At 36.9% G+C, this 242,715-nt stretch overlaps 27 protein-coding genes, 5 long non-coding RNA genes, 2 other non-coding genes and 1 pseudogene across 58 annotated transcripts; 19 read left to right on the forward strand and 16 right to left on the reverse strand.

Moving 5' to 3' along the window:
* Positions 1-4,270: 4,270 nt before the first annotated feature.
* LOC133874967 (uncharacterized) lies at positions 4,271-7,967 on the forward strand. Its single transcript, XR_009901418.1, has 3 exons — positions 4,271-4,566; positions 6,594-6,771; positions 7,698-7,967. It is a non-coding gene; the product is annotated as an uncharacterized LOC133874967 (long non-coding RNA).
* Positions 7,968-10,174: 2,207 nt separating this feature from the next.
* Positions 10,175-19,513, forward strand: LOC133874964 (argininosuccinate synthase, chloroplastic). The gene is made up of 10 exons (XM_062312920.1): positions 10,175-10,341; positions 14,448-14,506; positions 14,601-14,688; positions 16,549-16,690; positions 17,212-17,260; positions 17,423-17,605; positions 17,953-18,027; positions 18,116-18,301; positions 18,538-18,626; positions 18,719-19,513. Exons 1-10 carry the CDS (start codon positions 10,275-10,277, stop codon positions 19,269-19,271), a joined length of 1,491 nt encoding a protein of 496 aa, XP_062168904.1. The 5' UTR covers positions 10,175-10,274; the 3' UTR covers positions 19,272-19,513.
* Positions 19,514-19,650: 137 nt separating this feature from the next.
* On the forward strand, positions 19,651-24,887 carry LOC133874965 (probable adenylate kinase 7, mitochondrial). Its single transcript, XM_062312921.1, has 5 exons — positions 19,651-21,412; positions 22,785-22,925; positions 23,248-23,329; positions 23,431-23,471; positions 24,457-24,887. Exons 1-5 carry the CDS (start codon positions 21,065-21,067, stop codon positions 24,622-24,624), a joined length of 780 nt encoding a protein of 259 aa, XP_062168905.1. The 5' UTR covers positions 19,651-21,064; the 3' UTR covers positions 24,625-24,887.
* A 411-nt stretch (positions 24,888-25,298) lies between these two features.
* LOC133874963 (probable inactive leucine-rich repeat receptor-like protein kinase At3g03770) lies at positions 25,299-30,397 on the reverse strand. 2 transcript variants are annotated; one of them, XM_062312918.1, is made up of 9 exons: positions 30,097-30,396; positions 29,794-29,999; positions 28,178-29,555; positions 27,888-28,021; positions 27,012-27,255; positions 26,471-26,682; positions 26,358-26,383; positions 25,920-26,031; positions 25,299-25,691 (listed from the first exon to the last, which is right to left on the reverse strand). In XM_062312918.1, exons 3-9 carry the CDS (start codon positions 29,481-29,483, stop codon positions 25,458-25,460), a joined length of 2,268 nt encoding a protein of 755 aa, XP_062168902.1. In that variant the 5' UTR covers positions 29,484-29,555; positions 29,794-29,999; positions 30,097-30,396; the 3' UTR covers positions 25,299-25,457. The 2 variants fall into 2 exon arrangements, with proteins under 2 accessions (XP_062168902.1, XP_062168903.1); XM_062312919.1 differs by lacking the exon at positions 29,794-29,999 and having other exon boundaries at positions 30,097-30,397.
* A 6,265-nt stretch (positions 30,398-36,662) lies between these two features.
* Positions 36,663-44,937, reverse strand: LOC133875107 (uncharacterized). Its single transcript, XM_062313110.1, has 5 exons — positions 44,070-44,937; positions 43,351-43,497; positions 43,154-43,202; positions 38,562-38,643; positions 36,663-38,447 (listed from the first exon to the last, which is right to left on the reverse strand). The coding sequence occupies exons 1-5, from the start codon at positions 44,646-44,648 to the stop codon at positions 37,049-37,051; spliced, it is 2,256 nt and encodes a 751-aa protein (XP_062169094.1). The 5' UTR covers positions 44,649-44,937; the 3' UTR covers positions 36,663-37,048.
* A 13,989-nt stretch (positions 44,938-58,926) lies between these two features.
* LOC133875055 (uncharacterized) lies at positions 58,927-67,676 on the forward strand. Of its 3 annotated transcripts, none has more exons than XM_062313043.1 (2): positions 58,927-59,099; positions 65,389-67,676. In XM_062313043.1, exon 2 carries the CDS (start codon positions 65,608-65,610, stop codon positions 67,009-67,011), a length of 1,404 nt encoding a protein of 467 aa, XP_062169027.1. In that variant the 5' UTR covers positions 58,927-59,099; positions 65,389-65,607; the 3' UTR covers positions 67,012-67,676. The 3 variants fall into 3 exon arrangements, with proteins under 3 accessions (XP_062169027.1, XP_062169028.1, XP_062169026.1); XM_062313044.1 differs by lacking the exon at positions 58,927-59,099 and adding an exon at positions 62,175-62,360; XM_062313042.1 differs by lacking the exons at positions 58,927-59,099; positions 65,389-67,676 and adding exons at positions 62,175-62,360; positions 62,454-64,145.
* On the forward strand, positions 58,998-61,078 carry LOC133875057 (uncharacterized). Its single transcript, XM_062313045.1, has one exon. It carries the CDS (start codon positions 59,159-59,161, stop codon positions 60,533-60,535), a length of 1,377 nt encoding a protein of 458 aa, XP_062169029.1. The 5' UTR covers positions 58,998-59,158; the 3' UTR covers positions 60,536-61,078.
* Positions 67,677-71,484: 3,808 nt separating the features above from the next.
* On the forward strand, positions 71,485-73,512 carry LOC133875552 (uncharacterized). The gene has a single exon (XM_062313719.1). The coding sequence runs from the start codon at positions 71,637-71,639 to the stop codon at positions 73,005-73,007; it is 1,371 nt and encodes a 456-aa protein (XP_062169703.1). The 5' UTR covers positions 71,485-71,636; the 3' UTR covers positions 73,008-73,512.
* A 1,513-nt stretch (positions 73,513-75,025) lies between these two features.
* On the forward strand, positions 75,026-76,441 carry LOC133875109 (uncharacterized). Its single transcript, XM_062313112.1, has one exon. It carries the CDS (start codon positions 75,026-75,028, stop codon positions 76,439-76,441), a length of 1,416 nt encoding a protein of 471 aa, XP_062169096.1.
* Positions 76,442-79,324: 2,883 nt separating this feature from the next.
* LOC133874503 (uncharacterized) lies at positions 79,325-84,206 on the forward strand. 5 transcript variants are annotated; one of them, XM_062312341.1, is made up of 4 exons: positions 79,325-81,035; positions 81,158-81,241; positions 82,140-82,545; positions 83,945-84,206. In XM_062312341.1, exon 1 carries the CDS (start codon positions 79,540-79,542, stop codon positions 80,908-80,910), a length of 1,371 nt encoding a protein of 456 aa, XP_062168325.1. In that variant the 5' UTR covers positions 79,325-79,539; the 3' UTR covers positions 80,911-81,035; positions 81,158-81,241; positions 82,140-82,545; positions 83,945-84,206. The 5 variants fall into 5 exon arrangements, with proteins under 5 accessions (XP_062168325.1, XP_062168322.1, XP_062168324.1 ...); XM_062312338.1 differs by having other exon boundaries at positions 79,325-81,241; XM_062312340.1 differs by having other exon boundaries at positions 79,325-81,211.
* An 825-nt stretch (positions 84,207-85,031) lies between these two features.
* On the reverse strand, positions 85,032-89,782 carry LOC133875966 (uncharacterized). 2 transcript variants are annotated; one of them, XM_062314257.1, is made up of 3 exons: positions 88,255-89,782; positions 86,785-86,851; positions 85,032-85,472 (listed from the first exon to the last, which is right to left on the reverse strand). In XM_062314257.1, exons 1-3 carry the CDS (start codon positions 89,514-89,516, stop codon positions 85,422-85,424), a joined length of 1,380 nt encoding a protein of 459 aa, XP_062170241.1. In that variant the 5' UTR covers positions 89,517-89,782; the 3' UTR covers positions 85,032-85,421. The 2 variants fall into 2 exon arrangements, with proteins under 2 accessions (XP_062170241.1, XP_062170242.1); XM_062314258.1 differs by lacking the exons at positions 85,032-85,472; positions 86,785-86,851 and adding an exon at positions 87,897-88,131 and having other exon boundaries at positions 88,255-89,781.
* Positions 89,783-90,835: 1,053 nt separating this feature from the next.
* Positions 90,836-94,652, reverse strand: LOC133874598 (transcription termination factor MTERF5, chloroplastic-like). Of its 3 annotated transcripts, none has more exons than XR_009901331.1 (4): positions 94,472-94,652; positions 92,391-92,476; positions 91,287-91,407; positions 90,836-91,184 (listed from the first exon to the last, which is right to left on the reverse strand). XR_009901331.1 is itself a non-coding variant. In XM_062312455.1 (4 exons), the coding sequence occupies exons 1-2, from the start codon at positions 94,410-94,412 to the stop codon at positions 92,467-92,469; spliced, it is 1,377 nt and encodes a 458-aa protein (XP_062168439.1). In that variant the 5' UTR covers positions 94,413-94,652; the 3' UTR covers positions 90,836-91,184; positions 91,287-91,407; positions 92,391-92,466. The 3 variants fall into 3 exon arrangements, 2 of the variants coding, with proteins under 2 accessions (XP_062168439.1, XP_062168440.1); XM_062312455.1 differs by having other exon boundaries at positions 93,046-94,652; XM_062312456.1 differs by having other exon boundaries at positions 92,727-94,652.
* A 1,605-nt stretch (positions 94,653-96,257) lies between these two features.
* Positions 96,258-100,263, reverse strand: LOC133875673 (transcription termination factor MTERF2, chloroplastic-like). Of its 3 annotated transcripts, XR_009901474.1 has the most exons (5): positions 100,093-100,263; positions 98,390-99,410; positions 98,052-98,126; positions 96,619-96,739; positions 96,258-96,516 (listed from the first exon to the last, which is right to left on the reverse strand). XR_009901474.1 is itself a non-coding variant. In XM_062313876.1 (4 exons), the coding sequence occupies exon 1, from the start codon at positions 100,029-100,031 to the stop codon at positions 98,646-98,648; it is 1,386 nt and encodes a 461-aa protein (XP_062169860.1). In that variant the 5' UTR covers positions 100,032-100,263; the 3' UTR covers positions 96,258-96,516; positions 96,619-96,739; positions 98,052-98,126; positions 98,390-98,645. The 3 variants fall into 3 exon arrangements, 1 of the variants encoding a protein (XP_062169860.1); XR_009901473.1 differs by lacking the exon at positions 98,390-99,410; XM_062313876.1 differs by having other exon boundaries at positions 98,390-100,263.
* Positions 100,264-106,817: 6,554 nt separating this feature from the next.
* LOC133875407 (nucleolar protein 56-like) lies at positions 106,818-110,991 on the forward strand. The gene is made up of 8 exons (XM_062313534.1): positions 106,818-107,211; positions 107,956-108,170; positions 108,291-108,448; positions 108,692-108,879; positions 108,957-109,209; positions 109,486-109,634; positions 109,732-109,866; positions 110,294-110,991. Exons 1-8 carry the CDS (start codon positions 107,007-107,009, stop codon positions 110,659-110,661), a joined length of 1,671 nt encoding a protein of 556 aa, XP_062169518.1. The 5' UTR covers positions 106,818-107,006; the 3' UTR covers positions 110,662-110,991.
* A 1,002-nt stretch (positions 110,992-111,993) lies between these two features.
* Positions 111,994-115,864, forward strand: LOC133874482 (adenylate kinase 4). The gene is made up of 6 exons (XM_062312308.1): positions 111,994-112,258; positions 113,657-113,802; positions 113,988-114,107; positions 114,223-114,390; positions 114,695-114,784; positions 115,533-115,864. Exons 1-6 carry the CDS (start codon positions 112,141-112,143, stop codon positions 115,632-115,634), a joined length of 744 nt encoding a protein of 247 aa, XP_062168292.1. The 5' UTR covers positions 111,994-112,140; the 3' UTR covers positions 115,635-115,864.
* A 1,453-nt stretch (positions 115,865-117,317) lies between these two features.
* LOC133876573 (U5 spliceosomal RNA) lies at positions 117,318-117,432 on the reverse strand. The gene has a single exon (XR_009901567.1). It is a non-coding gene; the product is annotated as a U5 spliceosomal RNA (small nuclear RNA).
* A 1,378-nt stretch (positions 117,433-118,810) lies between these two features.
* Positions 118,811-119,319, reverse strand: LOC133874797 (uncharacterized). The gene is made up of 2 exons (XR_009901386.1): positions 119,128-119,319; positions 118,811-119,094 (listed from the first exon to the last, which is right to left on the reverse strand). It is a non-coding gene; the product is annotated as an uncharacterized LOC133874797 (long non-coding RNA).
* Positions 118,817-118,933, reverse strand: LOC133876570 (U5 spliceosomal RNA). The gene has a single exon (XR_009901564.1). It is a non-coding gene; the product is annotated as a U5 spliceosomal RNA (small nuclear RNA).
* A 2,255-nt stretch (positions 119,320-121,574) lies between the features above and the next one.
* LOC133875768 (probable aspartyl aminopeptidase) lies at positions 121,575-126,334 on the reverse strand. Its single transcript, XM_062314003.1, has 11 exons — positions 126,172-126,334; positions 125,874-126,009; positions 125,195-125,273; positions 124,873-125,075; positions 124,651-124,717; positions 124,056-124,178; positions 123,688-123,843; positions 122,768-122,941; positions 122,551-122,625; positions 122,326-122,466; positions 121,575-121,973 (listed from the first exon to the last, which is right to left on the reverse strand). Exons 1-11 carry the CDS (start codon positions 126,248-126,250, stop codon positions 121,752-121,754), a joined length of 1,455 nt encoding a protein of 484 aa, XP_062169987.1. The 5' UTR covers positions 126,251-126,334; the 3' UTR covers positions 121,575-121,751.
* Positions 126,335-128,329: 1,995 nt separating this feature from the next.
* On the reverse strand, positions 128,330-132,481 carry LOC133875360 (probable aspartyl aminopeptidase). 2 transcript variants are annotated; one of them, XM_062313473.1, is made up of 11 exons: positions 132,301-132,481; positions 131,772-131,907; positions 131,512-131,590; positions 131,223-131,425; positions 131,004-131,073; positions 130,780-130,902; positions 130,536-130,691; positions 130,186-130,359; positions 129,356-129,430; positions 129,130-129,270; positions 128,330-128,731 (listed from the first exon to the last, which is right to left on the reverse strand). In XM_062313473.1, exons 1-11 carry the CDS (start codon positions 132,380-132,382, stop codon positions 128,477-128,479), a joined length of 1,494 nt encoding a protein of 497 aa, XP_062169457.1. In that variant the 5' UTR covers positions 132,383-132,481; the 3' UTR covers positions 128,330-128,476. The 2 variants fall into 2 exon arrangements, with proteins under 2 accessions (XP_062169457.1, XP_062169456.1); XM_062313472.1 differs by having other exon boundaries at positions 131,004-131,076.
* A 1,573-nt stretch (positions 132,482-134,054) lies between these two features.
* On the forward strand, positions 134,055-136,489 carry LOC133876470 (O-fucosyltransferase 37). The gene is made up of 6 exons (XM_062314753.1): positions 134,055-134,736; positions 135,072-135,240; positions 135,371-135,460; positions 135,534-135,817; positions 135,898-136,156; positions 136,259-136,489. Exons 1-6 carry the CDS (start codon positions 134,063-134,065, stop codon positions 136,487-136,489), a joined length of 1,707 nt encoding a protein of 568 aa, XP_062170737.1. The 5' UTR covers positions 134,055-134,062.
* Positions 135,004-137,571, reverse strand: LOC133876471 (uncharacterized). Of its 4 annotated transcripts, none has more exons than XR_009901544.1 (4): positions 137,258-137,571; positions 136,445-136,720; positions 135,892-136,343; positions 135,004-135,803 (listed from the first exon to the last, which is right to left on the reverse strand). It is a non-coding gene; the product is annotated as an uncharacterized LOC133876471 (long non-coding RNA). The 4 variants fall into 4 exon arrangements; XR_009901546.1 differs by having other exon boundaries at positions 135,892-136,121; positions 136,257-136,720; XR_009901543.1 differs by having other exon boundaries at positions 135,892-136,720.
* Positions 137,572-137,842: 271 nt separating this feature from the next.
* On the forward strand, positions 137,843-140,784 carry LOC133874492 (mitochondrial pyruvate carrier 1-like). 2 transcript variants are annotated; one of them, XM_062312323.1, is made up of 5 exons: positions 137,843-137,992; positions 138,280-138,397; positions 138,558-138,612; positions 138,708-138,843; positions 140,490-140,784. In XM_062312323.1, exons 2-5 carry the CDS (start codon positions 138,305-138,307, stop codon positions 140,527-140,529), a joined length of 324 nt encoding a protein of 107 aa, XP_062168307.1. In that variant the 5' UTR covers positions 137,843-137,992; positions 138,280-138,304; the 3' UTR covers positions 140,530-140,784. The 2 variants fall into 2 exon arrangements, with proteins under 2 accessions (XP_062168307.1, XP_062168306.1); XM_062312322.1 differs by having other exon boundaries at positions 137,874-137,992; positions 138,276-138,397.
* A 1,235-nt stretch (positions 140,785-142,019) lies between these two features.
* LOC133875229 (uncharacterized) lies at positions 142,020-148,358 on the reverse strand. The gene is made up of 12 exons (XM_062313275.1): positions 148,216-148,358; positions 147,980-148,095; positions 146,920-146,949; positions 146,677-146,813; positions 146,380-146,559; positions 146,174-146,237; positions 145,960-146,067; positions 145,290-145,443; positions 144,216-144,305; positions 143,563-143,618; positions 143,382-143,439; positions 142,020-142,739 (listed from the first exon to the last, which is right to left on the reverse strand). Exons 1-12 carry the CDS (start codon positions 148,295-148,297, stop codon positions 142,450-142,452), a joined length of 1,365 nt encoding a protein of 454 aa, XP_062169259.1. The 5' UTR covers positions 148,298-148,358; the 3' UTR covers positions 142,020-142,449.
* A 3,470-nt stretch (positions 148,359-151,828) lies between these two features.
* On the forward strand, positions 151,829-167,674 carry LOC133876451 (4-coumarate--CoA ligase-like 9; annotated as a pseudogene).
* LOC133876452 (uncharacterized) lies at positions 159,038-160,564 on the forward strand. The gene is made up of 2 exons (XR_009901539.1): positions 159,038-159,785; positions 160,183-160,564. It is a non-coding gene; the product is annotated as an uncharacterized LOC133876452 (long non-coding RNA).
* Positions 160,920-163,193, reverse strand: LOC133875907 (uncharacterized). Its single transcript, XR_009901506.1, has 4 exons — positions 162,956-163,193; positions 162,764-162,860; positions 161,424-161,537; positions 160,920-161,345 (listed from the first exon to the last, which is right to left on the reverse strand). It is a non-coding gene; the product is annotated as an uncharacterized LOC133875907 (long non-coding RNA).
* A 10,708-nt stretch (positions 167,675-178,382) lies between the features above and the next one.
* LOC133876436 (uncharacterized) lies at positions 178,383-181,378 on the forward strand. The gene is made up of 4 exons (XM_062314716.1): positions 178,383-178,959; positions 179,357-179,788; positions 180,478-180,784; positions 180,903-181,378. Exons 1-4 carry the CDS (start codon positions 178,525-178,527, stop codon positions 181,046-181,048), a joined length of 1,320 nt encoding a protein of 439 aa, XP_062170700.1. The 5' UTR covers positions 178,383-178,524; the 3' UTR covers positions 181,049-181,378.
* A 477-nt stretch (positions 181,379-181,855) lies between these two features.
* On the reverse strand, positions 181,856-187,364 carry LOC133874505 (cyclin-dependent kinase G-2-like). Of its 6 annotated transcripts, none has more exons than XR_009901309.1 (8): positions 185,263-187,364; positions 184,861-184,996; positions 184,672-184,757; positions 184,366-184,477; positions 183,943-184,266; positions 182,717-182,814; positions 182,256-182,360; positions 181,856-182,082 (listed from the first exon to the last, which is right to left on the reverse strand). XR_009901309.1 is itself a non-coding variant. In XM_062312343.1 (5 exons), the coding sequence occupies exons 1-5, from the start codon at positions 186,768-186,770 to the stop codon at positions 184,159-184,161; spliced, it is 1,950 nt and encodes a 649-aa protein (XP_062168327.1). In that variant the 5' UTR covers positions 186,771-187,364; the 3' UTR covers positions 183,789-184,158. The 6 variants fall into 6 exon arrangements, 1 of the variants encoding a protein (XP_062168327.1); XR_009901308.1 differs by having other exon boundaries at positions 181,856-182,102; XR_009901307.1 differs by having other exon boundaries at positions 181,856-182,360.
* A 4,520-nt stretch (positions 187,365-191,884) lies between these two features.
* On the forward strand, positions 191,885-196,057 carry LOC133874507 (malate synthase, glyoxysomal). Its single transcript, XM_062312344.1, has 4 exons — positions 191,885-192,368; positions 193,200-193,525; positions 194,287-194,617; positions 195,298-196,057. Exons 1-4 carry the CDS (start codon positions 191,973-191,975, stop codon positions 195,952-195,954), a joined length of 1,710 nt encoding a protein of 569 aa, XP_062168328.1. The 5' UTR covers positions 191,885-191,972; the 3' UTR covers positions 195,955-196,057.
* Positions 196,058-196,778: 721 nt separating this feature from the next.
* LOC133875111 (uncharacterized) lies at positions 196,779-198,331 on the reverse strand. The gene is made up of 4 exons (XM_062313115.1): positions 198,138-198,331; positions 197,860-197,954; positions 197,592-197,758; positions 196,779-197,459 (listed from the first exon to the last, which is right to left on the reverse strand). Exons 1-4 carry the CDS (start codon positions 198,329-198,331, stop codon positions 196,779-196,781), a joined length of 1,137 nt encoding a protein of 378 aa, XP_062169099.1.
* A 10,666-nt stretch (positions 198,332-208,997) lies between these two features.
* On the forward strand, positions 208,998-210,199 carry LOC133875291 (uncharacterized). Its single transcript, XM_062313379.1, has one exon. The coding sequence runs from the start codon at positions 209,116-209,118 to the stop codon at positions 209,989-209,991; it is 876 nt and encodes a 291-aa protein (XP_062169363.1). The 5' UTR covers positions 208,998-209,115; the 3' UTR covers positions 209,992-210,199.
* A 7,865-nt stretch (positions 210,200-218,064) lies between these two features.
* On the forward strand, positions 218,065-225,589 carry LOC133874932 (transcription factor GTE10-like). Of its 3 annotated transcripts, XM_062312868.1 has the most exons (11): positions 218,066-218,244; positions 218,964-220,310; positions 220,417-220,465; positions 220,574-220,732; positions 223,704-223,777; positions 223,885-223,966; positions 224,066-224,146; positions 224,227-224,342; positions 224,457-224,523; positions 224,648-224,778; positions 224,862-225,589. In XM_062312868.1, exons 2-11 carry the CDS (start codon positions 218,982-218,984, stop codon positions 225,108-225,110), a joined length of 2,337 nt encoding a protein of 778 aa, XP_062168852.1. In that variant the 5' UTR covers positions 218,066-218,244; positions 218,964-218,981; the 3' UTR covers positions 225,111-225,589. The 3 variants fall into 3 exon arrangements, with proteins under 3 accessions (XP_062168853.1, XP_062168852.1, XP_062168851.1); XM_062312869.1 differs by having other exon boundaries at positions 218,065-220,310; positions 220,417-220,459; XM_062312867.1 differs by having other exon boundaries at positions 218,066-220,310.
* Positions 225,590-226,185: 596 nt separating this feature from the next.
* On the forward strand, positions 226,186-229,820 carry LOC133874934 (3-oxoacyl-[acyl-carrier-protein] reductase 4-like). Its single transcript, XM_062312871.1, has 11 exons — positions 226,186-226,549; positions 226,674-226,816; positions 227,350-227,403; positions 227,702-227,782; positions 227,856-227,901; positions 227,979-228,073; positions 228,164-228,196; positions 228,457-228,591; positions 228,759-228,852; positions 229,330-229,412; positions 229,580-229,820. The coding sequence occupies exons 1-11, from the start codon at positions 226,282-226,284 to the stop codon at positions 229,610-229,612; spliced, it is 1,065 nt and encodes a 354-aa protein (XP_062168855.1). The 5' UTR covers positions 226,186-226,281; the 3' UTR covers positions 229,613-229,820.
* A 299-nt stretch (positions 229,821-230,119) lies between these two features.
* On the reverse strand, positions 230,120-237,659 carry LOC133874933 (protein PLASTID TRANSCRIPTIONALLY ACTIVE 10). Its single transcript, XM_062312870.1, has 12 exons — positions 236,835-237,659; positions 235,815-235,874; positions 235,692-235,721; positions 235,051-235,124; positions 234,402-234,483; positions 234,139-234,212; positions 233,908-233,971; positions 233,039-233,131; positions 231,625-231,801; positions 231,490-231,540; positions 231,148-231,299; positions 230,120-230,613 (listed from the first exon to the last, which is right to left on the reverse strand). Exons 1-12 carry the CDS (start codon positions 237,582-237,584, stop codon positions 230,163-230,165), a joined length of 2,058 nt encoding a protein of 685 aa, XP_062168854.1. The 5' UTR covers positions 237,585-237,659; the 3' UTR covers positions 230,120-230,162.
* Between the last annotated feature and the right edge of the window lie 5,056 nt (positions 237,660-242,715).

Raw genomic sequence — 242,715 nt, forward strand, 5'->3', positions numbered from 1 at the left:
TGTACTTTTCATTTTAAGAACAAGAGGTTATTAATACATAGTAAGTGTTGGAAATTATTTCATTTACTGCTGTCAATCTAAAGAATTACGGGCATTCAGATTAATACCGCTCCAAAAAGAATTGGCAGTCATAAAATCGAGACAACAAGACTTTCATGTAGTTCTATTTTGAGAGATAGACATCAAAATATGAGGTAAGTGCTGATTAAATCTTGGGAATACAGACATTCTAGGACCGAGAGTCAACTTAGTCAGCCAAAAACCGAGACAAGCATGTCATGGAAATTCGGGTCTCAATCAACCTCATCCCAAAAAATATGAATTAGGACTTTACTCTAAGTCGAATTGAAGTAAGAGTCATAATCCGAGTCAAAGTCTAATCCGGTCAACTGGGAATAGGACTCCCAGTCCAAATCTGATTTCAAAAGATCTAGACCAGATTCTACGTCTATTAAGGAAGCAAAGTCCAAATAGAACTCTGATTACAAACCCAAGTCAATGAGCAAGAAACCTAATTCAATTTTGACTCTATCTATTTGTCTATAAAGAGGTCCATACTCAATGTAGAAACGACTGATTATTTTATGCATTGAGCCCCTAGAAGGATCTTAATTTTAGTTGTTTTACAGTATTTTCATCTAGGTATGTATCTCAAAACATAAAAGGCGATGTTTGTTAAAGTTATTGTTTTTCTATTTTTTTTTTATTCTCAAGACAAATATATTAGTAAACAATTCAAAATACATAAAACTTTGATTTTTTTTTTTTTTTTAACAGAATATATGCTCAACTTTTGCAAGGATAAGAGCTAACTTATTATTTTAGAAATTAGGGTGACCGCATTCCTGTGTTCTTGAAGAGAATGAGAGCAACGCATAGTACTAGAAAATTAGGGATTTTGTTGTCAACTTCGTTAGCAAGAGATGGAGAGTGACAGCAAGGAAGACTAGTGTTAGGGAATATTCGTCCCCTATCAATGTGGGGCCAGATTTGCCTTTATAATGGAATCCCGGATTTCGGACTTCGGTTTGGTCTTTGGATCTTGAGCCTCGGTCATGAGCAGCCTTTAGTATTTATTAGGCCAGTCAAATCAAGTCAAAGAAGATATAAAACGTCTACATGGAGCCCTGCGCTTGACAGGGGTAAAAGAGACATATAGCACATATGGGTATAAAAAGGAAGTAAAAAAATCATTAAAGGGTAATTCATTATTCTCGGAGATCTCTCTCTCTCTCCTCTTCTTACAAACACTGGACTGACTTGATCGTCGGAGGAGGCTTCGCCGGCCAACCCCCGGCGGGTCTTTCCTGTTTTGCAGGCCAGCATGAGGAAGAAAGGACGTCTCTGATCATGCCATGTCACCGGTATAAAAATATCATCAACAACTAGGAGGATATGTCGGAGATCCATCCATGAATTTTCATAAAGATCTACGAGGAGATGCCAAGAGTTACTCAGCTAAAATAAAAATTTTTTTAAAAAATAAAATTGTATTCATTAAGGTGATAAATTTGGATCAAGCTAGGTCAATGAACATATGAAATCAACTTTTGAGTCGATCTCCCATTCGAGAGTCGATTTTTCTTTCAACCACTTTTATTGAGACGATTGGAACCCTATCAAATTTTGTTGATTCAGTCAGGTTTCATAGGGCGGGTTAGATTTTTTTTTCCTTCCTCTCTCTCTCTCTCTAATTATACCTCGTGTGTATTATATATATATGGTTATCTAAATTATATCTCCAAATAAATCCAAAGCCCTATGCCCACTTCTCTCTCTCTCTCTCTCTCTCTTGCTCGCTTATTTTAATATTAGAAAAATAATTCAACACCACCTAAACATACAACTTTTCACCATCTTACATCATAGGCAAGGTGGTCCCTCACCATAATTTATTTTTAAAAAATAAAAAAACTCAAAAAGTAGTGGGAGACCACCTTGCCACATAAGCAATGTGGTAAAAAATTGTATGTTTGGGTGGTGATGAATCATTACTCTTAATATTAACCGCTAGCAAAATCAATCAAACAATCGCATCCTATAGATGGACTCAATAAATGTTCATTTTTAACAATTCAAAATCAGTTTAAAAATAATAATAATAATTTAAGGACATAAATTTTCTACAAATCGATTTGTAAGAAATTTTCTACAACCCACATATAAGATTGACATGTGTCCCTTGATATAATGAGAAGCACATGTTATTTAAATAGCGTTTGCTTTTTACATGCTTTTTTAATAGCATTAATAAAAAAAAACATATAATTCTTACATGTTTAAATGATACGTGTCCTTTTTATATGTGGATTGAAAAAATATTTCTACAAACTAATTTGTAAAAAATTTCTATCCATAATTTAAAGAATAAAATCATCATAATCACGAGTGTCATTGGTAAACTGTCTTTATCATAATTGGGCAGATACCAAATTCCATGAACTTAGGAGAGCACGATTCATGTTGTCGTCCATTAAATAAATTTTTATATGTGAATTGTAAAAATAAACTAATTTGTAAAAAATTTCTATCCATAATTTAAAGAATAAAATCATCATAATCACAAGTGTCATTGGTAAACTGTCTTTATCATAATTGGGCGGAGACCAAATTCCATGAACTTAGGAGAGCATGATTCATGTTGTCGTTCATTAAATAGATTTTTATATGTGGATTGCAAAAATATTTCTACAAACTAATTTGTAAAAAATTTCTATCCATAATTTAAAGAATAAAATCATCATAATCACGAGTGTCATTGGTAAACTGTCTTTTATCATAATTGGGCGGAGACCAAATTCCATGAACTTAGGAGAGCACGATTCATGTTGTTGTTCATTAAATAGATTTTTATATGTGGATTGCAAAAATATTTCTACAAACTAATTTGTAAAAAATTTCTATCCATAATTTAAAGAATAAAATCATCATAATCATGAGTGTTATTGGTAAACTGTCTTTTATCATAATTGGGCGGAGACCAAATTCCATGAACTTAGGAGAGCACGATTCATGTTGTCGTCCATTAAATAGATTTTTATACGTAGATTGTAAAAATAAATTAATTTGTACAAAATTTCTATCCATAATTTAAAAAATAAAATCATCATAATCACGAGTGTCATTGATAAACTGTCTTTTATCATAATTGGGCGGAGACCAAATTCCATGAACTTAGGAGAGCACGATTCATGTTGTCGTCCATTAAATAGATTTTTATATGTGGATTGCAAAAATAAATTAATTTGTAAAAAATTTCTATCCATAATTTAAAAAATAAAATCATCATAATCACGAGTGTCATTGGTAAACTGTCTTTATCATAATTGGGCGGAGACCAAATTCCATGAACTTAGGAGAGCACGATTCATGTTGTCGTCCATTAAATAGATTTTTTTATGTAGATTGTAAAAATAAATTAATTTGTAAACAATTTCTACCCATACTTTAAAAAATAAAATCATCATAATCACGAGTGTCATTGGTAAGGGATTTGATTCTTGTACAACATCAATACAATAACTGCACAACAACCCCTTACATGAGGGTGGGCCCCAGTATGTGGGACCCACCCTCATGTGAGGGATTGTTGTACAGTTGTTGTATTGGTGTTGTAAATCTAACATTTTTCCATTGGTAAACTGTCTTTATCATAATTGGGCGGAGACCAAATTCCATGAACTTAGGAGAGCACGATTCATGTTGTCGTCCATTAAATAGATTTTTATATGTAGATTGTAAAAATAAATTAATTTGTAAAAAATTTCTATCCATACTTTAAAAAATAAAATCATCATAATCACGAGTGTCATTGATAAACTGTCTTTATCATAATGGGGCGGGGACCAAATTCCATGAACTTAGGAGAGCACAATTCATGCTGTCGTCCATTAAATAGATTTTTTTTTTTTTTTTTTTAATGTTTGAATAGTCAATTAATTAGACTAATCAACTTCCAATTAGACAAAAACAAATATAGACATAAAATAATTAATCCAGCCACCATCTACTTTTCGTGATGTGTAGTCGGCCGGTTAGATTAATCAACACGTAATTAATTAGACAAAAGGAAAATATAATCATAAAATGATTGATTGAAGACTGAAGAGGCCCCGTGGTCAACAAAATCTTTAGAATCAACTTTTGAATATCTCGGAATCTAATCAGCGACAGTAAAGCACGTGGATCCACCTAGCTGGCAGGCGGCTGGAATATTCTCCTGTCCACGAAAACGCTAAACGACGTTGTCGCCCATTACGTTGTTGGTTTGCCCACTAAAAAGCCTTAAAACTAAAAACTCTAGCTAGCTAGTATGTACTTAAGCCCCCCCCCCGTCTTTGTATCGAAACAAGTACTACTCCTCCTAGATTAATTGTTTCGTTTCAGATCGAGTTGGAGACACAGACACAGAGCGAAGATATAGAGGACTAAGAGGAGAGGGTCTCTCTCTGTCTCAGGCATAATATATATTGAGATTATTTATGGCCCGCCCGCCCAGTTGAAGCCAATAATTCGCCATGCGCGCTCTCACCCACAAATCTTGCTTTTCACCCCCACCCAAGAGAGGTACTTTTTGATTGTTTTCTACTTTTTATGTTTTAATTGCTTTGGGGTGGCCGGAGTGGCACCCAAGAGAGCTACGTACCCTTTTGTTTGTTTTCATCTTTTTTAGCTTTAATTGTTTGGGTTTGGTTTCCATGCCACTTTTTAATTAAGTTTTAATCATGCATGCATCCATGGACAATATTGATCCAAATATATATTATTCATATCCCTTGTGTGGCACCCAGGAGAAAGTATATATATATATCTTTTGTTTGCTTTCGGCTTTCTAATTAAGTTTTAGTTGTTAATTAGAATATATATATATGGAAATACAATCAAATAATGATTTTAATATGAATGCATTTCTTTTGGGTTATTTTCGATATAGGTGTCTAATACCGAACCAACCGCCCTTCATAGCACCCAAAATATGTATAAATAATAGCTTAAATATTGCACCGGATGTTAATATGTTATTGTTACACTAACGAGTGGGGAGTTGAGGAGCTAGACAACAGAGAGGAAAAAATATGTATATGGAATATGAATGTGGTGCTCGCATGCCTCATAATCAGAAAATAATAATTAACGGGTATATTCGGAATATCTCGAGAATGCATGCCAGGATGATACAAAAACAATTCTGGTTTTTTGTAAGCTAGTTATGGTCCGCAAAATTTGATCGATAGTGACTGCAGCGAAATTCTAGAATATATATATGGCAGTTGAGAAAACCTAATACCGTCCATGATGTTCCTTTTTCTTTGAGAATTGAGGGGCCTGCATGCAATATTATATATTCCTGTCTTTATGCAGTGCTAAGGGAATGATGATCACCTTAATTGATTTACTATTTTGCTTTTCCAAGTCTAACCATGGGACCAAGATTGCCCAATGCTGCAAGCCGTTCGTTTATGTTCGATCTCATGCATCATGCCAAATTACAATATTTTGTATATATATATATATATATATATAGAGAGAGAGAGAGAGAGAGAGAGAGAGAGAGAGAGAGAGAGAGAGGATTGTATTAATTAATTAAGATACGTGATATATACAAGTAATATTTGTGGAGGGAGGTCGATCAGGGAGGGTACGTAGTTGGAAAAGTACTGATCGATGATGAGAATCATGAAATGGATAGGAGCTATATAGCTAGGTCGTTAAAGGTTATTATCGTGCATGGGAATCTTGCCATGTTGAATATTGGACCACTAAAGATGACAAGGAAGTGTAAGGTGGAGAAAGAAGACATGCAGTAAATTGTACGGTGGAGAAACGCTGGAGAACAAGTGGAGAGCATATATATATATATATATATATATATATATATATATATATATATATATATATATATATATATATATATATATATTTATTTATTTATTGTTGCTAGGGAGCAAAAATAAATTCTGCTCCACCAATAGCTTTAATTTGAACCCTACGCAAGGGCACCTAACTTTCCATTTTCAAGATGTGTTTGTATTATTCAATTAATTAGTTTAATTTTCTAGTTTGTGGTCCACTCTATACTTATTGGCTGTGTACGTTCTTTTATGAACAATTTCATTCATCTAACTGAAAATGGGGTACTTGTTAGAGCATTAACATGCACTTGCATGTTTTTTCTTTCAAATTCTATTTATTTTTAGATCTCATTTTCACCCGTTGTCTCACCTCGTCGGCCACTGTCACGTACCCCTCCCTCAGCTCCTCCTCCACCGTGGACATCGAATTGCCATTTAATTTAATTGCCACCCTTTCTCACTGACAAACCACCCATGTGGTGGGGACTGGGACGACAATGGGGATCGATGTGGTGGCCAGAGGAATTAAGGGATAGACGGTGTGAATGACGTGACAGTATATTAATCATTTGAACCAAATTAAAATTATTGTGTACCTGGTATTACAAAGGATCTCAATCGCATTATTTGTCATGGAAATTAAGGAAGATCTCAATCCCTTTCTTAAGGATTGTAACACGCGTGAAAGGACTTGTCGAGTGAGGTTGTTACAAATATGATCATGAAATCCATGTTATGCAGGCTTAACAACAAAGGTGAAAGGTAGTTGATGTGCATGGGACATCTTGCCAAGTTGAAGATGATATTGGACCACTACATATGACAATGAAGTGTACATGTAAGGTGGGGGAAAAAGGACAATATAATTGTGAGGTGGAGAAACGCTGGACAGCAAATTGCACGGTTTCCCCATAACGAGGTAAAAGAAACAGTGAAACAGTAGTACTGCTAAATGAATATATATAATTTTTATTCTTTTAAATATCATTCAGAATCTATTCTGAGAATCATTTGCTGGTAAAAGTAATATTCAAAACTATTTTTTTCTAATTGTTTAGGGTTACTAGTCTCTTCCTCAATGTTAGTCCCGAACAAATAATTTCCGTTTAACTTGAGCACGTTGAGTGTTCAGTCCTAATTAAAACTAAGGCATATATTAAGCGTACAGTACCCCAATTCAATCCCAATGCAAGAATATAATCTCGCTCGACCTAGGGTACAAAGCGTACAACCTAGCCTGCTCGACCTAGGACATTGAGCGCGCAACTCCGCTCGACCTAGGGCATCAAGTATACAACCTCGTTCGACTTAAAGGCAAACATTAACCCTTTTTTAACTCTTTTTATGTCCCTTGAACTTGTTTCCTTACTAAAACTGGTCATTTCTTCTTCTTATTTTCCTTCCATTACATATACTTTATTTCCTTAAGACGGTTTTGAAAACATTTTTTCTTTACATTATTTTCTCAATAGTGACAACATAGATATGATTAATGTTTTTTTGGGTCGTTATAAATGATATTAGAGCAACCTAATAACATTATGTGGCACTAGAGCACTGTATGACATGGGCTGTGATAAGAATGTTAGGGATTTGAATAATGGTGATTGTGACACCCCATAAGTTAGTCTCACATTCGGTGGGTTGATTGCCCACATTGAGTGGATAGATTATTAAAGTGCTAATGAATGCTAAATCCTAAATTGATTTCTTACAAAATGAAACTATACTTTATAAATAATTTTAGAGATTGAGTTTCAATTGCAATTTAACTATTCATCTTTTAGTGATATTGTAGATGTAACTTATGTTTTTCTTATGTCATTACAAAAATGATGGGAGAAGGCTGAGAAGCTAGGGTCGTCATCTGAAGATGATGAAGACTGATCTCCCATTCGAGAGTTGATTGTTCTTCCAACCACTAATACCGGCATTATTGGAACCCGAACAATTTTGGTCGATTCAATGATGGTTGATCGAGCAGGCTGGATACATTTTTTAATGCCATAAGTTCATACACATTTTAATTACATGTAGGATTCCTTGATACCATTTTTATGCCTTTGTTATATCTCCAAATAAATCCAAATTAAAAACCCTATTCCCATTTCTCTCTCTCTCTCTCTCACTTTTTTTTTTATTTTAATCACTGATCAGCTATGGAATGATTTTAAGGACTTGAATAGTAAGTTATTGAGAAATAATGAAAGAGAAATGTTTGGTGTCCCACTCTTATTCCACCGTTGTCTACGTGGACCAATAATGTGAGAGATATTAGAGAGAGTGTAGTGGGACCCTGATTTTTTAATAACATTATTGGTTCACGTAGACAAAAGTGAGATAGGAGTGGAACATCAAGCATTTCTTATAATGAAATTGGAGAAGAGAGAGAAATTCAATTTTTTTTAAAAAAATTGGGACACCAAGCATTTATTGAATGTAATGATATTAATGTCTTTCTTAAATATTTTTTTTTTATCATAATTTGGGACCTTAATTAAAAAATATTTAGAGACTTTCCATCTTTTTAACATTCTTAGCATATATTTTTTTTTTTCCCATTCTATTTTGAACGCACTATTTTTGAATGTTTTGTGTATATTGAAGCAACACATGTAAGAGAGAGAGAAAAAAAAATCTCATATCTCATTCAATGATATTAATGCATTTTTTAACATATTCTGAGTAAATGTATAATAAATCATTAGGTTGACGCGCGATTTAAAAATGCCCCTTAACTTTTTAATTTTCAACATTGACTCCTTAACTTTTTCGTGTTTTTGAATTGGGCCATTCCGTCACTTTTCCATCAAATTTTGCAAACTCTATTAGTGTCACGTGTCTATTTTCGCTACCTAGGGGGTAGCGCGGCCATCTCCTGGCCCTTGGAGTGGCTTTCAGGCCACCCCCACTGCCCTGGCCACCTCTAGGGGTGGCCTGCAAGCCACCCCAACACCATTAAAATTTTTGTTTTGAATTTTTTTTAAAAAATAAGATTATTAAAAAAAAAAAAATTAAGGTGATGTGGCGAAAATGGACACATGTCAATAACAGAGTTTGCAAAATTGGATGGAAAAGTGACGGAGGGGCCAAATTCAGAAACACAAAAAAGTTAAGAAGTCAATGTTAAATAAGATTATTAAAAAAAAAAAAATTAAGGTGATGTGGCGAAAATGGACACATGGCAATAACAGAGTTTGCAAAATTGGATGAAAAAATGACGGAGGGGCCAAATTCAGAAACACAAAAGTTAAGGAGTCAATGTTGAAAATTAAATAGTTAGGGGGCATTTTCAAATTACGCGTTGACTTAAGAATTTATTATACATTTACCCATATATTTTTATTATAATTTGGGGCCTTAATAAAAGAATATTGATTTTAATTAAGAGCTTTTTTTTTGGAAATAAATTTTCATTAATATTTCAAAATTGTGGGCCTTATTAAATTGGAGTCGCCTGCATGATATTAATGCATTTCTTAATTATATTTTTACCATAATTTAGGGCCTTAATTAAAGAACATTGATAGTAATTAAAGCCTTACTTTTTTTTTTTTATTATAAATAAATCTCCATTAATATTTTTGAATTGCAGGCCTTATTAAATTGGGGGCCTTTGGCGGCCGCCTAATTTACTTAAGGCTTTAGCCGACCCTGATCCTATAGGTGGACTCCCATGTTTAAAAATTAAAAATCAGTTAAAATACAAAAAACACTAATAAAAAAATAAAATCATCATAATCAATAAGAGTGTCGGTGAACCCAATTGATAAACATAAACTGTCTTTGTCGTTGTAGTGAGACCAAATTCCATGAACTTGGGAGGGAAGATAAAGCAAGCACTTTTCATGATGTTCGTCCAGTAATTAGATTAATCAACTTGCAATTAGACAAAACAAATATATAAATATAGATATATATATATATATATATATATATATATATAATCACTATGAAGAGGCTAGGGCCAACAAAATCTTCAGAATCCAATATTTACTTTTCTTGAGCTGATGTTAAGGTCGGTAGATTAACGAGGTAAAACGATTAATCATTTGGTCAACAAAATGCTAAAGAATCCACTATGAAAAAGAATCCACTTTGAATATCTTGGAATCTATTCTCTCTCTCAGCCACAGTAAGCAATACGTGGATCTTTTTTTCAACTTGACAGGCGGCGGATTCTCTTGTCCCACGCAACCGGTAAACGACGTTGTCGCACATTACGTCTTTGCTTTTGCCACTTGGAAGGTAGAAAGAACCCTAGTAAATTGCGTGTGGTTGCCTTGTCTTTGCATACGAAGGGGTCCTATAAGAAAGAGCTCGGTGAGCGCTTCGTTTTTCAGGGATAGAGACAGAGACGTCTAGAGAGCGAGAGAGAGAGAGAGAGAGAGAGAGAGAGCGAGCGAGCAAGAGAGAGAGGTTATGGCTCAGTTGAAGGCAATTTCACCATGCTCATCCACAAATCTTGCTTTGCACCCACCCAAGAGAGGTAACTCTTGATTGCTTTCGAGTTTTAATTGATTTTTTTCTTCTTTTTTTGTGGGTTGTTCTTTGAAATTTATTTGCATGTTTCAATCGCATTTTTCTGTGAGCATTGATTATCCAAGATCTGGACTCTGTTTGCTTGGTGTTCATTTCCGGGGCACATGGAAGAAAAAGAGTAAAAATCTTGGTTGAAAATGTTTTTTCAACATTCTGGGCTCTGATTTTATAAGCATGTTTTTGTTTTCCATAGCTTTGCGAAAAATTGTTTCTGCTGATGCTCACCCACAAATCTTGCTTTTCACCCACCCAAGAGAGGTACCTCTGGTTTCGTTTCGACTTTTGAGTTTTGATTGTTTTTTTTTGTTCTTTGAAATTGATTTGCTTGTTTCAATCGCATTTTTCTGTGAGCATTGATTGGCTAAGATCTGTAATCTTCTTGCTTAGTCGATATACATTTCCATGGCGCATAGAAGAAAAAAGTACGAATCTTGGTTGCAAATGTTTTTTTTAACATTCTTGGCTCTGTTTTTTTAAGCGTGTTTTTGTTTTCCATGAGCTTTGTGAAAAATTATTTCTGCTGATGCTTACCCACTCAAGAGAGGTACCTCTTGTTTGCTTTCGAATTTTTAAGTTTTAGTTGCCTTCTCTTCTTTTTGTTCTTTGAAATTTATTTGCATGTTTCAATCGCATTTTCTGTTAGTATTGATTATCTAAGATTTGAACTCTGTTTGCTTATTTGATACATTTCCCAGGCACATGGAAGAAAAAAAGTACAAATCTTGGTTGCAAATGTTTTTTCAACATTCTGGGCTCTGATTTTTTAAGCATGTTTTTGTTTTCCATGAGCTTTGTGACAAAATTATTTCTGCTGATGCTCACTCACAAATCTTGCTTTTCACCCACCCAAGAGAGGTACCTCTTGTTTTTTTTTTTGGATGAATCAATACCTTTATAAACCAAACTCAACAGAAAGATCACTCCAGTAAAAACTGGATACAACATACAGCCAAGAGAACAAGCTCTCTACACAGCAAACTATCCCCCAAACAAATTACAGCACATCCAGCAAACAAAGGAGAACTAAATCAGAAAACAAAACAACAGCAATATTACAAACGCCACTGCTGAGCTAGACTACCCGAGAGGTTCTTCAACTTCCTACTAGACAGAACACGAGTTCTAACCTCCCTTTTAATCCGAGCAACAAGAGCTTCTTCAGTCAAAGGAGTATTTCCATAACAAAGGTTATTCCTCAACCTCCATAGATGGTATATAGTTGCTGCCAAACAGAGCTTACAGAGTATTGTTTGCTGACTTTTACCCTTCAAATTGCAGCTCCATACCAACACTTCATCCTAGTGCACACAAGGGTTAGAAATAAAACAATCAGCCATCAAATGACGCCAAACTCGTCTACAGAAACTACATTGGAAGAACAGATGATCAATTGATTCCTGGCATCCAAAACAAAACCGACATAAAGAATTTCCAGTAAATCCCCATCCACACATACGTTCTTTGGTAGTAAGGGCATTCCTACAAACGAGCCATAGTACAAAAGCATGACGAGGAATGGCTAATGGAAACCACACAACCTTCCACCAAGGGACCTTAGGGGCTTTATTCCGAAGAGAATTCCAAGTCTCCGAACAAGAGTAGATTCCCCTTACCGATTTCCACACAGGGACATCATCTGCACTAATGGTAATACCCGGAAGTTGGCTCTGAATATCTACCAATGCTTCCGAGCGACAGGGGGCCAAATCCAATTGTCATTTTGCAGAACATCAGCTAGTTTAGCATCAATGCTAATCCCGGAATCATAAACTATCCGAAATCCGTAAGTATCAACAAGCCTACCAGCCGGGTGCCAAGCATCAAACCAAAGAGATATATCATGACCTTTCCCAACTTTAAAGCTCAGAAACTCCTTAGCTACATCCCGGAGCTTGAGAATCTTTTTCCAACTCCAAGAACAAGTTTTTGGAAAAGGAATATGCCAGAAACTCCTCCCCTTCAACCAATTTTGCTGGACCCATGCAACCCATAGAGAACCGGCTTGAGAAAACAGGTTCCATATATGGTTAAGCATGGCAGCACAATTCCAAACATCAAGTTTCCTAAGCCCAAGACCCCCTTCAGATTTTGTAAAGCAGGCTTTGTCCCAAGCAACCTTAGCTTTAGCTTTGGTATCCTTCCCACTCCACAAAAATCTGTTGAATTTCTGTTCAATGAGTCGGATCACTTTCTTAGGGAGAATGAACACTCTAGCCCAAAACACTTGAAGTCAAATGTTTTTTCAACATTCTGGGCTCTGATTTTTTAAGCATGTTTTTGTTTTCCATGAGCTTTGTGACAAAATTATTTCTGCTGATGCTCACCCACAAATCTTGCTTTTCACCCACCCAAGAGAGGTACCTCTTGTTTGCTTTCGAATTTTTAAGTTTTAGTTGCCTTCGTTTCTTTTTGTTCTTTGAAATTTATTTGCATGTTTCAATCGCATTTTCTGTGAGTATTGATTATCTAAGATTTGAACTCTGTTTGCTTATTTGATACATTTTCCAGGCACGGAAAAAAAAAGTACAAATCTTGGTTGCAAATGTTTTTGAACATTCTGGGCTCTGATTTTTTAAGCATGTTTTTGTTTTCCATGAGCTTTGTGACAAAATTATTTCTGCTGATGCTCAACCACAAATCTCTTTTTCACCCACCCAAGAGAGGTATCTCTGGTTTCGTTTCAATTTTTTTTTTTTTAAATAACTGAGGTATCCGGGCTTCGACCCGACTAGATCCCGTGACACCGTGCTAAGCGCCCCCTTTGCACGGGTTGGGTAAAGCTCGGGCTTTGTTTCAACTTTTGAGTTTTATTTATTAATTTTTTTTTTGTTCTTTGAAATTTATTTGCTTGTTTCAATTTTACATTTCCAAGGCACATAAGAAGAAAAAAGTACAAGTCTTGGTTGCAAATGTTTTTTAATATTTTGGGCTCTGATTTTTTAAGCATGCTTTTGTTTTCCATGAGCTTTGTGAATTATTTCTGCTGATGCTCACCCGCAATTCTTGCTTTTCACCCACCCAAGAGAGGTCCCTCTGGTTTCAACTTTTGAGTTTTAATTGCTTTTTTTTTTTTTTTTTTTTTTTCTTTTTTGTTGTTGTTGCTGTTGTTCTTCAAAATTTATTTTTATGTTTCAATCGTATTTTCTGTGAGGATCTGTATTTTGTTTGCTTAGTTGATATATGTTTCCTAGGCACATAGAAGAAAAAAAGTACAAATCTTGGTTGCAAATGTTTTTTAACATTCTGGGCTCCCTTTTTTTTAGCGTGTTTTTGTTTTCCGTGAGCTTTGTGAAAAATTATTTCTGCTGATGCTCACCCACAAATCTTTGCTTTTCACCCACCTGAGAGAGGTACCTCTTGTTTCCTACTTTTTAAGTTTTAATTGATTTTTTTTTTTGGTCTTTGAAATTTCATTTGGATGTTTCGGCTGCATTTTTGTCTAAGATCTTAATCTGCTTGCTTAGTTAATATACTTTTTCAAGACACAGAAGAAAAAAATAGAAATCTTGTTTGCAAATATATATTTTTTTTTACGTTCAAGGCCTATTTTTTTAAGCATGTCTTTGTTTTCCATGAGCTTTGTTCTTTGAAATTTATTTGCATGTTTCGGCTGCATTTTCCGTGAATTATCTAAGTTCTTAATCTGCTTGCTTAGTTCATATACTTCTCCAAGACACATAGAAGAAAAAAATAGAATTCTTGGTTGCAAATCTTTTTTAACATCAAAGGCCTATTTTTTTTTTTTAAAGGATGTCTTTGTTTTCCATGAGCTTTGTGAAAAATTACTTCGGCTGAAATATATCAGTTTTTGGTGAAACCCAATTGTGAATTTACTCCCCACATGGTAGAAACGGCAGCAATTTGATATTGAGTCAATTTTCACCCAGTAATGTTATGAAATCATAAGTCTGCTGCAAACATGAAATCCATGTCTTTTGAAAGATAGAAAATGGAGATTTTGATTTCAAGTAGTTGAATTTCATTTTTAATGTTTGGTTCTGTTATCTGCAATTGAATTTCTGAGATTATGCATAATGGATTCTAATTTTACAGGGTCATTGCTGTATAATGGCAAAGTATTCTGCCCCAGGAAGTTGTCTTCGATCCCAGAGGTAGTTTATTCAATAAGCACATGGTCTTTCTGTGCCTTTCTATATATAATATTCCTTGTGTAAGCAATGAATTTACTTTGAGTTTTGTTGACAGTTGGCAGCTAGAACGAGTGAGCTCCATGGTCATGCTATTGCAACTATTAGTAACAGCGGAAATATTGTAAAGTCTCATAAAAATCAAGGTGAGGTTGTTTGGTTATTATGTTTATGCTATTATCTTGTTTGGTATTATGGGCTAAGAATTTTCGTTTTGGGAGTTAGTATCAGTCAATGCTTTCTATATATGGTTATTCTTTTCATGATAGTGTTTTTGAATTGATGGTGCTCGAGCTATCATGACTTTATAATGCTGTAATAAAGTGCTTAAAACCTAAAACGTTCAATTGACTGAGTAATGGATAATGTATGCATCATGGTGTGGAGAGTTAGAAGTAGGCCTGCCTGCATGCTGCTGTTGGGGTGGGTTTAGGAATGTTTCATGCAGGTCAGCAGTGGACATGGAAGGGTAGTAGTAGAATATGGTTAATTTAATCTGAGTTCTGGTTAGGGTGTTGGAATACCACTTATACTGAGCCAAAGGCATGAAATTTATTTAGATAGTTTATCGATGTATCTTGATGGTTGTTGTAGATTGTATCACTGTTCAACAAATACTTCATATTGGGTTTTTTTATTGCTGTTATACTTGATGAGTACCATATCTGTCTGTACGACTGAAATTTTCTTCTTTTAGTACCTAAAAGTTCATTATTAAGTTAGTTGTTGGTTAATTGATTTTAGCATAAAACTGTCAAAGGATGGGGTTTGTCAATACTCTTTGCAGTATTTCATTCAAGCTGCATTTGAATGAGGGAAATCTGAGGCTGAATGTCCTTTTATTTGAGCATGGGGTTTGAATGGGTCCAAATAAGTTCCATACGTGGGTGTCATTGCACAAATTCAGCATGTGAAAAGTTGGTTAACCACAACATTTGCAACCATTGCCCCCTTAACCAGCAGAGCACACCACCACCTCTACCATGCGGCCACCACTACCACTCTTATTCCCACTTAGAGCGTCACTGCACCGATTCATTGTCACAGCTACTTTTACCAATGGAAATGTGCCGCTGTTTGTTAGGGGCACTGCTAACATGTTATCACTGTCGCTATTTTTTCCATCACCACCACCATTATTATCATAGTGGTGACCAGCTTGTTGTCAACTATAACATTTCTTTCACCAATACCATGCCATCACCACTACCACTACCAGCACCACCACCACCACATGATAACAATTTTCTCTACTAATGTTGTGAACACAATGAGTGCTATTATGTAGGTGTTAGTTCATTGCCACAATTTTTGTTTCAATTTAATCATCCACAAAGTTACATATACAAATTAAGGGATCTTGATTATTTCATGAAACCTGAAGTAGCTAAGAGTTCTTCATATAACAGGTCACTGCATTCTCATTTTTTTGTCTACAGAAAATCAGGACTTGGCTAATATTTCCAACAAACAACTTGTGCTTATCTGTTTACTGAAATGATAGGAAATTTATGGGTTAAATCTTAATAACTTTGTGTGTGATTTTGGATGTTGCAGATTGCATCAAAATATCTCAATGCCAACAACTTAGATAATATGCTAATCTGATAGCTTATTCTATAGTTTCACCTTAATAGCATGTCCCTCGATATTGGCTTTCACTTAGTGGTGTGTTCTTGAATGTTTTGAAACTAAGGTGTCTTAAAGCTATTTTACTTGTGCTATTTGAGATTTAAATTTGTCTACTCTCCATGTATGATTTGTTGTTAGGATGCAGTTATTTGTGTTTGATATCAGTTGTTGCTGAGTGTATCACCTAATATCTCAGAGCAAAGAAGTTTGAATGAGATGTTAATCTGATAATTATCTCCTAAGTTCACTAAATGGCATGTTCCTTGATATTTGATAACATAGATGTCTTTCAAGATTTTTATATGCATTGTTTGAGATTTAGCTTTGTCTAGCCTCTGTGTTTGTAACGCCTATGATTTGCCCTTGAGATGCAGTTATCCAAGCAATTCTGCAGAGTGAGAGAGAGATTTCAATTACTGGAGCTACAAAGGTTAGAGGGTTACGTGGTCAACTCGATAAAGTTGTTCTAGCCTATAGTGGTGGCTTAGACACATCTGTCATTGTCCCATGGCTAAGGTATGTATCCTGTATCATAGTCCCTGTTTTCTTTGCTGGAACATTCCCCCTAGTTTTTTGTCAACTAAGTACGCAGGGTTCTTTAGTTCTACTCTTCTTCCCAATATAGTAGGTATTGAAATACATCTATGAGAGTATGAAACTAGACATCATGTGCTCTTTTCTTTGATGGAAATTCATGTCCTGTAGTTTTAAAATATTTATTTTATGAAGGGGGAGAGGGAGAGCATTGAGTTTAGAAGAGATAAGATAAAACAACCATTTGCGGGTACTGTATGTTGGAGTAATGGAGATAACTTCCATATAAGTATTCTGGTATTGACTCTGGGTCTAAGGAACTGTTGATAATTTTGCCTGATCAAATGTTAGTTCTATGCTTGACATTTTATTTTTGCACATTTTATCAAATATTTACATAGAAAAACTTGTGGAGTGGATGCTGCTTACTTTCTCTTTAAACGTTATATGCTACTCTGATTATGTAAGTGATTTTTTTTTTTTTTATAACTTTTGCATTGCAGAGAGAACTATGGCTGTGAAGTTGTTTGCTTCACTGCGGATGTTGGTCAGGTATGTTACGGTGTAACATCTACTTGCTACAAAGTTGCATTTCTTATTTTGTTTTCCTGTACGATTTAGTTTCAGATGATATTGTTCATATCCTCCTGACCAGTTGTGTTATTGAATTTTTGTCTTATTTGTGTGCTTGGTTCGAAATGCTAAAATTCATAGGGTATAAAGGAATTGGAAGGCTTGGAGAAGAAGGCTAAAGCCAGTGGGGCTTCTCAATTAGTGGTGAAGGACTTGAGGGAGGAATTTGTACGAGATTACGTATTTCCTTGCTTGAGAGCTGGTGCAGTTTATGAGAGGAAATATTTGCTGGGAACTTCGATGGCCCGCCCTGTTATTGCAAAAGTAAGCTCATACTTAGAAGTTTGTTACATTGTAGGAGTTTTTACATATAGTAAGCATGTCGATTTCAAGGAATATTAATAATAACTGTTTGGAGCTCTTGTATAAGTGAACTTGCTTTTTCATATGGCTCGTTTTTGTTTCCATTCGTTGTTTCTGATAGAGTGGAATTTAGATCCTCTATTCGTACTTTTGTGTAATTTAAATAAATCAACAATGGTTTTTTTTTTTTGGTTGAAGAAGCTTCCTTTCTGAGCTATTTGTCATCAACTTTTGTATTTTAAATGATACTCTTTCTGTCTAATTTTATATGTATTACTTCTCTAAAATGATTTTGTTAAAAAAAACAGGCCATGGTGGATGTTGCCAGAGAAGTTGGAGCTGATGCTGTTTCTCATGGATGCACAGGAAAAGGAAATGATCAGGCATGCCTTGTGATTGAGGTCTAGTTTACATTACCCCTTAATGAATTTTTGTCTTACATGAATCTTGCTTGTTGTTTTGTGTAATCAGGTTCGCTTTGAGCTTACATTCTTTGCTCTCAATCCCAAGCTAAATGTTGTGGCTCCTTGGAGGGAATGGGATATTACCGGAAGAGAAGATGCTATTGAATATGCTAAGAGGCATAATGTGCCCGTCCCAGTGACAAAAAAATCCATATACAGCAGGGACAGGAACTTATGGCACCTTAGCCATGAGGTAAGCTTCACCTCTTCTCTCTATTTTGTTATGTTGGTATACAATTGTCCACTACTTCATCTTGTGCAGTAATTCCTCCTCTGTCTTGTCGTGTGCCTCTGGCTTTTTTAATTGGTCTAGCTCTTGGGTTTGTGTATGTTGTTCAGAAACTTTTGTATGAGATGAGCACAGTTTTTGATTTCTTGTTCACGTCTCTCTCTCTCTCTCTCTCATGTGTATATTTTGTGCCATTAAAGGGCGACATTTTGGAAGACCCGGCATGTGAGCCTAAGAAGGATATGTACATGTTGACGGTGGACCCAGAAGATGCACCAAGTGTACCAGAGTAAGTTTTCCTTTCAAGTTCTCAATTTGACCCCTCTACTGATGTGTATGCTGTTTTATAATTCTTCTTTCCCATGCTATAATTTCCTGTAGATATGTTGAGATTGGGGTAGATTCGGGTCTTCCCTTTTCAGTCAACGGGAGGAGGCTGTCTCCGGCATCTCTACTTGCTGAGCTGAACAAGATTGGTGGAAGGCATGGAATTGGCCGAGTTGACATGGTTGAAAACCGACTTGTTGGTATGAAAAGCCGTGGAGTCTATGAAACTCCTGGTGGAACAATCCTCTTTACCGCTGTACGAGAGTTGGAGTCTTTAACAATTGATCGAGAAACCATGCAAGTTAAAGATTTGCTCTCCCTCAAATATGCGGAGCTAGTGTATGCAGGCAGATGGTTTGACCCACTTCGCGAGTCAATGGATGCATTCATGGAGAAGATTACCGAGTCTACGACAGGTTCAGTTAGACTCAAACTGTATAAAGGTTGTGTTACAGTAGCAGGCCTAAGGAGCCCATATAGCATGTACAGGCCAGATATCTCTTCTTTTGAGGACAGCCCGATCTATGATCAGGCTGATGCTGCTGGGTTTATACGCCTTTATGGTCTTCCAACGAAGGTTCGAGCAATGCTTAAGCGGGGTATCTAAGGTGATCAGGCTGATGCTTATGGTCTTCCAATGAAGGTTCAATCAATGCTTAAGTGGGTAACTAAGGCTTGGCCTCCTTTGTTTTGTCTTTTTGATTAACAATCCATTTGGATTAGTTTTTCAATTGCTATTAGGTTCTTAGGATTTACCATCTATTTACTGTTCCTTGTGAGTTTTTAGTTTTCTAGTTTGTTTTGTGATTGATCGATATGGACATCAATGGAAGCCTTATTTTTCTTTTCTGGACTTGGTTGTTCTTGTACTTCTGGTGGTGCACATCTATTCTTCTACAACTTTATTGAAGCAACTTCAATAGGATGCCCATTATTTTGGGCCCATTAGCAAAAAGGAGATGGGATTCCATCTCCTTCTGGGGGATGAACTTCATACTTGCATCCACTTTCCTTATAAAGATGCCAATCCTATAATATCCTATCAATTCAACTTGGATTTTCTGCTAGGGCAATGATTTCAATTTGTCATCCATTGTGGTTAGTTCATTTCTCTAGTAAACTTAATTCATTGATACTTGTTATTTACCAAAAAACCAAAAGGAAATATTCATTGATAAAAGCTTCTTCCAAAAGCTCAGTATTGTTTACAATTATCTACAGTTGCTATTAGGATGTCCTGCATTTAAGCACATGATCTAATCTTTTTATCTCATCCTTATCAGTTGACAACTTATCCTCCTTAACTTTATCTTCTTTATCTTGGATGCATGACTTTCAATATGCTCCCTCAAACTAAGCCGATTGATGAGGCATAAAGATCAAAACGGCTTTAAAGGCTTAATAAAGATATCAGCAGCTTGAGAAGTAAAAGAAACATGTCGAGTCTGCAATAACCCAAGTGCATCCGATCCGGCTCATGAACATAATGATAATCGTTTTCAACGTGCTTACTACGAGCAAGAAAAAAACAATACTCTGCTTCAACACTAGAACAAAAAGACATGACATGTTTTTGTGCACGTCGAGAAATACAATTGCTACCCAAAAATATACAAAGACATCATTGTAGAATGTTAAGGCATATAATTCAAGGTGCGCGCGCACATACTCTATTCTTACCTCTAACACACATCCATCCATTCATATTTAAGAGAAAAACCAAATGACTTAAACATTGGAGCTATCCTCGCCCGACATACCAAGGTTTAGATGATTCCTGCATCTGTTCATGCTCAAGACTATCCCATGCATATTTGGATTGAGATTGAACAATACCATTAAATGTAGAAATTAGAACTTGAGTGCCAAAGAAACAATGTAAAGGACCCAAATAGTTCATAGCAAATTCAGTAAGAACACTAATAAACTAATCCCTATGCATCACATACTTTCCTTCATGTGCATAGGATTGAGAAATACATGATGATCATGGTACATAGGAATCATCCATTAAATTAACCATAAGGTGGTTCTATAAACACGGATTATCTCCCTATTTTTGGTAAGTCTGCATGTAAATTTGCTGGATTTTTATAGAAACAAAGTTGTCTCATGCCGTGACATGCACGTAAGTTGTCCTTGCAGGTGGAAAACATTCTTGTATCCTATAATCCCGTGACACGTTTACAATTTATGTCCCTCCTATCCCTTTCTATGAGCGTGTGGTTCACACGAGAAATGGCGGGCAAGAAGGATGGCATTTCATGTAAAAACCTCAACAGAGTGAGGTCATTTCCACTCTTCTCTCTCTAAAACCCTCATTTTCCATTCCGTTACAACTTAACAGTTTCTTTCCCAAACGAACCCCTCTCTTTCTCTCTCTCTAAAACCTTACGCGTAATGATCGGACTGAGCCGCTTGACAACGGTAACAGCGTCGCCACCGCTGTACCGGCTGGCGCGGCTAGCTCTGAGCCGATTCTACTCCGGCTGCGCCTCGGCAGCAGCTCAGCCGCAATCCGACTACTACTACGGAGCCGAGAGCGAGCGGCTGGCGGCGGCTGCAGCAATGGCGGATTCGGAGGGCTCGGTGCCGAACCGAGGGGTGCAGTGGGTGTTCATAGGGAGCCCCGGCGCCAAGAGGCACGTGTACGCCGTGAGGCTCGCGAAGCTTCTAGAAGTTCCTTACATTTCAATGGCTAGCTTGGTCCGTCAAGACCTCAGCCCTCGCTCTTCGCTCTACAAACAGGTCTCTGCTTTTCTGCTTTCGCTTTGCTTTTTTGTTTATTTATTTTTGAAGTTGTTTTCTGTGTTTCTGCTTTGTGGTTTGGTTCTTTGATTTTGTGCTGAGAAGTGTTATTGGTTGACGTTGTTGATAATCTGTGTGTTCACGGTGGAGTTAGCAAGATTTTAATCATGATTAAAGGTGATAAATGCTAAGATAATCTTGACCATTTGATTGAAGAATGATTAGAATTTCAAGAATTCTTTATTCTACCGTAAGGTTTCGAATCCATAGTTGTTTGAATGAAGTCACAGCGATCAGGTCTGGTGTTTTGGGATTTGAGGGTGTTTTGGTCAATTCACTTTTTGAAGGTCATGGACTCATGGTAGATATGTTGCTTTGCTGGAAGGGCCATGTTTATACATGGAGCTGATAATATCTGTCTTTGTTCAACTACATTATGCATTGTGAGTTTCTCTGCTATTTACCAAAATATATATATATATATATTGCATGGAAAAGGTATTTATTGTTAAAGATATCTATTATGCATTGCCTTTTTATTGTTAAAGATAAAAATGGAAAAGATATTTACTAATATGAAGAGTCTTTCAGGATTTAACTTTTCACCTGCAATATTTTGGGCTATATTGTCTTTGGAAAATGAGGATAGGTGTATATGGGTATAGTATTTGTTGGAATATATCATGTATCGTCACACACACACAAAAAAAAAAAAGAAAAAAAAAAGGAAGAAAAAAGAAGAAAAAAAGAAAAGAAAAGAAAAGAAAAAAGAAAAAAGAAAAAAAGAAGCATCCCTATTCAAGATCAATGCATTTCCTTTTTCGGGCGGCTGTAGGGTGCTCTAAAGAAGTATTGCAAATTGGCTTCTGGGTACCAAATAAGAAAAACGATTTACTTGTATGGTTCTAAGAACACAATGGGATGCTCGGTTGAATTATGCCAAAATACGAGGGTACTAGAAGTGTATCTGCGATCTGTGTTGAAAGTACTTACAATTGTTTAAATGAAGATGGATGGTGCAGTTTAAGATGCAAAGGATAAGTGAACCAAGCTGGAAACAGTAGTTGGTCGATGAGGATTGCAGGATACATCCTTTTTGAAGTTAGTATGTGTACCAATGTGTAGATGAAGTAATTTATGAGTATTCTAAAATAACCATTCCATGTTGGCATTATTACCATATTATTGTCAATATTGTAAGGAATTTGAGAATGATTACATCAAAGCTTTCATAAACTAGCGGAGTGATTGGGAAATTTTCTAAAAGAAATTCAAGTATAATAGTACTCCTTTATTAGAACCAATGCAATATTAATATCCCACTCACGTTATATTATCTTTTTATATTTTCTCTTTCATGCTCTGAAAATAGATTGCAAATGCTGTCAATCATGGGGAACTTGTCCCAGAGGATATAATATTTGGGCTATTGTCGAAGAGGTTGGAAGATGGGTATTACCGAGGCGAAAACGGGTTTATTTTGGATGGAATTCCTCGTTCACCAATCCAAGCTGTAAGTCTTTCATTACAAACAATTGACCTTCTTTTGACTGCCCTAATGCACATTTCATTTGGAGTGTACTTGACCTTGTCAGACTACTTAAATTTGTCTTTTGAAATCCGCAATAATTGCTTTGGTTCCTAGAAATTGTTATGCTCTCAGATAAAATGGATGTAAGGTTGGATTTAATTTTCAACTTTACTTCTTCCCCGGTGTCGGTATACCTGTTGAGATATTCTGTTCTAGGGTCATGTTTGCACCTTATTAGAAACACTGCGTTGATGATAACACACCTTGCACTATTGCAGCCATGAACTGTAATTTTTTGTCACAGGAGATCCTTGACCAACTTGCGGAGATTGATCTGGTTATGAATTTTAAATGCACAGAGGATTGCTTGGTGGAACACCAAGGAGGTAGTAATTCCCCCCTCTCACAAGATAAACAACTTCCAAGGTACAAGTTTTTGGTATGTCCATGCATCTCTCTCAACCAAAATCCTTAAATGCTTATGCAGATGGTACCTGGAAAGAAAAACTCCAAGTCTATGCAAAGCAGGTAGTCCTCAATTCTCATATCTCAGTACTTCCTTGCATACTGATCTGAACTTAATCGTGAACATCCATGTTGGCATGGTATTGTTTTTATGTTTTTTACTAGTGATGGTTCCCACTGTTTTTCTGGTCCAGTCACAATTTTCACATCCCATGGTGAAATATGAAATGGTGGGATAACTTATATCTACATTGGGCAGTGAGACAAATCGAAGTTCCTGTTTTCTCAGATTTTGTATTATTCTTTCTAATTTGATGCTAGAACTGTGGTAAGTGACATCTTAGATATCTAACCGGAGAGAAGAGAAACAAAATTTGGGGCAATACAGTTTGAGTATATGACACATATTGAGATTGTTTCTTCTCCGACTTGTAATAACTCAACCTGGAATTTGCCTATTCTGAAATAGTTAATTCCCTTCCAAAATGTCAATTGACTATGGTTCTGCCAGCCATTGTAGTTCATTGTGTTTTAGTTAGATTAATTAGTCAGGAAGGACTTCTATGTATTATTTTTAATCATAGGGCAGCTGAATTCCATTATGATATATGAAAAGCAAACTTCTTGCGTCATTCTGGCATTTGTCTCTGGCTAAGGCTAACTGGGATTTAGGCTGTAGATTGTTCCATTCTTTCTTCCACTCATTCCTTCTGCTCATCTGCATGGTGACACACTTCTAGAGAGACAAACTTCTTTTTCATGCTCCAAGCCCTTGGTTCCAAGAATGGATCATAGCTCTTCTTTGAGGTAGTTTATCATCAGAGAAAACTGATACTGGAAACAGCCCTTAAAAACTTGTGCTACATTGAGACATTATTAATAACCTTTTAACAACCCTGCAGCGTGATGGAAAGCAATTTTTTTCTCTTTTAAATTTTTCCTGTCTGTGTCAGTGGGTTTATCTGAGACACGATGCTCATATTATATGTAATATATAACATAATCAGAAGGGGAGATGAGTTTTCATGATTTATTTTTTTCTTCCCAGAGCAAGCCACTAGAAGAATATTACAGGAAACAGAAAAGGCTTCTTGATTTTCAAGTTGGCAGTGCACCTGGGGAGACTTGGCGAGGGCTTTTGGCTGCATTGCATCTACAATATATAAATGCTGCCTGTTCTTCACATGAACTCACCACAGGATTCGATTGGCTTTAGCTTAGTGCTAGGATTATTTTCCGTGCTATTTTTGAGTTTACAGTAAATATGAGGCTTATTACTAAGATTCTCATCCATGTTATGACTTTACTGTAAATATGAGTAACGTGAATCACATTGTTAGGCTGAAAGTCTTGTAGCAAATGCTTTGAAATAGTGTTGTGAGATGACAATCTCTTCTACTCATGGTTTCACAAGTGTAAGCAGTTCTGATCATTCAAAGTGTAAGCTTACTGAGCTTCTACAAATGACTTCTTTGTTTATCTTTTCTTACAAATTACGCACCTGACCTATTTTCTGTCAGATTTAACAAAAAACTCTGACGGAGGGAGTTAAATAAAAGGCTAGGTAGTTTGGGGGCACATTGCAACTTTGTGTGTAAGTTTGAGAGGGTAAATGCAGTTTTCCCTTCCTTCTTTTTTTATTGTTTACATGTGTATTGCCCCTTATCGACTTAGTATAGGGGCGAACGAGTAGGATATTCCTTGGATCTAAATTCACTCTAATAGTCCAAGTCATTGTAAAGCCCCCATGATTTATTTTAATCTATCATAATCTGAATACAGGTTTCTCAAGAAAAGGATTCCACCATTGATTTGGGACTGGTAGTTCCGTAGTTGATGAAATCTATTGAAGTTACCTGGTAAACTGATTCTATATCAGTCATATCACAATTACAGCAACACATCTATAATAATATCTTTCAACTCTGCCCAGATTGAGGCACATTTATGTTTTTACATGGCCTCAAATGTTTGTGATATCTTCTACATCAGCAATGAAATAGAGATGTTCTGGAGCAACTACATGCGCCACACACAAAAAAAAAAAAATCATAGATGTGATGCAGAGTTAAATCTATGATCACCATCGCCTGTTGTTGCCTGTATTTGAGATGCATACTGTAAGTTCCAAAGCACATCCTCAATAGAGGGACGGCTACATGACTCGAGAGAAATGCATTTGCTCATTATGGAAATGACAATTGATAAGGATTCTTGCGAGCAGCTGGCTTGCACAATTGGGTCTATTATCCTTTTCTGCCCATCTGGGGAGTTAAAAGATGCCTGCAAATGAAGAATCTAATATCAGAAATTTTTCCTTCAAATATTTATGTATAGTTAGACGTATATATATTTTTGGGCCTAAAAATTAGTTTTGCTCCCTCATTCATGCTTTGGCCTCCCCCCTTCCACGAGAAATCCTGTTTTTGTCCCTGTCTGTTTCAGTAGTTTTCATGATTTTATTTTTTACGACGCGTATATTTTCTGGTCAGTTAGAGTTTCAGTACATACCATTTCATTAAGCAAGAATGCCTCTTTTCTAGCATGTATGGAAGGTCCAACAAGTGCCTCAAGTAATATGAATCCAAAGCTGTAAATATCATCCTCTAATTTTGTCATTTGCCTGAAGACATGAATACAAAATAGTTAAAATGTTAATCAACATAGACTAATATCTAGAGGTTTCGAGTAAACACTATGATGAATTTAAAAGCTTAAGTTGATAGGAAATTATTGATTTAATCAATTTTAGTTGATATTCTAACACTCTCCCTCATAATTGAAATATGAGGTGAATGACAGAGACAAAACTCGAACTCAAGATCTTCGCTCGAATATCTTGTTAAATGACCACTTATCCCATAAGCTTAAGTTAACAAGAATGAGTAAATTTAATCATTTAATTAATATTCTAACAATCATCCTGCTTTGAGTGAAGAACATCCTTACCATGATTTAAGGCCTTCTCCTTTTGCCTACAAACCAAGGGCACAAGTCAATAACAAACAACAATTATTTACTGCGAGGTGAACCAATCAATCAATCAAAATAAGAAGCCCTACCCCACATTTGTCAGCTTCTTCTGAGATAATGGACAGTCCATAGTCACTCAACTTTGCCATCCAATGCTCATTGAGCAGGATATTATTTGTCTTCAGTCTGTTTCTGAAGAAACCAGGAATAACTCCAGTATGTAAGAAGTGCACAGCCTTGGCTACACCATTTAGAACTGCCAATCTCTCTGACCAATTGAAAACCTTTCTGCAGCTATTTTCTACACATGTAAAGCTGCTATACTTTAGAGTGCAATTTTAAACCAAATCACAAAAAATCTGTCGTTTGAGAGTGCATACTACAGTTTTAAAAATCGAGTATTTCAGAATATAATGTCACGAGTCTATAACCTTACTGAAAAAAAATATGATAGCCGGAAACCTGTTGAAATTCTAGTTTATATACCCCTATTTCTGACAAAACAAGTGCAGCATTATCTTTGTGTGAGGAAAGTCATGTCCTGATGATCAGATGTTTGAAAAAATCCAGAAGACATAAGCTTCCAAAATTGCCTCCAATAAAATTGCTTACTAAATATTCCAAAATTACCTGCAAGATAAGTAGGGAAACTCCCTCTAGGAATATATTCAGATATAAGAAAGACTCTGTTCCCACTGTAATCATCTCTTCCACCAACATCAACACAGTGCCCCAAAAGGACTACCAAGTGTGGGTGGCGAAGCCTTGCAAGCAAATCCAACCTGAGTTTAAGATTTCGAATTGAATATTTCTTGGACAAAGGCAGACACCTGATAGCAACTGCGGTTCCATTCTCTAATCTTCCTCTGTAAAGCTGCAAGACAAAGGAGAGAGAGGTTATGGAAATAATAGCTTAGATGGTTGAGTCAATTGCTGTCACATATATGCGGTGTTCATAATGAGAAAAATGAGCTCAATTAAGATGGCAGTTCTAGCAGTGAGTGGTCACCTACACATCAAGTCCTTTTAATGAACTAAGTATAACAGCAATGCAGCTTGAAGCAACAAAATACTCGGGTTTACGAAATATAATTAGTTTCCTTTTGACAACTTTTTAGATTGAGCTTTTTGCTTTTTTGTTGTGATGTGACATAGAAGTGAAAATAATTTTGAGTATTTTGTGTTTTGAGTTGCTTGTTAATATTTTTGTTAAAAAGCAAAAAACTACACTAAAAAGCGTTGTCAAACGAGCTCACATGTCATCATATCTCACATGCTGTGCATGGAGGTATATACCTATAATGTCATCAAAACTACCCACTCATAACATTATGGGGTTTAGCAGTCTAACTTTTTGCCTTACTTTTCTCCTTTTAGTCCTGTTTACAAAAACTTTACATGTGTGATATGCCAAACCCACTAGAGTTGTAACTATTCAAAAACTTGATAAATCCTAGATGACTACTTAAATTTTCCCATACAATTTCATAAATATTTCTACAGCACCTTTCCACATGAGCCTTCTCCCATGAAGGCAGAGTTATCAAAGTTGTTTGTAGCTTCTTTTAGCTCTTCTAAAGTAAAAGACCGACAAACTGGGAGACCTTGCATGCCCAACTTTGCAGCTTCAGAAACAAATCCTAAACAAGAAAAAAAGTGGTTACCATAAATGTTCATCAAATTGAAAAATCAAATAGAAAACTGTTCTTTAGCTTTCAAATTCAGGCCATATTTAAGCACTATTTTCCTTTCAAGGGGAAAAACTATTTTTGCATTCTTGTTAGTAGATGACCTACTTGCATTTGCTAGAAGCTCTGAGGAGAACCCAGCTGCGGAGGTATTTTGCTCTGTTTTCTGCAATAAATGCTGCTCTGATATCCCTGGAGGGCGATATCTTCTCCACAAAAATAGAAAGCCAAAAGACAAAAGTGCCATAGCTACGAAGATTCCCACAATTACACCAACTAAAACTTCTACGTTTTTGCGTTTGGATTGTTTCTTCATGCTGACTGCCACAGCAGCCACACAATATGGTTTTTCATGCTGATGCCTTGTATCGATGGCTAAGCAATTCCCATCAAACTTGACAACTCTCTTTTCTGACTTGGTGTTCAAACAAGAAGGCAATCCACCCATTAACCTATTATTGGATATATCAACGAACTCAAGTTTTCTGCCACAGCTTAGATGGTCTGGAAGTGACCCACTAACCATATTTGATGCCATATTCAAGTAAGTGATATTGGGCAAAGAGAAAAGTTCAGTAGGAGTTTTCCCTCTAAGCATATTGAAAGACATGTCAAGGTGTTGAAGCTGACTTAATCGAACATATTGCTGAGGAATCTCACCCAAGAAGGAGTTATTGCTGAGGAAAACCATGACCACTCCTTTAGGCATTTCAGGAAGCATAGAATGTAATTTGTTTGCACTCAAATCCAGCACACGTAAGCTATTTAAGCTGCTAAGATGCGGTGGTTCTCCAGACATGTCATTGCTAGATTTGAACTGGTTGTTCCTCAAGCTTAGAATTGTCAGATTAGATAATGAATCAAACCAATTGGGGACTGTAGTATTAAAGAAATTGTCATCCAGTTTAAGAGTTTGAAGCTTCACCATTGTAGAAATCTTAGGAGGTATTGAACCAAAAAGAAAATTTGAACTCATATCAAGATATTCAAGTGAAGACAATCGATGAATTTTGTCAGGAAGTTGACCCCAAATGCCCAAAGATACCAAACTAAGAACTCTCAAGCTGTTTAGCCTCGCCAGGGTGGCCACAAAAGAATCCATAGAAAAGCTCTCTGATAGAGTTTGATTGGGAAGTGCAAACCCATGGAAGTCACTAACTTTGGCAGCCTTATCACCCATAATTCTGAGCTCAGTGACAAAATTGTCTTGGCATGTGATGTTTACTTGTACAAATGAAGACAAAGAGCAAAAATCTATGGTATGATCATTCCAAATCTCCAATTGCCCTGGGTACTCTAAGTGCTTTCTGAGCTGAAGAAGCACTTGGGTTTGAGAGGACTGTAATTGATAAGTACCAAGAACAAAGAAACTCCATGTAAAACAGAAAAGCGAAAACAAGCAACACAACCCCATGAACACTCTCTTTCTATTCTCAATGCTTCATGTAGTGTCAGAAGACTACAGAGAAAGAGAACCCCATGTAACCTGTCATTTAATAATACATAAAGCAGGAAAAATCTATAAGTGAAACAAAGACTGACCTTGAAAAGATCAAGCAGAGTCGTAGTAGTTTATATTGAAATTTTGGGTTTTCTCTGATTTTAAAGAAAACCCGGCAATGTAAAACAAGCTGTACAGATCCAAAAGCTGCCAACTTTTCCTTACAATCTCAAAAGTAAAATGAATCAACTTTTCATTGTTGAACAAGTTCCAGATCACTCACCCAAAAATAGAAAATAGTAAGTTCCACAGAAATTAGGAAGGAGAAGCAGAGTGAAAACAGAGACTGAAGTCCTTGGTTGACAAATAGAACCACTGAAATGAGATAAGTTGAATGCTTCAAGGAAGATGAGGATAACCCATTAAGGAAAATATGGGTAACGAACGTGCATCGACTGTATGATTTGTGAAGGGTTTTCCTCTCTCTCGCTGATCAATGAATACATGACAACAACCAAAGAACACTAGTAATAAAGATTATCCATGCTTTTTTGACGAAAAGTCTGGGATACGAGAAGTGGGGTACCTGAATTAATGCATTTAGTGCTTCCACATGTTGGTCTTTCTTTGGAGATTGAGCTCTCTCTCTCTCTCTCTCTAGCATTACTGCATATTGGGTTTTCATTCATATCAGCATTGCAAGTGCAAATTCCCCCTCTTTTTCTTTGTTTTTTGGTGCAAACGAATTCTCACTCTCATTGAGCACTGAACAAATAGCAGTAGCGCCAACTCAAAACGTAGTCAAATCTGTTACTTTGCCTGTTCCTAGCCGTAGACTTCAATGTCTCAGCAGAAGGTTTCTGATACCGACCTTGACTTTGGTTATAATTACATTGTTGTTTTATCTTGTTTTCTTTTTCTTGATTGCTCAACTTTAAACTTTCAAGACAAGTAATAATTTCACATAGCATCATAGCAAATGTTCAAAATTTAAACTCTGACTTCACAATTTATTACCTCATTTCAGTTTAATATTCAAGTAGTAACCTAACAAGAATTTTCTCTTCTAAAGCATCAAAATTGGGATGTTGAGGCATCAAATATTATGGTTCCATAGAAATTCAACAGAATGCTTCCTTGCAGGTACTTCAACTTTATTAAATAACCATTTTTTGTTAAAAAAAAGAAAAAAAGAAAACAATCAAGGAATCATAACCAATTGAAGGACAGAATGGTAATAACCAATTTGCAGGTCCTTGGACTTGATGTTGCTAGTTGCCATAACCTGTCAGGATGTCTATAATATGATATGAGCAAATGCTCATTTAGCCCATGCAATCCTGTTTTGGCATGTTTCTCCAGTAAGGCGTTTTTATGTGGACTGAGCACCCCCTCCAGTGAAACCCTTCATGATTTGCAGTGCACAGAACCCAAATTCTCCTCATTTTTTTAATTTAAAAGTTAGGTCAGATCAGATGATAAGGGCTTTGGCCACATGGACAGTATGTCCTCTACAATGAGCTCTCTACAGAACCAATGGACCAAAGTCAAACATGAGCATCTGGAGCTTAATGTGAGCATCAAGCTCAAGCTCAAGCTCAAGCTCAGCATCACCGGAGCATATCTAGGCTTAAATCACTCAGGATTTTCCCAGGCCTTTCCCAAAACTTGAATAAAACCATTGAAGTGCAATCGAAGCTGAGAGTCACCTTATTATCTCATAATTTTTTGCTTTAAAGAAGATCCTTGAGAGTTCTTATATAGATGGTTCACTCATTAATAATTCTGAATAACCCATGACTTTTTGAACAAAAGAAATGAAAATGTTCAAAAATAGGGGAACTCTCACTTTGAAGAAAGATTAATGATTGAAAATGCAAGTTAGGAAAGGAAAGCACCACATGTATAAAGGAAATAACTATGTAGGCCATGCCCTGGGGCTCTCCCTAGGGAACAACAATTAATGAATGCCCTAGTTTCTTTGTGAGCTAGAGTGATTTTTTGTGTCCCTTGGCTTGTTCCGGTGGGAGTTTTTGTCCCGGCTAGTTTCCGGTGGTGGTTGTTATTCTCCTAGTTGTTGGGGCTATGGATTTTGTTTATTTGTGATTTGGTTGTTGTTTTCTTCTTTGTTTTGACAGATACATTTCGTTTTAAGTCGTCTATGAGAGTGACCTTAGTTTGTGTTTTCCGGCATTCTTTTGAGTTAGATCTACGTGGTTACGCCGAAGATCTTGCAACATGACCCCCCCTGTGTTGTTTGTTGTCAGCCTCTGATCCCGCTACCTCAACCTCCACGCTTGAAGCGTGGCTTGCACGCGCCGAGGGTGTGGCTTGCGCTTGTGGGCCACGCGCCACTTTTTTGGCCGGCTGGGTGGTGCTTTCGGGAAGGATCGTTGACTTTTTGCAGGAGGGGAGGCCCGGGTGCGGCGCGTTGTCTTACACACACCGGTGTCAGGGTGGTTCCTCCACTTGCCGGCTCAGCGTTTTGTTTCTGTATTTTACTGTATATTCTTGCTTACTTTCACAGTTTACTATTGTAATGGGCTAAAAATTACTTGGGCATTTAGGTGGCTTGGTAGTTAGACCAGACACTTTCATTTTAGGAGGGTTGTTCTTCATTGTTAAGAGAGGGTCAAATGTTTGTTCTTGTAATTTTAGCTTGTTGCTTTGGTAACTGCTTTAAGTTAGGTTTGTTCCTGACTTAGTGTTTAGGGATTCTTTATCTCTCCTCACTACCTTAGGCCTTCTGGCTTCTGTTGTAGCTTTGGGACTGTGCTATTTGCCTTTAGGCTGATGTATTTGGGACTGTGTTATTTGCCTTCAGGCTTTTATGAAATGAATGAATGTCCCCGTTCAAAAAAAAAAAAAAAATTATTATCACTAGATAGCTATATCTTTTACTATAAAGTTGCTTACAAATTACAAATTGATATAACAGTTCATGTAACACTTGTGAACTAATACTTACCATGTTTACAAATAGACGTGGTATTCTACGCCACTTATCACGCTAACTACTAAAATGTAGACTATCACATAGCAATCTACGTTGCACTCATTTACATAAAATGTGAACTGTCGTGTAAGTTTGTAAAGAATTGTAGTGAAAGTTGTAGTACCCTACAAACATTTTCCTTGTCAGAATGACCTCACCCTGCCTATTATGTAACCCTGATATTAGGGCATTTAGACTTGCAGGATAAAGTTAGGTTGAGCATTAAACATGTAATCAATAAGGAATGAGATAGGATTGAACAAGGACGCTGTTGAAATGCAAAGAGATCATGAAAGAATAGACTCTCACATGCATCCAAGTGCCTCTTTCTTTACTACAAATATGGGACCAACCATCTCATGGTTTCACCTTTAATAAATTAATATCATGCTACGTCTCCATCAAATAATTCAAACAATGAAGATATTATCACCATATGATATCATAAAGGAAAGATGACAACTTGCCTTTGCTTTTAATGGGTTATCATATAAAGTAAAGAAAAACTCCCAACCACTGAGATTCATCGACATAAAAGATCTCCTGCATAGGGACCCATCAGCTTCACCCTTGAGCACATAGACTATTCCTCTCAATATTGCTGACCTCATATGATCAAGTTTACAGGAGTCATTTTAAACAAATGGACAGAATCTAGAGTGCATCATGTTCAGATTGATCTAAGGGTGGGATTTGCCAAGAACAACTCAAGCATTAAACTTCTTGAATCTTGAGTAAGTGTCAACAGATTCTTCAGGACCCCTGTTGCTCCTAATATGCATATAGATATTAGACCCTGTAATTTTTGACATGACGAGGTGCGGCTATCGCCCATCTATATGATGGGAGATCTCATTTTAGAGCCCATGTCTTAATCAAAATTAAGAAAACATGAATCGAGGTTAGGATTAATCTGTATAGTCTTATACTAGTCTTATACACATATTTCGATACAATCCGAACCTAACATGCGATATTTAGACATAATAATTTTTGACACGACCCGCAAACCCAATACAAGCCTAATACGAAATTGGCGAGTTATGACTAAAGGGTTTAACCCGTTTAATTAAATGAGTCGAGTTATGATTGATCTATATGGTATTATATTTATATCTCAACATAATTTGTACTAGACAGGCAAACACAATTGCCACTCCTAATTTTTAGTAGTGCCTTGTACAAAACCTTAGTTTGGCGGACAGAGTGAACATCTTTTCTGATTCACACCTCTGTTTAAATTTATGCTCGATATGAAAGCCTGGAATAATACAAGCCCTGAAAAGGAAAGTTTTAACACGTCTAACTACCTTTCCGAACCCAAATAGCAGCAAGATTCCACGTTGTCTTTTCCCCCTTCCCTGCTACCAAATTGATGATGTTATAAGGCACACAAAGCTCCTACAACAGTACCAACAGGTCCAAGCCTGAATCAGAGTCCATTTGCCATGCAATTTTACAGGCCAATTGTTATGGGTTTTCTCATATGAAAGGGAATTTCAGGCAAGAAGATGATAGAATAATGGATTAAGGCTCTTTGAGAGGCCTATCTCTCCTACAAACCATGGGCTCTTCGAGAGGTCCAATCTCTCCAGGAATTCTAAGACTCAATATTTTCTTTCTTCATGCCGTCCTTCTCCATTCTTTGAGTTCTTATAAGAGAATACCTTTTAGAGCCTTCATGCTAGCAGAATATGGTTAACTCACTAGATACCTCTAGCTCACTACCCTCCTAGAATACCTCGTACACCAAAAGTGTAAATTTTAAACAAAATAGTAAAAAGTATATCGTTTGAGAGTGCGTTTTTAAAAGATTGAGATTAGAAAGCATAAAAAATCTTAAGTTTTTATATCGCAGGCAATAAGGTAAGTTTCTAAGAACACATGATTTTAAAGGGTAATTTATGATTTTAAAAGCCAAATCGTAATTTTATCAAATACTTAACTGCGTTGTTTAAAATCATACTTGCAAATTGTATGTTTTAAAATCGCTATTTTTAAAATTACATGTTTTGAAACCGCAAATCCAAACAGACCCTCAGATAGGTAACTCCAAATATTTTGAGATCTCCACCATGTTATAACACCTACAAAATATTTTGAAAGGGAGAACAGAGAATGAAATGTTACAATGTACAAAAATTGACGATGTTTTAACTTTTATGAAGGCTATGCCTGTCCAGAAATTCTAAAAATATGAATTTGGAGGTTTCCAAAATTGAGGGCTTAGTCAGCTCTTATGATAGATGAGCATGGTTCTTTCAGCTTTCAGAGGCTCCCAAATAATCTGTCCTTTGACAAGAAAATTGTTGTTTCCAGCCAATTGCTAATCTACTGCCTCCTCTCAGGCTTGCTGCAGCCTTTCGCCTTCCTGGTTTAGTACCAGCGGAATCAACAGATCCCTGCATGTTAACCACCTTTACATGTACATGGTAGTGAGATGGAGCAAAGCTAAAAGAAAGACAAGCTAAAATGAACCCATAATTTCCAAAGGCAACAGTGTTTTCCTGATACTGATTCTTCTTCTCTTTCGAGGTCAATGGTGTTCGCATGAGTGGCTTCGAAAGGTTCTCACCATTTACAACAGCTTACTGAAGGTTCAAAGGATTTGATGACATAAATAGGAAGCAATGCAAGCAGAAAGTGGGATAGGCAACTAATATTGAGAGGTGTTAGCTGGTGAACCATCACTCTCATATAGCTTGAGGAGTCATTTTGATATCTAGGAAGCTGCAAGATCTTATAAGCATAGCAAGTTCACAAATACAATCACTACAAAAAATAAAAGACTGAAATTGCTTAGTCTTGCAGAATGTCCGAGGAACAATATCATGTGATGATTCAAGTTCGTGGTAGGCCTAGGAGCTGGGCCAAGCAGTAGCGAAGCTCAGGTGGTGATGCAAGTGCACAGTGATAGTAGGCCCCTCAGGCATGCTCCTTGTACAACCAAGTGAAGAGCTCTCGAGGGCCGGAGTATGTAGAAAGCTCAAGAGGAAAGCAAAAACAATGATAAGACAACTGTGAACATGGCAAGAAATTCAGATGCAGATGAAAAGGATGCAAAAGTATGTACCATTACTGCTCTCTATTAATAGAAGTCCTCACTAGTAGCTGTTTGTAAGATAGCCAACTGGGGCAGTGGCACTTTCTGAAGCAATATTAAGCCACCATAAATAGAAACATGCACCCACAAGGCACTCTACTGGACACATTTATGGAGTTCCAAAGCAGTGGAGGATCTGAAGTCCAGCCCTTAAAACAGTACACCGGATATAGAATTAAACGGGTTTTCTGAGTCGTAACTAAAGCCCCATATATACGTGCTACTTTATGCAAATAGCCCCTAAACCATGCCCTAGCTCCAAAGCTAATCAAGAGATCAAACTCTTATGATTATTAACTAAACTTATTCAAGTTGACAAGCTGAGTGCTTTTAATAAATTCCATTTCTCAAATTTAAACTACATATATGATTTTCTTTTTTTGATGAGTAATAGTAATTTTATTAAAAGATGCAAATTTCTTGTACACGAAAAGTATGCAAGAGAACCAAAGATCTAACAGCTACTACAATCTAGAAAACAAATCAAATCTACCAAATTTCCTGAGGTAAAGTTAGGAACATGAACAGTAGCTCAATCCAGAAAAGATCTCAAAAATGAAGATTTAAGAAGAAGCACATTGGTCTTGCTATCCTCAAAGAGCCGACGATCACTTTCTCTCCAAATGCTCCACATCAAAAGGGTGGGAATAACTTTTCAGATAGCTTCTCTAGGATGTCCTTGCCCAAGAAATTTCCAACAATGGAGGGCCTGAAGAATGTTACCAGGTAAGACCCAAGAGATACTAGTTACCACGGGATTAGTACAATTCTGAAGAAATACTAGTTAAACATAAAAAGTACAATAGAGGGTAACCACCAAATACAAGTTCACTAAATCTCATTATAACAGCAAACAAAAGGATGACGAAGGGATTAGATTTTAAAACAACAAGGACATAGGTATTTGTCAGTCGTTGCAAATCAAAAAAGAAAAAAAAAAAAAAAAAGGAAAAGATATGCATACAGCACAATAGAAACTTAAAATTTTTTGAGGTAATTTTGAAAGAATAGAAATAATGCTCAAAATTCATGGCTTTGGAGTGAAATCTGATAATAAGGCCTCACACAACTGAACATCTTAAAATGCCTTGACACTTACAAAATAACATCATCCTCCAGTGTATCAGAGCATGCCAGGGTTTACTTCTCTTTACCTGTAATGTCAAATTTCCAGTGCCATACGGCTAACACTGTAAAATGGCACACATGGTATACTGTATACATAAAAGGTTCAGCTCAACTTAGACTAGTTTCTACAGCTGAACTATGGTGAATAATTCAGATGGGTTAAACTAAATGAAGCCACTGAAGAAACTGGAATTTATTTCATCATCGAATTCCTTAGATAAAGTTTAAAGAGCCGACTGCCAACATCGTGAACTCAAACTGAACTCCTTATCTTTTGGCGATGCCCTAAGCATTTGATGATCTCATGATGACTCACATTTTCAAATCAATGGAGAACCCTTGAAATTCTATCTTGTCTTGGTGTGCTCTAACAACATCAGGAACCTCATTCTGATACTTATACACTAACTTCTCCACAAAGTTTTTCTCGGACATTGTCCACACATGAACAATGTTAGTATCTTTCTTGATCAACCTCTTTGAAATCAAAAGTTGCAGAACTGAACACCTCGGAATAATTCTCTTCTCCAAGCTATGCAGTAGAAGAACAGGACTCTTGGAAATTAGTGAAGGCTTCATCTTCAGTTTGTTCACAAAGAAACCCATCGATTTCTTGATCTTCTTCTCTGACACAGCCATAAACAGTGGATTCCTTTTGAATGCTGAATAGATCTCATCCTTTGACAAACCAAAACCTCTATAAGCTTCCACCTTTTCCTCCCACAGTGTTTTACTCATTGCCACGGAAGGGATGGCTATAACAAATAGCATATTATTGGGATCAAACCCCAATTTCATAACTTCACTAACACTCTCACTAAACCGATGAGTCGGCATAAGCAGTGGATTTGGTCTTAAAAAGAACAGTTTCAAAGCTAATGACTGGGGCACACCATGGCTTATCAACATCGACATGTTGGGCTTGAGCACGTTTTCCACATTAGCTTCAATTATGCCGTAGGCTGCCTTTATAGCCTTTATGACATTCTCATCAACGCCAAGAATCCGCCTAAGCTCTTGGACACAAGGAATGATTTGCTTTTCAAGGCTTCTTTGTAGAATAGAAGGCCTCGTGCATAGAAGGTTTGTAATTTCAAGATCCGACAAGCCCAAAGATTTCAAAAACTCTAACTTTGGCTTAAATATCTTGTGTGCATTGAATAAATACAATGTTGGACGCTTAATGGTCAAAGTTGATATTTGCTTATCACTGAAACCATTGGCTCTAAAGAAATCAACAACAGTGTATGCATCAGTTTCAAGCACACGTGGGTCTCTGCTAAGCATTTTCGCAAGGCTAGTGCTAGAGAACCCCAAGGATTCAAACAACTCCATGTTGGGCTTAAGGGTATTTTCTAAATCAGCCAAAAGCAGTACTGGACGTCTGCTAATAAAGTTTCTGATGTGTGTCTGAGTCAAACCGTGAGTCCTCAACAGGTCCAGAACTGAGTTGGGGTTCTTTAAGTTCTCAATGTTGAGCTTCTTGGAAGCTGAAATGGCTGATTCCAAGGAAAACCCACATGAGTTCTGAAGGAAAGAAACTGTCAAAGATTGTGGGTCCTTGGAATTAGAGAGCTTTGAAATGGGTTTTAGAGTGGAGGTTGAGAACAAGTGGCCGTGGCTAAGCTGTGAAGCTTTGTGCCTCAATTGCTGGGGCAGTTTTATGAAAATTAAACGAAGCATTTGATTTGATTGAGAAAAAAGCTGATTACTTTAGGCGGAAAGAAACGAGGAATGGTTACCTGGGATGAGATCTGAAGAGGGTATGGGATTCTCTTGACCTGCTTGATGCATCGGCGTCCCTCTGTTTCTGGTTTTCCAGTACCTAAAGCGTATAGTGAAAGTGAGTTTGAGAACGCAGCAGGTGACTGGGTACAAGTCTACAAGGCTGGGCTCAGCGGCAGTCCCTGCCAAAGGAAAAAATTATTATTATTATTATTATTATTTGAAATTACATCTCTTAATTGTTGCGCAGACAATGATCTTGGGCCTAATGTGGAATTCCCTATGTTGAATAAGAGAAAAAAAGGCTACAAGAAATGATATATTCCCTCCCAGTTCGTATGGAACAGAATGGGTAATCATATTGGAATGCTTCCAAATACAACATAAACAGCGACACATTTAGTTAAAATATGTGCCCAATAATTGGCACTTTATTATATGTCATTAAATGGTAGGGAAAGTTAATCTTTGTTATATGCCATCAACCCTTGGTAGATGGAGTTGACCTTTTTGATGCAGGACAAAACACAAGATTGAGAAGAGAGTAATCACAGAGAGAGAGAGAGAGAGAGGAGAAGAGAACATAAGCCTAAGAGAAGAAGCACGAAGAGGGGGGAGAAAGAAGACGAGGGAGACAATAAAAACAATTTACAATCATTCAAATTTTTTTTAGAGATAAATATAAAAAAGCACCTCAAACTATCGGTTATTTTTAAAGTAGCCCAATATAAGGTCCCTTTACTTGTAACCATATTTTTTTAAGACCCCTTCAATCTCAAAGAACAAGTAATCTTCAGTCATCCTTTTATAACCTAACTTAAATATAACACAGTGACCTGCCCATTCCCCCCATAATGTTCAGTTATTATTTATCTATTAACAAAGTAAGTAATTGTTACAGAAATAATTGACACAACATAGGGAAACTAAATATGTATTACAAATCTCACACTTTGCATAACCACCAAATACAGTTCACTAAATCTCATCATTACAGCAAACAAAAGGATGACAGAAAGCTTAGATTTTAAAACAACAAGGAAATAGGTATTCATCAGTCGTTGCAAGTAATTAAAAATATATATATATATATATATATATATATATATATATATATATGCATACAGAACCAAAAAAATTAAAAAAAAACTAAAATTTTTTGGGGTCACTTTGAAAGAATCATATATATATATATATATATATATATATATATATATATATATATATATATATATATATATATATATATATATATATATATATATATAAGCCGAGTTCTTCCTTAGAATGATATAGAATGATGACATGTGGCATAAACTCATACTTTTTAGTGACTAAACCGGTCCTTTAAGTACTGAACCAGTCTATTTAATATATATATATATATATATCTCAATTAATGATACAATTAAAGGTGTTTCTTTAGTATTTTATATTTTTGGTTGAAATATAAATATGTTTCCATTTTGTTTGTGAAATTTTTGGTTGAGCAATCCTTTATTTGAATGTTTATGAGATTTTTAATTTTTTTTTTTTCGTTCATTTGCTTTTTCGAATGTTCAAAATTATATAGGATTGAAATATAATAGGTATCACATTGACAATAAAAAAAATTTCTTCTAATTTTCTATTGTTTGCTTTGATAATCAAAATCATGGTTTTCTTCTTGCTATTTTTATTCTTCATACTTATTTTCATTCTAAACTACACCTATGGGAAAGATTTTAACATGTTTTAATTAATATGAATTAAACTAAAAATAAGGGTCTTATGTTTTAATTTGTTTGAATGTTTTATTAGATATTTGTTTTTCTTTTATGTGATTTACACAATTTTCACTTATTTTTTGGAAGTGCCATTCTACTTTTGAAAGCCAAAAAAGGCAAAATTTATTTGATTATTGTGTACAAAAGGAATAGAACTGCTTTTAAAACATTAAAGAGTTAATTAAGCATTAAATTTGAAATGTTTTTTTTTTTTAATGTTCAAAATTATATGGATTTTATTTTTATTGAAATATAATAGGGGATGTATCACACTAACAATATCATAGATTTCTACTATTAATCCTACTATTAATGCTTTGATAATCAAAATCTAGATTTTTCTCTTGCTATTTTTTTTTTCTTTACACTTCTTTCCATTTTAAACTACACATGTGAGAATATTTTAAATGTTTTAATTTATATGGATTAAAACTAAAATTATGGTTCTTTTGATAGTAAAATTTTATTTGATTTATACTCATCCAATGTTCTTTGTGCAATGGAGAATTATGACACGTGGTGTGAGCCATAATTTTAAACACTGAACCGATTTTTTACTTAAAACACCGGTGAATTTTAAAGGTTGAAAATCATGATTTTCTTCTTGCTATTTTTATTCTTCATACTTATTTTCATTATAAACTACACCTATGGGAACAATGATTTTAACATGTTTTAATTTATATGAATTAAACTAAAAATAAGGGTCTTATGTTTTAATTTGTTTGAATGTTTTATCAGATATTTGTTTTTCTTTTATGTGATTTATACGATTTTCACTTATTTTTTGGAAGTGCCATTCTACTTTTGAAAGCAAAAAAAGGCAAAATTTTATTTGATTATTGTGTACAAAAGGAATAGAAATGCTTTTAAAACACTAAAGAGTTAATTAAGCATTAAATTTGAATTTTTTTTTTAATGTTCAAAATTATATGGATTTTATTTTTATTGAAACATAATAGGGACGTATCACACTAACAATATCATAGATTTCTACTATTAATCCTACTATTAATGCTTTGATAGTCAAAATCCAGATTTTTCTCTTGCTATTTTTTTTTTCTTTACACTTCTTTCCATTTTAAACTACACATGTGAGAATATTTTAAATGTTTTAATTTATATGGATTAAAACTAAAATTATGGTTCTTTTGATAGTAAAATTTTATGTGATTTATATATTCATCCAATGTTCTTTGTGCAATAGAGAATTATGACACGTGGCGTGAACCATAATTTTTAAACACTGAACCGGTTTTTTAAGTAAAAAAAACCGGTGAATTTTAAAGGTTGAACCGGTTTTGTCATTATTTTAATAAATTTATTGTGCTTTAATAAAAAAGATCATGGGTGTTAATCTTCATTAGACCAAAATAAGGATTTTTTTTTTTTTTCGCATTATATCATTAAGTGTCATTATAGCCACATTAAATTGTGAGATTTTTTTAAAAAAAATTAAAATTAAAATCATGCATTAAAGTGGTCAAATTTTATTTATTTATTTTCTCCAAATGAGATTTCATTTAAGTTTAAAATTTTAATGTATAATATTATGATTTCGGAATTTACGACTATTTAAAATTATAGAAAGACAAAATTTAAAACTAAGAATGTACTACATTACCTACCCATAATTGACCATATAGGTATTACATGCATTAATTCTAAAGAAACCGTACAAGTAAGCTGAAAAGTCATATTATTCTCTTAGATTGGTTATTTATACCTCTCTCTCTTTAGGGTTTGAAACATCTTGAATTGTGAAATCAAGAGCATCCAGCATCGACATTCAAGAGAAGAACAAAAGTGTTGAAGTACATAATTTTGTTTTGTTTTTTTGAAGGACTTTGCTTTATTTTCTTTTCTTTTTTTTGGTTTTGGTTGAAGGACTTTAGATTTTACGCATTTTTAAAATTAAAATCTAGATATTCTTCTGCTATTTTTTTTTTCTTTATACTTTCCATTTTCAACAATGTCTACCTATGGGAATAAATTTTCTTTGTTATATTTTTTTTTCCCTTAATGTTCAGAATTATTTGCGTTTTATTTGTATTAAAATATAATAGGTATCCCTTCAAAAAAAATATATATATAATAGGTATCACACAAAGATTCCTACTAATTTTGTATGAATGCTTTGATATTTAGATTAAACTATGTATTCGTTTTAATATTTTTTTTCCTTTATACTTTTCATTTTAAACCACGTGAGAAGATTTATTTGATTCATTAAATGTTGAGTGAAAAATTTTGTTTTATTTTGTAGGATTTGGCTTAGATGCTATAAAAAAAACAATTACAGCACCATCTTGATCATTAAAAAAACTACAGCACCTATGCTGTAATATTTGGAATTTAGATTTTCTTTTTGCTATTTTTTTTTAATACTTCTTTCTGTTATAAACTACACCTATGTGAACAAATATTTTAAAAAGTTTTGCTTTTTTTTTGTTAAAATAAAATTAAGGGTCTTAACCTTTATTGTCTTTTTATTGAAAAATGTGTGATAATTTTTTTTTTAAGCATTTTTCAACCTATAATAAAAAGTACAATGAAGATATGCTTAAATTTTGAAACTAAATTATAATGAAGAATCCCGTGCATAGCAGAGATTATGAGCTAGTAGAAATAATGCTCAAGATTCAAGGTTTCGAGTGAAATCTGATCATAAGGCCTCACACACCTGAACATCCTAAAATGCCTTGAGATTTACAAATAACATCACCCTCCAGTATATCAGAGCATGCCAGGGTTTACTTCTCTTAACCTGTTATGTCAAATTTCCAGTGCCATACAGCTAACACTGTAAAATGGCACACATGGTATACCGTATACATAAAAGGTTCACTCAAGTTTGACTAGTTTCTATTGCTGAACTATGGTGAACAACTCAGATGGATTAAACTAAATTAAACCATTGCAGAACCTGGAATTGATTTCATCATTGAATTCCTTAGATAAAGATAAACAGCCAACTGCCAACATCATGAACTCAAACTGAACACCTTATCTTTAGGCAATGTCCTAAGCATTTGATGATCTCATGATGACTCACATTTTCAAATCAATGGGGAACCCTTGAAATTCTATCTTCCCTTGGTGCGCTCTAACAACATCAGGTACCTCATTTTGATACTTGCTCACTAACTTCTCCACGAATTTGTTCTCACTCATTCGGATCGCTTGAAAAATGCTAGTATCTTCCTTGATCAACCTCTTTGAAATCAAAAGTTGCAGACTGAACACCTCGGAATAATCCTCTTCTCCAAGCTATACAGTAGAAGATTAGGATTCTTGGAAATTAGCGAAGGCTTCCTCTTCAGTTTGTTCACAAAGAAACACATTGGTTTCTTGATCTTCTTCTCTGAAACAAGCATAAACAGTGGTTGGCTTTTTAATGCTGAATAGATCTCATCCTTTGACATACCAAAACTTTTAAAAGCTTCCACCTTTCGCTCCCACAGTGTCTTACTCATTGCCATGGAACGGATGGCATAACAAATTGCAGATTATTGGGATCAAAACCCAATTTCATAACTTCACTAACAATCTCACTAAACCGATAAGTCGACATGAGCAGTGGATTTGGTCTTAAAAAGAACAGTTTCAAAGCTAATGAATGGGGCACACCATGGCTTATGAACATCGAAGAGTTGGGCTTGAGCACTTTTTCCACATTTGCTTCAATTAACCCGTAGCCTGCCTTTATAGCCTTTAAGACATTCTCCTCAGTGCCAAGAATCCGCCTAAGCTCTTGAACACAAGGAATGATATGCCTTTCGAGGCTCCTTGCTAGAATAGGAGGCTGCGTGGATAAAAGCTTTGTAATTTCAAGATCCGACAAGCCCAAAGATTTGAAAAAACTCAAACTTTGGCTTCAAGATCTTCTGCGCATCATATAAATAAAATTCCGGACGCTTCATGGTCAAAGTTGATATTTGCTCATTTCCGAAACCATGAGCTCTAAAGAACTCAACCGCAGTGTATGCATCACTTTCAAGCACAGCTGGGTATCTGATAAGCATTTTGGCAAGGCTGGTGCTAGAAAACCCCAAGAATTCAAACAGCTCCATGTTGGGCTTAAGGGTATTGTCTAAATCAGCCAATAGCAATAGTGGACGACTGCTAATTAAGTTTCTGATGTGGGTCTGAGTTAAACCGTGAGTTCTCAACAGGTCCAGAACTGAGTTGGGATTCTTTGTGTTGTCAATGTAGAGCTTCTTGGAAGCTGAAATGGCTGATTCCAAGGATAACCCACATGAGTTTTGGAGGAAGGAGACTGTTAGAGGTTGTGGGTCTTTGGAATTAGGAAGTTCTGCAATGGGTTTGACAGAGGAGGTTGAGAGGAAGTGGCCATGGGTAAGGGATGAAGCTTTGTGCTTCAATTCCTGGGGCAGTTTTATGCAAATTAAACGAAGCATTCGATTTGTTTGAGAAAAAAGCTGATAACTTTAGGCGGAAAGAAACGAGGAATGGTTACCTGGATTGAGATTTGAAGATTGTATCATTGTATACAATGCTCTTGGGCTGTTTGATGCATCGGCGTCCCCCCTCTTTCTGGTTTTTCAGTATCTAAAGAGTAAAGAGTATAATTAAAGAACAACGCGAGATTGAGAACGCCCGATTTGACTGGGTACAAGTCCACAAGGCTGGGCTAAGCAGCACGCCCAGGAAAAGTTAGGCTTACAACACCAAATTCGATCATATTTGGCTTAAAATTGTACTTGGCCGATAAAGATATATGACACTTTCAGGTGTCATGAGTTTGGAAGTGGTAGAGTAGGCACCAACGAACAGAGCAATAGCCTTCGTATGCCAAAAGTCCTGAAACTGTTTTTTTATTTTTCCTTAAAAAAAAAATTTTTTTTAACTCTTGAACTTTTATCTTTTTTTAAAAAAAATAACTTGAACTTTAAAATGTTTCAACTGATGGTATCCATTTTTTAAAAAGTTTCAATCTTAATCGGTCAGAATTTTTCGTTAAATCCTATCAAAATTCTCAAAAAACCCTTAAGTTTATTTTTTTAAAAAAAAAATTATAAAAATTTCCAAATATTCAAGCACGGGTATTTTTGTAAATTTCATTAAATTCTTACCAACACCCAAATCTTAGCAATTTTTTTTCCTAAAAAAAATAGAATGGGTATTTTGAGAATTTTGACAGGATTTAACAAAAAATTCTAACAGATGATTGAGATTGAAATTTTTTGAAAAATGAATACCTTCAATTAAAACGTTTTAAAGTTTAGGCACCTTCTTTCAAAAGTGATGAAAGTTCAAGAATTGTAAGTGAAGTTCTCCATTGTTTTTTTATTATTATTTGAAAGAGCTTTTAATGTGACAGAGAGTTGAGAAGTATTTTTAGGGGATTTATATTGAAAAATGTTGTTTGTCGGATCCTCTTAAGAGAGTTATTTGATAAACTTTTTGAAAAACATTTTGTGTTTTCAAAAAAACAAATACTAAACATGTAACACAGTTTATTTTGCAGATATGGAGGCAAACATTCTTATTGATTAAAATAAATAAAAAAAGAGTGGCTATGTGACCACTTCTCTCTTCCGTTGGGAGTGGTCGTGCAACCACCCTATCTTTATTTTTGTAATGCTTTTTAGAAGAAAAAAGGGGAAATTATAGTTTAGCCCCCCAAATTACCACCCGTTTTGCGCTTAGCCCCACAAACTGCCAACACTCCGACTCCGGCCTACCAAACTACCCAAACCTTTGATAAAGGCCCCATTTGGCGAAATATCTCCATATCACCCTTGCCACGTGTCATTTTTCAATTAAATAAAAACTAAAAACTAAAAAAATTAAATTTTTATTTTTATTTTTATTTAAAAAAAGAAAAGAAAATATGGGGTGGCTACCACCCCCTTGGGAGTGCGGTGGCCTGCGAGCCAACCCAGAGGTGGCCGGCGCCACCTCTGGGGTGGCCACCCGCCACCCCTAGAGCCCTAGGGGTGGCTTTCGGGCCACCCCAAATGGACTTCGGGGTGGACCGTAAGCCACCCCCAGAGGTGGCTCGCAGGCCACCCCGGCCTCTGGGGGTGGCCGCGCGCCACCCCTAGAGCCCTAGGGGTGGCTTTCGGGCCACCCCAAATGGACTTCGGGGTGGCCCGTAAGCCACCCCAAGGGCTCGGGGGTGGCTTGCAGGCCATCCCGGCCCCTAGGGGTGGCTTTCGGGCCACCCCAAATGGACTTCGGGGTGGCCCGTAAGCCACCCCTAGGGCTCGGGGGTGGCTTGCGAGCCACCCCAGAGGTGGACGGCGCCACCTCTGGGGTGGCTCGCAGGCCACCCTGGCCCCTTGGGGTGGCCGCGCGCCACCCCTAGAGCCCTAGGGGTGGCTTTCGGGCCACCCCAAATGGACTTCGGGGTGGCCCGTAAGCCACCCCTAGGGCTCGGGGGTGGCCTGCGAGCCACCCCCAGAGGTGGCCTGCACCACCTCTGGGGTGGCTCGCAGGCCACCCCGGCCCCTTGGGGTGGCTCGCAGGCCACCCCACTCCCCAAGGGGGTGGCTCGGCAGCCACCCCATATTTTCTTTTTTCTTTTTTTTTTTAAAAAAAATAAAAATAAAAATAAAAATTTAGTTTTTAATTTTTAATTTTTTTTTAATTGAAAAATGACACGTAGCAGGGGTAATATGGAGATATTTCGTCAAATGGGGCCTTTATCAAAGGTTTTGGTAGTTTGGTAGGCCGGAGTCGGAGTGTTGGCAGTTTGTGGGGCTAAGCGCAAAACGAGTGGTAATTTGGAGGGCTAAACTATAATTTTTCCAAGAAAAATAAATAAATCAGCCCCCACGACTAAGAAAAAATAAGCAGATGTTTTCTCATTAGTGTTTTGTTTTTTTTTTTTTTTTTGTTTTAAAAAAAAATATTTTTTCTTTTGAAAAGTAAATCATTTGTTAAATATTTTGAGAAAGGTGTTTTCTGTTTTTGAAATGAGAAAAGTGCTTTTTCAGAAGGTTAACAAACGAAAAAGTGAATCTTTATTAAATGAGCCAAATGATTAATTTTAATCACTATGATTTGAATGGCAGAAGACGACACTACTAGTCTACTAAGCTATAAGATTTTCTATTTTGTGCAACACATACTTAAGCCTAGTTTGTTTCCTCATAAAACATTTTTCAACAAATCAGCAAATGCTTTTTATATTTTCATTTAATCATATTAATCGATAAATATTAATTTTTAGGGAAAATTATAGTTTAGCCCCCAAATTACCACCCGTTTTGCGCTTAGCCCCACAAACTGTCAACGCTCTGACTCCGGCCTACCAAACTACCAAAACCTTTGAAAAAAACCCCATTTGGCGAAATATCTCCATATTACCCCTGCCACGTGTCATTTTTCAATTAAAAAACTAAAAAAAAATAAAAACTAAAAACTAAAAAATCTAAATTTTTATTTTTATTTTTATTTAAAAAAAGAAAAGAAAATATGGGGTGGCTGCCGAGCCACCCCCAGAGGTGGCCGGCGCCACCTCTAGGGTGGTTCGCAGACCACCCCGGCCGCTGGGGGTGGCCACGCACCACCCCTAGAGCCCTAGGGGTGGCCTGCGAGCCACCCCAGAGGTGGCGCCGCTTCTGGGGGTGGCTGCGAGCCACCCCCAGAGGTGGCCGGCGCCACCTCTGGGGTGGCTCGCAGGCCACCCCACTCCCCAAGGGGGTGGCTCGGTAGCCACCCCATATTTTCTTTTCTTTTCTTTTCTTTTCTTTTTTTTTTAAAAAAATAAAAATAAAAATTTAGTTTTTTTAGTTTTGTAATTTTTTTTTTAATTGAAAAATGACACGTGGCAGGGGTAATATGGAGATATTTCGCCAAATGAGGCATTTTTTCAAAGGTTTTGGTAGGCCGGAGTCAGAGTGTTGACAGTTTGTGGGGCTAAGCGCAAAACGGATGGTAATTTGGGGGGCTAAACTATAATTTTTCCTAACTTTTATTTACACACATGAGAACATTAATATAAAACAACTAAATGAAGAAAGTTGTAAACTGTGTTCGGAGAGTGTTATTGTCTATCGTTAGCCTCTACGGTAGAAGAATCAGTCAGGAGCCTAAGAGGCAGTAATTTACCTTGTGGCGGATGTCAGCGGTTTAAGTCCGCTTATCTCCAACTCGTGAACTTAGCCGATATAAAGTTATACAACAGCAACAATTTTTCTTTTCCGATTCGGCAATTCGATCTATGATTTATCACTCATGGATGTTGATAAGATCCTTTCAGGAAGGCTAAAAAATCAACCTAAAAACTATGTTTAATTAAAATACTTACATATTGACTAGTAACGATCATATATTTTCAATTTGGAAAAGCCATAAATAACATCCAACGACACATTCAAACTATTGACAAAGGTTCAATGGTATATATTATCTTTCAAGTTCAACCACAAATATTACAATCAAGTTTTGGCCAAAGTACTACCATCCAAGTTCCAAAAAAATACATATCACCTCTATCTTTTATAGTTTACCTAGAACAATGATATGCAGCATCTGATGTACTGTATCTAGCATGAAAAATTGAGGATATTACAATTTTTTTTGTTTCTTGATTGCACATGAACAGACTCCATTTGCGAGAGCTTGCTGTCAGGGCCTATTTCTTCTTCTGCGGGTACTATATAACCCTGCCCTTGGAAAGAACCGCTACTTCATATACCTCTTTCTCCAATCCTTTGCCTTCCTCGTTGTTGGGGTTGGTTATGTTGGCACCTTTGTCCCCAACTTTTAGCAGAACTTGTTTGGCAAAGACTAATCTCAAGAATTGCATTCAACAACTCATTTGTTCTCTCCAACAAAAGATGACAATACGGTTCTTCTGGAGCTTCTTTCATTCAGATAGCTTCTGTTGCAGATTGTTGAAACAAGGAAAGGTCATTCTTTTCTTGTGAACAATGATACAAATATAAATTATACTCTTTGTGGATATAGTCAAAAAGAAATTGTACAATTGAAATGTCCAATCACTGAACAGATTTGAAGCAAAATGATGTTTCAAGAGAACAATATCACAAAAGAAAATAATTATAATTGTATCGTTAATGCTGCAATTAAATTAAAAATCTGATATGAGAAATTCTTCATTTGTTGAAACAACTTCTTGCCACAATTTGGCATGATAATTTTGCAATTTCGCAAAGTAGAGAATAATAATCAAGATGTATGAATTATAAAATTTCACTCTAAAAGTAACCTGAGAAATTTTGGTACTAGATATATCCTCACTGCAAAAGCTGTTCTCTCCAATAAATATTAATTATACAAGGTAAACTTGGAATACTGCTACAAATTTGATTTTGAGAAAGATCCAGAAAAAACAAAGTTGGGAACAGAGGCTCCAAATCAAGAAGGGATAACATCTGAAATACTTGCATTCGATAAATCTAGAGATTCAAGAATTTTTTTTTTTTTTTTTTTTTTGGATGAATTGATTCAAGATATTTTTGTGATTCAAGCCATGTAGGAAAAAAAAATGGAAAAGAAAAAGAAAGAAAAAAATAACAATGAAGTGGGTAATGACCAAGAAGTTGTGTCTCCTGATTCTGTAGCTTTACAAAGCAGTCTGAGAACAGTTGCAGAGCATTAAAAAGCAATCAAAGCCAATTTGAGCTGAAGATACTTAATTTCAAACCAGTCGCTCTCGTCTCTCTCTTCGACGAAAAGAGAGAGAGAACACCTGTGTATTTGGGTTGCCGAGGGAGGGAGGTTCCAAGCCTCCCTCCTCCCGGATTTTGTTCCTCCCTGGGTTTTTCTAATGGAGGCTAGAGTCTCTCAACCACTAGGACTTGTGGAGTTTTGAGTCCCCCTGAACTTGTTCCAGTGGTGGTTTTAGTCCTCCTAGTCTTTTTGGACAATGGAGTGTGGTTTGGTTTTTTAATTTTTTAGGTTTCATTGGTTATTGGCAGGAAAACACTTCAGAGAGGTGCCGGAGGGGAGAGAGTTCGTCGTACGTGTTGCCAGCGAAACGATTTGGGGTGCTTCAGTTTTATCATTCTTTAAGGCCAGATCTGCTATGTTCCACCAATCTCTAGTCGACACGCGCCCCCCAGCCTTGCTCGCCGTCGTCCTCCAGTTCTGCCGCTGCTTGCTACAGCCGGAAAGCTCACCGTTGACCGACGCGTGGTCATCATGTGCCAGGGGGTTCATCACTCCTTGTGCCGCCCGAGATGACCACGTTTCCATCTCTGTTGCCGTGCTTGGTGGCGTTCGGGGGTTTTGGTGTTCGGTTGCTGCAGGGGATATTCTGGTGGCGGCGCGTGTTCTACACACGCCGTCTCGGACGGTGCTTTTTTCCGATGACAGCTCCTGTTTTTGGGTGTTTTCTTGTTCTTGAATACAGATTGTATTTGATAGTTTGCTCTGTGTTAGATTTAGCATGGTCTTTGCTTTTTACCACAGCTTGTGTGACCGACTCCATAGTGCAAGTAGAGGTTCATACGTCAACGCAGAGACACTTGTCTGTTGACTAGGTTCATTTGTAGCAACTATCGGTATGATCTGAGATTTGGGGTAACTGTAATGGAGATATTTGTATTGTTCTGAGTCCCTGTAATGATCTGAGCTTGTCTCTGGCTGTAACTATGTTACCTTTTGGGTGTTTTAATGAAATGATTACATTTTCCCTTCAAAAAACAAAAAAAAAGCCTCGGGTGGATAGAGCTGAATGGGAAATAGGGCACAACAAGAAAGGCAAATTCTTCAAGACAGAAATTAAAAGAATCGGATTTAGGGAAAATATAAGAGCTAGAGATTGGAGGGGATCAAGAAAGTACTAAGAAAAGCACCGAAAAGACAAGAGTGCCTGAACTTTCTGAAGAGGAAAAGGTGCTGTGAGATAGAGAGAGAGAGAGAGAGAGAGAGAGAGAGAGGGATGAAGCTTTGCACTCTTGAATGGGATAGTGAGAAGAAGTGGCCATGGGTAAGGGATGAAGCTTTGTGCTTCAATTTTTTGGGCAGTTTTATGCAAATTAAACGAAGCATTTGATTTGTTTGAGAAAAATAAAGCTTGTTCATTTAGGTGGAAAGAGTAAAGAATGTTTACCTGGGTTGAGATTTGGAGATGGTATGTGATGCTATTGAACTGCTCGAAGCATTTTCTTCATCCTCTTTCTGGTTTTTGTCCCCCCCAAGTACAATCCGAAGGGTCCTTCTTCTTCTTCTTCTTCTTCTTCTTCTTCTTTTTTATTATTATTATTATTATTATTATTATTATTATTATTATTATTATTATTATTATTATTATATAGTTTTTTTTTTTTAAAAAAAAAAAAAACGGAGGTTTGCTTATTTGCCTAAAATTATAGTATCACCTCTGCTCATGAAGTGGCTAGAGCCCGTTAAAATGGTTTCGGCGTTGCTAAACCAACCCCACATTATATGGGGATGAATTGACCACCCCTTTACCAGTTTGAGATAGACGAACAATCTCTTATGGTTGATGGATTGTTCGATTACCATTTCAGTTATTTTTTTAAAATTAAGTTTCAAAGATAATTTAATCACTTATAATAAGAAGAAATTAGGGCATGTAATAATACTATTCCAACTAAGGAAAATCCCTATAAAAGAAGAATAGTTCTATACCCACTTTGTCTCAATTGTGGCTTGGAAGCAAAAACTCTAGACTTAATATGGAGTTGCTCGTCGTCTAAAGATGTTTAAGCTGACCATAATAGCAAGATACAGAAATATTATAGTGATGAAGATGACTTTCTAAGCATTTTTGAGAAGCACATGAAGAGATTAGATGATGAGGACCTAAAGATTGTGGGTACAGTTGCAAGGAAAATATAGCAATGGAGAAATAGTGGATTGTGGAGGTGGCATGTTGTATCCTTCTAGCCTAGTTATTAGTGCAAGAGAATTAGTTGAGGAATTCCAAAAAACTGAACAAAGTTTGAGGAAAAACATTAAAAGCAATTGAGCATATGTGATAACGAGATGGTAAAAGGCCACTGGTGGGAATGACCAAGATAGATTGAAATGTTGCTATTGACAAAAATAAGAAGAACGTGGGAGTGAGGATAATAACCAGAGATCATGAAAGGAAAGTGTTGGCATCGATATATTTCACAAAGTAATATTTATGACCTGTTTGTTGTGGAGATTGCGGCAATTTGGAAGGTGGTGGAATTTAGTAAAGGTTTGGATTTCCAACATATTATAATCGAGGGAGATGCGCTGAAAATAATTCATGCATTGCGGAAAGAATGGTGTTGTTGGAGGCTTGGAGCAAGTAAGGGCATTTAATTGATCATGTAACAATTCTGCCGATGGGCTTTTTTATCCAAACTAGGTCATAATATGGAAAAGGTCCTCCCCTAGGTTTCTCCTTTGTCTTGGAAACTCCTAGGAGTGAGAGTGTGAGTCTCCCGGCGATTTCTCCACGCTTGGGAGTTTTCAGTCACTGTTTCTTGCAGTGTGTTGAGCTACTTTTTGTTGTTTGTCCTAGCTTTTCTCTTATACTCTGGGATGGAAGGCCTTATTGAAAGTATGAGTGAGGGAATGAAGCTTTCAGAAGGTGAAAGGAAAGAGATAACGATCACTGAGTTTGATACTGCAGATCTTCGAGGAAGAAGTGAAAGGTGCTTGTTGGGGAGGTTGATGTCGGATCGTCGTATCCAGAAGGAAGCTTTCAAGACACTAATGTCAAGGCTGTGGAAAACCGTAGAAGCAGTGGCTTTCAAGGAAATACAAGATAACTTATGACTGTTAGAGTTTTCTAACAGGGCAGACAAACGGCGAGTTCTAGAGGGCCGACCTTGGCTCTTTGATCGCAGCTTGTTGGTCCTAAAGGAGATTGATGAAGATATACCACCCTCGCATATGGACTTTTCAAAAGCGCTCTTTTGGGTACAGGTACATGATATGCCTCTCACGTGCATGAATCGGGAGGTAGGGCTTCGTATAGGCTGATCCATTGGAACTGTGGAGGATATAGATGTTACTGGAGATGGTGTGGGATGGGGTAGATGTTTGAGAATAAGGGTTTCTGTTGATATTACAAAACCACTTGAAAGGGGTCGGGCAATTGTCCTGAATGGTAAATCCATATGGGTCTCGCTCAAATATGAAAAACTCCCGCAGTTTTGTTATCACTGTGGGAGGATCTACCATGCGGATAAAGCTTGTCCGAGTAAGCCCAGCTTCCGTATCAATGAGGATGTTTCGGCTAAGTCTTGGGGGGTTTGGCTCCGGGCGGATGATTTGCGTTTCAGGAAGGAAGGATCATCGACAGTCCGACAGTCAGATCATAATCCAGGGAAGCAGGTGCTGGCTGAACAGGAATCAGGGGCTTTGGAAGGTATTACTCTGGGACATTCTCCGGCTGATTCCAAGGCTTACTGGAACACAAATACTATGGATGCTATAGGGGGCGATAGAATTCCAGGAGGTTTTTTCGTGAAGCAGTTTGGGGGCGAGAGATGCCGGGAAGCCCCAGCTGGAATAGTTCCGGACGGACCAACTGGAAATATGGTTGTACTGTGTACGTCCGATTTCATGGAGAGTGATGAGAATATGGGCGGGACAATTGGCATTAATGAGAAAGATTCAGTGGGGGATTTGGAAGGAGAAAATGCGGCTGACAGTAGGAAAGGTGAAGAAAATCAGAGAGAGAAGTTATTGACCAGAAATGATACAGAGGCTAATAACCAGAATGATACGGAAATCCGTGGGGCGCTAAAAGAGTCTGTTTGTATTGGGCCAAGTGTTGAAGATAGTTTCGATAGGAAGGGAGCCACGTTGATGAATAAAATGATGATAAAAGATGACCATGTGGCAAGAAAGATGATACGTAATACCAATGTGGCAGTGAATAGTCATGGGTCCCAACATGAGGTGTCGTCTGTCCAGGTAACTTGTACAGAACATGGAATTTGTTCCACGGTATCAGCCTCTCCTAGTCCTAAACACGAACATAACGTTGACCATGAGAATCCTCAGGCGTCAACAGAGGAGATCTCGAAGATCCCGAGTAAGGCTCGAAAGTGGAAGAGAAAGACTAGGGATATTATAAGTGTCAACACTGGTGAAACTGAACGAAAGAGGAAGGCTGAAGATGTGGAGTGGATTCATTCAGAGAATCAGGAGCATCATCCTAAAAAGAGCCATTCTGGAGGTGAGATACTGTTCCATGTTGAAAAGGTGGTGGCTGATTCTCAGCCCCGCCTGTCGCCATGAGTCTTTTATGTTGGAACTGTCGGGGGCTTGGGAACCCCCGAACAGTTCGAGTTCTTCACCAATTGGTGAAAGAGAAGAAACCCAACGTCGTTTTCCTTATTGAAACTCTGAGTAAATGTAAAACTATGGAGAAAATTAGATGTAAACTGGGCTTTGAAGGGCTTTTTGTGGTCAACCCGATTGGCAAAAGTGGGGGCTTAACACTATTATGGAAGGAAAACTCTTTTCTGGAGATCTTTAATTAGTCCCGTTAGCATATAAATGCTATTATACGGAATGAAGATGGAAGCCCAGGATGGAAATTTACTGGTTTCTATGGATTTCCCTATACTGCTAGACGATGGGAATCATGGGAATTATTGAGATTCCTCAAGTCCTTTCAGCCTTCAGCCTGGTTGTGTGCAGGGGACTTTAACGAGATTCTTGATCAAGCGGAGAAACAGGGTGCAGCATTAAGACGTATCTCTCAGGTTAACCAGTTCAGAAGGGCGTTAGAAGATTGTGACCTAAGTGACCTAGGCTTCTTTGGGCCTCGATACACTTGGTGCAATATTAAGAGAGATGTTAACTTTACACAGGAAAGGCTTGACAGAGCGGTTGCCAATATGGAATGGTGTTCCAGATTCAATTACGTGAGGGTTCAAGTTTTGGAAGCTATCTCTTCGGACCACAATCCGATCCTTATTTTGTACATGACGTGCCCTATGAGACTGGGCCTTCTCGTCGGGCTTTCAAGTTTGAAGCCAAATGGCAGCTAGATCCTGAATGCCATGACATCTCTAAAGTAGCCTAGGAGCAGGAGGTTTTGGAGTCTAATCAGTTGAAGGAAATCTAGGCCCGTCTTTCAGCTTGCCAAAGAGATCTTTCACGTTGGAGTAAAGCAAAATTTGGAAGAGATGCAGAAATCCTGAAACAGAAAAGTAGGAGACTTCTTGAATTGCAAGGAAACAACAGCCCGAACCAAATTGAGGATATCAAGCAGATCCAAAAGGATATTGATGATATACTAGAAATGGAGGATATCAAATGGAAACAGAGAGCTAAACAGAATTGGTATTGCCAAGGAGACAGAAATACTAAGTTTTTCTATGCTTGGGCAAATCATAGAAGAAAGATAAATTCTATCCGGTCTATCACCGATGAACATGGAAGAACGTGGAGGCGACAAAAGGAGATAGGTAGAGCTTTTGCTGATTACTTTGGAGATATTTTCACTTCTAATTGTGTTGCTAATTTTTCCCAATGCTTGGAAAATATGGAGCCTCGACTTTCAGAAGAGATGAATTCATCTTTGTTGAGGCCTTTTACGATGGAAGAGGTGGGCATGGCACTTTCCCAGATGCATCCATTGAAATCACCAGGTCCGGATGGTTTTTCTGCGGGTTTCTTTCAAAAGGCTTGGTGTTTTGTGGGTAAGAAGGTGTCGAAGGCAGTTCTGTCCTTTCTTAATGGAGGTCCCTTTGATGCGTCCATAAATGCTACTAACATATGTCCTATTCCAAAGATCCCATCTCCGGAATCTGTCAAGGATTATCGGCCTATAAGTCTGTGTAATATGGTTTATAAATTGATCTCCAAAGTGCTTGCTAATAGATTGAAGCTTGTTTTGCCGCAGGTTATTTCTCCGGAGCAAAGTGCGTTTATTCCGGCCGATTGATAACTGATAATATTATTGTAGCTTTTGAAACTCTCCATACCATGGCAACCCGTCTAAAGGGTAGAAAAGGGTTTATGGCTCTTAAGCTCGATATGAGCAAGGCGTATGACCGTTTGGAGTGGGGGTTTTTGGAGGCTATGATGAGGAAGCTCGGATTTGCTGAGAGATGGGTTCAACTGATCATGACCTGTGTTCGAACAGTTTCATATGCTGTTCTCATTAATGGTCATCCCCATGGTCATATTGTACCCTCCAGAGGTATCCGTCTAGGAGACCCCCTTTCCCCCTACCTATTTATTATGTGTGCCGAAGCCTTAAGTAGGATGCTGAACCACGCTGCAGGGTTGGGGAAGATTTATGGAGTTCCCATTCGCAGGGGTGGGACGAGAATTAATCATCTCTTTTTTGCTGATGATAGCATTCTGTTTGGGAGGGCTAACTTAGATGAATGGAGGCAAATGAAGGATATTTTGGATGTCTATGAGAGGGCTTCTGGACAGAAAGTAAATTTGGAAAAGACTTCTATTTTTTTCAGCAAAAACACAAAGGAGGAGGAGAGGATCCCCATTTTGCAGGAAACAGGGCTGAACCCTACCCAGCGTTATGAATCCTATTTGGGGTTACCGGCTCTTGTTGGTAGATCCAGAATCTCTACTTTCAATTACATCAAGAGTCGTATTTGGAATCGAATGAATGGGTGGAAAGAAAAATTTCTATCCCACGCGGGTAAGGAGTTTCTAATCAAAGCGGTCCTTCAATCCATCCCAACCTATACTATGAGCGTATTTAGGCTTCCTATTTCCCTTTTCCGGATATAAATATGCTCATGAGTAAATTCTGGTGGGGGCATATGGATAATTTTGATCGGATGGTTTGGATGGCGTGGAAAGGTTTAGGGAGGAGCAAGAATTTAGGGGGTTTGGGATTCCGGGATCTGGAGAGCTTTAATTCAGCCCTTCTTGCCAAACAAGGGTGGCGCTTAATCCAGAATCCAGGCTCTCTAGTTGCTCGGGTGCTTAAGGAAAAGTATTTTCCTGAGAAATCCTTTTTGGAGGCTTCCCTGGGCTCTAGACCTTCTTATATTTGGCGAAGTTTTTGGATGGCTAAACCCCTCCTACAGGAAGGTCTAATCTGGAAGGTGGGAGATGGTACTAACATCAACATCTGGGGAGATCGCTGGATCTTTTCTCCACATTCCAATTCTATTCAGTCTCCAGTTCGGATCTTAAATAGTGATGCAAAAGTTGCTGAAATTATTGACCAGGACAGTAGGTAGTGGAACATACCGCTTATTGAGCAAATCTTCCCAGCCGATTTGTTGAGAAAATTTGTAGCTTGGCTATCAGTCCGAGCGTTGTGCAAGATAGGCAGATTTGGGCGTATTCGGCCAATGGCTTATTCACTGTTAGAAGTGCTTACTATCTGGAGCTGGATAGGAAGGCCCGGCAGAATGGTTGCAGCTCTCTTGGCCCTCACCAAAGTCCTATTTGGAAGATAATCTGGAAGTTAAGAGTGCCTCGTGTAATCCATCTTTTTCTATGGAGAGCTTGCAATAATATTCTTCCTACGAAAGAAAATTTACATGGGAGGAAAATTGTCACTGACCCGTTCTGTCCTTTGTGTGGTCGAGAAGTGGAATCTGCTGGACATACTTTATGGAACTGTGATGCGGCTCGTGCTGTCTGGTCCGAAAGCCCCCGAGCTATCCAAAAGTGCGCCATAAATGCAACTGATTTTCTCTGTATATTTAGCCATCTGTGTGAAAGGTTGGAGATTGAGGATCTCGAGTTAGCAGCCATTATTGCCCAGAGATTATGGCTTCGAAGGAACCAATGGGTTTTTGAGAATAAGTTCACGCCCCCCAAGTGTTTGCTGATGGGTGCGATGGAATCCCTTCAGAGATTTAAGGAGGTTCATACCCTCCCTTCAAATCTTTGTGCCCGGGCTCCAGTTTCCATTTCCCCCTGGAATCCTCCCCAGCGCTGATACCGTCAAGGTGAACTGGGACGCTGCCGTTGATAAGCGAAAGATTCTTATGGGGGTGGGTGTCATTGCTCGTAACAATTTTGGGGCAGTAATCGCGGCTCAGTGTGCGGTTCAGAAGTTCATTTTGGACCCGTCGGTTGCCGAAGCGATTGGTGCTAAATTGGGTGCAGAACTTGGCCGTGCTTTGGGTCTCTACTCCATCTTCCTGGAGGGTGATGCGAGCGTGGTGGTTTCGGCTCTTAATCGGGAGGAGGAAGAGTTCAGTAAAATGGGGAGTATTATTGCAGAAACTAGGAAGATTCTTATGGAGTTCCCTATGTGGAAAGTTGGTGCGGTCAGGAGATGCTGTAATAATGCAGCTCACCAACTTGCTAGGCTTGCAGTCAGTCAGAATTTAAACCAAATATGGATGGACTCGTATCCGTCTTGTATTTCTGATATTGTATTGGCTGAGAGGCTTTTGTCTCCTTTTTAATGAGAATACAAGCACCTTTCAAAAAAAAAAAAAACAATTCTGCCGAATGAATTCTAGTCATAGTATATGGACCAAATAAAAAGGGACACAAATGAAGCACCACATGGATGGTTAGCAAATGCAGTTATTTCTCAATTTTTAGATCAAATTTCTCTGTATTTATTTGTGATATTGTACTTATTGGACAAGAAGTATCTTTACAATTTTTTATTGAGAAGCTCAAAAATTCTTTTAAAAAAACAAAAATATGAAGAAATAACATGTGTGTACATGTAATTTATTTACTTATTTCGTCTATTTTAACTCTAATACCACCAACCAATGAATGTATAATTTACAACAAAATGATCGCTAGAGACTTAAAAAAAAAAAAAAAAAAAAAAGAAGAAGAAGAAGAGGAGAGAGCGAGAGAGAGAGAGAGGAGGTAATTAGAGGGTAAATGGTATTTTCACCGTATATACTTCGGATTGTGCTCGGGTGGGACGAAAACCAGGAGGAGGCGGCGGCCAATGCTTCAAGCAGTTCAATAGCGTCACATACCATCTCCAAATCTCAACCCAGGTAACCATTCTTTACTCTTTCCACCAAATGAACAAGCTTATTTTTCTCAAACAAATCAAATGCTTCGTTTAATTTGCATAAAACTGCCCAAACAATTGAAGCACAAAGCTTTATCCCTTACCCATGGCCACTTCTTCTCAACCTCCTCTGTCAAATCCATCGCAGAGCTCCCTAATTCCAAGGACCCACAACTTCTAACAGTTTCCTTCCTCCAAAACTCATGTGGGTTATCCTTGGAACCAGCCATTTCAGCTTCCAAGAAGCTCAAGATTGAGAACACAAAGAATCCCAACTCAGTTCTGGACCTGTTGAGAACTCACGGTTTAACTCAGACCCACATCAGAAACTTAATTAGCAGTCGTCCACGATTGCTATTGGCTGATTTAGACAATACCCTTAAGCCCAACATGGAGTTGTTTGAATCCTTGGGGTTTTCTAGCACTAGCCTCGCCAAAATGCTTATCAAATACCCAACTGTGCTTGAAAGTGATGCATACACTGTGGTTGAGTTCTTTAGAGCACGTGGTTTCAGAGATGAGCAAATATCAACTTTGACCATGAAGCGTCCGGAATTCTATTTATATGATGCGCACAAGATCTTGAAGCCAAAGTTTGAGTTTTTCAAATCTTTGGGCTTGTCGGATCTTGAAATTACAAAGCTTTTATCCACGAAGCCTTCTATTCTAGCAAGGAGCCTCGAAAAGCAAATCATTCCTTGTGTTCAAGAGCTTAGGCGGATTCTTGGCACTGAGGAGAATGTCTTAAAGGCTATAAAGGCAGGCTGCGGCCGCGGGTTAATTGAAGCAAATGTGGAAAAAGTGCTCAAGCCCAACTTGTCGTTGTTGATAAACCATGGTGTGCCCCATTCATTAGCTTTGAAACTGTTGCTTTTAAGATCAAATCCACTGCTCATGTCCACTTATCGGTTTAGTGAGATTGTTAGTGAAGTTATGAAATTGGGTTTTGATCCCAATAATCTGCAATTTGTTATAGCCATCCATTCCATGGCAATGAGTAAGACACTGTGGGAGCGAAAGGTGGAAGCTTTTAAAAGTTTTGGTTTGTCAAAGGATGAGATCTATTCAGCATTTAAAAGGCAGCCATTGTTTATGCTTGTTTCAGAGAAGAAGATCCAGAAATCGATGGGTTTCTTTGTGAACAAAGTAAAGATGAAGCCTTCGCTAATTCCCAAGAATCATTATCTTTTACTGTATAGCTTGGAAAAGAGGATTATTCCGAGGTGTTCAGTTCTGCAACTTTTGATTTCAAAGAGGTTGATCAAGGAAAATACTAACATTTTTCATGCAATCAGAATGAGTGAGAACAAATTCGTGGAGAAGTTAGTGAGCAAGTATCAAAATGAGGTCCCTGATGTTGTTAGAGCGCACCAAGGGAAGATAGAATTTCAAGGTTTCCCCATTGATTTGAAAATGTGAGTATTATGAGATCATCGAATGCTCTGCATGGGCATTGCCCAAAAATCATGCATTCAGTTTGAGTTCATTATGTTGGCAGTGGGCTGTTTTCTTCATCTAAAGCAATAAATTCCAGATGTTTTGCATTAGCTTCATATAGTTTAATGCATCTGCATTACAGTCATACAGTTCAGGAGATGGAAATCCTGGAGTACCCTGATTACTCGGGAGGATGATGTAATTTGCAAAAGTAGTTCAAATGTGAAGGCATTCTAGGATGTTCAAGAATGCGAGGCCTTATGATCATATTTTATCATATGCAACTGTTTGAGATCTGTGAGGAAAAACACTGAAGACATCTTTCTCACTCATCTTATATTTTGGTTTTGGTCTTCCTCACTCACCTTGTCCAAAGTTTATGCATTTGGATCCTGAGATGAGCCGGTTAGTTTAAGCGGAATGTCAAAATTGTCCAAAAAAATATTAAAGGATAACTTTGCCCTTATTTTTATACTAACGGGCTCCTCTCAAGTTGATTTAATCTAAAGAAGATCATTGTCCAAAGTTTATGTGGCCCAAGTGACTCCTAATGGACAAAATAAAAAGACAAAAAAATGTACTTTTGTATGTGTATTTGTTATGATAGTAAGTGTTACATATCGGTTAAGTGCAATTTTAATTATGTGTATATAAGTTATTGAGAACCTTATCCTCACAAGCCAAATTGTAAATGTTAGTCCTATATGAGGTTTGTATCGTTTGACATCAAAATTGCCACAATATCTAGTATCAAATTTGACATTGAGTATGAGATTGAATGGATTAAGAGTTTGTGGTAGAGTTCTATTGGGAGTGACTTATAAGGTAGATTTAAATGTCTTGGCTTTATGTACAAGCATAATGTTAATTTTAAATATTGATAAATGAATAGTCGCCATAAAAATTATTACTATTGGGACAATGTTGATAGAGTGGGTTATTGTGGACATCGACTGCAAATCATAGTAATATGTTACGATTTTAAGTGTCATACATGAGTCAAGTGCAATATTAACCATGTGTAAAAAATTTAGTATTGTGGCGTGGGCATGTTTGGGTACTGTTTTATTTTTGATTATTTTTTAAAAAAAAAGTTTTGTTTTTCAAATTTAAATTTTACTCAGATTTTATTCGACCCGTTTTTAATCCAAAAAAAAAAATTAAAAAATTAATTTAATTTTTTTAAAAAAATCACGGTGGCCGACAGCTGCTTGAGCCACCCTTATTAGCTCAAGGGTGGTTCTAAAATCTACCCCAATTTTTTTTAGTTTTTTATTTTTACAATTTTAGATTTAATTTAAATTTTTTCATTTTTAGTTTTACTTTTTAAATTATTCAATTCAATTCACATTTCCAAACTTTTTCTTTTTACTAAAAAAAAAAACTTTATTTTTCAATTTTGTTTCAAATTCTCTCCGGAGAAATAATAGGCAGGGGACACTCATCCGTCCCCTGTCCTACATATAATAATAAAATAATATATTATATAAATAAAAAGTGAAAATCAAAAAGAATAAATGAAAAAAAATATATAATATATTATTTTATTATTATATGTAGGACAGGGGACGGATGAGTGTCCCCTGCCTATCATTTTCCTTCTTTCCGAGTTCTTGTTCTTGTTCTTTTGTATAGAGTAGGAGTCGCGCTTCGGGAAAATACTGTTGGGCATGAGAGTTGTGTGTTAGCGATGGAAACCGACTTGCCTTCGGATTATGCTTGGGTGGGACAAAAACCAGAAAGAGGATGAAGAAAATGCTTCGAGCAGTTCAATAGCATCACATACCATCTCCAAGTCTCAACCCAGGTAAACATTCCTCACTCTTTCGACCTAAATGAACTAGCTTTATTTTTCTCAAACAAATCAAATGCTTCGTTTAATTTGCATAAAACTGCCCAGACAATTGAAGCACAAAGTTTCATCCCTTACCCATGGCCACTTCTTCTCAACCTCCTCTGCCAAACCCATCGCAGAACTCCCTAATTCCAAGGACCCACAATCTCTGACAGTCTCCTTCCTCCAAAACTCATGCGGGTTGTCCTTGGAATCAGCCATTTCAGCTTCCCAGAAGCTCAACATTGACAACCCAAAGAACCCCAACTCAGTTCTGGACCTGTTGAGCACTCACGGTTTGACTCAGACCCACATCAGAAATCTAATTAGCAGTCGTCCATTATTGCTTTTGGCTGATTTAGAGAATACCCTTAAGCCCAACATGGAGTTGTTTGAATCCTTGGGGTTCTCTGGCACTAGCCTTGCTAAAATGCTTAGCAGAGACCAACGTGTGCTTGAAAGTGATGCATACACTGTGGTTGAGTTCTTTAGAGCACGTGGTTTCAGAGATGAGCAAATATCAACTTTGACCATGAAGCGTCCACTATTGTATTTACTCAATGCACACAAGATCTTTAAGCCAAAGTTGGATTTTTTCAAATCTTTGGGTTTGTCGGATCTTGAAATTGCAAAGCTTTTATCCACGGCGCCTTATATTCTAGAAAGAAGCCTCGAAAACCAAATCATTCCTTGTGTCCAAGAGCTTAGGCGGATTCTTGGCAATGATGAGAATGTCTTAAAGGCTATAAAGGCATGCTGCTCTATGGTTGGATTTAATGTGGAAGTAGTACAGCCCAACATATCGATGTTGATAAGCCATGGTGTACCCGAGTCATTAGTTTTGAAAATGTTCTTGATTCAGCCAAAGTTTCTACTTGTGAGGACTTATCGGTTTAGTGAGATTGTTAGTGACGTAATGAAATTGGGTTTTGATCCCAATAGTCTGCTATTTGTTTGGGCCATCCGTGTGATGGCAGTAATGAGTAAGACACTGTGGGAGCAAAAGGTGGAAGCTTATAAAAAATTTGGTTTGTCAAAGGATGAGATCTATTCAGCATTCAAAAGGCAGCCCTTGTTTATGACTGTTTCAGAGAAGAAGATCCAGAAATCGATGGGTTTCTTTGTGAACAAAGTGAAGATGAAGCCTTCGCTAATTCCCAAGAATCATTATCTTCTACTGTATAGCTTGGAGAAGAGGATTATTCCGAGGTGTTCAGTTCTGCAACTTTTGATTTCAAAGAGGTTGATCAAGGAAGATACTAGCATTTTTCGTGCAATCAGAATGAGCGAGAACAAATTCATGGAGAAGTTAGTGAGCAAGTATCAAAATGAGGTCCCTGATGTTGTTAGAGCGCACCAAGGGAAGATAGAATTTCAAGGGTTCCACATTGATTTGAAAATGTGAGTATTATGAGATCATCGAATGCTCTGGGCATTGCCCGAAAATCATGCGTTCAGTTTGAGTTCATTATGTTGGCAGTGGGCTATTTTCTTCATCTGAGGAAAGCAATAAATTCCAGATGTTTTGCATTAGCTTCATATAGTTTAATCCATCTGCATTACAGTCATACAGTTCAGGAGATGGAAATCCTGGAGTACTCCTCTGATTACTCGGGAGGATGATGTAATTTGCAAAAGTAGTTCAAATATGAAGGCATTCTAGGATGTTCAAGAGTGCGAGGCCTTATGATCAGATTTTGTCATATGCAACTGTTTGAGATATGTGAGGAAAAGCACTGAAGACATCTTTCTCACTCATCTTATATTTTGGTTTTGGTCTTTCTCACTCACCTTGTCCAAAGTTTATGCATTTGGATCCGGAGAGGAGCCAAGTAGTTTAAGTGGAATGGCAAATTTGTCCAAAAAAAAATATAAAAGAACAACTTTGCCTTTATTTTTATAATAATGGGCTCATCTCAAGTTCATTTAATTTAAAAAAGATCCTTGTCCAAAGTTTATGTGGCCCAAGTAACTCTTAATGGACAAAATAAAAAGACAAAAAAAAAAAAAAAATTGTACTTTTGTACATGTATTTGTTATGATAGTAAGTGTTGTATATCGGTTAAGTACAATTTTAATTATGTGTATATAAATTCTTGATAACCTTATGCTCACAAGCCAAATTGCTAGTGTTAGTTCTATATGAGGTTTGTATTATTTGACATCATAATCGCCACAATGTTTAGTATCAAATTTGATATTCAGTATGAGATTGAATGGATTGAGACTTTGTGGTAGAGTTCTATAGGGAGCGACTAATAAGGTAGATTAAAATAAAATTTTTTTGTTTTATGTACAAGCATAATGTTAATTTTTAAATACTGATAAATGAGTGGAGTCGCATAAAAAAATGATTACTATTAAGTCAGTATTGATAGAGTGGGTTATTGTGGACATCGACTACAAAGCGTAGTAATATATTACGATCCTAAGTGTCATACATGGGTTAAGTACAATCTGAACCATGTGTAAAAACTTCAGTATTATGGGCATGTTTGGGTACCATATTTTTATTTTATTTTATTAAAAAAACATGTTTCGATTTTTAAGTATAAATTCTTTTCGAGTTTTATCCAACCCGTTTTTAATCCAATTCGAAAAAAAAAAAAAAAATTTTAAAAATTTAATTTTTTTTTCAAAAAAATAAAACTAGGGGTGGCTCGGCCACTCCGAAACTAATGAGAGTGGCCGAGCCCACCCCGAGTGACTTTTTACAGCCACCCCGTCTAACTCAGTCATCCCCAAACAGCTACTTTGAGCCACCCTTATTACTTTAAGGGGTGGTTGGAAAATCTACCCCAAATTTTTTTAGTTTTTTATTTTTACAATTTTAGATTTAATTTAATTTTTTTTCATTTTTCATTTTATTTTTTTAATTATATTCAATTCAATTCACATTTCCAAACTTTTTTTTTTTTACTTAAAAAAAAAAAAAAAAAAACTTATTTTTTCAATTTTGTTTCAAATTCTTTCCGAGTTCTTGTTCTTTTGTGTAGTATAGAGTAGGAGTCGCGCTTCGGGAAAATACGGTTGGGTGCCATGAGAGTTGTGTGTTAGCGATGGAATAGGCGAATAGGCGAAGCCTACTTGCCTTCGGATTATGCTTGGGTGGGACAAAAACCAGAAACAGGATGAAGAAAATGCTTCGAGCAGTTCAATAGCATCATATACCATCTCCAAATCTCAACCCAGGTAAACATTCTTCACTCTTTCCGCCTAAATGAACAAGCTTTATTTTTCTCAAACAAATCAAATGCTTCGTTTAATTTGCATAAAACTGCCCAGACAATTGAAGCACAAAGTTTCATCCCTTACCCATGGCCACTTCTTCTCAACCTCCTCTGCCAAACCCATCGCAGAACTCCCTAATTCCAAGGACCCACAATCTCTAACAGTCTCCTTCCTCCAAAACTCATGTGGGTTGTCCTTGGAATCAGCCATTTCAGCTTCCCAGAAGCTCAACATTGACAACCCAAAGAACCCCAACTCAGTTCTGGACCTGTTGAGAACTCACGGTTTGACTCAGACCCACATCAGAAATTTAATTAGCAGTCGTCCACTATTGCTTTTGGCTGATTTAGAGAATATCCTTAAGCCCAACATGGAGTTGTTTGAATCCTTGGGTTTTTCTTGCGCTAGCCTTGGGAAAATGCTTAGCAGAGACCCACGTGTGCTTGAAAGTGATGCATACACTGTTGTTGAGTTCTTTAGAGCTCATGGTTTCAGTGATGACCAAATATCAACTTTGACCATGAAGCGTCCACTATTGTATTTATTCAATGCACACAAGACCTTTAAGCCAAAGTTGGAGTTTTTCAAATCTTTGGGTTTGTCGGATCTTGAAATTGCAAAGATTTTATCCACGCAGCCTCCTATTCTAGCAAGGAGCCTCGAAAAGCAAATCATTCCTTGTGTTCAAGAGCTTAGGCGGATTCTTGGCACTGAGGAGAATGTCTTAAAGGCTATAAAGGCAGGCTACGGGTTAATTGAAGCAAATGTGGAAAAAGTGCTCAAGCCCAACTTGTCGATGTTGATAAGCCATGGTGTGCCCCATTCATTAGCTTTGAAACTGTTCTTTTTAAGACCAAATCCACTGCTCATGTCGACTTATCGGTTTAGTGAGATTGTTAGTGAAGTTATGAAATTCGGTTTTGATCCCAATAACCTGCAATTTGTTTTGGCCATCCGTTCCATGGCAATGAGTAAGACACTGTGGAAGCGAAAGGTGGAAGCTTATAGAGGTTTTGGTTTGTCAAAGGATGAGATCTATTCAGCATTCATAAGGCATCCACTGTTCATGGCTGTGTCAGAGAAGAAGATCAAGATATCGATGGGTTTCTTTGTGAACAAACTGAAGATGAAGCCTTTGCTGATTTCCAAGAATCCTAATCTTCTATTGCTTAGCTTGGAGAAAAGGATTATTCCGAGGTGTTCAGTTTTGCAACTTTTGATGTCAAAGGGGTTGATTAAGGCAGATACTAGCCTTGTTTATGTGTGGAGAATGACTGAGAAATATTTTGTGGAGAAGTTAGTGTGCAAGTATAAGAGTGATGTTCCTGATGTTGTTAGAGCACACCAAGGCAAGATAGAATTTCAAGGGTTCTCCATTGATTTGAAAATGTGAGTCATCTTGAGATCATGAAATGCTTTGAGTATCGCCAAAAGATTAAGAGTTCAGTTTCAGTTCATTATTTTGGCAGTCAGCGGTTTATCTTTATCTAAGGAATGCGATGATGACATAAATTCCAGGTTCTGCAATGGCTTCATTTAGTTTAATCCATCTGAATTGTTCGCCATAGTTCAGCAGTAGAAACTTGTCAAAGTTGAATTGAACCTTTTAATGTATATAACTCCTGACATTACAGGTTAAGAGAAGTAAACCCTGGCATGCTCTGATACACTGGAGGATGATGTTATCTGTTAAGTGTCAAGGCATTTTAGGATGTTCAGGTGTGTGAGGCCTTATGTTCAGATTTCACTCTGAAACCATGAATTTTGAGCATTATTTCTATTCTTTCTAAGTGACCTTAAAATTTTTTTGTTTCTTTTGTGCTATATGCATATCTTCTTCTTTTTCTTTTTTCCTGACTTGCAACGACTGATGAATACCTATGTCCTTGTTGGTTTAAAATCTAATCTTTCTATCATCCTTTTGTTTGCTGTTATAATGAGATTTAGTGAACTTGTATTTGGTGGTTATCATATTGTACTTTTTTCTGTTTAACTAGTATTTCTTCAGAATTGTACTAATCCCATTGCTTTATATATGTGAAGTCTAAATTTGAGAAATGGAACTTGTTAAAGACACTCAGCTTGTCAGTTTGAATAAGTTTAATAATAATAAGAGTTTGATCTCTGGATAAGGACTTGATTACAAGGGTTAATCAAAGCGAAGCCAGAGAAAGTAAAGAAAGTAAAGATATAAAAGCGTACCACAATGACACAATGTTTTCCATGCTATGATTTCAGCAAAGTGCATTTTTCATTTGGGTACGTTTTATTATAGTTTGATGATGAAATTTTCATCCAATCATGCACTGGGACTAGTTTACTTGCTTTGTGAGCCTTTGACTCATCTTTCTATCTGTAAATGTTTTCTACAGAGAAAAGATAAGCATGTAACTTATCTTGGGTATTCAATTTATCAAGTACTGCTACTCAAAGAGCCATAGCCTTTTTGTTTCATGCTATTCTACTTATGGGAGGGTAGGATCAAATGTTGCCCTAAGCATTTTAACCAAAAAATTAGCTCCCAGGGCCATCCCCCCTCTCCAAAAAAGATCTTCTCTTGCGTGATAAAGATTACGATCAAGAGAAAGTACTAGTCACAAACTCACACGTGCGTTATTACTTTAAATACTCAATTCAGTATTTTTTTAAAAAAAAAAATTCAAAGATAATTTAATCACTTATAATAAGAAGAAATTAGTGCATGTAATAATATTATTCCAACGAAGGAAAATCCCTATAAAAGAATAATAGTTCCATACCCACTTTGTCTCAATTGTGGCTTGGAAGCAAAAGCTCTTGGCCATATTATTTGGAGTTGTTGGTCGTCTAAAGATGTTTAAGCTGACCATAATTCATGCATTGTGAAAAGAATGGTGCTGATCATGTAACTATTCTGCTGAATGAATTTTAGTCATGGTATATGGGCCATATAAAAAGGGACACAAATGAAGCACCACATAGATGGTTAGCAAAGGCAGTTATTTCTCAATTTTTAGATCGAGTTTAGATGGAGAATTTCTTTGTATTTATTTGTGATATTGTACTTATTGAACAAGAAGGTTCTTTCTAATTTTTTTAATGAGAAGCTCAAAAATTCTTTTAAAAAAACAAAAATACGAAGAAATCACATGTGTGTACATGCAATTTATTTATTTACTAGCTTGTAACCCGTGCTATGCGCGGGATTCTTCCTTATAATTTAGTTTCATAATAATAATAATAAAATGGAAGAAGAGAAGCATAGAAAATATAGATAAAAAAATGAAAACTGAAAAACACTAATATAATATAATAGGGACAACAATTTCTTATAAACTGGTTCATAGGAAATTTTTTATGACTCACAATTAAAAAAGACACGTATCCTTTAAACATGTGAGAAACACATGTTTTTTTATTAATGCTATTAAAAAAGCATGTACGAAGTATATACTATTTAAATAACATATGCTTCTTATATGCCAAATGACACATGTCAATCTTATATATAGATTGTAAGAAATTTCTGTCCATATAATAGTGTTATCTTTTTTGTATTACACAAAGTAATAAAAAACTACTCAATAAACATAATACACTAAAAAATCACCATATCCCGTACAAAAAACAACCATAGGAAACTCTCTCTCTCACCATTATTTTCTTGAGTTTAGTGTAAAATTTACAAAAGATAAAATAAGCAATTTAGATGAAAAATAATATATTAATTACATAAAATAAAATAAAATAAAATAAAAGAAAGAAAAAAAGAGAAGAAGAGAGGAAATGAAATAAGAGAACCATAGAAAATATAGACAAAAAATGAAAAATAAAAAATACTAAAAGAATAAATTAGAGTTTTCTTTTCCATATACTTTTTCGGTTTATATGAAACCTTGAAAATCAATATTTTTTTATCAATGAAGCATGTTAACAATGTGCATTATACAAGAAAAAAAAAATCAGTGAACAATGTAAATTAAAAAATCATCATACCTCGTATTCAAAACAATAATTAATTTAAACTCTCTCTCTCCATAGTTTCCTTGAATTCAATGTAAAATTTAGAAAAGGAAAAAGACAAAAAAAAAGAAAAAAAGAAAAGAAGAAGTAATTTGAACAAAAAAAATAATATAAATTAGGAAATAGGAACCAAAAAAAAAATGTAAAGAAAGAACAAAATCATAGAAAAAAAGTAAAAAAAAAAATGCAAAATGATAACCACTAATATAATAGAAAATAACTATTTTTTATTTACTTTTTCCAGTTCCAAAGAAATTTGTAGGTATAGGAAGAAACTATAGTCAGATAGATATTTTTTAATTCGATCATCATTCTTATATATAGCGTAAAAGAAACTACTTTTTCAACAAAAATAAAAAATATATATATAAATTATCAATGCAAAAATAAGAATAGAAGATCAAATCAGAAAAACAGAAGCACATAAAATAAATACAAACATATTATTTACAATTTTATTGAACACAACATCGACAAACTTGAAAGGCAAATTAAAAAAAAAAAAAAGAAAAAGAAAAAAAAAGCAATAGCAATATTACAAACAAAAAGGTTCCAACAATAGCAAAAACTTCTCTCTCTTTGCTTTGAGCATCACTCTCCCGTAATGTAAACAACATTACAGTTTTGCATAACAACAAATTATTACTTCTCCATATATTTATTTGAGAAAGCGAGAGATATTGGAGTAACTTTTGACATTTCTTAAAAAAAAAAAAAACTGACATTTGACTCTTCGAGGTTTAGTTTGTAACGGACATTTAGTGAGAAGGGAAGCAGTGTTAGAGTCAAAGATTTACTTAAAGGAAGAGAAAGAGGTAAAATTAGTGAGGATTTAATGACAAAAAAAATTGACGTTTCTATTCATTTTTTATTCAATATAAGATAGTTAATTAGTCATATTAAATGCACCATTTATTTTACTTGAAATACACAGACCATATAATTTTGAACATTAAAAAAAAAAAAATCAAATTTAATGCTTAATTAACTCTTTAGTGTTTTAAAAGCATTTATATTCCTTTTGTCTACAATAATCAAAAAAAAATTTGCATTTTTTTACTTTCAAAAGCAGAATAACAATTACAAAAAATAAGTGAAAATCGTAAAAATCACATAAAAGAAAAACAAATATCCCATAAAACATTTAAATGAATTAATGCATAAGACTCTTATTTTTAATTTAATTCATATAAATTAAAACATGTTAAAATATTTGTCCTCATAGGTGTAGTTTAGAATGAAAATAAGTATGAAAAAGAAAAATAACAAGAAGAAAACCACGATTTTGATTATCAAAATATAAAATAGAAAATTAGTAGGAATTTTTTTAATGTTAGTGTGATACCTATTATATTTCAATCCTATATAATTTTGAACATTCGAAAAAACAAATGAACAAAAAAAAATCTTATAAACATTCAAATGAAGAATTGTTCAATCACAAATTTCACAAACAAAATGGAATCATATTTAGATTTTAACCAAAAATATAAAAATATCAAAGAGTCATACTTATATCATTAATTGAGAGAGAGAGAGGCTACTTGTTTCATTAATAGAGAGAGAGATTAAATAGACCAATTATATTTAGATTTCAACTAAAAATATAAAAATACAAAAAAAGTCATACTTATATCATTAATTGAGAGAGAGAGAGAGGGAGAGATTAAATACACCGGTTCAGTATTTAAAGGACCGGTTTAATCACTAAAAAATATGAATTCATACTATATGTCACTATTCTATGTCATTCTAAGAAAAAACTTGACTTTTATATATATATATATATATATATATATATATATATATATAAAAAGGAGGAGGAGGAGGTAATTAGAGGGTAATTTGGGTAAATGGTATTTTCACCGTCTATACTCCGGATTGTGCTTGGGTGGGACGAAAACCAGGAGGCGGCGGCCAATGCTTCATCACATACCATCTCCAAATCTCAACCCAGGTAACCATTCTTCATTCTTTCCACCTTAAGCAACAACCTTTGTTTCTCAATCAAGTCAAATGCTTCGTTTATTTTGCTACAAACTGCCCCAACAATTAAGGCGTAAAGCTTCGCCGCTTAGCCATGGCAACTTGTTCTCAACCTCCACTCTAAAAACCATTTCAAAATGCCCTAATTCCAAGGACCCACAATCTCTGACAGTCTCCTTCCTGCAAACCTCATGCGGTTTGTCCTTGGAATCAGCTATTTCAGCTTCCCAGAAGCTCAGCATTGACAACCCAAAGAACCCCAACTCAGTTCTGGACCTGTTGAGAGCTCACGGTTTGACTCAGACCCACATCAGAAATCTAATTAGCAGTCGTCCACTATTGCTTTTGGCTGATTTAGAGAATACCCTTAAGCCCAACATGAAGTTGTTTGAATCCTTGGGGTTCTCTAGCACTAGCCTTGCGAAAATGCTTGGCAGAGACCCACGTGTGCTTGAAAGTGATGCATACACTGTTGTTGAGTTTTTTAGAGCTCATGGTTTCAGTGATGACCAAATATCAACTTTGACCATGAAGCGTCCACTACTGTATTTTCTCAATGCACACAAGATCTTTAAGCCAAAGTTGGAGTTTTTCAAATCTTTGGGTTTGTCGAATCTTGAAATTGCAAAGCTTTTATCCACGGCGCCTTATATTCTAGAAAGAAGCCTCGAAAACCAAATCATTCCTTGTGTCCAAGAGCTTAGGCGGATTCTTGGCACTGATGAGAATGTCGTAAAGGCTATAAAGGCATGCTGCTCTATGGTTGGATTTAATGTGGAAGTAGTACAGCCCAACATGTCGATGTTGATAAGCCATGGTGTACCCGAGTCATTAGTTTTGAAAATGTTCTTGATTCAGCCAAAGTTTCTACTTGTGAGGACTTATCGGTTTAGTGAGATTGTTAGTGACGTAATGAAATTGGGTTTTGATCCCAATAGTCTGCTATTTGTTTGGGCCATCCGTGTGATGGCAGTAATGAGTAAGACACTGTGGGAGCAAAAGGTGGAAGCTTATAAAAAATTTGGTTTGTCAAGGGATGAGATCTATTCAGCATTCAAAAGGCAGCCATTGTTTATGACTGTTTCAGAGAAGAAGATCCAGAAATCGATGGGTTTCTTTGTGAACAAAGTGAAGATGAAGCCTTCGCTAATTCCCAAGAATCAATATCTTCTACTGTATAGCTTGGAGAAGAGGATTATTCCGAGGTGTTCGGTTCTGCAACTTTTGATTTCAAAGAGGTTGATCAAGGAAAATACTAGCATTTTTCGTGCAATCAGAATGAGTGAGAACAAATTCGTGGAGAAGTTAGTGAGCAAGTATCAAAATGAGGCCCCTGATGTTGTTAGAGCGCACCAAGGGAAGATAGAATTTCAAGGGTTCCCCATTGATTTGAAAATGTGAGTATCATGAGATCATCGAATGCTCTGGGCATTGCCTGAAAATCATGCGTTCAGTTTGAGTTCATTATGTTGGCAGTAGGCTGTTTTCTTCATCCTAGGAAAGCAATAAATTCCAGATGTTTTGCATTAGCTTCATATAATTTAATCCATCTGCATTACAGTCATACAGTTCAGGAGATGGAAATCCTGGAATACTCTGATTACTCGGGAGGATGATGTAATTTGCAAAAGTAGTTCAAATATGAAGGCATTCTAGGATGTTCAAGAGTGCGAGGCCTTATGATCAGATTTTATCATATGCAACTTTTTGAGATATGTGAGGAAAAGCACTGAAGATATCTTTCTCACTCATCTTATATTTTTGTTTTGATCTTTCTCACTCAGCTTGTCCAAAGTTTAAGCATTTGGATCCTGAGAGGAGCCGGTTAGTTTAAGTAGAATGGCAGAATTGTCCAAAAAAATATGAAATGATAACTTTGCCCTTACTAAAGGGCTTCTTCCAAGTTCATTTGATCTAAAGATGATCATTGTCCAAAGTTTATGTGGCCCAAGTCAACTCCTAATGGACAAAATAAAAAGACAAAAAATGTACTTTTGTATGTGTATTTGTTATGATAGAAAGTGTTATATATCGGTTAAGTGCAATTTTAATTATATGTATATAAATTGTTGAGAACCTTATCCTTGCAAGCCAAATTGTAAGTGTTAGTTCTATATGAGGCTTGTATCGTTTGACATCAGAATTGCCACAATATCTAGTATCAAATTTGACATTGAGTATGAGAATTGAATGTGTTGAGACTTTGTGGAAGAGTCCTATAGGGAGTGACTTATAAGGTAGATTTTGAATGTCTTCGTTTTATGTAAAAGCATAATGTTAATTTTTATATACTGATAAATGAGTGGAGTCACCTAAAAAAATGATTACTACTGGGTCAATGTTGATAGAGTGGGTCATCGTGGACATCGTTTGCAAAGCGTAGTAATATTTTACAATCCTAAGTGTCATACATGGGTTAAGTGCAATCTTAACCATGTGTAAAAAATTTATTATTGTAGCGTAAGCATGTTTGGGTACCATTTTATTTTTGATTATTTATTTTAAAAAAAATGTTTGGTTTTTTAAATTTAAATTCTACTCGGGCTTTATCAACCTATTTTTAACTCAATTCAAAAAAAAAAATCCAACTAAAAAAAAAATTATAAAATTAATTTAATTTTTTCAAAAAAAATATCTGGGATGGCTTGACCACCTTGCATGGGGTGGCTCATGCGCTCAGCCACCCTTATTAGTTTAAGGGGTGGTTCTAAAATCTACCCCAATTTTTTTAGTTTTTTATTTTTACAATTTTAGATTTAATTTAAATTTTTTTCAATTTTAGTTTTACTTTTTTTCAATTATATTCAATTCAATTCACATTTCCGAACCTTTTTTTTTTTTTTTAAAAGTTTTTTCAATTTTGTTTCAAATTCTTTCCAAGTTCTTGGGTTTGTTTGATAAACAACAAAACATTACACGGTAGTGGAGAATACTGTTCTCATTATTTTTTTTATTTTTTCACATTTTTCAATAATAATTCACATCAAAACATTCTTATTTTTTTTATTTTTTATATTACATCAATAATTTTTATTTTATTATTTAAATAAAATAATTCACTACAATACAAATTTTTTTTCACTTTTCTATACAAATTCTTTTTACTTTATATCACATCGTCACTTTAACTAATTTCAAAACTAACGATCCACTTCTATGTATTGTTCTGTTTTTTTGCCATACAAACCCACTTGTTCTTTTGTATAGGAGCGGGAGTCGCGCTTCGGGAAAATACCGTTGGGTGCCATGAGAGTTGTGTGTTAGCGATGGAATTGGCGAAACCGACTTGCCTTCGGATTATGCTTGGGTGGGACAAAAACCAGAAAGAGGATGAAGAAAATGCTTCGAGCAGTTCAATAGCATCACATACCATCTCCAAATCTCAACCCAGGTAAACATTCTTCACTCTTTCCACTTAAATGAACAAGCTTTATTTTTCTCAAACAAATCAAATGCTTCGTTTAATTTACATAAAACTGCCCAAACAATTGAAGCACAAAGCTTCATCCCTTACCCATGGCCACTTCTTCTCAACCTCCTCTGCCAAACCCATCGCGGAACTCCCTAATTCCAACGACCCACAATCTCCAACAGTCTCCTTCCTCCAGAACTCATGTGGGTTGTCCTTGGAATCAGCCATTTCAGCTTCCCAGAAGCTCAACATTGAGAACCTGAAGAACCCCAACTCAGTTCTTGGCCTGTTGAGAACTCACGGTTTGACTCAGACCCACATCAGAAACTTAATTAGCAGTCGTCCACGATTGCTATTGGCTGATTTAGACAATACCCTTAAGCCCAACATGGAGTTGTTTGAATCCCTGGGGATTTCTAGCACCAGCCTTGCCAAAATGCTTAGCAACAACCCACATGTGCTTCCACGTGTGCTTGAAAGTGATGCATACACTGTGGTTGAGTTCTTTAGAGCTCATGGTTTCAGAAACGAGCAAATATCAACTTTGACCATGAAGCGCCCAACATTGTATTTACTCAATCCGCACAAGATCTTGAAGCCAAAGTTTGAGTTTTTCAAATCTTTGGGCTTGTCCGGTCCTGAAATTGCAAAGCTTTTATCCACGCAGCCTACCATTCTAGCAAGGAGCCTCGAAAAGCAAATTATTCCTTGTGTTCAAGAGCTTAGGCAGATTCTTGGCACTGATGAGAATGTATTAAAGGCTATAAAGGCAGGCTACGGGATAATTGAAGTGAATGTAGAAAAAGTGCTCAAGCCCAACATGTCGATGTTGATAAGCCGTGGTGTGCCCCAGTCATTAGCTTTGAAACTGTTCTTTTTAGGACCAAAATCACTGCTTATGACTACCTGTAGATTTAGTGAAATTGTTAGTGAAGTTATGAAATTGGGTTTTGATCCCAATAAACTGCAATTTGTTATAGCCATCCGTTCCATGGCAATGAGTAAAACACTGTGGGAGCAAAAGGTGGAAACTTATAGAAGTTTTGGTTTGTCAAAGGTTGAGATCTATTCAGCATTCAAAAGAAAACCATTGTTTATGGCCGTTTCAGAGAAGAAGATCAAGAAATCGATGGGTTTCTTTGTGAACAAACTGAAGATTAAGCCTTCTCTAATTTCCAAGAATCCTATTCTTATACGGTTTAGCTTGGAGAAGAGAATCATTCCGAGGTGTTCAGTTCTGCAACTTCTGATTTCAAAGAGGTTGATCAAGGAAGATACTAGCATTTTTCAAGCAGTCATTATGAGTGAGAACAAATTCGTGGAGAAGTTAGTGAGCAAGTATCAAAATGAGGTACCTGATGTTGTTATGGCGCACCAAGGGAAGATAGAATTTCAAGGGTTCCCCATTGATTTGAAACAGTGAGTATTATGAGATCATCGAATGCTCAGGGCATTGCCAAAATATTATGAATCCAGTTTGAGTTCATCATGTTGGTAGTGGGCCGTTTATCTTCATCTTCCATGCAATAAATTCCAGAGGTTTTGCAACAGCTTCATATCGTTTAATCCATCTGTTTTACAGACTTACGGTTCAGGAGAAGGAAATCGTGGAGTACTCTGATTACTCGGGAGGATGATGCAATTTGTAAAAGTAGTTCAAATGTCATGGCATTCTAGGATGTTCAAGAGTGCGAGGCCTTGTGATCAGATTTTATCATATGTAACTTTTTTGAGAAATGTGAAAAAAAAGCACAGAAGACATCTTTCTCACTCAGTTTATCTTATACTTTGGGTTTACAATCAAATGATCTACGAAAAAGATGTTAACGAAAGATAGCTTATGAAAGTAATTATTTTGGAAATAGAGGAATGACCTTTTGCATTGTAACACTCCAAGCTCGGAATAGACCATTATTTCCCAGATTAAATGGCAAGTTCGAGCTAGAATGCAGTCCAAAGGGTCTGTGAAGATGGTTGGAAACAACAATATAGGCCTGGTTCATCATTGGAATTTACACAATCTAATCCAGAATGCTTGAGTTGTTCTGGTTATTTTGTTGCAGTTTCTGTGTGTTGTTGGTTCTGTTGAGCTGCTGCACTTTTTCCTTTGCATAGCAGTTTCTGTTATTAGCTGCTCTGTTCTTGCGGTTTGTTGTTTAGGTGGGATTGGTTGATGCTATATGTGTATAGCTTCTCTTACTTTTGTTCCTAACTAGGGGGCTTGTCCCTATGCAGGAAACTTGGTCCAGATTTTCTGGGGTGTTTGTTTTCTTGAGTTTGTGCTTATGAGAGATTTAATTCATCCAAAAAAAAATCTTCTTCTTCTTCTTCTTTTTTTCAGTAAAGTGATAAATGTTGACGAAAGAAATGATTTCAGCAGAGTGAATTTGTCATTTTAATACGTTTTATCATAGTTTTATGATGAAATGTTCACGTAATCACGCACTAGGACTAGTTTACTTGCTTTTTGAGCCGTTAATACGTCTTTCTAGCAAATGTGTTTTTATAGAGAGAAGATAAGCATGTAACTTATCTTGGGTAGTCAATTTATCAAGTACTGCTATCCTACTTATGGGAGCATAGGATCAAATGCTATCCTAAGCATTCTTAACCTAAAAATTAGCCTCTGCCTTTCACAAAAAAAAAAATAAAAATAAAAATAAAAATAAAAAATAAAAAATAAAAATTAGCTTATAGGGTAATCCCCACTCACTACAAAAGATTGTCTCTTGTATGATAAAGATTATGATAAAGAGAAAATACTAGCCACATGTGCATGATTATCCTAAAAATGGTAGTCAAATTGTAATTGAACTTTTTTAAAATCACGTATAAAGTCAAGTCTCACTTGCCAAAAAATAAAAAATAAAAACTTATATAAAGATGAGTAATGCTACACATCATCCTCTTGTCCTCCTTTTATCCTCCCAAAATTGATGTGGCTCTTAAAATCACCATTGGATCAAAATTCAATAATGATCTATCATAAATTCAATGGTGATTTTAAGAGCCACATCAATTTTGGGAGGATAAAAGGAGGACAAGAGGATGATGTATAGCATTACTCTATAAAGATTGGCATTTATAAAATATATTTGTAATCTATTAATGTGAGTAAAACACTTTTCCAATACTAGTAATATTGAGGTGTGTCAAAGAGACTGTCGGTGGCTTCTCAAGGAGAGAGAAGCTCCCGATTTTTTTCTTCCTGTTTTGAGAGGGGTTTTGCGGTTGTGTCTTGCTGGAGAGGGAGGCTTCACGTCTCCCTCTCCAGGTGGTGGTGGCTCCTATCTTAGGGCTTTGGAGCGGTTTTTGTTCCCCTCGGTTTTTTGTTTCGGTGGGGGTGATGTTTTCATCTAGCTTGTGGGCTATGATGGGTGGTTGTTTCATCTAGTCTTTGGGCTATGGTGAGTTTTTATTTGGCTCAGGCAGATGGTTCTACGTGTCTGGTCTGGTTGGGGGAGTGGCTGGATTTGTGTCGTCGGAGGAGTGTTGTTTTGGCCGGTTTTTATTGTTTTTTTTTTCAGATGTTTGAAGCCAGATCTATGCTCGCTCGTTGATTTCCGCTAGACACGCGCCCGTTGGCCGGAATCTCCGTCGCCGTCCGCTCCTGCTGCCGGTCGCACAGGTCACGCCGGTTGCCGGAGTTCGGAGCGTGGCCTGCACGCGCCAGAGGGGTTTTTGTTCTTCGGTGCGCGTGACGGTCACGTTTCGCCATTTTTTGGCCTTGCACGGTGGGGAGGGGGCTTCCGGCGGTGTTTCTTTGGCTGGGTAGTACTGGGGTTGGCGCGTGTTTCCCACGCGCCGCCGGTATTGGCGAAATCCGCCTGTCTTTCTGCCGGTTCTGGGTTGTAGCCTCTGTTTTGTGGCTGTTGTTTCAGTCTACCTTTGTAATTTTTGGACATTTTGGGATTGTTTGATGGCTTTTTGCTAGATCTGTCTCTCTTTTATATGCTATTGTGCTTTATTGTTTAAAGGGACTTCATGGAAGATCTTTGTAATGTTTATTTATTATTTGGGTAGATGTTTTTTTTGTATATTCTGAATCTTTTCACAGTTTACCTTTGGTAGCTGCTTTTAAGTCGGGTTTTCCTTGACTTAGTGGGTGGAGTTTCTTTATCTCCGGTCACAATTGGCCTTCGGGCTATGGTGTTTGCCTTCGGGCATGTTTGAACTTCTTTTGTCTTGTATTGGCCTTTTGGTCAAGTGTAATTCCCTCTCGGGTTTGTAATGATTAATGAAGTTCACTTTATTTCAAAAAAAAAAAAAAATACTAGTAATATTGGAAAAAAAATACCATCCTACGCATTTGAATACTCTAGCCTTGTGGAGTTGTACGCACTCCGTCGAACTCACTGATTATACTCCTAGATACCCAAAAACCAGAAAGAGAGGGACGCCGATCCATCAAGCAGCCCAACTGCCCAAGAGCACCGCATACCATCTTCAAATCTCAACCCAGGTAACCATTCTTCGTTTCTTTCCGACTAAAGCAATCAGCTTTTTTCTCAATCAAGTCAAATGCTTCGTTTATTTTGCAACAAACTGCCCCAACAATTAAGGCGTAAAGCTTCGCCGCTTAGCCATGGCAAATTGTTCTCAACCTTCACTCTAAAAACCATTTCAAAACTCCCTAATTCCAAGGACCCACAATCTCTGACAGTCTCCTTCCTCCAAAACTCATGCGGGTTGTCCTTGGAATCAGCCATTTCAGCTTCCCAGAAGCTCAACATTGACAACCCAAAGAACCCCAACTCAGTTCTGGACCTGTTGAGAACTCACGGTTTGACTCAGACCCACATCAGAAATCTAATTAGCAGTCGTTCACTATTGCTTTTGGCTGATTTAGAGAATACCCTTAAGCCCAACATGAAGTTGTTTGAATCCTTGGGGTTCTCTGGCACTAGCCTTGCGAAAATGCTTAGCAGAGACCCACGTGTGCTTGAAAGTGATGCATACACTGTTGTTGAGTTTTTTAGAGCTCATGGTTTCAGTGATGACCAAATATCAACTTTGACCATGAAGCGTCCACTATTGTATTTTCTCAATGCACACAAGATCTTTAAGCCAAAGTTGGAGTTTTTCAAATCTCTGGGTTTGTCGAATCTTGAAATTGCGAAGCTTTTATCCACGGCGCCTTATATTCTAGAAAGAAGCCTCGAAAACCAAATCATTCCTTGTGTCCAAGAGCTTAGGCGGATTCTTGGCACTGATGAGAATGTCTTAAAGGCTATTAAGGCATGCTGCTCTATAGTTGGATTTAATGTGGAAGTAGTACAGCCCAACATTTCGATGTTGATAAGCCATGGTGTACCCGAGTCATTAGTTTTGAAAATGTTCTTGATTCAGCCAAAGTTGCTACTTGTGAGGACTTATCGGTTTAGTGAGATTGTTAGTGACGTAATGAAATTGGGTTTTGATCCCAATAGTCTGCTATTTGTTTCGGCCATCCGTGTGATGGCAGTAATGAGTAAGACACTGTGGGAGCAAAAGGTGGAAGCTTATAAAAGTTTTGGTTTGTCAAAGGATGAGATCTATTCAACATTCAAAAGGCAGCCATTGTTTATGATTGTTTCTGAGATGAAGATCAAGAAATTGATGGCTTTCTTTGTGAACAAACTGAAGATGAAGCCTTTGCTGATTTCCAAGAATCCTAATCTTTTACTCCTTAGCTTGGAGAAAAGGATTATTCCGAGGTGTTCAGTTTTGCAACTTTTGATGTCAAAGGGGTTGATTAAGGCAGATACTAACCTTGTTCGTGTGTGGAGAATGACTGAGAAAAAATTTGTGGAGAAGTTAGTGTGCAAGTATCAGAATGAGGTTCCTGATGTTGTTAGAGCACACCAAGGCAAGATAGAATTTCATGGGTTCTCCATTGATTTGAAAATGTGAGTCATCATGAGATCATGAAATGATTTGAGCATCGCCAAAAGATGAGGAGTTCAGTTTCAGTTCATTATTTTGGCAGTCAGCTGTTTATCTTTATCTAAGGAATTCGATGATGACATAAATTCCAGGTTCTGCAATGGCTTCATTTAGTTTAATCCATCTGAATTGTTCACCATAGTTCAGCTTCAGCAATAGAAACTACTCAAAGTTGAGTTGAAACTTTTAATGTATACGACTCCTGACATTACAGGTTAAGAGAAGTAAACCTTGGCATGCTCTGATACACTGGAGGATGATGTTATTTGTAAGTATCGAGGCATTTTAGGATGTTCAGGTGTGTTGATCAGATTTCACTCTGCAACCATGAATTTTGAGCATTATTTCTATTCTTTCAAAGTGACCTTAAAAATTTTACTTTCTTTTGTGCTATATGCATATCTTCTTCTCTTTTTTTTTTTCCTGACTTGCAACGACTGATGAATACCTATGTCCTTGTTGGTTTAAAATCTAATCTTTCTATCATCCTTCTGTTTGCTGTTATAATGAGATTTAGTGAACTTGTATTTGGTGGTTATCCTATTGTACTTTTTCTGCTTAACTAGTATTTCTTCAGAATTGTACTAATCCCATTGCTTCATATATGTGAAGTCTAAATTTGAGAAATGGAACTTATTAAAGACACTCAGCTTCTCAGTTTGAATAAGATTAATAATAATAAGAGTTTGATCTCTGGATAAGGACTTGTTATTTGGAGCTAGGGCATGGTTCGGGTGCGTGTTGCATAAAGTAGCACGTATATGTTGGCCGAAACTGATAGGACTCTCCTGGACTCTCCTCAATGTGGATACATCCATCGGCCATATCTTCTCTTGCATGATAAAGATTACGATAAAGAGAAAGTACAAGTTGCAGACTCACACGTGCATTATTACTTTAAAAATGCTAGTCAAATTGTAATTGAAGCTCTATAAAATCTTTTATAAAGTTAAGTCTCACTTGCTAAAGAACTAATGTGGGGCTTAGCATTTATAAAACACATTTATAATTCACTCACTCAATGTGGGTAACATATTTTTCCAATGTGAAACTAACTATTTGGACTGTAACCAGAGTTCGTCTATCCGGCTCACCCTTATCACACTATAGTCCGAATTTTTTGCCACGTGGCATTTCTTTTTTAACAAAAAAAAAAACGTGAAGCTTCTAACACGCTAACCTTCATGTATCATCAGACGTTACCACTCTTTTTCTCCAAAATTTTCAAAAACTCCCTCCCAACAAATCCTCCGGCCCCCACTGCTACCGCCAACGCAACCGGAGACTAGCCGCCCACCGCCGAGTTCGTCACCTCCGCTCACCGCCGCCCTCCCTCTCTCTCTCTCCGCCTTTTCTATATTTCGTCGCCCACCGCCGGCCAGTCACGCCACCCACTACCTACCCGATCTCTCCACGGTTAGTCTCTCTCTCTCTCTCTCAGCTCACTTGTTGAAAAAATAGTGAACTAACAACCTGTTCAGCTATAGTGCTTACCTAGACTTATTGAAAGAGGCAAAATTGCAGAGACTTAATTTTCCAGAGCCTTCCGCCACAGACTTGACTGTGTTGATTTTGCGTCTTGCAAGCTGCTTCTATTCTCAGGTTTTGCTTCTAATCTGAGTCTTTTTGGGATTTTGTTCCACTTCTGAAATGCCGTTGAAGTGATTTTGGGGATTTTGTTGATATGGGTTTGTCATGATTTTGGTTTCTTAATTGTTTTTGGGATTTTGTTGATATGGGTTTGTCATGATTTTGGTTTCTTAATTGTTTTTAGGGTTTTCTTTGGTTCAATTTCAGGGTTTTCTTTGATGTCGAAGCGTTCAGTTTTGGAACAAAAAAAAAGGAGATTAGTGGTCATTAACTGATATATTTTAATTGCAAGTTTCGATTTCATTTTGAGATTATCTGCGTTTATTGATGCATTTTATTCTCAACTAGTGAAATTCTTGTGCGTGACACTTAGCTAGATTGTAGTGTGCAACTCAGCATTGCCTTTGCAGAGATTTGTAAATCCAGATACACCAATTGATTAAATCTCTTGAGCCTTGTGTTTTTAACGGTTTTTAAATTTTGGACTTTTCACTTTTCAGTGATAGTGTTTTATAGAATGTTTGGCCAAGAAATAAAAAGTTTGCCAATTGAACTGCTCTTGACTTGAAATAAGGATTGTTATTATTATTTCCTGAGCAATTTGAACTTAGGATTAGAGTACTATTAAGTGTGGTTCTTAGATGTTCTGAGAGCTGTAGTTTGATAGATCATACACGGTTTCTACAAATTAACTATTATTAGACAGTAAGGGCATGATTTGGATCTTGTATGTGGGTGTGTTATATTATTTGCTTAGAATTTGTTAGACGCTCAAGGGCAGGTTGTGGGTGGCGACATTTAATGTCCATTTAACTTCTAGCTTTGGAGTTCATATCTTTCCTTCCAATGTTGTTCTTGTTTTTGTCATTTTGAGAAAACACTCGTTTTTGGGTTATAATGCTTCTTTGTCATGACTGTTTCAGTGTTCTGTTCATTAGTTGCCACCTAGGGTGTTATTTTGGTGATTCAAAGAGTAGTGAAGTTTACATGGGATTGGTTTTAAGTTTAAATTCAATTTCTTTGTTCTAAAGTCTGAGTTAATTGGTCAAACTGAGTGTTGGCTAAACCAAGGAAATATAAAAAGAGAATGTAAATACAAAAATAGTTGAGTTGAAGTTTAGTAGAGATGAAATATGGATTCAGGTCGGGCAGTATTTGACTCACAAGGCAATATGGTTAAAGCTGAGTGATACTGGTGTTCGCATATTGTTTTTTTTTTTTTTTCTAGAGCTTCTCCAAGTTTAGACTAGCTTCTATCCATGTATTCTGAGCTTTTTATGGAATCACAAAATTTAAGAATGGTTTATTGAAGCGAAATATGATACGTGTTTATGGTATTTTATGAATGACTTTGTTCTATTCTCATAAATGTGTCTATTTCCTATTAAAAGTTTGTTACTATTTCATGTAGGCAATGAAAATTGTGCTTCAGGGTGGAGTTTCTCAATTGCCACAATGGTGGAGAATGATACTGAGATAAATGGTGATGATTCTAACAGTTTGTTCGAACTAGAAAACCTCCACCACAATCCTTTGAGTATTTTTTTTTTTATTTTTTTTATTTGTGACAACCTTGTGTATAATCAAGTTTCTGAGCTTCATATAAACGTTTTTTACAATTATGATTGGAACGGCCATTGTTTGCTCAACTATTAGACAATGTTTTATCGAATCGAAGGTTACAGATTTCTGAATCTATATCTAGCCTTCATGCCCATAAGTAAATACCAAATTTTGAGCTAAAAATGGACAGATTTGTCATGCACTCATTTGGAGGCTTTTGCTAATTTAACTTCTCATTTAGTTTCTGTCAAAGGATAGCTTCTTGCATGCTAGTCTCTCTTTCTAGCAGTTGGGTTATTGCAGCGCCAAGTAAAAGTTGAGCATGTAACTCTAGTGTTTTAAAACATGATTTTGTAATGTTTGTTACTTGATGTAAAAAGATACAAATAAAGATTCAGATTTAGTAGTACAAAGGTTCGAATGTTAGAAAGAAAGGACTCCAAATCAAATGGCCTTCCATTTATCTCGTTAAAGCAACCGTGGATTGCGTTGAATGTTGATTCATACATAGAATCACAAAAAAAAAAATGAAATTAGTTTGAGATCGGCACAGCATTTTGCTGCTAATCAAATTAGGTGCATGGTGGCACTTTAGAATGTGTGAGAAAGTTGAATAAATATATATTACATTGTACCCACCCTGCTTAGAACTCATTCTAATATCAGCATGGGCACAGAAACAATAATGTTGAATATGGCCTCAAAATAAAAGATTGGCATAATCAAAGGAACTTTTGGTCCATTCCCCATCCACCGTATGAAGTATGCTCCTAGCAATTATAACAATCCCACAACAAAAGCAAATTGGCATATTAACTGCTACGGAATCTCCTATAAAAGTTTTAGTGAAAGCAAATTGCTAGACCAAAAAAAAAAAATGAAATACTCCATACTACAAATGAAACTGCATTTCATAGAAAAAAATCTGTACACCCATGCAATCTATTCGAATAGTTAGTGGCAATACACTACATCAGTAAGAAGTGTGGCAATACACTACAGATACACATTTGAATAAGAATTCTTTGGAATGGCAATATTTGTCAAATACTCCAAACAATTAATTATTTACAATAAACTCTTAACTTAACCTGCAAAAATTTGGATATTTTTCAAATAGTTCTACAACCATCCTCTACAGCATAGCCATCTTGATTACGATTCCAACCAAAATAAGCATGAGTCCTGTTCTTTATATCTAAAATCCCATGACCAAAGCTGGCTTCGCGGTAGGCAGAGTAGCTTGGCTGGGGCTTGGTCATTCTGCAGGATTGACCAAAACCAGAATGATATAAACACTCTCTCTAGGCCTCATTACATATGTATCATCCACTTGTGACTGGAACACAATGCTTGGGAATGTTATAGCTATGCCCCTGCTCAAAGAAATTAAATAAATAGTACTCAGAAATTTGGCATACATAGATAAATATGAGTGACTACGAAATACGAATGTTAAAGACAAGGAACTTCTGACATACATTTCCTTTTATATTTTCTGTTGACATTTCTGTGTACCCATAGAAGAATTTTATCAAACAACATGTAGTCTCTCCTCATAGAAGAATTTAATCAAACAACGTGTAGTCTCTCCTACCCAAAAATAGTTCTATTTGATTTTCGATTAATTTTTAACCTTTAAGAGAGATTACAGTACAACTCCATCACCAAACCAGACGGTTTTCTTGTTGAGTTCCAAAAACAGAAGAAGAAAAAAAATCATTTCCCGGGTATGAAGTTTAGTTTATCCGAAATATGAATATTCTTTATGGTTGTTTGTATCAAGAGCCAAAGAAGAAAGAATAAAGCTTTCATCAATACCCAAATGTTCATTCAGAATTGTTTGTACGTTCTCAACACTTGAAAAATAGTTTCTTCACAGAGAAAACACCCTGCAGGCAAACCATGGTACAGGTAACGAATTTTTAGGACACAATCTTTTACTGAACAATAAATTCATATATGCCACTGGCGTGCCTGGCCCACTACACCATCCTAGTAAAAGCTTCCATGAGGAGAACACCAAACATCATGGGAAAAATATGGAATCAGCCAAAAAGAGTTTAGAAAATAAACCATTTTAATTAGTAGTCACAACAGAAATATGAGGACCAGATTCTTTCAGCCAAAGCTCTCTTTTTCATTATCTATAGAGAATTCTCAGATTAAGCAAGGCATTAGCGAGAGAAAAAGTCAGAGGGGCACAAGGAAATTCACTACAACTATAAGCAAAGATAACCAGTCCTCCCCGGAAAAGAACATGGTGATCTGGTTCTTTTCTGAATCCCTCAAAGTCCCATTCTTACACATGAATCAATGGGGTTACAACCACTTCCTCCTTTTTTCTGCCCAAAAATGGGCCTATCCTACCTCCATGCATCAAAAGGACGATGTTCTATTCCTCATTCCACGCGGGAGAACTCCAATAAAATACTATTCTAGCGAGAGAAAAAGCTCAATAAAAGTTTTAAAACACTGCTTAGAGCTGCCCCTGCCTCGCGTGCGTCCATCACTCCAATAGCTCTTCCTTATCCCTCCACAAAAAAGAGGGGATCCAAACCCACTACTCAAATTTCACACATTTCACACTACCCACCATCACAGTGCAAATATTGGCTTTGATGTAGACAAGACAAACAAAACAAACAAGCTCAACAATGGAAACAAATAGAAAGGAAAGCAACCCACCTTCAACCGAGCGAGCGAGAGAGAGAGAGAGAGGAATCGTGGCTTCAATGGAGGCCCCACACACCACCTTCAATCAAAACCCATAAACCAAACCAAATCTAAGATTCAAAATAAAAACCCTAACCAATCAAATCTAAGATTCAAATTCAAAACTCACAAACCAAATCAAATCTGGGATTCAGAGAGATCGGGTAGGCGGTGGCGCGGCTGGTCGGTGGTGGGCGACGGGCAGTAGGCGGTGGGCGGATAAATCAAAAAAAAAAAAAAAAAAAAAAAAAAAAGAAAAAAAAAAAGGGCAGAGAGAGATAGATCGGAACGGCGGTGGTCGGCTAGTATCCGGGCGGATTTGGCGGAAGGCGGTGGGGGGTGGGGCGGCGGTGGGCGGAGGGTTTTGGGTTGGGAGGGAGAGTTTGAAAATTTTGGGGAAATAGATTTCATTTAGTATATTTCATGATTTGAGAAGCTGTGATATATTTTTTAAAAAAAACTTGTGCCACGTGGCACAAAAGTCGGACGATAGTGGGAGAAGGGTGAGCCGTATAGACAAACTCCTGTAACAATAGACACTTTATTCATGGTGAAAGAAGGGATCCTAGTGATATTGGAAAAAGTGTGACATAAATTATTTATAAAAAAGGCAACAACTTCTATTTTTAGGGCAACCAACTACCTTATCATCTCAATAGTTTTGAAATTCTATACTTTTAAACTCAAATGTTGGTCCAATCCTTTTTCTTTTCCATGAATGACTAATATTATCCAAAATTTAAGCAAACTGTAAAGAGTTTCATTAATACATCAAATAATTCAAAAAATAAAAAAAATAAAAAAACACAAAAAAGTCCAAGTACATTAGAGAACAAAATTGAAATTGAGATGATTAACATGATGCGCATACATAATACAAATACATTTTAATCCAGCCTATAAGTCGCCCCCTCCGGAACTCATTCAATCTCATATTCAATGAGTTGCATCCGATCTCATATTCGACATGGTGACAGCTTTGATAACGAATAATATAAACCTCAGGCAAAACTCACCTTTAAAAATTGGTTTGCGAGGAGGTGCCCGAAAGCTTATATAAACAAACTTGAAGGCAAGAATAAGAATTAGTATGATAAAACATGTCAACGTTGTTATAAAATATAAGATTAACTGAGTCAGAAAGATATCTTCAGTGCTTTTCCTCACATATCTCAAAAGGTTACATATGATGAAATCTGATCATAAGGCCTCGAACTCTTGAACATCCTAGAATGCCTTCACATTTGAACTACTTTAACAAATTACATCATCCTCCAAGTATCAGAGTACTCCAGGATTTCCTTCTCCTGAACTGTATGTCTGTAATGCAGATGGATTAAACCATATGAAGATGTTGCAAAAACTCTGGAATTTATTGCATGGTTGCATTCCTTAGATAAAGAAAATAGCCCACTGCCAACATAATGAACTCATAATACTCACTGTTTCAAATCAATGGGGAACCCTTGAAATTCAATCTTCCCTTGGTGCACCCTAACAACATCAGGTACCTCATTTTGATACTTGCTCACAAACTTCTCCACGAATTTGTTCTCACTCATTCTGATCACGTGAAAAATTCTAGTATCTTCCTTGATCAACCTCTTTGAAATCAAAAGTTGCAGAACTGAACACCTCGGAATAATCCTCTTCTCCAAGCTAAACTGTATAAGAATAGGATGCTTGGATATTAGAGAAGGCTTAATCTTCAGTTTGTTCACAAAGAAACCCATCGATTTCTTGATCTTCTTCTCTGAAATGGCCATAAACAATGGTTGCCTTTTGAATGCTAAATAAATCTCATCCTTTGACAAACCAAAACTTTTATAAGCTTCCACCTTTCGCTCCCACAGTGTCTTACTCATTGATCTTAAAAACAACTGTTTCAAAGCTAATGAATGGGGCACACCATGGCTTATCAACATCGACAAGTTGGGCTTGAGCACTTTTTCCACATTTGCTTGAATTAACCCGTAGCCTGCCTTTATAGCCTTTAATACATTCTCATCAGTGCCAAGACTCTGCCTAAGCTCTTGAACACAAGGAATGATATGCTTTTCGAGGCTCCTTGCTAGAATGGAAGGCTGCGTGGATAAAAGCTTTGCAATTTCAAGATCCGAAAAGCCCAAAGATTTGAAAAAATCCAACTTTGGCTTTAAGATCTTGTGCGCATTGAATAAATACAAAAGTGGACGCTTCACGGTCAAAGTTGATATTTGCTCATCTCTGAAACCATGAGCTCTAAAGAACTCAACCACAGTGTATGCATCACTTTCAAGCACACGTGGGTTGTTGGCGATGCTAAGCATTTTGGCAAGGCTAGTGCTAGAAATCCCCAAGGATTCAAACAACTCCAAGTTGGGCTTAAGGATATTGTCTAAATCAGCCAATAGCAATCGTGGACGACTGCTAATTAACTTTCTAATATGGGTCTGAGTTAAACCGTGAGTTCTCAACAGGTCAAGAACTGAGTTGGGGTTCTTTAGGTTCTCAATGTTGAGCTTCTGGGAAGCTGAAATGGCTGATTCCAAGGACAACCCACATGAGTTTTGGAGGAAGGAGACTGTTAGAGATTGTGGGTCCTTGGAATTAGGGAGTTCTGCGACGGGTTTGACAGAGGAGGTTGAGAAGAAGTGGCCATGGGTAAGGGATGAAGCTTTGTGCTTCAATTGTTGGGGCAGTTTTATGCAAATTAAACGAAGCATTTGATTTGTTTGAGGAAAAAACAAAAAAAAGCTTGTTCATTTAGATGGAAAGAGTGAAGAATAGTTACCTGGGTTGAGAATTAGAGATGGTATGTGATGCTATTGAACTGCTTGAAGAATTTGCCTCCTCTTTCAGGTTTTCGTCCCACCCAAGCACAATCCGAAGACAAGTCGGTTTCGCCTATTCCATCGCTAATGCACAACTCATGGCACCAAACAGTGTGTGCCCTAGGCGACTCCTGCAAAAGAAAAAAGAACTTCTCGTTTGTTAAATTTCTTTTTTTTTTATCGTGTTTTTTTTTCGTTTTTGGTTTTTTTTTTTTTTTTTGAAAATGTTAGATTTGGAAAATGGGGCTCAACCTCGTGTGAAGAGTTGTTGTGATGGTGCAAGAATCAAATTCCTTTTTTTTAGAGAGGTTTTTTTTATTTTATTTTTTTGTGAAAAGGGTTGTGATATGACTAACATGAGAGTAATTTATAATATTTGGTGAGTGTTTTATGTTTTTACTTGTTTGAAACTTTGAATAATATTTGGTGAGTGTTTTATCTTGGCAAATAAGAATTTGGGACACCAGAATTACACAAGAGAGCTACATTAGGGGTGGCAATTCATATTCTCCTGTTGAGTTCAGATTGCGTTAAGACATGAGTATAAGACTATATAAGCCAACATTAACCCAATCAATTTAATTAAATGAGTTAAACTCTTTAATTCTAACCTACTAATTTCTTATTATGTTCGTATCAAATTCGCGAGTCGTGTAAAAAATTATCAACCCAAAATGTGGCGTGTCAGGTTCGAATCATGTTAAAACATGAATATAAAATAATATAGGACAATCCTAATCTGATCTATTTAATTAAATTGGCCAAACCCTTCAACTCTAATCCGCTAATTTTATGTTAAGATCATATCGAGTTTGCGGGTCGTAAAAAAAATTGTCAGCCTTACTGCTACAGGGCTACTTGCTCGGAACAGGTGAGCTCCTCGCCCTCTCTCTAAGGGCGGTTAAAATTGCATTGCAATTTGAACATTTCAATCGTAGAGAATCTTGATTGCATGTTAAATTCAATCGAAGAAAATACCTGATATGGAACATAATCGAAATGGAATTGAATTGTCTATGTTAAGAATTATAACTTGTCACGGTAATTTGAACTTAAAACCTAAACTCCAAATGACAAAAGGCAATACTATTAAGCTAACAAACTTTTTTTCATAAGATCTCTGTTTTTTATACTCAATGAAGAAACTAAAAGACAGTTAATCATTATTTCAACCAAAAATTTTGAAGGAAGAACCTTTCTGGTTAACATAATATGGAAAAAGAATTGATAGCCTTCTTGTTTCAATGATAATTATCAGTCTCTCTCTGCATCAAAATGTTTTAAAACCCTTCTATTGAAATAAAGGCACTCACCACATGGACAAAAAAAAAAAAAAATCTCTCTAAATCGACAAAGGCAAAGCTCAAGTAGACATGAAACAAAAGAGTCAAAAGACTGATACTTTTGTTTACACAAATTGAGCAAGGAACCTGGAGAGCCATATCTCAAAGCACACTGTAAATCATCTTTCAGAATTCATCCCAATGTAACACCTTATGGCAAATACAAATATGAAAAAGGATGAGAACTCCATTGCCGCCATGCTTTAATATGGCATGCCTGCAGCATCAGACATAATAAGAAAATAGCAAATAGACTTTGTCATTTTGCTTTAGTTTGTATTAATAATTCAAAAATTATCAAAAGGAAAGCACCACTGACCAAAATTTGCAAAACAATCCCTCCAAAGACTAAAATTGCCAAGAAAGCAAGTTTTCCAGTATGCAAGCACGTAGGTCTGCCATTGTCAAAATTGTCTGCCTCACCTCATAGAGGAGAACAACTGAAACAGAACATGCTATTAAAGCAGAAATTTAAGAAGCGGATCCATCATATGTTATGTCGTACCAGATTTCCAATCTATTTTTTTATTAAGAACAACTTTATGTGTTCACATGAAGAAATGAACTAGGGACTCAAGACCGAGCAGCCATACAATTTGCAAGTGAACACCATATAGTAATTATGAAGATTTGTTTTGAGTACCTAGTATTAGCAATTACTACATGAATATTCTGTAAGAGCAGTGTTCCTTGTAAGTGCATCTTTTTTGGATAAATAAAAAAGATAAAGGGTTAAATATATTTTATACTCCTCAACTAACTGCAATTTTTTATAAAACTAAAGAACTGACAGCTGTGACACTTAGATATATCCAACTACCAATTTGTTGCATTTAAGCTACTCCGTTAGATGTTGTCATCTGTTTAGATGGCATGTGACCACTTTTCTATCATTCTTCCTATAATATCCATCATTTCTTTAAAACCAAAATAATTAAATAATAATAAAAATTTAAAAAGACGAATTAAAACCAAATGAAATAATAAATAAATAAATAAAAATCGAACCTAAGGTTAGCCACCCCCAACAAGGGTATTTTCGGAAGACTCTGGTGCAATATCCAATGATGCTAGCAAGCAAATTGATAGCATAATACATACTATCATTTCTGATTTAAATACATGACATTAAAATTCAACATGGCTTCATGAAATGTGCGCAAAATAAAAAAGGTTGTTCTTTTAGATTTAAACATAATAGATAACATAGCTAAAAGATGAACCATAGGCAACCATACATTTCATTTAGATTTACACAAGTCCAGAAATCTAAGAGAATACTTAAAAAAATAAAAATTGAAAATTATAGTGCAAAAAATACAACCAAATAGTAGGAAATGAGTTAAAAAATGACCCGCTTCTCTCTGTAAGGGCCGCATAAAGCGGTATCTTAAGCAAAAATGGCACAGAAAGGGGCACGAACCTCGAAATATTCATCAACCCTTCACGAATCCCAGCTTGGAAGCAACAGTCACTACCGGAACGAAGCTGAATGAAAATTAAATCAACCTGAATGCATTTACACCATGAATCCAACCATATGTTAAATGTGTGTTTAACAATACTTATGCCATATAATGGCTGATAATTGCTAAGTAGCAACTAAAAATAACTATTATGGACCGATGAATGAAAGTAAAAAACATAGATGTATAATAATTCCAAGAGGGAAAATGGTTGTATAGGGAAAATTTGAAATACCAAAACCAAAATATAAGATTAACTGAGTTTGAAATATGCCTTCAATGCTTTTCCTTACATATCTCAAAAAGTTAAATATGATAAAATCTGATCATAAGGCCTCGCACTCTTAAACATCCTAGAATGCCTTCACATTTCAACTACTTTGCAAATTACATCATCCTCCCAAGTAATCAGAGTACTCCAGGATTTCCATCTCCTGAACTGTATGGCTGTGATGCAGATGGATTAAACTATATGAAGCTAATGCAAAACATCTAGAATTTATTGCATTCCTTAGATGAAGAAAACAGCCCGCTGCCAACATAATGAACTCAAACTGAACGCATGATTTTCGGGCAATGCCCAGAGCATGCGATGATCTCATGATGACTCACATTTTCAAATCAATGGGGAACCCTTGAAATTCTATCTTCCCTTGGTGCGCTCTAACAACATCAGGGACCTCATTTTGATACTTGCTCACTAACTTCTCCACGAATTTGTTCTCAGTCATTCTGATTGCATGAGAAATGCTAGTATCTTCCTTGATCAACCTCTTTGAAATCAAAAGTTGCAGAACTGAACACCTCGGAATAATTCTCTTCTCCAAGCTAAACCGTATAAGAATAGGATTCTTGGAAATTAGAGAAGGCTTCATCTTCAGTTTGTTCACAAAGAAACCCATCGATTTCTGGATCTTCTTCTCTGAAACACGCATAAACAATGGCCGCCTTTTGAATGCTGAATAGATCTCATCCTTCGACAAACCAAAACTTTTATAAGCTTCCACCTTTCGCTCCCACAGTATCTTATTCATTGCTAGGGAACGGATGGCTATAATAAATTGCAGAATATTGGGATCAAAACCCAATTTCATAACTTCACTAACAATCTCACTAAACCGACAAGAGGACATGAACAGTGGATTTGGTCTTAAAAATAACAGTTTCAAAATTACTGACTGGGGCACCCCATGGCTTATCAACATCGACATGTTGGGCTTGAGCGCTTTTTCCACATTAACTTCAATTAACCCGTGGCCAGCCTTTATAGCCTTTAAGACATTCTCATCAGTGCCAAGAATCCGCCTAAGCTCTTGAACACAAGGAATGATTTGCTTTTCGAGGCTCCTTTGTAGAATAGTAGGACTCTTGGATAGAAGCTTTGTAATTTCAAGATCCGAAAAGCCCAAAGATTTGAAAAAATCCAACTTTGGCTTAAAGTTCTTGTGTGCATTGAGTAAATACAATAGTGGACGCTTCATGGTCAAAGTTGATATTTGCTCATCTCTGAAACCACGTGCTCTAAAGAACTCAACCACAGTGTATGCATCACTTTCAAGCACACGTGGGTCTCTGCTAAGCATTTTAGCAAGGCTAGTGCCAGAGAACCCCAAGGATTCAAACAACTCCATGTTGGGCTTAAGGGTATTCTCTAAATCAGCCAAAAGCAATAATGGACGACTGCTAATTAGATTTCTGATATGGGTCTGAGTCAAACCGTGAGTTCTCAACAGGTCCAGAACTGAGTTGGGGTTCTTTGGGTTGTCAATGTTGAGCTTCTGGGAAGCTGAAATGGCTGATTCCAAGGACAACCCGCATGAGTTTTGGAGGAAGGAGACTGTCAGAGATTGTGGGTCCTTGGAATTAGGGAGTTCTGCGCTGGGTTTGATAGAGGAGGTTGAGAAGAAGTGGCCATGGGTTAGGGATGAAGCTTTGTGCTTCAATTCTCGGGGCAGTTTTATGCAAATTAAACGAAGCATTTGATTTGGTTGAGAAACAAAGCTTGTTGCTTAAGGTGGAAAGAGTGAAGAATGGATACCTGGGTTAAGATTTGGAGATGGTATGTGATGCTATTGAACTGCTTGAAGAATTTGCCTCCTCCTCTTCTTGGTTTTCGTCCCACCCAAGCACAATCCGAAGACAAGTCGGTTTCGCCTATTCCATCCCCAACGAGCGCACGCAAGGCTCATGGCACCCAAGATCCCCAAGAGTGTGTTTTTGTTTAGTTCTTCTTTGTTGCTGTTGTGTTTTGTTTTGGTTGGTTTAAGGGTCTGTTTGGGTTTGCGATTTCAAAAAGTGCGATTTAAAAATAGCGATTTTAAAATGTGCGATTTAAAAAAGTGATTTTTAAAAACGCAATTAAGCGTTTGGCAAAATCGCAATTTGGCCTTTAAAATCGCAGTTTAGCCTATTAAAATACTGCGTTTTTAAAAAAGTACCACATTGCCTGCGATTTGAATAAGCACTTTTCTGCGTGTTCAAATCGCAATTTTTTAAAAACTCAGTTTCCAAACGGTTCACTTTCTACGATTTGGTTTAAAATCGCACTTTTTCTCTACGAAATCGCAATCTCAAACGCACCCTAAGTGTTTTGGGTGTTTTTTTTAGAGAAATTCTGTGTCTGTAACGTGGTTTTGGTTGTACAGACTCATTCTTTGCCTATAATAGATTTTCTTATTCATAAAAAAATAAAAAAATAAAATAAAATACAATTTACACTTACCCTTTACCACCAAATTTTAAAAAGCTACACGCTTATTACTCTAATTACCATTTTGTTGTAAATTATACATTCATTATTATCTACTGTTAAAATAGACACACCCAAAAATAAGAGGAAAAAAATACACACGAGACACACACGTGATTTCTTCTATTTGAATTGTTTGAATTATCTTCCAAATTAAATTTTAAAAAAATAATTAAAGTGGTGACTAAACCATTTATAAGTGGTTTGGCCACCCCCAAGCTGCAAAAAGGGTGACCAATTCTCCTATACAATGTAGGGTTGGTTTAGCCTCCTCCACACCATTTTCATGAGAGGATAAGCCACTCATACGAGCAGGGGCGAAACTATAATTTTAGGTACATGGACATAACTAAAATAAAAAAAAATAAAAAAAAAAAAACTTTTGAAGAGGTAAAAATTAAATTTTAGATGGTTTATCTCATAAAAATACATTGTTCTTTGGAGAATTTTAAAACTTTTATGGGCTACTGCCTTCAAACCATGTGTATAGTTCCGTCCCTACCCATGAGATTGTAGGGTTGGTTCGACGTAGAACCACCCCACAAGATTGTTGGATTGGTTTGACCATCTCTAAATCATTTTGAGGGTACTCTAACCACTCCAACAGCTTGAAGGGATAGTCCAATCACCGTTTTATTTTTATTTTTTTCTAATTATTATTAATACTTTTTATGGGTAATTTGAGTAATTCAAATTTTTTTAAAAATAAAAATAAAATGTCACATATGCACCACCAGTGACACTTACAATCTACTTTAACAGAAGATGTTGGCAGATGGTATCACTTTCTTTCAGTTCTGCACTAATTAGTAATTGGAAGGGTTAGTGCCAAAGTACATTTTTCCCTACATACTCATCTCATATCCCACTTCCATAAGCTAACAAACTTTTTTCATAAGATCTCTGTTTATTATACTCAATAAAGAAACTAAAAGACAGTTAATCATCATTTCAACCAAAAAAATTGAAGGAAGAACCTTTCTGGTTAACATAATATGGAAAAAGAATTGATAGCCTTCTTGTTTCAATGAAAATGTTTTAAAACCCTTCCATTGAAATAAAGGCACTCACCACATGGACAAAAAAACATTAAAATAAAATAAAAATAAAAATCACTCTAAATCGACAAAGGCAAAGCTCAAGAAAACATGAAACAAAGGAGTCAAAAGACTGATACTTTTTTTACACAAATAGAGCAAGGCACCTGGAGAGCCATATCTCAAAGCACACTGTAAATCATCTTTCAGAATTCATCCCAATGTAACACCTTATAGCTAATACAAATATGAAAAAGGATGAGAGCTCCATTGCCACCATGCTTTAATATGGCATGCCTGCAGCATCAGACATAATAAGAAAATAGCAAATAGACTTTGTCATTTTGCTTCAGTTTGCATTAATAATTCAAAAATTATCAAAAGGAAAGCACCACTGACCAAAATTTGCAATACAATCCCTCCAGAGACTAAAATTGCCAAGAAAGCAAGTTTTCCAGTATGCAAGCACGCAGGTCTGCCATCATCAAACTTGTCTGCCTCACCTCATAGAGGAGAACAACTGAAACAGAACATGCTATTAAAGCAGAAATTTAAGAAGCAGATCCATCATATATTATGTCGTACCAGATTTCCAATCTATTTTCTTATTAAGAACAACTTCATGTGTTCACATGAAGAAATGAACTAGGGACTCAAGACCAAGCAACCATACAATTTGCAAGTGAACACCATATAATAATTATGAAGCTTTGTTTTGAGTACCTAGTATTCGCAATTACTACATGAATATTTTGTAAGAGCAGTGTTCCTTATGAGTGCATCTTTTGGATAAATAAAAGATAAAGGGTTAAATATATTTTAGCCTCCTTAACTAACAATAATTTTTTATAAAATCCGACGAACTGACAGTTGTCACACTTCGATACATCAAACTATTAATTTGTTGCATTTAAGCCATTCCGTTAGAAGCTGCCAGCCTGCCATCTATTTAGAAAGCACGTTACCACTTTTCTGTCATTCTTCCTATAATACCCATCATTTCTTTAAAACCAAAATAATTAAATAATAATAAATTAAAAAAATTAAAATCAAAATAAATAAAAATCAAACCTAAGGTGGGGCCTGTTGGCCACCCCCAACCAATCTGGGGTGGCTCGCCCCCATTTCCATTTTTTTTTAGGTTTTTTTTAAATAATTATTATTAATTTTTTTTATTGATTAATAATTAGAATAGATAAATTTGGGTTTTAATTGTCAAAACAATGTTATTTTCAAAAGATTTTGGTCAAATATGGTTTTTCCATCCAAGCAAATGATCAACACTAACAGAATGGCTTAATTACAATAAAATGGTAATTGATGTATATAAGTGTCACAACTGTCAGTTCATGAGGCTTCATAAAAATTTGTTTTTAGTTGAGGGGGCTAAAATATATCTAACCCAATGATAAATACAGTTAAAAAAAAAAATTGAACTATATTGCACAAATTGCAATATGCCAATATCCAGTAATGCTAGCAAGCAAATTGATAGCATAATACATACTATCATTTCTGATTTAAATACATGACATTAAAATTCAACATGGTTTCATGAAATGTGCGCAAAATAAAAAAGGTTGTTCTTTTAGATTTAAACATAATAGATAACATAGCTAAAAGATGAGCCATAGGCAACCATACATTTCCTTTAGATTTACACAAGTCCAGAAATCTAAGAGAATACTTAAAAAATCAAAATAAAAATTGAAAATTACAGTGCAGAAAATACAACTAAATAGTGGGAAATGAGTTAAAATGACCCGCTCCACTCTGTAAGGACCGCATAAAGTGGTATCTGAAGCAAAAATGGCACAAAAAGGGGCACTAACCTCCAATATTCATCAACCCTTCCCGAATCCCCGCTCGAAAGCAACTACCACCACCGAAAGGAAGTCGAACGAAAACTAAATCAACCCGAATACATGTACACCATGAATCCAACCATATGTTAAATGTGTGTTTAACAATACTTATGCCATATAATGGCTGATAATTGCAAAGTAACAACTAAAAATAACCATTATGGACCGATGAATGAAAGTAAGAAACATAGGTGTATAATAATTCCAAGAGGGGAAATGGTTGTATAGGCAAAATTTGAAATGCCAAAACAAAACTATAAGATTGATCAGTGAGAAATATGTCTTCATTGCTTTTCCTCACATACCTCAAAAGTCACATATGATAAAATCTGATCATAAGGACTCCCACTCTTGAACAGCCTAGAATGCCTTTACATTTGAACTACTTTTACAAATTACATCATTCTCCCTCCTGAACTGTATGTCTGTAATGCAGATGGATTAAACCATATGAAGCTGTTGCAAAAACTCTGGAATTTATTGCATGGTTGCATTCCTTGGATAAAGAAAATGGCCCACTGCCAACATAATGAACTCGTGACTTTTTGGCATTCAACGAACTCATAATACCCACAGTTTCAAATCAACGGGGAACCCTTGAAATTCTATCTTCCCTTGGTGCGCCCTAACAACATCAGGGACCTCATTTTGATACTTGCTCACTAACTTCTCCACAAATTCATTCTCATTCATTCCGAACACATGAAAAATGCTAGTATCTTCCTTGATCAACCTCTTTGAAATCAAAAGTTGCAGAACTGAGCACCTCGGAATAATTCTCTTCTCCAAGCTATACCGTATAAGAATAGGATTCTTGGAAATTAGAGAAGGCTTCATCTTCAGTTTGTTCACAAAGAAACCCATCGATTTCTGGATCTTCTTCTCTGAAACACGCATAAACAATGGCTGCCTTTTTAATGCTGAATAGATCTCATCCTTTGACAAACCAAAACTTTTATAAGCTTCCACCTTTCGCTCCCACAGTGTCTTACTCATTGCTAAGGAACGGATGGCTACAATAAATTGCAGAATATTGGGATCAAAACCCAATTTCATAACTTCACTAACAATCTCACTAAACCGATAAGTGGACATGAGCAGTGATGTTGGTCCTAAAAAGAACATTTTCAAAGCTAATGACTGGGGCACACCACGGCTTATCAACATCGACATTTTGGGCTTGAGCACTTTTTCTACATTCGCTTCAAGTATCCCGTAGCCTGCCTTTATAGCCTTTAATACATTCTCATCAGTGCCACGAATCTTCCTAAGCTCTTGAACACAAGGAATGATTTGCTTTTCGAGGCTCCTTGCTAGAATAGAAGGCTGCGTGGATAAAAGCTTTGCAATTTCAAGATCCGAAAAGCCCAAAGATTTGAAAAAATCCAACTTTGGCTTTAAGATCTTTTGTGCATTGAATAAATACAAAAGTGGACGCTTCACGGTCAAAGTTGATATTTGCTCATTTCTGAAACCATGAGCTCTAAAGAACTCAACCACAGTGTATGCATCACTTTCAAGCACACGTGGGTTGTTGGCGTTGCTAAGCATTTTGGCAAGGCTGGTGCTAGAAATCCCCAAGGATTCAAACAACTCCATGTTGGGCTTAAGGATATTGTCTAAATCAGCCAATAGCAATCGTGGACGACTGCTAATTAACTTTCTGATGTGGGTCTGAGTTAAACCGTGAGTTCTCAACAGGTCAAGAACTGAGTTGGGGTTCTTTAGGTTCTCAATGTTGAGCTTCTGGGAAGCTGAAATGGCTGATTCCAAGGACAACCCACATGAGTTTTGGAGGAAGGAGACTGTAAGAGATTGTGGGTCCTTGGAATTAGGGAGTTCTGCGATGGGTTTGACAGAGGAGGTTGAGAAGAAGTGGCCATGGGTAAGGGATGAAGCTTTGTGCTTCAATTGTTTGGGCAGTTTTATGCAAATTAAACGAAGCATTTGATTTGTTTGAGAAAAATAAAGCTAGTTCATTTAGTTGGAAAGAGTAAAGAATGTTTACCTGGTATGCGATGCTATTGAACTGCTCGAAGCATTTTCTTCATCCTCTTTCTGGTTTTTGTCCCACCCAAGCATAATCCGAAGGCAAGTCAGTTTCGCCTATTCCATCTACAACGCACGCACGACTCATGGCAACCAAGATCCCCAAGAGAGTGTTTGTGTGTTTTTGTTTTGTAAGGGGCGGGCAAATGATGTATGTGCGGGGAAAATACCATTTATTCCTCTAATTACCATTTTGTTGTAAATTATACATTCATTATTATCTAGTGTTAAAATAGACAGACCCAAAAATAAGAAGAAGAAAAAAATTAAAAAATTAAAATATATATATATATATATATACACACAATACACACATGTGATTTCTTCTATTTGAATTGTTTGAATTATCCCCCAAATTTAATTTTTTTTAAAAATTAAAGTGGTGACTAAATCATTTATAAGTGGTCTGACCACCCAAGTTACTAAAGGGGTGACCAATTTCCCTATAGAATGTAGGGTTGGTTCACCCACCCCACATTATTTTCATGGGAGGCTGAGCCACTCATACAAGCAATGGCGAAGTTATAATTTTAAGTGGGCATAACTAAAAAAAAAAAAAAAAAAAAAAAAAACTTTTTAGGAGGTAAAAGTTAAATTTTAGATGGTTTATCTCATAAAAGTATATAATTATGGGAGAATTTTAAAACTTTTGGGGGCTACTGCCTTCAAACCATGTATATAGTTGCGCCCCTACCCGCGAGGTTGGAGGGGTGGTTTGGCGTTGAACCACCCCACGCGATTGTTGGATTGGTTTGACTATCCCTAAACCATTTTGAGGATACTCTAACTACTCCAACAGCTTGAAGGGATGGTTCAACAACTGTTTTATTTTTATTTATTTTTATAATTATTATTAATACTTTTTATGGGTAATTTGAGTAATTCAAGTTTTTTTAAAAAATTAAAAAAAAAAAAAAAATGTCACATATGCATCGCAGGTGACATTTTCTATATACTTTAACAAAAGATGTTGGCAAATTGTATAACTTTCTTTTGGTGTTGCAATAAGTAGTAATTAGAAGGGTCAGTACCACTTTTTAAAGTTAATTGATTAAGTATATTTTTCCCTACATACCCATCTCATATCCCACTCTTATATTAATTGGCTGATGTGGCAATATCATCAGCTCTCTGGTCAATTTTTATTAAAAATAAAAATTAAAAAATTAAAATACTAGCGGGCTTGGTCACATCAGTCCAATTGTATAAAAATGGGATATGATATGAGTATTTAAAATTACTATTCACAATATATGTAAAACACATGCTTAAAACACACATTTATCATCATTCAAATCGTGATTGAATAAAAAAAAAAAAAAAAAAAAAAAAAAAAAAAAAAAAAACATGAAGTAATTGGTTTTATACCGTACATGGAACAAAATCGATCAGAAAACAATATTTGATATAAAATAAAATGTCTATGTTAAGAAATAGGGAAAAATATTATAAAAATTATATGCTTTTAACCTTTTATTAAATTACTCATTCAAATTTAAAATTTAGGTTTAGTTACAATTAACTGCTTCAACATTAATTTACATATTGCCCCCCCCCCCCCCCCCCCCCTAAGATTGCTACATGTCACACTCATGAGTGCTAGCCTTACATTGGTTTTTTACTATGTGATGTTGGGCTTTGTGAACAATTTTATTGAACTTCAATTATAAATTGATTAATCATTTTAGAGTAGTAGCGTATATATGGTTATCGTTTTCCTTAGGTCGTAACAAATTGTATTAGAGCAATCTAGTATCATCATGTAGTATTGGAGTATTGCATAATGTGGTCCTAACGATAATGTCAGATATTTAAAGGGAGGGAGATTGTAACACCCCAGTTTCACACATTGAGAATATAATTAGCTCACATGGAGTTTGTGGATTATAAATGAATTTATGGGTGTTAAGTTTTACATTATTTTCTTATTAGGTGAAACTAAACTTTATAAGTGATTCTAACGAGTTCCAATTGCATCTTGACTACTCATTTTGAAGTAATTGTATAAATATGATTAACGTTTTTCACGAGCGGTACAATTGTAACTAGTATTTCTAGTAAACAAAGAAAGATATGTTTTATTATAACAAAAATGGCTTACATTACACATAATCGTTGATACGTTTTTACTTGTGGACTCATAAATTTCACTTGTAAAATTGTTAATTTTATGAGTAATTATTCACTACCACTTAAATATACAACTTTTCACCATCTTGCCTATGTGGCAAGGTGGTCCCTCACCTTAATTTATTTTTAAAAAATAACAAAATTTAAAAAGTAGTAGGGAACCACCTTACCACATAAGGAAGGTGGTGAAAAGTTGTATATTTAGGTGACAGTGAATCATTATTCTAATTTTATAGATATAGCCGCACCAAATGGGCAAACGAGTACGAGGGGTACAGCCAATAGAACCCATAGAGTTGTGGGCTCATAACTTTTGGGAGGTCAAGGCAATAGCTTTGTTTATAAAGACTTAAAAGTTTTATGTCTGGTGGGCAATGTGTCATCTTGTTGATATATAGTTTTTGAACTCGGGAACAATAATGAGTCAAAGTTATGTTTATACTAGTGTTTTGGTGTTCCAAGCCATGGGCCTTATGGTTTTAAAATAATAATAATAATAATAACACATTTTTCTATGTGTTGAGTTATCAAGAATAATAGTAGCGACATGTGATGAGTCGTTATAGCTAATCCCACTTGGCACCTTCAATAAAGTTTCGCTAGATGTAATGATTTAAGAAAAACGTTAGACACATAGACTTTATCATTTCAAAATGATTAATCAAGTTGTAATTAGAACTCCTTAAAGTCACTTATAAAATCAAGTTGTACCTAATAAGAAACTAGTAATAAACTCAATACTTTTGAATATCTTTATAACTAACTCATTTAGGATGCAATACATCTTTCCAATTATTTGGAGGTGTCACAATAGATAAGTTGTTCACGGAGAAAGGAGGATCCCTATCAATGTATTTGATATTGTAATAAGCGCAACATAAATTATTGATGGTCTGTTTGAATTTATAATTTCAAAAAGTGCGATTTTAAAATGTGCGATTTAAAAAAGTAATTTTTAAAAACGCAGTTAAGCGTTTGGTAAAATCGCAGGTTAGCCTTTTAAAAATTGCGTTTTCAAAAAAGCGCCACATTGCCCGCGATTTGAATAAGCACTTTTTTGCATTTTCAAATCGCAATTTAAAAAAAAAAAACAGTTTTTAAACAATTCATTTTCTGCGATTTGGTTTAAAATCAAACTTTTTCTCTACGAAATCGCAATCCCAAATGCACCCTTATAAGGCAACAACTTATATTTCTTATCATCTCAATAAGTCTTAAGATAAATATATAGACCATAGTATTTTTGAAATTCTATAATTTTAAACTCAAATGTTGGTCCAAGCTTTTTTCCTTCATATGAATGACTAATATCATCAAAAATTAAAGCAAGCGGGTAAGAGTTTCATCAATAGATCAAATAATTCCTTAAAAAAAGTCCTAAGTATGTTGTGAACCGAGGATTTATTTCACGGTCGTTATTTTATTTAGTTGTACCTAACAATAACAATGTATATAATGTGATGTCATTTAAAAAATTTAGGGAAAACTTCAATTTACCCCTATAAAGTTGTCACCGATTTGCAATTCAACAACCAATGTTTCAATTTTGTTAATTGCACCCCATTAAGTTTTAAAAAATTTCAATCCACCCCCTTCCGTCCAATTGAGCCGTCTGAAGAAACGGAAGTGGACCCACGTGAGTGGCACATGCGATTTTTGGTCCGAAGTTGACAAAAATACCCTTACTCAAACGGCAGCGTTTTGTGTTTGTGGGGAAACTGGCAACTGGTTCGGTGGGAATCCATCCCTATCCACCCACGTGTCCATCACACATTCAGTTCTTCTCCCATCTCCATCGTCTTCTCACGGCTCTCCCCCGGAGACTGCCTTTCTGGCGATTCCTTTATATTCGGCGCCTTCGGAAGTAGTGGCAGAGTCTTCCAGCGAAGCCTTTCTTTTCCTATTGCACCGCTTGCTGTTAACAACATTGTTATTGCTATTATCTCTCACATACCTTCACTTTCCTCTCCCACTTTTGACGCACAGGTCAGCTTTCTCCGGTGTGGGACCTCCATACACACAACGAAGATACCTATGACAAGGGAGTACAAGGATTGGCATGTAAAGAATCCTCTTGCAGCAAGCATTTCCTCAAGCTCTTGCACAACAACTTCATTCTCCAGATGGGACAATTCTGCCGCACAACATGGTCCATATATATTTGTAATTGTAGACCAACTCATCCATATATACGTACTTCACTTCCTGTCTCTCTTTGATCTCTCACACAATACACCGACACACACAACATGGATATTTCCTTGCGAATGAATCCGATAAATGCACCCAGCTAGTTCCAAAGCTGCGCAAAACTATATCATGCAGGGCAAATTAGTTGGCCATACAAAAGAAGACCAACTTTTATAAAGTTCTTTCTTTGTTCTGAGAATGTTGGCTTTGAGATGACATAAAGAAGGCCTACAGAAACTTGGCTCTTCAATGCCACCCAGATGTCTGTCCTCCATCTGCAAAAGAAGATTCCACCAGATGATTTGTTGAGGTTTGGAAGGCTTATGAGACACTTTTTGATCCAATTTCATGTAATGTCTGACATGGACATTGGCACCTCCCACGTAAGAGTATCTCCCTGTTTCTCACAACCAGGACACTCCTCCATGCACTATGTGCCTCTGAGGTAGACCACCCTCCATTATAATTCCCCCTCACCTCATAAACCATGCAGGAAAAAGAGAACTTTTTAAACTTTTTTTTTTTGCTTTTTGTTTTTTTTTTTTTCACCGGGACAAGCTCCTCTGTTCACCTCTGTTTTCATGTTCTAAAACAGAGGCGAACATAGCCATAAGGATTTGATGACTAGAGAACCCCAGGGAACCCCAGTTCAAGTTTACTTGGCCAACCCCCTAGTAATTAGTTTACTTGGCCAACCAATCCTCAAACAAAAGCAACAACGACTCATCACCCCCAAAATATCAGCCTTGTTCGCCAAGTTTTTGAAGGCCGACGTTGAGTTGTTGAACAGAAAAAATAGAGAAGCAGGTGCTACGTGTGCACTAGAGAGTTGCATGGGGGAGAAGGTGGGTGGGACCTACCAAGACGAACTATACAGCCAACCACGACAAAAGAAATCAAACGTGGTACGTGGTGTAGAATAAGCTGTGGAAAGTACTCTTGATGCTACAAAGGAATTTGTAGCTTCTGTGTAATGGATCTCATCCCAATTTACGAGCTTAGATCCTTCCTCGCAGACCTGATAGCCAGGCTGACCACATGTCACCCTTATATTGTAATTGTATAGAGGACCTCCATTGCCGCTACATGCCATTAGTGGACTTGAGAAACCTACAATAGAGACCATACCTCTAAATGTGGCAGAAATGTGGTCGACAGCATTCTCGCATAGTTTTCCTTTACTCGTAGCTTTGTTGGGTCTCTGTTGTTTGCCCGGTCATTCTCTACACCGGCGCTTTCTGCATTACCTATGACATAATCAATGTCATGATTTGGCAACATTAACGCGCATATGATCCTTCCCAAGGTTCAATCCTGTCGGGAAACTATTCCCTTAGACCTCCGGCCAGTATCATCGTCCATCGCCTATGTAGACGTAGTACGTACACATATATTTACTTAAAAACATATGTATAAAAGTCACGTAACCATATGTCAAAGAAAGAAAGAAAAAAACAAGACGGCTCGAATATACAAGTTGCTGTCACCCGCCAGAGCCAAAATCCGGCAGGACCTACTCTACACATGGTGCGAATCCCGCCCTCCGTTCAGAAGTATTCGAACGCCGTGGATTGTGCTGCACTACTATTGCTCAACAATGGCCACGTTTTAAGCCTCATTTGTCCAGGAATCTCTGGCGGCATGAGCAACCGTATGAGGGTGAAGTTGAGGCTTCGGAAGAACGGGTGCTTTTTCACGTTGGGCTGCAAATGAATGGACTAAGAAGACGATGACGTGGAGTTATTTTTTTGGTGTTTTAGTTTTTTTTTTTTTTTTACCAAAACACTATCGTTTAATTAAGGGCATTTTCGGTAAGTTCAGACAAAAAATCGCATGTGCGTGGCATGTGTGAACAATTTCGTTAATTCAGACGGATCAATTGGACGGATTGGCTAAATTGAAAATTTCTGAAACTTTATGAGGTGCAATTGACGAAATTGAAACATTGGTGGTTGAATTGCAAATCGGTGACAACTTCGTAAGGGTAAATTGAAGTTTTCCCAAAAATTTATGACAACATATTTACATTGTAACAACATATATGTAAAATTCAATCTTACAGTAAAATAGTTCTTTCACCTATTCCTAAGATGGAACGAGGATGTCCCCAATGGTGCAAACAAGGTCTAATTCATGACTCAACTCTAGAACTTGGAAATAGATATCCTAGGGCAAGAATTGTCTTCTTAACTTATATTAAAAAAAAAAAAAAAAAAAAAAAAAACCTCCACCTTCTCTCTCTCTCTCTCTCTCTCTCTCTATACACCGTTGGATCAAACCCAGTCAAAACTTCAGTATTCGCATCCAACGCACACCATAACTAAACCCTCACCACATTTAAACCCTACATATACATAACCAGAATCCCTCGCCTATATGTCCAAGAAAACCCTAAACCCTAAACGAAAATGCCCGCTTCTTTCTCTCTCTCCATTCCCCGCCGATTATCGCACCCTTAGAGCACACTCTTACAGGTAGAGAGAGTTAGGGTTTCAGTGAAGCAAAGACGCGAGCTTTCTTGTCATTTTGTTCGATTTCGATTCAGATTCTTCAATGGCGTTGTATCTTCTATACGAGTCAGCTTCTGGGTACGCGCTGTTCCTCGCACATGGCCTCGACGAAATCGGGCAGAATACCGAGGCGGTACGGAACTCCGTATCGGACCTAAACCGTTTCGGGAAGGTCGTGCAGCTCACCGCCTTTCACCCATTCGAGTCCGCCCTCGACGCTCTCAACCAGTGTAACGCAGTCTCCGAAGGTGAGCTTCGTTCAAAACTACAATACCTTGTTTGGCTACTGGGTTTTGGTTATTACTGTGTAAAGTTTTTTCTGGGTTTGCCTCTGATTCGTTGATTGAAAACAGGAAACGGTTGACTCAAGTTCAGTGGAGGCATTTTTATTTATTGGGTCCTAAAGATGAAACATTTTTAAAATTGAATATTAGGATCCCTTTTGTAGTACATTTCTTCATCCCCCAAGCAGGTTTCTGTGGTTCCTGCTTTCTGTTGTGTCTCCTAACCATTATATATGTTATTTAAGCTATAACTCCTCTGCCATTCCTAGTTTTGTGTTTGAGTCCTGATAGTATTTTCTACTTTTGGGAATTGTGGGAGTTTTATCTTTGTGTGTCTTGTCACTGTTTTTATTGGTTATTATGCTTCGAACAGGTGGGTTCCAATGGAGCCATTTTGAGCTTCCTTTGCAAGCTGTTTGTTATATTTAAAGCGTTCATCTTTTGATTGCTGATCACTTTGAGAATTGTTATAAATTGGAAATTTAAATCTTTGTTGTCATGTTATTCACGATCTAGAATATGAGAATCTCAAGTCATATCCTTGTGTAATGCTGAATTGGGTTGATTTTCTGTTTTACGAGGATTCAAAATGATGAGAAGTACAGACTAAGAACTTATCCTCATTACTCGTAACAACTTGTGTTGTGGGCATTTATTTGGTGCTTAAGGTGATGGGTTCTTTGCTTAATAGTTGTTTTTGGATTTCAGGGCTAATGACTGATGAGTTGAGGAGCTTTTTGGAGCTTAATCTTCCGAAAGTCAAGGAAGTTAAGAAGCCAAAATTCAGATTAGGAATAGCGGATACTAAGATTGGGTCACACATTCATGAAGTGACTAAAATTCCTTGTGAAAGCGGTGAATTTATTCTTGAGCTGCTTCGCGGTGTGCGGCTACATTTTGATAGGTTTTTAAAGGACCTAAAGGTTTTGCATTTCTCTTTGATCTCCTTCTCCTTTGGTTTTTATAGGCCTTTTCTTTTGTTCAAGTTATGAAATTATCCTTCTTCTGATAAACTTTCTTTCTTCTTGTTTTCAATTCCATAGCCTGGAGACCTGGAAAAAGCCCAACTTGGTCTGGGGCACAGTTACAGCAGGGCAAAAGTCAAGTTCAATGTCAACCGGGTTGACAATATGGTGATTCAAGCAATCTTCCTTCTTGATACTCTTGATAAAGATATCAATTCCTTCTCCATGAGAGTCAGGTAAGTCGTCAGTGTTTGTGCTCAAACATTTTATGTTCTTGAAACTAGTATCTTTGTGATTCCATACACCATCCAAACTGTTTAGCCTTTCATGTTCTCTTGGAAGACTTCTTTGTTATTCTCTTAATTCATGGGCATGGCCATGTTTGAAATATTTTGGAGGATCTGTTGTTTTGTGGACGTCTATAGTGGCTCCCCCCTCTAATTCACGTGATTATGGTCTGATTTATCACATCTATGCAGAGAATGGTACTCATGGCATTTTCCTGAATTGGTGAAGATTGTGAACGACAATTATTTATATGCCAAAGTTTCAAAATATATAGAGGATAAGTCGAAGTTGTCTGATGATAGCATCCCAGGCTTAACAGACGTACTTGGAGATGAAGATAAGGCGAAGGAGATTGTAGATGCTGCCAAGGCTTCCATGGGTAGAAATCTCAATTTTATATTGCTTGTAATCCTTATATTGTCCTCTATTCACCTGGTTTTTCTAAATTTTCTGCAGGTCAGGATTTGAGCCCAATTGACTTGATTAATGTCCAGCAATTTGCACAGAGGGTAATGGACCTATCTGAGTACAGGAGGAAGCTTTATGATTATCTGGTTACAAAGATGAATGACATTGCGCCGAATTTGGCCTCTTTAATTGGTGAAGTTGTTGGTGCTCGTTTGATTTCTCATGCTGGTAGTCTCACGAATTTGGCCAAGTGCCCTTCTTCTACCCTTCAGATCCTTGGTGCAGAGAAGGCGCTCTTCAGGTGTTTAACTTATTACCTGGTTTTCTCTTGTATTTGTAGTATTACTTCTGAATCTTTGAGAAAAAGGCTGGACTCAAAAAATTTGAAATACGTTAATTTCTTTCCCTTGGCTTGGATTGATATTCTATATCACTAAAAGCTTTCCCCTGTTAATAATGTCTTATATGGCTCTTTACTTCTGTTGTCTTCTTTTGAAAGATGATAATATTTTGAAAGACAACTTTCCTTAAGTCATTTTTTAAGTCCCCTGTTTCCTACATATGTTGTTCTCTTCAGGGCATTGAAAACCAAAGGAAACACACCCAAGTATGGGCTGATATTCCACTCATCTTTCATTGGTCGAGCATCTGCCAAGAACAAAGGCAGAATGGCTCGTTATCTTGCAAACAAGTGTTCTATTGCATCACGCATTGACTGCTTTTCAGGTGCTTTTTTAACCTTCAGCAATCTCTGCATACATATCATATGTTCTGCAACTTTTTCCCTACATAATTAATTTTGTTGCCTTATCTTGCGATGCAGAGAATGGAAGTACTGTTTTTGGAGAGAAACTTCGTGAACAAGTTGAGGAGCGACTTGACTTTTATGACAAGGGAGTTGCTCCGCGAAAAAATATAGATGTGATGAAAATCGCAATTGATAGTGCTCAAAACAAAGGTGTGCATAAAAGAGAAGATAGTGCCTACCAAGTCTTTCATTGCATAAAGATGCTAGGGTTGTATCATTTGGAGATGTGGCATGAAGCTTTTAGTTGCTTCTTGGCCTCACAAACTTGATGTGATCATTAGCCCATTGAAAATGCACCAATAATTTTTTTTGCACACTACACCTGGTTGCGTAAAATTTTGTATTGTTTGGGAACCGTACATGATGTGATAACTTGCATTGTGGCCCGACAAACTTGACATGATCCACCATCCCATTGAATTGGACCAGGAGTCTGGGTTGCCACTCTTTAATCAGATTGTAGCAATTATTCTGTGGAGCGGCTAGATTCAGTAGATTATATCCTTGCATATTTCCAATTAGTTATTGGTTCTCCCTGATGGTACCACTTGTGACTGGTTGCAATTGCTTTTTGCAGACACGGAAATGGAAACCGAAGAAATTCCAACTGAAGCTTCTGGAAAGAAAACCAAGAAAAAGAAATCCAAAGCTGGAGCTGCATTGAATGGTGAGCCTATGGCTGAGGATAAGCCAAGTATTGTTACAAATGGTGAAGCTGTGGAAGATCCTAAATCAGAAAAGAAGAAGAAAAAGGAGAAGAGAAGAATCGAGCAGGAGCTGGAGCAACAGGATGGTCAGAATGGGTTCAAGGCCGAGCAGGATGGAACAGTAAAGAAGAAGAAAAAGAAGAGCAAGGATGAAGATGAAGATGGAGAGGACCTGCAGTCTGCCGCTGATGGTAAAAAGAAAAAGAAGAAGAAGTCAAGAAGTGAAGATGCTGAGTGAACTTAAGAGCTCTTCAGATGCTGCACTCCTGGTCCAATTTTGTGTTTTAGACAAGAATCTTGCGTTTTTATTTTCCCCTTTAAATTTGAGAATATGTTTATAGTAGGAAACTACTATATATCTTTTTGCAATTCTGGTTATAGTAGGAAAATCTGAGAATGATCGTAGTAAATCTAATCTATTCTTTTCTTTACTAGCTTCCCAAACCAGCTAGCTGCTAGGAAAGAAGAGAGCTACTAGCAAGAGTGGAACTTGAGAACTTTTCTGTCATTTTAATTCTGCTTGACATTGTTCCTACTACGTATATATATGCATCTCTGCTTGGTGTTCCTTTTATCTCCATCATACTACCATGGTGTACATCGATAGGCTGATTATGGTGGGTGGTGCGAAACCACGGCCACAATGTGAGCTTTTGACTCCTCACCTAATTAAGCAGTGCACCAAACAATCAAAAAGCTTTCAAGCAAATCAATACTTAAACATGAAGCAAACACAAGTACTTTGTTAGGTGTATTTTTTAGTTAAATTGAACTATTTTCTTCAATTTTTGAAGAATCTTACCTTAAATTCACCATCCATCCGATTTTTCTTAATTGATTCACTCTTCATTTACACAAAGGATCAGTGTAGATCTGTTACCTCTAGATCAATGTACATCTCTGTTATCTTTAATTTTATTCGTTTCTCTTTTCAAACTTTAATTCACTCTATAGTTATTCATTCTTTTAAGTGACTTAAAAGAAAGAATAGACATAACGAACAAGAAAAGAATCCAAAGTGAGTCAATTATATTGGAGGAACGAGTTTTTCTCTAGGAAGCTCTTTTTTGTATTGCTGATGTTATTTCTGTTGAACTTTGTGCTTAATTTGACTTCATTTATATAATCTGCTCAACCACTTTAAATAAAAAATAATAATTTGAGATTATTCTTCAAAATTTGAAAGAAATTTTAATGGTGTATTTGAGTGTTGAATTTTTGAAATTAGAATTTAATTCTTATTTGGTGTACGAATTTCAAAATTTGACTTTTTAAAAAAAAATTAAATAAAATATAATTTGTTTAGAAAAAATTAAATTAAATATAATTTATTTTAAAAAAAAAAACAAAAACAAAAACAAAAACAAAATCATATTATTTTTTAAAATTATGTTATCAAACACACCATAAAAATTGGATGCAGATGTTCTTTTATAGATTGAGGTGGTAATTTATACTTCCCACAGCCGCCATTTGAAAGTTTGCGAGGCGCCACGTGACAAAAGAAGTTGGTGTTTGCGGAGCATTTTCCTTTCAAAGCAGATATAAGGGTACAACGGTCATTTCGAAGACAAACAATCTGGTAAGACCGCTGCTTGAGTTTGAAACTTTGGAAGGTCCGAACCAAAGGTTCTCTTCTGTCTCTCTCTCTCTCACTCTGTTCGGTCTCTGCTCTAACAAAAGACCCAGACAGAGAAAAACCCTAACCCTAACCCTAATGGCGACCAGTTCTGCGGCAGCGAACTTGGAAGATGTGCCCTCCGTCGATCTCATGACGGAGCTCCTTCGTCGCATGAAGTGCTCCTCCAAACCCGACAAGCGCCTCATTCTCGTTGGTATACTAGACATGTATATTCACACACACACGCGCGCGCGTGCGCCGAGACATTCATATGGATTTAAGTTATTTAATTGCATTTTTTTTTTTCTTTCTGCTGTCAAATCTTGGTTCTTGACGTTGAAATTCTTTCAGATCCGAGAATATAATGTGTTTGTGGTGACAAAGTTGGAAGCTTTTAGGGGTCTTACTGCGTTTCTTAGGGTTTTTTGTTCGGACAGGTGTTTTTTTTTTTTTTTTTTTTTTCTTTATGCTACGGGTGCTCGTTTTATGTATTCATTTGCTTTGTTTGGTTGCTGGGAAAATGTAGGACGAGAAAGCGGATGGAAAATTTTGAATGTCAGGGTGTTAGAGATGAAGAAAACAACCAATAAATAAAGCTGGAATAAAACAAGATAAATGCCGTTGTTTTGGATCTGGAATCTATGCTACTGGGTTTGTTTATGTTCTTCCCGCTGGGGTGGTATTTTGTTGCTACTGACATTTTACTGTAAATCTACTTTCCTTAGTCTGTTAGATGTTGCCTTTTATTTGCAAGCTAGAAGCTTAAAAAACTTGCAGATTTAGTATAAAACTCTTTTACATAGAAATGGTGGTGCAGGTCAGGGAATAAGTTTGTGGCTTGCAATTGACAACCCTTCTGTGACTAGCTTAACTAATATTAAGAACAGTAGCATGTTATCCGTAATAGTGTTCAGGCTACAGGCATCTGCTGAATTTCTTCTTTTGGGTTTGTTTTATCTTTTTCAATCTATTTTTTTCCCTTGTTGGTTCCGTTAGTGATAAAAAGGTTTTGCTTGGATTTTCTTGGACAACTATCAGAATCTTTGATGTCATGCAATTGAAGCAAAATTAAAAACTTCAATGTTGTTCCTTTCTTATCTTGAGTTTTTCAGGGAAATGGATGTTTAATTCATCATATTGATATTTTAAAAGCCAACTCTGTCAGTCATCCATGTATGCTCTTAGGGCACATAAGAAATATGTGCTAGAAAGAAACCTTAGACTTAGTAGTATTTTCCACTGTTAGGTTTTAAACACTATACTATGGTGCTCCAGCCAGGTATGTTCAAGTAATTGCTACATGTCAAATCTGCACTTGTAGCCTGTTGCAGATGGTTATTTTCCTATTAATTTCTCACCTTTTACCCTCCCCGCCCATGCCCTGGTTGAAAAGAAGAGAAGCCAAAATAGAAGGAAAAGAAAAAATTATGAGTTTCAGTCCTGTAGCTGGTGGATTGTAGAACTATAAAATTGTCATATCGTGTAGGTTCATTTCAAGGCCTTGAACGTTAGTTCATCATTGTTGCTTGATTTTTTTACTGCACCCTGCTGTGAATGTTTAATTTGGCAGACAGGTTTCATATTCACAATAATGAAAAATTGTATGATGCAGGCCCACCAGGATCAGGAAAGGGTACCCAATCACCAATAGTTAAGGATGAGTACTGCTTGTGCCACTTGGCTACTGGTGATATGTTAAGAGCTGCTGTTGCTGCTAAAACCCCTCTTGGGGTTAAGGCTAAAGAGGCTATGGATAAGGTAGAATCTCTTGTTTAATATATTGTCTTGCTGTTAGATTTGTTCTGTGTGCTTCTGTCTTAGTAAAAGGACCTCTGCAGCCGATCCCAATAAGTTGTGTTTATGGCTTAGTTGAGTTAAATAGCATCTCTCTTAGTTTGTATTGTAGATTATTGCTGAGAAGGTGTTATGCAACTATTTTGCAGGGAGAACTTGTTTCTGATGACTTGGTTGTTGGCATCATAGATGAAGCTCTTAAGAAGCCTTCATGTCAGAAAGGTTTCATTCTTGACGGATTTCCAAGGACTGTGGTCCAAGCACAGAAGGTGTCATATTACATTGTCACTTGGATATTGATTAATTTTGCCACTCGATATTTTTCTGTTCGAATGTGTTTTTGTATACTTGCACTTTAACAATGCTTTTGTTTCCTTTATTTAGCTTGATGAGATGCTGGAAAAGAAGGGAGTCAAAGTTGATAAGGTGCTCAACTTTGCAATTGATGATGCAATCTTGGAGGAGAGAATTACTGGTCGCTGGATACACCCATCCAGTGGTAGAACCTATCACACAAAATTTGCACCTCCCAAAGTTCTAGGCGTTGATGATGTAAGGCTATATCCTTTTTTAATTATTTTGGTTCAAAAATGTCACTGATGCAACTAGAAATCTTATCAAAATCGAAGGAGCTCTCATAAGACACGGGCATCAAAAAATTCAGTGCTAAAAACACTGAGGCTGTAAAAGCCTCTGTTTATTAATCATCAGTTTGTTAATCTGGTTTAGAAGGCCATGTTTATTTTAATATGCTCACCACGATAATTCTTCTTATGAGCTCTATTACTACATATTAATGTAATATATGAATTTTTATTTGTAAATAATGTACTCTCCTCGTTTTGGTTTGTCCAAGATTACTGGGGAACCATTGATTCAGCGCAAGGATGATACTGCAGCTGTCCTCAAGTCAAGACTGGAGGCATTTCACAAGCAAACTGAACCGGTATACTTTCTATATGCCCTTCCTACAGTTCCTTAAATTTGATTGCTTAAGTTCAGATGTATGGAAAAATGAACTTTTATTCGTGTTAATTTTCAGTGATCTGCAGTCCTTTTAAAATTAATCCTTTGACATAACAAACAATTGAAGTTCGATCTGATTTTTTTAATTGTATATTGTTCCATCATGGTAAAGATATTAGTTACCTGATTTGCTTGTGCAACTATGTTTTTGTTGTATCTCTGTGCGATTGGGCAGAGGGGTGGGGTGAGCATTGATGAAATTATATCATTTTGATTTTTTTGATTTTTTTTTTTTGATGGTTCCCTTTTACTGTCATTTTTCTGTTGAGAACTGTAATAAGTCGTCTTTGATAACCAAGTGAACCAAGACAAAAACTTGTGGTCGTTATCGTATTTAAATAGTTTAGAGGGTGGGTGCATATGATATGTATACCATCAGGGGCCGGGGAGGTTGTTGCTACAGAGGGAGAGTTGGAGAGTTAAACACAGATTTCTGGTTAAGGCTTGACTAGCTTCCCTAATCCTAAGTCTGTACTTGATATAATTAAAATTAACGGGTCGATAACCTTTAGTTCTTTTATCCCTTGAAAAAAAAAAAAAACTGTATTTTCAGGTAAATGACAGATAACTCTTGGTCTCTTACTGAACTATCTTCTTGCACCATTCATCCAACTCTTCAAATGGTTTTACTAGGATATGTAATGGATTTGTTCACATTCGGAATGCAGGTTATTGATTATTATTCCAAGAAGGGCATGGTTGCCAATCTTCATGCAGAAAAACCTCCCAATGAAGTCACAACTGAGGTTCAGAAGGTGCTTTCTTCGTAAAAGCTGCTTCCCTCCATTTTACTTATAAATTGATTGCTTTCCTCAGAAAGCATAGTGTTTATTATCCATTTGTATTCTGATATACTGTTGAATTTTCTGACAAATTGCGCCACTTCTTGAGTTTCCAAACTGCATATGACGGCTGCTGTCAACTTTTTGAGGTTTAATTGAGTTACCTATACCATAATATAAAAGCGCGAAAGTGCGCGCTGATGACACATTTTCTGCTTTGTTGACAATCTTGTCCTTTTCTTGATGATTTATTTTTAGTTTCCCGTCGGTATCAAGTACTCTATGAGTAATTATATAAGTCACTCTTATGTCTGTTCAAGAATGATGTGGCTTTTAAAATTATCATTTGATCAAAATTTAATAGTGATCAATCATAAGTTCAATAGTGATTTTAAAAGTCACATTATTCTTGAAGGGACACAAGAATGATAAAAGAATGACTTCTAACATTACTTGTACTTTATATATGATCTTGATCTTTACCGTGAAATATACTAATAGCAGCTGGCAGTGTGCTATAGTGTTAGTTTTTCGTGCCTACATGTTACATAACTTTCATTTAGTAGATGAAATTGCAGCCCCCATTGCATTACCAGTAGTATTAGTTGTTTGAATTATGCATGTTAATCATTAATATATGCAAATGGTAGTATGCCAGTCTAAATGGCATGTAGTGTCTTGTGTTGAGTAATTGTTGTACAGATCTTGATTTTCTAGATTTTTTAGGGTAATTCGTGGATTGTTGAAATCATAATAATTATTTTTAACTTTAATGATTTAGATATTACCAAGTATGTAACTAAGTGAGAGATAGATACAAAGATAAATGATACATAAATGACCTTCCAGAACTAGTAAATCTTAGATGACAAAATTTAAACTATTTATGTTAAAAATAATTGTTATGATTTTGGGAATTTTACAATTGAATTATTTAAAGAAATTTAGAATATCCTAATCTAATAGGGCATAAGAACTTTGAAGCAACGAGGACATTGTCCGTTTTGCCAGACTAAGCAATTACCTTAACGAGCAATCTGTCTTTTTTTTTTCTTCTTTTTTTATTTGTGGGTAAGGAAAAGAAAAAAGGAGGGAAGGGAAATAGGAGATAAGTTGAAGAGTAATGCCACAACATCACAAATATCTCACGGAATTGATGTGTCAATAGCTTTACAAATTCACAAATAGGAATTGTGGTACGTAGCCATTGCTGTAAGTGAAATAAGCTCTATGAATGTTGTGGGGTTATCCCTAAGCAATGAGCTCTATGATAAAGTGGCAAGTAATGAGGCATTTATCCCCCGTGGGATGTGACCTCAAGGCATTAATTTTTTTTTTGGCTAAAGAATTTATATTATCGACATGAAGGGATTTTAGAAAAGCTTATCGTAGGCCATTCATGTCCCGTCTAGTGGCACTGCTGCCGATCACACGTTCAAATTTGGGTGGAAATAGATTGATATTTAGTGCAATACCTATTACATCTTTATTTAAATGAATGGTATAAATCGTGACAGTTAAAAAAAAAAAAAAAAAGTGACTTAGATGACAAATACTAACTTCTAGTTTAAAATCTTCTCAATATAAAAACCCATCCTACAAATTTAATCGAACTATTTTAAGTTTAATATCATTTCAACATACAAACGCTGAACTTTATTTTAAGGGCTTAACCATCTGGAAGAAACCCCTTCAAAAATAGGCGTATGCCGCTATTTGCGGCGAGCACACGGTATTCTTTAGTAAAAGGCGAAAGAATAGTTCGCTCTGTGCTCACCGCACGGCTCCGTGCCTTCAAGGAAAGAAGAAATTCCTTATTTGTAGCTGCAGCTCTCTCCACAAGCATCCAAATTGTAGCAGTGTGGGACAACGCCTACTCCAAAGCGCTCCCATGCGCATGTTTCTCGTCTTTTGATTTATGTGTTGCTCAACATGTCCGATAATATATATACCAAATGTTTCTTGTCCTTTTGAAGTTTATATTTGGTTTGAAGTTTTTGGTACAATATATAGACCACTCTGTTGAGTTTATTAATGCTTTTTAGATGGTGTTTTTTTGTATAAAAAAAAAAAGAGTTGATGTCACATAAAATGTAAAAGTAATTTTGAGTATTTTGCGTTTTGGATTGTTTATTAATTTTATGTTTTGAAAAGAGAAAACAAAAGGGAGAAGGAAAAATTTTCATCAAACAAATTTTTATTTTTTTTTACTTTTTGGTTATGTTTCGCAATGAAAAGACAGTCTCTAATTTTTTAACATGTTCCACAGCATGACACTTTCATATCACTGTCATTTTCTAAATATGAACTATATAGTGTTCAATGGCCTTTTTTTAAAAGAATATTGATTAAATAATTAAATTTATCTCTTCTTATCAGTTCAAGCTCTTGGAATAAGTGGTGGTTTAATTTGGTATCAGAGCCAGATATCATGAGTTCAAACCTTGACTCCACAATTCACCATTCTTTATTTCAATTAAATATTTTATTTGTTGAGCTTCATCTATTAATAGGAAGTTTGAGCTCACACGTGAGAGTAAATTTAAACTCTATCCCTTTAACTTCAATGTCTTCTAGATCCATGGTTTTAACTCTCTCTCTCTCTCTCTTCAACTACTTTCTACGTACATCTAGTGCGAAAAGCTACACAAACTACTCATTTGAACTGTGAGGGAAATGCATTTATGCGAGTATAGAGGAGCAAAATGTGTTTTTGTTGGAGATTGTAGGAAATTTCATATAAATTATATCTAAGATTTACATGTGTCTCTTAGCATGTGAGAAGTACATGTTATTTTAATAAATTTCCTACAAACCGTTTTACAGAAAATTTATGTCCATCGTTGAAACTATGCAATTTTTTGAAAAATATAAAGAAAAACAATACACAAAATTTATGGCTAATTCTTTCACTTTGAGACAACAAATAATCCAAGTGAGGACGGGATCCAGTTTAAGTGAAAATTGTGGGGTAAAATCGTCCATAAAAATGTGAAAGAACAATTTTAACCCTCATACAAAACTTGATCCTCGTCCATGACAACGACCATTGCAGACATCTAAGTGGCCTATAAGATGATTTTCTCCTAAATTCGAAGACAAAGGGGTAATTTTTATCCAAATAGACTGATAATTTAAACCTGCTTAAATATTTAAACACTTGATTTTAGGGGCTTCTATTGAGGAAACCCCTCCAAAAATTGGCGTATGCCACTATTTGCGGCGCGCACACGGTATTCTTTAGTAAAAGGCGAAAGAATAGTTCGCTTTGTGCTCACCGCGTGGCTGCGTGATTTGTTTACTGAGCGCTTGGGTGTTTTATATCTTCCATATTACACTACTATTTCATATCTCTCCCATGTGGGACAAAAAGCCAAGTTAGTAGAATTACTACCATGCGGACAGCTTGCAGTTGCAGTGTGCACCTGCACAAAACGAGGCCTTCCATCTAACCCAGTGGACTTTTTTTTTTTTTTGATACTTAACCCAGTGGACTTCGGTCTTTCTTGAGTTGTCAATCTTCTCTTCCAATCAAACAACCATTGTCAAATCTGGACGATTAAGGACTAGTCCAACAATGTGTTGCTCAATATTTCATCCTTGCTTGCATGTACACACTTGGATTGTAACCATGCTGTTCAGCTCCAAGTTTTTTGGTAGAATATCTACAACATTTGTGAATGTGATTGTGTGTCTTGTCTGCACATATAATAAGATAAATGTTATTTGCATATTTTTTTTGACATGAATGGTGAAAATTACTATTGAGTTTTGGATGAGTTAATTTGTATATGATATATTAATGATGATTTTCATTGTTACATTATGGAGTGTACACTTGGGAGTAAACACTTGAAAGTACATGTAGCATTTCTCGTATAATAATTCTCAAAACACTGTAATCATCAACATTACCGCTATTCCCACATTCCCACCAACTAAGCATGGGGTGGCTAAAAGTGTGAACATCTTATAAAGAGGTAACTTTGAAAGTTTCCCGACGAGTTTGATTTATCCCCAATGAAAAAAATCACTGGAAATTTCTAGTAAAAAAAATAAACGGTAGAGATGGGATAATTGGAGGAGAACTTGGCCAATTATTTTTTAACTAAAGCCATTACTACCATTATGTTTTTTTTGACAAGCGGATATCAGTGACTCTTTAATTGGAGGCAAGCCAAACTATTATCCGACAATTGCTTGATTGAAAAGTTGAAGCTGCGATCAAGTTTATGAACCTACTTAACATTATTTCTGCATATCAATGGTTGCTTCTACAGCTTTCCAATACAGTGTAGCCTCTCTCTCTCTCTCTCTCTCTCTCCATTCCCTTTTTTAAAAACATTTCCATTTAACCGACTTGAAGTGCTATACTCGACATTGTTTGATTAACATGACTATTTATCTTCTTTTATACTCTAAAGCAATATGGGCCAACAGTGGGACACCAATTCAAGAAGTGTTCTTACAAGCAAATATGGGGATTGGGGAAGTTTAAACCTTAGAGAAGGCAAGAACCGCATTGCAGGGATATAAACTATAAAGTTGAAAGATTTCCTTTGGAACTTTATAGTGCTACAGAAATCTGATGCTTTGGTTGAACCTGGACAAGAGTGCGTGTAGCTAGGGGCATAGGGCTGTAAGTGAGCGCTTGAGGTCCCGCTCGGTACCCGCCCGGTTTAACTTGATCCAAACTCGAGCTTGGCACTGTTAAAATCTGCTCGATTAGTTAGCAATCCATACCCGACTCGCCCGACATAACTCGACGGGAGCTTGTGAGCTCGACCCGTTAAGGGCTCGGCCCGCTTGGCTCGTTTGAGGCCTCGGGAGCCCGGCTTGTTTAAAGCCCAACCGACCCGACTCGCCCACTCGGCTCATTTAAGGCTTGAAATTTTCAGCTCGAATAATGCTTGGTTCGACTCGACCCACTTGCCCAACTTGTTTAGGGCTCGAAAATTTGAATCAACAATTTGGATATAATAATTTATTAATTATATGATATATGATATATGATATATAGATCATATCATTTTATTATTATCATATGAATACAACTATAACTATATAAGTTACATAACCTACAAACGTAACAATGTGATTCATTGAATCATAAATTTATTAAATTAGGTTGTTAGCATAATAGTATTATAATCAGCAATGTGTTTATTTAAAATCACAATTCACAAATTTAATATTATCATAACTCATAAGTAATCAAATATGTTGGAATTTAAGTTAACATTAGTTACATTATAAATTAGTATTACATAATCACTCAGTTCATATATTATAAGATAACATTTAGTAAGTTAGTAACTTACTAAATATATACTAGATTAGAAAACATAATAATATAAGTAATTATAAGAGAGTTAGTTAATATGTAACTATGTTACTTGTTACTATGTTACCTTAGGGTAATTACTTATGATGATCCTGAGTACTGGCCAGCAGGAGTGGACCAATGGGTTGACGTATGTTTTGAAATATGGACACTAATGGCCAGAGATCTCTTTTTGTGATGTAGATATGGTTAACTTAAAGACATACAGGGCTGGACATCATTAAAAAGAAGGAGAGGACCCCCAATATTTTTAAAACCATGTATGATGTATCTAGCCACTTTTGTAACCGTTCCGGTGTCTATTTTTTTTTTTTTCTTTTGTATTCTCTGGCCCTCTTAATGTACTAACTATAACAAGAACTCTAATGTTATAAATGCTATATATATATATATATAAAATCTATTAATTATGTCTTATGCCATTGTCATTATTTAATTATTTCTTGTGAATGAATTCTTTGGGAGTATATTTAAGTTAGCGTATCCCCTTATATCCCAAAACGGGGCGTGACAACTAATAAGTAATACCTATATCATGTTCATGTGTAGCAAAACATAACTACTGAATGCGAAACACAAACAAGTAGCATTTGAAACTCAAACATTTTAGGTTGCATCCATTCATTTAAAAACCATCAAGTATTTGGCAGATCCACCACAACATTCCAGTTGATGCACCATTATTTCATGTATTACATCACAATCAAGTTTAGAGAAAGAACCTACATGGGCAATTGGAACTGCAGAAGACGAAGAGAGACCTATATGTCAACCGTAATCTTTGTGTCAAGATGAGAGAATTCACGGAAATAGGCCTTGAAATGCTCATATGAATGCTTCACGTCATCTACAGCACACATTTCTCGTATACTGTGCATTGATAGCTGTGGTGCGCCAACATCAACCGTACGAATCCCCACACCACTTGCAAGGATCGGACCAATGGTTGAACCACATGCCATGTCATTGCGGACCACAAAATCCTGCATCATTTGTAATTCCTATGCTTTATCACTTATTATACCACACAAAATTCTCACACCACAATTCATACAATTCACATTAATCTTCTCTTAAAGATCTTACCAAAAGAATCATCTTCAAATGATAAAAAAGTTTTCCACACATTTTAAGAGTAATGCTACCTGTACGTGCGTTTTACGCACTCTCCCTTGCTCGCTAACTTGGCACATCAGCGAAAAAAAGTTTGGAAACCCTTTCCTGGTCAGCACCACCCCAACCACCAAGTGAGGCGGTCGTGACCGCTAGATCTGGTGGTCGCAACCACCAAATTGGACATCGAGCTAAAATATGCCAATGTAGAGAGAAACTGACCTGAATAGGAAGGTTATGATTTGTTGCTATCTCTCTGAATACAAAGGAAGTGACTGCATTGGTTGCATAGCGTTGATTTGCATTGTTTTTAATGACAAGCCCTCCATGCAACTGGGGCTGATGATTATCTTCATGTTTTTCCTGTGGAGGAACCCTGTATCAACATAGTGCAACAAACCAAATATAGCCGATGCTGGTAAATTGTAAGAACAGTACGCAACACACCATATAATTAGGGTGTAATGCATGCGCCATGTCAGCAGATACAAGGAAACTCCTCTGAATTGCTTTCTCAAGCAACTGGAAATAAATCAAATTCAATGAAAACAAGTAAGTCTCCGGAGTAAAACAAATCACTGAATGACTGCAAGAGGATAACAACGAACATCTACTTTTTAAAAATGAACCCATAATCATTAGAAGGACGTGGAGCAGTTATCACCTTAGAATCTGAACCAAATGAACTTGTAATTCGTGATAAAGCATTTAGCATGACAGGAGACCCAGCACCTTGGGCTGAGTTGGATCCAATCTCCTCATGATCAAACAAGGCCACCATTCTAACACCAGTCTCATCCACAAGACTGCTTTCAGAAGATGTAGCATCAATCAATGCCTGAAATTGAAACAATTAAGCATCATATGCAAACCAGCTTCTTTGAACTCAAACAACAAAGCATATAATATAGTAATCTTTTCTCCTAAATAAAAAGGAAAATCAACAATATGAGAGAGCAATGTTAAAGTGTCTCAAATCGCCAAAAGATACATGACCTTGAGACTTTATAAGCCATGGACAACCCCTCATCTCTCAAGGCGTCTTTTGAGAGTGAGTAAGGCCCATGGACTTTTACAAGTAACAAGAGTGATATACACTGAGGTGGATGGAATATATCATAGGTTATATGTTTCAGTTCCAAAACATGCAGTTGGCTGTGTGGATGAGTTAGAGCCAGGCAAGTACTTCTTTCTCTCTTTTTTTTTTTTTGGTGGGAGGGGGGGAAGAGGGGAGGGAGGAGGAAAGCTTAGACAAATACTGTTTCTCTAGTTGTTTGCAATTCTAAAAGGAAAACAAATTGTCATGCCACATTTTGATAACTTCCCAAATTCAACTCATCAAAGATCAAGCTATCTCAAATATACTTGTTTTAAATTTTTTATTAATGTTACAAATCAACAAAGCATTGTAGCATATAAGCCTTATCAGCAAGGCAGAACTCCAAAGGCTCCCCAATTTGACATGAGAAACAAGTGTAGCACATTGCAATGTCAAGATATGGACAGGGGAAAAAAAAAAAAAACAAATATACACCTCTTATTTGCATCTCAACAAAATAAGAGAGCCTATATACAAAGCCATACCTTTAGAGAGCAAAATGACATGAAGAGATTATCAAGCCGCCCCGAGAAAATGAATTCCTTTGTCGCTCCAGCCACAATACTTGGTTGAGTATCACATGCTTGTAATTCAAAATCACATATATCATCTGGTTTACAGCCAACCTGACTTGCAATGAGCTTTAAAAAAAACGAAAAATAACGCAATCACCAATGAGCATACCCCAAAATATAAAGCTGAGATACTCCTAAAAGCGTCACAACTACATGTGGTCATGCCTCTTAACACATTTGTGTCATCTGAACTCTGCCCATAAAAGTAAATTGACACCCCCCAAAGAAAGCGAAAAAGAAAAAGGAGGATGTGACCCGTAATTTTAGAATTTATTAACCTGTAATAAGAGGGAGTGATGCTTTGAATTAGTAGTGGTAGTTCCTTGATTAATTTTCTTTTCATCAGTCTGAACTCCACTTCCAGCTGGACCATTTTCAGCAACCACTTTATTGAGCTCTGCCTGAAAAAATAGTTCATAGGATAAAGCAAAAATTGGATCAAAAGGAAGACATATTCACTCAAACGTTAAACAGGCCATATTCATCAAATATTCAGTTACTAACTCCTCTTTTCATTAGATCATAGATACATATAGTCATAGCTCAACATCCTACACTGATATTCTTAAACAAATAAATGAACATCTCAATACACTAACTCAACCTAATGCAATCACATTGTCGAATTCAACATGTGAATTGAAGTTCCAGTAAAGCGTAATCATTCAAAATCACTAAATAGAATTTAGTGGCACTGACTTCTTGTGCTAAAGGGAAAAACATTCCGCCTCCTCATAATCATGTTCTACGAGTAATAACCATAAATACAAGGGACATAACTTGGCACCGCACCATATAGCAAAACTATCAATTAAAATAAATAAAACAGCACACGAATACAAAGTATATAAATTCGTGTAATTCCAAGATTACCTTAATTGATGTTGCCAAGACAGGAAGAAGATGACTCTGTGTGTTGACCTTGAATCCATCAGTGCCCCTATTGATGGAACACAATAAATTGTTCAACAGAAGGAAAGAGACAACAATAACATAAAACAAGATAACTTCAAAATTATCCATATACATTCCAATCCAAACCATGACCACACAACAGCCAAATAGGCGAGAAAGCAATTAAGACAACAATACAACCTGTCCAAGTGAATCGCCAGGGTTGGAATCCGCATGATGGGCTCCTCAACTCTAACAAGACGATGCGAGTACGAAACAGAACCATCTTTCTCTTCTCTAAATATCACCCTTCCTGCAACTGTTAGGTCACGATCAAACCAAGTATGCCACAAGCCACTCCCATATGTTTGGACACCAACCTCCAAATAACCACCTTTGGTTACCTGCACAACCCACCCAGTTTCCAAAAAACATAAATAATGTCCCTTAAATCACCAATTCTACATAAACTCATTAATGCAATATTTCAATTCAGGTAATAGCAATGAAACCAATACGCCACCTTTGTAACAGGCTTCAGTTTCAGACAAGGACTATCAGTATGAGCACCAACTATATGGAATCCATTTCCAGCAACATACCTAAGCACAAGTTCCACAATATCAGCAATAACGAGATTAAATCCATATTGAATAACAATGTAGTAAATAATTCTACAAATTTGCATTAAGCAGAATATTTGAATTAAGCTCAGTAAAGTGTGTTCTATGCTAACTAGGTTCTCCCCGTGATTAAAAGCATAAAAGTTCCAAAACTCAATTCCTTTTATTTTCCTACATTTTCTCAGCAACCAAATGAAACGAAATTCCAATACAAATGAATGAGAACGAATACAGCAATCAAATTATGGTGAATTCAGTGAAAAGGAAAAGAAAAAATAAAATCATACTTTTTATTGATTACAAAAGTGACAATCGTGGAATGATTCCAATAACAATTAATTATACAACTAAGGCAATCTGCACTAAGACGAATAGTTGCATTAAGCTCAGTGAAGTGTGTCCTATGTTAACTAGATGCTCCCGATGGTTAAAATCAAAGGACTTCCAAAATTCGATTCCTTTTCTTTTCCTATATTTTCTCAGCAACCAAACGGCTAGATTCCAATAACAAACAGACGAGAACAAATGCAGCAATGAAATTACGGTGAAATTTATTGAAAAAAGAAAATAAAATCATACTTTTTACCGATCGCGAAAGCGACAATGGTTGAGTGATTCCGCGTAAAGAAATATCTCTTCCCGGCCTCCAATCTCCAATCCTCCCTCTCTGAGACTTGCTCATACCCCACGCTTCTCAAAAGCTTCTTTGCCTCATCTAAAACGTCATCGTAATTGACAAAACAAGCTTAATCACTCACTAACAAGAAAAGGAGGGTAAGAGGGGATGTATATATGCGGGATTCCGATTTTTAATGTCGGGGATTTTCTCGGTAAACAAACGGAAATGGAAAGACATAAAGAGACGGAGAGAAGTTACCGACGGCGTGGAAAGCAGTTGGCGAAGCGTTCAGGAAGTTGATGAGATCAGAGACCACTGAGCTCGCTTCACTGGCCATGGCTCTCTCTCTCTCTCTCTCTCTCTCTCTCTAGCTTTTTGGGCCTTAGCTTGGGAATCAATCACGGAATATAGCATGTAGAGTAAATGCTTTGGGCCATGGGCCCAGAATGGCCCATTATGGTGCGTTTTGATGTACCATGAAGGGAGGAGCGATGCAATGTGAGCGAGCGTATGTGTATTCCCTGGGTCTCAAACAATTGCACGAAAAGTTCATAAGATCTTGGTGAGTATAAAATTTGATAATGGAGATTAGAAAAGAATGTTGAGAATATGTTCTTATTTTGACTTTTGAGCGTAATTAAAAAGGTTTGTTAGAGGGAATATTTGTTGCGGCGAAATTCAATTCTTTGTGTCACATGTTATCAATTAAAAACATTAACAAGAGAGCCGGCCCTAGCGAGAAAAAAAAAAAAGAAATAAGAGAGAAGAGAGGTGTTTGAGGGGAAGGGAGGCGTCAATGATGTTTCCCTCCTAGTTCTTCTAGGGCTATGAAGATTTTTTGTTTTTCCCTTGGCTTTGCTTAGATCCAGTAGAGCTTTTGTTCTATTAGTCATTCTAAGGTTATGGAGCTTTTGTTCTCCTAATCCTTCCAGGATTACGGAGCTTTGGGTCTTCTAGTCATTCTAGGTTATAGAGCTTTGTGTTTTTTCTTGTTTTTGGTTTTTTCAGGTAGGAAGGCTAACACAAAACGTCTTGTAGGAATGCTGCATCTCTGTCCTTGTTGCCGGCGAAAGTTTGGTTTAACTTTCTTCTTCTACATCTACTTTTGAGGCCAGATCTATGTTTTTTCGCCGATTCCTGCAAGACACGCACAATTTCTATTTCGACGTCGGCTTGTATTGGGTGCTTTCTATAGTTATTTTTTTCTTTTTTTATATTAGTTTTTGAAAGTCTGTCTGTTAAATTTGTAGATTTTACTGGACTTTTTATGGCTTAGCTAGATCAGCCTTCTTTTCTTTGTTAGGAGTGTTTTATTGTTAAAGAGTGGCTCAAACATTTGTCATTGTAATATTTGTTTATTTGTAGGCAGCACGGAAATCAAATTTTTCTAGCTTAGTGTGTAGGATGTCGATGTGCCTCTATTCATTGTATTTGTATTCAGACCTCTTCAAAGTAATGTATGGTAGCTCTGGTTATTTTGTTAAAAAAAAAAATAATAGTCGTTTGTTTGACTCGAATATATGAGGTCCGACCCATATCCAAGTTAGTCTTACATTAGATGGGTGAACGTATTGTTCATATTGAGTGAGTGAGTGAATTAATCAGTGAAACTGCCACGCTTTATAAGTGATTTTAAAAAATTTTAATTGCAACTTAACTAGTCATTTTAAAATGATAACGCAGATGATTTATTGAATCGTTATAAATAGTACTTAACTCATTTTTCATTCAGAAAGAGATCATTGAAGTTCCCCAAAAATTACTAGATTATAGAAACTAATAATTAAATAAAGAGATGAAAGATACATAGATTAATGTGGTTCAGTCTATGGCCTACAGTCATTCCCTATATTGGTTCCATTGCCTATATTTAGGAAAAATTTCATGAAAAACACCAAAAAACTTTTCACAGCAGATGACCTAAATATACATGGACACTGCACATTCCCAATGTATTATTTTAATATAAAAAAAAAAGTATATTTAATTGATATTGGGAAGAGAGAAAAGTAGGAAAGAGAAAGAATAAAAAAAAAGTTAAAAAAAAAAGAAGAATATTTAATTGATATAAGAAAAAAATAAGAGAATTTATTGTGAAGTTTTTATTTTTTATATAAAAACAAGAAGTAATTTTGTTCCATAAATATAGAGAAAATGGTTGGAAATCTATTGCTAGTGCTATTTTATAGTCTACATCTTTCATGCATATTTGATTTGAGTACAAGGCTCTATTTATAGAGCTTTACATGTGATTTGAATAGTTTCAAATACAAATATATCCCTTAGATTAGAGTTAAAAATTTTCTTAATTTACGGTAATCAAATCATCTAAATCCACTTATTTATGAAATACAAATCAACATTTATCTCAAATGATTTTTATCCTTTAACATAGATCAACCGGCCGAAGTTGTGATCAAGTTTATGAACTTGCTTAATACTCCATTTTGTCCAAATATATTATTCCATTAACATCATCATATTCATGAATTACAAGAGCAATATGGCACACCATGATTTGACCTTTTGTGTGCAATTTGATGAAGTCTCAGCAGCAACTCTTTTACTCTACATATATATCTACCACTGACTTATCATCAACATCAACTTTAATCCTTGGATCAAGAAGAGAGAATTCATGGAAATAGGCCTTGAAATGCTCATATGAATGCTTCACGTCATCTGCAGCACACATTTCTCGTATACTGTGCATTGATAGCTGTGGTGCCCCAACATCAACTGTACGAATCCCCACACCACTTGCAAGGATCGGACCAATGGTTGATCCACATGCCATGTCATTGCGGACCACAAAATCCTGCATCATTTGCAACCACTCTGCTTTATCACTTGCAATATACCACACAAAATTCTCACAATTTACATTAATCTTGTCTGAAAGATCTTACCAAAAGGTTTTCCTATTAGATTTTAAAGAGTAATGCTACCCGTACATGCGTTTTACGCGCACTCCCTTAGTTGTGGCACATCAGCCAAAAAAGAATTTGCACACCCTTTTCTTGGTCGGTGTCATCCCAACCACCAAGTGAGGTGGTCGTGACCTCTAGATCCGGTGGTCAGCACCACTCCGACCACCAAAAGAAACATCTTTGAAAGATAGAGGTTTTCAATTTCAGCAATAGCTTTTTACTTTAAAAATGGGGTACCTCTAGAATTTTTCACAGTTGAAATATGTCAATACAGAGAGAAACTGACCTGAACAGGAAGGTTATGCTTTGTTGCTATCTCTCTAAATATGAAAGAAGTGACTGCATTGGTTGCATAGCGTTGATTTGCGTTGTGTTTAATGACAAGCCCTCCATGCAACTTGGGCTGATGATTATCTTCATGTTTGTCCTAAAGGAGGAGCCCTATATCAACATGGTGCAGCAAACCAAATATTGCTGACACTGGTGAATAATAAACACAGTAGGCAACTCACCATGTAATTAGGGTGTAATCCATGAGCCATGTCAGCAGATACAAGGAAGCTTCTCTGAATTGCTTTCTCAAGCAACTGGAAATAAATCAAATTCAATGAAAACTAATCACTAATTGAGTGTATAGAAAGGAATATGTTTATGCCATTCATATATTCCTGTTGCTGCCACATTTTAGGCAATCCATCAATCCAACTGACAACTCTTGCCTGAGAGAAAGGGCTCTAAATGTGGTGGCATGAATTCAGGTAACAAATTATGAAGCAAATTGCCAGCAAAATTTGAACCCATTTAGAACTCCAAAATTTTGAACTGAGATTTTGTAGCTCTAAGATTGCTTTAGTTCAGCAGCCATAAATCTACAAAGACTATGTCTACATAACAAAATAAGCATCTACAGTATCTAGTTTAGAGGCATGGGACTAGTCTGTTAAGAGTTCCACATTACCAAGGTATACTTGAGTTGTGAGCTTTATAAGCCTTGAGCAAACATCTTCCATTAAGGTGCCTTTTGTGGAAGAGTAAGACTTAATGGACTTTATCATGGTATCAGAGCGGGTTCCTTGGACGATGATGAGCATTTCCCTCCCAATATTGAACATGTGTTTGGCCAAAAATTGCCACACGTGAGGAGGCGTGTTAAAGTGTTACACATCGTCAAGAGATACATGATCTGGACACTTTATAAGCTATGGAGACTCCTCCTCTCTTAAGGCGTCTTTTGAGAGTGAGTAAGGCTTATGGACTTTTACATAATCAGAGGATAACAATAAGCGTTTTTTTGTTCAATTAAATCCCAAAATCATCCCAAGGGCATGGAAGTAGTTAATACCTTAGAATCTGAGCCAAAGGAACTCGTAATTCGTGATAAAGCATTTAGCATGGCAGGAGACCCAGCTCCTTGGGCTGAGTTAGACCCAACCTCCTCATGATCAAACAAGGCCACCATTCTAACACCAGTCTCTTCCTCAAGACTGCTTTCAGAAGATGTAGCATCTATCAATGCCTGAAATTCAAACCATAAAGTAGCATAGGTAAATCAGCTGCTAAACAACAAAGTGTTTAGCACATCACAAAAGTCAGAAATTGGCAGGGTAAAAAAAAAAAGACTAAAATATGTAGCTTTATTTGCATTTCAACCGAAAAGAAGAAGAAGAAGGCAGCCTATATACAAAACCACACCTTCAGAGAGCAAAATGACATGCAAAGATTGTCAAGCCGCCCTGAGAAAATGAATTCCTTTGTGGCACCAGCTACAATACTTGGCTGAGTATCACATACTTGTAATTCAAAATCACATATATCGTCTGGTTCACAGCCAATCTGACTTGCAAGCAGCTAGAAATAAAGAAAGAAAAATAAAGCAATTACCAACAAGCATACCCAAAAACATCAAGCTTGAGATACTCCGAAAATTTAATTTTACCTGCAATAGGAGAGAGTGATGCTTAGAGTTATTAGTGGCAGCTCTTTGATTAGTTTTCTTTGCATCGGTCTGAATTCCACTTTCAACTCCACCATCTTCAACAACCACTTTATTGAGCTCTGCCTGCAAAAAGTTTGTTCAAAAGACAAAGCAAAAATTTGATGAAAGAGAAGACATATATACTAAAACCTTAAACAAGCCATATTCCTCTCGGGTTCAGTTACCTTAACTAATGTTGCCAAGACAGGAAGAAGATGAGTCTGTGTGTTGACCTTGAATCCATCACTGACGCTGCTGCTGCTCGCAGAACATAACAAATCATTCAACAGTGAACAATCATATAAAACAAGGTAGATTCAAAATTGCCAAGTCATATTCCACTCCATATCATGACCACAAAACAGCCAGAACAAGTGGCAGAGCATTTCAAACAGCAAGACTACCTGTCTAAGTGAATCGCCAGGGTCGGGATCCGCATTATCGGCTCCTCGATTCTAACCAGACGATGCGAATATGAAACAGAACCATCTTTTTCTTTTCTAATTATAACCCTTCCCGCAGCCGTTAGGTCGCGATCAAACCAAGTATGCCACAAGCCACCTCCATATGTTTGGACACCAACCTCCAAATACCCACCTTTAGTTACCTGCACAATCCACCCAGTTCCAAATAACCTCATACAATTAGTAATATATCTCAATCCAGGTAATAGCAATGAAATCAAGAGGCCACCTTGGTAACAGGTTTCAGTTTCAGACAAGGACTATCGGTATGAGCACCGACTATATGGAATCCATTTCCGGCAACATACCTAAGCAAAAGTTCCACAACATCAGCAATAACGAAACCAAATTCATATCAAATAATAATTAAGTTCAGTAAGTGTTAAAAAGTCGATTCCTTTTCTTTTCCCACATTTTCTCAAGAACCAAACAGAGCTACAGTAATGAAATTATGGTGAATTTAATGGGAACAAAAAAAGAAAATCATACTTTTTGCCGACTGCAAAAGCGACAATCGTGGAGTGATTCCGCGTGAAGAAATATCTCTTCCCGACTTCCAATTTCCAATCCTCTCTCTCTAAGACTTGTTCATACCCCACGCTTCTCAACCACTTCTTTGCCTCGTCTAAAACAACAATGTGTTGACAAAAAAGCTTTAATCACTCACAAAAACAGAACCCCACTTGAAATCCAAACAAACTATAAAGAAAGGGAGGTGAAAATTTCAACTATGCTAGATTATATGATCTAAAGGAAGGTGAATGGGTCTGTCACATGCTGAGATAATTATCATGGTATAAAAGATTTAATCATGAACACTATCATGCGCTAAATACAACATATAATATGGATGACTGACCATCACTTTACTCATATATCATACATATATTTCATGGCACGTAGATTAAACCCGATAATTAAAAATATTTACAGAAACAACAACGCAGAACCTCTGCTATAGCAGTAATAAATGGAAATGGAGAATAGTGGAGAAAAAGAGAGAGGAAGATATAGTTACCAACGGCATGGAAAGCAGTTGGCGAAGCGTTCAAGAAGTTGATGAGATCAGAGACCACTGAGCTTGCTTCTTCCTTGGCCATGGCTTCCACGAGCTTCACTGCCTACTTGCTCCGCTTATATATGAGAAGGCTCTCTCACTCTCACTCTCTCTCTGTCTCTCGCTTTGTGCCTTGCGTGGGAATCGCTCGGGGACAAGATGTAGCATGAAGAATATATGCCCATGATGGCATGATGATGCGTTTGATGTACCATGAAGGGAGTGATGCAATGTGAGTGAGCGTATGTGCATTCTCTGGTTCTCTCACTTACTCCATTGACACGAATCACGATCCCATTAGTCTGGTTCATCTTCAGCTTCCCCCAGTTTGCAAACAAAAATATTTTCTTTATGGTGAGATAAAAAGTTAAAGATGCTGATTTTTGGTGAGATAAAAAGTTATGTCTAGTTCCATTTTTTAAATGATTTTGTTCATATAAAAGATTCCCATAAGAGTAAGGCTAAAAATTATATTTTTATTCAACAATATTGACGTGGCACTCCAAATTAGCCATTGGATTTTATTTTTATTTTTTTAAAAAAAAAAAAAAATTAACAAGGATTAACCCAAAAGTTAATTGTGAGTGACACGTCAGCTTTGTTTGATAGAATTATAGTATATATCTAACATTTCTCATAAAGTAAAAAAATTATGAAAAATGATTGGGAAACTACAGTTTTCACTACAATCATCTTAAACTCACTTGGCAGTCTTTTATGAAAATGAGTATCACGTGATAGTCTATATTTTAGTAGCTGTCATGGTAAGTATCACGTGAATTACTATGTCAGTTTGTAAGCATGATAAATGTGATGTGGAAGTCCATATTTTAGTGGATGAAGTGTGATAAATGTTATGTTGACTGTCACTTCAATTTGTAATGAACTAATAATAAAAGTTGTATTACCCTTAATGGCCAACACTAGAAAATTATTACTATGACAAGATAATTCCATTTTTTTAAATGAACTAAGCAACTAAACAATTGAGCCATTAGGTCTCTAAATTATTTATTTTACAGTTAGTATTATAGAAGTTATCTTTGTTTTATTTCCAAGTCGTAGAGTTAGTGTTGTTTTAGAAGGAGTTATCTTTGAATAATTTATTTGTATTAGAGGTTTATTTTCGGGTAGAGGTAGGAGTTCATCTCTTATTTTATATATTTGTAATTATCTTATTTATAAGTGTAAGTGATTAATAAAAAAAATAAAATAATAATAAATTATACCGTTGCGTATTTGTCAAATCATTCACATAACATGTTAATTACTTATCTCATAAGATTAAGTTAATATGAAATATTGAATTTAATCAATTCATTAATATTAGACTCAAACTCTTCGAAACAAATGATACCCAAATATTAAAGCTGAAATAGTTAACCGAAATAGCTTTGTGCCGGGAAAATCAATATGAATGTGTAACCGAAAAATCCGTCCGTTTTCTCATTGATAACGCTATATGACCAAAACACCCTTTTTCCACGTTCCCTTGTTGTTTGAATTTCAGTGCAATTCCACTGCTAATTTTTTCATAAAACCACGGGTATACTCGACATTTTGTTACCTCCAATTCAAGAAACCAGAGTTCCTTGTTAGCCTTAAGTTTGTTGTTTCAGAGTCACAGTTTTCACATAAGCTTCACTCTCTCTGTCTCTCTCTCTCTCTGTAAGTGATCCAAGATCATGACTTTGTAGTAGCAGAGGACAGAAAGCTTGATTTAATGGCTAGAGCAAGGAACATCAAGAGCTCCTTCATCACATTGAACCCGCTACCATTCTTTCCCTACTTGCTTTCACTTTCACCGCTCGCTTCTCTCATATCCTCCCCCAAGAAGATTAACCCAAGAAACCACAAGCTATGCACACCCCCAAACCTCTCTGTTTTCTTTCTCTCTCTCCTGTTTTCCTTCACTTTCTTGGGAATCTCCATTCTCAGCTTCATGCCCACTTACCAAGACTCATCCTCATGTCCTCTCATCTCTCCCCCATCACCATTTTCTTCTTCTTTGTCGTCTGCCGCTCTCTCTCCACTTACCTCGGCGTCACTTTCTTTGTTGATATCGGAAAATGATCAGGATGAGCCAAGACTGTCAGACAGTGTGATGGTGCCATTGCCGGCTCATGGGGTTGTTGGGCATGTTTCTGAGGAGGAGAGAGAGTTCTGGCAGCAACCAGATGGGGAGGGGTTCAGGCCATGCTTGGATTTTAGCATTGGGTATCGGAAAGCGTCGGCGCAGGTTTCAAAGGAGAAGAGGAGGTTCTTGGTGGTGGTGGCTTCAGGCGGTTTGAACCAGCAGAGAAATGAGATTGTTGATGCGGTTGTTATTGCACGAATTCTTGAAGCTTCATTAGTTGTGCCAGTCTTGCAGGTTAATCTGATTTGGGGAGATGAAAGGTAAAAGAGACAAGTGGTAACTGAATTTTATGTGTTTAATGCATATAATTCCAGCATTCATTTGTTTTAAATATTTGCATATTACTTATTTCATTTGATGGATACTCCTACTCTCTTGTGGAATTTTTTGTTTTCTCCAAATTTGATCACATTCATGGTTCATATTCTTTTCCTCAAGAAACCCTTCACTTTCTCATCAAAAAAGCAAAATATTAGATGTTTCTAGCACATCTATTACAAGTCCTGCTCAACATGTTGTCTACACAATTTTTCCATTTAAACATGCGAATTGAAGGAAATTTATGATCAATCAACTGTTTTTCTGATAATCACAGTGAATTTTCGGATATATTTGATGAGAAACATTTCAAGAGAATTTTACAAGCCGATGTGCGAGTTGTATCATCCCTTCCTTCCACGCATTTGATGTCAAGACAGTCCACTGAAACCAAGATTCCTCATGATGTTTCTCCACTTTGGATCCGTAGCAGATTCTTTAACCAAGTAAGAATTCTTTGTTGATGGAAACTCTCTGTCGGCTGCATTAATTTGTCATTATTTAGCTGCCAAGGTCTCAGAGAGACAAATCATTTTTCTCTTCATGCTTCTCAAATAAAATTGCCGGTTCATGTAGCTGAATGAAGATGGGGTTCTTGTGTTAAAAGGGTTAGATTCTAAACTCTCCAAGAATCTTCCTCCCGATCTGCAGAAGCTTCGATGTAAGGTACAATTGCAAATAAATCACCATCAGATAGATTCATATAGCCATCATGTCCCATTTCATCTTCATATTGCAGGTAGCGTTCCATGCGTTAAGATATGCAGCACCAATTAGGGAGCTCGGTAATCAGCTTGCAAGAAGAATGTGGATTGAAGGCCCTTACATTGCACTCCATCTCCGGCTAGAGAAGGATGTGTGGGTCAGAACTGGATGTCTCACTGGTTTAGGCGCAGCATATGATGACATTATCACCAAGCTTCGGGAGTCTCATCCTGAATACCTAACAGGAAGGTTAAACATGACCTCCAGCCAGCGGCGAATTGCTGGACTATGCCCCCTAAATGCACTAGAAATGGCAAGGTATATCACATTCACAGGCTCTGAACTTAATATTTTTGAGTAAAAAATTGGAGGCTATTGAAAATGTGCTGTACCTGCAGGCTCCTGAAGGCTCTAGGAGCGCCCGGAAGTGCACGGGTTTACAGTGCCGGAGGAGAGCCATTTGGGGGCAATGGGGCTCTGCAGCCACTTGTTGCAGAATTTCCAAATCTTGTAACAAAGGAGATGTTGGCACGAGATGGAGAACTCTCACAGTACATTAACAAGTCGTCAGCTCTAGCTGCCATTGACTACATTGTATCGCTGAGCAGCGATGTCTTTGTACCTTCCCATGGTGGAAATATGGGCCGAGCCATGCAAGTAAGTGGTCAAGATTTCAAATTCTATTTGCTTGCATATAAGAAATGATGAATTTAATAATTTAATTAATACTTGTGTGTGGTTTGTATTGTTAACTAACAGGGTCACCGTGCCTATGTGGGGCATAGGAAATATATAAAGCCGAACAAGCGAGCCGTGCTTCCTTTCTTCGAAGACGCCTCCATTTCTGATACAGAATTCAGGACCATCATGAGGAAGCTGCACAGCAAATCTCAGGGCCAGCCTGAGATGAGAACTAACAGAAGAGATCGAGATGTGATTGCATACCCTGTACCCGAGTGCATGTGCAAACACCCTACAGGCATATTTTGAAGCAGCTCCCGAGTAAATCTGTTTCTTTTGAATCGATGAATCTCAATTTGTAAATCATCAGAGACAGATATGTAAATTCTTTTCCTCCACTCAAATCACTACCAGAATTTTGTATATGATAATAGACTTGTGCAGACCAAACCTAAAACACCAACCAAATGTAGAGAATTCACTGCTAAGTAACGAGAGGATGACATGTCCTCAGTAATGATTCTTGTACACCACCAACACCTGCAACGAACCATGCAAAACATAACCACTAAACCCACCAAGAAAAAGAATAAGCAAAAGGTTACATCAGTAAGAGTAAGATCATAATCGAGTCCTTTCACATTGGCTCCCTTCCTCCACTACATCACCATGCAAAGTGATTTACATATAAAATATATTGTTAGATAACAGTCAGAATGCACTACTCTAGTTGTCACAAAACCTCGAGAGTTTTTTTCAAGAGAATGTCAAGCGAGTGTCGCGCCAATTCTCGGGTCCTCATCATCCTCAAGAATTCGCTTGAGCGAGAGTCACGAAAGTGTCGCACGAACTCTCTGTTTGTAGCTAATTTTTGAAATCATGACTACATTGTACACAAAATAATGTAACATTTTCAAATTTAATAGATCAAGCATGTGTTTAAACGAAGTTGGAGGATGTAATAAAAGAATCTGCATATACAATCCCGCGATTCACAATTTAAAATTAATACACAAATTAAGTACAAATTGAGAGAAATTGGCTTGAAGAAATAGTAAAAGCGAATTACTTTCTTACCATTTTCGAGTAGTTCATTAATAAAATTGTTGCAGAAATCAATGCCCTCGACACATACAGATTCCTAAACTTTGCAGCTTAAATATCCCGTTTGAACCCATGCTTTCTGTATTTCAGGGAGGTGGCTCACGAGGCCGAGGATATTTAAGCTGCAACGTTTAAGGAATCTGTATTTGAATCTGACTGAGGATTTGCCGTTATCTTGCGATTTAGAGGAAGCTCTAGGGAACTTTCACTCCTTTCCTGAAGAAGGCATCGGGAGTTGGAGTTGGAGTCGGAGTTCTCGGGGAGTTTCTAGGGTTTCCAAACCCACACCCCCCCCCCCCCCAAAAAAAAAAACTCCCAATGCTGGAAAACGCCTTCAGGCCTTAGGGATCCAGCCACTGCCCGATTTATATTGTAAAGATTGAAACTGAACCGTTAAAATTAGAATACGTGGACACGTGTTCCAATATGTTTCATTTTCCTCCAGCCTATTTAGTCAACACAGAGCATACAATCATATGTACGAAAGCGCACGAAAAAGACCCAGAAACTTTTGTCCTTCCGCAGAAAAGCACCTCTTCGTCGCCACGCGGCATTACGCTATTAGTGGAAACCACTATCTCCCATAAAACCAACTCCACCTAATCACAATCTCACCACGCAGATCAAAATGCTCATGCTTCTACTTTCCTCACCAAACGTTTCTTTGAGTCTCTCTCTCTCTGTAGCAAATTCGTCGATCGTCTTCAGGTAATTAGGGTTAGGTTTTCTTTCTTTTTAATAGAGAAAGATGAGTATTCTATGATTGAATTTGAGCGGCAGTTGTTAATTGATTGGTCATACTGATTTGAGCTTCGGTATAACTAGCCCTAGCGCTTGTTGACCAAAATTTGGCTTCTTTGTTGTCCGTGTTTGATTGAATCTATATTAAAATAAGCATTTATTGATAAATTTTAGCTCTAAATCCCCTTAAAGTTTCAGTTTTTTCATGTTATATTCGTTACATTTGTGGTGGAAATTTTTTTATTGTTAGATAGCTATTCAAGCGAGGATTGGTCGTAAATGGCTTCTTTCCGGGCATTCTTGAACAGTCCAGTCGGTCCGAAAACGACTCACTTTTGGGGACCTATTGCCAATTGGGGATTTGTTGCCGCGGTATGCTCTGATACCACAACTTTGCACTTTTTGTTTGAAGTGTAGATTTAGATTTTTGTTTATGATGTTTGACCGATCATATAATCAATTACTCTAGCTCTTCTGAAGGTCTGTTTTTTATACTTTGAGTTGTTTGAGTTTATGTCCTGTGATTTGACAGGGATTGGCGGACATGAATAAACCCCCGGAACTGATTTCGGGCAACATGACAGGAGGTTGAACATGTCTGCTTTGGAAAGGCTTTGTGTTTTTCTTGGTATATGTTGTTTGGTTGAGATTCTAATATCATGTTTGCTATTGGTGCTTGTAGCAATGTGTATCTACTCAGCGTTGTTCATGAGATTTGCGTGGATGGTACAGCCTCGCAACTATCTACTTCTGGCATGCCATGTCTCGAATGAGACTGTGCAACTCTATCAATTCTCACGATGGGCAAAGGGTCAGGGGTAAGTAACTGGGTTGTGATTAAAGTTGGACTGCGATAATTTCACCATGTCTGTTTATCCTAATAATTCTTTCTCACCAGTAGATGTTTGATGAAAGATGCTATTTTCTAACGTTGTATAACTTTTTGGTATAAATGAAAAACTCTGAAATGTGGATCGAATCAGATGAGTTGAATAGTTTTAAACGAGTCCCTGGGGTCTGCTTGACCTGCTGCCATTAAAGTCACCATTTGTTTGAGAACTTAAGAGATCCCCCCCCCCCCCCCAAAAAAAAAAAAAAAAGAGGAAGAAAAAAGAGAAATTGTCAAGTCACTAGCCTGAGTTTTTAACCAATAGCAAATATCTCCTTGCGTTTGCCTGAAACCCAAATAAATTCGTCCATCAAGTTTTCCATTGACTTTTGTGACATAACTCGAATGAAATTCCAATGATATCCATGAGAAAGAAAAAAATTCCAACAAACAAAATAAAGAGGAAAAAAAAAAATTGGGGTCCGCCCCCTCATCCCCTCACATACAGGTGGGCGGAGACAAAGCCTCCACCTCACCATCCCTCTGCCTCCACCCACCCCTACACGAGGGGGTGAGGGGGTGGCCTCCAACTTTTTTTTTTTTTGGTTCTTGGAGGTAAATTTTGTACGTTCATATGAATTATTTTGAGGACAGAAGGATTTACTATGAAATTTGGCTAAAAGGTTTAGAGTTGATAGAATTTTTTTTGAAATGTGTGGGAATCAAAAAGAATAATGAATAGAATTGTAGGGGTATCTTTATTCTATTCATTCTCTAAGTTATGCAAATTATCTAATTCTGAAAGATAAAAGTTTAGGAGAATAAGTGCTATCTGGTATCGGTGGCCATTATCTCCACAAAACTGATATGGCCATTGATGGGGCCTTCTTTAGACCCTTGAATGGCCCTTACATCAAAGCCTATTTTCATTTGTACAAACATTTTTCTTTTGAAATAATTTTGATTGGTAATTTTTGAATCTGAGACATATCCCGGCCCTATCTTAACTATTTTACCAACTGTGCCAAGGCCTGGGGGCAGTTTGAATTGTGTGCTTGTGTGCATTTATTACTTCGGACTTCTGTTACATGAATGATTTATCGAACACAGAACGTGATAAATTGTTAAGTTTTGAGGGAACCTAGACATTAGATTCTGAGAGAACTTAGACTTTTTAGACTCTGAGGGAACTAGACATTTTCAAACACAAGGTTTGAGATTAATTTCTGTTTACCTCTTTATTAATTGATCACCCATTAAATAGGGGACAATGACCCAATTAAAAAAGATTGCACGGCAATGCTACAAATAATTAAAAGACTTTGACTTAAAAGGATAGCTATAACTATCCTTATTTAATTAAACTACGACTATTCTAAGATAAGCTAAAACAAAGATAACTTCAAGAGTTTCATCGGATACTTACTTATGTGTCATGCCAACGTCATCTAGACGCTATAGAATTCTACTTTTATAGCAAGTTCCTTTCAATAGTTTTGCTTTCTTTTGAGATTCCTCTTGTATCAGTAAGTTAATGTGACTGTAAGCATTGTTTTCACACCCGTTTTATGTATAAATACTGCAATTCAATAACTCCAACGGTGAAGTTTGTTTTGTGTGCTTTCTTTTTTATAGGTACTTGTCAGAGAAGAAAAAGGAATCTGAATCTCAGTAACTTGATGCTGCCATCTTTTCCTTACCCGTCCTAGTGTTTTTGGATTGTGGTTTCTGCAGAAATCATTCGGCATCACATGTCAGACTCATTTGAAGTATTGCCATTTGCTCTTACAGCCTGAGCAGATCACTATTAAGTGAATCTTGTTCCCTGTCATCTTTCTTTGTATTCTATTTTCATAACTAGGTGTGGAAACTGATGAACCTCTAGAGCTCCAAATTCGTAATTGATAATGCTGAAATCATGTTATTCAAATGTGTTGTATCGGTTTTCATGCTGCAAATAAACCATTTCTACATTCAATGCATCAAAATCACAGTTGATACTAATTGCTGGTTCCACAGTTTCAGTATTTTCTGAGTTTGGCTTTGCTATCAGTTGAAAAGATCTCATGTCCAAAAAAAAATAAAAAAACGGTGGAGATTGCAAAATTGGATAACTCCAATTATTATTTTTTATTGGAAACAATCTCTATCCTTTATTTTTTTCACAAAGGATCTCCTATTATTCTTGAACTTCCACATGATTTTTAATTTTCTACCTAAACTTTAAAGATTTGTAATGTAGGATTCTAATTTTTCAGCCCATCATTTAACTCCTACCATTTAAATTTTTTGTTAACTTAAACGGTTACTATGTAAATTGTCCGTTTAATTCTCAAAAACAATTATAAACATACAAGTACCTTTCTAAACTTTCATCATATTTGCAATTATTTTATAAACTTAAAAAACTCTCAATTTAGTGTATCTATCCTTCAATTTTTTTTAATTTCACAGTTCCATTAAGATTTTTCATTAAATTCTAACCGAGTAAGGTAAATAAAATGAGCTAATAAAAGTTTAGAGAGAAGATTAAAAATCGCATAAAAATTTTAAGAGTAAGTGAAGTCTTTCCTTAAATTAAGGAGGAATTGTATGTCATATAAGTAGGTGGTAGATTTGATAAAATATTTGAATTTCCGGCGCTCGTTTCTTCCCTACCTGGTTAAATATATAAACAGTATTACAAGAAGTCCAAAAGGATGTATATAAAAATACAGTTTGCAGACATGCCAAAGAGGTCTTGCTTAACAAGACTTCAGCCATTGGCATTTTGCAGTAATCAACTTCAAAATGATAGCCATGGAAGATGTCCTGAAGCAAGATCTAAGCATGAAAAAAGGTCGCGACTGTATATTTAACATCTATTGTCAACTCCAAGGAGCCCAATGCATCGCCAACCACTGTCAACTCCCCTTTGGTTGCTTAGACAATTTGACTAATGTAAAAGGACACAGATTTCTTGTAATAAGATTGTTCTGTTGAGCCTGTCGGAACCCCACCTACTCGGGCAAGTGCCTAGGCAGCCCGAGCAAATGGGGCCCGGGCTGTCCGGCACCTGCATGAGCAGGTGAGATCTCACATGAAACTGCATTATTGCAATTAAACAGCCCTATTGCACGAGATATCTAATCCAGTGTAAGCTACCATCCATTGGTGGGTAAAAAATAAGCAAGAGGATGAAGTACATTGCATATAATCAATCAAAATGAAAATGAATGTCGTTATGGTGTGATACAGTCACTGATCAAGCATAACTCTCTCCCGACCAAAACACCTTTGACTTTTGTTTTTTGAACTTTCAGATGCATAGAGTTTGGAATCAAAAACAAAGTCCTCAAATCGAGTAAATTAACACAATCATCTTAGCTACATTATGGTTAAACACTCATTTTCTAATTTAACCTCTCACCCGAATGAACTACAAAATCATTTCCCTATACGAATGAGGGCTTCCTGCACCCCAAATGTCTCCCTCTTGCAAAAGAAGGACCTGGAGCAACCACCCTTCAATCTTTGGCCTCTTTCATCATACCTTCTTAACGGTAATGAATGACAAGGTTCAACTCTGGCACTCTGCAGTAGAGACACAAATGAATCATGGTGCATCGTCAACCATCTCAAATTTCGATCGTTTGCTTCTTTTATTGGATTTTAACTTCTTGCTTCCCTCGTTTTCTTTCAATGCCCCCTTTTCACTTTCATCATTTTCTTCGGGCACCTCGCTGGCATTTTCTTTAGTTGCCTTCTTCTTCTTCTTCTTGCTTCCTTCATCTTTTTTGGATGCCTTCTTCCTTTTCACAGGAAGTGTTTCTTCCTCATCACTGATTTCAGTCTCAATTGCAATTTGTTCAGCATTTAGTGGTGGATCTGCTAGAGGTGTAACTTCTGCTCAGAAAACGAATGAGAATTGTATAATTAGTAGGTGTGGAATAACGTTAACATTATATCAGAATCTTTACCAGAGGAAACAAGCAATAATAAGGTACCATCATATAATAAACAAAAAGACAAATGTGTAACAAACATCTGGGTCAAGCAAATTCAAAACTGGAGTCACATGTACCCATTAAATCTAAAGCATTTCTCATCCCTTAAAAACTTGTTAAATAGACGTGCTATGTAGCATCCAGACCTCAGTGGAAATAATATGTTTCCATATGTTTTACATTACATGTAAAAAAAAAAAAAAAAAACCAAGAATATAAGGTCTAGTCCCATTCCTGGGCATGAGTTGTTCACTTATTAGTACTTTGAGGATTAAGACAGTCTTCAAGGTCCTGGGAAATCCTGAATTTAAGGATAAGGAATGACTCCCAAGTTATAACTAATCAGATAAAAATAGGTATTTGGCTAGGTCTTGGCTTTAAACTTCCATTCAATCTCTCTACATCCATTACTCTGTGTTCACCAAATGTAATAACATGCCACTAATAGACTAATCAAGGTACAAGATACAATACTGTGCCTTGGTATACAATTCTGTGCATAACACTACCATAGCAAACAAGGCAGAAACAGAAAACAAACCTTCGTCAGCAAAATTGGAATCAAAGACAACATTTGAAAGGTGCTGCTTCAAGAAAACCTAAACCCAACAGTAAAGACAATGAAAATGTTAGATGGAAATTAATGCAGTACACTATTTCAACCCTTTCTTTTACCAAGAACTTTCAACAACTCTCCAAAATAATAAAGGATAAGAACGTACTGCAGAAAGAAGTTGCCGCGTCTTGATATCCCAAAAGCGTAGATAACTGTCCAATCCTATAAATTACTCAAGTTCTCAGTTTTGGTGGTCAAGAAAATTGGTTCCAAAACAATGGACTTAACTTCAAAAGTCTAAAGGATGATTTAATCAATATTAAGTGAACCCACAAATGATGAAGTGCCAACTGGACATGCCATTTTTATTTTTATTTTTGTTAAAATGTTAATTGAAGGAGTGACTTTGAGAAAAGTTAGATACAGGAGTAAAAGGATGTTATTGCTTAGTAGATGATATAGCAAGAAATTTGAGCATAATCTAAGATCAAAATTTCCTACTTTTCTTTCCCGCTTCTCCAGATTACTAGACCACCCTAACTAAACTTTCCTATCCAGATCTCATAACCATCTAGTGGCTATCTTCAAAAAAGGAGCCCAATACTTGACCTCTGAACACACGGTGAAGATGCATGCCCATTGACCCAAAAAAGAGAAAAAGAAAAAAAAGAATAAAGCGGAGGGTATGCACACACAATAGGAAACAGACTACAGATTTATCTCACTCTGTTTATATGTATGAGCAAATGGAGTTGTGTGAGTGTGTATGTCAGCATCCTTGTGTAAATTAACACAGGGAAAACCCTAAGATGTACTCACCACAAGATGCTATCACTGGAAGCTCCGGGTGCCTGGCTATAGATCTGATGCTTCCAGAACATTTGCCCAAAAAGCAACCCAACAATTTCCCTGTAATGAAATACATTCATTATTATCAAAATATAGAAAAACAACTCAAATCATTCAAAGAAATCAATGCAAGAATGACATTAGCAATATCAAGAAATCAATTTCAACATTTGCTTTAAGGCAACATAATTAAGCTTAATAAAAAACGATGTCAATTGTCATAGTTACTAAACAACCCCAATTAAAAATTAGAATGATAAGGGTTCTCTTGAATACAGAAAGGACTTGAAAAGGACCTACATAGTGCAAGTCCTGGCATAAACAGTCATATACCGTGCATACAATAATCCTGCATAAATTTAGATAACAAATTATAAAACTTAACAAAGTCCTTGAGTTTACTTTTATAGCATCAAAAATTCACTAGTGTATTAGGTGTTTGCCTATGTTGATCAGGCTGTTCCCAGGTATGATCTCTTGGCTGTAAAGAACACAAAAGGTTGATACATGTCATATGAAGAGAACCATTGAAATGAAGCCAAAAGAAAACTGTCATATCATTTGTAAACATTAGGTGCCTCATTTTTTTTCTTTTTCTTTTTTTGGGGAGTTCAAACAAATATAAGAAAAACATTTTCCTCATATCTAATCATGCATAAGGGTGTGTGTGTGTGTGTGTGTGAGTTCGTATATCCCCATCTGAGAGTACAAGGTAGAGCCAGCATTTAACAATACAAATTAATCAATTAATGTGCCTATGCACCCACCCACAGGGACACACAGAGAAACCAAGAAACAAAACAAGATCACCTTAGATAAAAAAACTTTGGTACGACATGGAAAGTATTTGGTTGAAGATAAACACCAATCTAAATGAGCAGAAAACCTATCAAAAAGATGGTGCAGAAAACACTGGATTTTTCTGTCATAACAAAAGGCTTCTCCCGAAGAAACCGATTATGTAAATAAGCACAGCACCTAAACTAACAGGCTACACAGATGGAATATCAATTTTAGGTAACTAAATGATGGAACTGCAGTTACCTGTGCGCATATCAACAGAAGCAAGGTCACCAGACCCATTCCCTATATAGACTGTATAGCCATCTAAATCTTCAGCTACTGCTTTGATAGGGGTCTCCCGGAAATCAAATGAGATAACAGGTCTTCGCTGAGCAGAAATATCATAGAGGCGAACCTGTTATAAAGAACCATGAACAGAAGTTTCTGAGTGGCAAGATAATTACAACTGAGATAGAGCTACTAGAGAGTAGACAACAAAGAAATTGCACTTCCTCCTAGAAAACAAGTTCAACTATGATATGAAAAACATTTTAAGTTCCAAAAATCAGTAACTGACTATAATAATATGCATATCATAGAACCAACTAAGGGTATAAATATAATTGACATTTTCTTACAACCCCAAATGAGAGAATAATTTAATAAATTTTATTTGAGGTCTATTATTAGTCCTTATTAGTTTAATGTTTCATGATCACCAACATATAGAACACAGGTGTTCTCTCTTGTGATATAAAATCTGACAATCTCTCAATCGAAGAAAACTCAAGGTAATAAGTAAAACCCAAATTCCTGATAGTATTTTGTTCAAAGGACTTTAGGAGTGGGAAAAAATTCCACAATAATGTCATATTCCCAAATATCCAATTATTTATTCCAGCTTGAAAGAAGAATTTGCATGAAAGATTACCTGATGGCTGTTGGTGCCAGCCACTACTTTACGGTGATCATCCTTACTCAGGAATGTTGCAGATGTAAACCAAGTCGGAGTAAAAATACCAAGACTGTTCTTAGGAGGCTGCACATGGTAGAAGTGATTGAAATAAATGCGAGTACAAAATGCATGTAAAAGAAATCAATTTGTGATTTTCGTTCAAGATTTGGCAGGAAATAAACAGGCTCACAGATTTGGCAGCCCAGATCTTAGTACAGTTTTCAAGATCCCACATGTTCACTTCAACACCCTTCCTGAGATGGAAAACAAGAAAACCGTTATTTCTCATATGAATTAGCTAGTAAACACCATAATATCCCAGAACTTAATGAAGATGCAGTAAATTCTCAAGCTTCTAAATTCTAATGCACAGCTATGTAGCATGCAAGCACTCACCCTCCAAATAAAGCATAGTTTTCATTTACATCCACTTTAGAACATAAGATATTGCCAGACGCACATACACTCCACGTTCTTGAAGAACCAACCATGGCAGAACCTGCAGGTGAATCAGTAACTTCAATGGACCTCATGCTTGCGTTTCCTTTTGTTGTACAAGTAAACAAAGTACAAGACCTAACAATTGACAATGAATTGAAGAAAGCTCAGAAGTTGTATGAACATACACAGACGGCAACTGTGGAGAACTTAGAATAAGGTATCAGAACCCAGAAAGCAACAATTTTGCAGTACCTGGATGACAGCTCCAATTTCTGTCCGGCAAATAAATGCAACCCAACAACAGCATCATCTTCAGGTTGAAGACTGGCATCACTGACATTAGGAACTGTGAAACGAACATCCCCATTAATTGGGCTGCAAATCTCAATCTGCAGTATACAAAAAACATAAATATTCAAAAGACGCTTCAATAAGCCTAACAATTGAAAACCAAAATGCGTTCCCAGATATTCAAAGTCCTAGAAAGTAACTCACCATGCCACCTTTTCTTGCAACTGCTAATAACTGCAATGGGAAAAGAAAATAATAAGAAAACTGTTAAACAACATTAAAATTGCAGAGAGAATTATGGAAGTATTGTTGCAGAATAAAGGATTTAAGAGCCTTAATTACATTTGTAAAAGTGGATTGATAGAAAATCTGAATTCATACCCATATGTAGGATGAAAGAATATATCTTCCTAGTACAAGATATAACTTCTATTTGAGCAATAAACGAAACTTGTAAGTTACTGCTTTGTAAACCATCCATTACGCATCATGATTAGATATAGGCAAGGGTACGGTTAGAGCATCTAATCAACCGGTTGCCACCAAAATAAAACTTGTTTCTCTTAAAGGACAACACCTATAATTTGTCTTCTGTTGCTTCATATAACAATAGCACATTCAATGTCAAGAAAATTCAATGCTTTAAGAGCTGGAATTCAAGATAAATTACAAGCACAATTTGCAACACCCGTTTTCAAGTTTAAATCAAAAGGCATAGTCACTTATTAACATTACTGAACTCTATTAGCTACATAACAAGCCTTCAACAGTAAAATAAACCCAGTCAAATAAACATATTGCCAAGATACAATGCTTAAAATTGCAATATTCATTTCTAAACGAAATTTTTTACAACCAATTCTACATTTGACTCATAGAACTTGAAAGTATATAATCATGTTCAAACTTTCCAAACCTTGATTAACAACAATAAACTAACAAATAGGAACTAAACATTTTAAAAAAATAAATAAAGAAATAAAGAAGAAGATAAATTTGAAACATATTGCCAACATACACATGCTCAAAATTCAATCTTCAATGAACTCAAACAATTTGTCATACCCAATTCTGCAATTAACTCAAAGAACATGAGAGCAAGTCATCATTTTCAAAATACCAAAAATTCAATTAACCATAACAAACTAACAATAGGAACTAAAGCATCATACAAAAATATAAACTTAATACAAAGGCCAACAAAAAGCAACCTAAAATTCATTTTTCCGTAAAACTCAAACAATTCGTAGTACCCAACGCGTACCGGGTCGATTTTGCGGTCATTGATAGAAGCGGCGAGCACGCATTTGGAAGAGTCCGGCTCACCCCACCTCTCAACCACCTTAGGAACCCCTCCTTGTTTACCATGAGCTTCAATAACTATCATCACAAAGCACAGAAACAAACAACAACAATAACAAAAAAACCATCTATAAATAAGAATTAAAGCTCAAAAACCCCAGAAAATAGAAAGTGAAGAGAAGGGTACGATAAACATACCCTTGATAAGGCCAAGCACGTCGAAGGTTAGAGCTCGAAGAGAAGGGCAACCAGGGCACTCTATTTTGCTCGTACGAGGCATCTTTCTACGATCTCTCACAAACCCACCAAAGGAACACCAGAGTTTTTCCTTAAACCCTTGCTCTGTCTTTGTCCTGGTTATAAACTATGAAAAATATTACTCCTGCCCAGTATTTTTAATATTTCTATTTATGCACCTGCGTTTAATGAGTTTGCAATTTTCCACCTACTCCTGGTAGTTTTTATTATTATTTCTGGACCCCTAATGCCACTGGTAATTTGGTAAATGAGCTGAGCTTGAGCCTGAAGATGGGCTTCTTTAATAAATCATCTCCAGGTCGACTATGCTTGGGCTCAACTTGTGAACTTGGGCTCAAAAAGGGCGCGAACTCACAAGCCCAAATAAACGTATGAGTGTGTGTATATATTTTATGCTTCGTTTGTTTTGGCGTAAAATGATTTTCTGGAAAATGATCTTAGCATTTTACGGTGTTTGATAGGGGCTAAAATAATGATCAACGAAAATTATTTTCAGTTTAGCCGTAAAAGCTTTTTTAATTTTTTGAAAACGATTTATGGTTTTAAAAACCGTAAATCGTTTTTCGAAATTAAACTCTTCGTCTTTGTACGCACGTTTGATATTCGATTACCGGAATCCGACAATGGTCTGTCGTCGGAATCCAAGCAGCGTTGGAATTCGGTAACATCTGGCCTTCGGAATACTGCCGACGCGGAAATCCGGCAACATCCGGCCACTGTCGCTAGATGCTGGCGGACCAGATTCCAACTAAAACTGGCTGGATCTGGCCAAAATGGCCAATATAAGGTCGAATCTGGATGGATCCGGCCATTGATCTAGCCGGATCTAGCCAAAATGGCTGAGATACTGTCGGATTTGTGCCAAAATGGTCGGAATCCGGTCGAATCTGACCGGATCCGGAGGAAATGGCCAAGATACAGTAGGATCCAGCCACTAATCAGGCCGGATCTGACCGGATCCGGATAAGTCCAGTAGGAATCCGGCCATTTTGTCCGGATCTGGCCAAACACGCTCGCCAGAATCCGGCAACGGCAACCGGACGTTGCCGAATTCCGAGGGCAGTTGCATTTTCGCCTTTCGTAATTTTTTCATGCGAGCCAAACGTTGAAAAATATTTTCGAGAAAATCAATTTTCCTGAAAAATGATTTCATCGAAAATATTTTTCGACGGAAACCATTTTACGTCGAAACAAACGGAGCATTAATATAGATCATGCACACAGTCATAATTCGTATTCGTGTGAAAAATGTTCAAGATACCAAATATTTTTTCAATAAATGACTATCAAGATAATTTGAAGCTTATTAAAAAAAAATGTTACGATTATTAATAAATACGCTTCACATTATTTTGGGTACCTATCTCTTTGTAAAAGATTTAATACCTCTAGCAATTTTTTTTAATTAAACGGGTCAAACTTCTCAACCTTAACCTACTAATTTCGTGTTTTGTTAGTGTCGGGTTCATGAGTTGTATTGAGTCATTAATGTAATAAAGGTATATAAGTCAATTTTAACTTGACTCATATAATTAAACGAGTTAGACTCTTCAATTATAATTTCGTAATAAGTTTTTATTTTAGCATTTATTTTATATTGAATGTGAACTGTTAAATCTAAATGATGGGTAGGATTTAATAATTTGAAATGTTAAATGTCAAAAAAAAAAAAAAAAAAAAATTTAGGAGATGTTGATCCGAATAGGACCATACTCGTAAAACTTGCAGGCGAAAGTCAAACTAAATGCACGAGTGTGGGACAGATTTTCAGCCATTTGTCGTTTTGTCGTGGGAAGTTACCCCTTCCAATTCCATGTCATATCAATATATTATCTTTAAAATAATTTTATAACTCGGCCATTAATTTTATTTATTTTTTTTTTTTTTGAATATTATTATTTGTGGTTGCTGGGCGGCTGGCAGTAGTTTGGTTGCTTTGTCACATGTCCACTCAAACATTGAAAAGAATATAAATGTTTTTAAGATGGAAAAATACACGTAACTTCTTTAAACTATTATATTATTGATAATGTATTCTTTAAATTACTAATTATATTAATCTTCACTCTTAAACTATCAGAAAATGTCAATGTCTCCCTAATAATAAAAATGTCCTTCCTAAAATTATTAAAATAAAATATAAAATAACAAAAATTTATTCCAAAAAAAAAAAAAAATTAAAACTGTTTTTTATTTTTTATTTTTTTAAAAAATAATTTTCAGTTTTTATTTATTTTAAAAAAAATTGTTCTTTTTTTTAATTTAATAACAACAGGTTTTTTTTTTTTTTTTTTTCATTTGTTCCATTTTAAAAAAATAAATAAATAAATTTCAGTTATTTTTTGTTTTTTTTTTCGTTTTTTTTTTCATTTTAAAAAATGTTCTTTTTCGTTTTTTAATTTAATAAAAACTGGTTTTTTTTTTCATTTGTTTTATTTTTTTTTAAATAAATAAATTTCAGTTATTTTTTGTTTTTTCCTTTTTTTCTTTAAAAAAAAAATTGTTCTTTTTCATTTTTTTTAATTTAATAGAAACTGGTTTTTCTTTTTTCTTTTTTTCATTTCTTTTATTTTTTTTAAAAAAAAATTCAGTTATTTTTTGTTTACTTTTAAAAAAAAAAAATTAATTTTTTTTCTTCTTTTTTTTCGTTTTTTATTTAATTTTTTTAAAAATATTTCTTTTTTAGTTTTTTATTTTTTATTTTTTTAAGTTTTTTAGTTTTAGTTTTAATTTTTTGAATTTATGAAGACATTTTTGTCTTATTCAAAAAAAATTAAGGTCATTTTTATTTTTTTGTTAGTCTTAAGGAAATATTAATATTTTTTGATAATTTAAAAAGAAATATTAACCCAATTAATAATTTAAGAGATACATTTACAATTAAATAATAATTTGAGAAAGTTATTTGTACTTTTCCTTTTTAGAAATCTGCCGTTGCCGCATTAGAAAAAAAAAAGTGTCGTCTTTGTAAAGGGTAAAACACGCAATAGTAAAAGAACGGATGATATCGTTTGACTCACGGCCAATAATTAAAGAATAATGATTCAATGCCACCTAAATATACAACTTTTCACCATCTTGCTTATGTGGCAAGGTGGTCCCCCACTACTTTTTGAATTTTTTTATTTTTTAAAAATAAATTAAGGTGAGGGACCACCTTACCACATAGACAAGGTGGTAAAAAGTTGTATATTTAGGTGGTAGTGAATCATTACTTATAATTAAAACATGTGTCAAACCATTTATGAGTCTTTTTTTTAATAGGACGTACCTGCTCCCCATAAATATTCTGACAGCTAAAACTTGGTCCAAGTAAACGAATTTCAAACGTAGACTCCAAATTATTTACGTAAATTACTTGGCTATTTGAGCGGAGATTCACATGATCCCGATAAAGATGTGAATGCATCCAACGTAGAGCCATGCAGTAAAGCACGCCTACAACTAGTCAAACAAGAAAAAGCAAAGAGCAAATAAAAAGTAAAAGTCAAACTCATTCAGTCGTATGTTCTTATTATTATTTCCCTCTTTATTTATAAAAACTATATAATATTTCACTCTCCCCACTCTGAGCCACCCATAGAGACAAACACTGCAATTTTGCAATCTCCTCCACACCACAGCCATCAGTCCCGATGGCCAACGACCAAACAACGAATCCCAGCCGTCCGATCGACCCTCGCAGCGGCTTCTGCCCACACACCAAGACCTTCCACTCCCTCCGCCCGCGGGTTCCACTCCCTCCACTGTCCCAGCCCCTCTCTCTCACCCAATACACCCTCTCTCTCCTCCGCTCCCAATCCTCTGCACCCGAGCCCAACACCACCGTCCTCATCGACGCCGCCTCCGGCCGCCACCTATCCTACTCTCACTTCCTCGCCCAAATCCACTCTCTCACCTCCTCTCTCGCAGCCTCATCCTCTCTCTCCAGAGGCCACGTGGCGTTCATTCTCTCGCCCAGCTCCCTGCACGTGCCCGTGCTCTACTTCGCGCTATTGGCCCTCGGAGTCACCCTCTCGCCAGCCAACCCACTCGGCTCCGACTCCGACATCGCTCACCAGGTCCAACTCAGTAACCCGGTCATCGCCTTCGCCACGTCAGCTACTTCGCACAAGATTCCGACTCTCCCCCTCGGCACTATCCTCCTCGACTCGCCGCAGTTCCTTTCAATGCTCAACGGGAATCGTCCTACCTCGGATCCAGTCCACCGAGTCGAAGTGAGTCAGTCCGACTCAGCGGCCATTCTCTACTCCTCCGGAACCACCGGGAGGGTCAAGGGCGTTCTGCTCACTCACCGGAATCTAATCGCCCTAATCGAAGGTTTCTTTCAACTCAAACGTATGTCGGATCAGAAACAAACTCAGATGGTAAATTTCGAACTTAAAATCATTTGCGTAATTAATTGCGGAGCTTAAGCTTTAAACTATTAAGAAACGAAACGGTCGTGTGAACAGAGCGAGGAACAACTGCAGGCGGTGTCGCTGTTCACGCTGCCGCTGTTCCACGTGTTCGGATTCTTCATGCTGGTGAGGGCGGTGGCAATGGGCGAGACACTGGTGCTGATGGAGAGGTTTGACTTCGAGGGCATGCTGAGGGCCGTGGAGAAGTATCGGGTCTCCTACATGCCGGTGTCGCCGCCGCTCATCGTGGCGCTCACCAAGTCCGACCTCGTCAAGAAGTACGATCTCAGCTCGCTCCAGCTGCTCGGCTGCGGCGGCGCGCCGCTCGGTAAGGAGGTAGCCGAGCGCTTCGCTGCTAAGTTCCCCAACATCGAGATTGTGCAGGTATTAGTGATTATTAATTTAGCCAGTACTTCAAATGTTTTAGCTTAGTATTAATTATTTCTATTTTTTTTTTGCTAAATTATATGTTTAGATAATAGAATCTAAGGGAGTGATGCTCATATTTTCTTGTTCTTTGTCTTAAGGGATATGGTTTGACTGAGACTGGAGGAGGGGCGGCAAGAATGATTGACATTGAGGAGACCCAGCGGCATGGTTCTGTGGGTCGCCTAGCTGAAAATATGGAGGCCAAGATAGTTGATCCTGTAACTGGAGAGGCCTTGCCGCCTGGCCAGAGAGGGGAGCTGTGGTTGCGAGGGCCAACAGTCATGAAAGGTGATCAACTAACTCTGCTACCTTCTTGGTCCTATGACAATGTACTGCTGACATTATTCTATTACATCACAGCTCCTAATAACTTGAGACCTCTCTTTCATGATTCCTAAGACCATTGTAACGCTTCTTGTTTGATTAACAGAATCATGGTGTCTCTCCAGGTTATGTAGGAGATGACAAGGCAACTGCTGAAACATTGGATTCAGATGGGTGGCTGAAGACTGGAGATCTTTGTTATTTTGACTCTGACGGATTCCTCTTCATTGTTGACAGATTAAAGGAACTGATCAAATACAAAGCTTATCAGGTGATTGCCTGAGCCTTCCTACAAACCTTTTGTTACAGTTGTCATCGCACTCCATTTAAATAACTCATCCTTTGAATCTCGATAAATTGCAGGTTCCCCCGGCAGAGTTGGAACACTTACTCCTAGCCCATCCTGATATTGCCGATGCTGCTGTGATTCCGTAAGTGTGGAAAAGATAGACATTCTTAACTTTTTCTGATTTGTGGCATTCTAGTGACTGCTAACTTCTAGCTTATAAATTTACTCATTTTTCAGATAGTGTTATCTTGTTCACTTCTTTAACATTAATGTCGTTCGGAGAGCAAATTTAAGGATTTGTCTATTGACAAGTAACTGGTGCACAAAGATTTATATTTTTATGAAAATTTGGGACCAGTTCTACCTCTTTCTTCTCATTGTATGCTATCTTGGAAGCAGGTATCCTGATGAAGAAGCAGGGCAGATTCCCATGGCTTTTGTGGTAAGAAAGCCTGGAAGCAATATCACAGAGGCTCAAGTTATAAATTTAATTGCAAAACAGGTGCGATTTGGGATACCTATGAAAACAGTTGAATGGTCCTTTCTAAGTTAAGATGCATATACTAAAGTGCCCTAGCCTTGCAATTTAATCTTTCATGGCTACATATTTGCTCATATCCTGGCTTGATGTTGCATAAAAAGACTGAATTTGGTGTTTTTTGTGTTTCACAATGCATAAAGTGTCTTTCAATTTGGTGCCTTTAGATAGCATAATTGATAATTTCTGTGGAGATTTGGATTAACTGGCTGATTAGATAGTCTAAATTACATTAGGTGCCTAATATTCATATTGGTAATGAAAATTAATATATTAAGCAGGGCATTCAAGTTTCTTTCTTCTCCCTCAGAAGATTGAGAAAGAGAGAGAGAGAGAGAGAGAGAGAGAGAGAGATGTGATCCTCTTCTTTCTTCCGGAATACAAATAAATTTTGGATTCCTTGATGCATATTGTAGTGTTGGGGCACAAGCCTAAATTTTGGCCTATATAATCCCTTTCTTACTTCTAGTTGGACCATCAAGTGGTTACATTAGGTGCTTGGGATATGTATGGATTCGATCATATAGATCTCTTAACAAAAGAAGTCTTCATAAGATTGGCTCCCCCAATCCCATAATCAAAAACTCTCGGCCAAATCTATTTTACATATTCTTCAAAGAGAGGATCCTCCCTGTATATTTCATACTATTCTTTAGTCCTTCTGTAATATTATATAGCCTTGCTTTTCTACCATTAGCAAGGGACATTTTTCTGTCTTTGTTAGTGTTCTTACTTACGTGGTGCATTTTTTCTTGCAGGTAGCACCATACAAGAAGATACGACGTGTGTCTTTTATAAACTCTATTCCAAAATCTCCTGCAGGAAAAATTTTGAGAAGGGAGCTGGTCACTCATGCTCTCTCTGTTGGTTCAGCTAGATTATGATCGTTATACTAAAATAAGAGAAATGCTACAAGCCTTCCATGTGCATACTCCCTAGAGTGATGGTGAAAATTACCAACGAATCCAAAGTTCAATAGTGATTTTTACTTCACGTTAAAAAGTGTACACTTGAGAATAAGCACTTAGAAGTGCACGTTGCATTTCTCCTAAAATAATGTGAGGGTGCTGTGCTAAAAGTAGGCAGTTTAGCTAGTCTTTGGCATTTTTTTTTTAGACATCTAGACAAGCTTGGATATAGATCAGCTTTTGTCAGCTACTGATCACAATCCAACCAGATAGCCCAAGGGAGTAACTTCTGTAATATTATTTCATTTTTCTGGGCTTATTTACTTCATAGGCCATTTAGTGTGTGGATTATAATGTTTTCAGCACCAACATTATGTACTTGATGTAGTAATTCCATAAGATCATTAAGTTGTTCCTCTAAACTAGCTTTCCTAATTTCAATGATATGATCTGTTTTGTCAGTTCTCGGTGTTAGAGGTTGAATATTTATTAGAACATTACTAGACGGGGACATCCATTTCTCGGGATAGGGATCGAGTGCAATGAGCTATCTGTATTGCATTGCATGTAATATGAGAATCTCTTGTAAGAGGACATTGATTGGGCAGGCGAACAGAGCCCAGGTGTCTTCTCACATGCAATATGGTCATTCATTGCACCTAATCGGGAACCCATTTCTAGATCAAGTTGAGTTTTGAAGGTAAAATTTGTCATTAGAACATGTGCTTTTGACTAGAGTTTTGTAAATTAACTTTTTACTTTATCTAAGGTCTCTTGAACTCTCATACTTTGCAACCTTTGCGGAGTCTGAAAGTGCTTGATCCTTTCCATCCACTTAGAGACACGGGTTCAAAAAGGAAGGCTTGAAAAGTGAAGGAAATCTAACAGTCCTAATTTGACATATTGCATTTGTTAATCACCATATTTGTATTTGCTGTCTCTTTTACTTGCTTAAGCCAAACCCATTAAGATTCCAATTTTTACTATGACAGACATTAACGTGTTCTTGAATGGAAAGTAAATGATAGAGATAATGTTCGAATTAGACCCTTACTCTACTTTACTTTGATACCATGTAGGGCTTGCTAAACCCTTAGGCAAAGGGCCCCAATTAATAATTGTACAATATATATATATATATTTAAAAAAAAAAAAGATTTTTATGGCTCCAATATAGTAAAAAGTTAATAAGTAGTCTCTAATCAAAGCCCCCAATTAATAGTTCTACAATAAAAATTCTTTCTCAAAAACAAAATTTTAAGACTCTAATATGGTAAAAAGTTAATAAATAATCTCTAATTAAGGCCCTCAGGTATGGTAAAAAAATAAAAAATTATAATAATGGGGCCTTCAAAAATCTCTAGACATGAAAATGAGAATTTATTGACTCTAGACATGTGATCATTCAATTTCTTTTAACCTGTACAATTTACGTTCATAAATAATAGACTTTCCATGAAAGCTAATAATCTAGGTTCCCAACGTCGTAAATTTTTCAACATATATAAATTCTTAAAATGTCCACTTGTTTACTTTGCCATTTTCACATTTATGAAAGTTTAAATCAATAAAAATAAATAATTTATTCATTTAATTAACGTTCTAATATATAATTGCATCTGGCCCTCCAAGCTTTAAAGCCTTTTCATTATAAATAAATATTACAATTCAACTATACCCAAATTTGACCCAACACAGACCTTTGGAGGTTTGAAGCTGCTTGGGGCCTACTGGGGCCCATTGTGTTGAATTGCAAATGGAGATGTGAATCGTGAAATCTTCCTACCGAAAAATGATTTGTGGGGGACAAAAAATCGTTCTCCGTCACTCTTTTTATAATTTTTTAATCAAAAAGATGGTGATGGGAGACGGAAAACCGTCCCCCATGTATCAGCTCTCCCCCCGACCACCAACTCACTAAGAAGTAATGATAGGCAGAGGACGACTTGCCCGGCCCTTTCCTACGTGGAAATGGCCTTTTGTCTTTTAATATATATATATATATATTTTTTTTTTTTCATTTAAAAAAAAGAAAAAAAAAAAGAAAGAAGCAAATATCTGATTTTGACAACCCAGAGACGTCTTCTATACCCATATTCCCCCCCAAATCCTTCCCTCCCTCTCTCCATCTCCTCTCCTCAACCCCACCGCGAGTCCGCCACCGTCAACCACTCACGAGCCCGCCACTCCACTGTGTGTTCTCCATTTCCGGCCAAAACCCAACCACCGTGGTTCTCCATCTCCGGTTCGCCTCCGATAGCCGAACCACCACCACCGCCGACGAGCCCATCCACCGTAAGGTTTTCTCTCTTTTTTTTTTTTATTTTCTTTTTTTTTTTTAAAAAAAAATCTTTCCTTTTCATTTTCTCTCCTAATTCAGTTTTTTTAGTTGTTTTTGGGTGAGATTTGGCTGATTCTTGGTCATCATTTCGTGCCCTAGATCTTGAAAAGCCAATACCCAAAAGCTTGAGCTTCTAGATCCTTGAACCGGGGGTACAGATTTTTGCGTGGATTGGGGATCTCATCGAGCTCAATTCAGCTCATTTCCTTTCCAGCTAATCTCTCATAGTGGTGCGTTCAAATTCCTCTTTTTCCTTTTATTTTTTTTTTAAGAACAGATTTTGGCTTTTGCTTAAAGTTAGCATGTAATAACAGCAATTCGTGAATTGAACCACCCCCTGCAATACTACCAATCAATGGAGATTACTATAATGGAAATCTTAAGGCGCCCTTAGGTACACATGCAGTATACACAGGAAAAACTAAAGCTCACCCACAAAAACCCAATACTATAATGGAAATCTAAATGAGTATAACCTGTCTGATTTGGTCTTGGATCAGGTCAAAAACCCTTTTTTATTTTTGTAAAGGAAATAGCATAAGCCCTCGAGCTGGAAATATGCTTAGATAATCATATTGGACAGATTTGGCTCAAACGTACGTACAAGTTGGTGGATAATATTATAATGGTTGAAATTTGATGATACAATCTAATATTGTGTTTAGGTAGGAAATGGGTGAAGGGGTTGTTGAGGTTCTTCAGATAAGATAGATATATAGTTATTATTTTTTTCTTAAAACCATTTTTAAAAATAAGTGCTTTCATTTTTAAATAAATACATTAAACGTACAACTAGTTGGCCAAAGTCATACCAAAAGGCCAATGGAATAGGATCCTTTCCATTTGATGGAATCATTTTACCGTCTGAATTATGTTTTCAGCCCAATCTCATTCATCACTCTAAACAAGTTTTGTTATGCCTTAATTTGTATCATTGTGTCATGCGAAGAATAATTAGGGCGTCACTAATTATGTCAACCACTTTATTAGATGTTACACATATTATAGGTGTTGTCTTCTGAAAGTGGGGTAACTCTGTGATTTGGGGCATCTACAGGTAATCCCTCTTTAGAATGTTGTTTGCAATATGTTCATCTATGTATTTAGAAATTTCAGAACTTACAGAGAGCTATGAATATGTCTAATTTTTGCTTCGTTGATTCCCAAGTATTAGAGAAGAAAACTAGTTGCTGCTATGTTATATAATATATATAATATATAGGAATGTCCTGGAAGATACTTGGAGTAAGTTGGAGCCTATGATAATTACAAATGTTTTGAGTCTTGAAATGACCTTGTTATAGCATCCTGGAGAAAAAATGCAGCAAAATGGAACCCCCAACAACAAAATGGAATTTAAATATGTCGCTCTAAAGAATTAATTTTTAAGCACTCCTAATATCAATCCTATACTAATGAATTGGCTGGGATTGCAAAGGTAAATTCATTCAAGGCATGCAATTCTCTGTGATAGAGGACATTAATTGTTGCACCGAAGGAGATTTCATACACTTGTCGTAAGTGGTAAGGTCTCTTTGATTAAAGTAATTTTTTTTTTTTTTTGGAAGGTCAATTATTCTTACTAAAGTTTGCTTGTGTGCTAATTTTTTGTTTCCTTTCATTTCAAGGTTCCAACTGGTTATGTTTTATATCTCATTTGTTTATTTAAGTAAATTGGTAGTTTGAGAATTCTATTTTGATTATCTTTGTTGGTTGAATTGTGGTGTTTGCTCACCAAGGGCTAGATTTTTCTCTGATAAGTTTTGGTTGAGATTGAAACATAAGCACTCTGGTTATAGCATGAGAATTGAGGAAATAATTGTAACATGGTTCTCTTCTGAATCTAGGTTGCTGTTTTTAGTTGATGGTTAATAATTGTAACATGGTTCTCTCATAGTTTTGCTGCTACTCATTCTATACTCTAATCACTTGGAATTACATCCTTCACTTTATTTTTGTTCTTTTTTTGCATGTATTCCCCGGACTTTCTTTTAGCTTATTCTAGTTATATGAAATTCTATGGGGACAGTTTTAAGGGCTAGAAATTTCAGAATGCAGAACTGCATGAAATCAGGAAGAAAAAAATGATTTGCCATTGGAACTGAATGAAATTAATTCCTCCATTAGTAATTATCCACCTGGTTGCCAAGATACGTGTATTTGATGGAAGTTAGACTGATCTCATCAATATTGATAGGTGTGTGCAAGAATTGAAGTCCAGTTTAATCAATGAAGAATCCTGATCTCTTTTTATAGTATTTGTGCCTGATTGCAAAGTGAGGTGGTGGTGTTTCTTTTCTTTTGATATTTTTCTGTTGTGTATTGCTTCAATTTCAGCCTCTATTTTTCGTTCTTCATTATGAAGTCATTTTGCATAAATTGTTCTTACTATATTGATATTCTTACTGAACTGTAAGGTCAATTGCTCATAAGACTGTGTATACTTTGAAAATGGAAAATGAACATTCTAATTGTTAATGCTTCTCAGAGTTGTTTCATAAAATTATTATGAATATTCTTTGATTAATATGCTAATGTTCAGCTGTAAATCTTGTTGCATTGTGAAAGGTTCCAGCCATTCAATTTGTAGTTCTTTGGTTTTTAAATGGATGATGAAAATAATTGGCACTTATCATTGCTTTTTGTTTGTTGGTACTTTTTTTTTTTTTTTTTAATAGACAGTTGTCTGCAATTCTGCAATTTTATCAATGCAAGGAAGAGTTCAGATATGGGAGGTCATTGCAGGCGCTGAAGATCTTGTTGATTGAGAAGGTGTATTTCTGACCATGACATGTTTGAGTAGAGGATGAGAGGCGTTGGGATAATTAGTTATTATAGTTTTGGTTTGATTTCGCCTGTTGCCATTTCTGTTTGTGAAGCAGTTCCACAAACAAAACTCTCTTTAGTGGAAATGTTTTTTGCTAATTAATTTGTAACCTCTTTGACAATGATGATGAGCTTTTAGAAGTAAAGCTTGATTATCTATGTGCATGTATATTAATACATTATTAGTCAATAAGGAATTGTGTACGTACAGAAAAAGAGAGACTTGATTTGTAACTCAAGTTGATATCTGTTATTTGATTAGCAATGATACAGTCATGTAAGATAGGTTGCCATGTCTCTCTATGTGGATCTTTGGTTTCACTCAATGCAGATTCAATGAAGCAGATGGCCCTAAGTGGAAAATGTGTTTGAAATAATGAGACATTGATTTTGCAGGTGGTAAAGTTGTTGTTGTTGTTATAATAATAGTAGTTTAACTCTCTCAATTGGGTAATGCGGATGATTATGTAACTCAATGTCAAGTCCTGTACCTAACAAATGAAGGGTTGGTCTTACTATGATTCACTTGAAACATTGCATGAAATCCCAATCCAGCGTTGTGTGAAGTCTCGCTCATGATGAAACAAAATTTGATGGCTCAAGACACATTAACATCGCCATCATAGCTGAAGACAATAATACAACCAAACAAACACGCAATAAAAGCTACCACTACGAACTGAAAATACGATATAAACGAACCTTAATAAATGGTAAAATTGTTTAGGCTGCAGTAATGGGTACCCAAACAACAAACAATACAAACACACCAAACTTAACTGGTCTTAAGTTTCTATTCAGAAACACCAAACAACGACACCTCTCTAAAACTTACAAAACTCAACTAAACAGACTAGCCAAAATCACCCAACAACTAAACAAAAGAGCAAAGAAACTGCAGGACCATCACTGCAGATCCACAAACCGAGAGATCCATATCAGAAGAACTACCAAAGACCAACCCAGCTCAGAAATTAAGCACCTTTCTGGCACTCCCCATCGACAACAGAGATGCCTGTTGATAGCAGAGTTACCAAATTTGCAGGAAATTAAGCTAATTTCAGAAATTACTTTGTAGTTATTACATACATACCACTTTTTAGCGGGATTGGACGTGGTTCAAAAGTTCCTTAGACGTGCAGGAACTCCATAATTACATAACGGAGGACCGCTTGACAAATCACTTGTTGTAGACATTTACTTGTGCCTACATTCAGAAGCACATGACATGAGAATCTTCTATAAATTGGGGGGCTAAATATATGATTGAATCAAATAAAAGATTGTTGAATCTTTTCTCTCCACCCAGTTTTGAGAACCAAAAAAAATCAAATACCATAAAGAAGTACACTAGTGACAAATCACTAATTGGTTATGAAATACGAATTCTTGGGGTGAATACATGCCTACATAGATATATTTTCAATTATCTATTGTCTCCAAAACAAACCAATATGCCAATGAATTAATATGAGGGATCATAGATGTTGTTTTCTGAAGCTGAGGCCACTCATCTAGCAATTTCTGCTCACAAATATATGGAATTGTAGTCTTGAGTGATTAAATGAATTTCCAGTAGCCATTCCACATTACAAGAATAAAATTGATACTTCTTGTACCTGGCCATAGATTTTATTATGCATCGTTGCTGAAGTTAATGTTAACATGGTAGTGAACTACTAGATGTTTGAAGATGTAGTGATCCGTTATGCCCACAACCAAGATTCATCATCCCACATGTCAATTTCCTTTCTGGGGACTCCTTTTATATAGATCTCACCACTATATTTCTCTAGGCAATGGTCAAGTTGTTTGAGCTTTTTCAATGAGAAGATTGTTAGGGTAAAATGTTTTTAGTGTATGATTTTTGGTTCACATATAAGTTTCAGCCCCAGTATCGTGAAGGTGGGAAATTCTTCTAATCCCTCACCTCCTTTCTAAGCAAGTAGGATGATTTGGGGGGACATTTTGCTAATTTAATGGAAAATTCTGGAAAGATAACTCAAGACAAATTAAATAAGTTTGTCTTATGCAGGAATCTGACAAGAATCAATTTGGCTTGCAGGATTCAAATAAGTCGTTTGGATTTGGGTTTGTGCTTGAAAGGCCACGATGACAACCTTGATTCTAGGGAAATGGCTTTGACCATTTTAGTGCCTGTATATGTTGTTCACCTCCGTAGCTAACACAGACTCATGCAATGTAGTACCAAGAAAAAAAAACTACATAACCCTGTTCTGAAACCCACCAAAAAAAAAAGAGAGAGAGAGGAAAAAAAAAAAAGAGTTGGATGAATGTGGTGTTCCATGCACCAAATACAAGAAGTTTTTGTTCGATGTCTCAAGCTCCGAAGAAACTACAAATCACAGCAAGCAACTAAAAAAGGAAGATCCAAAAACAACTCAAAAAACCAGAAATGGGGGAGATCGGTACCGGTGCCAAAAATGGGGGAGATCAAGGCCAGAAATGAGGGAAATGGTCGCCGGAATTGTGGGAGCCCAAATCTTAGCTAACTTTGTCTCTCCAATTCCTGCATTTTCTCAGCCAAATCTCACCCATAAAAAACTAAAAAAATTGGATTTGGAGAGAGAGAGAGAGAGAAAAAAAAAAAAAAAAAAAACTTACGGTGGATGGGCTCGTCGATGGTGGTGGTTCGGCTGGGGCTGCTCGTGACGGTACGGTGGTTGGGTTTTGGCCGGAGATAGAGAACGCACAATGGAGTGGCGGTCTCGTGAGTGGTCGACGGTGGTAGGCTCACAGTGGGGTTGAGGAGAGGAGATGGAGAGAGGGAGGAAAGGATTTGGGGGGAAAATGGTACGCACAGTGGGGAATATGGGTATAGAAGACGTCTCTGGGTGTTCAAAATTAGCTATTTGTTTCTTTCTTTTTTTTTTCATATATATATATATTAAAAGACAAAAAGGCCCTTTCCACGTAGGAAATGGCCGGGCAGGGGACGGCAAGCCCCTATTTATCATTGGGTCGGTCATTTTCAATGGAGCAGTGATATATGGGACAAACAACCGTTCTCATCACTTTTTTTTTTTTTTTTTTAAAGTAAAAAAAAAAAATCAAAATTTATTATTTGATGTTAAATTTATATATTTTTTTATTAAAAAAAAAACAAAAGAGAGTGATGGGCCACCTATCATTTTCCTTTTCAATGTCATTGTGCCTTCGAGTTTGGACATGCTATGCCGTCCCCTGCCGATCATTGGGTCGGTCATTTTCAATGTCATTGTGCCTTCGAGTTTGGACATGCTATGCTATATAATTTTCACTCTCTCACTCTGAGACAAGGAAATGATTTGCTGGCACCAGGCCTTTTGTATTAAAAAATTAAGTTTTAATAAAAAGTGCCTGTTTAAACCGTACCCTGTCTATCAGGCCTCCTTAGACAAAACACCCTCCACAGTCCACACCACAGCCGTCGGTCCCGATGGCCAACGACCAAACAACGAATCCCAGCCGTCCGATCGACCCTCGCAGCGGCTTCTGCCCACACACCAAGACCTTCCACCCCCTCCGCCCGCGGGTTCCACTCCCTCCACTGTCCCAACCCCTCTCTCTCACCCAACACACCCTCTCTCTCCTCCGCTCCCAATCCTCTGCACCCGCGCCCAACACCACCGTCCTCATAGACGCCGCCTCCGGCCGCCACCTATCCTACTCTCACTTCCTCGCCCAAATCCACTCTCTCACCTCCTCTCTCGCAGCCACATCCTCTCTCTCCAGAGGCCACGTGGCGTTCATTCTCGCGCCCAGCTCCTTGCACGTGCCCGTGCTCTACTTCGCGCTCTTGGCCCTCGGAGTCACCCTCTCGCCGGCCAACCCACTCGGCTCCGACTCCGAGATCGCTCACCAGGTCCAACTCAGTAACCCGGTCATCGCCTTCGCCACGTCAGCTACTTCGCACAAGCTTCCGACTCTCCCCCTCGGCACTATCCTCCTCGACTCGCCGCAGTTCCTTTCAATGCTCAATAGGAATCGTCCTACCTCGGATCCAGTCCACGGAGTCGAAGTGAGTCAGTCCGACTCAGCGGCCATTCTCTACTCCTCCGGAACCACCGGTCGAGTCAAGGGCGTTCTGCTCACTCACCGGAATCTAATCGCCCTAATCGAAGGTTTCTTTCAGCTCAAACATCTGTCGGATCAGAAACAAACTCAGGTGGTAAATTTCGAACTTAAAATCATTTGCGTAATTAATTACGGAGCTTGAGCTTTAAACTATTAAGAAACGAAACGGTCGTGTGAACAGAGCGAGGAACAACCACAGGCGGTGTCTCTGTTCACGCTGCCGCTGTTCCACGTGTTCGGATTCTTCATGCTGGTGAGGGCGGTGGCAATGGGCAAGACACTGGTGCTGATGGAGAGGTTTGACTTCGAGGGCATGCTAAGGGCCGTGGAGAAGTATGGGGTCTCCTACATGCCGGTGTCGCCGCCGCTCATCGTGGCGCTCACCAAGTCCGACCTCGTCAAGAAGTACGATCTGAGCTCGCTCCAGCAGCTCGGCTGCGGCGGCGCGCCGCTCGGTAAGGAGGTCGCGGAGCGCTTCGTGGCTAAGTTCCCCAACATCGAGATTGTGCAGGTATCAGTGATTATTAATTTAGCCAGTACTTCAAATATTGTTAGCTTAGTATTAATTATTTCTATTTGTTTTTTTTTTGCATAGAATCTGAACCATTAAACTGAAAATAATATTGTAATTTTAGAAATTCTTCTACAAAGATTAAGTTAAAAATGAAGATTAGCGTTAAAATATCAATAACATTATCTTTCCTATCAGCCACCCTTGTAACCTTTTTCTTATTCAATTAAAAAAAAAAAAGTTGTGATGAAATATAGTATTAGATCAGATGTCCTGTTTTCAGACTATGACTCTACAATTAATTCCAACTCAACGGTTTATCCCTTATTTCAATTAAATATTTTACAAGTTAATCCTTGATTATTGAGAGGGAGTAGGAGTAATGCTGATATTTTCTTGTTCTTTGTCTTAAGGGATATGGTTTGACAGAGACTGGAGGAGGGGTGGCAAGAATGATTGACATTGAGGAGTCCCAGCGGCATGGTTCTGTGGGTCGCCTAGCTGAAAATATGGAGGCCAAGATAGTTGATCCTGTAACTGGAGAGGCCTTGCCGCCTGGCCAGAGAGGGGAGCTGTGGTTGCGAGGGCCAACAATCATGAAAGGTGATCAACTAACTGTGCTACGTACCTTCTTGGTCCTGTGACAATGTACTGCTGACATTATTCTATTACATCACAGCTCCTAATAACTTGAGACCTATTTTTCATGATTCCTAAGACCATTGTAACGCTTCTTGTTTGATTAACAGAATCATGGTGTCTCTCCAGGTTATGTAGGAGATGACAAGGCAACTGCTGAAACATTGGATTCAGATGGGTGGCTGAAGACTGGAGATCTTTGTTATTTTGACTCTGACGGATTCCTCTTCATTGTTGACAGATTAAAGGAACTGATCAAATACAAAGCTTATCAGGTGATTGCCTGAGCCTTCCTACAAACCTTTTGTTACAGTTGTCATCTCACTCCATTTAAATAACTCATCCTTTGAATCTCGATAAATTGCAGGTTCCCCCGGCAGAGTTGGAACACTTGCTCCTAGCCCATCCTGATATTGCCGATGCTGCTGTGATTCCGTTAGTGTGGAAAAGATAGACATTCTTAACTTTTTCTGATTTGTGGCATTCTAGTGACTGCTAACTTCTAGCTTATAAATTTACGCATTTTTCAGATAGTGTTATCTTGTTCACTTCTTTAACATTAATGTCGTTCGGAGAGCAAATTTAAGGATTTGTCTATTGACAAGAAACTGGTGCACAAAGATTTATATTTTTATGAAAATTTGGGACCAGTTCTACCTCTTTCTTCTCATTGTATGCTAACTTGTAAGCAGGTATCCTGATGAAGAAGCAGGGCAGATTCCCATGGCTTTTGTGGTAAGAAAGCCTGGAACCAATATCACAGAGGCTCAAGTTATAAATTTCATTGCAAAACAGGTGCGATTTAAGATGCATATACTAAAGTGCCCTAGCCTTGCAATTTAATCATTCATGGCAACATATTTGCTCATATCCTGGCTTTATGTTGCATAAAAAGACAGAATTTGGTGTTTTTTGTGTTTCACAATGCATAAAGTGTCATTCAATTTGTTGCCTTTAGATAGCATAATTGATGATTTCTGTGGAGATTTGGGTTAACTGGCTGATTAGATAGTGTAAATTACATTAGGTGCCTAATATTCATATTGGTAATGAAAATTAATATATTAAGCAAGGCATTCAAGTTTCTTTCTTCTCCCTCAGAAGATTGAGAGAGAGACAGAGAGAAGATGTGATCCTCTTCTTTCTTCCGGAATACAATTAAATTTTGGATTCCTTGATGCATATTGTAGTGTTGGGGCACAAGCCTAAATTTTGGCCTATATAATCCCTTTCTTACTTATAGTCTTATAGTTGGACCATCAAGTGGTTACATTAGGTGCTTGGGATATGTATGGATTCGATCATATAGATCTCTTAACAAAAGAAGTCTTCATAAGATTGGCTCCCCCAATCCCATAATCAAAAACTCTCGGCTAAATCTATTTTACATATTCTTCAAAGAGAGGATCCTCCCTGTATATTTCATACTAATCTTTTAGTCCTTCTGTAATATTATATAGCCTTGCTTTTCTACCATTAGCAAGGGACATTTTTCTGTCTTTGTTAGTGTTCTTACGTGGTGCATTTTTTCTTGCAGGTAGCACCATACAAGAAGATACGACGTGTGTCTTTTATAAACTCTATTCCAAAATCTCCTGCGGGAAAGAAGGGAGCTGGTCACTCATGCTCTCTCTGTTGGTTCACCTAGATTATGATCGTCATACTAAAATAAGAGAAATGCTACATGCCTTTCATGTGCATACTCCCTGGCATGATGGTGAAAATTACCAATGAATCCAAAGTTCAATAGTGATTTTTACTTCACGTTAAAAAGTGTACACCTGTAAAAAGTGTACACTTGAGAATAAGCACTTGGAAGTGCACGATGCATTTCTCCTAAAATAATGTGAGGGTGCTGTGCTAGAAGTAGGCAGTTTAGCTAGTCTTTGGCATTTTTTTTTAGACATCTAGACAAGCTTGGATATAGATCAGCTTTTGTCAGCTACTGTTCACAATCCAACCAGATAGCCCAAGGGAGTAACTTCTGTAATATTATTTCATTTTTCTGGGCTTATTTATTTCATAGGCCATTTAGTGTGTGGATTATAATGTTTTCAGCACCAACATTATGTACTTGATGTAGTAATTCCATAAGATCATTAAGTTGTTCCTCTAAACTAGCTTTCCTAATTCCATAAGATCATTAAAATTTTAGAAGCCGTCTCTCTCTCTCTCTCTCTCTCTCTCTCTCTCTCTCTCTCTCTCTCATTGTGCGTGCAAGGAGGTATGCCAGATTTTCTTCCTTGTCTCTTCTATTTTGTATTAGCCGTAGCATGGCTCCATGATTTGCTTTTACCTTGCTTTTCCTTTTTGTGTCTTTTCCCTTTTTCTTGATACAGCCGAGTGGGGTTTTCCTTGTTTTTATTTCCGTATTTGATGTCTTGTCCCCTTTATTTTATTTTGTTGTTTTCCCTTCTCTTTTAACTGTATAATGCCATATCCTTTTTTCTGTTCTTTACCTACCTGTGCCTTTTTCTCTTTTCTTTTTCTAATGAAGAACCGGAGCCGGTCCTTGTCCTTGTCCTCTTCTATTTTTTTTTTTTTTTTTTAAGTCTAGTACAAACCTTCATCTTTCTTTTTATTACATTTCTTTTGGTCCTTGTCCTTTTGTTCCTTTTTCTTAAAGACTTACAGACTTTATATGTTAGGCTATTAATTTGGCGGATCAAATTTTCTTTCGGATTTGATAAATTGGATAGAAGAAATTCTATTAAATTGAAATCTTTAACGAATAATAAAAATATATATTGTTGCTTATTTAATGGTTTAAATTATTATTCGAGTAATGTCGTTAAACATACCTCGAAAATCCATTCTCAATAGGCTGGCAAACCAAACAATAGTGTCAGTATGTTGCCTAGTGTCGAGTTTGTAGTATTAATTTGTTGGAACCTGTACTCAGGTGACTAGCTAGCTGTCAATGAATTTGCCTTAGCCGCATTCGAAGAGGTAAGGGATTCTCTACTCCTTCTAAAATTATTTTATGTCATATTATTTTATCCATTGCTTCTAGCATATTTACGAATAATTGTTTTCGTTATGTATTTCAAATTTACATCGATGCATGAAGGATTATTTTAAAATAGTTTTGAGATGAAAGTTATTGGTAGAAATCCTCCTACACGTTGAAATTAATGAAAAGATGAGTGTAAAAATCCTCCTACACGTTGCTTAAGAAAAGCTTTAATTATAAAGGACTTTCTAATTGTAGTAAATTGCTTATTTGGTTCCCGAGACGAGAAGTTACTACTTTTTGAAATTAATGAAAAGATGAGTGTAAAAATCCTCCTACACGTTGCCTCAAGAGTTACCAAGCATTGTGAAAGGAATAAGAATAATTTATGAGAATGGGAAATATTTTTATAAATGGGGTCCGTGTGTGGAGAAGACTATTATTTTAGCCCCAGAAATATTCATAGAGATTTATAAAGGATTAAGCTCGGTACCGTTGCTTGGATGGAAGCACAACCGCTGAAGGACTTTGAGAATGCGGTAATTCATCCCTAGGTCATGCTAAGTGCACTTTGATTAATTAGCTGACGGGGCAGGCCTGTGGCCACAGTTTACCTGCCTGGGTCGCATTGATCGCGTAACCCTAGTACGCATGGCGTAATAGTGTACGTGGGCCCTAACTATAAAAAGTTTTATTTATCAACCAGTAATTTTATGCTTTAAGCAAAATGCCGAACTTATATTTGTATTCTTGAAATTTAGATTTCAATTGTGTTTTGATAATTGTTTTGAAGAAAATGAATTTAACTCAACTGTTTTATAGTTAAGGATTACCTTACTGGGCATTTATCGCTCACCCGTATTTTGTACTTGTTTTCAAGTTATGAGTAGAGAGACCTAGGTGGCCGGAATAGGATCTAGGCTAGCATTAGGATATTGCATTTCATTTACCTTAATAAATGCATCAGCAAAATAAATTTAGTTTTACTTTGGATTTTCATTTATTTTATTGAACATAATTATTCTTTTCGAAATACTCGTTTCGGCATTCATTGAAGCTCTGAGTTTAAAATTATTTTTTCAATAATTTATTTAATTCAACATATTAGCTAGTTTATCTGACAGACCTTATGAATCTTTGCAGTTTTGTGTAAGAAAATGGACAAACCTAACCCTAGCGGTTTGAAGGTGTTACAACGGGGACATCCATTTCTCGGGATAGGGATCGAGTGCAACAAGCTATCTGTATTGCATGTAATATGAGAATCTCGTGTAAGAAGACACCGATTGGGCAGGTGAACAGAGCCCAAGTGTCTTCTCACATGCTGTTGCATGTAATACGGTCCCGTTCATTGCACTTAATCGGAATCCTATTTTTAGATGGAGCTGAGGTTTTAAGGAAAAACTTATTATACGAATATGTGCTTTTGACTTAAGTTTTGTAAATTAACTTTTTACTTTGCCTAAGGTCTCTTAAACTCCCATACTTTGCAATCTTTGCAGAGTATGAAAGTGCTTGATCCTTTCCATCCACTTAGGGTCTGTTTGGGTTTGCGATTTTAAAAAGTGTGATTTAAAATCACGATTTTAAAATGTGCGATTTAAAAAAAGTGATTTTTAAAAACGCAGTTAAGCGTTTGGCAAAATCGCAGTTCAGTATTTAAAATCGCAAATTAGCCTTTAAAATTCTGCGTTTTCAAAAAAACATCATCTTACCTGCGATTTGAAAAAGCAGATTTTCTGCGTTTTCAAATCGCAATTTTTAAAAACACAGTTCCCAAACAATTTATGTTATGCGATTTGGTTTAAAATCGCACTTATTGTCTATAAAATCGCAATCCCAAACGCACCCTTAGAGATACTGGTTCAAGAATAAAGGCTTGAAAAGTGATGGAAATCTAACAGTCTTAATTTGACATATTGCATTTGTTAAGCACCGTATTTATAGTTGCTGTCTCTTTTACTTGCCTAAGCCAAACCCACAAAGATTCCAATTTTCACAATGGCAGACATTAAAGTATTTTTAAATAAAAGGTAAATGATAGAGATAATGTTCAAATTAAACATTTACTTTACTTTGATACCGTGCAGGGATGGCTAAACTCTTAGGCGAAGGGTTCCAATTAATAATTGTATAATAATTTTTTATTTTTTATTTTTTAAAAAAAAAAATTATGACTCTAATATGGTAAAAAATTAATAAGTAGTCTCTAGTCAAAGCCACAATTAATAGTTCTACAATAAAGATTCTTTCCCAATAACAAAATTTTAAGACTCTAATATGGTAAAAAGTTAATAAATAATCTCTAATTAAGGCCCTTATGTATGATAAAAAAAATAAGAATAAAAATTAGAATAATGGGGCCTTCAAAAATATATAGACATGAAAATGAGAATTTATTGGCTCTAGACATGTGATCATTCTATTTCTTTTAATGTGAACAATTTATGTTCATAAAAGAATAGACTTTCCATGAAAGTAAATAATTAGAGGAAACTTCATAAAAGGGTACTGAACTACCACGCATTTTGACGAAAGGGTACTAAACTTAAAAAATTGTCGAACTCAAATATTAAATTATCCGAAACCATCACTTTAGGGTAGTCCGTCTGGTTTCAGCATTAAAACTAAACAGAATCCCAATCACGTGACCTCCACGTGACTTTTTCATCCCTTTCTACCTGTTTTGCCCCTTCAAAAAAAAAAAAACAAAAACAATGTCATCTTTGGTATTCTCAGATCACGTGATGTGTTCGCATCTACTGTTCCAAAAAACTATTTTTCGTGACCAACAAATCGACAGTCAAACTACTATCCACACCCTCCGATTGACCGCCAACCCGACTGCGTCGTCATTGACAACGAGGATAGTGTGGCAAAGCTGTTGGCCAAGTCGGGAACTTCCCCCTCCGAAATCGATGTACTTGTCGTCAACGTCTCCATGTCTCCATGCTCTCCTCGATTCCTTCTTGTGAGAGAGAGAGATAGATAGAGAGAAGAGAGAGCGACTCAGCTCCAGTAGGCCCAACTCACGGCATTACGCGGAACCGACTTGGCCCCCTTCGAGCCCCTAATATCGCACCTAATGTCCTCGTCCAATGAGCTTCGCTCTCAGGCCTAGTCCATCTTCAACCTCTGCAAGTAGACCAAACCCAACTCGCTGTCCCTGAAGCTTGTCCACCTTTTCCAGTCCTCTCCCCATGCGTCCCTTACGTCGGCCAAAACACAGTGAAGATGAACATCAAAGAAGGAAAGGAAAAAAAGCCATTCACCAACCATGTTCATGAACTAAGTGGGTTGTACTCTGTTTATGGAAGTTAAAACAGAGGAATTGAAAGCATCAAATCGAAGGCACATGCCACATTCATTACAGAGGAAATTGGTAGACCATTTAGTTATAATAATTTGTACGTGGCCAATTTATCAACATATACATAAAACAAGTTCCAAAACCATGACCTTAAAGAGCTTTGGAACAATATGGAGTCCCTTAACTTTTTCTTTTTCGGCTGGCGGCTGCGTTCATTGTGAAAGGTTTGCTGTTGCACTTTTTCTAACATGTTCGTCCAATGCCAATGGCATTAAAATATCACTGTTCGGAAAAAAGATGAGCCACAACTTGCTGATGAGCTACTACTGAAATGTGAGAAACATTTGGTTGATAAGAATGTTGTGATGGTGAAACGACATGGAAACCAGTTTCTGAGGACATGTCGTAGTTGGGCTTTAATTTCCACAGGAGCCACAGAAGATGAAGAAGAAGAGAAACCTATGGGACTAGAGAATATAAATGTGACTACGGTTTTGTTTTTTGTTTCTCAGTAGGTTTTGTTTTGTGGTACGTTGTTCTTTGACCTGAGTAGCATTCCCTGCATGGAATATATATATATAGACGACGCAGTGGCAGCTTGCATGAAAATGGAGACTATTTATACAAAGTTCCATCGAAACAGAGAGAGCACAAGCTCTGAAAAACACCAAAACAACAAACCAGCAACTAAACACGGATTTGTCATTCTATAAAGCTGCCTTTAGCCCAGATGCCAAATGATCATAACTTAAATCCTTATTACAGGTACTGAACCGTGGGCGGGCCATTGTCAAAGTAGTGAATCCCTTCGAAATCCCGTTCCACTTTCGGGATAGGGCCAATACTGTTAACGACTTTCTCAATCCCAGCGGAGTCGACGAGCACGTGGGAGGAGTGGCTAGAGACCCACGCCGAGCTCTCCCTGGCATCGTCCATGGCGTCTCGGAGCCCGGAGGTGCACTGGCCACCACACTACGTGGAATCTTCGAGCGCTTCGTTCGTTTTTCAATCTTAAATCGTTTTCCTTGTTTTTTGGTTGTTGTTTGAAATCGAAAATGGCATTTGTGGGCTTGGAGAGAAGTGATCGATTTGTGGATATATATATATATATATAGCGTTCTTGACATGAATACACTGCATTAATTTGTCGAAACTGATGCTCTGTTTTTTCAGCAAAAGTTGTTCTCTGTTGGGGATAAATCCCACTCAACCCGATCCAAATAGGAGATTCAAAAGTCAAATAAGGTCCAAACAGATAAGAATAATGATCAGATAAGAATAATGATCATATCAGAAGTCTAAGAAGATATCAGATCAGAAGTCTAAGAAGATATCCAATTATAAGTCTAATAAAGGATTAAAGTCCAATTAGAACTTTGACAGCAATTCTAGATCAACAAGGAGTAGGAGTCCTAATCCAGGTTTGACTCCACCTCTATGCCTATAAATAGGCTCATACCCCAGGTATAAACTAAGTCTCAATTTTTATGCATAGAGTATTATTTCTCTCACAGAAGCTAACTTAGGCATCGGAGTGGGACCCCCGGAAGGGTCCCTAGGTTTTGTTGTTTTGCAGAGTTATTAAGAAGCGTGAAGAACATCAAAGGAACGTGCAGATTCACACCATACCGGAAACTGTACCAACAGTTTGGCGCCATCTGTGGGAAACGATTATTCGTTCCTCATAAAAGAAAAATAAGATCCAGCATGGTGATGAACACACGTTCCGGAAGCCAGACCAACCGAGAGCCCATAGTCCGAATGGAGCCAGGTATTCAGATAATCAGCAGCCTCCACCGAACCCTCCCCCGGGGGGTGGAGATCAAGATCGCATAGTAGCGTTGGAAGCCCAGATTGAATCCTTAACACAGCGGAATGCCGAGTTGCTGCGCAGGAGGTCGGAACAGCCCAATCCCGAGATGAACAGGGATGAGCGAGAGGAAGAAGATCACAACAGCAACACCAATCCTCGGAGGGAGGATGACCGCCAAGGAGATCTGAGCAGAGTTATTGCCGAGCTGGAGAGAAGGTGCACGTACATGGAGATGGAAAGAAAGGACAAAAGCAGATCCGTAATGGTGGACAAGCTCCTAATGGGTACAGACTCACCCTTCACCAGACGGGTGGCAGACTATCAGCTTCCCAATAAGTTTAAGGTACCCCAAATTCTAAGTTATGCAGGAGACAGAGATCCCTTGGATCACCTAGAGAATTTCAAAGCTCATCTAGACCTTCAAGGGACACCCGATGAAGTAGCATGTCGGGTCTTCCCTCTTACTCTTTCGGGGAATGCCCGAGACTGGTTCAGGAAGCTGCCCCCGAATTCCGTTGATCAGTTCAAGGAATTGTCCAAGATATTCCTAACGGAGTTCTTGGCTTTCCGGACAAGGAAGAAGCCTTCGGGATATTTGCTATCATTGCACCAGCAGGGCAATGAGAGTCTTAAGGAGTTTATGGCTCGGTTCAACCGAGAGAAGGCTACGGTCGAAGATCCGACCGAGGATATGATCTTTGCTGCCATTTATCAGGGAATTTCACCCGATGAGCCTTTGATGAAAAAGTTGATCCTGAAGCAACCGAATACCTTGCAGGGCCTCATGGATAAGGTAGAAGAATTCATTAACCAGGAAGAGACGCTGAAGTCTATGGCCAGTTCTAGACTACCCCGAGAGACAGCCCCAGAAAAGAAATGGAAAGAATTCATAAAAGCTGACGGGGAAGAGCAGAGGCAGGTAAAGAAGTTCAAAGATTACAACTTTACACCTCTCAATGCCGAGATATCAGAAGTCCTCATGGAGATCAAGAGAGATCCGGCGTTTCGGGAACCGCAAAAGATACCAGGTAATCCTCCTTATAGGAATGCAGGGAAGTATTGTGATTTCCATAAACAAGCAGGCCATTACACCGAGAGGTGCGTAACCCTAAGGTTGTTAATAGAAGAATTCATAAAGAATGGCAAGCTGGTTCGGTTCTTGGGAGAAAAACGGAACCAGCAAGGAAATAACAGGCCTCGGAATCATCAGGACTATCAGCCCCGAGATCAGCAGCCACGGGATTACTATCCCCGAGACCGTCCTCAACTAGGCGAGAGGCATCAAGAGAATGATCCCCGAGATGACATGGAAAGAAGAGAGGACCGAAGAAGCAGAAGCCCACAGCATAGAGAGCCGAGGCAACAACAGTATCTGCCCGTGATCCCATAAAAAGGACTCTCGGGAATTTCAGGCTTGCTTTTATTTTTTAGCATTTATATTTGCAAAGAAATATACTTTTATTTTTAATTCAGACTGGACAGAAAATTCCCCAGATTTTGGGAATAAGTATTTTCAGAATAAATGAATAAAGCTGACTTAAGCATCGGAGTGTTCCCGGTCTAGGGACCGGGAACCCGTCGATATCGCTTATTTTGTAGGTAAAGCCGCTCGGATCAGTCCCAGCCGAGTGCAAGAAGAAACTTCTCGGATCAGTCCTAGCCGAGAAGGAGCCTCTCAGATCAGTCCTAGCCGAGAGCAAGAAGAAACTTCTCGGATCAGTCCTAGCCGAGAAGGAGCCTCTCGGATCAGTCCTAGCCGAGAGCAAGAAGAAACTTCTCGGACCAGTCCTAGCCGAGAAGGAGCCTCTCGGATCAGTCCTAGCCGAGAGCAAGAAGAAACTTCTCGGACCAGTCCTAGCCGAGAAGGAGCCTCTCGGATCAGTCCTAGCCGAGAGTAAGAAGAAAACTCTCGGATCAGTCCTAGCCGAGAGTCTCGGATCAGTTCTAGCCGAGACCAAGAAGAAAACTCTCGGATCAGTCCTAGCCGAGAGCAAGAAGAAAGGGGGGTCGGATTTAACCCTCGATTTTTCCAGGTTTTTCAGGAGTTAGCCATTCCAAGAAACAGGGAGAAAACCCTAAGGAAAAACAAGAAAGTAATGGGGGGTAAGATTTAACCCTCAGGTTTTGCAGGTTAGCAGGTTTTCAGAAGGAGACAAAGATCGGGTTTCCTTAGACATGGAATTCCCATTATTCAAGCAAGCTTCGGATAAGGGAATTGGAGGGTAACTGTTGGGGATAAATCCCACTCAACCCGATCCAAAGAGGAGATTCAAAAGTCAAATAAGGTCCAAACAGATAAGAATAATGATCATATCAGAAGTCTAAGAAGATATCAGATCAGAAGTCTAAGAAGATATCAGATTGGAAGTCTAAGAAGATATCCAATTATAAGTCTAATAAAGGATTAAAGTCCAATTAGAACTTTGACAGCAGTTCTAGATCAACAAGGAGTAGGAGTCCTAATCCAGGTTTGACTCCACCTCTATGCCTATAAATAGGCTCATACCCCAGGTATAAACTAAGTCTCAATTTTTATGCATAGAGTATTATTTCTCTCACAGAAGCTAACTTAGGCATCAGAGTGGGACCCCCGGAAGGGTCCCTAGGTTTTGTTGTTTTGCAGAGTTATTAAGAAGCGTGAAGAACATCAAAGGAACGTGCAGATTCACACCATACCGGAAACTGTACCAACATTCTCCATAAATTTTTCAAAATCGTTGAAATCTATCCTTCCATGAACCAAGTCCCATGGTGCTCTGGCGACAGGAGAGTCCCGACCTAGACTGAGATCATGGAGATGACGAGCGGCTCGGTTCGGTACTGGAAGAAGGTGTTGAGAAAGGAGAGGAGCGCGCCTGCACGAGAGTAGGCACAGTAACCAAGTTCGGAAGGTCCGCATGGGGAGGCTTGGGTCGTCGTAGCTGGACACCGTTGGACAAACCTCCTTAATGGGCAACTCATCGTCGCTGCTTTTGGCGGTGGGCTCGGTTTCTAGGGCGGCCATGGCTAGTGTGCACCTGAGAGAAGTTTTTCTGTTTGAGTTGGTAAAGTGAAGAGACAATGAGAAAACGACATCGTTTTTATTTAGCAGATGGGCAAAATGGGTAGCGTGGCTTAAATAAATCATGTGTATGTCACGTGATTGCGATTCCGTCTAGTTTTAACGCCTAAACTAGATGGAATACCCTAAAGTGAGTGTTTAGGATAATTGAATACTTGAGTTCGACAGTTTTTGAAGTTTAGTATTATTTCGTCAAAACGCGTGGTAATTCAGTACCATTTTGTAAAGTTTCCTCTAATAATTAAGGTTCCCAACGTCATAAATTTTTCAACATATATAAATTATTAAAATTTTCACTTGTTTACTTTCCCATTTTCATATTCATGAAAGTCCAACACGCATAACTTTTTCCAAGGTTGCATTGTTAATTTCAATTAAATTTTCAGTAAAACATGGAAAATATTTGTCTCCGGCCAATGTGATCCAACGTCAATATGAATTGAAAGTTGAGAAGATATGGAAAGTCTTAAAAATACATAAATTTCAATTGTTTGCATTGTGCAAAACATATATATTAAACGCACATCACTCACTCTTCAACGTCTAGCATTTTTTTGACATCATATTCCATAACAAATCACTCTTTATAACTTTCAATTTTCTCTTTATTTTTTCCTTCAAGTTCTTGAAATCTTTTCTAAGATAGACAATGTCACAAGAAAGATTAAATAGATTTGTCATATCATCAATTGAAAAGAGAACGTTAAAAAAACTTGAATATAAAAAAATTAGCTAGTAATTTAGAATGTTTTTTAAATAATAATAATAATAGTATAAAAACTAAAGTGAATATTATTTAATTAATATTAACATATAAGAAAAATGTCTCGTTTAAACTCATTGTCTTAAGCCTCCAAAATTTATTTTGTCAACCCTAATACCATATTAAATCACAAATAATTCAAAAAACTTAAATCAATAAAAATAATTAATCTAATTATTTAATTAACACTCTAATATATACTTGTATCTGGCCCTCCAAGGTTTAAAACCTTTTCATTATAAATAAATATTACAATTCAAGTATACCCAAATTTGACCCGACAGAGACCGTTAGGTTTGAAGCTGGCCGGTTGTTGCTTCGGGTCTTCTGGGGGCCCTTTGTGTCGACTTGCCAATGGAGATGGGAATCGCGAAATCTCCCGACCACCAACTCGATCACCAAGTAGTCAGTCATTTTCAATGTCATTGTGCCTTCGGGTTTGGACGTGTGAGCCAACTTTAAAGATCTTCAAGAATCAAGAGATCTCCCACCCGGCCAGTACAACAAAAGCTGTGTGTAAAAGCAGAGGCTTTATTATGTTGTGATTTATATATATATATATATATATATTTCTTAGCGAAAGAATGGATGCAACGGCGGCGTTTGCTGAGGATTGGGATTTCCTATGAGGGTTTTTTTTTTATTGGAGGCTTCTTCTTTGTCGAGCAACTTGTTTCATCCTCCCTTCTGTTTTTTCTTTTTCAAAACAATAAATTAATAAAGAATTAAAATATAAATACTTAAAGTTACGTATATACTTTTTCAAACTAAAAATACCGCCTACAAAAATTACACATACCCTTCAAAGTAGAGAAATGATTTTTCTTTTTCTATAGAAAGTTGGATGTGACCGATGGTTATAATAATATCTTTTGTGATTTCACGCCGACCAAACGGCACGTAACTTGCTTTTTCTCTACTTTTCACCTCCATTACCGATACCGACTGCCAATTCTCTCTCCTTTGAAATTTTGAATCCAAACCCTTCATACTTCAAACCTCACCCTTTGAATCCATGAAATATTAGAACCAGTTTTTTTCATTCAACAACACATTTCTCTCACTTTATGGAAGCTCCCCACAACCAAACAGTAGCCTCTTCAGCCCAAACCCCGCTTATACTAGACACGCACCAACAGGAAGAACTAAATGACGACACCCTACTCAACCACTCCCTCCGCCGCTTAGAAACCTTTCTCAGAATCTTTGGCTTCTGTCAATATTCTGTTTTAAGCTTCACTCTCTCATGGGTCTTGTTTCTTCTCCTGGGTGTTGCGCTTCCGCTTTTGGCTATCGAGCTTCCTCGCTGTTCTGATTGCGAAAGGTATCAGATCAAAAGCTTTGAGCTTGAGATTCTGGTTTCCCAGTCTCTTGTGGCGGCCATTTCTCTGCTCTGCATTTCTCGCAATCTTCGCAAGTATGGTTTGAGGAAGTTTCTGTTTGTGGATCGGTACCATGGTCATAGGGCACAGTTTCGTGAGGAATACTTGCAGAAGATCAACGTGAGCAACCCAAATCCCCTTTTTATAATTATCAAATTTTTTTCTTTCTAGGCTTCCTAGGAATACTATTGAATTTTGTTTATTGCAGTTGGGGTGAATTATAAACTTACAAATTAGGGAAGTCAAGGATACCATAGACTTTTTGTAAAGATGCTATTTCTCTTGAGCTTGTCTACAGACTACAGTTGTTGCTATAACTGGGTCGGAGAAATTTCCGAGAACCCAGTTTATTAACCCAACATGTTTCACTTACATTTTGAACATATATTTATATATCAGTTTAATAGACTGAATCAAACCCAGGTTAGAGGAAAACTTTGTCGTAAGTCTCCTTTTCTTATCTATTCAACTTACACAACAGCAATAGACTTTTGAATTGAGAATTCTTCTTGTTCAGGGTTTCTTCCGCTTGTTGGCAGTGTGGCTATTACCATGTTTCCTTTTGAGGACTGCTCGTGAGGTCATTCATACTGTATATTTGGGCAATGATTCATGGTGGCAATCTGTTGCTACATTCTTTGCCTTGCTGGTACCATGGACTTATTCAGCCATAATCTATCTATCAGGCAGTGCTCTTTTCAATTTGGTCATCAACTTGCAAGTAATACACTTTGAAAACTATGGGAAGCTTTTAGAGAGGGATCTAGATGTTTCAGTATACATAGAGGAACACACTCGTCTAAATCATCATCTTTCCAAAATTAGCCACAGGTTCCGGATATTTCTTCTTCTGGAGTTCTTGTTTGTGACAGCTAGCCTATTTGTGTCTCTAATAGAGACCACAGAAAATCGTGGAATCATCAACTTCACCAATGGCGGTAATTTTGCGGTAAGTGCAGAAAATATGTTCCTTCATAGGTAGTGCTGAGTCATAATGTCTTAAACTAGCCAGTATCATATTCAAGCTCAAAAAGGTATTATCATATCGGAAGGAGGAACACAGAAATTCGAATAGCCTAAGAGAGGAGGTTGTAGGGCTAACCTGTTTCAGACAATCTAAGATGCGGGGTCCACCTAACCGAGCAGGTGGGTCCACAACTCCACTCTCTTAGGCTGTCCTGAATTTTTGTGTTATTTGGGCAATCTAATAACAGGGAATCACAATCCATCAATATTGTATGTAAAAATCCGATAAAAGAAAAAGTTATGCTATCATGGACGTTACACAATCACTTTCATGTTTCAAAGCTTTGTTTTATTGTTGATGCTGAAATCCTCTTGGCTACATCATCACCTCTGACTATGATCCTATGACTGGACTGGGTTATTAATTATAAGGTCTCTACTGTGGAAGGATCAGTCATAATGCACTATATTCTGACGTAGGAAACCTCCAAGTGTGACGCTCAAACAAATTGTTCAGCAACATTTTTAACCACAAGATTTTCTTCTAATAATTCTCGTCTTTTCATAGATTTTATGTGCGTAGAAGCTCCATAGCATTCCCCCACAACAAGGTAATAGTTCACAAACTCGCTTGAGCTTCATTCTTACACTGCTTACATGTGGCTATGACAGGTCTGCTGCATTGTTGAGCTTCTTGGGCTCATAATTCTCCTGCATTCAGCTGCAAAGATTTCACATAGAGCACAAAGTCTTGCATCAGTTACAAGCAGATGGCATGCTTTAGTTACATGCAACTCCAATGATGCTTCTCAACGGGGAATGTCAAACAATGGCGGGGGCTTGGAGGCTGCTTTTCCGGCAGGTCCATTGCCTATAAACTACTCAGAAAGTGATCTAGATTCAATCGATTATGTCCCAGTGCCCACAAATACTCAATTGGCCTCATGCATGTCATCTTATCATAAAAGACAAGCTTTTGGTACGTCAACAAACACTTCTCTTTTTGCCATTCTTCTATATTTAAAGCCAACAATTCCTTGACCATTATAATTATCTCATCATATCATCATTCTAATCAACCTTACTTGGTTCTGCAGTTCTGTATATGCAGTGCAACCTTGGTGGGGCGACCATATTCGGATGGACGGTCGATAGGGCACTCATTAACACAATTTTCTTCGTTGAACTCTCGCTCGTTCTTTTCGTACTCGGGAAGACCATATCTTTCACCACTACCACATGACAGTGTGTTAGGAACGTACACACTTGGAAAACAGTGGCATTTTTCTGTCCTTGCTTTTTCCAAGACCAGCAGTAGCACCAATTCCGCCAGCAAGAGTGGAACTATATTACTGCTAGGTATTGTTGCTACCTCCGATCCAGATTTCAAATGGCGTTCATGTTTGTCATAATATTGCTGCTAGGTATAACCGACTCAAAGACCAATTATACTGTTGGGCTAATACTTGTGTAATTAGAGCTCTCTAAATTTTCTCTAAATTTTAGTTCAAGAATCTAATTTTTTAATTTTATTTCACTTTTAAAAGACTTCCTGCATCAAGCTCTTTAAATATTTCTCTATTTCAACTAAATATTAATATTTTATTAGTTTTAAGCAACCACTCCTAACAAATGGAGAGAGAGAAAAAAAGTAAAAAATGAAATTAAAGGATAAAGAAATAATAAAATATTAAATAGCTTATGAAATTTGTGAGTCAAATTTGAGATGAGACTTTGACGAGAGCCAAAATAGAAAATTTAAAGAGAGCTTGTTCGAGTAAAGTAAACTCGATAGAAGCTCTCAGTTAACAAGAAACTGCTAAAGATAAGGATTGTTATAGTAGATTTTTATTCCAATCTTGAAGACAATCAATAATTTCACTTTTTTTGTGGAATAGTTGTCTAATCATTTGGTTCCAAAGAAAGAACTTCGAATCCAACTTTGCTACTATTACTTGGCGGTTTCATTTTATGATTTTGCTTCAAAAGAATCCACCTTTGCACTCGTGTATGCATTAATAATAGTCTTATTAATGGAGTACAGAAATAATTTTATTTCACGGAGGGAAATAATTTTTTAGGCCAGATGATTGAATAACCACAAATCAGGATTTTCACAAAACTTGTATTATACATAACTTATCTTTATCCAGTGTCAATCTCCGCGAAATTCCCAGGGAAATTTTAAGCATTTCCTCTCTCAACAATAATAACATCACAGTCCTGGGAACCTTGGACCTACGTTTCATGATCATCATCGGCCGGCCCCAAAATGTGCTGGCTTTGATTGGGGAAAACTATAGACACAGCGCAACACGGCAAAAGACAAGTGTTAGATTGCGCAAGGATCTTATAGGTGACAACTTGAAATGATGACTGTTTGCTGGGAAGGCCTGGGCTATTTTAATTCAATTCTTAAAAGGCATCAAACCATTCAGTAACAAACTTACCATCAACGTATAATAAATTTGGGATGCTCCCTGCAATCAGATGACTCCCTTCAAAGAGAAATATTACTTTCCAGGTGATAAAATACACCTTTTAGCATTCTAAACCTGTTTAGAATTGCATTGAGAAATAAAAACTTTTGTCCATAGAAAAAATTTCATTTTCAAATTTTTCCAAAACAGTTTCTGGTCAAGTCAACAAAGTGCTTTTAAGTTTTTTCCCAAACCGACGCATATTTGCCTGGCACAGATTTTTATGTACGAAAATCATTTTTTAAGATCCTAAATGCAATCTCAAACAAGCTGGAAGAATATTTTACTACTTTCTCTATAATGGTGTCTCCAACCGGTGATAATTTATTAGGAAAACTTTCGACGATAAGTAAAAAATGTAAAGACTGCAGCTAAAATAGAAACAAACAGTATGCCATAAGCACTCCAGAAAGAGCAAGTTATGAACATACCAGCCAATTGCTTGCCCGAATATGATATAGTTACAGGACAAGATACCTCGGCTTTGTATGTGGAACGAAGCTTTGTTACCACAGCAAGTGATTAATTCCTAACTCATAGATCGACACAGACAGAAACTAGTCAATAAATAAGAAAATAATAAAAATAAAATTCAAAAGAAATGTGAATGACAAAAAACATGTAAATGAGGCATCATGGAGGGTAGAATACACAATTTCTATCATTATCAATACAAACATATTACAAAATGCAGGAAGATAATCTTTTTCTTTTCTTTTCTTATTTTTTTATTTTTTATATTGGCAATAATGAAGAAATCAATAACCTATTAAAATGCAGAAATCACTGTATACATACATATTGCAACCAGAGTACCAAACAAAATCAACACTTGACAGAGGCATTGGTAAAAAAGAAATGTTTGGTTTCTATTTTTTTTGCTCATCTTTTGTTTATCTTCGACTCATAAATTCAATGGTGCATTTGCAAAAGACTTGGACAAGTGATGAATGTGTAACAGTTAAATATACCTCACCTTCCTCCCTATCCACCAAACACCGAGTTAAATATGCTAGGGTTGAAAATGCAATGACAGGACACAAAATTTCGAACAGAAACATAATATGGTAAGCTGCTTCAGCTGTGTTAAACTAGGTTCCGAAGACTTCTCTTCCACATCCAAGAGGTCACAACTTACTAAGCCACCTGTCATAACTCTACAGACCACATAAAGATCTTTCATGTCAATCATATCGAGTACAATCAATTTAAAAATATATATATATATATATATATATATATATATATATATATATATATATATATATATATATTTCCTATTTATGTAATTTTTATTTATTTGGAAAGCTAAGGGCATAGAGATTTTGCATCTCAACACAAATATACTTATTTTGAAAATTTTAATAGTAGTGGATACTGGATACTGGATACTGGATACTAGATACCCATTTCCCTGTTTACTAAATCATATGCAATTTTTACCGAGGAAGTCGATCATCACAATCATCAACAAAAACATAATTAAAGAGAAAGAAGAAGCGGTAGGGGTAAAAACAATACTGTATTGATATTTACAGCCATAGTTTCATCATTTACAATTAGGTATTCCCGAAATATGTAAAAGAGTTTCAATTGGAACAAATCTTGGGAAGGATTGCAGATTCAAAAAAATAAAATGTCAGTTGTTATTTCACACCTTCCCAAAGACCACTGCATCAATCCATGAATCTTGGCCAGGTAAACCATTCGAGTTCATTGCAGCTCCTTTCTCACTGCTCCTCTAAAAGATCCTGACTCTTTGTTATTCTTGCAGATGCCAAACAATTAGGTGGACACATAGGTCGAAAAAGAAGCAATTGCATAAAGCGAGAAATTGCTCTATTAAGTACTATCAAGCTGCCAGCTAACTACGCTACCTCTCTTGACCATGCCAAACAGGAAAATTAAGCTTGAAATCAGATCTGGGAAGAGGAACCTCGCGAAACCAGTCATGATTGAGAGCAGCCTCTGCTGTTATCCGCTGCAAAGACAAGAAAAGGTCTTCATAAATCTCATGAACATATAAATTCCTACATGGTGGAACCAAACTTGAATTCAAAGCTTTGAAAATAAAATTTACCTTCTCGGGATCATAAGCTAAAAGTTTGCTCAACAAGTCAAATCCCAAATTAGAAAGAACTGGAGATCCTGTGAAGGATCTGGCAGGAAACTTCTTCCGCAATAGATTATGCCTGAAACAAATTCACTAATTATTACTACAAGTGCGAAAATATGCTAATAACTAAAAATTCCTGTAGACAACAGAGCCTGAGCAGATTCATCCAAGGCAATAAGCTTGGGAAACACTGCCACAAGGGGATTATAAAGAAAGAAGAAAGTCAACTTAAATTTAAGATTAAGATTCATAAAGATATAATATACTTACATTTGCTTTATATTTGGTCTAACTCCTGGCAATTTTGTTAATCCAGGCCAAGTCTCTTCATTTGGTGCACCAAGAATTTGGAAAATCTGTAACATTTTAACCCATTGCGTTACTGGAAAAACCCAACATATAACACAAAACAGACAATGTGGGGGGAAAAAAACCCGACTAATAGGAAACAAGAATAACCTTGCCAAGCTGATCAACTTCATTTTTCCCTTTGAAAAGTGGTTCCTTTCCCACCAACTCAGCCATTATGCATCCCACTGACCACATATCAATAGCAGTTGAGTACTGTTTTGTGCCTAGCAGAAGTTCCGGTGCTCTGCAGAGGAGAACAACACAATTATTTGATGTTGCTAAAACTAATATGTAAGAAAATTTAAAAGACAATAAAATAAAAAATAAAATAAAACAGCAACTATACGCCCAAGAGGGAAAAAAAAAAGGGCGGGCTTATAATGCAACAATCATAACCAGGACAAAAACCAAATCCCTATGTTAACTATACAAGCTCCGGACAAGTATGCAAAAAAAAAAAATATATAGTAAGATTATGATTGCTGATCTTAAAAAAAAACAGAAGCACACCTGTACCAAAGGGTGACCACAACAGGTGTAAATGGCTTCAAGGGGCTCCCATACTGGCGAGACAACCCAAAGTCGCATATTTTCAACTCACCCTCCTTGCTCACAAGAAGGTTTGATGTCTTCAAATCTCTATGAAGCACCCAATTGTCATGAAGATACTTGACACCCTCCAAAAGCTGTAGCATCAAGCACTTAACCTCGCTTATACTAAAAGGCTGTTTCATATCCCCCAATAGACACTTGAGGTCATATTCCATGTACTCCATAACCATGAAAACAGTATCAAAGTCATCCAAGACAACTTCTTTAACATCAACGACAGAAGGGTGATTAAAAGACGAGAGAATATTTATTTCCCTCAATGATGACAAAGGGAAACCACCCTCCTTTTCTATACCCATCTTCACCTTCTTCAAGGCCACAATTTGCCCCGTCTTCTTATCCTTGGCTTTATACACAATCCCATAAGTGCCTTCGTTTATTTTGTTAAGCATTTCAAACTCATACACACTTCTGCAACCTTGAAGCATGTTTATGCCTCTTTGGGTACGGAGGCTAGATTCTTCAATCTGAAGGGAAACACCATTGTCCTCTGAGTCTGAATCTGACATGTTAAAACCAGCATCTTGTTTGCAATCAACATCCATAGAATCAACGTCTAAAGACTCATTTTCACAAAATGTATCTCGACTAACATGTGCCACAGTGCGACCTTCTCCATCAGAGCCAAATGACCTAGCCCTTCCCTCTCCTGAGCTTTCTATTTGAATCTCCCCACTCTCAGGACTCGACCTCCTCGAGTCAGGCAAATCTTCATTAACCCTCGGAGAATCACAATCAGATGCCCACCTTGACATTGCAATATTCCGTGCTTGAGCAAACTCGTCATCTTCCACATGGTCATGTCCATAGTCATCATCCCCAAATCGCTCTGAAGGCAACAAAGGAGACAAATTCGCTGGAGAACTGAACTCAGAAAAACCCACCAACTCATCTGCCACAGCAGGCTTATCTGCCGAATTCTCCAATCCCAGAATATCATCTCCTGAGACAGCAGGTTTCAAAATACCCACATCAGAAGCATCATCAAATGCCACACCATCCGTACTGGATGCTGACTGACAAGGAGGAGACAGCAGAGTAACTGGAACAACTCTGTTCTTAGATGAAATCCTCACATCTTTTTCTTTTCTATCCCATATAATTGGCGAGAACTTCCTCTTGTTCTCTTGAGGCAGCAGAACCCTATCTTCGTAATCTGAGACTTCATTAACTCTAGACAACTCATCATGCTTTCTCTGTTCGGTTCTACCACCAAACACGCCTCTTCTAGACCCTGAATCGCGAGCTTTTGATGAATAATGGTATCCATTCTTGTGTCTGGCACCAAGATCACGGTCCCGACCGAATTCCACAACACAGGAACCATTCCTGTAATAATCACGCTCTCTTTTGGAATGCCTATAAAATTCCACTCTCCTTGAAACATCAACTCGCCCTGCCGCCATGTGATTCACAACCAGAACTCTTCTCAATCAATAATCAAACTCAGAAAATATAAGAAACACAAACCCTGACCAGAGCCAAAAAAATATCCCAAGTTTCCAAACCCAAACCCCCACAAATCAACAATTCCAGAATACAAACAACCAATCCCCAAAATCAGCAATTTTTTCTTTTTGTATGTAGTTTAAAACTATGAAACCCAAACCCTAACCAACCCTAACCCCAAAGCAACAATTAAATTTCTTTCACTTTTCTTTAAAGCATTTAATAGAGACTGTATATGAAAATTAGTACAAACACTATCAATAATTCGTGAAATTCAGTAACAAATATCAGATTTAGGCAGACAAAATCGGAGATTTCAGCTAACGAATCAGGTCACGAACGAAACCCTAGAAATCAATACCGTGCTTTTATTTGGTAGCGTCGCCCTGAGAAATTCACAGGTAATCGAAAGGCCTTACCGGTGAGAAAAGAAAGAAAGAATCTGAGTAGCGACGACCGAGATCGAAGAGAGAGAGAGAGAGAGAGATTCGCCAATCGAAACACGCACCTTCAGAGGCCTCTTCGTGTTTCGTATACGCGTTTTGTGGTTGCGGCTGTCTTTGCGGTGGTTTATATATATATATATATATAATATTATATATATCCTCTATAGAGGCGGTTTAGTATCAATGTTAGCCTTTTGGGCTTTAGGAATTAGCCACTTATACCAACCTTGAATTTTGAGGCCCTATATTTCGAAACAATGCATTTTTTTAGCCCAAACCCAAATAGAATTTCGAGGATAAAGCTTTTCTTAAAATTAAGTTTAAAAAGTTATTTTAATTTAGTCTATTAAATTAAAAATAAATAAAAAATAAATTATATGATTCTCATGCTTTAAGAACATATATCAGTTTAATATATTCCATCAATGTAATTTGAAAAATAATTTTTTCTTAACTTCAAGATTGGATTCTTGATATGGTAATAAAATGTAGTTAAATAGTTTAAACTTTATCATCCTATCACGGATTCTCTAAAGATGATATGTTGAGAATATTATATGATTAAAACTAATAATTAGTTTTAACGAATCCAAGCTTAAAATTATCAACAGAAAATAAAAATAAAAAAGAGTAATGCTATTTAGTAAACTATTATATGATTGTTATACAACTTGATGATGTGGCAATGAAAATAGGTCATTAGATCAACACTTACAAATAAAATAAAATAAATCAATGACTGATTTTCGCTGCCACACCATCCTAATTGTATGATAATTTACTAAATAGCATTACTCAAAACAAATTATATGATCTTAATCACTTATATTTTTTTTTTTACATATAATGGTGTACTTTTTTCGTAACACCCTGGTCCTATATTGGGAAGATGAGTAGCTTCGTCCAGCCTCATCTTTCTGTTCTTCTCCACCCACACTACAAATAGGTTTCTTTCTTCTTCATTGTCTCTCAGTCTCTTCACCTCACGCCTCTCTCTCACTCTATTCTCTGTCAAGAATGCATGAGTAAACAAACAAAAAACAAAATCCTCAAAAGGCTGAAACCCATCAAATACACAAAATCCTCAAAATGCATATTCCACAAAATCTTCAACCCAAAAACATTGAATATTCCACCACTACCTCAACAATCCTCAAAATGCATATTCCACCACCACCCACTGATCAAGATTCACACTCCACAACTCAACCTCCTTGTTGGGGAGAATATTGGCCTTCTCGGGTGCCAGGCCCAACCCGAGAACCAGGCCCATTGGGTCCACCCGACCAGGTCCAAACGTTCAAGAGAGATTAATCCATCCGGGCCCAATCCTGTCATTTGGGCCCAACCGGTTCAACCGACCTGACCCGAATGTTTTGTAACACCTGCACTCACGTACATATCGAGATTACCCAGGATCTAAGGGACACGATACCAAACTAGATCGTACGTCCGAAGCTTCATTGATGGCACATCACCCATAAAGAATCGTGCACCTGGGATAAGCAGTCGTGGACCCGAAATATCCGTCCGCCCAAAGCCACTTCTTCATCAACTACCGATTCCCTTATGTACATGGAATCAATTAACTGCTCCTAAAACTCTATAAATACCAAAGACCCTTCAGATATTGAGGTACGCTAATTATTTCCTTAACCTTACTCTGTGCATTCATCCTCAAAACAATACACTTACTTAAGCATCGGAGCGGGATTGTCGGCACCCCCCGACGTAGCTTTTATTTGCAGGTTAGGAGGAAGAAGCACTTCGGCGAATCACTAATCGACACATCACTTACCGGAATCTGTCTCAACACTCCCAAAATTCCACTCAAAATCAACAATCAACAAACAAAACCCATAAATCAACGGAGACGAGAGAGAGATTGAGAGAAAGGATGTTCTTAAAGTCACGTTACCATCTTCATCACACACTGTAAAGTTTCATGGCCAAAGTTTGATCTTGAAAAGAGAAGAAAAAAAATGAATAAAAAAAATAAAGAAAAAATTTAAAATAATATTTGAAAGTTATAAGGAAAGATGAAGGAATCTATTATGCAGTGTATTTGTTTAAGAAAATAAAAAGTTGTTTTGTTTTCTATATTTAGAAAAAATTGTTGGGTATCTGTTGTGAATGCTCTTAGAGAATAAGCACATATAACAAACATAAAAATAAAGACAATAAACACAAAAGATTTACGTGGTTAAGTTTATAACCTATATCCACGTGTTAAAGTTTTAAATGCTACATTTTTCGCTCTTATTCTTGATAATGTTTACAATATCAATAATCTCTATTTATAAGAAAAATACAATTATATGAAAATGTATTGAACGGATCGAAGGAGGAGTTGAACATATGAATAAATGGTGCTTCCAAGACATAAAGTGACAATAATCTTCATTTTCATATACTACATTTTTATTTTTATTCTTGATAATGTTTACCATACTAATAATCTCCATTTAAAGGAAAAAAAGAAAAAGAAAAAAGAAAGTAATAGGTGATTACAATATAAATAAGATAATCAAATAACAAATATTTGATTATAACCACAATTATGTGGCTGAAAATATATTATTACATGCTTGTATGAAAAAGCACAAGATTATTGAGTTTCGTGGTCGCTAAATTTGGCCGGTCATTTAACCGGTATAACCGTATAAGTCCAAGAGATATCCTATGTTTGTTAGTATTTTTGGGGATTTTGTTTTTTGAAAAAAAAAAAAAAAAATGTTTTTGATGTGACAAGTGTTTATTTTCAGTTCACATTTGAGAAAAATGTTTTTTTATTATTATTATTTTATGTATGGTTACATATTTTTTTAAAATACAAAAAAGTGTAAAACTGACTCATTATTATTATTATTATTTTTAAAAGAAAAAGAGAAAAAATGGTCCTCAGTAAAAAAAAAATGAATGGTTGCACGATCATTCCAAATACAAAAATTAATTAGTACATGTTATGTGGGTTTTTTTTATTTTTTATTTTTTTATTTTCTTCTTTCCTTTCTATTTTCGGTTTTTTCTTTTAGTTTTTTTAAGGATTTGGCTTAAGTGCTGCAGTGGTGGTACGTAGTAATAGTGGTAGTAGTGGTGGGCGACAGCGTGGCACTGCTGGTGGCGGCTACACTACTTGGTAGTGGCCGACACTGCTTGGTGAGAGAGGGGAAAAGGAAAGAACTCAGGTCCACAATTTGCCGTCGCACTAAGGATTGGCTGATCTGCAGGGATGATTAGGAGAGGTCGCGACATTCACAGGGGGACGGATGAGCTGCACTGTCAAGAGGAAGGAGAGAGATGAGAGGGAGGAGCTGAAAATTTTGGAGGGAAGGGATTGAAATACGCTAGAATGAGGCTCTTAGTTTCATTTGATTTTTTTTTTTAATTTAATAAAAGCTAGTTAACACCCTTTTTTAATGCAGATTTGTAAGAATAAAAAATTGCTGCCACGTCATCCGAGATGGACCTGAGAAGTACGCGGGATGATGCTATAGAATTACACTTACATAACTCACTATGAATGCTCTTAGTATTGTGTAATGCAATAAACACTTTATTCCTCTAATCTAATAACCTGATGTTATCCATTTTTTGTTTTTGCGGGTAGTCTTATGTATCATACAAATATCTTACAAAAATTTCACAAAGTTAATGTGACAAAGTCTAATAATCATTGGATAATTATTTTTTTTTTAACAATAACTGATTTAATAACTATTAGACCTTGCTACATCAACTTTATTATCCCTTTACATCTAAGTTCCTTAGAGTAATATATGTTTAGTTACAGTTGAAAAAAGAAAGAAAGGATTAATTGGGATTGTTACGATAACATTGGGGAATAAAAATTTAATATATATTCATTTAAATCTTCATCACGGCTTTCTTTGGATCGTTTGCAATGATTATCTGATTCTTCGTCCCAGTCTCTCTGATTCTTCATTCTCGCCTCTCACTGTCTCTCATGCAATGACTCTCTCGTGAATGCCAAGTTTTCATTTTCTCGTCGAATTTTTTCTTGCTTTCTTTCTATCTCTCTATTTTAGACCGAATGCACGATTTACATGTTCACATACAACAATGATGTTCTCCCGGCATTGTAGCACGAGACTTGAAGCCCTACGCGTCCCTCTGTGTCTTTGTTGCCCGACACTTGTCGCTCTCCGATTGGTCCTCTAGCGGGGCCCAATCACAATCCCAGCTTTTGTTGGACCCGCCCACCTTCTCTGCCACGTTTCGTTGTTCCACCAATCCCTTCTCTGCGGTGTTCACCCAACTGTGCCGCACGAGTGTATGCTCTCACACGCGTCGCCTCGCCAACCCTGTAAAACACTAGGTCCTGTCAATCCACATTCGGAACTCAGAGTAGTGAGGGAGGGTGCTGTATAAGAATATCAAGATGCGGTGGTGGAGTTTACGATGATATGTCCAAGCTAAGGTGGATAGGATAATGCTAAGGTCCGCACCTCCCGAGGCAGGCACAACAATCAACACGCACGACCCCCTTTTCCTCGGCCTTCATCTACAATACTTGCGTCACACCTGAGATCATCTTACGCACAAAAAGGCATGCAGTACTCCAAATACAGCCCATAACCGATAACGCTATGCATAGTCATCCACAACTTTGTTTTTTCTCTATATATCTCCAAAGCTTTCCTGGTCATTTTACACTACTACTCACTCCAAAATCACACAAAGAAGAAGAACATGATGGACCTTGGGACATACGGCAATCCCACACCCATGGCCCAGAAGGCTGTCACGGGCGGCTACGATGTGCCTGAAGGAGTGGACATCAGGGGGCGCTATGATGAAGAGTTTGCGAAGATCCTCACCAAGGATGCTCTGCAGTTTGTTGTGGATTTACAGAGGGAGTTTCAAAACCATGTCAAGTATGCATTGGAGTGTCGCAGGGAAGCTAAGAGGAGGTTCAATGAGGGTGCAGTGCCAGGGTTTGATCCTGCCACGAGGTGCGTAAGGGAAGGGGAGTGGACGTGTGCCCCGGTCCCACCGTCTGTTGCTGATCGGAGGGTGGAGATTACGGGACCCGTGGAGAGGAAGATGATCATCAATGCCCTCAACTCTGGTGCTAAAGTTTTCATGGTATGTACGTGTATTAATATTTGTTAATATAGAGTATTAATTTGAGGATCACATACGTACACCCAATAAAATTATATTAATTATTCAAATTTATGGTTATTATTCAATATAGGACTTAATTTAATAATACATGTATCTATTTTAACATTATTAGTATTCATAGGATTCTACTTGGGACAAATTTGTGTTTCACTTTCAACGGCTCCAATTTCAACCAGAAATTCTAAACAATTTTGTTAATTTTATTGCCTAGATGGCTAACAATTCGAGTAGTAAGTATAAGCGAGCTCGTGTCGGTCCTACGCTCCCGAATGGATCGATACACAGAAGCCATCCGTTGGGTGGGATTGGTGGACCTAGGGACGGAGCCAAAAGTTCTTATAGGCAGATATCAAAGGTTGAAAATTTTTTTTGTTAGGGGCAGCAGGCTACATTTTTTTTTTTTATCTTATAATTTTTTTTTTACCTAATTTTTTTTTTCTTTTTTGGATTTGCGCCCCCCCCCCCCCCCCCCCCAAAATCTGTCACTGGGTGGACCATAGGTTATAGGGACTCCCTCACATCTAACCATTCGAGCAGAAAATTACTAAGAATTCAGAAGAAGTGACAATTATAAACTTACCCAACAATCTAAACATAAAATTTTTGGAATCCGTATCTCTTCACTTAACTTACCATTTATAAACTAAACTTAACTTACCATTTATAAACTTAACCATCATAGTAGCATAATATGTAGGAGCCTTAACTTGGTAGAATATCCTTAACACAAAAAAAATTGTACTGTGAAGCAATAGACACTGAGAATTAATTAAGGTGTTATCTCCATAGGCTGATTTTGAAGATGCACTGTCACCAAGTTGGGAGAACCTCATCAGAGGCCAAGTAAACTTGAAGGATGCGGTTGATGGGACTATAAGCTTCCATGACAGGGCCAGGAACAGGGTCTACAAGCTGAATGATCAAACGGCCAAGCTTTTTGTCCGCCCGAGAGGTTGGCACCTACCGGAGGCACACATTCTCATTGATGGCGAACCTGCAACTGGTTGCCTGGTGGACTTTGGCCTCTACTTTTACCACAACTATGCAGCATTCCGCCGGACCCAAGGTGCTGGGTTTGGGCCTTTCTTCTATCTCCCTAAAATGGAGCACTCAAGGTAAAGGCGTTACAATAAGTGTTGAAAGTTGCTGAAACATATCAACTAATTGCAAAGCCAGACCATGCCATACTGAAAATCATGCATATTCCCATTTCAGAACTTCATTCAATTTCAACAATGGAAATCATTCATGTACTTGTTCTAGTGATAACTAAATACAAAGACACAAGTATTTAATACAGCAAAATGCTTTCAACTTCCATTTTTTCCTTTTGTTGTATACATCAGCTTAAAATAGCTCTTCTAGTTGCCGCCTGGTAAATCACAAATTATTCTAAAAGCTTAACAAATGGCGGATAAACTGTAGAGTTGGACAGAGTTTCAGTGTAAAGTTAAACAGAGAATAGGAGTGAGCTGGTTTTATGCCGTTTGCAGATAGAAATTTTAGTGTATAGTGGTGTCTGCTGCATTATGCAGATTTGATCCAGTTTTTGTAAAGCATAACTGGAGACTGGAGGGTGTTGTAGTTCTGAGTTTTGTTGGTAAAAATTTACTCATTCATCTTTAAAAAAAAGACTATAGAGTTAAAGTTCAACTCGAAACTTTGCTATGATACTATATCAAAATCACCCTTTATCGTCAAAGCTCAAGTTGATAGGAAATAATCAATTTAATTATTTAATTTACACTCCTAATATCTATAACTTTGGAAAACAGCTAGCTTAAATAGGAGTAACTAAAAGAAAAACTAGTAGTAACTGTAGCAGTGCCAAATGTGGCCATGTGGAAGAGTGAAACAAGCTCATTCTTATTGGCAGGGAAGCAAAAATATGGAACAGCGTGTTTGAGAGGGCAGAGAAGATGGCCGGGATAGAAAGAGGAAGCATCAGGGGCACTGTTCTAATCGAAACACTTCCAGCTGTCTTTCAAATGGATGAAATCCTGTATGAGCTGAGGGATCACTCTGTGGGTCTGAACTGTGGAAGATGGGATTACATCTTCAGCTATGTCAAGACTTTCCAGGCTCACCCGGATCGCCTACTACCAGACAGGGTTCTTGTCGGCATGACTCAACACTTCATGAAAAGCTATTCTGAACTCCTCATCAGGACCTGCCACAAGCGTGGTGTGCATGCCATGGGCGGCATGGTATGTATTTTCTATATATACTTTGAGAATTTCATGGTTGCGGTTTGTTGAATTATTTGATTGAAAATAAGTTTTTCCTTTATTTGCCTCCATTGAAAAACTAGATTTATTTTATTTTTTTGGTTTTATATGGAATTGTCTTCCAGTAAGTTTAGAATGGCTTAGAATGGCTTTTGGATAGACACATACTAGTGGTGTCGCCCAGTGCATCGTGCTGGCAAGGGCATATTATTTTCGTGTATATTTTTTGACATGTACAACGGCTATACTAACAGTTAATTTTTTGCTTGAATTTTACATAGATAATCATTCTTTCAACAATCAAATTTTAACGTTAATAAACTGCTGTTTCAACAGTCAAATTCTAACATCATAACATTCATAAAGTGTGGTTACACATTTCTTATTTAGAATAATGTTAAGAGTTTGTAATCCATACACTATTGTTCGAACAATATTAATTGTATATTGATAACAAATTTGTTGTGTTTGCTTTGCAAAACTAAATGTATACGTGAGAGAGAAATATTTTTCCAAGAGAGATTCAAATTAGCCTTACTGTCCAGGGCCATTTCATAGAGGTTTCTGCTCTACTTTATTTGATTGGGAAATTCCCACATTTTTATTTCCAGCACGTTTGGTTTGAAAAATAAAGCTTCAATCTTTTACTTCTGGAACAGGCAGCACAAATCCCTATTAGAGATGATCCAGCAGCAAATGAGGCAGCATTGGATCTGGTGAGGAAGGACAAGCTAAGAGAAGTGAAGGCAGGGCATGATGGAACTTGGGCAGCCCACCCTGGACTGATCCCAGCCTGCATGGAAATCTTCACCAACATCATGGGCAATGCACCAAACCAGATCCGAACTGTGAAGCGCGAAGACGCGGCCACACTAACTGAAGAAGACCTCCTGCAAAGGCCTAGAGGAGTGCGCACCATGGAAGGTCTCCGGCTCAATACCCGGGTCGGAATCCAGTATTTGGCAGCGTGGCTTACCGGATCAGGCTCAGTGCCTCTTTACAACCTCATGGAAGATGCTGCAACTGCTGAGATTAGCAGGGTTCAGAACTGGCAATGGTTGAAATATGGAGTGGAATTGGATGGAGATGGGCTTGGGGTGAAAGTGACCAAGGAACTCTTTGGGAGAGTGGTGGAAGAAGAGATGGCTAGGATTGAAGGAGAGGTTGGGAAAGAGAGATTTAAGAAGGGAATGTACAAGGTGGCTTGCAAGATCTTCAGCAGGCAGTGCACAGCCCCAACGCTGGATGATTTTCTGACTCTAGATGCTTATAATCATATTGTCATACATCACCCCAAAAGATCATCCAGGCTTTGAACCCTTTCACTCGATCTCCTTTCGAGTACGTTGTTTGATTTGGTCTTTGTCTTGTCTTGCTACTACCATTACTACTCAATAATAACTCCTTGCCATTTCCTTAGCTGTTTCATGATATACGTTCTTTTCTTTTTTTTTTTCTTTTTTATGAATAAGTAGAAATTGATATTAACAAAAAGAATAGTACTGTACAAACACTGACAAAACCAATTAAACCACAAACAAAACAGAGGAAACCTCTGCAAACTCATCTACCAACTAACAACCTGATTAAACCAAAACATTAACATCAATGTTCATTCCAAACACAAACTAATATTTTCCAGATTCTTCTTAAAACTTTTCTTCCCCGAAACTCTATACCGGACTTCCCAGATGATAGATTTCAATATCTGTTCTTCAGTTTTGATCTGTCCTCCATGCCGAATAGCATTACGAGCCTTCCAAATTTCATAAACGGTGGCACTTAGCACCAACCGACAAAGAACCTCTCTCATGACCTTTGTCTTCCAACTTCGACACCCTTCCTCAAGAATATCCTCCCAATTATTTGGAGGATTTGGTATATTACACCGTTCCATACAAGTTCACCATAAGCGAGAACAAAACCCACAACCAAAAAATAGGTGATTTCTACTCTCTGTACCATTCTGACAAAATACACAAGCAATATCGTCCTTATACCCCCATGCAAGCATTCGATCTCCAGTTGTAAGTCTATTCTTAAACACCAACCAAAGAATAAAAGCCTGCTTATGGATGGAGTAAGAGTGCCAAACCAAAGGCCATCAGTTGACACAGCTTCTCTTAATTCGGAAGTGGTTCTATGTATCTGCACTAACATAAACACTAGAATGGGAGATGGTCCAAACAGGAGAATCAACAATACCCAAGGGCACTTCTGAAAGTTTAGTTTGAATTTCAACAAGATCTTCAGAGCGAGCCAGTCTCCAGCACCATATACCATCCTTTAAGACAGAACTTAATTTGGCCTCCAAATTGCTACAAAAATCATACACAATTATGAAGCCAAACTTCTCCACTAAGGCACCAAAAGGATGCCAATTATCCATCCATAAATGGATATTTTCTCCAGTACCCACCTCAAATCGGATCAAACCTCTAGCTAAATGTCGAAATTTGAGGAGCTTTCTCCAGCACCATGAACCATTTTGAGGGGTAGAAACATTCCAGAAACTCTTCCCCTTTAACAAATAGGCTTGCACCCAAGCCACCCACAAAGAGCCAGACCGAGCAAACATCACCCATATATGTCTCATAATTGCCGAGGTTTTCCAGGACTCCAAGTCTTTCAATCCCAAACCTCCCTCCTTCTTAGGAAAACAATCATCCTTCCAAGCCACTTTTGCCTTTGCATTATCCTCAACCCCACCATTCCAAAGAAAACGGTTAAAAACTTGGCTTATATCCTTGAGAACCTTCTTAGGAAGGATAAAGAAACTCGACCAGTATACTTGGAGACTGAAAAGCACAGAAGACAGCAACTACAACCGACCCGCAAAAGAAAGTTTTTTGGAAGTCCAAGAATTAATCCTGCCTGTAAATCTATCAACAAGAGCCTTACAATCCCCAGCTGATAGCTTTGAGGAAATCAAAGGGATCCCAAGATATCTGACCGGGAGAAGACCTTCATTCATCTGCAGATCTTCAAGCAAGTGTGCCCTCATTCCATCAGAAACTCCAGCACAGAACAGGGAACTTTTAGAGGGGTTTGCCTTCAAACCTGAAATCTGTTCAAACTCCAGCAGTGCATTCTTAATGACAGCAATAGATGACAAATTAGCTTCCAAAAAAATGAGTAAGTCATCCGCAAAACAAAGGTGAGTAAGCCTTAACTTAGAGCACCTAGGATGATACTTGAACAGTTGAACCCCTCCCTTGTACTAGTGTGATCTTCCATAACTTTAGAAAAAACTTCCATGGCAATTACAAACAGGTAAGGGGATAAAAGATTCCCCTGCCTTAACCCTTTAGCATCCCTAAAAAAACCCACCAGAGAACCATTTAAAGAAATGGAGAACCGGGGAGAAGTAATACAAACCTCAATCCATGTAATGAATTTTGAAGGGAAACCAAAACAGGATAAGCAATGTAGGATAAAATCCCAATCCACCGAGTCATAAGCCTTCATTAAATCAACTTTCACAGTGCACCGAGGTTACCCTTCCTTCCGATGATAGTTCTTGACTAATTCTTGAACCAACAAAATGTTTTCTGAGATGCTTATTCCAGGAATGAAAGCTGATTGATTTCTGCCCACTATAAAATCCAACACAGGAAGCATGCGCTTAGATAAAATTTTTGTAATGCATTTGTAAATTACATTACAACAAGCAATCGGCCTAAAGTCCCCCATAGTTGCAGCATTTGTCTTCTTAGGTACTAGGGTAAGAATGATAGCATTTACTTCCTTAAGAAGCTTCCCATAAATTCATGATATACGTAAATTCATGATATACGTTATTGTTTCTTATATTTGTATTAAAAGATTACATTAAGAGATCGAGTTCATTTATGTGTCAAATATACACTACAAAAATACATGAGTTTTGTGACGAGTTTTAGTGGCCTTTCAGGATGTCCGAAAGGTCACTAAACAATAGTGACCTTTGATTAGTGGCCTTTTTAGAAGGTCAGTAATCAAGGAGTCACTAATTCATATTTAGTGACGTGTCAGTAGTTAACACGCCACTAATTAGTGGCATACTGGCATGTCGTTCTGGCACGCCACTAAATAGGAAAATGCTATTTACACTTTTCCCACACAACAATGACACAACAATTCCTCACATGGAGTGGGCTCCACACACTGTGGAACCCACTCCATGTGAGAGACTGTTGTAACATTGTTGTGTGGGAGAAGTGTACCAATCAAGTCTCCACTAAATATATAGTAGTGCGTTGTGTGTTATAGTCGCATCACTTGGTTCTAGGAACTTCTCTCTTTTCGTGAAGCTTCTGCAGAAGCTTTTGTTTATCTCTTGTTTACTCATGGTTGTTTCTCTATGCGAAAGGGGTGCGTAGGATTAGAGTCTCCTCCGAACTATATTCCCAGGTCTTCTGAGAGACCTCCATGATAGCTTTGGCTCGCACAAAATCAGAAGCTAGCAATCTGGCAGGACCGAGTTGTCTCTTTCTCTAGCTTTGCTTCACTTTCTCGGATCTTTGGCTATAAATCAAACATGTTGATGATGTGTGAAGGTGTAGATGAAACCTTCGCACATCAGACATGGTCAATTTCTATATGAAGCATGCTTTGACCCATCAGGTACTCGTTGCATTTTGGGTATTTGGGTTTGGATCTTTGATGCCTCTCTGTCTCTTCGTCTTCCCCAGGCCTCTTTGATTTTCTTGCACTGTTGGGTGATTTTCTTCTCACTTTGCACTGTACTCTCCCTTGGATCTAACTCAGCGGCTCCGTCCTAGCATTTCTCTTCGACCACTTCTGTCGTCAAAATTCCCGGCCTCTCTGGCCACGCAAAGCGAGCTCATAGCCATTGATCTGATCAACAACGAGCTCCGAGGCCTCCTACCGTCGTTCATGGCGTTAATTGCCAAAGCTCTCCGCTTTGTCATTCGAGAACAACAAGCTCACCATTATTCTGTCAGGGTGGTGAGCAAAAGTCGTGACAGAGTGTCAGCAACCTCTTCCTTAGCTTGCGTTGCTTCTCAGCTCTTCGGTGTTCCTGAAAATTTGTTTACAGAAAATTTGTTTATCTGTAAACACATATAATAGGAAGACAAAAAAGAAGAAAGGAAGACAAGAAAAAAGAAATGCGTACTTGTGCAAGAGAGAAGAGAGAAGATAGAAGGAGAAAATGGGGGAAAACTAAAATAAATAGGGGGTGAGTAGAGAAAACCCACAAGTTAGTGGCGTGTCAGTCTCACACGCTACTAATTATTTTAGTGAGGTGTTACTTTTTGACACGTCAATAATTAGTGAGGTGTCAAAAAGTACATTACTGTAGACACGCCACTAAATGCAAAGTTTTTTGTAGTGATATTTCTTTTGGAAAATGATAAATGTACATCACATGTACAACAAAGGTACAACATCCCTCTTATATGGGGTGGGTCCCACACACTGTGGGACCCACCCCTTTCATCATGTACAACAAGGATATAACACCCCTCTCATATGGGATAGGTCTCACACACTGTGGGACCCATCCCATATAAAAGGGGTATTGTACCCTTGTTGTACATGTGATGTACGGGAATCACCTCTCATTTCTTTTACATCATCTCATCCAAACATACAAGAACAGCTCCAACAAATCCAGATAATCATGCAGAACAAACCCAAACTTCAGCACAAGATAAGCACAACCATGAATCAGTCAAAGAGAAGAATAAAGCAAATTCGAATCTCTCCTGATAAGCTGTTGTATTGTTTATATCTTTGTAAAGGAGTTTAAAAAGTTAAATTAATAATCCGTACAAGATTATCTTATAACAGGTGTCACAAAACCCAGCATTTGTGTCCAATTTAAGCCAAGACCAGATTATTCAAAGCAGTGATCCATAATTGTCCTTGTCTCAAATTTAATAATGCCAATTGGGGATTTTAATTAATTAATTGCTTTCATGTGTTGAAATACCATTGGCTGGACAAGCTGAAATCAGGGAAGATGTTCCAACATTTCCGGTTAACTTTTGGCTAAATATAGACTTAAACCTTCTACTATTATCAAGAGACCAATTTGTCCACGTTTTTTAAATGTGAAGGGCATATAAAGAACAATATAGTTATAGACTTTTGATATTGATATTGAAGACCCGGACTCGGAATGGGATTCCTACAATTTGTTATCTAAATTGTTAGTAATCAAGCCATCAAATATAAAAGAATCTTTATGAAATTTATGCATGTGATCCACATGTTTGGACAAATAGACAAACAGCCCAAAATTTATGTGGATAAGTGTTCGTTATTAATCCTCTCACATTTGTTTCGACAAGTAGACCCCATGGTAATGCATGAATGCTGACATACCCATAGTAATGCATGCCTTTTTTATTACTATTTTATTCCTGAATGCATGGCTTACCTAGTGATATTGACAATTATCAAACTAAATTAATTTAGGAGCCAACTCAAAAGTTGGAGAGAAAAATGATCCATATATAGGCCTTGAAGTATAGTTTTTTTTTTATATCAAATCACTTTCTAATATTTACATTTTATTGATTTACTCTCATAAAGTTTTATTTGTTATCAAATAGATTGCTTTATCCGTTTATTTTTTATTTTTTTGAAGTGACTTCATTTGCTTTTTGTTAAATTTCTAAATGTGTTGTTGCGCTATGCCCAATTAAAATGATACACGTGTCTCATTTAATAAAAAATATAAAAAAGAAAAAGGAAAAATTTATTAAAATGTATATATATATATATATATATATATATATATATATATATATATATATATATATATATAAGTGGGGGAGGCCAGCACGACCACTCCTACCTTTGGTTTTTATATATTTAATAATTAAAAAAAAAAAAAAGAAAAAAAAAAAAAAGACGTCTCACTTTTTGATTAAATATGACAAGACAATATAATAATTAAAATATAACAAAAAATTGACGGAATAATCTATTTAATAACAATTACAATTTTAAACAGTAAATTCAGAAAAATTTGGTAAAATAAAGGAGCTCGAAACATATTCATTCCCCAGAGTTGTTGTCATAATCAAAAAGTTCGATCTCGCTTATAGAGTGCCAGATGGACGGTAGAGATGCAAGCCACAACAAAGATTTCTTACGAGATAAGCTTTATTAAATTACACATTACATACTCTGCCCACCATTATCGATCTCATGACATGAAGGATATTTAAGTAATGCAAATCATTAAAGCGTCAGATAGCAATGGTACTTTGGTAATTACGCGTGGCGATAGACGAAAGCCCTGTAATTATATTATAGCTAGTTATGAAAAAAATTATATTTATCATTCAAATTGACATCCCATTTAGGGGTGGACATCGGTTCAGTAGGCGGTTAATTTGGTCGGTTAACAGACTTTTGTCGGAATGCTGTCGGTGAATTTATTTCGGTTAAGCGGTCGGTTAAACGATTAATAGGCGGTTGGTTAAGTCGGTAAAGCGGTTAATAGGCGGTCGGTTAAGTCGGTAAAGTAGTTAATTTGTGGTCGGTTAAATCGGTTAATATTCGGCTAACATAGGTAATGAAATGACGTCGTTTTGATTTTTTTAAAGGAAAAAAATAGGATCAAACGTTTCGTTTTTACTAAAACGACGTCGTTTCGTTTTATGTCGGTTCGGTTAATCGGTTCAAAATCAAAGGCAGTTTGGTTCGGCTCGGTTACTGCTTAAAAGGCGACTCGGCTCGGCTCGGCTCGGTTACCAAACCAACTTTCGGAATAAAATTTTGTACCGACTACCGAACCGAAAATTAGTCGGCAAGCGGATAATTTGCCCACCCCTAAGCTCATTTACAAAAATCCTTAATTTATAACATTATGTCGTTCAGTGAAATATATATATATAAAACATTCCCATTTTGGATGTTCAAATTTAATTTGTAGTACGTAATAGACATCCAAAAATAATAACAATAATAATTAAAAAAAAAATGATTAACACTGTCACATCAACAAGATAAATTAATAGTGAAAAAATGTAATTTCTAACCTTATTCATTAATCAATAAATGATTAACAAAATGATGCTCCTAAGTCCTAAGTTGTTGTCTTACCGGAAGACATGGCACTAAATGGGCAGTACAGATCCACCTGCTTGGATACGTAGATGACTGGGTGGAAGGCCTTTAATCGGGTCATACCCCTGTTCTTCATTGGTTTGGTCTTTAGTCCAACTTGTTTGGACAATTTCTTGACTTTTTCTAAGGTTGATAGGGCCGGGACATTTTTTATTCTTTTAGAATTGGAAAAATACTCATTCCCTCCTTCCTGTGATAGGCACAACTGTATCAAATTTGGGTTATTGTTGGGGTATCCCACCCTTCTGTTTTCATTGCTTGTAACATACTCTTGTTGAATGAAAGTGGTATTTAAAAAAAAAAAAAAAAAACAAATGACACAAATTAAGATGGTCGGTCTTGTCCTCCTATTGGCAATTCAAAGAAGCCATGATCAACTTTCATTTGACATATATATGTGTCAGTACTAAAGAAGAACCTACCATCATTCAACGTACAGCAGCTCTCCAGCATTTTAATCAAGTGGATTTAGCCTCCGGAATCAATATATTGCAGAGAAGTGAGAAGTCAGTTCATGAATGCAGATTTGGGAAATAGAATGATGCAGACTGGATGGTCCTGGGATTGGATGGACCGACCAATAATATATAGACGATTCAGCATGTACGTAACTATCAATGATATACCTAAATTTAGAAACTCTAAGATATATACATTATTGTCCTGGCCTGCAGCCATGTCTTTTCTCTCGACTCCCCACAAAGTCTTCCACAATCTGCCAACCAATACAGGTCGATGGGGTAGACATGCTACACGTCGACAGACAGGATAACGTTGCCGCATGGAGGGATATTATTATTGAAGGGGTTTTTGGTTTTTCAAACTCTGCTTGGGGTTGGGGGTGGCCGCAACTCTTGAAAAATGTTGGTTTCTTTTTTTAAATAAAGCGTGTGTGGAGAAGTCTTTTATATCATGAAACTAATAATAATAATAATATATAAGAAGAAAGAGAAGATGATGCTTGATATATATATATATATATATATATATATATATATATATATATATATATATAGTTGTAGTTGAACATTGAACAAAAGATAATAATATTAACATGTTATAATACTACAATAAATTATCATTTATTCTAAAAAAAAAATTTAGTAAATAATGAAATATTTAACTATTTTCTATAATTTTATTTAATTTTTTTAACTGTGGATATCAAATACAAATAACTTTATGTCAAAATGCAATCATCATACAATAAAAGAGAGCTTCCGTATGCATAATCCAAAAAAGTTACAGTGGAGTTCCGATACTGGTAATTAGGGGTGATCAGATACCCGCAAACCCGCCCCAACCCACATGACCCGCCCTGCCCCGCAAAAAACCTAAAATTCTAAAAACCCTACCCAGCCCTTCGTCATTTCTAGTTTCTTCTTCTTCTCCCTTTTCTCCTTCACCCCCTTCTGCCATTTGTCTTCTTCCTTCCATTTATGAGGAAGACTAGAAGACACCTTTTACCTTAAGTTCTTCATCTTCTATTTTCTTCCCCAACGCCGCACAGCGCAACGGCCTCTATCAATTGTTCTCATCTTCGCTGGCTCCGCCGGTCCTGTGGCCTGTGGCCTGTGGGGACGTCATGAACATGCGATTTCAAGACTGGGAAGATCGGCTTCAAGACCTTCGGTTGTGGCTCCGCGATTGCATCCCCGTCCATAGGTTGGTGTTTCTCTCATTCTTTGGCCTTTGTTGCTATCATTTCTTTATGAATACGGCTTGAATCTAGGTATTGAATATGGGTATTGAATCTTTGCTAGCATTCTAGGTATTGAATCTGGCTTTGATTTGATTTTTCTCATGTTTTGGCTTGCCCCGGGGATACCCGCAAACCCCGCATCCCCTGCCCCGCGTCACCCACCCCCGCACCACCCCCGTCCCACACGAATGTCACTGGTTTTATGCGGTTTACAGGGGTGAATTTGTGAACCCGCACACCTGTGGGGCGAGGCCAAAAAAGGGGCATCCCCGCCCCATGCTCAGCCCTACTGGTAATATTGACTTAGATCCGAGTGAATTTAAATCATTTAAGTTACATTAATTCTAACATTTCTTCTCACATTTATTAAAGTTCTTTCTAAATAAGTGAGGTAACTCATAAAATAAAATGGTAAATTTTATATATATATTGAATTCGAACACAAAATCTCTACTTTAATTTGATTCAAAGTAGAAAAATAGAAACACATAAATTACGTGTGGATATCACTTTAATCATTTAATCATTTGATTGTAAAGTTAATCATTTAATTATATTTTAATAATCTCCTTCACGTCTGGGCTTGAACTTCATTTTAATATGAGTTTCAATACGTGAAATGTTTAATTAAAATGAATGTAAATGACGGAGGAATAGACAAATTTATTTATTTAATCACCATTTCTGTTAAAAGCTTAAGCCGATAGGAATAAGCAAATTTATTCATTTAATCATTACTTTAACACTCCCCCTCACATATGGACTCAAACTCTCTTTTATTAGGTGGGGTCTAACACGTCAAATATTTTTATTGAAATGAGGAGTGAACGGATGGAGTCACAGTTCGAACTTATAATCCATACTCTGATACCATATTAAAATACAATTTATCTCAAAAGCTGATAAGCGATAATTTAAGAGGCCGTATTTCCATACCCAAAATCTCTATTTTGATACAATGTAAAGAAAAATAGAAGCACATAAATTATTACGTGGTTTGGCCATACATCCAAATGTGAAACTAGTTCATCTTTTTTTTAAAAATAAGATAAAATAAATCCCTTAATTTATGGCAAAACATTTCCATCCTTATTAATTATCTCATGGCAGGTGTGTTCTCTTAGACAACCTTTATTTGCTATAAGGGGAAATTTTATGTATTTTTTGCAGCAACTTTTTTCTCTATTCTCTCTCCTCCCCTAATATTCCTTTTGTGTAAACCGACTTGGGAGGGAGGTTGCTTGCTTCCCTCCCCACCCATTCCTGTACCGTCTCACCCTGTAATCACTACCTCTTATGAGGTATACTCCCCACCCACCCACCTACTGCATCAAAGGTTTTGGAAAGGAAGCCAAAAACTTTTTTTCCAACCCTTTCCTGAACCCTCTGCTTCTTTTGAGGAGTCTATCCTGCTAGAACTTTTTCTGGTACAATCTATGTTTTTTCACTACCCTGTTTCTACACAATAGATGCTACCAGTTTGCTCCATCTTCATCCACCAAGCGTTTTGTAATTTTTGGATAGATTGTAAGTTTGATATCTTTGGATTCAGATCTACGCCCCTCTATTCATCTTTGCATGACACGCTCCTTATCAATGGATTCGCCCGCGTCCCCTGCATCCACCGATGGTTGTTGCACTTCCATCCTCCTCCCATGCACCTACACGTGGCCCACACGCGCTTGGGGGAGTTTCTCTCTTTCCAGCGTGTGGTTGCTCCGCACGCCTCCCCTACCTTCCTCCGTCACAACTTTCGGTGGGTCTAGTCGGCGCCGTCATTTTCCGCTGATGAGAGGCCACCACTTGGCCGTGCGTGGTTCTCACGCGCCGTCAGTACCGGTTCCCACTCCATCTTCCTCTACTGCTTCTGTTTCTCTGTTGTTTATGTTTTTTGTTTATGTGTTTGTTTTTGGGTTTTTCTGTTGTAACTTCTCATTGTTTTTTTTTGTTTTGGTGTTTGAGTCCTTGTGATCCTTTATACATCTCAAATTACCTTTACTGGTGACCCCGATTTTTTGACATCCGTGCCACAAACTAATGGGCTCGCATCTTTGGTTGGAAGCATTGCCCTGCGTACTTTCGTTCTTAGTTTAATTTTTGGGTTGCCCAACTTTTTACTGTGTAATTTTTTTCTTTGCTGTAATTTTGTTTTATGTATTAAAAAAAAAAAACCCTTTATTTGCTGTCAGTCTCATCACTCATGAAAGTTTTGGCCGAAAGGTCAAAGATGAAAAGTTTGCGTTTGCCAATTGCCAGAATTATTCGTACAGATCGTCTCAATATCAAAGACTTGCCTACAAAATAGAGGCTCTCGGTTCCCAGACGGCCAGACACCACCAAGTGCCCACGACACCTGTGCAGAGATCTAGAAGTCCCAGTTCGGCGTCACAGTATATAGTAATGACGACATAATCTGGCGCTATCCTATTGGCTGGCTTGTACCAAGAAAATCTAAGCCGGGCCCTCCTGTGTTGGAATTTTTTTTTTTTTTTTTGAGATACCTGTGTTGGAAATCTAACCTGACGCCCCGACCGGGAAATTTTGATTTCTTTTCATTTAGGTATAAATAATTGGCTTTTCACACCGTATAAAAATATAAAAAGATAATTATATTTTTATTTTATAATTAAATAGAGAGAATATTGTTCACCGGACCAGACCGGTGCACAACTCATTTTGATGGGGTTGGAGTGTATTATTGGGTTTGTTTGGCAAAGAACAGAACAGAACAGAGTAGTGAGTTGTTAGTTTTGAAATTAGTAAAAAGTGATGATGTGATATAAAATAAAAAGAATTTGTATAAAAAAGTGAAAAAATTTTGTATTGTAGTGAATTTTTTTATTTGAATAGTAATAAAAAATTATTGATGTGATATAAAAAGTGAAAAAAGTAAGAATGTTTTGATGTGAATTGTTGTTGGAAAAAATAAAAAAGTAAAAAAAAGTACAATGAATAGTGCCAAGCAGTACTATCCTATTACGTAACCATGCTTGTCAAACAAGGCCATTATATCGTTAAAAGTTTATTTTATTATATTTATTGGTGTAAATGATGTCATGATGATATATTTATGTATCGTCTACATTTTTAGATATAATAAAATCAAATATTAATTATAATTTTCTTTTTCTTTTTTAAATGAAAATGATTTTATTTCCATTTGGACATAGATCAAGCACATGTTCTTTATTCTCCTAATACCATGATGTTCACGATTTTTTTTTTTTTTTTTTTTTAATTTTTTAATTTTTATGGGTAATCTTACCTACCAAATAAATATCTCATAAAAATTTTACAAAGTTGATGTGACAAAGTCTAATAATCTTTGGATATTTTCTTTTTAACAATAGCTGATTCAATGGCTATTAGATCTTGCTACATCAACTTTACTATAAATTTGTAATTAAGAATATTTATGTAGTATATAGTTTTACTCTTTTTTTACATCTAAGTTACTTAGAGTAATGAATATTCGTTCATGAAGGCTTTCTTTGGATCGTTTGCAATGACTATCTGATTCTTCGTTTCGATCTCTCTTATTCTTCATTCACGCCTCTCACTGGCTCTTATGCAATGGCTCTTTTGTGAATGCCGAATTTTCATTTTCCCGTCAAATTTTTTCTTGCTTTCTTTCTATCTCTCTATTTAGAGCGAAAGCATGATTTACATGTTCACATACAACAATAATGTTCTCCCAACATTGTAGCTCAAGTTGCCATACATGTTCACATTTATAATGATTGATCTTTCGTATTGAAAAATGGATTGTATAAGGGAAGTTAAAAAAAAAATAAAAATAAAGAAAAAACAAATAGTAATATTTTAATAGTATAATAAAAGATAAGAAAAGCTATTCTAGATTATATTTGAATTAAAGAAGAAAAAAAAAAGTATTTTGATTTATTAAATTTTTTTTTTAAAAAAAAGAAAATCTAAAAAGAAAAGTTATTTAAAGTGCTCTATCAGCAAATACATACCCTCCATAAAAAAATCCCTCATGATTACAATAGTTCAAACCACAATTCTAACAAAAAATAAATATCCCGTTCCTTTATACCAGGCAAAGGTCACTTCTCGAAAACGCCCATTACCATTCAGGGGCATGCTCCAAAATAGTTTCCAGAACCCAAGGCTAATTCTGTACAACCTCTAGTTGTTTTCCTTTCCCCAATCACGGGGACAAGAGAAAAATGGTCTCCCTCTCCAGTCTCCACCAATCCAACGTCACAACAACAACAAAAAAGAAAATCAAATCGCTATCAACCGTCCATTTGGCGCACTTTTCCTACCAATAATAGAAACCTCATAAACGCATGGCCCCTCTTTCCTATCCACATCCCATTGGCCCACGTTCCTCCTTCTGGAACTCAAACTCAAACCCTCGAAGCTAAGAATCCAACACATTGCACGAGACTCGAAGCCCTACGTGTCCCTCTGTGTCTTTATTGCCCGACACTTCTCGCTCTCCAATTGGTCCTCTAGCGGGGCCCAATCACAATCCCAGCTTTTGTTGGACCCGCCCACCTTCTCTGCCACGTTTCGTTGTTCCACCAATCCCTTCTCTGCGGTGTTCACCCAACTGTGCCGCACGTGTATACTCTCACACGCGTCGCCTCGCCATACCCTATAAAATACTAGGTCCTGTCAAGCCACAGATGGTGCGTTCTGTCACGAACTCAGAGCAGTGATGGATGGGAGAGGAGGGTGCTGTATAGGAATATCGAGATGCGGTGGTGGAGTTTACGATATGTCCAAGGTGGATAGGATAATGCTAAGGTTCAGGCCGATCGCCCCGAAGCCGGTCGCCGGAGGATCAGATTCTGGAGGTCCCACGCCGGAGAAAACTGACGTGGGCGTCAAAAGTGGGAGAGGAAAGAGAAGGTATGTGAGAGATAATAGCAATAACAATATTGTTAACAGCAAGCGGTCCAATAGGAAAAGAAAGGCTTCGCCGGAAGAGAAGGTGGTGACTCTGCCACTACTGCCGGAGGCGCCGGACCGAAAGGACTCGCCGGAGAGGGGTTCTCCGGGGGAGAGCCGTGAGAAGACGGTTGAGATGGGAGAAGAACTGAACGTGTCGATGCGGCTGAGCTTTGATGGGAAGTCAGATCGGAAACTGGTGATGCCGGCGCCGGGGGTGTGGGTGGTGGGGTCCTGCGTGATAGTGGAATGTGTGATGGACACGTGGGTGGATGGGGATGGGCTGGGGCGTACAGACGAGGAGAGGAGTACGGCTCTGAGGAGGGACACGTGTCCCGGGTTCGTATCCGACGGTTCGGGGAGGGTGACGTGGACGAATGAGGCCTACAGGAGGATGGTGGACCAGGGGGACCATGATGGAAATCAGGATCGCCTGACGGTGTGGTTGGTGATGAAGGAGGAGACTACTGTGCCGAGTCTGATCACCTACTCGGCTTTCACGTGCAGGGTGAGGCTGGTCCGGTACGATACGAGTGGGAAGGAGCGGAGCTCTCTGACGCTGCCTTGCGACGTGTGGAGAATGGACGGTGGTGGGTTTGCATGGAGGTTGGACGTCGAGGCTGCTCTCTGTCTCGGTCGGTAAAAAGCCATTGATCACTGTGATCTCCGGTTGACAGAGCACGCATAACAACTAAAGCTTTTTTTTTTTGGTACCTTCGTAATTGTGAATATTTTTGGGCTTTTGATGTACGTCTGCTTTTGAACTTTTTCCACTGTTCTTCCACGTTCTCACGTACCCTTCTACGTTGGTTTGATCATGTATATATCATTTGTTGTTCGTTGAGTGTGAATATCTTTTGGCCCGTTGATCTACTTTGCTTTTTGCCTTCTTTCTACTGTTTTTCCACGTTCTAATGCCTCCAATGTTTTACTTGTTCTTTCGCAAGTACTGTGAATGCTTGAATATTTTGGTGCCATTGATGTGCGTTTGCTTTTATAGCCTTTTCTACTGTTTTTTCACGTTCTCGACGAGTGTTCCCATTTGTATATAATTTTTATATATTACCTTCGACCTGTGTTTGTTTACTCGTTACACACACTAGAAATAGGTTGCCTACATACTATTATATATATGTATATATGGACTGGTTGAGCTGCAGATAGGGGCCTGATTACTCAATTAATACTCTGTTACGTATGGTATAGATTGGGGACATTCTAGTCACAGCAAATTTAAAGAACGGTGAGCATTTTGCTATAGGGTACCTACTACAACTCTACAAGGACCTAATTTATGTGCAAATAGGAAAGAGGAGGGGCTAAGCAGCAAGATGCTTAAAGAAAGACTTTGATTGGGTTCTGTTCTGAGACCGGGAATTTGGAAAGGTCGCAGGAGGGTGAGAGAATCTAGTTGGGTACGAAAAGCAGGATATTTTTATTTCTTTTTTGAGGTGATTTTCCCGGATATTAGACAGGTGGATAAGAAGAGTTGGTTGAGAGTAACTTCATAATAATGTGAGAGATCTTTGTATAATCTTTCTGTCAGACGGTGACATCGCTTTTTAACTCTGTTTCTTCTTCAACTCTTCTAATTGCGCCACGTCGCAGCTTCAGCACCGTTCTCTCTTTTTCCCAGTTCCCCCTTTATTCCAGTGTGATATCTATATATATGATGATTGGCATTATCCACGGATAATGTGATAGTTTTAATTAATTATTAAATCTTGTTAAAAAAATAAAAAATAAGAGTAGGTTATGAGGGTCACATAAAATTATATATTAACATTGTTATATAATTGTAAAATAAAAATGTGATTTATAATATTTTTTATTTTATACAATTTTTTAGTAATGCTATAAACTAATTTTATAAAATAGTGCGAAATGGAAAATCATAAAAAAAAAAAAAAAGTCAAAAATTATGATATTTAGAATATCGTTAGTAATTAAAGTATTGAAAAATTAGTGAAGTGGATGAGTTGTGATGACAGCATCTCAATAAGTGCTTACACACCAACTTTTACCCCTTTAATGGGCGGCTTTTGAGAGAATTTCTCCTGATATATTCGTTCTTTTTTTTTGTCTCACTAATTATTCACGAATATTCATCTTTATTGTTGATTTTGAAAGTCAAGTACATATGTACTTATGTTTACGAATAAAGAATGAAAGAGATGAGGATCTATCAATATGAAAGGATGGCCGATAATTTTTTAACCCTATTTGTAAATTTGATAAGAATGAGACACAAAATTAACGAATTAAAGTTGGGTGAGTTTACATGTTTTGATTAAATATATTAAGTTTTGATTGACCAATATAATTTTATAGTCATGTTTTGAAACGATCCGAACTTAAAATGAGATCACAAATTGTCACCTTTAGATGAAAGTTTTTGTGGTGTGTTTTTAAAAATATTAAAAAATAGTAATGCGATTTAGTAGACTGTTATACAACTACTATAAAACTTGATGACGTGGCAACAAAAATCAGCCATTGGATCAGCAGTTGTAAAGAAAAAAAAAAAAAGAGTTGATTTTCTAAACTACGTCGCCCCAATTATATATCAGTCTACTAAATAGTATTATACTTTTAAAAAAATCTTGTACATTCAGTGACTAATCAGTGCAGTAATTTGACACCTCTCGCCTCTGGCTCTTCGCTTTGGTGTGTGCGCGCGCACGTTCGCTTGTGGATTTGGTGAGCTGTGGTATTTGAAATTGAAATAGATGGAAATTGTTGTAACCAATATATAAATGGAGGAATGCTACGTACTAATCTCTTATCACACTCTTATACTATTCGGTTGATGTGACAGTGCCTATCAGTATTTAGATGAGTCTGTATTAAAAATAAAAAATAAAAATGTTAAGGGTTAATGGATACCACTACGTCAATTTATTGATATGAGAATGAGATAAAAATGTGAGATGGAGATTTTTACTGAGTAATTTAATTTTACTTAAGAATAAGTTCTAGCAGCACTTGCTAAACAATATGCTCTTGCATTGCTTGTGCAATCATATATGAATAAATTAATTTAAAATTTTGAGTTGAATATCAACTTGTTAACAATTGAACATAATTTTGAAGTATGTATATATAATAGTATCCATAAATCATAAAATGTCGGTTGGGATATATGCTTAAATTAAATGGTAAGAATAAGGACAAACGATGCTTATGTGGTTAGGGTTCCTCTTTCTTCTACAAAAGCAACTGTACAGAAGTTGGCAGGGATTCTGTTTTTCAACAAAAGAGTTGTGCACGTGGATTTGACATCTCCACTAATTTTGTTGTTGCTATTTAGATATTAGATGTAATTAAAATGAGCCTTCCTAATTGATAATTGATGGGAAACTTATTTATTGAAGGTGATTAAAATAATTAATAAAAAAAATGGTATAAATAGTAATGAATAAATTTTATATCATCTTAATAAAGCTCAATTTATAAAAGTTTAAAAACATGTATCATTTCTCTTTAGATTATAAATGTAAAGCCTCTCTTCTCAAAAACCTTTATTCTCTCTCATTCTTTCCCTCATAAACTTAAACACCCAGAAACCATGGGCGGAGGCTAGCCTTATGCTTCCCTCCCCCTCCTCTCCTTTTTATCCTAATCTTCTCCCATTTATTCTCTTGGCTATTGCCTTTGTTGAAGCTTTTATCTTGTTATAGCTTGCTCTAGCCTTATCCCTTTACTTGTTGGAGCTTGCTTTCCTTTCCTTAAACACACCACTCACCGGCCATCTTCTTCCTCCACCTCCACCATGCCTTTTGTGTTTTTTGGCTAGATTTTTGGGTCTAGATTTTTTAATTTAGATCTACGCTTCTCTGTCAACTTTTGCACGACATGCGCCTCTCCAGTGGATTTGGCGGCGTCTTATGCTTTCACCTTGATGCTCGTCGTGTTCTCTTCCAACGTCCATGCATTGGAGCGTGGCATGCATGCACCTAGGAGTTTCTCTCCCTTTCCAGCGCGTGGTGACCACATTTCTTCATCTAGCCTTCCCCCACCCTGGTTCTCGACGGTTCATGGTCGCCCCCTGCTTTCAACGCTGGAAAGAGGTCTTCCAGTGGTGGCACGCGGTCTTCACACTCCACCACTGGCGACTTTCAGCTCCTCCTCTTGGTCGGATTTGTGTTGTTTTTGTTTTTGTCCTTTTTTGTTACTTGGGTTATTATTTCATGTTATGGGAAACTATTATAGTTGAATTTGTGTTGGTCCATATCTTTCTTGTAGTCATAATTTCATACTCTAGCAACACTTTCACTGCTTCAGTCATCGTTTGATGGTTGCTATTGTTTTTAAAGTGGCTGGGGGTGCAATTACGCTTGTCTTTACCTGTTCTCCTTTAACTTTTGTTATCGCCTTGAGCGGCCCATTGAAATAACATGGTCATTTGTTTGACCAATTTTTTAACTTTTGTATTTATTTCAACACTGTTTCAGTTTGTTTTTGGTCTATTGTTGGGGAGCTCACCCCTTCTTCATTAATATGATCGCCTACTTCTTATTTCTTTTGGATTAGAAGTGTGAACGATTCTTCCTTGTAACCCCCTTTCTTATTCAATTAGAAAAATTAAAAAAGAAATGAATAAAAAAGAAAAGAAAAAAAAAGATAATAAATGTAAGAATTAATACGAGACTTATTTGTTCTATCAAATTTTAAATTGTTCTTCAAACTCTTTGTGCAAGTGGTTCCATTGGAACTCTCTCACATTTAACTTTAAAGTCCGTTTGGATGTTGAATCTGAATATTATTCTAATTCATTGCGCGAATTACGAAATTTGACTTTTTGAGATAAAATTTAAAAAAGTTGAATAAAATATGATTTCTTTTTGAAAAAAGTAGAATATTATTCGAACCAAACACACCGGATTCGAATAATTTAGATAGAAAATTGTTCAGAATCTAGATTTCATAAGTGATTTCTCACAATCACCTACTTGAATTCTCTCAAATTTAAGCAAATAATTTGAGAAGATCCTGATCTGATTACAAATAAAGGAAAAACAATAATTACTTTTGGTATAAAAAAAGTATTCTGTTAAATTAGGTTTAAATTTTTTTTTTCAATATAATATATTAAATAAACATATTTCTTTAGAATATATGAGTCTCATATATATTTTCAACATAAACTAATATGCATGTGAGAATTATGTGATCTAAGGACAAAGAGTAATTTAATAAACAAAATTTTAGCAATTTGCTCCCACTTAATTTGAGTAAAACTTTGTCAAATGTTTATTATATTTTATGGGTCCAATATTTGAAGGGTGCATTTGGGATTGCGATTTCGTAAATAAAATTTGCGATTTTAAACCAAATCGTAAAAAATAAAATATGCATTTTCAAACCGCAGAGAAAATGATAGTTTTTTAAAAACTGCAATTTTATCAAACGATTAACTGTGTTTTTAATCATTTTGCTACATTCTTCTTTTCCTCCTCCATTGAAACCCTAAACTCTAAGACATGCAACCCAAGCTCGTTGATTGGGCCTTCTCATTTGGTCAAGTGCTTCTCCATGCTTTTTCTCAGCTTGAGCTGATGAATATTATACTTTGGATGAGTTTCAACAAGCTGGTGTCCCTTGGAATTTAGTTGGCAGGTTGCAATCTGGAAGATATCCGCAGATTGTGATTTAGAAGTTTTACAATTTTTGTTGGTTTTTAGAGCTACGACTTTTCGTAGCTATTATAGACTTCTAGTTGTCCTTATTTTGTTTTATTTTCATTAGTAGAAAAGTTTACTACATTTTTCGGCTTTAGGGTTTCACTATAAATTTGCAATCGTTGTAGTAGAGCGGATAGTTTTTGCCATCAATAATATTTTAGTCTTTGTTATCGACGTGTGTTTTGATTGGTGTATTAAAAACGCAATTTTTTCAATCATGTTTATCGCTTTCGTTGTGTCAAAGCCCCTGGCACAACACACCGAAATCACTGTAAGCCCCATGCATGTCACAGAATGGATGCACACTTTTAATAAAACCCTAACAATGAAATTGCGTCTTTCCATTTCACTTGAAATGGAGAGAATCATTGTTCGTTCATTATATGGGTTATTTTCCTTCATTACTAATTACGGGTAATGCTATACGTAGGACTTAAATTCACATTTTATCTCTTGAAAGTGATATGGATTTTAAAATTATCATTGAATTTGAGATGTATTACTATTAAATTTGATCTAATAGTAATTTTAAAAGCCTTAACACTTTTAAGGGATAAAAGAAGTGTAAAGAATTACTTATAAATTACTAATTAAAACACTCATCTTCCGGTATGCCTTAATTGTCTATTACTTTGGACTATTAATCAAGATTTGGAAGTACACATTTATTACTGAACCAAGCTAATTGACAACAATTTTCTTGTGAGAGAAGTTTCTTTATTGATTTGTTGTTCGCCCGGAAGGGAGGCTCTGGTTGTGCCTCCTAGCCTTCAAGGGCTATGGAGTTTTTTGTTCCTCCATGGTGTGTATCATTGGAGGTAGTTTTCTCCCAACCATTAAGGCTATGGAACTTTGCTTCTCCGAGTCCTTACTGGGCTTTGGAGTTTTGTGTTGGTTTTTCTTCTTCTTCTTATTCTTCCCGTTTCCCTGACAGGAGGTTCGTCTTGAGGCTTCCGATGGGGAATATTGTTATTGTTGTGTCGCCGGTGGAGTGTTTCCGGACTTTATTTGTTAAGCTATTTTGATTTTAGATCTACGCTTATTCATCGGCTTCTGAGAGACACGCGCCACTCAGATAGGTCCACCGGCGTGTTCTGGTTCCGTCGTTCTTTGCTGCGGCCGTGTGGGTTACCGGTGACCGGCGTGTGGCTGTCACGCGCCAGGGAAGTCTTCTCTTTGTGCTGCGTGTGATGGTCACGCTCCGCTTATTTTCGCCGCACAACGGTGGTGCCCGGACTCAGGGAGGCCGATCTGTTGTTAGGTAGCTTCGGGGGTGGCGTGTGTCGTACACGCGCCGGTTTTCCGACGATGGCAGTGTCCCTTCCGACGACTTGGGTTGATTTTCTGTTAGATCTGTTTGTGTATTCCTTAGTTTCTAGGTATAGTTTGCCTATGTATAACTCAAATTTTATTGAAATTTTCTTTGTAATGGGGACTTAATTGTAATTTTAGTAAAGTTTGAAATTCTGCATAGGCAGCTGTTTTTTAAGTCAGATTCTTCTGGTTTAAGAGTATGGGGGACCTGTCCCTCATTTCTCAAGATGTAAGCCTTTGACTTTTAGAATTTATAATAGCACATGCTATTAGTTAAAAAAAAAAAAAAAAAAAAAAACAGGCCGTAGAATTATAATTAGTAAACACATTGCACTTGTTTTGGAATTAATTATACTGTAAAAGGTCAGAAATTTAAGAAAAAGTAATCGAACACGAGAAAAAAACATCATTCAAGTCGGTAAAGAGATCTATATATACATACATACATTTATATGCTTTATATAAATTCAGCAAAGAGATCTAATTTTTCTATATGAAATTTAAGAACCTTGAAACCATGTTAATACCAATAGATTAATGCTAGAAACCTAGTTTTTATATTACTACTAAACCCATAATTATGATGTAGGAATGCAAATTCACAATTTGATCGATCATTGTTTTTCTAAATACTACATCCCTATATTGCTGGGCTAATGTGACAGTGCCCATCAGCCGTTGGATGATATATATATATATATTTTTTTAATAAGGGTTGATCCAAAAGTTGATTGACATTATTACATCAGTTCAAATGAGATGAGGTGAGATGTAGTTTAGTATACAACATTTTCTAAATAAAAAAAAAGAAAAGGTTGAAGATTAAATTGACACTCTCACGTCAATATAGTGAAATAGTAATGGAATAAAAGTGTGATTTATAACATTATTCATATTAATAACTAGAAAATGAGCGCATGAAATGTTACCACCTTTATGATTGTCCTCTTATTCTTTGACGGAATACGAGTTATTTTATGATTAGATTAAATTTTTATAGATTTGATGGCGTGTATATTTTCACATCACTTAAAATTTTAATTGATCCGGCACCATGTATACCTACATAATATAATATGAACAGTAAAATATTTATTTATTTTTTCAAGTAAAATGAAGAGCATCTTGAATTCTTGATCCTTGTTGGCTTGGGTGACCATATCGTGGAATAAAGTTGGGTTGGCATTAGGCCCAGGAGAATTCCAGGTTTGGGCTGATCTTAAGTAGATCCGGCCCATAAAACTTAAAAGATAAATTTGACTCTGAGCTGGCACGTCAAAATCCAGCACGTGTGAACACAGGGAAAAAGTACATCACTTGCCGCCTCCCATGGCGGTGAAAAGTCAAGACCAACACGTGGTCGGCATTCTCTGCTCACTTTCTCGATTGAAATGTTTATACTACTCGCCCAACTAAGCCTCGAACGTAGTCTCCTTAAAATTTGAAACCAGAAAATACCCAATAAGAACGCGAGTTTAACAGTATTTCGTAGTCGAGAGAGTGTGCCTAAAATCGAAGTAGTTTATTTAGATTAATTAAATCAAGACAGCACGACCGAGAAGAACCAGGCCTCGTCAGATCTGAATCTGACGAACAACAGTATGATTAAATTGGGACCGTCCGATGTCGCCGAATGGGGAAAAGAAAGGCTAGGATATTCAGAGTAGCGGCAGGCAAGAAAGCCTACGGGCCTTTAAGTAGGGCAGCGAACTAGCCCAGCAATCTCAGGCTTTTGCTCTCTCTCTCTCTCTCTCCCTCTAGCGCTATCTCGCTGGCTGCGGAGGTTAGCGAAGAAGGAAGGGGTTTTGGGATTAGGGTTTGGTGGTTTCCACGCATTTGGAGACGGCTCTGCTCGGAGATCCAGGTTTTGAATTGGACTCTTGCGAAGCAATTCTAGGGTTTGTACTTTGTATCGTTTTCTCGCATTGTGTTGTGCGGTGCGTGCAATTTCTTTAGCTTCGATTGGGGTTTACTTTCGATCTAGGGTTTTGTTCTCTTCTTGGTTTAGGTTTTTCTCCTAATTCTTTATTTGCTGCGGTCTTGATGAGTTCGCTCATAGCGTAGGATCTGAGACCAAGAAAGAGGAGGTTATTGGGGTTATTGACCGACAAAAAAAAAGAGAAAATTTTCTAGGGTTTGTGGTTTTGATCTTAGGGTTTTTAAGTGTTTGGGGGTTTACATTGCGTGGATTGGGTCAGTGAATTTGTCGTGGTTAGGGTGGTCGCAATCGTCATATGTCATTTAGTCACTGTGGAAATCGCTTATTGTTCTACTATATTTTAGCTTGTAAAATTTATGGATTTTGAATTTGGTATTGCTGGAGAATAAAGAACACTATTATTCCGCAAACTTTTTAAAATTCGGCATTTATTCAAGCTCGAATGCTATTGAAGAGAACCGAACAAGTGCCACTGTTTTGGGCCAAAGTATTGTTTTTGAGATCATTTTTGATGATACAGGAAATTAAGCCAATTGGGTAATGATGGAAATATTGGGATTTATCTTAATTTGATAATTGAGCTGGATAATTTTTGCATGATTTTCCAGATTTGGAAATATAGGATTTTCTAAGATTGATCCGAGGGGCATTGCTTATTGTCACAGTTGATATGTGCAGTTATCGGGGGTTTATCTTATGGCACCGACTGTTCCCATAGAGTTCACTGGACAGAAGGAAGCGAGGAACTGTACGGTTTCACAAATGATGGGGAAGTCACGGAAGTACTCTAAAGGACATTCGACTGGTTTTGTACCGGATTACCGGCATGCAGTTGATACGATGGGTGAATCAGAAGGGTTTGGTAGCTCTGGACGGGTTGAGACGGAGATTACGGTGTCTGAGGATTCCTACGCCCCAAAGAGGAAATGCATTAGCTTGAACACTGATGGTTATGATAGTTTTATTGTCCCGATGCAAGTTTTGTCATTATCTAAGATGTCACGGTCTGAAAGAAAGGTTTTAGAATTAAGGTTGAAAATGGAACTTGAACAGGTCCGGATCCTTCAGAGGAAAGTTGATAGTCTGAGTACAAATGTTGTTGTATTGTCCCCATCTAGTGATATCCGGAGCTGCAGTGATGGGAAAAAGAGGCCTCCGCTAGAGAGTTTTCAGAGGTCATCTGAAGTATCGGCCCTACCTGGTAAGAGAAAGGCTCCTGCTGCACGTAATGGTTCCCGAGCTAAAAAAAGTACGTCTGGGCGTTTTGAACCAGCAAAACTGGCTGCACTAGCGAGCACTTCAAATGCTTTGTTGATGGAAAAATGTAAGATGTTGCTAGACAACATGAGGTCACATCAGTTTGGTTGGGTTTTCAATGAACCAGTGGATGTTGTGAAGTTGAGCATTCCAGATTATTTCACTGTTATTAAGCATCCAATGGATTTGGGCACAGTGAGGAGTAAGATGGCTTCAGGTGAATATGCAAGCCCATTTGAGTTTGCTGCAGATGTGCGGCTTACATTCTCAAATGCTATGACTTACAACCCACCAGGAAATGATGTACATTTTATGGCCAAAACACTCGGTAAATATTTTGAAGCAAGAATGAAAGCTATTGAGAAGAAGCTTCCAGTGACCACTGATGAGCAATCAGTGCCTTCAAGAGCCTGTGATCATATAGAAAGTGAAATTACTATGCAAATTCCACCCGCAAAAAGGAAGAAAACCATGACACAGGATGATGCTAGTGTTAAGCCAGAGCCTGTTAGGCAGATAATGACTGGTGAGGAGAGGCTGAAACTGAGCACAGAATTGGAGGCTTTGTTGGGAGAGTTGCCTGAAAGTATTATTGATTTCTTAAAAGAACAGAGTGCTGGGCAAACCGGGCAAACCAACGAGGAAGAGATTGAGATTGATATTGAGGCTCTCAGTGATAATACCCTGTTCACACTCAGGAAGCTTTTAGATGACTATATGCTGGCAAGGCAGAAAAATCAGGAAAAAGCCGAACCTTGTGAAATTGAGGTAGCTCTATTTCTCTCTAGCTTGTGTTTGTCTTCCTGTGTGAAGCAATTTCTCATTTAATTTATGAAACTTAATATCTGATCGCTCCATACTTTTCTTGCTTCAGCTTCTTAATGAGTCAGGGGTTAGCAATTCATCAATGCAACTATGTAAAGGTTTTTTCTTTTTTACTATTTCTTCTCTATGCAACTTCATATACTGAATAGGTTGACATGCATATCTTGTTAGGACCATTTTAAGTCTCATTTCATTCATATTCTCAGGCAATGATCAGATTGATGAGGATGTAGATATTGTTGGTGGTAATGATCCACCTGTTTCAAGCTACCCTCCAGTAGAGATAGAGAAAGATGCAGCCAATAGAAACAGTAAATGCAGCAGTCCAAGTAGCTCCAGTAGTGAATCGGGCTCTTCATCCAGTGGTTCGTGCTTCTGCATGCCCTATATGTGTTTTTCAAATTTACAGTATATTCTTAATTTACTGGAATTTGGAGGAAGGAGTGTAGGATTTTGCTGTTTATGCTTATCCAGTTTTGATCAGGATTCTGTTGAGAGACATATCATTCAGAATATCATGTACTACTTTACAGTTTTAATGCATACTTTAAAACATATTTTTCTCGTGCAAAATTTTAAATTTGCTACACCCCTCCCCCCTTTTTTCTCCTGGAGTATGGCCTAAACCATTTCTAGTTCTGAAACTAACATCGCAGGCTATGGCTTTTCATGTGCTTTGCCATTTAACCACAACTGGAATTTTCAGGCTAGTCTGTGCATTTGTGAAGTCTGTTTTGCGTCTTAACAAATAATTTTAGTTAATGTTAAATTCGCACAATATGGTCACCAAATGCTGACATGAAAATGTGATTGTGTCTACTCATGTCATATAATTGGGATTCTCTTGAGCTGAAGATGACACTAGCCTAGATGTTTTCCTGCTACCTCACTACACATCTATTTTGTCTGCGGAAAGGGAAAAAGGATTTCTTTCAATATCCTTAACTTTGGTTTTGGGAATAGCTTCTGTCATCACATCCACCTGTGGTTCAAAAAGAAAAAAGAAAAAGAATGACTTGAAAGTGATTTTTTTTTGGGGAAGCGATGCCATTCAAATTTATGCCTTTATGGGGGGATTTGGGGGGATTTACATCCAATAACTCCTGTCAGAGATAGTGTTGGAACCCTTTAGAAATCCATGTTTACAGGATGAGATAGTTGGACCTTTTAGAACATGTTTATGAGATAGTGGAACCGGTCTTCCTTTTTGTGCACGTCAGAATCCATTCTCCCTATAAGCATCCCAATCTGGTCTCTTGTTTATGTGCAGGTCTGGTCACTGATTGAGCGTGGGTGGCACACAGCCCCCCACTTTGTAGTTTCTTCCTTGAAGTGTTGGTTTTGGGTAATTTTGGTCATCTTGGGTCTGAATAATGGTGTATTGGTTTTGTTGACACTTGCTTGTTATTTCTAGCTTGTCTTCTTGCTTGGATCTGGAGCTGTCCATAACATGGTGATTGTTTTACCATACTGTGATATTGGTCAGATTAACTGGAAACTACTTTTGTTGTAAGCGATTTATGCGATTTCCACCAAGTATGGTTGAAGTGCTCTAAGGTGGAAGATTGTAACTATAATAAGTTGTGATCCTTTTCTTCCAGTCGTGTAATTCTTTTAATCTGAATGCGGGGAAGTCGTGAGTAAAATATATATTAAAGCCTTCAAATAGGTACATGGTTTATTCGCCACATGTTATACCCTAATCCAGTAACACAAAGAACTAAAATCATGCACCATTGGGCCATTGACATCTTCGTTATAAGCTGCTCAATTGACAGATTGGTATCTGTTTAAGTTTGAGTGTTCCTATGCATCTAGCCTTAATGCCCCTGGGTTTAGTGTTGTGGGACTTGTGGCCATGTGACTTTACTGGACATGTCATATTAACTTGAATATTTGTTGTAATTTCTCCCTTGGATGTATTGAGTTTATTGGTTTTGTTTACTGGGGGGGGGGGGGTTAAGGTGTTGGTGGCGACATGGAGTGGGGAGATCATGGTGGTGATGCACAGGCTTGGTCTGAATTATGGCTTACTCTTCAACAAAGCATATGTCATCTTCTCTCTCTCTGGGTATAATGTTTTGTTAACCATGAAAAGTTTTTCTTTTGAGTATTTTCAGTTGCACTAAACATAGGAAAGTACAGAAAACATTTTTACGGCAAAGCAAAATGGAGCCGTAGGTTATGATTATTTCCCCCCCCCCGCCCCCCGGGAATAACCAATTTATGGGACGTTAGAGCATCACACTAGGGAACAAATCCAGGTATTTGGAGTTATGAAGGTGTGGCCAGTGCACATATTGTGTGGGGTCTATGTGTCTATATAGATTCTATCATGTTCATGCATTAACGAAAATGTGCAAAAGCTCTATTTGCCTCTGCCATTCTTTGACTCTCTTCCTTTTTACGTATGGTGTCGCTTATGGGGGTTAAGTTATTAACTTAGGAGCTTGTCTCATTGTTTACCGCCGGGGGGGTTAATGGTGTTGATGGCAACATGGAGTGGGGAGATCATGGTGCTGATGCACAGGCTTGGTCTGAATTATGGCTTACTCTTCAACAAAGCATATGTCATCATCTCTCTCTGTGGGTAGAATGTTTTGTTAACCATGAAAAGTTTTTCTTTTGAGTATTTTCAGTTGCACTAAACATAGGAAAGTACAGAAAACATTTTTACGGCAAAGCAAAATGGAGCCCTAGGTTATGATTATTTCCTCCATACCCCCCCGAATAACCAATTTATGGGACGTTAGAGTATCACAGGAGGGAACAAAACCAGGCATTTGGAGTTATGAAGGTGTGGCCAGTGCACATATTGTGTGGGGTCTATGTGTCTATACTCATGTTCATGGATTAACGAAAATGTGCAAAAACTCTATTTGCCTCTGCCGTTCTATGAGTCTCTTCCTTTTTTCGTGTGGTGTTGCTTATGGGGGTTAAGTTATTAGCTTAGGAGCTTGTCTCATATTTGATTCTCTTTTCAATTCCTCTAGTAGCTCCACTTGCATACAAGATGCAAGGCTTAGGACTCACTGTGGTTTTCTTGTTATTGGTATTTCTGCTGGTAATGATGTATTTGTTTCAGTTCTTCGTGTTGCTCTGATGGGCATATGACGATATACAGCTTGTATGGTCTCTTATATTAAATATACCCAAATTCTTGAATCTAGGTGTTTCTCTTTTAAAATCTCATAGGCATTTGTTAGTTGGGTGTTTCTCTTGTATACTTCGTGTGTACCTGAGTTGTGTCTTTGCGCTTTTTAATAAAATTTCGTTTACTTATAAAAAAATTTATCTCATAGTTATTTGTTTTCTATATTACTTTTTAATTTACAGATTCGGATTCAGGCTGTTCATCTAGAAGTGAATCAGATGCTGCTAAAGCTTCAGTTCCTGTTACTGCTGTTAATGTATATTCTAAAATCTTGAAAAGAATCTTGTCAGAATATTATGAAATGAAATTTCGTGCTCTCTCTCTCAGTAGAGAATTTTTCTCATCTCTTCTTTCTTATGGCAGGAAAACTTGGGTTCTGGAGTAAATTTAGATAAAAAGAAAAGTGATCTTGGTGATTCTGAACTTGAAAATGGTGATTTCATAGGTAGATGTGCTTGGATTTTGAAGTGGTGGCAATTGTCTTCTCCTTGGAATAGTTGTCTGGGCCAATATTCTGAAGCTTGCTTTCCTATTTATTTTACAGCTTCAATAGATGGGGTGGGGCTAGTTGAGCAGAATTCCCAGTCCAAGCCAATTTCTGCCGAGGCAGATGGCCGTCAAGAGGGTAAGCATGAAATCATGAAGAAAACTATCTGCTGTTAGTTTTGGGGCATCATCTCACCCCTTCCTGATGTAACATTATAGCGGAGAGTGCTCCATCTGAGAGGCAAGTCTCCCCCGACAAGCTTTATCGTGCAGCTTTATTGAGGAGTCGTTTTGCTGACACCATACTTAAAGCTCGAGAAAAGGCACTTGAAAAGGTTGGTTGCACTATTTGGATTGCTACTATTTATTTGTAGATAGATGTACATGTCCTAGTTTTCTGGCATCTTCCACTTGAATTTTGTTAGTTATGTGATACTGGCTGGGTTCAGGGTGAAAAGGGGGATCCTGAAAAACTACGACTTGAGAGAGAGGAACTTGAAAGGAGACAGAAAGAAGGTCTGTAAGCTCTAACCTTGAACATCACTTCTGTCTGATCAATGTGCATTTTGTCTGCTTGGAGTTGATTCTAATCAGCCACTAGCTATTCCAGATATTGATCTTTTACTTTTATTGTCATTAGAAAAAGCTCGATTGCAAGCCGAGGCCAAGGCTGCTGAAGAGTTTCGAAGAAAGGCTGAAGCAGAAGCTGTTGCCGAAATCAAAAGGCAAAGGGAACTAGAAAGAGAAGCTGCACGTCAGGCCTTGCTGAAGGTAAGTTGAACAGTCATCATGTGGCAAAAGCAAACTGAAATATCCTCTCTTTAGTGTATTAAAAAGCTTCTGGTGTTTTGCAGATGGAGAAGACCGTTGATATCAATGAGAATAGTCAATTCTTGGAACATCTGCCAAGTTTCACGGAAGAGACAATCCCAGACCTTTCTCATGATGGGTTTGGTAGTTTCAAATTTCAGGGCACTAGTAACCCCTTGGAACAGCTTGGACTATACATGAAGGCAGATGATGAGGATGATGAGGAAGAAGTTGAACCAAGGGAGAGCGTTCCAGAACCAGCAATCGATGTCGAGGAAGGAGAAATCGATTGATCAGTAAATTTCTTGTTATGAGCGAGACTTGAAAATGGTCACCCTGTGGAACGCTGACCCATGCACCTTGGATCTCCAGTTGCGTCCTATTCGGATTTCTTGAGCCAATTACCTGTTTGACGGTGGGCTTTAAAACCTTTAAACTGAAGATGGGAGTGCCACAAGCATGGTCAGCAGCAGCTATGGGTTTGGTGAAATTTGGGTTTGGGTTCTATATGATAAATATTTGGTTGTGGATTGGGATGTGGTGTGAGAAGTTTTGGAACGTATTGGTATGGTATAAGATTACTTTGTCACCCATGAAGGAGGGATGTGGCTTTGGGTTTTTGATAGAAGAAGAGCTGTACCTATCAGGATATTCAATTTTTGTCTGTAAAAAAAGGAAAATTCATATAATGTGTAGTCTGTCATGTGTTACTTTTAGAGATGTGCAACAATTGTAAAATATTCAAAGCCAAAGAGAAAATGCCATTTGCTCATTTCTTCCTGACATGATAGTAGGCCTTTCAATTGAGCAACACTAGTATGGATTAAGCAAATTTCGTGCATACAGCCAAAGTCCTTTTGGAAATGGTGAATGAATCCATAATTGAAATTCAAGGGAAATATTCCAATCATGGCTAAAAGGTGTAAGCAAAGAACCAAATGTTATGAACTAAGCCTAAGCCTAAGCCTATGCATTGTTGATTGTTGGATTGGGATCGGTTGCAATTTCTTACTCGATTGCAATTGTGGAGGGTCTTTGATGGAGCCTACCCACGTGGGCTTCATCAAGAGGCCAGAGCCTCTTTCAATTACTTGCCTGTTTGTAGTACAATCAGAATTCGAGGCATCTCAATATCTCGTAAGTCATATAGACGACACATATTCAAATGTATTAGCATTTTTTATTTCCTAGATTATTTTATTTCAACAGTTATTTTAAATTAAATAATTAGATTTGTCATTTTATATCTTCACAAATATTGAAGTGTTAAAATCTAAAATATTGTTAATTAAGGATAATAATATTTATTATCTTATCGACTCAAATCAAATGTTTATTATCTAAGTATTTGGTTAAGAAATCTGACCCGGAGTCAAAAAACTTCCCACCATCTGCCCAGTCAATGTCTCTTCGCCACCTGGAGAGCTTTTGCTTACTCATCGGAAGCTTCCGGGCGAGCTAATTATGCTACACCCAAATCCCTTGCTCTCTCTCTCTCTCTCTGTCTCTCTGGCGACGATACTCCTTCGATCTATCTCTTCTCACAATTCTCGTTTCTCGGCCCTGAGCGTTCTCAGATTCTCAATGGCTGCTACAACCATCGCCTTCACCGCCGCCGGCGCTCCAGCGAAACTCTCCCGATTCTCTCGCCTCCACCTCTGCCCCCCGCTCTCCGCCTCTCTCCGATTGCCTCGCCGATTCACGACCTCCTTCGTTTCCTCTGGTAAATCAGGTTTCTTGTTCTCTCTATTTTCCAATCTTTTCGAATCTCCACTCTTTGTAAATTAGGTCATGTTATGTATAACTATTTATGTATGTGTTTGTACCTACGGATTGTGTGCTCAAATGCTGTGCAGGAGTGAGAGCTGAGGTTGCAGCGGTGGAGAAATCGAGTGTAGACGTTGCTCGGAATGTGGAAGCTCCTGTTGTTGTCGTCACCGGAGCTTCTAGAGGCATCGGCAAGGCCATTGCTTTGACTCTCGGCAAAGCTGGTTGTAAGGTCTCTCATCTCTCTCTCTGTCTCTCTCGCTCTCTAACGATCGCAGCTGCTAATTCCGGGTTTGCGCATAAAGAGATGGTTTTTAGCAATTAATTTGATGAGAGTTATGGTCTAGAAAATTGTAGATATACATACACACGCTCGCACGTATAACGTACGTATTGTAGAGTAGATAGAATAGAACAAAACCAGCTTTTCTTGCTGTTTGCCTCACATAGACAAGTAATTTGGACTGTTTTTATTTTTATTTTTTAGGATTATCTCTAATTCACTGCTTCTTAGAGTGGCTTCGTGCGAGATTGTTGCATGCCCAAAAAACATAACCGCGGGAAGTACATTGACATTTTGGTTTTCGATCAAAATTATATATTTGAAATGATGAGTGTTATTACTTACTAGTTATAGTCAAAATTGGGTGACGGATGAAGGGGGTCGATCATGCTCATTGCCAAGCTTTGTAAGAGTTCTAGTGGTGAATATCTCTTATCCTATTCGATACCTTGGTGATTTTGGACTTGACCATACTGTTACAGGTCCTCGTAAACTATGCAAGGTCATCAAAGGAGGCTGAAGAAGTTTCCAAGGAGGTGTGTACACTTTTTTTGGGGGGTTCTTTGTACTTGTATGTCCATACTTATAGCGATTGACTTTCTGTCTCCACTAAGGATTGCTCATGAGTTCCAGTCACCTGGGAAAGGGCGGTATACTTCTGCTGCTTCAGTAATCTGGACGCACCATATTATTTATTGTTAACTGTTCCTTTATATCATTCATTAACAATAATATTTTGCTTATAACTGTTAAAAGTGGCTACGCTGACAACACTAAGTGGTTAATTAGTCATGAAATGACATGGGTGTTAATGTGTTATGTCTTATCTTGCAGATTGAGGCATGTGGCGGTCAAGCTCTTACATTTGGGGGTGACGTTTCAAAAGAAGAAGACGTAGAATCGATGATTAAAACTGTAAGCAAATGCTATTTATTGTTGTTGTACTTATTACTTGCATTGCGAAGTCGTTCAATTCTCATGTTTACAGGTGGTTGATGCATGGGGAACAGTTGATGTCTTGATAAATAATGCAGGTTAATTGCACATCACTTATTCTTTTACATTCTTTATATTTTTTGAGATTTCCTCTGACGTTTGGCATTTCTTTTAGGAATAACACGCGACGGGTTATTGATGAGAATGAAAAAGCCCCAATGGCAGGAGGTTATTGATCTGAATCTTACTGGCATATTTCTCTGCACACAGGTGTGCATGTTCAGGAGATCGATTATTTAGCATTTGAGCTTTCAAGCTTAGATCTCTGATTTTGACCTGCGTTGCTAATACATTTTGCAGGCTGCAGCCAAAATTATGATGAAAAAGAGAAAGGTATTCATCATCTGGGCTTTCTTTTGTGACAATAGAGACAAATGATTTAGACAAATGAATTCCCACTATCTCAAACCAAGAAGAAGACAAAAACATTGTCAGCTCATTCATGCATTTAAACTAGGCTTCATCTGATGTTGTTTGACTTTACCAGTTTTCATTTATGCAATTTAAGTTTCAATATAGTTTTGCTTGAAATATTTGTCCAGGTCATTCTTCTTTTGCTTCTGTATCCTCTCAGTCTCCTCTTTGTTTCACAGGGAAGAATAATCAATATAGCATCTGTTGTTGGTCTGGTTGGCAATGCTGGACAAGCCAACTACAGTGCTGCAAAAGCCGGGGTAATTGGCTTTACAAAGAGTGTTGCAAAGGAATATGCAAGCAGGAAAATTAATGTGAGTGTCTAGGAATAATAACTCTATGATCAAATTACAAGACATACAACAAGATGCTTCCAGTTCTATCCAAGTATAATTTGTTCTTTTAGTTGGTATTTGGCCACAGGTTTGTATCCCATCCATTTGGCCTAATGCTACTAAGTAAAGATTTTCTTGCTTCTTAGGTTAATGCTGTGGCTCCTGGGTTTATTGCCTCTGATATGACTGCCAAGCTTGGAGAAGACGTAGAGAAGAAAATCTTGGAGACTATCCCCTTAGGTGAGTTCAAAAGATAACTAAATTATTAAGGTTAATGGTTTTATTACTGTGTGATTGAAATTGTCTATATCTTTACAATTTTTTTGAACAATATTATGAATCTAATGTAATTACTGAGAATTATTTTTGAGAAATTAAAATATTACAGGTAACAGAACCATGATGTTGTTTCGCTGATAAACCATATGGCCCGTTGATTGTTTCAATCTGTTGGTGATTTTAATCTGGGCTTCTGTTGATACAACAGAAAATATTCCTTTTTATTTTTTGTGAGAGTAAGAGTTCCATATGTTTCTGCTGTTCAGGATTTGTCCCAGAGGTTTAAATAGGTTGATAATCAAAGCCAGATCCTCTTAAGATATTTGTGCCTTGTTGATTTGACTATTACTTATCCAATTGTTTACGTGAAAATGAAATGCTTCAAAACAAATTGGAGAGAGTGCTTTTAATCTATAACTTTTTTAACTGTCCTTTCAGGGCGATATGGCCAACCTGAAGAAGTTGCTGGAATGGTGGAATTCTTGGCACTTAATCCAGCTGCCAGTTACATTACTGGGCAGGTAATGTTTGGTAAATGATATATATATATATATATATATATATATATATATATATATATATATATATATATATATATATATTTTCTTTCTTTACAAGGGAACTTGCCACAACTTAATATTTTACTCCTGTTTAGCAGCAGTTCATGTATGTCAACTCTTTCTTGCAGGTCTTTACCATTGATGGAGGAATGGTAATGTAGATGGCCGAGTCCCAAACTCGAGTCTTGCCGACTTCATCTCACTGAAAAATTGACTGAAAAGAGGCCTTTTAATCAAAATTTCATTCTGGATGGTTTGTAGCAGTAGTTGAGAAGCGGAACAGGAAAATTTTGTTTTTTGTTTGTTTTCCAATTATATAGTTGAGGAATGGCAGTATACGACCATACTTGGGTGCGTTCTAAAACAAAATTATTATTAAATTTTTAAAGCTAATGTTACTATTAAAATTATTATTAAATCAAAATTCAAAAAGTGATCAATCTTTAAAATGACAAGTTTATTGTGAGATAATTATGAAATAAAAATATGATATATAATTTAATCTTTTTAAAAAGCACTATTTTTACAAATCACAAGTTTTATCAAATATTTCGTTAATTACATTTTGATTTTTTGTTTTTCAAGTTCCATGTTTCAAAATCGCCAAACCAAATAAAAACTAAAAATTAATTGAGAGACACTGAGACAGTGAGTGAGACAGAAGAAGATACGACCAAAAGCGGGTTTCCCGTCGATTTTGAAAAGCATGAATTAATCCTCAAACATATCCTCATCTGGCAATATAGAAGATTCAGTCCCGTTAACATGAGGTTGGGTTGAAGAATTAGCACCATATTCACGAAGGACGCTGAAATCCAAGTCATAGTCGTCGTCATCATCCTCGTCTTCATCGTCATGGTCTCTCTTTGAATCTTCACCATCAGTATCTTCTTGTAGCAGTTCCTTTGAACGGGCTTCTCTTTGGATCTTCTGCTCCATGCAATCTTCGTACGACGTTTCATACCATTCGGCGCCCTTACCCACTATGGATTTGTTGTGGGCATCTTTTATCCGCTCTTGCTTGCTCTTCTCTGAGTTCTTGGGTTCTCCCCAGTAGTCATAACGATAAAGAGGGTTTGAAGGGTCAAATTGATCCTTCCCGAAGAAACTAGATTCTTTATACCTTCCTGGCTCTTCCAATGGCATACCAAGAGCTTTGCGACTGCGCGCACACAAAAAAAAAAAAAAAATTACAGCTTTGAATAAGTAAAAGAAAGAGTCCTTTACACCGAAAGCATCTAGGGTTAATTGTTCATGACAGGGCAAGAGGGCCATCTTCAACTTTGGTTTGAGATCACTCTTTAACAATAAGATTTTGATAATATGTGCAGTTGCAAAATAAAATTAGGATGAAAACTCCAATAGCATATAAAAATGCTTCAGCTATCTACATATAAATCCAATTATAAACTAGGAAGAAGAACATTGTTCCAGGAACAAACTGTGGAAAAGTTATGTTTCATTACCCCCAGACTTCCTCTATGGAAAAAATAAGTACCTTAGTTAATGAGTTTGCAGACCAGATTACCCGCAACCCAGTATGTAAAAAATTGGAAATCTCAAGTTTATGACGGTCATATTGGAATTGAATGCTAAATTTGTATACACCATAACATGATGGAGAAAAGCCAATAGCAGGGAGGTCAATGAAACTGTGAGATATCTAATATTAAGTATTGATATATAATGAGATTACCAGCTGATATCTCTGAGCAAAGCTTCTCTTTCCTCGAACGATCGGCGCCAATGAACTAAGTCATACTCATCCATTTCAATATTTCGCCTCAGCTTGGTAACTTTGTATTCCTCTCCTCTTTCTTTTGCTTCCATTCTTAGTTTGTTATGGAGCTGTCCAGCAGAACAGGAAAAGAAAGGACCTCTTATATGTGAAAGCAACAGAAAATAAAGCAACCGGTTTAAAGACATGCATCAAATGGCTAAGGTAAGCCAGCATTTTGGTCGAGAAACACACAAAAAAGAAAAAAGAAAAAAGAAAAAAGAAAAAAGAAAAAAGAAAAAAAAGAAGGGAATAGCGGACCTCACGCTCAGCAAAGGCAGCCTCCAAGTCAAGTTCTTTAACACTTGTTTTCTGCCAAAAAATAAATACACATAACAAGCAGGTTAGTGCGACAGCAAATAGATCAATACATTGACTCAAGAGAACCGTGCTTACCAGAATCACTTTTGGTATTAAACTTTTCTTATAGTAAGCTTTGGTATAAATAACATTGTTTTCCTCATCGAAGTCCTCATCATCGGTTAACTCAGATAATTTTTTGTCTTTGTATTTCTCAGGGTTAGCCTCCAAATCATCCAAAATCATTTGCTCAGCAACATGTATCTGCCACAACTGCGAAACAGACAAAGTGAAAGTTCACAATGATGAATTGATGATCATGATGACGATGGTAAATATTATTGATCATAACCTGTAAAAAGAGGGAAAAAAGGTTTATCATATCCCAGCTCATCGATGTGTGGGTTATTATTGCATCAGGTGCCGATCGAATATTTTTAAGATTGCTTTTTTGATAAGTGACCATTTTAAAGATTGCTAAATTGAGCAAACAGAGGATCCAATCATCCAGTATCCATCCTAGTCTAGTAACAAGGATAAATGCCTCAACTGTGAAATGTTATAAAAATAGTGAGGCCATGTTTGCCAGTTTAGGAGATAGATGTAATCTATCTAGTACTATTAGCTGTAAGCTTGGAAAAATAGGCATGCCCTTGTCTGGAAGAATCAAGAGTGGTTAATATGGTTCCCATTTGTACTATGAAAGAGATAGAATAAATGATTCAGTACAAAAAGTTTACAGCTAATGCATATCAAATTTATTTCTCAGTTTTAGGAGGTGGCCGGCATCAATACATGGAAGCTAGCAGTGCAGGGGGTGGTTGGCAATGCAGAGGCTCAAACTAATGCAGGTCGAAACTGTTCAAAGATGGTTGGAAACTGTCATAATTTCTAAAACATCAAAGAGTTTAAAAACCAAATGGCAACAGAGGAGAATCGCACCTAAGATTTTTTTTAATGTAGTTGTCGTTCTTCTTAACATTTAGAGTATTAAAACCTTGGAGACGCATGCAATTGCATGTGCACCGAAGTTGGCAGCAAACTCCGAAAGGAAAGAGACCCATTTGCAGGGAAGGGGGTGGGAGGGAGGAAATTTAAATGGCATGAGATATTCGCAAACACATACACTATGCATCTCTTCCTACATCCACATTCTAATAGAGAAGGGATAAAATCTAGCATGGAATAATCTATAATGCAAAACTTATATCAATACAAAATTTCTGAATTCAACTGGCATTGGAAAGGTTTTCCTTAAAAGATGTGATAGGCAATCGGCTCCAGGAACAGTTGTAATATACACACATACGAACAAACTATGTGTATGCACTTGCCCCTTTGTATTAATTGCAAACACATATATCAAAATCTCAGTTTGAGACTCGCATAAATTATGTAAAATGCTACGTGTATGCACTTGCCCCTTCGTATTAATTGCAAACACATATTTCAAAACATTGAAATCTAATAGCTAGACTTCTCAGAAAATAATTCCTTGTCAGAAACATACCTTATCAACATAAGGGTGATTTGACAACAAAGGTTCCTCTTCTGGCTTGTCTCCTGGATCTTTTCTAGGAACTGGAGGTCTTCCACAATCACGCTGTAAAGGGAAGCATGCGGAATCAAAAACATAAGCATGGTAGGAAGGAAATTAATTTTGATAACATGCAATCTTTCTCAATTTTAAAGCAGAGTGCACATGCAGGAAACTGATTGCTTCACATCCTATAAGAGTTCAACATAAGTTAAAACAGAATGTATCCAGAATTGACAGCTTTAGAACACTAGAAACCTTCTTCCCTGCCTCTTAAGCAAATCAACAAGCGAGGAGGGTAAGGCTCACCAAGAGAATAGTCTGGCCTCAAATACACATAAGGTTAAATTCATAGGAAACTACAGTCGTGTAATTGTAGATTTTAAGTTTTAGGTGCTCCTCTAGAATACTTCCCAGGTACTTCAGTGATGCCCCTTTGCATTTTAGTAAAATTTTTACTAACAGGGAAAAAAAAGAGATTCAAGTTAATAGCAAACAATTTATAGGAACTTTAGTTTAGAACACAACATAACAGGTGAATTTACATAATGGTCTATTAGAATGCTTTTTCAATAGGCCCTGCACAGGTTCATTAGTGAACATGTCAGTTCTTGATTAATCCTACATTTCATACCACGCAGCAACATAACCAAAAGCCAGCCCCCTCAAAAATGTTAAACTGAAGGTAGGAAACAGGAGTTGAAGTTGATATGCTACATCTTCTATAATGGAGTCATATGAGGAGATTACGACATACGCAATAAAGACATGATAAGCTTATTATGGGCAAATCAAAGTGGGAAGATAGAGATAGTGGCATCTATAAAAGGAAAGGTACAAACCCGTAATTCATCTGGATTAGTATCATCTCGATGAAATATAGGCGGAAAGTCAAATCTGTTAAAGCTGGAAGTATGGATACAAATGTCAAAATCAACGAGCAAGCAAATAAGAACTTACAATACTGAACAACATCATTAATTTATCAGGGGACTGAATAGAGATTGACCTCAGTATTATGCTAAAATAGACTTGAAGGTGTGGAGAAGAGTCAGAAGTACAAGATTACATACATCAGGTGATCTATGTTTGGATGGACAAACCGCATTTCAATAGGAAACCGAAAACGGTAAGGATCTCGCTTTGCCTGCAAAAAAGAATGAGATATACAACAAAAACCTTAGAGAAAAGTTCAATTTTGATAAACCCATAATGACTTTGATCTCTGAATGCTGAATAAACAAAGAGATCAACTTGTTAATGCAAACAGATCAATATTAAGTGACAATGGTCCCTAAAAAAGGGGAAGAACAAGCCTAGTAATTGAAACACTCACCAGAATTTCAACAATGACATGCATACCAACTTTTATGTGATGGCGAATCCAATACCAATCATTACCTTTTATAGGGACCCACCTGAAATACATTGAGACACATAAATTTATCAGGAAACTCTCGAATTACATATAGGTGGTAATACACTAAAACTTAAACCAGGAGGAATCCACCACATATATCAGATTAGCTATCATAGTGAGAAGAGTCAGAGCCTCCTCAATTTTAACATTATAATAAGTCTGACAGTAACAGCTGATAGAATTACTACACACACACACACAACCCAGTATTGTTATCAGTAGGAATTTTAACCATTTGTTTTACGGTTTCCACAATGATAGCCCAAACACTACTCAAGTGACAAGATTACTGCCATCATAATTAAGCAATTAAGGCACCACTTTTCTAAGCTCAGGAAAAATGGTAGCTGCTTTGCTTATTAGCTCAGTTGAAACAACAATGTCTCAAGTCCTCATTTTCCCTATATAGGCTAGTTAGTTCATCAGAGTGAAGAACTCACAATCACTGGTATCATATTCCACTGCACAAACTAATCGTCAAATTGTCTGCTTAGGTATGAATATAACATGTTCAATTAACGAAAATTTTGAGTAATAAAGATCACCATAGGGAATCAATAGTTACCCATCATAAACACCTCCAATGTCAACAAATGCTCCTTGATAAAGGTGCAAAGTAGTCACTTTCCCCAAACAAATCTGCATAGAAGTTTCGAATGATAAGTTCTCCTATCATCAAAATGCATATAGCATAGAGCAGATGAAATTTTTTATGCACATACAAGAATGCATTCTATCATCCCATCACCACACTGCATATACGAATGGTATGCAAGTATATCAAACAACATCAGGCCTGGCATAGGCTTATGCAGCAGTAGGTCATACAAATAGTTCACATTTTGGCATGGACTAACTCATTGATATTTATAAAAGTATTCAGATACATTTTTGCCACAAAAAGGAGGAAAATGAGTAATACACATCATTTGACAGTTTCAAAAGCATTGCTTGCCAAAAATAAGAACAAATGCATTCGACATCGATAATGTTCTAGTCAAATCATCTTTACAATCCTGCCCCATTCAACAGTTGCATGCCAACTAAAACTTGTTTGTGTATGTGGGTATGCATGCCCATATAGGCATCATTGGGACGAGACCTCTAAATACAATATCCAGAAGCAAAATAAAAGTGAAATTTGTTTTTTTGTGATAAGTAAAAGTGAAATTCGTTTAAGGAAAAGAATGATCTAAAATAACTTACTTGTCCAGGATAATAGAATGGAAGCTCATACTGCATAAAAAAATGAAGATCAATGTTATCATTTACTTATCAAAAAAATAATCCAAGTTAAACTAAACACAAAAAATTTGCAACCTAATTTACCATTCCCTCTTTGTAGTCCTTTCCTCTTTTCCTCCTACCAGGATGGAAATCTTGATCATACTGTATAGGCATTAAAAACACGTATATTAGTCTCCTGAATGGAACAATCAAACTTGTAGACACCGTAGTAGCATAGTTGCTCCAAAGCAGCATACATAAATATAATATACAACTTGAACTGTATGAATCCCTTTTTCTTTTTCGATGAATGTATGAATCCATTTTTGCTTAAACCCATTTCTCCCAATCAGTCCAATTGTACTAAAGCTTTCAGCCAATTTTCCAAATTCAGAATAATCTAGTTCAGCTAGAGTCCATATTTATTCAAAATGTAGCAAACTTAAGACAGTTACACAATATCAATCTAAATTAATTCATCCCTGCTTGACCTAAACTTTGAAAATCATAACCATGGTTTTCTCATTGATGAAATATTTCAAAACCCTACTTTGCCCCCAACAGCCCAACCTACCAAAAACATATACCTATCCTAATAATATTACCATAATTTACACCAAACTCCCAACTTTAGACTTAAGTTTCTTTCACACAAACCTCATTCGAATTCGATACACATGGTCACTCAGTCCAACCACACTTACTATAGAAAACCATAACCCCATAGTAGTATTTGGTTCAATAATAATATCCCAATAGATAGATAAACACATCGAGAAAGCCAGACAAAAAGAAATTTCATTATATAATCTTTTTTCTATCCCTAACCTTGCAAGACTCCATCTCATAACCATACCTTGCCCCCCAAGCTACCAAATTTTTTTAATTATCCTAATAGAATTACTGTAATTCAAGCCAAACTTCCATCTTTACACTCAATAGTTCTTCACACAAACCTTACTCCAATTCAATATGGTCAGTCACTTGGTCCAACCTCACTTTAAACCATAAAATCATGGTAGCATTTGGTCCCAAACATAAGATCCCAATATATCAAACACAAGAAGAAGCGCAGACAAAAAAAAGATTCACATTTTCTTAGTTTTTCTATCTTAAACCAACCTTATAAGACTCCTCCTCCAAGATATCCTTATTCACCGCAACCCACTCATTGTACTGCTTCAAGAACACCCTATACCGATCCAAACACATGTCCTCAGTCTCCGTCCTTACCTCCTTCTCCAACTCCTCCAACGTCACCCTCACACCCACCATCTTATGCGCTTCCCTTATGTACTCCAGCTCCTTCCTATCCACCTCCCAGCCCCGCGGTGGCCAATCCCTCGGAGGCACGTGCTGCGCAACCATTGGCGCAGCCCACACAGTCTGCAGAGGCTCCGGAATCTCACCCTTGATCTCGAACTGTTTGCGATAGTAATCGTCCTCGGTTAGACCCATTTGCTCCATCTTCTTCTTGCGGTAACTGGGTTTGAGCATTTTGAAGGCTTCGATGGCTTCGGGGGATTGGAGAGGGACTTCTTCACCTTCATTCAGGCTTTTGCGAGCAAAATCGGCTTCTGGGGAGAGGACCTCTTCCCAGGGAGCCCAGCCACGCTCGACCCAGTTGCGGTTTCGAGCTTCGTCCTCGGTTTCTTTGTCTTTGGGGCCGAATTTCTCGAGGAAGGTCTCGTCGACGGGGAACTCGTCGGACCTGAAGCAGTTGGCGGTGAGGGTGGGCTTGGAGAAGGGGATTGGGGTTTTGGTGGGGAGGAGAGGAGGACATTGATGGTGGTGGGGGTGGTGGGGTTTGGTGGTTTTAGGGTTTAGGGTTTTAGGGAAGGCGAAGAAATGAGCCGTTTGGAGGATTTGCATTTGGTGGAGCAGTTGGAGAGTGTTGGAAGGGGAGTCGAGAGAGCATGAAAGTGGAAGTGACGAGGTGGGACAAAGATTGAGTTGTGTGGATAAAGTAGTTTTGTTGGGAAAGTATCCATTTTTTAAATAATTATAGTTTTTTTTTTTTTTTTTTGTAACTTTAATGGTTGGATTACACAGCCTTTTTCTCTTTTAAACTATGATATTCTCCATTCTCATGCAAACTAGTTATGCTGCCGAGCCACCTTTTATTTTTATTTTTTAAAATAAATAATTTTTTTTAATACATATATTTTATATTAAAAGTGGCACGTGTCGTTATTTTATTGGCATTGATTTGTCACGCTAACGAAATTTGTTAAGTATTTTGACAGAATTTAATTGAATGGAGTAAATTATTTTTTTAGCATATCCTATAGACATGTCAGTTCATGAGTTAATTGAAAATTAAGTAAATCACATCGACTAATTTTATATTTTTTTAAAATGATTTGTTTGAATAGTTTCTTAGCCTACAGACCAAAAAGAAGGCGACAAAAAGGCGGTTTTTGTAACCGACCATAGGATTGCCTGTTGGAAGCCTGTATTGAAATATTAATGAAGTTGGTGACCAAATGAATAGGGTGATTGAAGTGTTTTTAAGGTAATGAAATTTCCTGTTGCATAAGTTACATCTCATATGAAATTAAAGCATAATGATTTGAACAATGTCTCAAAGAGATCGAGATTGATGAAATAGATGCGACTATAGAAGAAGATTATGCATACTACCTACACCTAAACGAAAAGATCATATGAAGGTTCATTGATTCTTGGGATTTTGTTTTTCCGTCTTTCATGTGCAACTTAGGTGAAAGAACAAAGACCTCCTTCCGAGGGAGGAGGGGCGAGTGGTCATCAATAAGATATCATTCTACGAGTAACGCTGCATTTATTCTCACTTTTTCACATTCAATTTTACACTCTCTTAGGAGACTTAAATAGTATTAAAATTCAATAAACACTCGTCCCAAATTCAATGGTAGCATTATTATCAATAACATTGGCCGGCATAGAGCGTAGCTTCTAAATGAAAAAAAAAACACCTGCTCAAGAATAAGCCTATTTCCATGCTGGAATAGAAGTAACCCAATTGTGCACCTAAACATCAGTCTTCTTCTTCATCAAAACGCTACCGACCTCTGGAAAAGAAATACTCCAGGTTGTGCAATCCATCATCATTCATTCCTCTTTAAATGCAGTGTCGGGCCGAAAACAAAACCATAAACAGAAAGCAAGTAAACAAGATGGAAAAAGCAAAGAGTAGGGGGACCTGGTGGTTAGGGATTTCTCTTTAGGGAGGTCATAAAAGAGTATTAGACCAGCAGTAAATCTAGCATTACTCAACGAAGAATTTAAAAAGGTTGGTGCCAAAAGAACTTGGAATTCGAAAGAGGTTATTTAGAGGGACCAAAGGGTTTTAGAATATGCGAATGCATGCATGAGACAAGTGTTAATAACTTTATCCTAAGTTTTCATGACTTGTGAAATATGAAAAATAAGAAAAAAGCAAAAAATAAGTAATCACAAAAAAAATAATAATCAAGATTTATGTGGTTATCTCAATTTGAGGTACGTTCACTGGTTAAAGTAACTACGAAGAAATTCACAAGATGAAGTACAAGAAATAGTATAGAGAAAATTACTGAGAACACAAACCCCTAATACACCCAAATTTCACTATTACACAATAACCCCAAAGAAAAATACAAACTTTTCTTTTACTAAATACAGATGATAGCCTATCTCTCTATTTTTCTCTCTTCCACGTTAGCACCATTTTTTTTTCACTCCTCCAAATCCAAGATGGAAAGGGCACCGGTGCTCTGTGTCCACTACCTATTTTTCTCTCTTGTTTCAATGAAACCAAGAAGAGAATATAAAAATGTGTAGCAACCTTTTCCTCACACCTACAACACCCCACCCACTACGCGACTCTGTTTGATGCTCTCGTTTTTCCACACTGCTTTGTAGAAAACAAAAGCATAAAAAGAGACGAAGGGCGGTTTAAGAGCTTCTAATCCCATGTATGCCTTTTTATATCCTATCAAAAATGAATCGATTTTTAAAATTATTATTTGATTAAAATTTAATAGTGATCAATCACAAGTTTAATAGTAATTTTAAAAGCCACTTCATTTTTAAAGAGACACAAAATTTCATAATAAGATTTTTATTTGATTGCATACTACAATATTTTTTAATTGTTATTTGATAACTATAGTCTAGAGTAGTTTTTAGTTGATGATAAACAACCAAAATAATTTATTTAGTTGCATTTGGTTTGTTGAAATATCTTTTTCGGTTTATGTTTGATTTCTCATCTTTATAAAGATTTCGCTTTTCTCTAACGCATCAATTTGGTACTACATTTGTTGTTAGATATTGAAAAAGATACAAAAAAAAAAGAAAAAAAAGTGGTTGTTAATAGGCCGGCTTGGACAACCAGGCAACACGCTTCGTTTCCAAGCTCAATACTACTTATTAGGAGTGAGCATGGGCCATGGGGTGCCGCCCGGGGGGTTCTCCTTTTTTGGCCTTGTCCCGCAACCCTACGGGTTCATAAAATAACACCCATGCCCCCGCTGAAGATTAATGAGACCCGTGCGATGCGGGGGTGGTGCGGGGCGGATTATGTGGGTTGTGCATATTATCCCCGATTCAGGCCAAAACTTGAGGAATCATCAAACGATTCAAACTAAGGCCAGATTCATTCAATACTTAGAAGTCTAGAAGCATGAGAAACCGAAATAATGGAACTCTCTAAACAGAGAAAAAAAAAAAAAAAACCCAACAATGGAACATATATATATATATATATATATATATATATATATATATATATATATATATATATATATATATGTGCGTGTGCGCGCAAAAGATTACCACTCTTTGAACCATTTAATGACGGGGATCATCACTTCGTCATTTTGCTCTCCTTATACATTCAACGCGAGCGCTGTGAATCGACGACGACGAGGCCTTTAGGGTTAGAGACTTAGAGTTTTGGGTTCGGATTTTGACTTCGAAAAAATAAAAAGGGCGAGATTTTAGGAGAGCAACATGAAACACCAACCAAATCTAGAGCACTATTGGAGTAGATGTAGGAAATCGTGAAGAAGAAGAAGAAGAGGCGAAGGGGTGCGGGGTGCGGCGCAAGGAAAGGAAGTAGGAAGAAAAGAAAGGAAAAAATGAAGAGGGGCTCAGGGGGAGGGGGGTGCGGGCGTGCGGCGCTAGGGTTAGGGATTTCCGGATTTCATGTTTTTAAGTTTTAAGTTTCTAACATATATATATATATATATATATGTGTGTGTGTGTGTGTGTGTGTGTGTGTGTGTGGGGGGGGGGGGGGGGTGGCGGGGCAGGGACCCATTAATTTTCAAACATTTCACCCACACCCTGCACCGCACCGTGCGTGGAAACAAGAAACACGCCCGTGACCTGCATGTTGAACACGGTTTATAAGAAAAATGGGGCAGGGCGGGGCAGGTCATGTTCAGCCCTACTACTTATGCTAAGTGCAATGAGTACTTATAAATAAAAATATTTTCTTGCATTTTACCAACGTGCGACATCTTTTGCTAGCTTTATTTGATAGAATTTTTTCCTATACCTATGAATTTCAATGGAATCCAAAAAATTATAAAGAAAAATTAGTTCTTTTCAATTATATATATATTATCATTATTTCTTGTTGTTCTGTTCTTCCATTTGCCATTTTTTTCTTTCTAATTTATATATTATTTTTTATTCAAATTTATTAATTTTTCTTTTGTAAAATTTATATTGAATTTGAGGAAATGATAGCGAGAGAGAAAACTTCCTATCGTTATTTTTTGCGAGGTATAACATTTTTGTAGTTTATGTGGTTGTTCATTGAGTAGAGTCTTTTTTTATTTTATTTTTGTGCGTGTCCTAAAAGTAGTTTCTTTTACATTATATATACGAAGGATGATCGAAAGAAAAAATCTCTATTTGACCAGACTTCTTCCTGTACTTATGAATTTCATTAGAATTGGAAAAAAAGTATAGAGAAAATATAGCTCCTTTCAATTATATCAGTACTTTGATTTATTTTTATTTTTGTATCTTTATTTCATGTGGTTCTGATACGTCGTTTTCATTTTTTTCTTTCTAATTTATATATTATTTTTTTTCATTTTTTTTTCTTTTGTAAATTTTACATTGAATTAAGGAAAATGATAGTAAGAGAAAAATTTTCCTATCGTTATTTTTGATATAAGGTATGACAATTTTTTAGTTTATGATGTTGTTCATTTAGGAGTTTTTTTTTTTGGGTGAGTGTGTGTAATGTGAACCAATTAATACAAAACATAGAAAAACGATAGATTGGTTTGTTCGAGAGAATCGTGACCTCCAATGGTTGTTTCAAGTGAGCCATGAACTCTCAAAAAACACAGTATATTGTATTTCACTTAACAATAATCAACATAATATTATTCCATAGTCTTTTTTTTTTTTTAAAATGTACAATTAGACTATCAAACTCACGTAGAAGTGTAACTCTATTTTAGATAGAGTTTCACTACATCTATCCCATTCTTTTAGCTAGATAATTTTACAGCTATTCAAAGAGAACTTTAAATGAAAACAACTGCTACTACTCGTTTTCTCTCACTAGAAGAGATAAGACTCTTATTCAATTACTATTCTTATTAGATATATCTCTTACTTAGATATAGATATAATCCTTACAGATTAGGATCACATCAGTGTGTCCAAGGATGGTGGAAAGAAAGAAAAACTCTATTTGACAAGATTTTTTTTCGAAACATGTGTATTTCATAGGAACCGGGAAAAATATAGAGAAAAGATAGTTGTTTTCTATTATATTAGCATTTTTTTTTTTTTCCTTATTTCCTGTGGTTCTTATCTTCCGTTTGTCATTTTTTGTCCTTATTTTCTGAAGTATACAACATAAAAAGACAGTTCTTTACAATTATATTATTATTTTTCATTTTCCCTTTTTTATTTTTATTTTCTCAAGTTATGTTCTTCCGTTTCCGTTTCTTGTCCTTATTGCCTATTCTAATTCACATTTTATATTTTATTCAAATTGATATATATT

This window comes from Alnus glutinosa, chromosome 8, assembly GCF_958979055.1.
Source record: "Alnus glutinosa chromosome 8, dhAlnGlut1.1, whole genome shotgun sequence".
Classification (NCBI taxonomy): Eukaryota; Viridiplantae; Streptophyta; class Magnoliopsida; order Fagales; family Betulaceae; genus Alnus; species Alnus glutinosa.

Bases quoted from the DNA above. Each gene is read 5' to 3' on its own strand.
- LOC133874964 (XM_062312920.1), top strand. From the start codon at position 10,275: ATGGCTCAGTTGAAGGCAATTTCACCATGCTCATCCACAAATCTTGCT. The intron at 14,507-14,600 runs GTAGTTTATTCA...TTTTGTTGACAG, and splicing joins AGTTGTCTTCGATCCCAGAG to TTGGCAGCTAGAACGAGTGA. The intron at 17,261-17,422 runs GTATGTTACGGT...TAAAATTCATAG, and splicing joins TCACTGCGGATGTTGGTCAG to GGTATAAAGGAATTGGAAGG.
- LOC133874965 (XM_062312921.1), top strand. From the start codon at position 21,065: ATGATCGGACTGAGCCGCTTGACAACGGTAACAGCGTCGCCACCGCTG. The intron at 22,926-23,247 runs GTAAGTCTTTCA...TTTTTGTCACAG, and splicing joins CTCGTTCACCAATCCAAGCT to GAGATCCTTGACCAACTTGC. The intron at 23,472-24,456 runs GTAGTCCTCAAT...TTTTCTTCCCAG, and splicing joins TCCAAGTCTATGCAAAGCAG to AGCAAGCCACTAGAAGAATA.
- LOC133874963 (XM_062312919.1), bottom strand. From the start codon at position 29,483: ATGGGGTTGTGTTGCTTGTTTTCGCTTTTCTGTTTTACATGGAGTTTC. The intron at 26,683-27,011 runs GTAATTTTGGAA...TTACATGTGTAG, and splicing joins TTTCCCTACTTATCTTGCAG to AAAATAGCTGCAGAAAGGTT. The intron at 26,384-26,470 runs GTAGGGCTTCTT...CTTGGTTTGTAG, and splicing joins AAGAAGCTGACAAATGTGGG to GCAAAAGGAGAAGGCCTTAA.
- LOC133875107 (XM_062313110.1), bottom strand. From the start codon at position 44,648: ATGCTTCGTTTAATTTGCATAAAACTGCCCCAGGAATTGAAGCACAAA. The intron at 43,203-43,350 runs GTACCTGATGTT...TGATGTTGGCAG, and splicing joins TGAGCAAGTATCAAAATGAG to TTGGCTGTTTATCTTTATCT. The intron at 38,644-43,153 runs GTTCTGCAATGG...TTCCTTTGGCAG, and splicing joins AATGATGAAATCAATTCCAG to GGACTGCCGCTGAGCCCAGC.
- LOC133875057 (XM_062313045.1), top strand. From the start codon at position 59,159: ATGCTTCGTTTAATTTGCATAAAACTGCCCAAACAATTGAAGCACAAA.
- LOC133875055 (XM_062313042.1), top strand. From the start codon at position 62,269: ATGCTTGGGTGGGACAAAAACCAGAAAGAGGATGAAGAAAATGCTTCG. The intron at 62,361-62,453 runs GTAAACATTCCT...AAAACTGCCCAG, and splicing joins ATCTCCAAGTCTCAACCCAG to ACAATTGAAGCACAAAGTTT.
- LOC133875552 (XM_062313719.1), top strand. From the start codon at position 71,637: ATGCTTCGTTTATTTTGCTACAAACTGCCCCAACAATTAAGGCGTAAA.
- LOC133875109 (XM_062313112.1), top strand. From the start codon at position 75,026: ATGAACAAGCTTTATTTTTCTCAAACAAATCAAATGCTTCGTTTAATT.
- LOC133874503 (XM_062312338.1), top strand. From the start codon at position 79,540: ATGCTTCGTTTATTTTGCAACAAACTGCCCCAACAATTAAGGCGTAAA.
- LOC133875966 (XM_062314257.1), bottom strand. From the start codon at position 89,516: ATGCTTCGTTTAATTTGCATAAAACTGCCCCAACAATTGAAGCACAAA. The intron at 86,852-88,254 runs GTGAGTATTATG...TTTTGATTGAAG, and splicing joins TTCCCCATTGATTTGAAACA to GTGGTGTGTGGGGCCTCCAT. The intron at 85,473-86,784 runs GTGGGTTGCTTT...TTCTTTGAGCAG, and splicing joins TCTCGCTCGCTCGGTTGAAG to GGGCATAGCTATAACATTCC.
- LOC133874598 (XM_062312455.1), bottom strand. From the start codon at position 94,412: ATGCTTCGTTTAATTTGCATAAAACTGCCCCGAGAATTGAAGCACAAA.
- LOC133875673 (XM_062313876.1), bottom strand. From the start codon at position 100,031: ATGCTTCGTTTAATTTGCATAAAACTGCCCAAACAATTGAAGCACAAA.
- LOC133875407 (XM_062313534.1), top strand. From the start codon at position 107,007: ATGGCGTTGTATCTTCTATACGAGTCAGCTTCTGGGTACGCGCTGTTC. The intron at 107,212-107,955 runs GTGAGCTTCGTT...TTTGGATTTCAG, and splicing joins GTGTAACGCAGTCTCCGAAG to GGCTAATGACTGATGAGTTG. The intron at 109,867-110,293 runs GTGTGCATAAAA...TGCTTTTTGCAG, and splicing joins TGATAGTGCTCAAAACAAAG to ACACGGAAATGGAAACCGAA.
- LOC133874482 (XM_062312308.1), top strand. From the start codon at position 112,141: ATGGCGACCAGTTCTGCGGCAGCGAACTTGGAAGATGTGCCCTCCGTC. The intron at 113,803-113,987 runs GTAGAATCTCTT...ACTATTTTGCAG, and splicing joins CTAAAGAGGCTATGGATAAG to GGAGAACTTGTTTCTGATGA. The intron at 114,785-115,532 runs GTATACTTTCTA...TTCGGAATGCAG, and splicing joins TTCACAAGCAAACTGAACCG to GTTATTGATTATTATTCCAA.
- LOC133875768 (XM_062314003.1), bottom strand. From the start codon at position 126,250: ATGGCCAGTGAAGCGAGCTCAGTGGTCTCTGATCTCATCAACTTCCTG. The intron at 125,274-125,873 runs GTATGATTTTAT...ACTTGTGCTTAG, and splicing joins GCTTTCGCGATCGGTAAAAA to GTATGTTGCTGGAAATGGAT. The intron at 125,076-125,194 runs GTGGCGTATTGG...TGGGTTGTGCAG, and splicing joins AACTGAAGCCTGTTACAAAG to GTAACCAAAGGTGGTTATTT.
- LOC133875360 (XM_062313472.1), bottom strand. From the start codon at position 132,382: ATGGCCAAGGAAGAAGCAAGCTCAGTGGTCTCTGATCTCATCAACTTC. The intron at 131,426-131,511 runs GTGGCCTCTTGA...TGGATTGTGCAG, and splicing joins AACTGAAACCTGTTACCAAG to GTAACTAAAGGTGGGTATTT. The intron at 129,271-129,355 runs GTGAGTTGCCTA...CTCCTCCTTTAG, and splicing joins GATTACACCCTAATTACATG to GACAAACATGAAGATAATCA.
- LOC133876470 (XM_062314753.1), top strand. From the start codon at position 134,063: ATGGCTAGAGCAAGGAACATCAAGAGCTCCTTCATCACATTGAACCCG. The intron at 134,737-135,071 runs GTAAAAGAGACA...TGATAATCACAG, and splicing joins CTGATTTGGGGAGATGAAAG to TGAATTTTCGGATATATTTG. The intron at 136,157-136,258 runs GTAAGTGGTCAA...GTTAACTAACAG, and splicing joins ATATGGGCCGAGCCATGCAA to GGTCACCGTGCCTATGTGGG.
- LOC133874492 (XM_062312323.1), top strand. From the start codon at position 138,305: ATGGCTTCTTTCCGGGCATTCTTGAACAGTCCAGTCGGTCCGAAAACG. The intron at 138,613-138,707 runs GTTGAACATGTC...TGGTGCTTGTAG, and splicing joins TTCGGGCAACATGACAGGAG to CAATGTGTATCTACTCAGCG. The intron at 138,844-140,489 runs GTAAGTAACTGG...TCTTTTTTATAG, and splicing joins CGATGGGCAAAGGGTCAGGG to GTACTTGTCAGAGAAGAAAA.
- LOC133875229 (XM_062313275.1), bottom strand. From the start codon at position 148,297: ATGCCTCGTACGAGCAAAATAGAGTGCCCTGGTTGCCCTTCTCTTCGA. The intron at 148,096-148,215 runs GTATGTTTATCG...TTGTGATGATAG, and splicing joins CGTGCTTGGCCTTATCAAGG to TTATTGAAGCTCATGGTAAA. The intron at 143,440-143,562 runs GTACGTTCTTAT...TGTTGGGTTTAG, and splicing joins CGCGGCAACTTCTTTCTGCA to GTTTTCTTGAAGCAGCACCT.
- LOC133876436 (XM_062314716.1), top strand. From the start codon at position 178,525: ATGGAAGCTCCCCACAACCAAACAGTAGCCTCTTCAGCCCAAACCCCG. The intron at 179,789-180,477 runs GTAAGTGCAGAA...TGGCTATGACAG, and splicing joins CCAATGGCGGTAATTTTGCG to GTCTGCTGCATTGTTGAGCT. The intron at 180,785-180,902 runs GTACGTCAACAA...TTGGTTCTGCAG, and splicing joins TCATAAAAGACAAGCTTTTG to TTCTGTATATGCAGTGCAAC.
- LOC133874505 (XM_062312343.1), bottom strand. From the start codon at position 186,770: ATGGCGGCAGGGCGAGTTGATGTTTCAAGGAGAGTGGAATTTTATAGG. The intron at 184,758-184,860 runs GTTATTCTTGTT...AAAATGTTACAG, and splicing joins AAGTTGATCAGCTTGGCAAG to ATTTTCCAAATTCTTGGTGC. The intron at 184,267-184,365 runs GTAAATTTTATT...TTGTCTTTGCAG, and splicing joins TAGCTTATGATCCCGAGAAG to CGGATAACAGCAGAGGCTGC.
- LOC133874507 (XM_062312344.1), top strand. From the start codon at position 191,973: ATGATGGACCTTGGGACATACGGCAATCCCACACCCATGGCCCAGAAG. The intron at 192,369-193,199 runs GTATGTACGTGT...TTATCTCCATAG, and splicing joins CTGGTGCTAAAGTTTTCATG to GCTGATTTTGAAGATGCACT. The intron at 193,526-194,286 runs GTAAAGGCGTTA...TCTTATTGGCAG, and splicing joins CCTAAAATGGAGCACTCAAG to GGAAGCAAAAATATGGAACA.
- LOC133875111 (XM_062313115.1), bottom strand. From the start codon at position 198,331: ATGGGGGACTTTAGGCCGATTGCTTGTTGTAATGTAATTTACAAATGC. The intron at 197,955-198,137 runs GTAACCTCGGTG...GGGTTTTTTTAG, and splicing joins AACTATCATCGGAAGGAAGG to GGATGCTAAAGGGTTAAGGC. The intron at 197,460-197,591 runs GTCAGATATCTT...GGTCGGTTGTAG, and splicing joins TGAATGAAGGTCTTCTCCCG to TTGCTGTCTTCTGTGCTTTT.
- LOC133875291 (XM_062313379.1), top strand. From the start codon at position 209,116: ATGGATGGGAGAGGAGGGTGCTGTATAGGAATATCGAGATGCGGTGGT.
- LOC133874932 (XM_062312867.1), top strand. From the start codon at position 218,982: ATGGCACCGACTGTTCCCATAGAGTTCACTGGACAGAAGGAAGCGAGG. The intron at 224,147-224,226 runs GTAAGCATGAAA...GTAACATTATAG, and splicing joins GGCAGATGGCCGTCAAGAGG to CGGAGAGTGCTCCATCTGAG. The intron at 224,779-224,861 runs GTAAGTTGAACA...GGTGTTTTGCAG, and splicing joins CACGTCAGGCCTTGCTGAAG to ATGGAGAAGACCGTTGATAT.
- LOC133874934 (XM_062312871.1), top strand. From the start codon at position 226,282: ATGCTACACCCAAATCCCTTGCTCTCTCTCTCTCTCTCTGTCTCTCTG. The intron at 226,550-226,673 runs GTTTCTTGTTCT...AATGCTGTGCAG, and splicing joins CGTTTCCTCTGGTAAATCAG to GAGTGAGAGCTGAGGTTGCA. The intron at 228,197-228,456 runs GTATTCATCATC...TTTGTTTCACAG, and splicing joins TTATGATGAAAAAGAGAAAG to GGAAGAATAATCAATATAGC.
- LOC133874933 (XM_062312870.1), bottom strand. From the start codon at position 237,584: ATGCAAATCCTCCAAACGGCTCATTTCTTCGCCTTCCCTAAAACCCTA. The intron at 235,125-235,691 runs GTAAGTTATTTT...ACTTCTATGCAG, and splicing joins CATTCTATTATCCTGGACAA to ATTTGTTTGGGGAAAGTGAC. The intron at 233,132-233,907 runs GTTTGTACCTTT...TTCCCTTTACAG, and splicing joins CTAATCCAGATGAATTACGG to CGTGATTGTGGAAGACCTCC.